We start from the raw sequence: 288,358 nt of genomic DNA on the forward strand, positions 1-288,358 counted from the left end.
CATTTTTGAGTGGTCCACAAATACTGGGCAGTTAACACATTAGCTCAAGAAGACCACTAAATTCAGGAAATACAAAGTGTTATGCATAAAAATTTTATTAAATACTTTTTTCCCCCCAATAGACTCTCTGATTTAAACAAAACCAAACAAAAAACAAAGTAGGCAAATGCAAGGGGATGTCAACTACCTACAAAAGTGCAAATCAAATGCAAACCTTGGCCAGTCTTTTTGGACGATATGCATGAAATTCACTAATGGCAAACAAAGATTAAAAAACAAACAAAACCAGCACTCAAGTTAGCATTATACGTAATAGTTGTAAACAATGTTATTTCACTCCATTTTAAGGCTGGAGATTAATAAATGCCCAATATCATTAATTTTCAAATTATGATTGCAAGCTCTGGAGGAAAGGAAACACAATTTGCAAGAAAAGACACAATACATAAAAAAGTTCAATTTACATTTTTGCAGTTTAATACTTTGTCAACAAGAAAAAAATATGATATTGTAGATAACTTAAAGCTTTAGTTGTTATTCTATCCTGTTTTGATACATTCTGTGAAGTATAAAACAAACAACAAAAACAAAAATAAAAAAAAGAAAAAGAAAAGTAAAAACAACATATTTCTTTCCTTCTGGAATTGACTTATTTTTCAACTGAATTATGTGAAGTTTGTTATTTTATTTTTTTTGTCACAGAAGACTGGCAGCAAACAGATGTAGAGATAACAGAACAATTTTAGAGTGTGAAATGGATAGGTTCAGTCTGCCACACTGATAGTAGTTGTGAAATAACCATTTTATTGTGTGAAAAATGTTCACTTGTATAAGCTCATTGTGGGACTCTGGTACATGCACATGTATGCATCACACAAAAGCCTTCGAGCACAGCCCTGAATGTTCCGAGAGTCTAAGGCATGAAGTTCCTCCAGGGACATTCTAAGATATTCCCCAACCTCAGGACACGGGGTAACTTGTGGAATGTTAAACCCGTTCTGGCCACCTGTAGACAAAAAGAAAAGAGTAGAGTTGACATCAGTGGATGCAGAGAGACAGATAATCGATCAGAAATCCAAATCAAACTTAAGTACCAGGCAAATCACAAGGAAACGTGCACATAAAGGCCTTCTGATTGTAAGCAGGACAGCAGGACAGGAAAAAAAGGCCTAGTAATCACATGACTAGGATAACTTTAAAAGATAGGTCTATTTCCTGTCCTATTGACTGTAAGCAGAAAAGCTAATCCATTAGTATACACGGCTATTATTAGTCAGGAAATTACCGTTCATGGATTTACAATGCAACTGTTACAGAATGCCTTCCTTGTGGTTTTTTTTGTAGTCTCTACCTCTTGTCAAATTATATGTACACACACACACCTAGATAGACACAAACAGGAAAAACTCATGAACTCAATACGTACCATCCCGGTCTGCCATGCTATCAAAGAAAACCCAAGAAGAATCGTCCCGGCCATACTTGACAAATGCCACATAATGACTAGTTTCAATACAGAGGACGGCAAACAAGTCCATCTTTTGGTAAGGTATGCAACCATGCCTCCAGTCCCAATCCGGAAGTTCTTTGGGAAGGGAAACCGGGTTGAACTTATGATGCTGCCTCTTCGGGTGAAGGTGTACCTAAACAGGGAGAAAATAAAATGGATGAGTAAGGCACTGTGATAGAGTTAAATATCCAAGTATTTACCATCCTTATCGTTTACATATTTTATGAGAACCTCATGTTTAAATGGCTTTGGCTTTATTTATGATAAATAAATAAATGTGAAAAAAAAAAAAAAAAAAGAGATGGATGTGCACGGAAAAGAGAGAGATATAAAGTATTTATAGTCAAGTTGTGGGTGTGTGGTGAAAGCAAAACAATAGCAATGGTGAAGCAGTGAAGAACTAAAGGAAATAGCAACAAATCTACAACCCCTCTACAAAAGCACTCTTCTTATTAACAACTATATTTATTAGTCAATGCGAGGATAGAATAGTAATATGACTCATGAAATTCTTTAATAATGAAACAAATCCCCATCCCAGCTTTCTTCTCTGCCAAAAATGCCACTTTCCCATTTATAGTTATTGATTGAGAGGGGAAAAAAATACAGAATTAAATTAAACACAATTGGTAGATTGTGTGACTATCCAAATATAATGTTATAAGATTGGACAGTACAAATTGAATGCATAATAATACGTATCACAGCATATTCTTTTTAAGAGAAATCCTTTTCTTTTCCTATGGCACTTCATACTGTGTGTCTCATAAAAACTCATTTATTCATACATATATAGGGTCGGTGTTTCAGTCCCATAGAGGGCTTTCATCAGGTTAGATTATTATTTTATATTATATGAAAAAGCAGTCTGGCAAGATAAAGTGGATTTCAGCAAGAACATTAACAAAATAAGTGAAGATATTCCCATTTCATTTAATTGACAGCGAGTCTAGTACTAAGCACATGCTGAATGAGCCAGTCCACCTGAGATTGTTGCACGAGAGCTAGTTATGACCCAAGCCAATTTTATAATTTAATATCAATGCATCTTAAATGAACACTACATAATGTTACAGTTTAACCCTTTAGGACACAACTTCTGGAATAAAATGGAATCATGACGAAATATTTCCGTCATGTGTCCTTAAGGGGTTAAAAATAAGCAAGGCCACACAAACAAAGTTTGTTTAACCCCATTGGTGCCATGTGTGCAACTGTTAAGGCGCATGAGCACATACAGCACTTTGGATGGAACCAACTGCGCCTAGTGTTTACAGATGCAAAGGATGATGAAAGTGTCCATACAAAGTGCTATTATAGTGTTCTATACTTTAATTCTATAAACTCGTCACCGTAGTAAACACTTCAATAACATTTACAAGGGTGAAGGAATGAGGAACAGAAGCAACAATTTCAAAGAAGCAACAGTTCCTCTTTAATTAGATCAAGTTACTAGAATTTTTACACCATTATACCATATACACCTTTTTATTTTTACAGTTTAGCAGCTCTTTAGTTAATGATTTTTAGTTATACTGGACATTCCTCCAATGTACACATCACATACCTGCGTGTTACAAGTTTTACAAAACTGTTTGATTTTTCCTGCAGAAATATCACTGTCATCGTAGCATTCTCTGCATTCATACATTGCTAGTCCTCCACAGATCCGGCACTGCCGGGGAGCTGGAAAAATACAAGAATAGGAAAGGGTTATGATTAAAGCAAATGTAACAAACATTCTAACAAATCATATTTGCAAAGGTATGCAAGTTAAACATTTCACGGTCAGGGTTAGGAAAATCTGATTTGAAATGTCAAATGCCATAGGTCCTAAATTAATTTAAATCACATAAGTGGTTAATTGCAATACATATTATTTTGACCTCTTTACCCATCAAATAAAAGTTTTATCAGTATTTTGCCTACTCCCTGCATTTTTAGCAGAGAAATACCTACAGCAGGGGTGACCAAAAAAGTAGATCCCCAGATGTTTTAAAACTTCAGCTTTGATAATTATTTGTCATTCCAAAGGCCTGCAAAGCATCATGGGAGTTGTAGTTCTGCAACATCTGGGGATCTAAGTTTTGGGCACCTCTGACCTACGGCATTTAACATTTCTTCATTTATAATATCTCAAGGCAACAAATGACCCTTGTTTATTGGCAGCATACAGTAACATGGTCCACACAAAGAATGTGCCTTCCATGTAAATTCTAAATGCAGATACCAGACTTGGAATTGTCCAAAGATAAAGTGTCTCACGTCTACTTAGCACAAAAAAAAATGTGCTTCTTTATGCTTTTCTTACTTTGTTGCCTCATGTTTTCTTCTCATTAACATCTTTAAAGTTCCCCAAAACTGCACATCATATGCTGAATTCATAGAATAGGTCATTAACACATTTCCATACCTTGAATGCTCTTCCAAATGCAATTTCAGTCACTTCAACAACATCTACCTGATCTACATGTCTATGGTGCATTATAAATCTTACTAAAATCCTTTGATAGTTAAGTTTTCTGCATACTATAAAACTGAAAGTTATCAGAAAGTGACAATTTTTTAAAGGGCCACTACAGGTGCCTGCCAGATGCAACGTACAGATTAGGTTACAGTTAGAAGTCTCCCCCCACCCCCATCGTATTTAGTTTACTGATAATAATTTTGCTCCATAAACTCAATTATGCCGCTGTGTTCCCTTTTGCCTCAATGATGCAGCTGTGTGTTAAGGTAGTAATACCGAAATTAGAGATCAAGGGTGTTGCCAGGAATCATATTAACCCCATCTAGATCAATAATAGTCATGATATCCTAACGGTCTGTTCTTTAAAGGGACATGCATCCCTCTGAGACAATGGTCTCATTCAAAGGCTTTAGCTTTCACTTTGCAAGCTGCAAAATAGCAGGTTAATCATTTTATTTTCGTGTTTACCTGCTTTCTTATATTTTCCACACTCACTGCAGAAGGGACAGTGATCTAACAAGTGTCCTATTCCTAGGAATGCTGGAAAAGTGAATTGGGCATGCCGGATAGGTTTACACATGTGCAGTTGGAAGATCTCTTCACTTTGCAACATCTTGGCAGGGGGAGAAGAGAGCGAGTCTGATCAGCGTGATCATGTAGAGGAGGCTCCGGTACAGGTTTTTCTTGTCGTGCTGCTGCACAATGATGTCCTGTTTCTGTTATTAGTGGACTGGTCTGAGATGGTATGTAATGGGGGCTGAATAAACTACACTAGCTTAGAGGCATACCCAATAATGAAATCTTACCAAGTTTATAGTAAGTTTATACATGTTTATTACATACCTTTCTTACTTTATTGTGGTTTGTTTAAAAAGTGTTTGCTTGCTGGTTTTAAAAATTACTGTCAGGTTATGCATGTCCCTTTAAGAATCCTAATCCAAACAGAATGACCCTGTGGATTAATGAATGCAGCGCGGCATAGAGTTGCCAAAACCTAAATAATCAGGACACACCATGCTGGTAGGGACCAGCTCTCAACTACTGTGCAATGCAATGGCCATTTAATGGCTATGGTATTTTGCCACAACCATAAAATGCCTAAGCAAATGTCTCTTATGAGCCATACAGCAATAGTATGTTCTCTCCATGATTGGCAAACCCCATGGCTCATGGAGAGAAAGAAAGAGAAAAAGAAAGAAAGAAAGAGAGAGAGAGAAAAAGAAAGAAAGAAAGAAAGAAAGAGAGAGAGAGAAAAAGAAAGAAAGAAAGAAAGAAAGAAAGAAAGAGAGAGAGAAAAAGAAAGAAAGAAAGAAAGAAAGAAAGAGAGAGAGAGAAAAAGAAAGAAAGAAAGAAAGAAAGAAAAATAAAGAAAGAAAGAAAGAAAGAAAGAGAGAGAGAGAAAAAGAAAGAAAGAAAGAAAGAAAGAGAGAAAAAGAAAGAAAGAAAGAAAGAAAGAAAGAAAGAGAGAGAGAGAAAAAGAAAGAAAGAAAGAAAGAAAGAGAGAGAGAGAAAAAGAAAGAGAGAGAGAGAAAAAGAAAGCGAGAGAGAGAAAAAGAAAGCGAGAGAGAAAAAGAAAGCGAGAGAGAGAAAAAGAAAGCGAGAGAGAAAAAGAAAGCGAGAGAGAAAAAGAAAGCGAGAGAGAGAAAAAGAAAGCGAGAGAGAGAAAGAGAAAGCGAGAGAGAAAAAGAAAGCGAGAGAGAAAAAGAAAGCGAGAGAGAAAAAGAAAGCGAGAGAGAGAAAAAGAAAGTGAGAGAGAGAAAAAGAAAGCGAGAGAGAGAAAAAGAAAGCGAGAGAGAGAAAAAGAAAGCGAGAGAGAGAAAGAGAAAGCGAGAGAGAGAAAGAGAAAGCGAGAGAGAGAAAGAGAAAGCGAGAGAGAGAAAGAGAAAGCGAGAGAGAGAAAGAGAAAGCGAGAGAGAGAAAGAGAAAGCGAGAGAGAGAAAAAGAAAGCGAGAGAGAAAGAGAAAGCGAGAGAGAGAGAGAAAGAGAGAGAGAGAGAGAGAGAGAGAGAGAGAGAGAAAGAGAGAGAGAGAAAGAGAGAGAGAGAGAGAGAAAGAGAGAGAGAGAGAGAGAGAGAGAGAGAGAGAGAGAGAGAGAGAGAGAGAGAGAGAGAGAGAGAGAGAGAGAAAGAGAGAGAGAAAGAGAGAGAGAGAGAGAGAGAAAGAAAGAAAGAGAGAGAGAAAGAGAAAGAAAGAGAGAAAGAAAGAGAGAGAGAAAGAGAAAGAAAGAGAAAGAACAAATAGAGTACAAAAAGCATCTGTATGGACGCTATACTTACTGTCTTCAAGCAAATCTGTAATGTTCAGATCCAAAGAAGGAAATATCTTGTTAAACATTTTGAAGTCTTTCCCAAATCGAGGCATCTGGATTATTAAACAAGATGGAGCCTGAGGGACAAAATTAGATAAAGACCTTGCACATTAATTGACATAATTTGATTTACCAAAACAAAATACATTATTTCAAATGAAAATAAACTTGCTTTTTACCAGGAACATAAACAAATACAGGATTTACCACCTATTTTCTTTTACATCTTACCAATGATGACTGTAGATCAACTCAGTAGCTCCATTTTTACTACCAGTGAGTTTGTGCATCAATAACAAAAGCTCTGAATGCAAAGAGATGGCTGACCAGCTCCATATCAGATAAGAATTGTTAAAAACACCATATCCCTGGTTTTAGTTACATTTTTCAACTTCTTTATTACAACATCAATCTCATGAACGATGCACTTTATAGAACTTTTACTTAATACGCAGCCTGCACTGTTACTATTAACTCCATTCTTGCATACAACTGGAGTTCATTTAATCTCTCCAATAAAGGCACGGACACTTTAAAGCTTTACATTTTTTTTACCCTTTCAATATTGTGCGTACTTCTTGTTGGCATTGGCAAGCAAAATTAAATTATGACAAAGACGTGCTCCCACACCTGCTCTAGTTCTGGTCCTCAACGGTAAATGACATCACTTTGTGCTATGAACATATAGTTCAGGGCTTATGAATAGCACCCAGAAGATAAGGAGTGCATTCACCATTGCTTCAGACAGGCCTGCAATACCTATAATGCAGGGTACTGGGTGTTGCAGACCATATTTGAAGGGACATTTAAATGGTGGGTGTGCCCTGTACATTTTCTGGTGGCAACTAAAGAGTAATGTGTACTGCCACCAAGGAGTTAATAAAAAAAATAAAGAATGATTATGGGCAGAATTAAGCACAACTTTTCCCAGTTCCGAGAACAAAGCAATGGCATGGACCCAGCACTGAGCTGTTATACCAAGAACACACAGGGGAAGTCTGGAAAACATCCAGATTTGCTTGTTAGGGATAATTAACGACTGACTTTAGGACAAAGCTGTCAAATGGCACGCTTCTGCATACTACTAAGTGGCTGCCTGAGGATATTGCAAATTTAACTGGATCTTAAGGATGTATTAGCACAGAGTTCACAAGAAAAGATCACACATTGCTCTAGGCAGATTAAACTCACTGGAGAGTGTAAAATGGAAATGTATGTTTTCTAACTATATACAAGCAGTGATAGATTAAGTTTAATTTATAGTGCATGACAGTTTAAGTCAGTTCTGTCACTTTTGATTATCTAATAAAGATAACATCTTTAAATACTAATTTCAACTTCATTGAAATACCAATGCAGTCAAAAGACACATAATAAAGTAGGGTGGGACCTGCGGAGAGCTTAAGGGGAGTACATCCCCAATTAGCAGCTCTCTTGGGCCACCACACATCAAGTGGTCATGCCACCTTAGGATGATGAAGCTGCTTTAAGCATTTGTGTCACAGGCATAATTAAACAGTTTATCTTTTGTTTTTCACTAATTTCACCTTCAGAAATATATAGTTTTAAGGGGGTAACCACGGGAACAACCTAGTTACATAAGGCACCCCTACCATACTGTACCTATGGCGAAGGTTGTCAAAGAGACGATTACACAGGACGAGTGGCTTAATACAGTTTAGCATATACTCTAATATTATATCTTCTATTAAGATTTATAAATAAAAAAAAAAAAAAAACTTTGACGGGTAACTAGACAAGCCCACCACTACTGTTAAGCTGCAAATGTTAGGAGTTGTCAAATGTTATACAGTGTTTCAATATATCGCAATTTTTTAGGCTTTTGCATAAGCCGTGTTGCCTATGTTATTTAACTATCCTTGTCAAGATGAATAAATAAAGAATGAAAAAAAAAAAAAAAGAAAATATATAGTTTTATTAACAAACCTCAGCAAACTTTAAGCTACTGTTGATAAATGACCACTCGAGGAGTTGCTGGATGGTCGGGACCCCAACATTTTCATTTTTATCCATGAAGATCTGATAGAAATAGCAATCTTGCACTTTCTGGCCAGCTGATCTAAAAGGTAACACATTATGAATCACAGAGAAATTAAATAATTCTTAAAGATAAACATAAATTTGTAATTATGCACCGTAGGCCAGGACACAGATGGGTCTCTGGAGGCCCACAAAACTATACACTTTACACATTTTATTACTATATTACCAAAACCAGTAGTATTTGAAAATGGCATTACTATGGTCAGACAATGGCAGCAGTACAGAAGGAAAACGGAGTACTGGAGAGTCCAAAGGCTCTTTTTACTCCATAATGCCATTTCTGCATACAATCCTAGTTAAAGAGTAAATCTGGCATTATTGATAAAGTGCGATGAAGCACTGTCAGGAATTTACCAAAGAACTACAAATTTAAAGCCAAAATAGTATGGTTAGAAATATAGTTAGCTTGGAGATTTTTTTCCGTTTTGGCCATTTTATGCTAAAATTCGGGATTCTGTGGTGCCTTTCAAACAATTCATGTGTAAGTAAATAACCATATGAAAACTAGGATTCTTTATTGCCATTCTGCAACATACTGCTTGCTTTAGAAACCGTTTAATATACACTGCACTCCGAAACAGTGATGGTACAACACCATACATTCCACTTATTATCAGATAGATATTCTTGTATTCAGAGTTATTCGCTAGGTATGAGGACAGTGACCATCTATATGTTGCAATTACACTTAAAGTTTGCAAATTGGTAGTCATGGTTTTTATAATATTTATTCCCTTAAGATAAAGGGAGATAGTAAGATAGGACAGAGAAAGTATAAAAAAGTAGAAATAAAAGGGGGGAGGGAGGAGTGGGGAGACAGAGCTTGTTAAGCCTTGCCAGGTGTATACAATGGACAGGGGGGGGGGGGGGCCAGAGTGGAGGACCGAGTGTCCATGGGGAGAGGTAGGTATCGGGGTCGGCTTCAGAAGTGTATAAGAGCCACAAGTGTACTCAAGCAGCCCATCCAACCTGTCCTCATTGAGTTCCCAAAGGACTGTTCTCCCATGGTTCCCAAATTTTTTTAAATGCTTTAGTGGTTCTCCTCACTCTAGCTGTCAGATCATCCATTAGGTGACTCTCTTTTATTCTGGTTATCACTCCCGCAAAATTCGGGCTCCCCTGTTTCAGCCAAGAGTATGCTACCACCCTTTGTGCAGCCAGGGTGATTTTATGTATAAGCTTTTGTTCACTTCTGGTCCAGCCGTCTATGGATCTATTTAGTAGATCCAGTTGCAGGGCCCTAGAGAACACCTGATTTAACAAATTCTTAATCAGTTTCCAGAATCTTATTATAAGTGGGCGTTCCCACCACATATGTAAGCATTTCCCCTTAGATGCCCCATAATCCTGTAGGCTCACCCGTAAAGCAGCTATATATTCCACCAGGCTCGTGAGAGTCAAGAGCACATCATCCACGTATGCAGACACTAGAAATTCCCTATCTCCTAGAGCAGGGGTAGGCAACCTTCGGCTCTACAGATGTTGTGGACTACATCTCCCTTGATGCTTTGCCAGCAATATGGCTGTAAAAGCATTATGGGAGATGTAGTCCAAAACATCTGTAGAGCCGAAGGTTGCCTACCCCTGTCCTAGAGGGACCCCGTGTATGTTTGGATGTCGTCTCAGCGCCTGTAGAAGGGGTTCTAATGAGCTTACGAATAATAGGGGGGACATCCCTGTCTTGTGCTGTTATAAAGTCAGAAAGGGCAAAAGGGGGCCCCCGAGATCTATACTTGTGCCTGTACATTACTATACATGGCCTTTATTAGTGTGACATATTTCTCTGGGAACCCTAGATGTGTCAATAAGGTAAACAGGTATGGCCACTTGACACTATCAGAGGCCTTTTCAGCATCAATAGAAACGACCAATGTAGGCAAATGTGTGGCCACCTGTTTCCATATAAGATCTATGATTCTACGGGTATTTTCAAACAACTACCTGCCTGGTAGGAAGCCAACTTGATCAGCGTCGATCAGGACTGTTAAAAATGGGTTGAGTCTGCCCGCCTGAATCTTTGCAAGGATCTTTATATCGTGGTTTATGAGTGATATAGGTCTGTAGTTTTGGGGAAGTAGCAGGTCTTTGTCTGGCTTTGGTAATAATACTATGGTAGCTAAGGACATGTTGTGGTCCGGTGTACCCCCCTCTCTAAGTTCAGTAAATAACTTTAACAAAGAAAGTTTGTTCCTCTCGGAAGGTTTTATAGTAGGTCCACTTGAACCCATCCAGTCGGGGAGCCTTATTCCATTTCAGTCCGGTAATGGCCAGGTCTATCTCATAGTCTAAAATTTCGGAAGCTACTTTAGCTATTGCTTCTTGTGGTAATTTGGGGAGTCCCAAGTCACTCAAGAATCTGCGCACTTGGTTCTCCGAGTTTGGAGAGTGATTGTAAAGTGATTTGTAAAAGTCAGTAAAGACCGAAGCTATATCTTTCGGTGTGGTTTTAATGATTCCGTCTGCATGTCGTATAGCGGTGATATGGGAGCGCCTCTGTCGGGGCTTCAGGGTCCTAGCTAGTAGGGTGTCCATTTTATTTGCCTTTTCAAAGAATGTTCGTTTGGACCAAGTCATGGGCTTAGCTGTGTTATCTAAAAGTAGCGCTCTTATGGAGTGTCTCACTGCTTCCTGTCGTCTAAAAGTCTCTCCCTGCGTTTGATGCTTTTGTTCTAGTGTTTTAAGTTCTGTCAGTAGGCTTTCTAGCATTTAGGAATTCATTTTCTTCTTCCTAGTCGAATGAGAGATCCCCTCATTACTGTCTTGTGGGACGCCCATATGGTATGTTCAGGGGTGTCGTTTGTGGTATAGAACTCTAATATCTCAGCACGGATCTGCTCTGTGATCTCTGGGTCCCGTAGTAAGGATGCATTAAGTTTCCATGTCCATGGTGACACCACGCAAAGGTTCCCTAGAGTAATAGACACCTCTGCGTGGCGGACGCAATGGACCCCACCGATGAGCCTGTGATCCGCGCCAAGCTACAATCATTCACTAGAAAAAGGTTTATTCTAGAATAAGTGTCATGCCGAAACAGTCCATTCTGAATGAAAATTATACCTTATTTTTAACAGAGGATCCACTCGTAATATGTGATGGAATAATATGTTCAGAAATTCTTCTGGGTCTGTTTAAGAGGAGAAAAAAAAAAAACGGTAAACCTCACTTCTTTCAAAATTACACCACTTACCGGTAAGTAAGCAAAATAAAAAAAAAAAAAACGCAAAAGAAAACCGGGAAAGAAAAGTACTGGTAAAAAGTAATATTTAAAAGAACCATAAAGCATTAGGAATACAAATCTTTCTTCTCTGTCCCCAGTTATATAGGTGCCACCCCCAACCTCTCCTCGTGAGTCCCATACAAATGTGCACAATAAAAGTTTTAATTACCTTTTTCTATTGTCAAGGCTACCTCAGCGCTACTTACCTCTCTGCCTCCTATGATCTCACAGAGGAGACATGACCTCCACGGTGGAGTGGTCCAATCCAATGCCCCTCATTGGGGACCTGATGTGCATGTGCAGTACTGCCACGTGCCTTCAAGCTTCCCATAGGACAGCATTGAATAAAAACTTCATTATGGGGGCTTCCACGTCACGTGACCGAATCAGTGGGTCAGTGCAGCGGAATGTCCTCTAGTGGCCGTCAGTGTAACATTCACTGGAGGTGATTTTAACCCTTGCATGTAATCTTTGCAGTTTCTGCAAAAGAGCAATGTTGTAGCTTGAATGGTCATATTGAAAAGACCACTACACCCAGGCCACTTATTTGACATAAAGAGGCCTTTATTGGTTCTTTATAAAAAATAGAAAAGGTTAAAAAAAAAAAAAAAATACATACATAGTTGACCATTCTCAAAAGCACAGGACCCCGACAAAAATCACTATAAAAATAAAGCAGTTATCTCCTCTAATCATTTTTTTATATAATTTTAGATTGTGCATTTGGAGAGTTCATTATCTGTTCAATAAAGAGCTACCCAATTCAAAACACTTTTGAGTTATTAAAATTGGTCCCTCAAAAAATTTCATAGCTCTGAAATTTTTTTTTTTTGATAGTCAGCATTATTTCACATTGAAGGTCAATGATTCTTTTGCCAAAAAAAATGCACTTGATATCACATGACATGAGATTGGTACCCTTCAAAATCAATATTCAATTATATGATTCTATGCAGAATCTCATCAACAGTGGTAATCGTGCTCTATGAAGCCCTCATTATGAAAAGTTAACCAAGTCATGTTTTAAGAAGTAAATGAAACTATGATAAACAGAAATAAAGTACCAATTGAGAGGTTGACATATTGAACATTAACAAATACAAAAGTCTGTTTCACTCTATGATCCAGATAATCTGTCTAGTCATTCCTTAGGAAGACCAGCAGTTTGACCCATAGTTTAAAGGGCACCTGTTACACCCCAAACAATGTATACTCATTCGATTGAGCATAATATTTTATCTATACATTGCACAAGCAGTGTTGCTAGCAAATGTATAGATTAGGAAAAAAAATCTATTTAAAATAGGTTTTTCTAACAGCTGTCATTCAATGCTTCGGACTGCAGAAAAGACCTCCCACAGCAACCACAGCGCATGCACTATGGTTACTATGGAAACTCCATAGCCGGCACTTCTAGCACTGGCTAGAGAGTATAGGAACAGAGTTATGCAACGTCACTCTGTTCCAATCCTGGCATGCTGGCAACGAAGCCAGTGTGCCAATTTCTTTGAAGAGATTTGCCCTGTTTGGAGATGTGTCCCAAGCAGGGCAAATCACAAAAGAACAAAGGTGGAGAGGAGGATGGTTCAGAAGTGGGTGTTACATAAAAGAGTAACACCCACGAACCATGAAGATGGCAGCACTGAAACTGAGTAAATCTTCACATTTTACACTGAACACACCATGCATTTCTGTGATATTTGGTTTATTCAAGGTTTATGGGATCAATTTAAGGTAACTTCAAATTATTCAAAACAGGTTCACTTTAACTGTGATTGGTACTTTCAATCCCAGCAATGGCTTTGATGATCTATATAAAATTGATGATTGATTTTAATTCTAAACAAATATTCACAAAGTAGGATTGCCACAAATGAAATCATGTACACAGATAAAGTAAACCTTTTTCCTCTGAAGTGAATCCTGACGCAGCCTCTACTTTTTCCAGAATTTTTCGCAATTTCATAATTTTGGTAGCGCAGACATATCCATATCTGGAAATAATACACAAGAGGAAATATTTTATACCAAGGCACTTAAAGGAACTGTAACACAACCACATTTATAATGGTCTAATATACTTTATTCAAAACCTAATTAACTGTGCAAGATTTTTTTCTGAAAAGTGAAGAGAGACTATGCAATTAACAGGAAACTACAGAAGAAGAACATAACAGATTTAAAGTTATCTACAAACTGACTACACCAGAATAGATGAGGTTACATAATACATTATCTTTATGGAATAAAATCTTAATTAATGGTATGCAATCTTTGACACTTTAGATGTTGTGGACTATATCTCCCTTGATGCTTTGCTAGCATTACAGCTGTAAGAGCATTAAGGAAATGTAGTTCCCAACACCTGGAGCGATGAAGGTTGACTAACCCTGCTCTAAATGAAGCCTCCCTTACACAAGTCTCAAAGGATGAACCTCTGTTGCCTGTAGAGCAGTGCTTATCAAGTCCACAGAAAGTTGTTATGGGTTTCAATCCGAATTCTATATGTATATGAAATACGGACTGGGGCTCAAGACGCTGCTAACCATTGTGCCCATGACAGTGATTTTCATACATTAACAAGGTCATAATGTTCGTTTATCTACTACTACCACTAGTACTACTACTTTCATTATATATTTATATCCAGCAGTCAGTTGTTCCATATTTTTTAGTACAAATATACATTATTATGATATTTTCTTTTTATATAATTGTCAGTTTATGTTGATGCCTCCTGTTGTTAACAAGTACAACTCCACCAATTTATCCTAAAGATTTACACAAATTCTTGGTTTTATTTCTGGTCTCAAAGGTTTTTAACTCAATAAAATAGAAATACATTAATTTTTAACATATAGAAATTGGAGCATCAGAGTGACATTTACATATTTCTAACAATACAACTATCACAAATACTGCTTTGATGATATCAATAGCACTAACCCATCTAGTTTCCGTGTTTCACTATTTATTGAATTGAAGTGAATTGAAATTAAGCTTAAAATAGCCTACATGTGACTATAACCAAGTTAAAGAATGTTTCCATATCAACTATTTTGCCCTAAATACTGAAATTTGCATCTAACTACAAATCTGTGTTTAATAAAAAATATTTCACTCAACTGCACCCAAAACATATGTATTTGATTTGTGAGAGTGTATATGTAAGTACCCATGTAACAATAAGAGAATACAGTATCGGCATCAAAAGGCTTTTAGAATTTTGTGCCAATGCAGAATGATCCTGCCCACTAAAACCACCCGTATCAGCCCAGCAACACTGGAACCGCATTTACAATGGTGATAAGAGATATTCCACTTTTAGAATGACAGATTTCTATTTTTCTTACATTCTAAGAGGATTCACAATCTCCGTCCTTAGTAGTGCTTGCGTTTCACTGTAATATTCTACATCAGTTTTCTCTTTCGGCCTTAACAGGACAGAGTCCAGGACAGAGCTGAAGGAAAATAGGCTGTACGGAAAGATAAAAAAAGAAAATTAAAAAAAAAAAAGTCATAAATTCGATTTTATTTTTTGTTGGTCTCTAGTGCATTAGTGTTTTTTCCCCCGTATTACCAGAATAATGTTGAATCAAGATAGCAGGAGTTGTAGTGTCCCTGAATGCCCTTCTTCTTCCCTATCATGACTTCAAGTCCTTCTTTTTCACTTCTTGGAGGGGTATTCCCTTCTACTACTTCACTCAAATATCCTCCGAAGGCTGCACAACAAATAATTCACTTTAGCATAAACATTTTTTGTAATATGTAAAATCCCAAAACATTGACATACAATCTACTGTAGAAATCTGCACTTTATAAAGATTAAGGTAAAGTTAATTATAGGGAAATTGAAATCATGTTGGGGTTCATTCACTAAACAGTGAATCATGCTAACTTGAAAACTTAATTGCATAACTTGCGGCTAAAGAGCCAAGCAAAGACTACAGCAGATTTTTTTCCAGATACGTTATTTGCGCCTATATTTTGTAATTCAGTTTCAAATTCACTATTTAGTGAATAAACTATTTGAGAAAAGCCATTGAATACAAGTATTCTTCTTAAAGCAAGAACATATTTAGTTTTAGCACCCTGTATATGTTAGCTACAAGAAAACAGGGTGATTTCATAGAATACCTTTAGCAAGAACTAGAATTACCTAGAGAGTTGCATCGCTCAATCTGGTTAGATACAGGCTGAAGAGATGCAAATCTGGAGTCTGGCCGGCAACTCTTCAACTTTACAAAAAGTGCTTTCTTTGGGGCACATGTGAAATGTCTTGATCCTTTAAAAGTGCCGTCTGTGCATCCTGCACACTCATCCTCCTAAATAGACACAGACAACAATTTACAAAGAGTACAGATTTGTTTTCAAACATCTTCTATATAAATCCTACTGGAAATGTAACATAAGTAAGTGGAGTACTTAAATCCGTTCTCAATCACAACAAAAGGTCAAAAACTCTGGACTACATTTCCCATAAAGATCGTACAGCCAAAAATGTCAGGCAATAGCTTACAGAAACAGTATAGGAACCCTGAAAACTTGCCATGTTTTAACCCAATAAAACATTGCTATTATGCTGGCATGACAATGTTTTCTTTGCAGGTTTTAACAGCCTCTAGTGGCTGTCAATATGACAGCCACTAAGGTCGCTTCAGCAAAATAGTGGAGTAAAACTTTTTCTCTAGCAGACGTTTTAATGTAAACACCTCCTTTTCCTTACATTACTGCCTCGGAAAACCTCTAGTGGCGGTCACTCAGACAGCCGCTAGAGATGCTTCCTGGTTCAGTGCTGCAAGAAGAAGTTCAACGTTTCTCACAGATTTGCATTAATTCAATGCATCTCTTTGAGGAGATGCTGATGTTTTCCAAACATTTTGCATAATTAGGAGGCATTTTCAATTAACAGAAACCCAAAAGCTGCATTGTAAGAACTGTGGGCAAAGGCTATTTATAGTAGAGTCATGGTAGTGAATTACATTAAAAATTAAAGGAACACTATAGGGTCAGGAAGACAAACATGTATTAAAACCACCATCTAGCCCCGCTGACCCCCTCTTGCCTCCCTAAATATAGTAAAATCTTACTTGTATTCAAGTCTGGAGCTGCTTGCTTTGTCCCTGTTTCCTTAAGGCCTTGGCCTTCTGACATCAGTGGCCTTCTGACATCATCAGAAGTGGTGGCCTGAGCCAATCACAATGCTTCACCATAGAATTGGCAGAGACTGACAAGGAGGCAGATCAGGGGAGGCAATTCAAACACAGCCATGGCCAACCAGCATCTCCTCATAAAGATGAATTGAATCAATGCATCTCTATGAGGAAAGTTCAGTGTCTGCATGCAGAGGGAGGAGACACTGAATGTTTGGATGCATTTTAGGCAGCCATGACCCAGGAAGGATCTCTAGCAGCCATCTGAGGTTATCACTAGGCTGTAATGTAAACACTGCATATTCTCTGAAAATACTGTGTTTACAGCAAAAAGCCTGAAGGTAGTGATTCTACTCACCAGAACAAATTCAATAAGCTCTAGTTGTTCTGGTGACTATAGTGTCCCTTTAAAAACAAAGAATATTTAAAAATATGACATTTCAATGATCTACGTGCAACAACTTTGTGGATAAAGACACTTGATGCTTTGCAATTCCCATCAAATTCACCTCAAAACCTTTTTATTTTATTTAATAAGTTTCATTACCTTTTGAAAGAAAACACTAAAAGTAATAATTAGTTCCTCAAACAAAACAAAACAGGTATAAAATATCGTGGGATTGCAGCATAACCAAAAAAAAAAAAAAGAGCACTGCGCTTAGCCTGCCCTTTACCTCTGTAAATCATTCACAGCACAAGCATGGTTCTGCATTTATAATGACTATTACTAAAGGAACACTAGCATTAGAAAGACAAACATGTATTCCCAACTAGTGTTTTGCAGATAACAGTTTTGCAAGTAGCAAAACACAAAAAAGTCTGAAAGGTTAAAATAATAAGTTTCACGTTTTAAAGAAACAAAATAGTGTTAGGAATGCAAAACTGTATTGCTGAGGCTATAGTCTCATTCCGCCCTAAAACTATTGTCCGGCTTCCTCAGCCAGTGATTCTAGAGTAGAGATTGCGTCGTATTCACATTAGACCTTCCCCATAAGAAAGCATTGAATCAATGCGTTTCAATAAGGATTTTAAAGATGCTGGACGCTTTCATGCAGAGCGTGATAGACAGTCACTAGAGGCAGACTTAACCCTTCAATGGAAACATTGCAGTTTCTTTAAAACTTCAATGTTTTACATTTTGTGGCTAAGAGGACAGGAACACTGCAACCAGAACTCTTCAATGATATGAAGTGGTCTGGGTGCCCATAGTGTCCCTTTAAGTTTAACTCTTTCAGTTTACTGGGTGTTTACAAGAACTGCAAGTATGTATGGTTAGGTAAATTTTTTTGAGAAACACATATTACCCCAACAGTGTCATTAATAGGATTTTGGGGTATTCTTTTTAGGGTTTAATCTCCCTATGATAAATAAAATAGACTACGTTACATCAGTGTTCACGTAACATAGCGTCTTTCTCTTAAACTTACAGAAAGTACAATTTAGTGTACTTTGTCCCAAATAATACAATGACAATAAAATAATGCAGCTGTGGGAAAATAAAACATTAGAACTTACACAGTAAAGTAATGCAAAGATAAAGGCCAATAACAATATTTAAAACATTATATATATATATATATATATATATATATATATATACGCACACACACAATTGTTATTGTTTTCTTCCCTGTATTTTAAATTGTACAGTTGTATTCATTAAAGTGAGAATTCAAAAATAAATTTCACATTAGGTAAAAATATTTAAAATGTGACTGTAAAAGGAGTGATTGTCATGCTTTTTAAAATTATACCAATTAAAGGACAAATAAGCAGTGTTAAAGCAGCTGTCACTGTTAGAGGAGTATTTCCATATTTTACACCCACTTGGGTAGTGATTGCCTGTGCATGCATGAGAGACAGGTTAAACCTAATTGAAACTTGTATCCAAATTCTTTCTTTAGCTTCTGGATCTTCATCTACCAAAAGCCAACATCAGTACTGTCCTCTTGCTCTCCCGCAGCAGCCTCCATGGCAATTGTCTGGCTATGAGCAAGACCGTGCCTGATTCTCACTGCTACTACTACCACCAATGGCTGTGAGAACCAACAAGACTTCATGGAGTAAGCTCCGTTCTATTTGTTAAAGGGACACACTATTCACCAGAACAACTACAGCTTAGTGTATTTGTTCTGGTGAGTATAATCATTCCCTTCTGGCTTTTTGCAGCAAACACATTTTTTTTCAAAGAAAACCTCCACTGGCCACTCCTTAAATGGCTACTAGAGGTGCTTCCTGGGGAAGTGCTTTCCTATAATAGAGTTGAACAAGCAAATCACAATTTAGTCATGTTTTGATTTCGGTGGCAGTACTGGCAGTGAAATTGGCCATGAAATTTGAATTGGAAACTCTTTGGAAAATGTCTCACAATTTGTCCAGAAGTAAGGAAACATTATCAATCTGTTAACAACACTGCACGGTCATTAAAGGGACAATATAGGCATCAAGACAACTTTAGCTTAATGAAGCAGTTTGGGTGTATAGGTCATGTCCCTGTAGTCTCACTGCTGAATTCTCCGACATTTAGGAGTTAAATCACTTTGGTTTCTGTTTATGCAGCCATAGCCATACCTCCAATGGCTGTGACACACAGCCTACATGAAAAACTGTTTTCATTTTTAATCAGATGTTATATACTTTAAAAGCTTTTATCTCCTGCTCTGTTAATTAAACTTGAATCACACACAAGAGGCTCCTGTTGGGTCTAAAGGGCTATTAACATAGCAGGAGAGAACTTCTCAATTAATCAGAATGTGCAATAAGGGAAGTTTACACATTAGATCTCTCTTTACAGGCAGTGAATAGGAAGGCTGTGCAAATCACATGCATGCAGTGAGGTGTAGCTAGGGCTGCATAAACAAAGTGATTTAATTCCTAAATAGGATATCATTTACCAGTGAGACTGCAGAGACACTATCTATATACCAAAATCGCTCCATTAAGCTAAAGTGGTTTTGGTGCCTATAGTGTCCCTTGTGTATTTCAGACTTTAACTACTGAAAAATACATTTATTTGTACTAGTACTGGTTTGGAAATTCAGTAAAGGATTACTTTTCAAAAACATGTTGCGTTTATATAAGTGCATTTCTTTAATGGCAATTTCGGAGAGGAGAACTTTACGATATTTGTTATGCAGTTATCCATTTGCAAACAGCAACAAAAAAAAAAAGAAGTATTATCTTCTAGACAAAAAAAAAAAAAGCTTTCGTTTAGAATGCCTTGCAGGAGGTTGAAGCCCACGGGTAGGGTCCTCTTCTCCTTTTGTATCAATGTATCTAATTATATCTTATATCAGTCTATATAATTACCAATGTTCTTTTGGCGTATAGAGAATAAGTGTGCTATATAAGGACTGTTAAATTATTATTTTTTTCAGAACACACATAATAGAATATCGGGTTGTTAATTTTTTTCCAGTTTCTTTTGCAGTGAACTGGTTGAGGTTTAAAACCATCTAAAAACACTCATCTCAGTTACTACCAATTGAACATAGTAATACAGGAAACTGACTGAAGCTGGTTTATCTTGTTATCAATTACCAGTTCTAGTCCAGCCAACATCTCGTTGACTCCTGCAGGCTGACCAATCCAACGGATCACCCCATAAAAAGGAGGATTTTCTTTTACTTCAGCAAGCGATCCCACCTCGAGGCCATGCAGATTGGATATGTGGGGAAGTCCAGGTGGGCTGTCCTGGAGGGATACATTGTTTAGCTCTCCGATGACTGACTGCACTGATAAGGAGAGGGGTGTGTGTCCCATAGTGCCATTAGTGCTGGACATCTTAGAGAGGCTGAACGGTAGGGAGTGGAATCTGTTTTCACTCGGGGAGCAACTGCTTGTAGGAGGTTGTAGAGGTGGAGAGCAATGTCCGTAAGCTGCTGGGGAAGTCTCTGTCAGTGATTTTGCAGAATCTTCAACAACTGAAAAAAATACAATAAAAATTATTGTTACAGGGGAGGGAATCATCTAAGCAGTTTATTTTTTGTTTTGTTTTTTTATTTGTCAAACGGTCTAAGCTGTGTGTGAAAAATTTGTTCCCCAAGATCCTAAAACATGCATAGTCTGCTGCCTGAGAGATAATGAGAAACTAAAAAGGTGTAAGTGCTAAACTAAAACATACAAAGACCATTTGCACGAGCTGAGCTAAAAACAGAGGAAGTGAATCTAAAGATTTATTTCACCATAGCCATTTACAGTAAGATGCATTAAAACCACTACAATAAGTAGTGAGCACGGCGTGACCCTGACAGTGCCTACCTGCATGCCCCTCTGCCAATTGAGATTGGTTTTGGACTTTGCCAGCACTAAGTGATTGAAAGAGTCAGCGCTCTGGGTTGTGGTATTACAGGTAGATTTCCCAGTTATGCTTCAAACAGCTACCAGATGGTAGTCACAGACTTTTAGCTGGGATAGCCTTCTACTGATATCAGAGGGTATAACTTTTGGTTAGTGTAGGATTATTGTTGTGGTAAGGTTTAATATTCTGGGTTTATGATATATGCTGTTTTTACATTATGGCTACTGTAGTGTTAAAGGTAGGTATACGGTTAGAGTTAGTGTAAGCATAGTGTTAGGGGTAGGGATGCTATAGGTTGGATGGAAGATGTATAGGGTTAATGTTAACTACCAAAAATTCATTTCGACATAGAAACATAGAATGTGACGGCAGACAAGAACCATTGGGCCCATCTAGTCTGCTACTAGAGGGACTGTTTTCCGAGCACTCTAGTTTCCCTTTAATTTAAATCCGTTTTGGTGCTTAAGTTTCACTATAGGAATTTGAAATTAACGTTTACAGTAGAAGATTTACTTTCTGGAGGTAAAATAACTGCATGGTGGGAAAAAGCATGAATTTGTTTAAAGCGTGAACATTCATAATACAGAACATTTAGATTATGAGTAAAGCAGAAACACAGACACGCACAATTTTGATACGATCATTAATCAAATTAAAACCACCTACTGTGACGCAATAAAACAAGACACTTAAAGCAAATTACTGCTCTGACAGTGGAATATGAAACATATCCATATGTATTTGTTTCCCTACTCATCTTATCAAATTCCAAAACAGCCTTACGAGGAGAGCGCAAACATGAAGTAATAACATGAGGAGGGAAAGCCGAAAGGTGGCAGAAATCTGTTATAAATTAATATTGCATTAAATCTTGAACTTATGTCTGTCACAACCATTGTATACGCTCCCATTCACAGTGCTAGATGCAGTATTCCATAGTACTCAGTGGCTGGATTATCAGTACTGTGGATTACTACACCTAAATCAGAAAACTGATATGTCAGTCATTCACAGCAAAAGTATTTCTAATTTTCTTTATTTTATTTCTATGTCATAAACAGCAGATAAAACAGAGCTATGTGCTCTAAAGAAGATATAGGAATACAATCTTGATCTAAGTTTCATCTAGCATAAGGTAAAAGTAGAGAACCACTTGAAGTGCAAACTTTAAAGTTCCAAAGTTATAGAAGGTTAGAGCAGGCTTCCCCAAACTCCGGCCCTCCAGATGTTGATTTTCTTTATTACATGCCATATTTAGATAATCTAACCCAGGCTTCCCCAAATCCCGGCACTCCAGATGTTGCTGAACTACAACTCCCATGATTCTATGAATTAAAAAGATAGACTGAGAATCATGGGAGTTGTAGTTCAGCAACATCTGGAGTGCCGGGATTTGGGGAAGCCTGGGTTAGATTATCTAAATATGGCATGTAATAAAGAAAATCACAAAAAGGAACTTCTTAATAGATTAAAGGGACACTTAAGTAATCAAAACAACTTAAGCTTAATTCAGCAGTTTTGGTGTGTACATCATGCCTCTGCAGTCTCACTGCTCAATTCTCTGACATTTTAGAATTAAATTACCATAGTCCCACCACACTGCATGCAACATGCACAGCTCCATAGTCCCACCACACTGCATGCAACATGCACAGCCTTCCTAAACACTTACTTATTCCAAAATCTGTTTATTTCATAATTTCTTATCTTCTGCTCTGTGAATAGCTTGCTAGACCTCGCAGAAGCCTCTTGTATGTAATTAAAGTTCAATTTACAGAGCAGGAGATAAAAAACGTTTAAAGTTGGATTAAAAATAAAACCATTTTGTTTTCATGAAGGTTGTGTCAGTCACAGCCAGGAGAGGTGTGACTAGAGCTGCATGGGCAGAAACAGTGATTTAACTCCTAAATGGCAGTGAATTCAGCATCAAGACTGCAAGGGGCATGGTCTATACACTAAAAGTGCTTTCATAAGCAAAAGTTGTTTTGGTGACTATAGTGTTCCTTTAAGTGTCACATTTTTGCCAGAAAACCTGATACAGGCTTTAACGGTCAAGTAACAGAAAGGTCCAACATACTATCACAGCGGCTACTTTCCTGAATGCCAGAAGTTCCTCGGGGTGATCGATCACGAGACCCTGGAACAGAAAACACTTATGATTTACTACATTTATATTAAATATAGAAAACAGAGTTTATGCTACATTTACATATAAAACTTTCACTTTCCCTTCTGAATAATCATAATATGCACACAGAAAAGAGAAAAGGATTCAAAAACCAACTTTGCAGGCAGTAAAATGCACGTTGAATGTTTCATTACTATTGAATTTAAATAAATTGTTATCCCTGCACCTATCTGGTATTCTGGAGTTTTTAACCATCTCTTAAGGAATATCTACCTCATCCTTCCTTTTCTAGAGGGCATTTAAGTCTGAGCCAGCTATCTAAGTGGCTCAGCACAATGTGAGTGGGACCATATAGAGATTAATTTTATAAGTGGTTATAAGCTGTACTACTCTATTGTCTTTTTTTAATTATATATATATATATATATATATATTTCACATATATTGCACATTTTAGAGTGTCCTTTTATTGTGGCCAGCCTAAGGCACACCTTTGCAATAATCATGCTGTCTAATTAGCATCTTGGTATGCCACACCTGTGAGGTGGATGGATTATCTCGGCAAAGGAGAAGTGCCCACTAACACAGATTTAGACAAATTTTATTAAAGACACGGAGGCTCCTATTATGCATTCTCTTTCTTTATTATACTCCCAGCAGCAAGAAAAGGGAAGTATGAGAGAATCATAGAAAAAAGAAAACCATAACAATAGCCTGGTAACAGTAGCACCAATCAGCATACAGTATAATCCATATAGGTGTAGTGTTCCTTGACTCCTCCTCTTTCTTGCTGCTCCCTCAGACAAGTTAAGTACCTCATCTTGCTACTCCTGAATTTTTATACATTTATTTGTATTTAATTCCTACACATTAATTGGATATTCAATAGATTGTGTGTAATACTTAATATTGTTATATAATTATTGTTTGCTTCTGTGGTATCCCCTTCTGGTGTCAGGAGAGTGCTTCTTGCCTGCTTCAGGGAGTGATTCCTCCCTGCCCTCACCTATTGTTTCCCTGTTAGGTGACTGGGGCTGTTAATCTACCTTCTTGCACCTCCGGTTTATGCCCGTGGTCTTTCCGCGGTTTTGCGGGCGGCCGCGCATGCGCGGTCTCTGAAATGTATTTTCCCCTTGCGGTCCGGTCGCGCATGCACAGTTGGTAGCGCGGCGGCCATCTTTTTGGTTTTATGTCGCCAGGAGTGTAACTTACACTCGCGGCGGCCATTTTAACGCGATTTCGGCGGGAATCTGCTGAGTTTAAGCTCCTACCAGCTTCTCCTACCCGCCAAGCACTCTCCTAAGACCCAGACTGGGATTTTATTACAGGTTATTGTCTGTCCTATCTCTACCAAACTGTAAGTGTGGTGTGGAGGATTAATCTATCCTGACACCCTTCTTTTGTCCTGACTTTCCTCAAGCTAGTTTCCTTTACAGGTTACTACACTCTGCTATTTATATTGGCTAGGTACCAAGTGTATAGGGGATTTTACTGGGCCCAATATTTTCCACTATTTGAGCTAGGGTATATATATTCCCTGTAAAGATTTATCTGCTATGCAGGATCAGAGTGACAGACCTTCAGGGTCTATGTGCCCCACATCAGGCATTTCCCCCTCTAACAAGGGAGGTTTAAGTGACGCCAGCCTCATGGCATCTGAGGAGTTTCAATCCCTCCGGGACGCTACCATGGCACAATCCATTAACAGAGCGTTAACCTCTGCGATGGGGGTCATGTCGTCCTCTATCACTCAGTCTATAACAGAGGCACTGATACAGACACAGACTAGTGGAATGCAGAACACACGCAACCCGATACCCACTAACGTGGCACAACCAGGACGTAAGGCGTTGGCAAAGAGCAGACATGTGACCTCCCCTCCAGAACTGCAGGCTCAGCCTGCATTGAATGACACGCCTCAGGCTGTCAAAGATGGCGCGATACCACCGCGCACTAGAGCCCCTGGCCGGGCAAAATCGGCCAGAACTTGGAAACGGGCACGTGCCCATGGGGATTCGTCAGATTCGGACCGGAGTGTGGAGGAGGAGTATGAGGACGCCTATATGGATCACTACAGCGCGGAATTTTCAGATTCCGGGTCTGACATCCAAACAGGCGTTGCTACCCAAAAGAGTACGGCTCAGGGCACTGCGCCTCCTGACTCTGGCGAGGGCGACCATTTGCGGGACCCACTGGGTAACCCGTTATTTGACCCAGATGATCTCCGTCACCCTCGCTCGGCAGCATGGGAGCCGCCTGCTCACATTGCTAAGTATCTCGCACTTCGAGTGCGAAAGCCTTTATCTAAGGAGGGGCGCAATAAGTTACGGGCAGAATGCCCACGTCCCATCCTCCCAGACTCGGTGGAAAACACACCGAACGTGGACCCTCAGTTGGTCCAATTCTTGAACAAGTCTGGTTGGAAACCAAGGAAGGGATTAGATTTTTCCCTCAGAAATTGTCAAGACAAATTCCTTGATACTTTGGGACCCATAACTAAACTATACGAGCTAGTGGAGTCCGCCCAATCGGGCGAAAGCAAATTTGATTTTGAAGTAGCGATAGGCTGGTTGCAGAGATTAGTCTGCATGGTGGGTAACGCCAATGCGGCTATGGAGCCCAAACTGACCAGCATGGCGACCAACGAGCCGGGCCCAGCGGCTAAAGGCTTATTATTTGGCGAATCCTTTATTAAGGATCTGGGGCTGTACGTTAAGACGTTCACGGCGATTGATAAGGCTCAGACATCTCTTAAGAGAGTATTTGCACCACGGGTTTTTGGAGGGGCCGGCAGAGGAAGGAGCCGTCTACCCGGCCGTGGATTTCGAGGCTCAACCAGAGCCGGCAGAGGCTCCTTTAATAACCAGAGACCAGTCCCAGAGAGACACTATACCCCTTTCTTCCCATCTCGGGGACGGCCCTGGAGTTCCCGTGGACCACAGGGGTCTGTTTCAAGCAGACGACCTTATGGTGAGTACCGAATATCTCCATTTTTCCCATGTAAAAGTGGGGGGCAGACTGGCATTGTTTCAGCATGCTTGGAAGATTTTAACCGCAGATGTTTGGGTCTTAAATACGATACAAGGGTACCTGTTGGAGTTAACCTCCCACCCGGTTCAGACACAGTTCCCTCGAGAACTAAATATGGCCAGCCAACACCAGATGATGATCTCTACAGAGATCGCAGAATTAGCGTCCAAGAACGCTATTCAACAAATCCCATGGGACACAGAAGGTTTCGTGAGCAACTTGTTTCTGGTCCCCAAGAAAGGAGGCGGGGTACGTCCAGTAATAAATCTCCGGCCTCTAAATGCGTTTGTCCAATACCACCATTTCAAAATGGAGGGTATTCATCGCCTTCGGGACCTCCTCATACCATCAGATTGGATGGTCAAAATAGATTTACGGGACGCTTATCTGACAATCCCGATCGCAGAAGCGCACCGAAACCTACTACAGTTTCAGTGGCAGGGAACGAAGTGGAGGTTTGTATGTCTGCCGTTTGGCCTATCCTCCGCTCCATGGTGCTTCACAAAAGTGCTAAAACCAGTGATTGCCTTCCTGTGCACACGAGGGGTCAGATTAATAATTTATCTAGACGACATCCTTCTTCTGTCCCAATCTCAATCCCAACTTCGCATTCACCTATCCTGGACGATCCACCTTATCCAAAACTTAGGATTCTTGGTGAATTGGGAAAAATCAATTCTACAACCCTCCAGGCAGATGGAATTTCTGGGTTTCCAAGTCGACTCTGTTCAACAGAGGTTGTGTCTACCCAAAGACAAAATGATTTAGATCAAGAAGGAGATCAGACGGCTTATGCACCGTACGACTATTTCCCTCCGACAACTTGCGAGGATCATAGGGCTCTTGGCATCGTCCATACAGGCGATCTTTCCAGGACCGCTACACTACCGTGCCCTACAAAGACTCAAAGCCTCATATCTACGCTCTGGTCACTCATACGAAACCTGCGTCACACTGGACGAAGACTCCAGGGAGGAACTAGACTGGTGGCTAGCACACATGGAGGCATGGAACGGACGGGCGATATTTGGATCGACGCCGGACCTGGTCATAGAGTCGGACGCCAGCTTACACGGCTGGGGCGCGCATTGCGGGTCAGTTTCCACCGGTGGCAGATGGTCGAACGACCAGAGCTACTAGCAGCGTCTTTTGCCATTCGCAGTATGACCCCCACAGGCATTTCATGCTCAATCTTAATCAAGATGGACAACGTCTCAGCGGTACGTTATATCAACCATCTAGGGGGTACAAAATCGAAGGTTCTCGCTTTGATGGCCCAAGATTTTGGGCACTATTGCCTGAAACACAGCATTTCGGTAATAGCAGAATACATTCCGGGGCAGGACAATACAATGGCGGACTGGAACTCCCAATACCTTCGGGACGCAGGGGACTGGCATCTCCATCCAATGATTTTCCAGCGCCTCTCGCGGCTCTGGGGACCTTTCAGTATAGACCTCTTCGCGTCTCGACTGAACACCCAGCTTCCTCGGTTCTTCAGTTGGAGACCGGATCCAGATGCTCTGGCAACAGATGCATTCCTGCAGGACTGGACCAAGGACAAGAACTACGCGTTCCCCCCGTTCAACCTCATTTCTCGGACCCTGGCGGTCCTTCGATATTCCAAGGGGACGCTAGCACTGATAACCCCGTTATGGAGGTCACAACCTTGGTTTCCTCAATTATTAGAAATGTCGATAGATTTCCCACAGCTGTTGCCGGACATTCCCTACCTTCTTAACCAACCCAGAGGGAATGAGTCACGAACTGGCTAACCAAGGCCTACTGCAACTGATGGCATGGCTCATTTCAGGAGATCATGGAATTTCGAGGAGGTTTCGCAGACGACACTCAGTCTCTTGGCAGAGTCGTGGGCACCAGGTACCAGACGTGCCTACGGATCGGCTTGGAGAAAATGGTCTGATTGGTGCATGGGACAGTCAATGGATCCCATATCAGCTTCTACAAAAGCAATCCTACAATTTCTGACTCTACTCTTTGAGGAAGGGAAAGCCTTTCGTACTATAAATCTGTACAGATCAGCTGTATCGGCAAGACATATGGGGTTGGATGGCACCCCAATAGGTAAACATGCCCTTATCTGTCGTTTACTCAAAGGCATCCGTCTTACTTGACCTCCTCAAACTCGATATTCTTCCTTTTGTGATGTCAATGTGATGTTGCGATTGATCGAATCGTGGCCAATGAACCAGGAACTTTCACTGAAGCAATTGTCGCCCAAACTGTTGATGCTGTTTTGTTTACTTTCATGTAAACGAGTCGCTGATGTCAGGGCGCTAGACTGGCATGCACGTGTTTTTACCCCAAACGGAGTATCCTTTAATATTTCACGTAGAACGAAATCCTCGACTTAGGAAGTTTTCTACCCATCATTGCCGGACAACCCAAATTTGTGCCCGGTGTTATGTCTGAAGGAATATGAGCATCGCACGGCTTCACTCCGTCCAGGACAAATCCATCCACTGTTCATCTCATTGAAAAGACCTCACCTACCAGTATCTACTGCTACTTTAGCTCGTTGGATCAAGTGGTTGCTGTCAATGGCAGGCATAGACACCTCGATTTTTTTCTTCACATTCCGTTCGCGGAGCTATGGCCTCTAAAGCGTCCATGTTAGGTTGTAAATTGGAAGATATACTACGGGCAGCCGACTGGTCGAATGAGTCTACATTTCGTAATTTCTATTTACGCCCAGTGCAACACATTTCCAATACAGTGATTGCTCAGCTTTAAAATAGCATAATAGGAGCCTCCGTGTCTTTAATAAAATTACCAGATTATACTATTAACATGACGTAAAGTCATGATTTTATTAATGACACGGAGGCGAGTATTATTCCCACCCGCCCTACCCAGAGTGGTGAGTAAGTTACAACCCAGAACATGGAGCATTTAGGATGCCTTAATACGGTAGGTAAAAGATCATTCATGACACAGGTGAGTGAGTAGTCTATGAATATGACTTATGTGATACATATTTCGATCTAGCAATATGGCTGAAAAATTGATATAGTTACATCGTTTGATTAACATGGTTGACGAGTTGTTGATTGCGGAATAACAGTCACGAGATTTCGATATTACCATATTTCTCCTCTCTTTTAGCTTGAATACAACTGGAGAGTTCACGGTTGAAAAAGTTCTAGACTGAAGTTCCAGTTATGGTTTTTGGTTCGTGGATTCGTATTTATGGTTGGAATACTTGAATTTTGCACTAATGGTCTTCAGGATCTACGCAGAAAGAGGAGGAGTCAAGGAACACTACACCTATATGGATTATACTGTATGCTGATTGGTGCTACTGTTACCAGGCTATTGTTATTGTTTTCTTTTTTCTATGATTCTCTCATACTTCCCTTTTCTTGCTGCTGGGAGTATAATAAAGAAAGAGAATGCATAATACTCGCCTCCGTGTCATTAATAAAATCATGACTTTACGTCATGTTAATAGTAAAATCTGGTAATTTGTGAACAATATTTGAGAGAAATAGGCTTTTTGTGTACATAGAAAAAGTCTTAGATCTTTGAGTTCAGCTCATGAAAAATGGGGGCAAAAACAAAAGTGTTGCGTTTATAATTTTAGTGTTGCGTATTTACTATACATACTCTTGCTATTGTTTCCAGATGATTCACAACAGAAAAAAAAAGACAATTGCAATATGTACAATTCATCCTTATCAGTCCAGGACTAGCAGTACGAAATTTAATGAGGCCCTATAAGTAACATAGCTACTACAGCTCAATCTAGCATATACAATGCCAAAAGTCTGTAGGTTTTTTTTTTTTTTTTTCATTTTCAATTCAACTGAAAGCAGCTTGACAAAACCCAGGGCCGTCTCAGGCACCCATAGATCACTCCCTCTCCAGCACACTTGATAATCTGGAGTTTACACACATGTAGGCTGAGAGCACTGTGGGCAAGGGTTTTATACTAAAAAATGTCATAAAATATAGATTAACCCACCCCCCCCCAATCCAACCCAAGTTTAGAATTTCAGTCTGCACTCTGAATAGATTTTGTACCTTCTTCAATGTACCAAGTGTTCTTTGTTTTCTGCTGGTGTGGTGTTTCACCCGAGCTGCCATTTAAAGTATAAAAAAATTCTGAACGGTTCCTGCTTCCTGAATCAGAGGTAGATCCTGCTACAGAAAAAAAAAAAAAATGATACAACAATAAATATTCTTCCTTTTAAGACTAACAAAATAAGTTTCAAAAATTAAAAAACTACTACTTTGTCCTACACATATTCCTATACTAGTGATGGCTGTAAGGGGAAAAGGCATGGTGTATGGAGATTTCCATGTTCTCATGTGATCCTCCATAGACATTAGTGCTGTACTCTCGCACATGCGCAAGAATCCAGACCTGACATGGGCTCCTGACAGATGAAGCGCCTGCAGAAGACTCTGGTGGTGCAAAATATGCAAAGACACCAGAAGTTGACAGGGCCACTTTAAGCATAGGTATCCAATAGAAATATGCAACATTAACTGCTTTAAAGATTGCAAGGGATATTCAGTTGATGCTTACAAGAAAAGTCTGAATTGAGTGCACTAAAAGGGATAGTATCAAGCATGAAGAACATTCTTGGTTGGTTAAAATGCAAGTGAATTCAAATACAGCTATTATACTCCAAGAATGCTCAGAATGTTCAGAACGCTATCCTAAAATAAATGTGATTTTTAATTTTGTACACCAGATGAGCAAATTTTTTTACAGCTCATTTTTCATTCAGCGATGGTTTAAAGGGTTCTTCCAAGCGCTCAGTGACTGTAAGTGGGCATGGTGCTTGGAGTCTGTATGTACAGCATTTCACTATTAAACCTTGCACATGCAAAGAAATTGCTCCTTGTTGCTGGAGGTGTAACCTCTGGCAGTATCATCACAGTGTTATCTGCCAGTCAGGAACAAGAGTTCCGGGCTAGTGAATGTTAATTCTGTGCATAGTTGCCATGTATTGTCAGCATTGCTGGTGACAGTAAATGGAAGCACAGTCTCCCCATTTATGGTGCCCAAGTCTTCCTCGACATCTCTCTGCCTCACAGGGGAATGCTGTCACTAGACGAGGATCAGACTGTTGGAAGAGTGTTGGTAAGTTTTAGCAAGAGACTAGCAATACAGAGAATATATTGCTGTTGATAGAAAGGAAGAAGAGAAAAAAAAAAAAAAGAAAACATCTAACCCTTGTACTGAGTTGAGTTTGCTAGTAGAGGTTTGCTTAGGGAAAATAAAATATATTAATTGGTACAAAGATGTTTAAAAATAGTTTGAACGCATTTCTACGAGATCATTTGCGGTGTCAATTCTGGTTTATATCCATCAAAATAATTCATTATTTGATACTCCGTCCATAGATGTGAATTCAAAATGGAACAGACATTATTATGACAGGGTTATATAATACAGTGTGAGTTTATGGGAATTCAAATTAAATTAGAAATTTTAGGGCACAATGGGAAAAATATAAAAATTCTCCAAGTTTGTTCAATTCAGCTATTTTAGCATAAGAGCGGCAATTCCTAATTTAGTGAATAACTCCATGAGAACATCATTATCCCACTTTAAACACATTTACATGACATAATGATAGATCTTTTTGCAGTGTTACACCAACCTCCATGAGCACTTCTGCATTTGAAAGTGGTCACGGAGCAAGGAATCTGCACGTGCAGCATTTCAGCTAGAAACGCTGCACATACGGAGTAATCTGCACTTTTGTCCTGTGGGATATTTACAATCCCGGCACACGTGACTATGAGAAGCATTTGATTGGACCTCAGAGTGACGCATCGTGATGACAGAAGGGGAGGAGAAACGAGCAGGGAGAACCTTGTCTGGCATTGGATTCAATGTTTTATAATAAGAAGTGTTTTTTTTTCCCATAAAAAATGGTGATGGACATAACCGTGCCAAATAGGGCATTAGAAAGAAAAGGAAACATATTGTGATATATTGTTATATTAACCCTTGAAATCTGCATACCTGTGACCTTTGGTTTGCTGTGATTTGACAAGCTTTTTTCACTGCCACACCTTGAAGTAAAAGCAAGTTTTAGAGGCCTCCGTTCTTGGGTTACAGGTTCTATGGGGTGGAGGGGGGGAATAAAATTGAAAAATGTATTTAATTAAATAAAAAAATGCTGATCAGGTTTCCTGATCCCTGTAAAATGGAATGTAAACATACTAGGTTTAAAATGAAAAACAAAATATTCCTTTCATTGTATTTGCAAATAACCATTAACGAAAAGTTGTATATACACTCACAAAACAAACGATTATCAGCCACAACATTAAAACCACATGTTTAATACTGTGTAGGTCCTCCTAAAGCTACCAAAACAGCTCTGTGTCAAGTCATGGACTCCATTAGCCTTTTAAACATTCATCACTAACTGAGGCCCCATCTGACAGAGCATCGAAAGATACCTAGGGATCCTTGATATCAGCAGGGATTTAACCTCTGCTGGTACCTTTACTGTATGAATGTTTATGGCATCAAAGGGCATTTAAGCCCTGCTCAACAACAAAGAGCTCCACGTGGTCCTAAAGTGGTTCAAGTATACAGGCTCTAAAACATCAATGAAATAATCAATTCATAGACTGGAATCTCATTTGAGTAGAGCCTTCTTCACCTCTGGGTCTCTGTTGTATTCTGTATGCAAATCACGTCTTGTCAAATTTCCTCATTGTAGAATTCTAAAGCGCTACAGAATATGTTGGCGCTATGTAAATGCTAATAATAACAATTGAGTACAATAGGATCACTTTAAACCTGATGGCTATCAGATGCTTCTCCATCTCTGCTGAAATGTTAACTTTGTCACACTGTAGGATATTGACTTTTTCAAAGTTCAATAATTGAAAATCTACAGAAAACTTCTGTACTTTTTCACAAACTTTGCCTTCTTTCACAGTGTGTTAAAAGCATTCTACTTAAAGAAGATGTATCTTTACATGGTTTTACAATTTTTATCTCAAATTGTGATGGATGGACTTATCCCTGTCTTGTTTTGCACAAGCTCACAGCGCCATTTTGTGACGTTCTGCCATGAACATAGGCATCTCTGTATGGTGGGGACTTATATTAAAGTAAGTCTACATGTTATCCATAGGTGAAAATGTTTTTGCCATGTTATTTTTGCTGCATGCTGTGGTCTATGTATGCTGGCTATTTTTCTACAATAAACGGTCAGAGTTCTTTTGAGTTGCCAAGAAGAAGCTTGTTTTGTCTTCTCCTTGAAGTCTCACAGGATTTGCCATTCACTGTTCTCTACAGAGTAATTGGTAATAAGAGTATGGCCAGAGGACGAAATAGAAAGAATATCCTATAGTAGCCAGAAACCAGTGCAGTATATACAGTACTATATTGCCAGTGCATAAGCTACTAAAGTCCTAGCATTTGGTGGAGCAGTTACTGGTGCAGGTTCTGTAAAAAGAAGCAAACGGACGATAGCTTGCCTGAACTGTTGCTCCTTCAGTGACAGACGCCAGGGTTGTCACGCAAATGTATATATATATAAAATGTTAAAACAAAAGAAAGAATGTAGCGCTTTTACAAATACAGATGGAATAAATGAATCACCTGTTTAGGTTCAGATAGAAGTTCGCCCCTTTTTTAATATCGAAATATACGTAGGTATCTATAAAAAATAATAATCAAACCTAGTATAGATCATACAAAATTTAATCCGGATTTAGCACATTGTTGCACTTTTATTTGTTATTTTTAATTTGTGTCAATAAATCTTTTTAAATCTATTCATCGTATCCTGATTCCCAGCCTTTCAACTTTTAAAGAAGGGAGTGCAGTCCTTAATCTGCATATTGCTAAAAAATTGAGTCATTACTTTATGACTCTAGATTTGTAAGTACCCACAATACTGCGCAATTGTGTATATTTCTACTTTCTACACAGAACGAGAGTTATATCGCTAATAGGGGTGGGTCGCCTAAAACAGAACCAGAAGTGATCCAAACCAGAGCTGGGTCCATAGCTCTTTGTTTGTGAGTGCAAATTTATTAAAATTGGAATTCAACATTTTATTTTGTATGATCTATACTATGTTCGATTATTATTTTTTATAGATACCTACGTATATTTCGATATTAAAAAAAAAGGGGATAACTTCTATCTGAACCTAAACAGTTGATTTATTTATTCCATCTGTATTTGTAAAAGCGCTACATTCTCTCTTTTGTTTTGCATTTTTTGTCATGGTGTTATTGTAAGGAAACACTTGAATGTATAGCATCTAATTGAAATTGATCATATATTGGTCTATTGAATTTGAAACTAATAAACGCTGGTTTCTAACCATTCCTCTTTTTACACTATATATATTTTAAGTTTATTTGATTAGGATTTGATTTACAAGTTTCAGCAGTGACACTGGAAGATGCAGTGGGCTGGCACAAACACCTACTGTTAAATGGACACTCTGGATCCCTAAAACAAACTGCTTTATGTGTGAAGAGTTTGTCCTTTTCTTTTCATTATAGAAAAAGTGCAAATTCCACAAGAACTAGTCACTATTACAAATTATTATTATTGCCATTTACATAGTGTCAACTTTATCCGCATCAATTCACAATATTATAAAGGGGGAAATTTAACAATAAATGGGACAATTATAAAATGGTACATGAACAACAGCTTGGTGATGACCCTGGTCGAATGAGCTTACAATCTAATCAGACAACTGGTCCTATAACCTGGTTGTTAAACTCAGTAGAGCTATACATTGGCTGTGAGTTAGCTAACAAATGATATAGCGGACACTACATTCCATGGTGGTTATGTAACGGATATTTAAACAGACTCAGTGTGTGAGTTTAGGCAATAACCCCATCTGTCTCCCTGTTTTTTTTTGCTGTGGTGTCCAGCTCTGGAGATACACAGACACACAGACACACAGACACACAGACACCTAGCTTTACTTTAAATAGACGTTTGTTAAAAAGGGACACTCCAGATGTCCAGATCCTTCAGCTTTGGTGTCCTCTTTATTTCACAACAAGTGCAGATTTCAATAGAAATCAGCACTTTTACAAATTCTGTCATTTCACTGCTCCACTTATTTACACTTTTACAAATTAACCTAGTTACACCCACTGACTGTCAGGCAACTGATCCTGTAACTTACTGTTTCTTAAACTCAGTGGAGCTAAACTTAAGAGGCAGGCAAACGCCTAGAGCACCGTGCTTGCAAAGACCTCCTTGCAAAGATAGCTTGGGGATAGGTTGGGAAAAAAGGGGGCGCCTTGCAAATGCTTCAGACGAGAAATGCAGCTTTTGCAAGCGGTTTTGTGGTTTACTCCCAAATGAATTTAAAAAATATGCATTTTTAGGGTATATCTAATAAACAGTGATTTTTTTTATTTTATTTGGGGAATGGGGAAGCAGAATGCCCATTTAACTGTTGGCCTTTGAGAGAAGGAAGAAACAAAAACAAAAAAACGCAAAGTGTTGTTTAAACAGAGGTCCAGACACAGTCTCCAAAGACAAAAGCACAAATTGACCAAAAAAAGTTCTTCATTAACCAGAACTCAATATATCTACAGATATTTAACTAGTAATTCAAAGTAACAATATTGGAAGCAAAACAATGAAAAGTTTGTACCATCAAAAAGAAAAATCTTAATTACACCTGTAGTCCATCATCACAATATATTATATAAACACATTTACACACTAACATTGTTATCATTGTTCAAGTTGTTTACCAGCACTGCCTTACCCGTTTAAATCACTAGCTTCATACATCACCTATCTGTAGCGCTTCTACTCACATATTTGCAAAAAAATATTGGTTAAATTTTAAACTTTAAAGGGACACTATAGTCATAAGAAACACCAGAGCTTAATATAATGTTCTAGTGTGGCTATAGCCTGTCCCTGCAGGCCTTTCACTGTAAATGCAGCCTTTTCTGAAAAAAAGGCAGTGTTGGCATTACTTCCTAGAAACACCTCTAGTGGCAGTCACTCAAGACGAGCACTACAGGTGCTTCCTATTTCATTGTTGCACAATGTGCAGCATCTCCACACACTGCACAGATATGCTGAATGCTTCCCATAGATTCAATACATCCCTATGAGGAGATGCTGATTGGTGCAGCACAGCGGTCTGTCACATATGGCCAATCGTCTCCTAATGCTTTTTCTAAGGGAAAACACTGCATTGGTTGAAATGGACAAGAATGAGGACCTCAGCCATGGAGGTGGGGCTAGCCACAGTGAGACTAGAACAGCATTTAAAAAAAAAAAAAGTGTAAGGCCTTTTCATTCCATTCTGAGAGCGTCTGGGGATCTAAACAGGTGCTCTAGCACAATAGTGTTCCTTTAACCCCTTAAGGACCAAACTTCTGGAATAAAAGGGAATTATGACGTGTCACACATGTCATGTGTCCTTAAGGGGTTAAAGGGAAACTCCAGTGCCAGGAAACAATCCGTTTTCCTGGCACTGCAGGTCCCCTCTCACCTCCCAATCCCCGGTTGCTAAAGGGGTGAAAAACCCCTTCAGTCACTTACCAGAGGCAGCGACATGTCCCACGTCGCCGCTTCTTCCTCCACCGTCGCTCCTTCTCTGCATTACATCAACCGGTGGGCGAGACTGATCCCGCCCGCCGGCTGAGGAGACCTAATGCGCATGCTTTTCAATGCTTTCCTATGGGGAATTGAGCGACGCTGGAGGTCGTCACACAGCATGAGGACGTCCAGCGACGCTCTAGCACAAGTTTCCTGTGCTATGGACACGGAAGTGCCCTCTACTGGATGTCTAGTAGACAGTAGAGGAGGAGTTAACCCTGCAATGCAATTATTGCAGTTTATAAAAAACTGCAATAATTACACTTGCAGGGTTAAGAGTAGTGGGAGTTGGCACCCAGACCACTCCAATGGGCAGAAGTGGTCTGGATGCCTACAGTGTCCCCTTGACTAAATGGTATAAACATGAGTGGTGTCATTTATTTTTTCGGTGCTATAATAGAGTAAGACAAGTATTAGACCGGTTACCTATAGGCACCCAGACCACTTAAGTTCATTGAAGTGGTCTGGGTACAGTGTCCCTATGGCACTTGGTGTTGCAATGCAAAACACTGCAGTTAAAAATAAATAAAAATTAAACACACACTAGTGGCGGACTACTAGACAGAGAGCTATAGTGCCAGGAATACAGCTTGTAATCTTGGGACTATAGTTTCCCTCTAACATCATAATAAAACCAAACACTGCACCAACAGAATACATCCCAATATTTAAGTTGTCAAAAGCTAATTCTAAATAATTATGAACTAGATAATATAAAGGTTAAACTGTACCTATGTGGATAAATAATATATTGCACTTTTCTTACCTGGTATAATATCATTGATGTGCAGGAGAAGAGTGCTCTCCACACTAGCAAAACTACACAGCTGAATTCCATTATATCTCCCGTCCCAGTTTCCTATAGGATTATCCTAAACAGAAACAGAATACATTATGTAATACACTACATGTGGACATAATGACAATCACCTTATTACAGATTATCACAAGCTAGTAAGGAACCAAAATATATTTCAGAGGACTGCTTGCGGAGCACTGTATAAGTACTTTTAGTTTATTGCATTATTTTCTTTGGACAAAAAGGTTTTTGGCACTTTGAGATTATGAATAGGATAGTGGCGCCTTACTGCGGCTGAAATGTGGTAGACCGCGCCAGAACTAGAAAATATATACAGAGTTAAAATATCAAATACCGTATTTTTCGCTCTATAAGACGCACTTTTTTCCCCCTCAAAAGTAAGGGGAAATGTCTGTGCGTCTTATAGAGCAAATGTGAAGGTTTACTTACCTGTATTGTAACGTGGGCCAGCAGAACAGCGCACACCGCGGTACAGGAACTTAAATTTCAGCTTCCAGTTTCCGGCCGGACTGAAAGGAAGCATGCACTTCCTTTCATTCCGTCCGGAAACCGAAATTTAAGTTCCTGTACTGCGGTGCGCGCTTTTCTGCTGGCCCACGCTACAACACAGGTAAGTAACTAAGGGACACTATGGGACAAGGGGAGGGGGGACACACTATGGGAAGGAAAGATCACTATGGGACGGGACAAGGGGATGGGGGGACACTATGGGAGGAAAAGATCACTATGGGCCGGGGGGGGGGGGACACTATGGGACAAAGGGAGGGGGGGGGGCGAACACTATTGGACAAGGGGAGGGGGGGACACTATGGGAGTGAAAGATCACTATTGGACAAGGGGAGGGGGGGACACTATGGGAGAGGGGAGGAGAAAACTATTGGACAAGGGGAGGGGGGACACTATAGGAGAGGGGAGGAGAACACTATTGGACAAAGGGGGGGAGAACACTATTGGACAAGAGGGAGATGTTAAAGAACACTATGGGACAGGGGAGGGAGGGTTAAATAACATTATGGGACAGGGGAGGGGGGTTTAAAGAACAATATGGGACAGGGGAGGGGGGTTTAAAGAACACTATCCGACAGGGGAGGGGGATTAAAGAACACTATGGGGCAGGGGAACGGGGGTTTAAGAACACTATGGGGCAGGGGAAGGGGGGGTTTAAGAACACTATGGGGCAGGGGAAGGGGGGTTTAAGAACACTATGGGACAGGGGAGGGGGGTTAAAGATCAGTATGGGACAGGAGAGGGGAGTGGGTTGTAAGGAACAGTATGGGACAGGGGAGGGGGGTGTTAAGAAACACTATGGGACAGTTTGCTCAGAATATTTTTTTTTCTGGGTTTCCTCCTCTAAAAACTAGGTACGTCTTATGGTGTGGTGCATCTTATGGAGCGAACAATACGGTAACATGCATATACATACACTTATGGAAGATCAGTGGTTAATTATTGCCTTTGGAAAACCTCAGAAAAAGACAAAATAGGAGAAATAATAGAGCAATATGTCACATCTATTCGTAATAGTTAACCCAATAATAGACCAACTCATAATTTCTAGAGTAACAGAACTCTGCTGTATAGCGCCTGGACGATATAATCCCCGTATCTTTGTAACATCTGTTTTTGCAGTCGATCCATAAAAAGGTAAATAAACACGTTTGAAGTTCTCCAACTTTACAAAAAAATAAGGGGGAAAAAATCCTTATTGATACCAGAATGGCAGTCAGATCTCTCCTTGGATTAGCAAACTGTTACCCCACATGTTGAAAATTATAAACCTGAATATTATCTTTAATGGTTAAAGCAGAGTATCTACAGAACCCTGAAGAAGAGTGTGTACCATAATCTCAAATGAACATTAATGGCCCCATTTAAAGGAACACTTCAAACTTCATCTTGCTGAAGTGCTTTAAGTGTTAAGATATGGTCCTCTTTTTGCATTTTATGTCAGTGCCATTTGAAAAGAAATCTGCACTTTTCAAAATTAACCTTATTATACTGCACCAGCTGTCAACTATGTCATACATATATACATATATACACACACACACCAATTGTTTTTGTTGTTTTAATGAAGTGTTCCTTTAAGAATAGGCCCAATAGTACAGAATTATGCAAATCATAACATTTAAACCACTCGGTGGTCCCTGAGGACTATAATAATGTTTAAAAAGGGGCAGGGCCTGGCAACTGACAAAGCAGGACACATGTTGAGGTAACTCCTCAGCCTCAAAGTAATTTTTGTACCTAAAAAAGGACAATCTGCCTTTTAATTTCGTGTAGCACGGTCACACCTCGACCTCGGGGTGTATAGGCAACCTCCCGGTGTGAAAACCCGATGACAGTGTACTCGTGGAGGCGAAGGCTCCTTGCGGGCCTGCTAATTACTACCGGGTGGGAGATGCGCCGGTCATTCCGTCCATTATTCGACAGTCAGTGCCCGGTGCAGCATCAACCGGCCTCACTGACACACAAATTTTGGGAAAATTTACTGGAACGGATGAAGTAGGCTCCCCCTGCGAAATCAACACGGGTGAGAGAGCAGATACGCAGTGGGACGAGGCCAGAGGGACCCCCCAAAGGCAAAACGACCACACAAACAGCGCAACATACTACTGTACGCCTTCCTGGACCTAGGGCCATCTGGGGAATACCCCCAAAAACACCGCCCACACATGCGGAAGGAAATGAAACGGCGAAACGTACTCCAACGCGATACAGCTCCCGGCAATTTCCCGGGTGGGAAGAATTTGGACTCGGGGAGACTCCAAGTTCGTGGCAACAGGGTTCAGACTCTGGAACTCCCCCTGGGGCATGGCCTCTGACAAGCAGCAGGTCTCACTACAGTGGACAATTTAAACATGAAAGATGGGTGCCCAGCCAGGGTATCGGCTGACTTTCCAATTTTGGGTGCTGGCTGCCATCCAAGATAAGTCTCCTGACAGGGACTCTAACCTAGGCTAATGCAAACCCAGCAGCATGATAGCGACATAAACCATATAATATGATTTAACACTGTTAATATGCGAAAACATTTCCAGATTTTATAAGTCTCCTAGCTTTACCTACAATTATTGCTCAGACAGGTGACCCCAGCTTGTCTTCTCACTTCTGAACTGTATCACCCTGTCCAGACATAAATCTACAGTTTAAATCACTCAGTGAAATCTTTCGCCTAATCTATGTTGTCTTGTTTTACTCTACTTAATTTTGCTTAAAGAATAGTGCAACGTATTTTCATGCCATGCCTATGTACCGCTATGTATGCTATTGATTGTCTGCTTATGCTGTCGTGGCATTGCAAACTTGGTTGTAACTACCTCCACTGCAAAAAAAAATAAAACATTTAAAAAAAAAAAAGGCTTAAAAAATAAAACAACATATACATACATACTTGAATGCAATCGGTTTAACTTCTCATATCCCACTTGGCACTGCTAATGCATTCTTTAAGATTCAATATCTAATCTTGCTTACAAAGATATGCCAAAGTTCCATGACACCAAAATTTGCTTTGTAACCCCAGGTGTGTGAAAATTTAAATAAATCCATCTTTCCAAGGTAGTAGTCGATCATGACAATCTACTTATCATGGCACACTAAATACATTTTCAGACTGGGCATCCAGCCTAGAGCCTAGGACATCGACAGGGTTACTCACTAAACTCCAAATGTTTGCAAATTAAATCCATATGAAAAAAAATAAATAAAAGAAACAACCGTTCTGTTAACGGTTCTATTGTATTGGTTAGTAACTTAAGGCCTGGCTAGTAGCCTAGAACTTGAAATTTTAAGACCTGTTGTGAGCTTTGCCAACTGTGTGTAATGTTTGCCTGTGTGCAATATTTGCTGGTTGTGTGCAATGTTTGCTGTCAGTGTGTAGTGTGTGTGATGTTTGCTGGTAGTGTGTACATTTGGTTTGTGTGCAAGCTCTGTATTCGACCCCCTCCTAGATAGGCCCCACTGAATGAGAATGACTACACCTCTGGTGGGCGAACACCAAAGTAATCAATTCATTGTGGGCATGATGTTCAGTGAGTGAGAGCATATATGGGTGCCCTTTGACTCATTTGAGAACCCAAGACCGCAAGTGAGTGATTGCAGTGGTCTGCACCCACAAAAATCTTGTTTTCTAGCCTTTCTTCATAAACGGTAATTAATTGAGGGGTATGGCTTATGAGCAATAAATGTTAATGTAGTTGGGACAATGAATTAGGAAAATTAATCTGAAGAATAATATTGTGGTTATTAAAGGATCACTATAGGGTCAGGAACACAAACATGTCTTCCTGACCCTATAGTGTTAAAACCACCATCTAGCCCCCCTGGGCCCCTTATGCCTCCATAAATATAGTAAAAATCTTACTGTATTCAAGCCTGAAGCTGTAAATCTGCATGCTGTTAGATTAAGACAAACAATCAGTCTGCTGACATCAGAAGTGTTAGCCTGATCCAATCACAATGCTTCCCCATAGGATTGGCTAAGACTGAGGAGGCGGCAGATCAGGGGCAGAGCCAGCATGATTCAAACACAGCCCTGGCCAATCAGCATCTCCTCATAGAGATGAATTGAATCAATGAATCTCTATGAGGAACGTTCAGTGTCTGCATGCAGAGGGAGGAGATACTGAATCTTTGGATGCATTTTAGGCAGCAATGAACCAGGAAGGATCTCTAACAGCCATCTGAGGAGTGGCCAGTGAAGTTATCACTAGGCTGTAATGTAAACATTGCATTTTCTCTAAAAAGACTGTTTACAGCAAAAAGCCTGAAGGTAGTGATTCTACTCACCAGAACAAATTCAATAAGCTGTAGTTGTTCTGGTGACTATAGTGTCCCTTTAAGAGACTATATTCTATATATCCACTTGGGGAGGTTTAAGATGTGATGACAAGTGGGTGTTACAGAGGAATTGGGAATGCACTGAATAATTTGTAAAGTGCACAGCAGGGATAGATTCATGAATAAAGTAAAATTTTGGTGGGTGGGGGAATAGCTTCAGCATTTTGCATGTGGACCTGGGCAGTAAACATCTTGGGTCTCCTCTCACATAATAGTATACAATTAGAAATGTATTAAATTACAATTACATAAAATGCAAAACATAATGGTGGGAGGCATCTTCGCTGAGTGTCTGGTGGATGCCATGATCCTGCTTCCTGGTGACCGGAACCTGCAGCAGGTGTTGTTTACTGTAAAAAGCTACCTTCAGTCCAGTATGCCTGAATAACACCTAAACTGCAAACCAGAAGTTTAAGGTCACCATTCAGGAAGATCGTTTGATGTCCCTAAGCTATAATTCAGATCTGCGGAGCTGAATCTCAGCTGCCTGTATACTGAGGAGCTCAGGCACCTGGGCTAGCTCGTTCTTCTGAATCAGATTATCTAAGACTATGTATAAATTGTGTGCAGATCTTCTAAACCACTTACCATATCTACACCAACAAAGTAGCCAAGACTTTCTTTTCCTGGAAGGACGTCACAAAATATAACTGTTCCAAACTCCATGCCTTCCCCAATTTTCAAAGATACTCTGGAGTTTATTTCCAATGGAGGGATTTCTGACTGGCTGGAGTCCACAGGGGATGCATAGTCACACTCCACTTCTTCATCATCTTCCTCACACAACTCCAACTTGTCCAGAGCCACAAACACTCCACACTCGTCATCACAGCGGAAAAGATGTTTCCCTTGATAAGAGCCATCTGTAAATCCTTGACCCCGGCCATCTTCCTGAGAGAATAGAAAATGTATAAAGTGTTTTGATAAATAGACTTACAGACTGGTTGGATTATTTCTTACTGCACATTTAAACCAAAAACCAACAATGACACAAATCGATACTTTCAGAGAATTCAAAAGTTTTTTTGTTTTAATACAAATTCCTCTACAAGAATGCAGATATATCCTAAATAGTATTTTGTCACAGCAGATCTGCCAATTTTTTAAAAGATTTTTACACAATGATCGAATTTTGAAAAGCAGCCTTTACAGTGCATTGGAATATCATCCAAATTTGAATGTGTTTAAAAGTTACCCATAAAACAAAGTAGGGAATAGTTAGTGTCACTTACACTTTGACAAGTCAAAATCCAGAAAATGAATCAATGCATCTCTATGAGGAAAATTAAGCTTACCCATGCAGAGCGTGGGGACGCTGAATGGCAGGGCAGCTTATTGTGCCAGGAAGCCCCTCCAGTGGCCATCAGAGGAAAGGCAACTTGGAGGTGTCCCTATGGGCAATGTAAGTACTGTATTTTTTCTGAAAAGTCACTGTTTACATAAAAATGCCTAAAGGGCTCAATTATACTCACCAGAACAACTACATAAAGCTGTAGTTGTTCTGGTGACTATAGTATCCCTTTAAATATGATAACTTCTAGCAGTATTAAACATCTGACAATGGCCAACATTAAACTTGACTAATACAATGGCCATGTAATCAGTGATGTAAATCTGTGCGTGCTGGGTTACAGCCAAGTACTAAAAGGCAAAGTCATAAGTTATTAGATTATTTAAGACTAGTATATTCTTGATAATAAGACTTCAAGTAAACACAATGGGAAACAGCACTCCATGAATAAATATTATGCAAGTAAATGGTAGTTACAACCTATATGCTTTAATTTGTTTTAGTGAATATAATGCCTCAGCTGCTCAACAATTGCAGTTTGAAACGGTTATGAGAACAGAAACTTCTATATTTAGCTATAGATAAATCGGTTATTTTTTGTTCTATATTTATTTTCAGTTCATCGGCGTCTCTCTCACTCTACTGTGATCCATCCCAGTATTATAAACTGGCTCCAGATCATATGTATTTTACACAGCTAAATATTTCATTGGTAAATTGAAACAAGTAAAAATAGTGAGAAAACAACTTAAAAAATTAAAAAACTAAGCACAAACTTAACTGTTAAATTTTGATACAAGGCATACATAGACCGATATAATATATAGCAAGCATAAAATGCCTAATGCAAAGCACTGAATGATGATAAACAAAAAACACAAAACACAAAACAGCACATAATAAAAAGAAATACAGGTAGAGTTAAAACAAAAACACAACACACACTTACCAGTAACTCCACCCCAAACCATATGCCAGTGACCGAACGTTCAGGAAGCAGTGGTCCCCTATAACGAACAACTCCTGGGAAAGGTCCCTCTCCAGGCCTAAGATATACCCTCACAGCTGAACCAGGCTCAATCTGAAGTGCTTTTGAAAGTCTGACTTTGTTCTTGAACAGGCTATATCTCTCCTCGCAGTTGGTAACAGCCAAAAGAACTTCAGCCAACTTCTCTGTTATTTCAATAACTTCTTTCTCTTCTACAAAGAGGAGAGCATGCGGTTGTTCCAGTATCTTTAATGCAATCTGTAACTTTTTACTCTTAGAGGAAGGGATGCCCCTGCTGTGTGCCAGTGCAGAACGCTCTTGGACATATTGACCAATGCTTCCTCTGGGAATCTTGATCTGTTTTTGGGTTTGTTTGTCAACCAAACTGCTCTCTTGGATTAATATGTAAAATATCCGCTCTTCCCAATAAGTGGAGCTACTTTTCTCTTGCACCCAGGGATTTGATGTCATGATGATGTGGTGAGATATGGTTGACAAAAGTTCAATAAATCCAAGACTCAGAGTCAAGTATTCCAGTAGATGATCCAAACCTTGACAGTGCCATATACATGATAAGATACGAGTGGGCAAGTGACCTAAAAATATAAACGAATACTATTATTATTATTATATATGTGCAACATAGAAAGTGGGACCAAATATACCAATTGTATAAACACTGTATTTCAAAGAGCAACCAAAGGGGCCAAACTTTATCAACATCCTCATAAATAAAAAATTAGCCATCCCTGAATTAAGATCATTGGTAGTACCACGTCCTCATAAAAAGTGAGTAATCCCTAAACTTGGATTATTAGTAGTAGGATGAAGAGTATAAACAGAGCGCTCGTAGATTTACCATAGATGTTAATTGAAGAACTGTTATTTATAGGATCTGGCCTTTAGTCTGCAATCTTTTAACCGAATGTACTACTAAATATAGTAGACCTTCATTGTGGTTTTGTTTTTGGGGTTTTTAAACTGGTCAATACCTATTAAAGGTATTGTGGAAATGGACAATGTATTGCAATCTTACAACAGCCAAGAGATTGCGTGTCAAAATTATCAACAATAAAAGGGTATGGCACTATAGGGTGCCTTTTATCAGGGTTATTTACAACCTGGGTTATATCCAGAACCTAGAAATTCTATGAATGTATTCGATGCGTACACTAAAACTAACTTATTTTATTATATTTTTTCCAGTGAACAAGCTTTCAAGAGAAAGTCTGGAGGGAAGTGATTGGGGTATTATCTGAGGGACACACTGAATAAACATCAGAAAGACAAAGCACTGGACTTCCCCCCTGGAATTAAAAGGTATAATAAATAAAGTTTCACAGTCATTTCACATATTTAATGTAGGCATCTAATGTATTTTCATACAGAGTACAATAAAGCAAATATTTTGGGTGTTATATTTACCAGTCTTTCAGTTAACTATGTGTCTTGCTATGGAATAGAGAGACTTTTTAACCAACTAAAGCAAGGCACAGACAAAAGTTTACTGCAGATAACTATGGTCATCATTATACATATTAGCAGTCACTCAGGTCCATGCTTCCTCTTCAATCAAATATGCTTTCAACCAAATTGGTTGGCACTTCTTTATATTTAAGGACAGCCCATCAACTCCCCTACCGTGTCATGTCTTAATCCGTGCTTGAGTCCTCTGCCTAAACCAAACCGTCCATGGCCACAGATGGCAGGGGATCGTTACAAATCTGTGATCTATGCCAATGACATTATCTTCGCGTTCACCCAAACTGAAGTTACGCTACCAAAACCATTGCCAAATTCGATTCCTATGGTCTTCATTGTAACCTGAAAACCAATTACTAAAACTCTGGCATCCTGCAATCTGAAGCCCACAGAACATGTGAAAGTGTTTTCCTGCCATTGGTCCTTCAGTCACTTTAAGCACCTGACGAGGTGTAATAATTCTAATAAGAAATGTTTAGTTTTGCATAAAGCTTTTGTGTCTGCGTAAATTTAAACTCTAAACTATAAGGATAATCATTGTGTACGTAAGAGGCGCTTACAAGGCGATTAAGATAAATATCATTTCAGTTTTAATAAGTGTGCTCAGCATCTGTTCCCTTTTTCAGTTGCCATTTTTATCAGGTCATGTATATAAATTTATCTTCTTTTAGAATGTAGCTGATCTTAACATTTTGGTAACACAATCTTTAACTATGTGCAATCTGTTTGTTATTTTGATGCATTCTTCAATGAAAAGTTTTAACCAAAAATCTGGATAAGTTTGCTGTAATAATATAACACCTTTTGTCACTAAATCCAAAGATGATCTAGTTTCCTTGCTACCTTAGTTGGTGAGGTTATAAAAAAAAGAAAACAAATAAAATCACTATCTATTCACTATTGCCTGGGTTAGGAAGTAGAGATATAACGTCACATCCAGCCAGAGCTGCTGAATACTCAGAACTCAGAAGTGCAAATAGAGCTTGGAAAGCTCTGCTAATGCATCTTACACAGATAAAGCCTGCTCCCACACTAAGCCATGAGACTGGCAATATTGCTCAAACTCTGATCTCTTATACAAAGATGAGCAGCAGAGGAAAATTTTATACAAAAGGCATATGTGGGTGTCTGTATGTATGCACATGTGAATGTGTGCATCAGTGTGCCAGAATGTACAGTGAGGGAAAAAAATATTTGATCCCCTGCTGATTTTGAACGTTTGCCCACTGACAAAGAAATGATCTGTCTATAATTTTAATGGTAGGTGTATTTTAACATTGAGAGACAGAATAACAGAAAAACACATGTCAAAAAAGTTATAAATTGATTTGCATGTCAATGAGTGAAATAAGTATTTGACCCCTTCGACTTAGTACTTGGTGGCAAAACCCTTGTTGGCAATCACGGAGGTCACACGATTTTTGTAGTTGGCCACCAGGTTTGCACACATCTCATGAGGGATTTTGTCCCACTCCTCCTTGCAGATCTTCTCCAAGTCATTAAGGTTGGGAGGCTGATGTTTGACAACTCGAATCTTAAGCTCCCTCCACAGATTTTCTATGGGATTAGGGTCTGGAGACTGGCGAGGCCACTCCAGGACCTTAATGTGCTTCTTCTTAAACTATTCCTTTGTTGCCTTGGCTGTATGTTTTGGGTCATTGTCATGCTGGAATACCTACCCATAACCCATTTTCAATGCCCTGGCTGAAGGAAGGAGGTTCTCACCCAGGATTTGAAGGTACATTGCCACGTCCATAGTTCCTTTGATGCGGTACAGTTGTCCTGTCCCCTTAGCAGAAAAAGACTCCCAAATCATAAGGTTTCCACCTCCATGTTTGACGGTGGGGATGGTGTTCTTGGGGTCATTCCTCTTCCTCCAAACACGGCGAGTTGAGTTGATGCCAAAGAGCTCGATTTTGGTCTCATCTGACCACAACACTTTTACCCAGTTCTCCGCTGAATCATTCAGATGTTCATTGACAAACTTCAGATCAGCCTGTACATGTGCTTTCTTGAGCAGGGGGATCTTGCGGGCGCTGCAGGATTTCAGTCCTTCACAGCGTAGTGTGATTACCAATTGTTTTCTTGGTGACTATGGTCCCAGCTGCCTTGAGATCATTAACAAGATCCCCCTGTGTAGTTCTGGGCTAATTCTTTACAGTTCTCATGATCATTGAAACTCCACGAGGTGAGATCATGGAGCACCAGACAAAGGGAGACTGACAGTTATTTTGTGTTTCTTCCATTTGCGAAAAATCGCACCAACTGTTGTCACCTTCACACCAAGCTGCTTGGCAATGGTCTTGTAGCCCACTTCAGCCTTATGTAGGTCTACAATCTTGTCCCTGACATCCTTGGACAGTACTTTGGTCTTTGCCATGGTGAAGAGTTTGGAATCTGATAGATTGACTGCTTTTGTGGACAGGTGTCTTTTATACAGGTAATGAGCTGAGATTAGGAGTACTCCCTTTAAGAGAGTGCTCCTAATCTCAGCTCATGACCTGTATAAAAGACACCTGGGAGCCAGAAATCTTGCTGATTGATAGGGGATCAAATACTTATTTCACTCATTAACATGCAAATCAATTTATAACTTTTTTGAAATGCGTTTTTCAGGGTGGGGGGGGGGGGTTGTTATTCTGTTGCTCACTGTATATACCTACCATTAAAATTATAGACTGATCATTTGTTAGTGGACAAACATTCAAAATCAGCATGGGATTAAATACTTTTTTCCCGCACTGTATGACTGTACATGAATTTCTTACAGTAACACAATGTTACATTTAGACTATTCACACAAGAATCCGTTCTATAGCATGTCTGTGTTTCTCAAATAAAAGTGTGTGTGTGTAAAACAGTGACGGACTTCTATTGCATATGTTTGTGGATGCTCATTTATATTATGTGTGCTACTAGTTATGTTTGTGTGCGTGTCCGCACTGATAATGACGTACGTTTAAGAGATGTGCGATGATCAGGAGCATGATGAATTAGGTATGGCTTAGAAAGCTGTTTATGTACTGGTTACCATTAAAAATTTAGCATGGCTTCTAAATTTTAACCCTAGCCCTAGCGAAATGCAAATAGTAAAATGTTGATCAATTAATTCAGGGAGTATGCTCATGCATCATTTCTGTCTTTGTAAATATATTTGAGAAGCCATTGTAAGATAAAAATATTTTTTATTCTATGAGTGCGATACCTGTGAACAGGGACTGCAGCCCAAGTATAAGTGCATGCCACAAAGAAAGCTATAGTGAATAGTGTTTGATATCAATTTAACATTTCTATCACACTGTAGATGACTGACCATTATATCATATATAGCTGTGGACCTTAATGTTCGAGATATCAGTTGCATGTCACCGGTTAAGTTTAGAATAGATAATGCGTCTTACAATTGCAGCTTCTCTTGTTTAGAGAAAAATATACCTGCATTTAAGTTGGGTAGCAATATTCCCCTTTGATAATGTTAGCTAAAAAATAACCACACCATAGTGAGATCACATCCCAAATAAAGCTAGCACAGATTATTTTCAGATGTTCTCATATAACGTAACTGTAAAGATAAGGGGTCCACAGTTCTTATGCTATTTAGGAGTTGATATTTTTACATGCCATCCTTTCTTGAAATAAATTTCGCATGGTCTACAAAAGTGCCATAGTACCCTTTTCAAAAAACAAGATAATTATAAAGAAAAGCTATAATTACATCTTATGGTAAGCTAGCGAACCAAGGAATTACACACCCACCCTGCACACAAGATGATGAAAATAACTTAATGATTTGTTTAACCCACTCATCCCCAGAGGATTTTGAACTCCCCATGCAAAAAAAAAAGAAAAAAAAAAAATGAAGTGTTATTTACTACATTGAGAATTTAAAGTGAATTTCATATTAAGGGCCACAGTATTTTCCATCTTCGCTATTCAAACGGACAACACAAGTAAAATCTCCCCTATGGTAGGCAAGTTCTAAACAATTAATGTAAATTAAAAAATTAAAGGGACACTCTACGAAACCAGACCACTTCAGCTTATTGAAGTAGTTTGGGTGCAGTGTCCCTGTTCCCCTTAGTCCTGTAATGTAAATCATTGCAGGACTAAGACTGCCTCTAGTGGCTGTCAGACAGCCACTATAGGCATTTTCCCTGTGGTTAGGCGACTTTTAGTCGCCTAACTGTTAGACGTTCTCACACTCTGCATGAGGACAGAGTCAGCTAAAACCCCATAGGAAAGCATTGAAACAATGCTTTCCTATAGGGAAGGCTTAATGCGCTCCAGCGACCTTAGAGGAGGTGGAGTGCTGGCCAAGTACGGAGGGAGATTGGCATTGTAAACGGGTTTAAACCCTTGCAGCACAGGGGGGACCACAGGGTACTATAGTGTAAGACAAGCATGTCAAGCATGCGGCCCACAATCAATATCTTTGCAGCCCTCCTATCCTGGGACTGCTTTGTGCTGTGGCTGTGACCAGCTGCAAGACAGGAAAGATCTTTTTTGTCTGATTAACGGCCGATAGCGTGCTCCTGCAGCCGCAAGAGTGCAGTGTGTCTGTCTGTCTGCAGAGCACGACAGCCACTCCCCTTGTAGTGCCAGAGTGCCCATCTCAAGAGGGACTTGGGGACCTTACTCTGTAGTGTGTTAAATTGGGGAGGGGGGCAGTGTATTAATTTAAAGGAGAGAGGGGACCAGGGTATTAATTTGAGGGAGGGAGGGGGCAATGTATTATTGTGATTAATGGGGGGCAGTGTGTTAAATTTGGGGGATATCATTGTATTAAATTGGGGGAGGGCAGTGTATTACATTAGAGTGGTGGGAGTGGGGTCAGTGTATTGAATTAGAGTGGAGGGAGGGAGGACAGTGTATTGAATTAGAGTGGAGGGAGGGAGGACAGTGTATTGAATTAGAGTGGAGGGAGGGAGGACAGTGTATTAGATTGGGTGGAGAGGGCAGTGTGTAAGAGTGGAGGGAGGGGGCAGTATTTTGGATGATCTCAGCCAAAGTGAAGAACACTTTCATACAAGATAATGTAATTTGTTTTTTTACAGATGTGCAACAGCATACATTCACCATTGCAATCCCATTACCAAGCTTGTCTTAATATGTCAAGGTAGTTGGACTGAAACATTGGTTATATGCAAATGCACATCTCCTTAAAATAAATCCGCTCTTTTATTTACTTTGAAACCCTACGAGCGTGAGGATGTCCAGTGTCAGTTACGCAACTTTTTTTTATATTGTACTTTTCTAAATAAACCTACGTTTCTATGAAAACTGAAGTTGTTTGTTTGCGACCCACATAAACGTAAATTTTGGGGGGGTTTTGGCCCGTGTTAGCCTTTGAGTTTGAAATGCTTGCTGTAAGACATACAACATTGTATTCCTTAAAGCATAGAATAATTTATAATTAAAAAAAATAAAAAATAAAAGTGCCACAAAGAGTGCAACAAAAATGATTGCTTAAACAATGATTATTTAAACCAACAGCATCCAGTACAGTGTGACAATGCTAAACGTGAAGGCCTTCAATTTTCTAGTGACTGTCAGCCAGTATGAGGAACGGCAATACAAAAATAGAGGCCAAGATCTAGGCACCAAAACCTCTACATTAAGATAATGTGGTTTTAGGGTTTAGAGTTTACTTTTAAGCAATTTAATTTAAATAAATTAGAGATTTTCACCACAAATTAAATCTCAAACTTGGTGATTTTGCTTTCAATAAAAGGAGAACATTGCAAACCTTATTATGTGGCTGCTATTTCACATTATGTCATTTTAGCTTTCTGCCTAATAGATGAGGCAAGCCTTGGCCAGCTGCCCACGAGAACAGAAAAAAAAAAAAAAAAAACACTACTGCACAGACCTTTATAAACCTTTACCAATGATCTTTAGGTCACACTCGTTTCTCACAATTTGTTTCAACTCAGAAGAAACTGAAAATGTATCCAAATATGCAAACAAGTCAACCTTCATTCTATCTTTTGTTGCCATGTCAGCACACACTCCTAGGACCCAGGCCTTGCTGGAGTAATAGTACATGAATCATGAACTCTAGAGAGAAAAATTTAGTTTTCTAATTTAGCTGTTCTGCTGAGTATAGTCAGTCCCTGCAGTCTATTTCAAGTAAACACTGGCTTTTCCGAGAAAAGGCAGAGTTTACATTGCTCCCTAAATACACCTCCAGTTGCAGTCACTCAAGCTGCCACTAGAGGTGCTTCCTGGATCAGTGCTGCACATTCAGAGTCTCCACGCTCTGCATGGAGACGCTGAACATTCCCCATAGAGATGCACTGAGTCAATGCATCGCTATGAGGAGATGCAGATTGGCCAGCACTACGTTTGGCTCTGCCCCCACTCCACCCCACCTTCTTGGCCAAAATCATCAGAAGTGACGATCTCAGCCAATCCAATTCTGATGATATCAGCCAAGGAGTCTAGGCCACTGCGCAGCACTGGAATAAAGGTGAGTTTTTAATACAATTTAAAGGGGGCCGGTAACTTAAATGGTGTAAAGTTTGTATTCTTGACCCTATAGTGTTCCTTTAAATTATATAACAACATTCTCCTTCTCCTCTTTACAAATTTACTTTCTCTTGCAATCTAGTTCCAATCTGCAGGGGAATAAAGCACATGTTTATTGATTAATCTAAATTGGTTTATGTTCTTTACCTAGGGCAAGCATGTCAAACTCGCGGCCCACAATGGACAGCTTTGAAGCCTGGCGAGCCGCGAGTACATGCCTAATTGCACCTGCTATAATTTACCCAGCCGGGGAGAAGGGGATGGTGGATGCAGCGAGGGAGCTCAGTGTTCCTGCTCCTCATTGCTCGTGCGCAGCGTCTGTAGTGATGCCGGGCGCCGTGATAAGAGGTCATATTCCGGCGCCTGGCATCGGTCAGTGATGCAATAGCCGCAGCTGGACAGTTGAGGACCTGGAGGTGCACGGAGGCACGCAACGCCACGTCACATACCAACATGACGTCGACGTGCTCCACCTTCACAGGGTGTCAAGAAGTAGTGGGAGGATCCGCTTTGGCACAGGGTGCGGACGGCGAACTTTATATACTAGAGGCCGGGCTCCAGAGTCGCATACTGGCAGCGGCAATGTGAGTGGAGTCTGATTGTTGGCTAGAGTGGGTGCTGGGATTTAGTAGAGTGAGGAACTGGGATTTAGTATATGGGGAGGGGGGCTGCTGTGATTTAGTAGAGGGGGATGCTGGGTTTTTGTTTTTTTTATACTGTACTTTTCAAAATAAACCTACCTCTCTATGAAAATGTAAGTTTTTATTTTATTTTTTTTGAGGCCCACATAAACTTAAACCTGGTTTATTTGGCCCTTGCTAGACTGGCATGATATGCTTGACCTAGGGTATAAAAAAAAACCTACAGAGCTTAGAATAATTTTATAAAAGATTATTGAGATTTACTCAAACAGCACAGAAAACTCTACCAGAAAGGAAAAAAGAAAAGAAAGAAAAAAAAATGTGGGGGGGGGGGGTATCATTTGCTAATTTTTGCTTTTAATGTTTTTCTTTACCGGTGTAGAATATTTACTTGTTACGGATAAGTGAGGCAGTGGAAACTTCCAGCTCATTAAGCTACAATATGCAATTTAAATTATTATACATTATAGCAAGTAGACTTAGGCACCTTACAAACCAGCCAGGCATACACTTCCCAAACAGACCCGTTGTTCAGAGAAATTCTATGTAGCATAAAGAATCTTTTGTGCAAGCCCAATCAAGGGTGAGTATTAATCCCACTTCTCAAGTGACCAGAGGTAGAATCACTACGAATGAGTGTGCCCCATAAATGATTTATAGACTATTTTCTTTTCTCTACTTACGGTAATCTCCTGTTTCACAGAGTAATGAAATATAAATGGCAGTGCTTGTTTTGAGAACTAAATATGACATAGAAGGTGTCTATTTTCCAGTTTTATCTCAAAATCGGCAGCCCACTATGTTATGAATTTGTCAGATGATGCTACTTGTATGTGAGAACAAATATTTAAAAAGGGCAACTGTCATGCAGAAATGGATGAACAATACACTTTTGTTCTACAGATTGAGTGCATGCAATGATTTTCTTTTAAGATCTTTTGGTTTGCTGCTATGATGATAAAAAGGAGAGCATCCACATACGTTCTGTAGCAAAAAGTGTATTTGTTTAATTTAGAGGATAATTAAACCGAATATAAAAAAAAAAACGCAATAGTGTAATACAATATAACTTTGCATACTATTGCACTCACAGAAATTATAACTGTATCAGTGTGTTAGAGGTGCCTCCCCAGATGATGTAGGTGCTCAAATACAATGCTCATTCAGGTCACTTTCACCAATAAATCCAGTTCAGAGTGCATTCTGAACCAGTTAGATGGCCCAATCAAAAGCTTCTCTGCAGATCTTTAAATTTATGTATTTTTGCCTTTTGGTTGAATGACTCCGCACGTGTTTATCAAGCTTTACTCAGGAATAATTTTATAGCAAATGTTTTGAGCAAAAATTATTTACATTTTTTTTTCAAAACTCAATTCCAACATTTTTCACACAAGCCATGGACAAATTTTCAATAGACATTTCACATTCACATAAAGAATCCGCTGCTCAATAAAACAGCCTAAAATCAAATAAAAATTAAATTTACATCAGCACAGACTTAAAAAAATGCAAACAAAATGCTAATGCATTTTTTTGACTGCAGAAGCATTTTCATTAATTTTTATTAATGCAGAAGCATTTTCTGAGCTCTGTGGGAAGAGTGAAGCATCAGCGGATGCTCTGAGCCTATCACATGCGCCCACTGAATGTCTTCCACATTGAATCTGATTTTAAATAGTTTAACCCCTTAAAGTAAGACACTGCCAAGGACTTCCAAGCACCATATTACTGAGATTAATTCATTATTCCTAAAAACAAACAAAAAAAAAGAAAAAACATGTTCATATGAGAAATATGAACTGTGGGTTACATATGGTAATCCATGCTGCACATCCTGTCCCGTTTCCCCTGCATACACTGAAACTAAAAAGGGAGGTCTACATAAAGCAGCATCTCTTTGAAGACCAAAATTAATATAAGTAAAAGCCTGCCAATTGAGAAGTGAAAGAACAGGCAGTCAGTACTTTAAAAGGATAAAAAAAAAGTTCAACTGTTTTAATATACTTGACCATATTACCAGGGACAATCCCTAGGTTAGTTTGCCAAATCCGGCAATCCAGGATTAGAAGTAGCATGTTAAACCCATGCTAGTCTAGACGACGACTACTACGACAACACCAACACACACACACACACACACCTAAGTAAGATTACATTCTACCCAACCTGAAGGAAATGCTGATCAGAACATTGTGTGACATATTGCTTAGATGCACAATAAGTTGCACAAGGACTCCAGTTCATCATATTTTGTGCACTGGCATGAATATAAAAACAATCCTTTTAGACATAAAATTATCTTTCCCGTACATACCAAACTCATTCCCCTTCGAATCCATTATTTCAGTGTGTAACATTACTCAAGACCTCATCAACTGGGACTACTAATTATTGCTGCATCACAAAAACACAAGAGGTCTTAGTGATTCTGCACTGCTGATCTAACCATGCCACAGCTTAGTGTTTTACACATTTTATCTTCTTGCGTTAAAATTTCGGTATCCACATGTGTCAGAGTTCTCACTACCTTTATCATCTTTACACTGTTTAGGAGTGAGGTCTCCTTTTTAATAGATTTCTCCACTTTGGCTGTTGCTTCTTCATCTATATTGAAACCGTGGCAGCTACAGTTCAGATTTCTACTAGACACCACTTGTTACTATATGTAGCATTTTATTTGATGTTACTTTTTATTTACACATTTGTATCTTTGTGAGCTATTTAGGACATTATACTGAAAATTTTATAGCATGACAGGAGGCTTCGTATTTGCTTAAGTCTCTCTTTACTAGGACTCCACAGCAGCACAGAAAAAACAACCAATCAGAAAAAAGTTAGGTACTATAAAACTCCCCTCCCCATGCATCATTTCCTCTTTCTTTGCTGCTCTGCAGACAGTACAGGTCAGAGTACCACTGCCTCCAGCTTATAGTGGGTGGCTTTGGGATTTATTGTGATTTATTAGGATTGATATTCACTGTTTATAGTTACTTTATTTATTTATTTTATATATTATATACCTTTTTTTGTTGTCATATTATGTACATATATATTATTTGCTCTTATTTAGTTTTTAGACTATATATTTATTTTATATTTTATTTTTGTTATATGTAGTTATCAGGTTTTTACCTAGTTATCATGTTGTGTTTCTTTTCTATTTATTATGCTTTATAGTGTATTGGTTTAGTTGACCCCTGTTTCTTTGGGGCTGATTTCCTTCGGTGGGGGTTTTCTGGGGGTTTCTGGGGATGCTGCCAGTGTCGCTCTCCCCTTTTGTCCCCCCCCCTCCCCCCTCTTTCCTGCGCCCTTCGCGGCCAGCAGGCGCTTTAGCTCAGGGTGTCAGGAGACTAGCCGTTTGGCTGTCTCCTCTGACTCCCCGAGCTCCGGTGTGAGCCTGTCACCGCGCGGGGTTGCTCGCGGTCGGACACGAGTACCCGGCGGCGGACCTGCTCGCGCACATAGCCGCCTCGCCGCGGCCGGCTACTTCAGGAGCCACGTGCGCCCGACCAGCACTTGCTTGCGGCCCCTCCTCCACCCTCGGTAGGTGGACCGCATGGTCTTTTTTCCACGCTGGATTCGGACTCTCAGCATGCAGAGCCAGTTTCGTCACTTAGATAAGGGCTAAACACATTTTTATATTTTTATGACAACTGGTTACCATGGTTCTAGCTTGTTATGTGTTTCTATATGATAGGTTTTAGAAGTAATTTTTTTGCACTATTCATCTATTGTTCTTCTGTTCCTATCCTTTTGCCTCACTAGATAGATTCTTAAGATTACTGTGAATCTTACTGATAGTGTGTATCATGCTGACAGTATATCTCACAGATTGTTGTCTGTTTTACTGACAGTGTGTATCACAGATTACTGCGGGTTTTGCTGACAGTATATCCACAGATTGCTGTGCGCTTTCTGACAGTGTAGATCACAGATTTAGTTGTACTGACAGTGTACTTCGAGCTTTAGTTTTCCTGACAGCGTGTATCACAGACTGCTGTGAGTTTTACTACTGACGTGAGTTTTGCTGACAGTGTGTATCGCTGACTACCGTGCTTTCTGTCAGGGTATATCTCAGATTTCTGCGAGTAACAGATGTATACGAACGCAGTTATACAGGCTTGGTACAGGGTGTGTACAGTGCCAGTTAGCTCTTGGATTCATGTCCTTCTCAGTGTATATTTTTTCTGGCCCAGCTATGAGGTCTCAGAGGGGACTACTCTGGTATGAATTCTCTGCCCATGGCATAGATATAAGATACAGCCCTGGCTCTGACTCAATCTGATATGGGAGACGAGTCTACGCTGATATACATTTTATCAGGTTCCTGGGGAGAGTCATTGAGTTGGCTATTGTTTAACCCTACTCCTTGAGGTGTCCGTGATTACAATACCCTTCACGTGGTATGAGGATGGTGATCTATATATGCTGAGGTAATTAATATAAATCCGTGTGTGCATGTGCATAACTATCCACAGTTCATGGACAGTAGCGCTCAGTGTACCTTACATTCATGGACATGATGGTCACTGGAATACTTCCGCTTATACCCAATTCAGCTGGAATACCAGTATTTGACTGCTGGGCACATAGGGACTGCCAGTCCCGGTTCAAGTTACTCACACAGCATTACGCTGTTTCAAAGGGTTGATTGTCTAAGGGTCCTAGGTCACGAGATGCCCTGAGGATCTACAATTTTTAGGGACCTCTACCCGAACTCAGAGGTCCCCGTTACTCATTCAATACCCACTGTAAAGCGCTACGGAATCAGAAGGCGCTATAAAAATTCATGTTAATAATGATATTATGGTAATACACAACCCATTGATTGGCCCGCTATGTCTGTGCCCATAAGAACGGCCCGCTATGTCTGTGCCCATAAGAACGGCCCGCTATGTCTGTGCCCATAAGAACGGCCCGCTATGTCTGTGCCCATAAGAACGGCCCGCTATGCCTGTGCCCATAAGAACGGCCCGCTATGCCTGTGCCCATAAGAACGGCCCGCTATGCCTGTGCCCATGAGAACGGCCTGCTATGCCTGTGCCCATGAGAACGGCCTGCTATGCCTGTGCCCATGAGAACGGCCTGCTATGCCTGTGCCCATGAGAACGGCCTGCTATGCCTGTGCCCATGAGAACGGCCTGCTATGCCTGTGCCCATGAGAACGGCCTGCTATGCCTGTGCCCATGAGAACGGCCTGCTATGCCTGTGCCCATGAGAACGGCCTGCTATGCCTGTGCCCATGAGAACGGCCTGCTATGCCTGTGCCCATGAGAACGGCCTGCTATGCCTGTGCCCATGAGAACGGCCTGCTATGCCTGTGCCCATGAGAACGGCCTGCTATGCCTGTGCCCATGAGAACGGCCTGCTATGCCTGTGCCCATGAGAACGGCCTGCTATGCCTGTGCCCATGAGAACGGCCTGCTATGCCTGTGCCCATGAGAACGGCCTGCTATGCCTGTGCCCATGAGAACGGCCTGCTATGCCTGTGCCCATGAGAACGGCCTGCTATGCCTGTGCCCATGAGAACGGCCTGCTATGCCTGTGCCCATGAGAACGGCCTGCTATGCCTGTGCCCATGAGAACGGCCTGCTATGCCTGTGCCCATGAGAACGGCCTGCTATGCCTGTGCCCATGAGAACGGCCTGCTATGCCTGTGCCCATGAGAACGGCCTGCTATGCCTGTGCCCATGAGAACGGCCTGCTATGCCTGTGCCCATGAGAACGGCCTGCTATGCCTGTGCCCATGAGAACGGCCTGCTATGCCTGTGCCCATGAGAACGGCCTGCTATGCCTGTGCCCATGAGAACGGCCTGCTATGCCTGTGCCCATGAGAACGGCCTGCTATGCCTGTGCCCATGAGAACGGCCTGCTATGCCTGTGCCCATGAGAACGGCCTGCTATGCCTGTGCCCATGAGAACGGCCTGCTATGCCTGTGCCCATGAGAACGGCCTGCTATGCCTGTGCCCATGAGAACGGCCTGCTATGCCTGTGCCCATGAGAACGGCCTGCTATGCCTGTGCCCATGAGAACGGCCTGCTATGCCTGTGCCCATGAGAACGGCCTGCTATGCCTGTGCCCATGAGAACGGCCTGCTATGCCTGTGCCCATGAGAACGGCCTGCTATGCCTGTGCCCATGAGAACGGCCTGCTATGCCTGTGCCCATGAGAACGGCCTGCTATGCCTGTGCCCATGAGAACGGCCTGCTATGCCTGTGCCCATGAGAACGGCCTGCTATGCCTGTGCCCATGAGAACGGCCTGCTATGCCTGTGCCCATGAGAACGGCCTGCTATGCCTGTGCCCATGAGAACGGCCTGCTATGCCTGTGCCCATGAGAACGGCCTGCTATGCCTGTGCCCATGAGAACGGCCTGCTATGCCTGTGCCCATGAGAACGGCCTGCTATGCCTGTGCCCATGAGAACGGCCTGCTATGCCTGTGCCCATGAGAACGGCCTGCTATGCCTGTGCCCATGAGAACGGCCTGCTATGCCTGTGCCCATGAGAACGGCCTGCTATGCCTGTGCCCATGAGAACGGCCTGCTATGCCTGTGCCCATGAGAACGGCCTGCTATGCCTGTGCCCATGAGAACGGCCTGCTATGCCTGTGCCCATATGAACGGCCTGCTATGCCTGTGCCCATGAGAACGGCCTGCTATGCCTGTGCCCATATGAACGGCCTGCTATGCCTGTGCCTATGAGAACGGCCTGCTATGCCTGTGCCTATGAGAACGGCCTGCTATGCCTGTGCCCATGAGAACGGCCTGCTATGCCTGTGCCCATGAGAACGGCCTGCTATGCCTGTGCCCATGAGAACGGCCTGCTATGCCTGTGCCCATGAGAACGGCCTGCTATGCCTGTGCCCATGAGAACGGCCTGCTATGCCTGTGCCCATGAGAACGGCCTGCTATGCCTGTGCCTATGAGAACGGCCTGCTATGCCTGTGCCTATGAGAACGGCCTGCTATGCCTGTGCCTATGAGAACGGCCTGCTATGCCTGTGCCTATGAGAACGGCCTGCTATGCCTGTGCCTATGAGAACGGCCTGCTATGCCTGTGCCTATGAGAACGGTGCTATGCCTGTGCCCATGAGAACGGCCTGCTATGCCTGTGCCCATGAGAACGGCCTGCTATGCCTGTGCCCATGAGAACGGCCTGCTATGCCTGTGCCCATGAGAACGGCCTGCTATGCCTGTGCCCATGAGAACGGCCTGCTATGCCTGTGCCCATGAGAACGGCCTGCTATGCCTGTGCCTATGAGAACGGCCTGCTATGCCTGTGCCTATGAGAACGGCCTGCTATGCCTGTGCCTATGAGAACGGCCTGCTATGCCTGTGCCTATGAGAACGGCCTGCTATGCCTGTGCCTATGAGAACGGCCTGCTATGCCTGTGCCTATGAGAACGGCCTGCTATGCCTGTGCCTATGAGAACGGTGCTATGCCTGTGCCTATGAGAACGGCCTGCTATGCCTGTGCCTATGAGAACGGCCTGCTATGCCTGTGCCCCATTTAATAGCCTGCTATGTCGGTGCCTACTTGAATAGCCGGCTGTGACTATTTGCTTGGCTAACCTTTCTGTGTCCATTCGTTTGGCCTGCTGGGCCTATGCCCTACTGACGGGCCTACACTATTGGTACCGAACCCCTTTTTGGCCGCAGGCCTGGGGTAATATCACTGAGGAAAACCCAGTGCACACCAGTGACCTGGAGATAGGCAGGTGTCCAGCAAACACCATTGCCATAGTGTTCAAGAGGACACCAGTATACGGCCATCTGAATAAGGTGGGAAGGGTGAAGGCCACGGTTCACTCCAAACCGGCGACGGCACATCTCCAAGGAGAACTTCGCACTGGCAGGGACCGGTACTCACTCCTACAGGAGAAAGCGGCTACTCTGTATCTGCCTCCCGGAGTCTTTATAGGTTCGATAGTTTTTTTCCTGCCTTAGGTTAGCCCCTGGCCCTGTCCAGTGGGATTTATTATTCTTACCTTTCGGCCTGCTGTTTACATTCTATCCGAGATAGAATGGGTGTATTTTCTCTTATCTACGTTATTGTTGCTTTTTTTGTTTTTTCATGACTTCCTTTTCCTATTCGCTCGGGTCGTCGTGAGGCCTGACCTGGCCTCCTCCGACCTCCCGGGCACTCGTGGATTGCGGAGAACGTCTCCAGCTTTCCTCGGACTACCAACGGTCTACCAGGACCGCGCGCGCACGGGATCCGGATAGTCGGTTGATAGTTTTCCATTCCTTGTTTCCCAGATTGCCCTCAGCCTTAGGCTGACATTTATAATTGGTGCGCCCTACAGTTTGGTCACCCTGAATCTCTAGGGACTCTAGTTTGCACCACGGGAGGGTGCGGCCCTCCATCATCTCGATCCGAGTATATTTATTTTCAGGAACAGAGGGCGAACCCTCTCATACGGAACCGGATACTGATTTGTTATTAGAGGGCCCAGCCCCTCACTCGTCCTCAACCAGATACTGGGCTGGATACAGAGGACAAGTTGGGTGGACCCATTCTCATAGGGAGAACCGGTCTCGGATGTAGACTCTGCTGTTGGTTACTAACGGGTGCGGCCCGCTCAGGCTGGCAGCCGGACGCTCACGGTATGCGATCACAGTAGTAGAGAGCGCGGCTCTCTCATACACTCGACGCTCTACAGTACGGCCATTTGTTCATCACACAGGCTTGTGCCTGTGCAAGACATTGATGACTACATAGAAGGGTGTCCCTCCTGCATTCAATTAGAGCTGACATCCACGCTACTGACTTTGTTCTAGAGGACTGCCTGGTCATGCAAGAATTACATGTTTAGACTAGATCCCTCTATTCTATCTCCTGTGATGGATCTACTGGATCCGGGCCGCGGTAAAACACGCGAGAAATACTCATAGGTATAACGGGGGGAGTCTCCCACTTATTTACACACACTCCTGGAGATGGTATGCTAACGGATGGTCCTCCGGTATTTTGAGAGTGCAGGTTTTTGGCATATTCTGCACCATATAATACAGAGTTTGCTTTCTGTTTTGGATATCCAGACCATTACGAGCAAACTGCGCAGACAGTTTCTTCCATGTCTAGATGTCAGGAGATACGGAGACCTCCATGGAGAAAACAGGCACTGCCTTGCTCGGGCAACAAGATTAAGGAAGGCCTATTACCCGGTCTGAAGGTTAAACCGTACGAATTGGTCACATGGTAAATCAGGAATCCCCGGTTGTCTTGTCTTCCCCGGTCTTTCCGATCTTGGGATAAGATGGCGTGACTGCCCCGTCTCCTCGGAGCGCATACCTGGTGAACATGGTTCGGAGATGGAGGACCCTTCGTCTATACTCTTTTCATCCCTCACGGGAGCCGTCTTTTTTAACCTCCTTTTCAACTACCGTCGAGGAGATCTACGAGACTTTACGGAGGTACCTGGTGTGCCCCGACTCCTACAGACATCTTTCACTCTTTGACGAGGGCATTGCTGGATGGAAATCTGCGTTCCGGTTGGCATTTCCCTTTTCTTTGAAGGTTTCCAGCATTCACTATTTCCAGAATAGTCGACCACCGTCCTTCCACACAAGTTCAGTTCGGAACCCGGAATGGACGTTCTTTGGAGTCTTTCTCTACTGCGTCCAAGGTTTACACAGTCCATTTGGAATCTTGGAATCACTTATAATACGGCTAGTTTGGCCACACTCTTGCCTGCATTATGAATTTATTCTCGGATGTGACATCTCACCGGGTAGGACTGGAAGGAACGAAAGATCCTCCTCGGTTTCGATTTTGGTAGTGGACTTGGGCACATTCCTTGAGATTGGAGATCTACCTGCAAGGCCACATCGCCGAATGTCCCTGGCACGATCGGAGGAACCGCCTTACGGATGAGTTGAGACATGGGGACAGTTTCTTCTCGCGTCCCCAAGTCCGAACTTGACCTTCGATATTACAACTACAGGAATGTGGCTGATAGGTCAGTTTGCCAGCTCATGGACCGGCTGCTAGGAAACAGGTCGCAACCACATACAATGGATTTACCAGAGGATGGTACTTTTTTCCGTAATTGAGATACTTCGTCGGCTGGCATTTTCTTTGATCCGTCTACTGTCAGTTATCGTACTTGGAATGTCCAATTAGGATTACTCTGATATTTCCTGGAATAGATACCAGCGACACAAACTGCGTTGGATTGGTGAATTGAGCGTTAAAACAGCAAATACGAAGCCTCCTGTCATGTTATAAAATTGTAGATTATGCTAGCTTTAGTGTACCTATAATCTTAATTTTATTAATGACAGGAGGCGAGTATTTCCCACCCATTCTTGTCCCTCCCTTGTTTAATGTTGTAGTTTAGATTATCAGGTACGTATGCAACTCTGTTTGTTGTCTCTGATACCTGTCGCTTGTTCCTTATGTCTGTGTTTCTTTTCATAAGTAGGGTTGGGATATCCTCATATTAAGGTTAATTTTGGTTGCTACATTGGGTACCTACATGTTTATTCTGAGTACATTTCATTGGATATTCAACCTGTTCGTTTCAGTTTTTTCTCTCGTTTCAGTTTACAGTCCATCAACACTATCTAGTTTGACGGTTACTCTCGGATGGTGGACATCGTTATATTCATCGTATCTAGGACTTTGTTTCTTCCCCATGATGTTCTCTGCCTTTTATTCTGTTTTGTCGCAGCTTGAAAGAGGAAATGATGCATGGGGAGGGGAGTTTTATAGTACCTAACTTTTTTCTGATTGGTTGTTTTTTCTGTGCTGCTGTGGAGTTCTAGTAAAGAGAGACTTAAGCAAATACTCGCCTCCTGTCATTAATACAATTAATATTATAGGTACACTAAAGCTAGCATAATCTACAATTGTCTAAATATTCCTGTGCATTTTTTATACAGTTTACTACAGCTCAGTGTTTTTTGTTTTTGTTAATTTATTCCAATAAGAAGATTTTAAGAAAACTGTGGAACGCACATACTTTGTTTTCTTCCTTAGAGTTCTTTTCACTACTAATGTCCTAGTTAAAACTTTGCAACTTTCTGTTGTGTCCACTGCAGATCTTACCACCCATATCACATTATCACCAAGAAAAGACTGCCTTGCAAGGGAGATTACCTGAACTACAGTTTTATATTAGCTCTCCAACTAACCATTTTTAGGACCAATAACCAGAGGAAAAAAAAAAAATTGCCATAAATTATCTAAAGAATGGCCCTTGAAGGGTTACTTCAACCATCATAACTTCCATTACATTGCATGGTAATGGGCGACCCATATTACAAAGGTTTACCCTCTAATTTAGGTCCCCACCAAACTCTAAAACTTCTCAACAGCAGAGTTAAAACATCCAATTAATGACGATATTTACACAGAAATATGCGCAGAATTATCATTAGCTAATGATGTCCTAGTGAAGCTGCAGGCTTACGGTTTTATACTGTTTATGCATACTCTCCCTTCAAGTTAGTGGTACCCACATTGGTCCTTCCTTACAAGTGCACTGTCTTGGCGTTATACTTGATTCTGGCCTCACATTCAGTCTGTTACCAAATCCTCTAGATTCCACTTTAAAAACATAGCCCGCATCCGCCCCTATCTTACGCAAGATGTTACTAAGGAGCTTGTCCATGCTCTAGTAACCTCTCACATGGGATTATTGTAACTCTCCTAATAAGTCTTCCCACAAGTCGTATTGCCCCGCTGCAGTCTGTAATGAATGCTGCAGCTAGACTGATTTTCCTCTCCTGTTGCTCCTTTCACACCTCTCCCCTCTGTCAGTCCATTGGCTTCTTGTATCCTATAGGACTCAATTCAAGGTACTAATCCACACCTATAAAGCACTGACCAATTCTAGCCCTTCCTATATCTCTTCACTGATCCGCAGGTATGCCCCTTCTTGGTCTCTCCACTCTGCCCATAATCTTCTCCTGTCCGCTGCTTGCACCCGTACGGCCAACTCACGCTTGCAGGACTTCTCGCGGGTGGCTCCTTTCCGTTGGAATAGCTTGCCTACAACGATCAAGCTCTCTCCTAGTCTTCAATCATTTAAAAAGTGCCTCAAAACCCATCTCTTTAGGAAAGTTTATGGCCTCCCAGAGTAACCTGTACCTCACATACGTGTCTCTTGCTCTCTCCTAAAGGGCAGCACTCAGTCTCTCCTTCACTTCTTCTTCACTCCATCTTGTTTTATGCCCCACCTCCTATAGACTAAACTCGTTTGAGCAGGATCCTCTTGAACCTATTGTTCCTGTAAATTTTTGTAATTGTCTCATTTATTGTTAAATCTCCCCCTTTGATAATATTGTAAAGCGCTACGGAATATGCTGGCTCTATATAAATACCAGTTATAGGGGGCGGGGCCTGACCGATGAGCTGAGAGGACGCTAACCTGTACAGCTCCTGCTCCACAGCGTGAATTAAGCGGATTTCAGCCACAAAAGTGGGACCTAAACAGTTCAAAAAAGCAACCAGGCAGGAGGTGACAAAGAGAGGCTCACAATGATGCCACACAAGCGACACTACCGGCAGAAATCCCCTGTACCTCCGGCGGGGCTTACACGCTTCGTTGGCGGGTGGAAGGCAGCTGCTCCCCGCTGACATTCATGGCTAGAAAACGGTTACAAGACCAACCCCCGGACCGGTGGGGGTCATCCCGGTCCGTCATATGGAGACCCCAGTGAAACCCGGGGAGAGTGATGCAGCGACGCAGTGGAACGAATCAAGCAGCAGCACTGCAAAATGGCAGAGACAGCATGCTCATTTGGCTCTCGAAGCAGGAAGTCTGAGGTGGAGTGCCGGCTAGACAAGACCTTCCAAGCTTTCTGGGAGGAGCTGGAGGCTCTTCTGCACCCCACAACCTCTGAAACCCCACCGCGCACTCCCCCTAGCAGACCTAAACAGAAGACCGCAAAGACACCACTAACACCGGTTCGCTCGGGAGGATGGAAACAGTGGGAAACCATCCTGAGGCAGGCGACCAGGGATCCTTTAAGAGGCAGCAAGCGCAGGATGGCAGTCCCCAGGAGCCTGTAAGTATTCATGCTGACTCACACAAGTCCACCCTCCCACCAACCAGGCACCGAGGGTTTGTATCCACATGGACTGACATACACGAGCTGCTGCCCGTCGGGGCATGTCTGTACACTGCCCACAAAAGGCATAGGCTAATCGGTAACTTAGAAGAGGGACTTACCCTGGCAAAGTGCACCCGCATCGCCAGCTTCATGAACACTGTTGAGACAATTGCTCTAGTTTGCAGCTCACTCCGATATGATCTACTTTAGAGTGCAGGACTGTTTCCCTACTGTCTGTTCAAACCCCCTGGACCACCTGATACTGCCTCTCACTACATAGGCTTCAATGGGCCTCCTGCGGTCTATTATACCAACGGTCCCTAGCTATATGACCTTGCCTGACTAATGTATTCATGTTGATGTGTGAAACCCAGTAGACCTGCTAAGCATGTTTATTCCTAGCATCTATACTGAGTTTCTATGCTTGAACCTAGCTACCTATCCTCTACATCAGGCATTGGCAACCTTCGCCACTTCAGATGTTTTGGACTACACCTCCCATGATGCTTTGCCAGCATTACGGGTGTAAGAGCATTATGGGGGATGTAGTCCAAAACATCTGGAGTGCCGAAGGTTGTCTATCCCTGCTCTACATCATACTCTTTACTTATATCACTATACCTATATTATAAAATTGTGCGTGGGTTCTAAGTTACCCCAAATGTATAGTGTGACAATAAGTCTGAGGACTGCCGTTGGGGTACCTCATGCCTGCTTCTAATATCCTTATGCACTGCAAAAATATAAAAAATAAAAAATACCAGTAATAAATAATAACAAATCCAAAAGAAAATTTGTAATTGCTATATTATAAAACATTTGCTGCAAATCTGATTAACATAATTGAGCCTATTTATACTAATATAGCTAGTACTTTAAATAAATAAAATGTTTTCAGTGATATGAAATAATATTGACACAAAATGCCAAACATTGTGGCAAAACCGTTCAGGGCAATTATTAAAAACCAACAGACACATACAGAGATGCACATGAAGATTACTAAAAATGTTTCACTGAACAAATTAAATAGGATTTCTCACATTATGTATCCCATCTTCCCACAGAGCATTGATGGCTAACAGTTATCACCATTATTATTATTATCATTTACAGCTCCAACTTATTTTGCAGCACTTTACAATATTATAAAGGGGGATTATACATACTGGTTAACCAGTTCATCTCTTTGAACTGGTAATATATAGTGCCTTGCATCCCTTGGCACTGTGCCTCCAATTAACCATATTGGAGCAGTTTAACAGTGGATGAGGGTCCCTGGCTTCCAATCGTCTGCCTCCAATGTGGCTAAGATATTACACACTTCCTTGTAACCATACCAATTCTACCTTCAAAAGGTACTGTGGAAGGCTCAATGTGGTCAGCTAAAACTCAGCCAATCACAGCGGCCCATTACTGCTCAGGCTAAAGTTTCCTCGTTAACCCAAACAGCACAGACGGAATAGGTTGTTAGGGACTCTTGTTTAGCATTAAATCATTTAACATATTTTAATGCTGAATTAAAGGACAGTGCCAGGGCACTCCAGACACTATAACCACTTAAATGAGATGAAACCATTTGGTGCCTACCATGCACCAGTAACAAAAAAATAAACTATACAAGTTTTGACAAAAACCAAGAGGTTGATGAGGACGCATACAATCTAGAGGTGTAATCACAAAACACAGAAGGATTTATTTGCTAAAGTGAGAATTTAAGGTGCATTTCAAACACCTGAACAGGAATAATTTGGCTTTTTTAAATTTACACTTTTGTAAACAACCCTGTCAAATTAATTTGCATGTCAAAATTGATACAAAAATAAGTTATATGATGCATGCATTTATTACTGAATTTCAGCAAAGTAGTAAACGTTGAGACTAGAACAGCCAAACTCTGTATATAGCCAGGTTGAAGATATTTTTACAAAAGCGATATTTAGATTCAATTTTGCCATTCAGATTACATTTTTTATACCTTTAATGGATAACCCGGTTTATCAGGAAACACAATTGCAAATGTGTTTCACACAATAACATGTTAAAAAAAAAAAAAAAAAAAAAAAAAAAAGTCAGTGTTTACAGAATAACAGTTTCCTCAAAATATTCAGCTGGCTGAGCACTGCAGCTATCATGGATGAGAATTCACCATTAAAATGATTATTTAGCTGTATGTAGCATTCATGAGTGAAATCAATTCAATAATTAAAAGGAACTAACAATTACATTTCCCTCCTACTGCTAAAAAAAAAAAAAAAAAAAAAAGAAGAAGAATAGCACTTTTTCTATATTGCTCATCAGTGTACAGCTCAAACAAATATGAAAATGGCAGCCCTACATGGGTAACATAGAAACAATATGCAAACAACTATCAATACTCAAAGGTTGGCATTGCTATAGATCACAGGTGCCCAAAATGTAGATCCCCAGATGTTGTAGAACAAAACTCCCATGATGCTTTGCATGTTTTTAGAATGCCAAAGCATCATGGAAGCTGTAGTTTTTAAACATCTGGGGGAATCTATCATTTGGGCACCGCTGCTCTAGATAGAGCTACTTATACATTATGGTTGAGGTAATCTTTGACAACATCTTCTGTAATCATAATTCATTACTGAAAATAATCCATCATGTATACATCCCTCTATAAAGAAACTTAATATACATTATTGGAGGACAAAAGCTAACCACACAGCTATTGTATAGATGCAATTTCCATGATCCTTTGCCAGTCAGTTTAAGGTTGGCAAAGCATCACAGGAGTTGTAGTTCTAGAATAGCTTGGGTCTACTCTTTGGACCCCTACTCTAGATAGAGCTACATATGCACTGAGGGAGAAGTACTCTTTGGGTACCATCTTCTGTCATCATAATCCATTACTGAAACTAATGTAGTCCATCATGTATACATCCCTCTTCAAAGAAACATAATATACATTATTGGAGGACAAAATGTAACCCCACAGGTGTTGTATGAATGCAATTCCCATGATCATTTGCCAAGCAGTCAGTTTAAGGTTGGCAAAGCATCACAGGAGTTATAGTTCTAGAACAGCTTGGGTCTACCTTGTGGGCCCCTACTCTAGATAGAGCTACATTTGCATATATGAGGGAGAAGTACTCTTGGGTACCATCTTCTGTCATCACAATTCCTTACTGAAAATAATGTAGCCCAGCATGGATGTACACACTCCTCTTCACAGCAATACACAATATGCTACTAAACATTATGGGAGGACAAAAAGCTAACCCCACAGGTGTTGAATCAATGCAATTCCCATGATCCTTTGCCAAGCAGTCAGGTTCAGTTTGGCAAAGCATCACATGAGTTGTAGTTCTAGAATAGCTTGGGTCTACCCTTTGGATAACAAATTATTTGTCATCACAATTCATTACAGAAAATAATGTAGCCCAGCATGGATGTATGTACACATTCCTCTTCACAGAAATACATCATATGCTACACAGGTGGTGTATAAATGCAATTCCCATGATGCTTTGCCAAGTAGTCAGGTTCAGGTTAGCAATGCATCACGGGAGTTGTAGTTCTATAACAGCTAGGGGGGTTTTACCTTTTGGCCACCCCCTACTATGCATGCATATAAGGAAAGATGAAATACCATGGTCTTACCTCGATGAATAGGGCATGCTGTTACGCTGGACACTTGTCAGAAAGCCCCTGCAAGTCAGCCTCAGACAGTCACCCTGTATAACGCGGTGCTGGAACAATAAACAAGGTGGATCACATATATATCACATGGGTTGCTCATACTACACCCCTCATGGCAATAACACCTCGCGGGTACGGAGCTCTGAATCCATAATGAATCTGTTTCTATAAATAAAAACGACTACCTCATATTTACAACACTACAGCTCGCTCAGTGACAACCTAACCTTCGAGCTGGCTCGGACCCGCCCCCTAGTTCCGCCTACGCACGGCGGCTCTGCTCCACCCACCTCGCGCCGTGCTGGCTCTGATTGGATAGCATGCCTGTCAGTCACGCGTTCCTCCTCCTTGATGGGAATTTCCCCGACTCGAATGAATGTTAGGTAGAGAGGCGTGGTGGGCGGGATAAAGCGGTGGTGTTGTCGTGCGCGGCGATTGGCGGAGCGCTCTGCTGCATTGCGCGCTGATTGGCTGACAGCGTTGTCAGTTTTGGAGCTGTCAGTCAGTTTGTCTGTTAGGAGTTGCAATATGTGCGACTTTGATACATACTGGAATAATCTATGGATACACTTCTCATAGCTGCCAAGTGTCCCTATTCAGGAGGGACAGGCCCTATTTTTAGCCAATATCACTATGTCCCTCTTCTCCATCCTAATGTCACTATTTTCTAGAAGCTACATAGTGTTGGAGTGTCTGAGTACATAACATAGCTCAATCAGTGTCAAAGTAATTATTATTAATATTATTATTATTTATATAGCGCCATCACATTCCGTAGCGCTGTACATTGGGTGGACTAACAGACATGTAATTTTAACCAGACAATTGGACGTACAGGAACAGAGAGGTGGAGGGCCCTGCTCAATGAGCTTACATTCTAGAGGGAGTGGGGTATAGTGACACAAAGGGTAAAAGTAGGGGTACGAAGTAGGTTGTTAGAAAATAATTCATTGAGGGCTTAGTCGGTCATTTTTGACAGTTCCAGGAGAGGAGTCATGGGGTTGGGGGATAAAAACCTGCTTACAGTTTAGTTGATATGCTTTCTTGAAGAAGTGAGTTTTCAATGATTTTTTGAATGAGTGGAGACTGTGTGAAAGTCTTACGGAGAAGGGAAGGGCGTTCCACAGGAACAGTGCAGCCCTGGATAAATCTTGGAGGCGAGCATCAGAGGTAGGAGTATGGACAGAGGATAGACGTAGGTCTTTGGCAGAGCGTAGGGGCCTTGGCGGTACATACTTGTGTATTAGGGAGGATAGGTAGGTTGGAGCAGCATTATGTAGGGTCTTGTAAGCAAGCACCAGAATTTTAAATTGAGCTCTATGTTTAACTGGAAGCCAGTGCAGGGACTGACAGAGCAGGGAGGCGTGGGAGGTGCGAGCGGATAGGAAAATGAGCCTCGCCGCTGCATTCATTATAGATTGCAGCGGTGCAATTTGGGAACATGTAAGACCACTGAGAAGGGTATTGCAGAAGTCAAGGTGAGAGAGAACAAGAGCATGGACCAGCTTTAGCCGCATCTGGGGTTAAATAGGGGCGAATGCGCGCTATGTTTTTGAGATGGAGGCGACAGGATTTGGTGATTGATTGGATATGAGGGGTGAAGGAGAGGTTGGAGTCAAAAAGAAAACCCAGGCAGCGAGCCTGCGAAGTAGAGGTGATGGTAGCGCCGTTGACTTGGAGGGAGACAGACACAGGAGTGGTGACACTTGAGGGAGGAAAGACCAGAAGTTCTGTTTTGGACAGGTTGAGTTTAAGGAAGTGAGCAGCAATCCAGTTGGAGATCGAAGAGAGGCAGTCAGAGACACGAGTCAAGATGGGTGGAGAGAGATCAGGAGAGGACAGGTAGATTTGTGTGTCATCTGCATAGAAATGATAACGGAAGCCAAAGGAGCTGATGAGTTTACCAAGGGAGGCAGTGTAGATAGAGAACAGTAGGGGACCAAGGACAGAACCTTGGGGGACGCCGACAGAGAGTGGTTGGGGGGGGAGACAGAGTCAGAGAAAGAAACACTGAAAGAGTGCTGGGAGAGGTAGGAGGAGCACCAGGAGAGAGCAGTATCCCGTAGACCAAAATTACGGAGAATGCAGAGAAGCTGTTGATGATCAACAGTGTCAATGGCGGCAGAAAGATCAAGGAGAATTAGGATAGAGTAATGGCCGAGAGATTTAGCAGCGATTAAATCGTTGGATATTTTGGTCGCAGCCGTTTCGACAGAATGACCAGCGTGGAATCCAGACTGAAGGCGGTCAAGCAGAGAGTTGGATTTGAGAAAGTCAGTCAGTCTTATGTACACAACTGTCTCGAGGATCTTGGACGCAAATGGCAGTAGCGAAAGTTGGATGGGGAGCTGGGGTCAAGGCTGGGCTTTTTCAGAATTGGGGTTACAGTTGCATGTTTGAAGGGAGAGGGAAATGTGCCAGAGGAAAGGGAGAGATTGAAGATTTTAGTGAGAGGAAGAGCAAGAGAGGGAGACAAAATGCGGATGAGATGCGAGGGAATAGGATCGAGGGAACAGGTGGTGGGGCGGGAGGACCGGAGCAGAGCACAAACCTCTTCTGCTGTAGCAGGTGCGAATGAGTGTAGAATGGTGGAGGGACTGGGGTTGGTTTATGTATTGGTAGGGGAAGGAGAGAAATTAGCGATCTCTTCTCTGATAGAGATCTTCTCAGTGAAGTGAGATGCAAAGTTTGTGGCGGACAAGGTGGTAGAAGGAGGGGGAGTAAAATGGCGAAGAAGAGCATCAAAAGTGTGAAATAGGTGTTTGGGTTGATGGGACAGTGTACTTATGAGGGTGTTAAAGTAGTATACTTTTGCAGCGGAGAGAGCCAGGCTGTCTTTAAATTACATTACATGAGTTAAAAAATGTGTTTAAATAAAAACATTGTTCTAAATGACATTTAAGTTGCATACATTTTTATTAGTGGACTTGTGGACAACTATATTTCAGCTGCAATAAATTTATGAAATGCCTGTAAATCCATAAATGAGCGAATCGCTTAATTCAGACTTAACTAACAAATCAATTGGTCAATAGTTTAAAAGAACACTGTAGCATTAGGAATATATATCTATATTCCTAACACTACTGCCATGATGCCCTTTATCAATTATTTCTCCTACCCCCATGTATGAAAATAAAATAAATTAAATTAAAGGATCATTATAAGGTCAGGAACACAAACATGTATGCCTGACCCTATAGTATTAAAACCACCATCTAGCCCCACTGGCCCCCTCACCACCCTAAATATAGTAAAATCTTACCTTTATTCCAGTCTGCTGCTGGCTCTGCCCCTGATCTGCCTGCTTGGCTGACATATTCAGAAGTGATGTTCTGAGCCAATCACAATGCTTTTTCATAAGAAAGCATTGGATTGACTGAGACTGTCAAGGAGGCAGATCTAGGGGCAGAGCCAGCACAATACAAACACAGCCATGGCCGATCAGCATCTCTTCATCAATGCATCTCAATGAGAAAAGTTCAGTAGCTCCATGCAGAGGGTGGATACACTGAATGGCAGTGCAGCATTCCCCAGGACGCACCTCTTATGAGGAAGCACCATCTCAGAAGTGGCTAGTGGAGGTATCCCTAGGCTATAATGTAAACACTGCATTTTCTTTCAAAAGACAGTGTTTACTGAAGAGAATGATTCTACTCACCAGAACAAATGCAATAAGCTGTAGTTGTTCTGGTGACTATAGTCTCCTTTTAAATCAAATACCTTACCTTATTCTCCAGCACCGAGTCTTCCTCAACCTCCTCCTTGGGTTGCGTCATCCCAATGGTCCTCATAGAGGTGCACTGGAAAACATAGGTGCATGTGCGACTATCGCCACAGTGTGTGCCTACAATTCTTCCATCATTGTATTGAATTATACTTTATGGCTGACTGTCACAGCACTGCGCATGTGAATGCAATCTCACAGTATGTTATGGTATGAGAGCAAGGAAGTAAGATTCTATACCTCATTTCTTTTTAAGGTTTGGGTTCTACATGGTAGGGTCCGTGATTGCTGTGACACTTACAATGTACAGTCAATGGTCCAGCTCTATTACCCTAATTTCCAAAAGTGACACTCCACTGCCCATAAAAATAAATACATAAATAAACATCATTGATATATCTTCCATGAAAACACTTATGCATGTAATTATGCATTTTTTCATTCATTTTTTTCATTGGAGTCAGAGGCGTAACTAGAAACCACAGTGCCCCCAGTGCGAAAACTGCCCTGGGCCCCTCCTATACGTTGCCCCTCCCCCCCACACACATGCAGATAAACAGATACACATACATACACACACGAAGAAACACACACATATACAGAGACACACACATATACACACACATACACACACACACACACATACGTACAAATAAACATAGACATACATGCACACCCACATACAGATAAACGCAGAGACATACATACATACACAGACACACACACATACAAACACACAAACATACACACACAGACATACACACACAGAGACACATATACAGAGAAACATTCAGACACACATACACAAATACACACATACATACAAACAAACACACACACACACATATACAAAATGTTTTAGTCACCCTCCTGTTTCCTACCTTTTAGGTGCAGGAGGGTGACTTCCCTGTGGTCCAGTGGTGGCTCAGACTGATGGGAGTCAGAGTTCCCACTCTGACTACCTCCTCTCCCTCCACCCGCGCGGCTCCCGGTGGTCACTGGGAGGAAGTGACCAGGGCAGCGTTTGATGTAATCTCAGGGAACATTTCATCTCAGTTAAAGCGCCACAGCGCTGACCGGGCACCCGGAAATTAATTTCCATCGGGTGGCCCTAAGAGCATGGGCCACCTGATGGGGGCCTTCAATGCGGCCCTAGCGGTTCTACCAGCAAACTGACATACACAAACATAATGACTAAAGCAAACTGACACACAGCGAGGTCCCATTAACTCTCATATCAACTTGCTGATGTTTCATGCATCTTTAGTGGACCTGGCTGCCTGGCGGCAGATCAATCTCTCTGTCTCGGCCCCACTACATGCTATGCTCCCACCCACTTGTCCTCATGTACAGGTAAAGGGGCGGGAGCGAGCAAATAAGGCACCTTTGTATTGCCGCCGCAGTGGATATCTGGAGGGGGGCCTGGCTAAGCGGGCTGAGATGGATACCAGACCGATGTTCTACCAGGCGCTTGTCAGCAGCAATGTAAGTGCTCCCTGGAACCCGGTAGCATGGCCAGCAGCAACCTCTCAATAATAATTTGGCTTGATTGAAGGGCTGCTAAACGAGCAGTAAAGGCATTGCCAGCGCCCCCCACCCCCCCCCCTTAAGCAGCTCCCTAGGCGGCGGCCTAGTTGGCCTATAGGAAGCGCCGGCCCTGCACTGAGCTAACCAAACCAGGAAATAAAATGATCTGTTGTCTGATTGACAGCCAGGAGGGTGTAACAAGGTGAATTTATAAAAGTTCCAACTTTCATAGAAATCTGCACTTTGTGTGAAATGAAGTGCTTTAAGGATTAGTAATTTGTCATATATGGCTCTTTGGTTCTGTTTCCTTCAAAACATTTTGATGAGTCAAATACTTTGAAAACAATAGAGCCATACATAGTTCTATTCCTATTTATTTGGGAATACACTAGCACTGGCTGTTAACTTTTGGCCTGAGGACAATAAACAAATGGGCTTTTTCTTTGTGCACAAAACTGTTCAGATAGTTAAATAGATAGATGGATAGATAGATAGATAGACAGAGAGACAGAGAGACAGAGGTGCGTTAATATCCCAATCAACATCCCCAACTGCTTCACAACTGCTCTCTGTAACCTCCTCCTTTGGCCTCATGCAATGTTATCACATAACAGGAGGCTTCCTATTTTGCATGTATGTACGTAGTGGGGAATTACGATACCACATAACATAGATAACCCAATAAAACCCCCCCAGTAACGACAGACAACTTAGTATGGATGAACAGGCCACAGCATTTATTAAAACATAAGTAAATTACTGCATAACTTTATTTATTAAACTCTTCTTTCTGTTAGAAATAAATAAATAATCATAAATTAACATATATACATATAATAACAACAACGTGCTATGCAGCGACCCAACCGTCCTTGCCAATAAACATCCAGTGGTTCCTAATCACCACTTCCTCTCACCTCCCCCCTCGTCATAAAAATCCTTCCAATGCCCGCCATCAGCCGACCTTATCCACGCTCGATGCAGGGCCGGACTGGCCCATCGGGATACCGGGAAATTTCCCGGTGGGCCGCGGCACCTGGGGGCTGCAGAGGTATGTGCCACCGGGTGGCCGGTCCGGTGGCACACTCAGAGGGGGCCGGCCGCTTTCCACGCTGGTGCCGCCGGGCCGGGTGGCAGCCTCGCCGGTCCGACGGCACTTCTAATGCTGAGGACGGAAGGAGGAGGAGAAGGAGGGAGGAGCATGTCTCTGTACCATGCTCGGGAACTGCGAGGGAGCATGGTACAGAGACATGCTCCTCCCTCCTCCTCCTCCTCCTTCCGTCCTCAGCATTAGAAGTGCCCGGCGGCACCAGCGTGGAAAGCGGCCGGCCCCCTCTGACTCCTCTCAGGTAAATGGAGGAGAGGAGGGGATGTGGGGGGGGATAATATAGAGACAAAAAAGGGGGGGGAATATAGAGACACAAAAGGGGGGAATAATATAGAGACAAAAAAGGGGGGATATAGAGACACAAAAGGGGGGGATAATATAGAGACACAAAAGGGGGGGACTATAGAGACACAAAAGGGGGGATAATATAGAGACACAAAAGGGGGGGGAAATATAGAGACACAAAAGGGGAGGGATAATATAGAGACAAAAAAGGGGGGATAATATAGAGACACAAAAGGGGGGGATAATATAGAGACACAAAAGGGGGGACTATAGAGACACAAAAGGGGGGGATAATATAGAGACACAAAAGGGGGGATAATATAGAGACACAAAAGGGGGGGACTATAGAGACACAAAAGGGGGGGATAATATAGAGACACAAAAGGGGGGGAAATATAGAGACAAAAAAGGGGGGGAAATATAGAGACAAAAAAGGGGGGATAATATAGAGACACAAAAGGGGGGGGAATATAGAGACACAAAAGGGGGGGATATAGAGATACAAGGGGGGAATATAGAGACACAAGGGGAGGGGGAAAACAAAACAGAGATAGGAAAGAAAGAGACAGTGGGAGAATAGAGAGAGACAGAGGGGGAGGGAGAGTGAGACACAAGGGGAGAAAGAGGGGGATAGAGAGATAGTAGAGAGGGAGAGAGAGACAGGGAGAAGGGGGGAAAAGAGACAAAGGGGAAGAGAGATATACACAAAGGGAGGGAGAGTGAGACAAGGGGAGAAAGAGGGGGATAGAGAGATGGTAGAGAGAGAATGGGAAAAGGAGGGAAAAGAGACAGAGCGGAAGAGAGATACACAAGGGGAGGGGGAGAAAGAGGCAGAGGGGGAAGAGAGTGAATGGGAAGGAGAGGGGTGACATGGACACAGGAGCAGTGAGGGGGAGAAATAAATATATATATATATATATATATATATATATATATGACTGGTGGATCCAGGGGGGGCAACGGGCAATTGCCCTTTCCCCCCCAGATGCTCTCCCCTGCTGGCCAATGCAAGGCTGGCACTGTCCAAGCACCATGTGCCTTCACGAACCGGAGGTGAGATCCGAGAAATCCCTCCCTGTTCTGGAGGCACCATGCAGGCAGCCAGCAGGAGAGGGAGGAAGAGAGGACCCGGGAGCTCAGCCTGCAGCTCCTCCGGGTCCTTCTTGCGCGAGTACAGAACGTTGCCGCGGTTACAGTGGTAACGCTCCAGCTCTCGCGAGAGTGAACTCTAGCGCTGGAGCTACGGGCTAGAGTTCACTCTCACCACTGCGACCTCTAGCCCCATACACACACCCAGACCCCCCCACACACATTGCCCCCCACACACACACAGCCCCACACACCAAACCTTTCACACAAACTGCACCCCTCACACATTGCACCACTGCTCCTGTACCCTACTACAGCCCCATATCCCAGCAGACCTCAGGTAAGTTGTCAAACTGTTCTTAAACGGTTTGACTACTTACTCTGGGAGCGGGTCCCGGCACTCCTGGCACCATAACCACTACACAGAGCAGTAGTGGTTATTGTGCATGGATTATTTCTTTAAATCTATAAGTGCCCCTCCCGAGATCAGGCTCTGGATCCGCCACTGGTGTGTGCGTGTGTATATATATCATGTATATTTATGTGTGTATTAGTTATATATATATAATTATGCCTATTATATTTACACATATATTAATGTACATATATATATACGTAATACACAGAGAAATGTAATTGATATGTACCATATGTAATGAGCAGATATTGGCCCAGTCTTGTTGCTAGGTGCATACTCCAGCACAATAACATATTTCAAGTGAAGAGCGCACCCACAGGACTTCAAAATAAACAAGATACCGTCATTTTTTACAGTTGTGCCCTACATACATTCACCATTTCAGTCCCATTACCAAGCTTTTCTTAATATGTCAAGGTAGTTGGACTGAAACATTGGTTATATGCAAAGACAAGTCTGCTTAAAATAAATCTGCACTCTTGTTTTTTTTGAAGCCTATATGTGCTTTTTTTCACGTTGGAGTAATAATTTTTAATCTTAAATTATCTTTTCTAACGCTGTATTTGCACACTATGCTGGCGCGACGCATTATGGGGCTGGTAAATATTTTTTTCCAGGGCTGCTTTTAATTCCCAGTCCGGCCCTGGATCGATGGGCACGTTACCTCAGGCAACCTAATGTTTAACCTTTTAAGCAGGGGAGGTTGAGACCTGAAAAACATAAAAACTTAGTCCATCCTTAGACATAACCCTTCAAACTTGATTGGCAAGGACATACCCCCGCCTAGCTGTGACTGACTGAAACTAAAGAAAGAGGGGTGGGTGGGCGGGAATCTGTTTGCTGGCCCGTAACCCAAGTGGCACTGAGGTAAGACCTCCCCTACACTAACTTACATTAAGCCTAACCCCTCCCATGCACACTTCCCAAGTCCCTCCCCTGTATCTATCCCCACACTCCTACATGTTCCCTTGTCCGCTTAGCTGCGCTCTCTCCCCAGGGCCTTAACTCTCTTTACTAAACTCCACAGCAGTAAAGAAAGTGAAACATAACCAATCAAAATGCAAAAGGAGAGTATAGTATTCAGAGCCGGTGCAAGGATTTTTGGCTACACAGGCGAAGATGAATTTTGCCGCCACCCACACACACACAAATAAGATGTATCTTTAGCGGTGTCTCGTATCCAGCCTTTTGAAATCCCCATTTAGTGTATTGTACCCCCCTTTAGTGTGTCTTACACCCCCTTGTATGTCTCTTACAACCTCCCATGTGTATCTCCTCCCCCCCCCCCCCACCCCCAGCCCCTTTGTGTGTCTTTCTTTCCCACAGCCCTTTTCTGCGGGTCTCTCCTCTCAGCCTGTTTTTTGTGTGTCCCTTTTCCCCCTCAGGGCCCTTTGTGTAACTTTTCCCTCCCAAGTCATATAGACATACAGGGAGTGCAGAATTATTAGGCAAGTTGTATTTTTGAGGATTAATTTTATTATTGAACAACAACCATGTTCTCAATGAACCCAAAAAACTCATTAATATCAAAACTGAATATTTTTGGAAGTAGCTTTTAGTTTGTTTTTAGTTATAGCTATTTTAGGGGGATATCTGTGTGTGCAGGTGACTATTACTGTGCATAATTATTAGGCAACTTAACAAAAAACAAATATATACCCATTTCAATTATTTATTTTTACCAGTGAAACCAATATAACATCTCAACATTCACAAATATACATTTCTGACATTCAAAAACATAACAAAAACAAATCAGTGACCAATATAGCCACCTTTTTGTTTGCAAGGACACTCAAAATCCATGGATTCTGTCAGTGTTTTGATCTGTTCACCATCAACATTGTGTGCAGCAGCAACCACAGCCTCCCAGACACTGTTCAGAGAGGTGTACTGTTTTCCTTCCTTGTAAATCTCACATTTGATGATGGACCACAGGTTCTCAATGGGGTTCAGATCAGGTGAACAAGGAGGCCATGTCATTAGATTTTCTTCTTTTATACCCTTTCTTGACAGCCACGCTGTGGAAACTTGGACGCGTGTGATGGAGCATTGTCCTGCATGAAAATCATGTTTTTCTTGAAGGATGCAGACTTCTTCCTGTACCACTGCTTGAAGAAGGTGTCTTCCAGAAACTGGGAGTTGAGCTTGACTCCATCCTCAACCCGAAAAGGCCCCACAAGCTCATCTTTGATGATACCAGCCCAAACCAGTACTCCACGTCCACCTTGCTGGCGTCTGAGTCGGACTGGAGCTCTCTGCCCTTTACCAATCCATCCATCTGGCCCATCAAGACTCACTCTCATTTCATCAGTCCATAAAACCTTAGAAAAATCAGTCTTGAGATATTTCTTGGCCCAATCTTGACGTTTCAGCTTGTGTGTCTTGTTCAGTGGTGGTCGTCTTTCAGCCTTTCTTACCTTGGCCATGTCTCTGAGTATTGCACACCTTGTGCTTTTGGGCACTCCAGTGATGTTGCAGCTCTGAAATATGGCCAAACTGGTGGCAAGTGGCATCTTGGCAGCTGCACGCTTGACTTTTCTCAGTTCATGGGCAGTTATTTTGCGCCTTGGTTTCTCCACACGCTTCTTGCGACCCTGTTGACTATTTTGAATGAAACGCTTGATTGTTCGATGATCACGCTTCAGAAGCTTTGCAATTTTAAGAGTGCTGCATCCCTCTGCAAGATATCTCACTATTTTTGACTTTTCTGAGCCTGTCAAGTCCTTCTTTTGACCCATTTTGCCAAAGGAAAGGAAGTTGCCTAATAATTATGCACACCTGATATAGGGTGTTGATGTCATTAGACCACACCCCTTCTCATTACAGAGATGCACATCACCTAATATGCTTAATTGGTGGTAGGCTTTCAAGCCTATACAGCTTGGAGTAAGACAACATGCATAAAGAGGATGATGTGGTCAAAATACTCATTTGCCTAATAATTCTGCACACAGTGTAGATATATAGCAACACACACATACAGGCACATAGTTACAGAAATATGCACAGTCATACAATCAACACATACAGGTACACAGACATACAGACACACACAGAGACATGCAGACACTGGCATATACAGAAATAAAGACACAGTTATACAAACACAGACATACAGAGACATACAGGCATGCAGAGACATACATACACAGGCATGCAGGGACATATATACACAGACATAGTCATACAAAAAAAATACAGAACAAGGCATACAGAGACATATGGATACGGTCACACAAAGACATACAGACACAGTCATACTGTGACATACCGACAGTCATACAGGGACATACAGAAACACACGGACACATTCATATAGAGAAATACAGACACAGACATACATACACTGTCATACACAGACATAGTCATACAGAGACATACAGACACAGGTAAACAGAGCAGGGGCAGATCCAGATCCTAATCTTGGGTGGGGAGCTGGTAGTGAGTTTTAGTGGGGTGATAGGGGCTGTAATTGAGGCGTTAGGGGCCGTAGTAGGGGGACAGGGGCTGTAGTTGAGAGTTAGGGACTGTAATTGGGGGCTTAGGAAATGTATTGGGGAATAGGGGCTGTAGTAGGGGGTTAGGGACTGAAGTAGGTTGATGGCTGCAAGTGGGAACAGGGGTTGTAGTGTGGGGGATATGGGCAGCAATTAGGGAGAGGGTCTGTAGTGGGGGGTAAGGACTGTAGTAAGGGACTGTAGCAAGGGAATAGGGGCTGTACTGGAGTTATGGGGTGTAAAATGGAGTGGAAGGGATGTAAAGTAAGGGAGTTAGGGGCTGTAGAGGGGCTGTGGTGGGAGCAAAGGGGCAATGTGGTTGGAAACAGGAGCAGTAGAGGGGGGCACAGTGGCAGTATGGTGTGGGCACAGGCTCTAGAGAGGGACACTGAGGCAATATAGTGGTATCACAGGGACAGTATGGTGGGGGTAAATGGGAAGTAGAGAGGGGGACAGGGGGACTGATGAGTCCATACACACACACACAGATACACAGACTGCTAAGTCCATACACACACACATACACACAGACTGCTGAGTCCATACACACACATTTACTGCTGAGTACACACACACACACAGAGTGCTGAGTCCATACACACACAAACACACACACACACACACACACACAGACTGCTGAATCCATATACACACATACAGACTGCTGAGTCCATACACACAGACACACACACAGACTGCTGATTCCATACACACACACATACTGCTGAGTCCATACACACACACAGACACACAGACTGCTGAGTCCATACACACACACATACACAGACTGCTAAGTCCATACAAACACATAGATTGCTGAGTCCATACACACATACAGATTGCTGAGTCCATACACACATACAGACTGCTGAGTTCATACACACAGATACACACACAGACTGATGAGTCCATACACACACACATACACAGACTGCTGAGTCCATACACACACACAGACACACAGACTGCTGAGTCCACACACACACATTTACTGCTGAGTACACACACACACACACAGACTGCTGAGTCCATACACAAACACACACACACACAAACACAGACTGCTGAATCCATACACATACACACACACACACACACACAGAGACTGTTGAGTCCATACACACATACAGACTGCTGAGTCCATACACACAGACTGCTGAGTCCATGCATACACACACAGACACAAAGACATACACACACCCCCACAGACTGCTGAGTCCATACACACACCCCCACAGACTGCTGAGTCCATACACGCACCCCCCCACACACACACAGAGAGAGTGCTGAGTCCATACACACACACACACACACACAGACTGCTGAATCCATACACACACACACACACATACAGACTGCTGAGTCCATACACACACACACAGACACACAGACTGCTGAGTCCATACAAACACACACACACACACAGACTGCTGAATCCATACACACACACACACACACACACACACACACACACATACACAGACTGCTAAGTCCATACACACACACACACAGACACACAGACTGCTGAGTCCATACACACACACATACTGCTGAGCAGGGCTGCCATCAGAAATTGTATGGCCCCTGACACATCTCAAGATCTGGGCCCCCAGGGCCAGCCCCGAGTCTGCCCACAAGAATGAAGTGTGTGTGTGTGTGTGTATAGTGGATGTAGAATGTGTGTCATGGATGCAGTGTGTATAGTGGATGCAGTATGTGTGTCATGGATGCATTGTGTATAGTGGATGCAGATTGTACCTTTGTGTAATGTATGTAATGTTTGTATGCATGCATTAGATGCAGAGTGTGTGTGTAGTGAATGTAGGTGTGTATAGTGAATGCAGAGTGTGTGTTTTTGTAGTGGATGTAGTGTGCATAGTAAATGTAGTGTGTATAGAGCATGTAGTGTGTTTGTAGTGAGTGCAACGTGTGTAAATTAAATGCAGTGTGTGTGTGTGTGGTGCAACGTGTGTTTAGTGAATGTAGTGTGTGTGTGTGTAGTGCAAAGTGTGTTTAGTGAATGTAGTGTGTGTGTGTGTGTGTAGTGCAAAGTGTGTTTAGTGAATGTAGTGTTTGTAGTGAGTGCATATAGTGTATAGTGAATGTAGTGTGAGTATGTGTAGTGCAGAGTGTGTTTAGTGAATGTAGTGTGTGTGTGTTTGTGTATGTGTAGTGCAAAGTGTGTATAGTGAATGTAGTGTGTGTGTGTGTAGAGCAAAGTGTGTTTAGTGAATGTAGTGTGTGTGTGTGTAGTGCAGAGTGTGTTTAGTGAATGTAGTGTTTGTAGTGAGTGCAGAGTGTGTTTAGTGAATGTAGTGTGAGTATGTGTAGTGCAGAGTGTGTTTAGTGAATGTAGTGTGTGTGTGTGTAGTGCAGAGTGTGTTTAGTGAATATAGTGTGTGTGTAGTGCAGAGTGTGTTTAGTGAATGTAGTGTGTGTGTGTAGTGCAGAGTGTGTGCTTGTAAGGATGCAGTGTGTGTGTAATATAGGGGGGAGGGGAGTATTTTTTTTTTTATTTGTGTATATTTCAATTTTTTTCCCCCCTCCCTAGTTCTTACCGTGCCAGGAAGGGGGGATATCGCATTCCCTGGTGGTCCGTTGGCATGGTGGAGCGAGCCAGCCGCGTTACATTGAAGAGGGGGCCCAGCAGCACACACTGTCTTCCTTTCCAGCTCCTCTCTGACTAACTCTTGCGAGACAAGGTCTGCGTGCTGGGCGTAGGGAAGTTAGACAGAGAGCAGCTGGAAAGGAGGACAGAGTGTGCTGCTGGGCCCCCTCTTCAATGTACAGGTAGCAGGGGGCCCTCTGTGCACATATATATAGCAAAAATTGCTATATATATATATATAGAAGTGCACATAAGGGATGTGGGGCTCGGACTGCCAGAGTAGTTTGGGCCCCCCAGGACCGCAGGGCCCATGACAACCGCTGAGTCCATACACACACACATAGACTGCTGAGTCCATACACACACAGACTGCTGAGTCCATACACACACACACACACACACACAGACTGCTGAGTCCATACACACACAGACTGCTGAGTCCATACACACACTGAGTCCATACACACACACAGACACAGACTGCTGAGTCCATACACACACAGACACACACACACAGACTGCTGAGTCCATACACACACAGACACACAGAGACTGCTGTGTCCATACACACACAGACACACACAGAGACTGCTGAGTCCATACACACACACAGACTGCTGAGTCCATACACACACACACACACAGACTGCTGAGTCCATACACACACAGACACACACACACAGACTGCTGAGTCCATACACACGCAGACACACACACACAGACTGCTGAGTCCATACACACACACACACAGACTTCTGAGTCCACACACAGACAGACTGCTGAGTCCATACACACACACACACACACACACAGACTGCTGAGTCCATACACACACAGACTGCTGAGTCCATACACACACAGACTGCTGAGTCCACACACACACACAGACACAGACTGCTGAGTCCATACACACACAGACACACACACACAGACTGCTGAGTACATACACACACAGACACACAGAGACTGCTGAGTCCATACACACACAGACACACACAGAGACTGCTGAGTCCATACACACACAGACACACACAGAGACTGCTGAGTCCATACACACACACATACACACAGACTGCTGAGTCCATACACACACACACAGACTGCTGAGTCCATACACACACAGACACACACACGCAGACTGCTGAGTCCATACACACACAGACACACACACACAGACTGCTGAGTCCATACACACGCAGACACACACACACACAGACTGCTGATTCCATACACACACACACACACAGACTTCTGAGTCCACACACAGACAGACTGCTGAGTCCATACACACACACACAAGCTTCCTCACTAGCAGACAGACAGACACACACACACACACACACAGACACAAGCACATTAAGCCTACCTGTCACAGGAGTCTGTTGCTGGTGGTCAGGCAGCCATCTTCCATGCTTTCAAGCAGCAGCCTGGGCTGCTGCTTAACGGTGGGGGCGGGGCTTGCGTGTGTGAGGCGGGGCTTCGTTTGGGGGCGGGTCCTGTGCCAGGGAGACTGTCAGTGCTCCCTCCGGTCCCAGACAGCCCCCTGTACCGTTCCAGCTGCTCTGCCCTGAATTCCTTCGGGCTGTAATTTAAACACATAGCCAGTAGGTTGCTGGCATTTTGGGGGTCCCAAGGGGGGGCACAGCATGATGTACGGGGGGCCATGGCCCCCTCTGGCCCCCCCCCCCCAGCGACGCCACTGCCCGGGGGAGACTGATTGGTTCTCCCGCCACTGGTAGGACAGCAGCGACTGGTGACTGGACCCTCAAGTCTTCAACAGCATATTAGAAGAGCAGGGTCCCTTATACCGGGATCTGTTTGCGTCTCGCAACAACAGCCAAACACAAGAATATTTCAGCTGGCTCCTGGACTCGGAGAGCAAAGCAGTAGATGCATTCCTACAACCGTGGCCGACCACGGGAGCATATGCATTTCCCCCCTTCACGATGATAACAAGGACCATCCATTGATTGAAAGTGGATCAGCTCTTATATGATCAACCTGAAGCTACAATAAGTATAAGGCTGCAACCTATGAATATGGGGTTCCCTCACAAACCACAAAATAGAATAATAGACAAAAAAGGAGAATAGGTCGCGCCACAATAAACTGTAACGTGATATAAACTGCAGTAATGTATCACATATAACAGACAAAGCATGGAAATGTATAGTAAATAAGTCCTGATCAGGGGCGGACTGAGAACCCTCAGGGCCCCCGGGCAAAATAAATCAAGGGCCCCCTTACAGGCCCCACCCATACTCCGCAGCAAGCGCCACCCATGTCCCGCCTCCATGCACCGCCTCCAGCCACACCCTACACAATCTTTAGACACAAGGAACAAAAGTGCAATAATCCCTTTCGAGGCCCCAGTAGACACTACAATTGAGGGCTAATGGGCCATGGAGGGGGGGGTCTTTCTAGCAGAGGCTATCTCAGGGTCCTTTAGAGAGTGAGTTAGAAAGAATCCCCTTCAGGCCCTATTAGAGACTACAATGGAGTCTAATAGGCTTGGAAGGGGGTCTTTCTAACAGAGGCCATCTCAGTGTCCCTGCTGGAAACAGTCGCCTCCAGGCTCCAGTAGAGACTACAATTGAGGGCTAATGGGCCATGGAGGGGGGAGCATTCTAGCAGAGGCTATCTCAGTGTCCTTTAGCAAGTGTGTTAGAAAGAATTTCCTCCAGGTCCCATTAGAGACTACAATGGAGTCTAATGGGGCCTCGAGGGGGGTCTCTCCAACACTCTGGTTCCTATTCACAATATAGCAACACAACATAGCTCGCTGATACCTAGGCCAAGTTGGCTCCTCTTACCTTAATTACTGTTGCTGGCTGGCAGTCTGTGGGCTTGCTGGAAGGCTGTGGGCTTACTGGCTGCGGCTGGCAGGCTGTGGGCTTGCTGGCAGGCTGTGGGCTTGCTGACTACTGCCGGCAGGCTGTGGGCTTGCTGGCTGTGGCTGGCAGGCTGTTGGCTTGCTGGCTGCGGCTAGCAGGCTGTGGCTTGCTGGCTGCGGCTGGCAGGCTGTGGCTTGCTGGTTGGCAGGCTGTGGCTTGCTGGCTGGCAGGCTGTGGCTTGCTGGCTGCGGTTGGCAGGCTGTGGGCTTGCTGGCTGTAAGCCTAACTGGTGGCCTGTGGGCTGGCTGGCTACTGGCTAGCCTGTGGGCTGGCTGGCCGGCCTGTGGGCTGGCTGGCTTGCTGGCTACTGGGGCACTTGTAGATTATTTAAAGAAATAATCCATGCACAATAACCACTACTGCTCTGTGTAGTCGTTATGGTGCCAGGAGGGCTGGGCCCCCCTTTCAGAGTAAGTAGTCAAACCGTTTAAGAACAGTTTGACAACTTACCTGGGGTCTGCTGGGATATGAGGCTGTAGTAGGGTATAGGAGCAGTGGTGCAATGTGTAAGGGGTGCAGTGTGTGTGAAAGGTTCAGTGTGTGTGAGGGGGTGTAGTGTGTGAATGTGTAGGGTGTGTGGGGCAATGTGTGTATGAGGGAGCTGTGTATGTGTGTGGCAATGTTAGTATGGGGGGCTGTGTGTGTATGGGTGGGCAGTGTATGTGTGTGTGTGTGTGTGTGTAAGGCAATGTGTGTAAATGTGTATGGTGTGTGTGGGTGTATGGGGGGCAGTGTGTGAATGTGTATGGTGTGTGGGGGCAGTGTGTTTATGGGGCTAGAGTTCCCTGGTGGTCACAGTGTTGAGAGTGAACTCTAGCCCGTAGCTCCAGAGCTAGAGTTTACTCTAGCCCGTAGCTCCAGGGCTAGAGTTTACTCTCGCAAGAGCCGTAACGTTGCCGTGGTAACTTCTCACCCCCCCTCCCTTTCACTTCTTACCCCCCTCCCTTTCTCTTCTTACCCCACCCTCCCTTTCTCTTCTTACCCCCCTCCCTTTCTCTTCTTACCCCCCCTCCCTTTCTCTTCTTACCCCCCCTCCCTTTCTCTTCTTACCCCCCCTCCCTTTCTCTTCTTACCCCCCTCCCTTTCTCTTCTTACCCCCCCTCCCTTTCTCTTCTTACCCCCCTCCCTTAGCGTGGCCGAGCTGCTCTCCGGTCCGCGGTGCCCAGCCGGAGTGATAGGAAGGTGCACACTGAGTGTGCACCTTCCTGTCAGTCCGGCCGGGTACAGGAAACAGAAACTCCTGTTCCACGCGGAACAGGAGTTTCTGTTTCCGGTACCCGGCCGGACTGACAGGAAGGTGCACACTCAGTGTGCACCTTCCTATCACTCCGGCCGGCACCGCGGACCGGAGAGCAGCTCGGCCACGCTACAGGGGAGGGGAGGTGAGAAGCTGCAGCCGCCTGAGGCTCTTAAGAGAGCGCTCAGGCGGCTGCAGCATTTAAAGGGGCGGCGGGCCCCCTGATGGCGGGCCCCCCTCCCGGCCCAGGCCCTCGGACCATGTCCGAAGTGCCCGACCGGTCAGTCCGCCCCTGGTCCTGATATAGAATGGACAGGAGGGAGGAGGACCAGGTGGGCTTGCAGGCGCTTGAGTTTGATGAAAATCTGAATGGATTGTTTGTCTTGAGATAGTCACGTTTTCTCGGTGCAGGTTTGGATATGCGAACACAAGATTCCAATAGTGCAGATGGCAAGTGACCGAAACAGGAAAAACTTCACAACAGGGTGATATTTCCACTCACCTATTTGAGAGCTAGGACTAGCTCAGGTATAACTGGCAATAAGTGGCGTCGATCCCCCACTGGTAGGATATGGGTGTTGTTGGACAAAGGAGATCTTCGATGTTGGGATGAAATAAAATAAAATATAGTGCTCACTGTATTGTAACTGACAGTTGATAAAGCCCTGTGTGGCGAAATGCGTGTTGGCTGTTTTTAACATTGTTTTATGTGTATTAATAAAGGAATATTGGCCTTTTAAATTTACATGTGCTATATACCTGCATCTAGAGAAGGTTTAATGCTCTACAAATTGTAAGTACAATACTACTCATTATTTATTCCACCAAAAGTACTATTGGCTGTTATTTCTCTTTACATATACTACGCATACTGCACTTTGGAAATACCTGTGTCAACCATAACAACATATCCTGAGACGGGGATTGTACCGTCCATGCGCATCACAGTTAAGCTCTGTTATAGCTCATATAAATGTGAGTGGATCCTGTATAGTTATACTCACCACTTCGCGATATAAGTTTACTGTATTGCACTATTATTTTTTTATCTGATCTTATTCCGAGGTTTAATCCATTGGAAGTACTTGGGAGTATATGTACGTATATCTTGTATATATAAATCACTAGTCACAGTATTTGCCTCTTTTTGTTATTTCAGTATGTTTACCTGTTAATGAGTGAGTGTGTCTGTCAGTGAGAATGTGTGTCAGTGAGAATGTGTCAGTAAGTGTGTGTCTGTCAGTCAGAGTGTGTCTCCGTCAGGGAGAGAGCTCCTGTCAGTGAAAGTGTGTGTGTCTGTCAGTGTGTGAGTGTGTGTGTCAGTGAGTGTGTGTCTGTCAGTGAGTGTGTGTGTCAAATCAATAAGTGTCTGTCAGGGAGAGTATGTGTCCGTCAGTGTGTCAGTGAGTGCGTGTATCTGTCAGCAAGTGTGTGTGTATTTCTGTCACTGTAATGTGTGTCAGTGTATTTCTATCAATGAGAGCAGAAAGGGAGCCCTTCTAAGATTCGTGCACTGGGGTCCTGTGATTCCTATTTACACCACTGCTTCTAATATCACTTCTATGCGGATAACATGCAAATCTATCTGTCCTCTCTTAATCTCTCGCTATTCCTCTTGACTCGTGTCTCTGACTGCCTCTCTGCTATTTATAACTGGATGGCTGCTCACTTCCTTAAACCTAACCTGTCCAAAACAGAACTTCTTGTCTTTCCTCCCTTAATGTTGCTACCCCCGTGTCTGTCTCCCTCGAAGTCAATGGCACTGCCATCAGCTCTCCCTCACAGGCTTGCTGTTTTTGTGTTCTCTTTGACTTCAACCTCTACCTAATCCCTCATGTCCAGGGCCGGCGCTACCTGTTAGGAGGACTAGGCAGCCGCCAGGAGCGCCGGCCCCCCTCATGCTGCAGCCGCCCGAGCAGGCGACTGCAGCTTTGCCCAGGCTGGTGCGTCCATGAGGGCGCACCGCCCGGGCGCAGCATGAGGAGAGGGGCTGACAGGAGGAAAGCGCTCAGCGCTCCCTCCTGTCACTCCCTCACTGTAGCGTGGCCGAGCCCTGTATGGTCCGCGGGTACAGGGAGCATCTGTCTCCTGTACCCAGCCGGACTAACAGGAAGTGAACACTGAGTGTTCACTTCCTTTTAGTCTGGCCAGGTACAGGAAACAAAAGCTCCAAGTACCCGCGGACCATACAGAGCTCGGCCACGCTACAATAGAGGTAGGGGAGGGGAGGAGGGGAGGAATTGACAGTGAGGGGGGGGGAATTGACAGTGGGGGGGGGGGAATTGACAGTGAGGGGGGAAGGAATTGACAGTGAGGGGGGGGATTGACAGTGAGGGGGGGAATTGACAGTGAGGGGGGAGGAATTGACAGTGGGGGGGAGGAATGGACAGTGAGGGGGAGGAATTGACAGTGAGGGGGGATGATTTGACAGTGAGGGGGGGGATTGACAGTGAGGGGGGGAGAAATTGACAGTGGGGGGGGAAATAAATAAATTGACTGGGGGGTGAGAGTGACAGGGTAGGGAGGGTGAATGAGAGTGGGGAGGTAGAGGGGAGAAGAGAGTGACAAGGGAGGGGGGTGAGAAATTGACAGGGGAGAGAAAGAAATTGACAGGGGGTGAGAGTGACAGGGTAGGGAGGGGGAATGACAGTGGGGAGGTGGAGGGGAGAAGGGAGTGACAATGGAGGGGGGGAGAAGAGAGTGACAAGGGAGGGGGGAGAAGAGAGGGACAAGGGGGGAAGAGGGGGGAGAAGATAGTGACAAGGGGGGGGGAGAGATTGACATCCATCACACACACACACACACACACAATCACACACAATTCACCCCTTACACACAAAGACAATGCACGCCTTGCACACAGAAAAATACACAATGCATTACACACACACAATGCATTACACACACAGACACACACACAAGCAATGCATCCCTTACACACACAGAAACACAATGCATTCCTTACACACACTCAATGCACTCCTTACAGTCAATGCACCCCATACAGACGCACACACTGCATCCCGTACATACACAAAAACACACCTTGCAGCCCTTACAAATACAAACACAGATTCACACAATGCATTCCTTACACACATATCAGGACATCCCCTATCAGGACATCCTTATCCCCCTCCCCCAGTGGTCCTTACTCCTCCCTCTGTGGTCCTTACTTCCCCCTCCCCCAGTGGTCTTTATCCCCCCTCCAGTGGTCCTTATTCCCCCCCACAGTGATCCTTATTTCCTGCCCCCCCCTCCCCGTGGTCCTTATCTCACCCTCCTCCTCCCCCAGTGGTCCTTACTCCCCCCTCCCTCTGTGGTCCTTACTCCCCCCTTACCCACCCAGTGGTCCTTATCCTCCTCCCCACCCCCAGTGGTCCTCCCCCCCCCCATCCCCAGCGGTCATTATTCCCCCCCATCCACTCCCCTCCCCCAGTGGTCCTTATCCCCCCCATCCCCAGCGGTCATTATTCCCCTTCATCCCCTCCCCCAGTGGTCCTTATCCCTCACCTCCCCCAGTGGTCTTTTTAGAATACAAACTTATACTCCTTTCCCCCACCCCACCCTCCCGCCCAAACACAAATTGCCAATTAATAAAAGCTTTTACTTACCCCTGTCTAGCACAGAGACTCCCTCAGCTCTGCTGAAATTTCAGCTTCCGCGACACTAAGGAGGCTTCCTCCGATGCAGGTCAAATCTAATTGACCTGATGCGCATGCACAGTGAGTGATCCATGCATATCCAATGCTTCTCATGGAAAGACACGTGATCAAGTATTACAGGTCAGTGCAGTAGAAGCGTGTCTAGTGGCTGTCAATATGACAGCCACTAGGGAAATGTTTAACCCTACATGGTAAAAATTAGCCTTTCTGCAAAATGGCAGTGTTTTACCTTGAAGGGTTAAACATACAGGCCCACAGTACCTAGAACACTTTATTGAAATGAAGAAGTATGGGTGAATTTAGTAGCCCTTTAACTGAAAAAAAGACTAACTCAATAACGTCTCATATTTTTGGGTGAAAAAGTTGCTTCCTTAAAATATACAATATGTTAAAGGAACTTTTTGGTCATCATAACAAGATCATCAAAATGAAGTTGTGATTGTGCCCTGAGGTCTCTGGTGCCTTTTTCCTGAAGGGGTTGAAATGTTCTAAATGGTTTAACCCCAATGTTGCTCTTCAGTGCAAAATCTCTGTTTTCCCTTCAAACGAGTTTCAGGGAGCACGAAGGTTAAATTTTTATGAATTGGGAGCTACTGTAAGAAAGGCTACATAGGTTGTAGTGGTTATGAAGAGAGTAGATAGGATAATCTGTCTCTCTGATCATCTCAACTGAACAGTCTGCTGTCTTCTGGGTGCTCGGGTCCGGCATGTTGCTGACAGAGTGGATTGATTATTGCTAGGGGCTGGGGATGTCCAGCTGTCATGGCCCATTTTGGTACCAGTGACAAAGCCAGAGGAAAATGGAGGGTGCTTAAGAATGAGTTTAGGAAATTAGGAAGTAGGCTGATGAAAGGCCCTCCAAGGAGATACAGAGATATTACCTGTGACCTGCATTCGAGTAGAAAGGCAGCAGGAGATTAGGGAGGTTAATGCATGACTAAAGTAATAGTGTAGGAAGGAGGGCTTTGGCTTTTCAGAGTCCTGGGTTGATTTTATAGATGTGATGGATGCTGGGGGACAGGATGGCTAGAAGGTCGGAGGCGATTTTATACTAATGGTGGGGGGAATGGACACAGAAATCTACAAAAATGGAGATAGGACAGAAAGGAGATGGGATTTAGCTCAGCACAAGGGGGAATGAAGATGTGGGACCGGCAATATCAGAATAGGGGAGGTATGTAATAGTAATAAAAATTCCCATAAAGTACTAGTAGGTCATGATAATATTAAATCTATGCGTACTAATTTTTATTATTTATATTTATTTATCAAATATTTTACCAGGAAAGATACATTGAGATTGCTCTTGTTTTCATGTCCTGGGTCCACAAAACATTGCATTGATACAATAAAATAAAAAAACAATATTAATACACAACATATACAAAGTTTAACATAGAACAGGTAGGAAATATATAACCAACCATGACACGTGCAGTCTGTTTTGAGTTATGTAGAGAGGGATCTCTTAAAGGACTTTAGGCTTGGAGAAGATTTGAAAGTGTACGGGAGGTCGTTAAATAATTGCGGTGCTCAGTAGGAAAAGGAGGATCGGGCTGCTTTCTTTTTGTATTGAGGTAGACTAAATAAAGTGCTGGTACTGGATCAGAAGTTATAGGAGGTGGAAACAGCCAGGGAGAGCATTCTGCTCAGGTAGGGAGGGAGCTTTCCAGAAAAGCTCTTAAACACAAGGCTGGAAAGATGAAGGGTGCGTCTGGATTCCAGCGACAACCAGTTTAGTTATTTTAGCATGTCACAATGGTGGGTCCTGTAATTACATTGTAGCACAAATCGGCAGAACAAGTTATACAATGTATTGAGTTTATTAAGGTGGGTTTGTGGTGCAGGTGCATAAACTACATCCCCATAATCAATGATTGGCATCAGCATTTGCTGTACAATCTTTTCCTTTACTGAAGGGCTTAGGCAGGATTTGTTTCTGTACAGGGCACCTAGTTTTGGATAAAGTTTAGATGCAAGTTTTTCTATGTGGAGGTCAAAAGGAGCCTAAATAACAAAATGGGGGGATTTAGCAATAGCAATAGCATGAGAGATCATCACCTATATCCTTGGACATCATACCACTTCACGCTATACACTTGGAGCCATTACTCATGTTCCATAATATGTGAGTGTACATTTTTATATTCAGCTAATCCTCCCTATTTGCTCGACATACTGAACTATATATATATATATATATTTATTTCCATATTTCTACTAGAATATATACTATGCTGTATTCCAAGGCAGCAATCATTTCGCCTATGTCTTCCAAGTTGGAGCTAAGTCTAAGCTTTTCAAAAAATGTGAGTGCACATTTTACCTATCTTTACTTCTTCAAAAACATTTAACATACTACACTTCTACTTCCAGCATTCTAATCTCTTATTGTTGCATATCTCTCCAAAAGGACATTCTCTATTTTTTTTCCTACCTTTTACCAGACAAGAGAGACCCAGGATTTGGTGATTAAAGGGAGACTATAACACCAAGAAACAGCTCCCAATAGTCTCCCCCAGCCCCCCTACTTACGCTTCCCCCCTCTGTGGTGCAGAAGGGGTTGAAAACCCCTCTTTGTCACTTTGTCATTTACCTGATTCCAGTGCGTTGGGACATCGGCGCTGGTTCAGGTTTTGGCTCCACTTCTTGCTGCACTGCCATTAGGACTTCAATGTAGGGCTACAATGTAGAAGCCACCGCCATGCATGGGAATACCATATAATTTGAAAAGAAACAATGTTGATTTTTTGATCAACGTCAAAGCATTTGGGGAATAGTGTTCACAATCTAGTGTCTTTTGAAAAAACCCTCAAAAAAAACAAATTCCCTGTTGTGGAAATGAAATATTACCCTAATTTTAGTTAGTAAAATGCCTATTTACTTCATTTAGTTATAATCAGTATTATTCAATAAATTACTAAAATGACCACTAGATGTCACTCAGGAGTACCCCACCCATCGACTAAACACTCTCATTTCCAAGATGGTGCTGGAATCCGGGGGAGAACTTCATGACGACAGTAATGACATAAGATGGCACACCCAGTAGGACGTGCTTTGAATGAACCACTTAACACTTAACCAAGTACTGATTTATAATTCTATGTTATCTCTGACAATGCTTATGATGTAATTGTGCTTTATAAGGGGTCGCCTGCCCCTCTGAATAAACATTCCTCAAGTTCTTCATTAACCTGAAACTTGTGTCTGGTGTGAATTACTTCAGGGAGCGTGCACGCACTGTTTCTTTAATTTGGCCAGGGGCAGATACACAAACTAATCAATTTATTGATTGATTTCCACTTCATGCCCATTGGGTATACTAAAATATATAATTTCAATAGGCCATTTCTAATAAGATAATGGCAGCTTTCCAACATATTGACAGTCATAAACTCCTTAGAGAACCTTCCTCCCCCCCTCCCCCCCTCCCACTGAGGATACCTGGAATATCTTCAAACAAATATTAGATATGTACATTTCCGAGTATGCACAATTGGGCAATAAATATAAAAGAAACAAATTGAAATCAGGAGGAGATATACAAATGATTGCTGCAAAAAAACCTGGAGAAAAATTGTGATTGGAAGACTCAAGACAAGGTGCTACAGCAAGAAGTTTCTTTTCTTTCAAGAATTGTACCAGAAGGTTGTAGAAAGACAAATATAGTTCCTGAGTGGTGAACAGCAAGCTTGATCAAGGTTAGAGCATACTTTGCTTGATTTGCATTCTGTTGTGAAATTTAAGTTGGACAGCATAGCTGGGTCTCACCATGCAGTCATTATCTGCCTCCCTTGCTGCCAGAAACTCTGCCTTTGAGCTCAGCAAAAGTGTTGCTGTGCTACAAGCTGAGAGATGGTCCAAAAGTTCTGTTGGAAGACTGAAAGGATGGGTTTTTAGGGTGATTAGACTTGGATGATGAGGTCTGACCACAACGCAAGAAAAAGGCTCTATTATATTCTTTCCCTGGATGGTAACACTGACTAAACTAAAATTATTATCTTTTATGTTATGAATAACATTTTCTTAAAAGAGTGTTTTTAGTCAGATCACAAGACAGCATTTTGTCATAAGTGGGAATTGTATCTCTAATTTTTTTTCCTTTCGTTCAATTTTATTTCTTGCAAATTATAATAAAGTGCATTCACTTTAATAGAGCACTATGCTAACTGCAAACATGTGTGCTTAACAGTGCTGGAGTTGAGGTTTGTGTCACTGCCCCGTTCAGATTGAAGTGAAAAGGTTTTTAAATTATCGGTTCTCCCTGGCTACACCGGTTTTGCATCAGCCGGTTCAATCCCCATGGCTGAAATAATAAATTTTATTAAACCCAAGTGGTGGGTTTTCACTATAAGGTCAGGAATACATGTTTGAGTTCCTGACCCTATAGTGATCCTATAATGATGCTAAGCTTGTTTAAGCAGGGTCCTCATCAACCTGTTATTCCTGTAACATTTTGCTAAATGTCTCATTTCTTGTTAAATTTCCCTCTTCATAATATTGTAAAGCAATGCAGAATACGTTGGTGCTATTTTATGTAATATGCTATGTAATATTCAGCAGCTCTGCAGAAGTGTCATTCGACACCTGGAAGAACCAAGGTACGTGGCAAACCATTGTAAAATTAATTGAAATGAGAAGCGTTCGAGTTTCACAGAGAAAACAAATCTGTCTAGAGTTACCAAAGTTTCTATGTATAAATATATCACAAATTAAATTAAAACGAATTGAACAAAAGTATCATACTTTATTAGGAAAACCAAATATAAACTACACAAAACCACAAATAGTGCTTATTTAGAAGGGAACATTCTAAACCAATTTAGATATTTAAACTATGTTCCTATTTTAATATAACAAATAGCTAAAAGTTTAGTTCATATTCAACCTATTAGATGATTGATATTTTGAATTTTTGATATTTGCATGTGAATAACCTTCGCCTACAAGAATTTCTAATGTTCCATAAACAGGTTTTTTTTTGTCTACACATTTTCAACACTTCAATACTTTGAACCTTTGTTCTACCACACAGACACACACACACACACACACACACAAACGGTTTAGCTTTTATACAACTGCTCCCATAATCCTTTAAAATCCATGCCGTCCAGCCATATGCCTTCATAATTAAGTTAATAAAAAGCCTAACAATCTGCATATCGTCTTAAAAGGCTACATGATGTGCTGACTGATCACTGATAATCTCCACACCATTCATTGCAAAACAAACAACGAAAGCCTCCTCCTTGCTGGGAAGATTTGTCATTCATTGAACAACAGACGATGATCTTGATTGGTCAAGTTTTGCATCTCCTCAGGTGTAAGATTTGTTCCTTTAAGCCTATGTTAAAAAAAATAAAAAAATAAAAAAATGCAGAAGTAAGAAGATGCTTCCTGAATAATTTTTTTATGATTTAAATTTTACAATGCAGTGGAAAATAAAACGTTCATAACTAATTATTTTGCAATCAGGCCACATCTATTAGCCAACTAACCATAATTTGTTTGTTAGAGTAGTAACCTTTTATGGTCTTCCCATAGTATTGTTCCAATGATAACACTATTTATAATTTATAAGCTGTAAAATCTTATACAGAAATAAATGTAAGCATATCGTCATAACTTTCTACTTATTGAGATAATACTAATAAATCAGCAATGTGATTTTATTTTTTTTTTGCAGATAATACATGGATGCAATAATGAATCATAGGAGAGGAATCTTTTCTGTTGGCCATGAACAATAGGTAAGATTAAACAACCTCATACGAGTGGGTGTTTGCTATGATTTTTAACTCCAATAATTATTTCAGTGATGAATCATGAAATGCCTTTTGGTAAAGAAATGTCCTTGTTCTTTTCTTAGGTGCACCTGCCTACGAAATAAATAGTTGATTAGGGTCTAGATGAGACAACCCGGGTGTAGAATAAAAAGCATATGAAAAGTATGTTTGGCAGCAGTGGATCAATTCTAAGCATCATTTGCATTATTTGTCAGTCAGAGCAGTTATGGGAGTATTAAATAATTTGATAAATAATCTGTAGGAGATTGCAAACCCTACAAAAGGTTAGATTGGTTTGTGGCCTTGGAATGAGCGCCGCTTCAAGTACTGTGGATGGTTTAGAGCAGTGTGCAATCTTTGGCACTCTACATGGTGTAAACTACATTCCCCTGATGCTTAGTCAGCATTATCACTCTAAAAGCATTATGGTAAATGTAGTCTAAGCCATCTGGAGTGCCGAATTGTTGCAGAGTGATCTCCCCACCAACTTTGCTGCCCCTCTCCTGGCTGCTGCCCTGAGACCGTGGGAAATCTGGCCCTGCTCCTATTAATCAAAGAATGTATTCAAACCAGAGTAAAGGTGAGGAATCAAAGGTGTGCCAATAATACTATGTAGATAGTTAATTGAAAGGGTATTACCGTAGTTACTTTAGACCAGTGGTAGTCAACCTTTTTCTACCTACCGCCCACTAATGCATCTTTTTGGTTGAAAAAATGTCCTTACCGCCCACCAGTTTTCGCGCAAATGCAGAATATTTTTAAGAAAGGAGGGTGTTTTTAAAAAAAATAAATGTACGTACATTTATCTTTTTATTTCTACTTAATGCAGGTTTATAAGGTTTTTAACTTTATAACGTTTAATGAGAAAACAATAAAGTAAATTGAAATTACCTTTACTAGTGATTAATGAGATCCTTGAGGTTGATGCTGCGAGACTAAATATTTGATATCTGGTTCGATTTTCGTAAGGAACAAACAAAGGTCTCTTTCAGTGATATTCAGACGACTTCTCTGTTTGCGCATAATATGATTTCTCATTTGTGCGTCAGCTCATCTCCTCTCCCTCCTCAATTCCCCTCCCCACCTTTTTTTCCCCTTTTTTTTTATTTTTTAACCGTCCTTTTAGCAATGCCCAGTAGGAAGGCTGAGCTAAGTAGCCCACTTACTATAGTCCACTATAACAGACAGGCACACATACAGACACACACACAAAGACAGACACACACACACACACAAAGACACACAAAGACACACACACACACACATACAAAGACACAGACAGGCACACATACACACACGACATATACAAACAGACAGGCACACATACAGACATGCGCACACAGACATGCGCACACACACATAAGACATACATAGACACACACACATGCAGACACACATACATACAAAGACAAGACACACATGCAGACACACATACATACAAAGACAAGACACACATGCAGACACACATACATACAAAGACAAGACACACAGACAGACAGACAGAGACACACACACATATATATATACAGACACACATACATACACAGACAGGCACACATACACACAAGACACATACATACAGACAGGCACACATACAAACAGACATGCACACACATGCAGACATACATAGACACACACACATGCAGACACACATACAATGACACATACATACAAAGACAAGACACATACATACAGACAGACACACATATATACACAGACAGACACATACACACACAAGACATACATACAAAGACACATACAGACAGACACACACACACACATTATATTTAAGTCACCCTCCTGTTTCCTACCTTTAAGGTGCAGGAGGGTGACTTTCCCTGGGGTCCAGTGGTGGCTCAGGTGGATGGGAGTCAGAGTTCCCACTCTGACTCCCTGGTGTTCCTCCCGCGCGGCTCTCAGTTTTAGCTGGGAGGAGTGACCGGGGAATCACTTCCTCCCAGCTCTGATGTCATCACAGGGGGCCCGGTCGCGCTGTTAAAGCGCCCAGCGCTGACCGGGCCCCCTTACAATCCGCATCCATCGGGTGGCTCTGACAGCATGGGCCACCCGATGGACACTTTGGAAGGCAGCCCCAGCGGTTTACCGGGCGGGCCGGAGCCGCAAATGGTCACGGCGGTACCCAGCCGCACGGGTACCGCCAGCTCGCACCCGCCCGCCCGATCAACCTGGAAATCCCTACCGCCCACCTGGAATCCTGAAACGCCCACTAGTGGGCGGTAGGGACCAGGTTGACGAACCATGCTTTAGACAGTCATGATAACGGACTGCAGTGACTCCACAAGTGATTTGACAACTTTCCAGATGAATATTAGGGTTAGGTTTGACGAAGATGAAACAACTTGGATAGACATTTGTTCTATAAGAGTGTGCAAAAAATGGGGAACTCTATATGCATTACCACTGATAGCATCAACCAGGTAAGTATAAAACGTAACATAGGCTACAAATGTAACGTGAAAAAAACTGAAGTGTGTTATAAAAGATCCAAAAGGCACATTGAGGTCCATTTTAATAATCAAAATAAATAATAAAAAAAAAAATCACAGTTTATTGAATATACTTATAAATACAGGGACTATGCAAAAGAAAATGAAAAGAACAAATGTAAAAAAGCCAAATTTAAAAAAGCCATTGAGAAATGCTTTCCTATGGACTAATTGAATGCGGCTCTTGCCGCGCATGCACGTTCGGCGGATTACGTCGGAAGAGGGAGGAAAGTCCCCAGCACCGAGGGAGCCCAGCGCTTGAGAAAAGTAAGTGTTTAACCCCTTAAACCCTCTTGAGCCCCGCGGGAATGGGACCCTGAGGGTGAGGGGGACCCAAAGACTCTATAGTGCCAGGATAACAAGTTTGTTTTCCTGGCACTATAGTGGTCCTTTAAATCCTTGTTTGAAAAAGCCAGGTTGTCCACTTTTTAGACAGATACAGCATTTAAATAATTATCAACCCACTTGAAACAAAGTGGCTAGATATACACCGTGCTAGTGAATGTTCAATATGTAAGCTCGTTTGAGCAGGATCCTCTTCAACCTATCATTCCTGTACGTTTTCTTGTAATTGTCCTATGTATAGTTAAATCCCCACTCTTATAATATTGTAAAGCACTACGGAATCTGTTGACGCTATATAAATGGTGATAATACTATTAATAATAATAATAATATATAATAGAACCATTGCTTGTTATAACACTCCAGAATGAACCCTTATCTGGTAGCAAATAGGATATGTCTATGTAAAAATGGAAACAAACGACATCCATGTGATTACTGCCATTGCCTATATATGGCTTACTGTCACTGACAAAAAACTGTCTATACAATAGTACTGACTGCCTAGAGATTGCTTAATAAAAATACTGCTCGTCCTACAGGAAAACCTGTAGGACGAGCATTATTTTTATTTAGCAAAATTTAGTATTTTTATTTAGCAATCTTTAGATCTCCATGTGCCTTTTGGGTCTCCCAATAGACACTTTAGTTTTTTTCATTGTTGCCTTAAACATGTATTCCTGACCCTATAGTGTTAAAACCACCATCTAGCCCCCCAGGCCCCTCATGCCTCCATAAACATAGCAACATCTTACTGTATTCAAGCCAGAAGCTTTAACTCTGCATCAGAAGTGGTAGACTGATCCAATCACAATGCTTCCCCATAGGGTTGGCTGACACTGACAAAGAGGCAGAACCAGCATGATTAAAACACAGCCCTGGCCAATCAACACCTCCTCATAGAGATTAATTGAATCAATGAATCTCTATGAGGAATGTTCAGTGTCTGCATGCAGAGGGAGGAGACACTGAATGTTTGGATGCATATTAGGGAGCCATGAACCAGGAAGGATCTCTAACAGCCATCTGAGGAGTGGCCAGTGGAGTTATCACTAGGCTGTAATGTAAATACTGCATTTTCTCTGAAAAGACAGTGTTTACAGCAAAAAGCCTGAAGGTAACGATTCTACTCACCAGAACAAATTCAATAAGCTGTAGTTGTTCTGGTGACTATAGTGCCCCTTTTAACTTTTTTTTTGCTGCATTTTACGGTGAGAATGCAGCATGGAAATGTTCTGATAACATACTTAATTCCTAACTTTCACTTGTTTTCTGTATTGTTCTGATACGGTTTTCCTAAAAATCATCATTGACATTAAAATGCAAAATAGTTATTTTACAAAAAAAAAATAATAAAAATGAAAATAATCCAATCTACTAAAATCAGAAAAAAATGATTGTAAGAAGAATTAAAAAGTAAAACATGTGGACTGAAATTGTGATAACTGCAATTGCATCACATAAGCATAACAGCACAATTGAAACCTACCAATAATACTATAACTATAAAAAGGGGAAAGTCGATCATCCAGCTTATCCTACTCAAGAGCTTCAAAAGGTCTAAGAACCATCATTTATATAAATAAAGATATAGATGCCAAAGTGCAAAGGCTACAACTGATGAACAAATAATGTTAAACAAAAGTGCTGTCCACCCTATTATACCTATAGAAAAGCTATCTTCCAGAGAAATGAAGCTGTCAGATATATACTAAGGTATTATTCGTATGCTTCTACTATTAAATATCTGTTTTTTTCAGTTGTTTTCTGCTTGTTATGCAACTCATTGCTCTGTTACTTGTCTCCACCTAGCCTCTGCCACTTCAAACATTGTGACATGGTGTAAAAAGCAAAGATTCATAGCACAATGGATCTGAATTAATTTTATTATACACATACATGCACCTGCTGCCAATATCTAGCCAACCAATCACATGGCAGTAACTAAATTAATGAAAGCATGCATAGATGATCAAGAGGCTCAGTTGTTCTTCATATTGAACATTGGATATGGGGAAGAGCTCTCATATAAGTTTAATCACTCCTACAGAAGCTGGAGTTGGCCTTTAGTTGAGAGGCATTGAACATATCAATATCCAATCCTGAATAGAGGAGCCAGGACTTTATCTGTGCCTCTCTCCTAGAATGGTGCCAATGCGAACATTGACAATTATCATTGAATTGAGAACTTCCATTGAGGTGAAAATAGTGACATCTAATAAGTAGCTTCATTTCTCTTAGACCATGAACTGGCACTTGGCAAAAATCAGGGATGTTTTGAAGAAAGATTCATCGTTGAGAGATAGTCTTCCAAATAAACTTGGGTAGTTTTCAAAGGGTCTTGGAACATAAAAAAAAAAAAAAAACCAGAGGAGCTTTGTCAAGACTCGGGGCTGTAGTCCTATTACAGCTAGAGGTATACCATTTGGTTAATCAGAGTTAGAGGGAGACTCAAGTGAATTGTAACTTATCAAATCCAGAATTGACAAATGATGCAGTCATTGCCATCCGCATTCTGGTACCTTGCCTATAGTGTCTTTGCACAATAAGCACTTCACTGAGCTTGTTATGGCGCTCAGCAATAACCATATAAAACAAAAAGACTGAGGAGAGCTGGATATACACCTTAGTTACATATTTTAAGAGCAGGTGCAGTCATAGTAAATAGGGAGCAAACATGAGCAATGAAATAGTCACCGAGTTGTTATAGAGACATTTAACCCGCTCTTCAAATTTACAGTACACCATCTTCCCAATATATCCCAAATGGTAAGTGGTCCTTCTCCAAACAGGAGTGGATATTTATTTATTTTACCAAAGCTGAATTGCGTTTTTACTAATCATGAATTTGCTTAAAATGCTTCCATATTTTATGTTTCTACCCTAAAAGATAATCTTTAAAAAAAAATTTTACAAAAAAAAATAGAAATTGAAAATGCAACGTGCATTATTTGTGGTCTATAAAATATATGGACAGACTAAAGACAACTGTTATTTTTGGCATAAACATTTGATTTGTAAAGTGGCTTTACAACTCAAATGGCAAATCAACCATACAAAATATGGCACCCATTCATTTATTATAGTTACATAGTTACATAGCTGAAAAGAGACTTGCGTCCATCAAGTTCAGCCTTCCTCACATGTGCTTTTGCTGTTGATCCAAAAGAAGGCAAAAAACCCAGCCTGAAGCACTTCCAATTTTGCAACAAACTAGGAAAAAATTCCTTCTTGGCCCCAAAATAGCAGTCAGATGTCTCCTTGGATCAAGCAGCTATTAGCCCACTAATTAGATATTGTATCCCTGTATGTTATGTTTTTGCAAGTATTTATCCAATTGCAATTTAAACATCTGTAAAGACTCTGACAAAACCACCTCTTCCGGCAACAAATTCCATATCCTTATTGCTCTTACTGTAAAAAAACCTTTTTTTGCCTTAGATGAAATCTCCTTTCTTCAAGCCTAAATGTGTGACCTTGTGTCCTATGTATAGCCCTGTTTATGAATAGATTTCCAGATAATGGTTTGTACTGGCCCCGAATATATTATAATTCAAGAACAATTGTGAACGGTTCTATCACAAGTCCAGACAGGAGATAAAATACACAATAAGATGTTAAAATGCAACGCGAAGCATAAAAACACACAGACTGTGATGATAGATGGCCAACTTTACCATTTACTATGCCAGTTTAAGAAAATGTGCATTTCTTTATACATAGATACATACATGCATTTGCTTATCTATAGATCTTAAGAAATCCTTTAGTTATTGAAAGGGGCTTACATTCATTTACAGAATGTTTATCATGGGATAACAGCACATATATTATGCTCAATTTCTTTTTCAACGGCAGAAGGCTACTTAAAATCAACTGTCAAAGCAAGGTTACTTGGAAAGCTGTGATAGAGATCTTGTGTTAATATTTTTTTGTAGATTAGTGGTTAATATTTACCATATTTCTGTGATAATTTCATTATTTTGTAGTGCTTGTGCCAACGCAGACACTCCATTCTCGCCAAGATGGTTGTTAGAGAGCCTACGAGTGCAATAAAACAAATAATACTTATACAAATTATTATTAAAAGCTTGGTTTCAGTTGTGAAGGCATACTAGGTCATACATGTTTTTTACTCTAATTTAGAACATTTGAAAGTATACTTGTGCTCCACTTTCTTCCTCTGATATGCAAAAGAATATACCTAATGATGTCCACATGCTCATTTACACATTTTCAAGGCACATCAATACGCAAATGGGCTATCTGCTAAGCTAGGAATTGTGGGTTGGCAAGGATTTATTAGGTCAATGTAGTGAGCTTAGAAAATGATTCCAAGTTAATGACTTTGCTCTAAAATTTGCTGGTAAAAATAAATAAAAAATTAGGTTATGTATCATGATACACACAAGTTTATATTAAGGAGAGTAATTCTCATCTTTACATTGTTCTTGCAAAAGCACTCCTGCAGGAGGATTCATCTGCTCTCTGACACAATGCTCTACCAAACTAAGAGAATCTTGCGCATGTTCAGAGAATAGGAGTGGAGTGATTGATGTCACTTCATTCTGATAGCATTGGGCAGGCAGTAGAGCCAGCTTGTCAGCATCAAGGTTGCCATGTTTGAGGAATTGTCCCCATGCAGTGCAAATCATATTCCAGACAAGGCTGGTCTTAGGACTGTGATTCCAGAGGGGACACTGTTGCTCTTCTAGCAATAGTCCAGCACTGGAGTTTAGAGAACTCCACAACCAATCTGTAAGCAGGACGTGGGCCAACTGACTTTCATCTCTACTCTTCTAACTAATTGAGTGGCTGAGTGGCGAGTTCCCCATAAAAGATGTTCCTTTATCTTTGCACTTTGCCTACAACCTGTAGTGGTTATGATGCCAGGAGTAACCTGAACATATGGTCCACTATGGTCAGTGACGACATCCAGCTTCTGCTGTGCTACCAGCTATTCAATCCTGATCATTCTCTACTAATAAATGCAATTATGCTTATAGAATTATAAACAGGAGGCAATTGTTTTCTCCCCATTTTTTCTTGGAGCCGCCCCCCCGACAAATAGCAACTAAGGAAAAAGTCATCAGAGTCCACCTTGTGGGGGGTCATCAGAGCCATTCTTTAGTGAGGTGTTAGACACCAGGGACACTACTTTGGTACTCTACACTGTTATTGGTGGTGGTGATGAGAATTCGCTTTCCCTCAGCACTACAGGCATAGCTATAGTGTGACTTTGGTACCCGTTTTTATAAAGCAATAACAAACACTTACTTTAACACCTTTAAAGATGAGTTATTCTTTAGCGCTTCAGCTAACAAGATGACATCATCACCGTTCAGACGATTCTCTTCAAGGCTTCAGAAGAGTAAAATGATTAAATCCATTTTATCCGCATATCTTTAAAAAAATACTTACTATTGCTAAGTAATTACATTCTATGTTTTAAGTCTTGATTAATGACAACTGTCAGAAATCATTCAGGTTTCAATATCAGAACACCAATACTGGGTTTAAACAGTACCAAAATCACTGTAACACATGTTTACATATTCTTGCCATAAAAATATTGTCATATCATAAGGCAGGTGTTTAATATGTCAGTACTAATATTAATTAGTATAGTAAGAGTAACTCAGCAGAAGCTTTCATTAAATGTTACTAATACTTGACAGAGCTGAATTTAGCTGAACCAACTGAAAAGTAACTGTGTCGTCCGTATACACGGTAACCCTGAATGGATATGCTAATTTGTGTATTAACTGGTGTATTAAAGAACAGATGGATTGGATGATGTGGCCAGAGTTAGAGCTTTTCTGAGGAATTCTCTGTAACTTATTTAAAACAATTTATGCAACTAAAATCTAATTTTATTGCAAGATACGGAGGCTCATGTTGCATATCCATTTCTTTACTGTCCACCAATAGCAGCAAAGAATACACAACATAATGAAAAATAATGCATACATAGTAACATAGGCCACTCCCAGTATAGACCAAGTCCCAGAGTAATAGTAGGCAGACCTTCCTCTTTCTTTGATGCTCCACAGTCAGATAAGTACCTATTTTCTTTGTTCTGTGGGTTTTAGGTTTACTGTGGGTTGTTTGCTATTTTGCATGTATTTCAGTTTGTGTTTTGCTAGTGTTTATGATGGACTCAGGGTCCCAGACCAGCTAAAGGATATCTTACCTGTACTGTTGGGGGTCTTTGTTACACCCTGTCCTTTTTCTGGCTAAATCAGTTTGGATCCCCCTTTTTCACTTTTTTCTGTCTTTTTTCCCTACTTGGGGCTTTTGGTTCTGTTCCCTTCTGACTGGATCTGCTCCTATCTTGCTCCTTTATTACTCCTATTGTGTACCCCTGTTATCCCTCTGTTATGGGCGCCGTTTGGCACCTTTTTCACACCTCTGTTCGGCTCCTGCCCTGTGTCTCAGACTATCTTCCAGGACATACTCGCGTGTCCTTTGGATGCACAATTTGCTGGCTCCCGTGCCACTCCCGTCCTGCTGTGGACCTTTCAGGTAAGGCACCCAAAAAGGCTCTACAAAAATTCAAACAAACATCCCCCTCTGCCTCCAGAACCCCTATGACTGGCGTAACTTCGGTCGCTGCAGGCAGCATGTCTCAGCCACGCAAGAGAGCCTTTCTGCGCCAGGCAGAATGGGCGTGGCGATGAAACTGTGCGAGAGCGACTCTGATTCAGAAATCGGGTCTAGTGAGGAGGCTGGTGTGGAGTGTGATTCCGCTGAGATAGACCTTGACCTCTTTTCCTCCGCTCAGGCGGAGATGTCCGGAGGTGATCTTGGGGCTGCAGGGACTGCCCTCGTGGATCCGTTGGGTGAGCCCTTCTTTGATCCTGATGAGCTTTACCATCTGAGTTCGGCTGAGTGGCTCCTAGCAGACCATGTGGTCCGATACCTAGAGAACTGGGTATGGCCCTGACTCAGCAAGGTGGCCCGAAATAAACTAACAACATATTCATTTTGGGATGTTGATTAATGCCTATAAGTTATCTGGCCTTGATGTTGGTCTGTAGTACCGATTTAACCCTTGGGCTCCTGTTCTTTGTGTTTTCACAGCCTGATCCAGTCCTATTTGTTGTTCTTTCATCTGTCTTTGAGGAACGTATTCTTGGTTGGAGCTGTTCCGTTAATATTCCGAATTGGTTTCCTGTTATCGATTCAGTGATCCTGTGTTAACAGTTAGAAACTTCTGTTTCATTTGCTGATGGATTATGTCTGCTGGTTTCCTGCTTTGCTGACTTTTTGTTATGGTGTGTTGCATCTTCAAGAAAGAGTAAGGTCTTAGGGAGGTGCCTACTATTATACTGGGACTTTGTCTGGGAGTCGCCGATGTTATTATGTATGCATTATTTTTCATTATGTTTTGTACTCTTTGCTGCTATTGGTGGAGAGTAGAGACAGGGATATGCAATACTCACCTCTGTGTCTTTAATAAAATCATGATTTTTCTTCATGTAATAGCAAAATTATGTAATTTAGAATAATGTATCTTATTTACAGACTCATTTATAAACCCATTTATTGTGGTGTAAAAACACAGTACTGGGAGTAATATTGCTGTGGAGCTCTGACAATAGAGGTCCTAGACAATAGGAATATTAGGACAGGAAAGAGGGAATTGTGCCCAAATAGGGAGACTTGGGAGATATAGAAAGCTAAAGGTGGCTTTGATGATCCCATAACCTGACTTTGTTAGTGTCATTCCCTCATTAATTCTGATGTATTTATTCTGTTTTATGGCTCTGGAGCCTGACATTGCTCCGGTTTGTTCCACTGATTGGTTAGGGCTTTAATATACCATATTCTATATTATTAATCAATAATATTTCACAGTTTAATTCATGAACACATCCACAGTTTGCTCCACAGTAGTACCCTAGTCACTTATAAGTAAATTATCCAAAAATAATAAAATATATTTTTTTTCTTCTGAATTATGTAATTCCAGTTTCAGTACCTACCAAAGCTCTTCTAAAGCAATGTTTTTTTCCAGCATCGCAGACAAAGCTTGTGCTCCAACACTTCCAATATCATTACTCACGAGGCTAGACATGGGAAAAAGAAATGTGTTTATTTAACCAAAAAACAATATAGTGATTTCACACAAAATGTCTTTCTTCCAAACTTGTATAATCGGAATTGGGAAAATGTAATGACTACAAAAAAGACAACATAGAGATGTATGTCATTGTATAAATAGGTTTGTAGTGGTTTTGGTGCTTAGAATGTTCCTCATCAAGCCAGTAGCAGATGCTGTGCAACTTTAAGTTACTTTCCAAGTAGCTTCATTTGAGAGTTTTCCTAAATAAAAGGTACGGTGCATTCATGCAGATGGTTCTCTCATAGAAAGTTCTGAGAAAATCTGTACAAGTTGTGTGGACACTATGCATGCACTCAACTCATAAACTTGTGTATGGTCAGGTGAAATCCCCTAATAATTTAAATAATTGGGGAAAGGCTTATGGCTGCAGAAATGTTTAAAAATCATTGCAGCTATAATAAAGACTATAAAGGGAGAGGAAGATTCCTGCACCCTAACCTGTTCCGTCGCATGCTTTTTAAGTTGCAAAGTATTTATTGCTGTAGTACTTGTGTTACCAGGAGTGTCCTGGCACCCTTCCATAATAAGTAGTTAAACTATTCTGAAGACGTGCAGGGCTTAGCGCATTGGCTAAGAGGGCTCAGCTGACAGTGTCAGTCAATGAGCCAGCAGGGGAAATAGCGACAGGCACCCAGCAGACCCAGTTAAGTTATCAAATCGTCCTTAAACCAGTGGGATGTAGTGGTTATGGTGCCTAGCATTTCCCTTTACTACAAAGCATTTATAGATATTGTATGCAAAATACGATTAATATATTTCAGGTAGCATTGTTTTATTGATTAAGAAAGCTTTTATCCTTATGCTACTGCATCTCTAAGACTATATCCATATTAATAGCTGTTGTTTATAATTTTTTTCTCATCATTTACTTTACTTAAAAATATGATAAAATAGAACCGAAATAAAATAAACATGCACGTTGAGTATTTAGAGTAATTTGGATTACCTGAGCCATATTAAGCTCTTGTTGTGTTGTAAAGCATTTGCAATTGCTTGAGCTCCATAATCCCCAACTTGATTGCCCCAGAGGCTGAAAAATAATCAATATTATCAGCATGTCAGTTTTCAAATCAGGATATAGCAATCTTATGTTGCCTGCTGCCTATACTTACCCTAGATATTGAATAGACTGGTTTTCCCTTATACCTTCTGCCAATGCTTGAGCGCCTTTATCCGTGATAAAGTTATTCCCCAACCTAATAAACACAAATTACATAGCATCAATGGAAGATTTGGGGATCTCAAATTCTTAATGACTTTACTAATGAGCAAAATATTTCCACTTACCAATATCCCATTTTTTTGCACACATACAATGGAATCGATAGTGCCCATGAAAAAAGTGTGCAGCAATTAAAACGATTTACATTCAGTTATTCGTTTATTTTCTTTTTGCAGCCATAATGCTGTCTTTTTAATAATAAACTAAGGGAGTTATCTTGAATAGGACCTTTGCAGCATGTCATGTCTATCTTGAGGGAACCTGGAGCTACAGATAGATGATCCATAAGGGGTGGCCATCTACAGCTCAGGAGTTAGTCAGGTCAAATTTTGCTTTCTTGATGTCCCGGTAAAAAAATGTTTGGGGTGACCCCAAACTGCCTAGGTCTATGCAGGATCTTGAGCTTTTGTCTGAACTAGATCCTTTATCAAAATCCACACATTAACAGTTGTTTTCGTTTTAAAGGAACACCCCAGCATTAGAAATACAGCATTGGAAGATTAGGGTGCATGTTCTACATTGACAAAGCTGTTCCAATCAGCATTTCCTTACAGAGATGCATTGACCCAATGCATTTTTATGGGGAGCTTTGATTGTCTCCATGCAGAGTGTGGAGATGCTGAACATCAGTCCTGCAAAGATTGCAGAATTGCATCCAGGAAGCCGCTCTAGTGACTGTTCGAGTGACAGCCACTAGATGTGGCATTATGCAATAGTGTAATCACGTTGTTTTTTTTTTTTTCTCAGAAATGTAGTATCTACACTGCTGAGTCTGCACGGACAATCTCTTTAACATAAATATAAGTTTTAGTTACCTTAATGCTAAGAAGTTTTGCTTGTGTTTTAACAGATTTGCAAAGGAATCCATGCAGTCATCAGTTAGCATGTTGTTGAATAATCTAAAGGGATGGGTACAAGAGAAAAGTAAGTCAATTTAAAAAGCACAATGAAATAGTTATTAGTCCTGCTAATCTTACTGATCTTGCTTTTTTCCTATAGACTTGGTAAATCCATTGGATTTTCCCAACATACGTTTCATTTAATATAGTTTATCCTCCTCTCCGGACAGTAGAAGTTTTTAAAAACCTCTTCCTTGTTTGGTCAGATTTTCATTTCAGAAATCTGAACACTTTCTGTGTTCCTTCAAGTTTGGTGTTTTCATGTTAGATATTACTTACATGCAAAAAGTGAAACCCACCCACATGTGTTATACTTGTATGTATGTTTGCAAACTATTCTAAATGTATTAAAATTCTGTAAAGTGCATTTGAAGCATTGCTGATTCTATATAAGAGTAGTGTGAAGGTGTAAAGGTTGCTCTATATCCTATACTCAAATGGGTTCTGTGACGTAAAGTTAGCATTTGATCTATTATCAATTCACAAACATTCTACCTTAATATATTAACTTAGCAACAGTAACCAAAAGGTTCGGAAAACTGTACTTTTCCTAACCAAGCACATTAACAGCTCACAAGCTTTGTACAGTCTTCACCAAATCTCAAACATCAGGATGCTAGTTCCCCAAATCCACGGCCTACGTAATATCTGGTACCATTCTCCATTGCATCTGTATAAGAAACATGATCTATGCATTTGGTAGTCAGTGATTTCCTACTGGACACTGGCAATTGGCAGGTAGAAATGCAGGACTAGTGTATATGCAGCAGTCAGAAAGGCCTTAAAGGGACACAACACGCACCCACATCACTTCATTTCATTAAAGTGGTCTGGGTGTGCTGTCCCTGTCCCCTTTACAATGCAATGTAAAATACTGCTACCAGACATACATATTTTTTTATATTTTGAAAAAAATGATTTCAAAAGTATATATATATTTTAATAATTTGACAAGCATACCCAAAAATATTAAATCGAGGCCTAAGTAGTTTTACTTTCATTCTTAAAAACAGCTCTAAGTTGCATTAGTCCTCTGGTGAAAGATGTTTTCACAGGGACTATATTCAACAAGCTGAAATTATTGCATTTTGTGAATAATAGCCAAAAATTACCGTCTAGCATTACTTACAAAAATACTGCTGTGATGTGATGATATCATTTAAATGATTGCAAATTGTGCAGTCCAGGAATTTACAGTGTAGATAACACATATATTGTTATGCAAGAGTCTATAACTGTTTCATGATATCTGACCTGTACTTACGCAATTTTCTGGAAATTTTGCCAATGCAGAGCTTGGTCCAACAGTTTGCAGATTCCTTTGTCAGTGATGCTATTGTTTCTTAAGCTAAGCACAAAGAACACCCAGTGATCTGTTAGTAAACATGTTATAATAATTATAATACTATCCAAATGTTTATTACAGTAAGCAAGGATAAGTATTTTGATTAACTACAACTCCGTTGATGCTCAGACAGCCATTGACAGATTTCTGGTTTTAGTTCTGATTGATAAAGGCAGTGGTGGGATTTAGCCGGTTTGCGAGAACCTGTCATTAAAAGGGCAGACTGGTCTGTAACCGAGGGTCCGACACTGGGAGGGGGCCCTGCGGCTTATCCTTTATGCTGCCGGGTGCGGGCTCCTCCACTCAATCTACCCAGAGAGGGAGAGAGAGCCCAGCACAGCTGGCAGCTGCAGACGACCATGCGATAGTGATCTCACAAGCTCAGCCAATCAGAGCTCTGACACTTCAAGAGCCAAAGCTCGCAAGATCACTACTAACACATGGTCTGCAGCTCTGCAACTGACAAAGATGCAGTCTGGATGGCTAGCCCACCGGACCACCGTGGAAGGTGACTACTAGACTACCAGGGAATGAGACCACTGGACCACCAGGGAATTGATCACTTTAAAAAACAAAAAAAGGAAAAAAAGGTATTTCAAACTGTCACCCCCACACATACACTATCACCATCCCCACACATACCGTTACTCCCTGCCACACTGTCGCCCTTCAACACACACTGTCACACTCCCAATTTCACCACCCCCACACACACTTTCACCATCCTCACACACGCTCTGATTTTCACTGGGGACAGAAAGAGAACACAGAGCAGCTGGGGCAAAGCAATGGCTCAGAGAGAACTGGTGCAGAAAGATGGCACAGAGAGGCTGGTGGCAGAGGATGGCACAGAGAGGCTGGTGGCTAAGAGATAGCACTAGCAGGTTGTTTGGGGGCACAGATGGCACAGAAGGCACTGACAAGCTTTTTGGAGGCACATATGGATCATTGGCATGATACACAAATGTTAATTTATTGCTCTTTGGCATGATATACAAGGTTTATGCATTTACTGCTTATTGACACAATTATACCAAGTTTATTCATCTATGAGAAATATCTCCCAATGTATCACTTTGATAAATATCCCCCAATGTATCTCAAGAACTAACACTTACTTAAGGAATAGTCAATAATAGCCTGTTTATTGTGTGTATTTGAGTTGTGTTTTGTTATTTTAACATATACCAATCACTAATCCAAGAAAGTCAGGACAGATTCCTCAGCTTTAAAGCAAAAAAAATATTTTTTTCTCAATTTAAAACCAATTCAGATACTTTAGAAATGTAAATAGGTGTCTGCAGTTATATATTGTAAAGATGATATTAAATTGACATTTAAGTAGATCCTATTGGAACTGGCAATTCTAGTTCCCTTTTGTGTGACTCACCAGCTAAGTTAACCTGGTCTTATTTTTGCGATGAACAGGAATCGAAAGAATTCAGTTTGCCAAAAGTAAACACGTAAGATGATGCGCATAAAAAGAAATACCTCTTTCAAGTTACTGCCAACCCAAATGTGTATCATGTGATTGATTTGTCGACTTGTGCAAGGCAGAAAAATTTGGCTCAGAATAATTTTTCCAAATATGAAATTTTGTTCAGGACGCTTGTCAACAGTCCAGTTTATGGGCTTATGCGAATATAATCCATAGAATATATTCAGAAAAACAATTCGGACGAACCATAATCTTGTGAAAATTGCCCAACTGGTATATAGCTAAATATATACATAATATAAATATTATGTATATAATATTTATAGTACACAGATAGGTGCACGTTCTGGCCATTTGGTTCATGGATTACATATGGAAAAAATACCAGTAGAGGGAGAGAGACGCTTGTGTCCCCCAAGGGGGTTTCTGACCTGTTAAGAAGTATGACACTTAAGAGGACTCAAACTGGTTTTCCTGGCACTGCAGAATCCTGCAGTGCCCCTCTCCGTCCCATCCCCATCCCATGTTGCTGAAGGGGTTAAAATCCCTTCAGTGACTTATCTGAATCCAGTGCCGATGTCTCTCGGCACTGCGTCAGGCTTTGCCCATGCTCCTCCCCCGCTGACGTCAGCGGGCGGGGGAGACCTGATGCACATGCTTTCCTATGGGGATTCCGGCGACGGTGGATGTCCTCATGCATAGCATGAGGATGTCCAGCGTCATTTAAAACACTTTGTGTTTTGTGTTTTGTGTGATAGACAGCCACTAGAGGAGGACTTAACCCTGCAAGGTTATTATTGCAGCTTATAAAAACTGCAATAATTACGCTTGCAGGGTTAAGGGTGATGGGAGTTGGCACCGAGACCACTCCAATGGGCAGAAGTGGTCTGGGTGCCTGGAGTGTCCCTTTAAATGTGGAGGTTACTTCTGCTAAACGATTCTATGCCCTACGTGAATATATATTGAAATTTTACCAATTATTATGAACTCCATTATATAGATTTTCAGATTAAATCCTCTTTTTTTTTTCATTCTGATTTTCTATGAGGAGAGACAGGCAATCCCATTGGCACAAAATCCACATTTGTTTATATAGCCTTTTGCTTTTTATTTCAACTGAGGAGTGTGCCAGTACAGTGAAGCAGCAATGAAGGCGGGATCCCTTTTTGTATGTTGAATCTCACAGAACCTCATGGAAGGAGTGCATGAGCACACTCTTATGAAAGTTTAGATACAAATGCAAATGCATAAGTTCGCTAAGAAAAAGCAAGCAGTAGTGAAAGATGTTGGAGTAGTGAAAGATGTTGAATGTGCTGGAAAAATAAGTGGGTTTTATATATACTTCCACTGTACTACTTAGCAGTGCAGGATTACTCATAACATGACCTAGGCAGGCCTCTGTCTGGGCCTTGAACTTTAGTTCAGCCGTGAAGGGGCCCTCTGAGCCACAAGGTAAATCAAACGATCTCCATGTTCGACCCTGAGCCCCCCACCCTTGCTTGGGTGAGTGCTGTAATCTGCACCAATAACGGGTGCAGATCACTTTATACGAGCTCCCTGGTAGCTCTCTGACACTTCTCAATGACTCAACAACATAACACACACACACACACACATAAAACTCAGCATACAGGTATACCTAGTCTACCCCCCATACAGCTCTGCTACCTCCACACACAATACTCTGTAACGTTACACACGCTCAGACTTAACACTCCCACACACACATAAAACAATCAACCAACAAACACATACCGCTCAAAGAAAAGAGCCCAGGGATCTAGGAGGGGCTCTAATTTAGAGCCCTGGCAAGCCTTAATCCAGTTCTGCGTCTTACCCTTCTAAAACAGAAGAGTGACAGTTGCCTCACATAAATGAATTGTTTCTTTGTCTACATTCTCTGGCAGTTATATTTAACGAGTTGCAAATATTTTTCTTAAATGACAACAGCATATTATACCTTGCTCTGCAAAAGTGATGTACCACCTGACACTGCTATGGTTCATGAACATAGAACCCAAACAAAAAACATAAAAAAATCACTAACAAAATACTTACTACAATGCCTTGCAGATATGAAGGCAAGGGATCAGCTGCTCTATTCCAATGTCACCAACAGAATTATGATCCAGTTGTAATCCAATTGGTTTCTTTATATGCTTCAGAACATAAGCTAATGCTGAGCATTCTGCAGGACCTATCCTGCAATAAGTCAGCTTTAAATGGTCCACGTCAAATCCCCTTACTGCTTTTTTGGACAAATGCATATTCTGCATTTCATTAATACATTTTATAAGCCAGATAAACTCTGGCATTGCATGCATACTTTTAATCTCTCCCTGCACAGCAGGCGGTATTGATTTAAAGTGTTTTCGGATGCCTTTGGACAAACACTTTTTAATAATTTTAAGCTTTCTAGACAGATTCCGTGACCGCCTGGATTTAACCAACATATTGTAAAGCCTTTCTGAAAACAGGCCCGCTACGAAGCTGGCCATGATCTGTAGATTTTGCGTTTCTATTTTCCTAAGACGCTCTTTGTTATTGTTTTGTAAAAATGGGTGCGCACAAATAAGAAAACATTTTCCTGTTGCAATGTTACTACTTGAATTTCTGCTCCAATTAAATAAATAATTAAGGGAGGAGGCAACCACATCATCATCGGTTGCAATATACAAAGCTGCAAAGAAGCACTGGAATGTGATATGAAGGAATTCATATTTTTCAGGCGATAATGTCCTTTCTGTGGACAAGTTCTTCGAAGGGACAAGAAAACCTAATGATAGGTCTTGTTCGTTGATCTGTGATTCAACAATCTGCTCATGTGAAAATAAATACAATCCACAACAGAGGCCATTAAGAGCTAATTTTCCCAGGTGGCTAATGGAATTTATATTTTTTTCCAGGACATTTTCTGGGAGCTTTTCTGTTGGTGAAGCATGCTGGAGAAAATGTAGCAAAGCTAGAACATACACATCAGTTATGGTCTGCATGGGTCTACAACTGCTCATCATCAGCTCTTCGTGGCACTTTGAAACAAGCCAGCAGAAGACAGGTATATGACATAGACCATGAAGAGAAGAGTTGGCTTTGACCATGTTGATGATTTTTGTGGAAATATCTGAATTGGTGTGATGTTTCTTCATGAACACCTCTATTCCTTCCTCAGAAAAGCCCTTTAAGTGAACCTCTTTTTGGACGTACTTCTGCAACACAGCTGTAATGGCCTCAGGTCTGCTGGTCAGTACTTTAATAGAATCTTTCATGAGGTTTCCTTGAAGCAAGTTGAAGACAATGCTATCTATGCTTGTAGAGTCTGTAGGAGAACAATACTTATTATCATCAGTGAAGGTAAACTTAAATTCATCAAATCCATCAAAGGTAAAGAGGACTTGGTTTGGATTGGTCAAGATAAACTGGAATATTTCTTCCTGTAGTTGATCAGGCCAACAGCAGTACTCAAATAATAAAGCCTTTAGTGAAACTGGCTTTGCAACACAACAAAGTCTTCGACAGCTAAATGGGAAAACAAAACAGAAATTCTGGAATTCATTTCCTTCAGCCCAGAGATGATGAATTTGCTGCAACAAAGTACTTTTTCCACTTCCTGCATCTCCAAGTATTAGGACAGTATCTGCATTTTTATTAAGAAGTCCTTCAGCACTAAAAATGTCAAGAAGGCCTAGAAGATTCTGTGAACCTTGAATAGTATCCGACATCTTGGTACTTTTGGATAATTCCAGAATGCTGTCTGTGTAAACATCTTCCAGACAAATATTCGCTGTCCCATCGTAAGTGCTGAGGAACTGGGATTGAGCGGATATGGTGGACTTCAATTTCTTCTGATATCGTATACCGGCTATATATGAAAAAAGAAAAATAATTTAGTATTTTGGTATATGAAAGTATAGTCACTATTATTGTGATTTCTCTAAAAGACACCAGTAATATCAGTATATCTGGTATATTGAAAAAGCAGGTGTAGGCGCTCTCTAAAATAACTAAGTATACGGCAGCAGTGAACCAGCAGGACTTCCCAATACCTGCTAATAACCAAAAAGTGCAAAAACAGAGTAGTAAACTGCGCCACAGAAGAATTAAAAGTGGTTAAAATATGAAAATGATATATACATACATACAGGATATTCCAACAATATGGTGGTGTATATAAACCTTGACAAAATATAAATATAAAACAATGATGCAATAAGTGCAATATGTCAATTAAATGGCTTATAAATAAAATATACGGAGAACCAGTAAAAAGGCTAACTCACACGTTGCAGAGCTACGTTGCAGAGCTACTGAGAGCTCTGCCGTATAGCGCCTGGACGGTATAATCCCCGTCTTGGGATATAGGGATAATGGTGAGATGTAATATCCAAAGCTCCACAGCCGTGCATAAAAACAAGAGCACAAATAAAATCCAATGGTGTAGTATGTACTATAAATAAATGTTAAATAGAAAAGTAAGTATCCGACTTACGATTTCCAGAGCAATAACTTGCTCTGGTGATGAAAGCTTGTGGTGGTATAAACCCCACCAAGGGATATAGGCAGGATCCAAAGTGCACCAGGAATTGCTGTGTAGCCTTTTATTTCCAGCACAAACCATAGGTGTGCTCCAGACAGGGATACAGATTACAGTAATTAACTCTGCACCATAGGTGTCTGGAGCACACCTATGGTTTGTGCTGGAAATAAAAGGCTACACAGCAATTCCTGGTGCACTTTGGATACTGCCTATATCCCTTGGTGGGGTTTATACCACCACAAGCTTTCATCACCAGAGCAAGTTATTGCTCTGGAAATCGTAAGTCGGATATTTACTTTTCTATTTAACATTTATTTATAGTACATACTACACCATTGGATTTTATTTGTGCTCTTGTTTTTATGCACGGCTTTGGAGCTTTGGATACTACATCTCACCATTATCCCTATATCCCAAGAAGGGGATTATACCGTCCAGGCAGTATACGGCAGAGCTCTCAGTAGCTCTGCAAAGTGTGAGTTAGCCTTTTTACTGGTTCTCCGTATATTTTATTTATAAGCCATTTAATTGACATATTGCACTATCATTGTTTTATATTTGTATTTTCTCAAGGTTTATATACACCACCATATTGTTGGAATATCCTGTATGTATGTATATATCATTTTCATATATTAACCACTTTTAATTCTTCTGTGGCGCGGTTTACCACTCTGTTTTTGCAATATCTGGTATATTAACTTAAAATTTTAACTAAGAGGATTGTTGTGACCAATGGAAGCAGAGACTTGGTTTCTCTCTGTCTTTTGGACAGGTCTTTTTTCTGTGCCAGTGCTTGGCTGCAACCGAGTCATCTGCCCTTTCTCCTCCACAATGTCAAAGCAAGTGCTTTAACAAATCAATAGGCAGTTTAATTAACTGATGATAGCAATAATAAAATTGGTCAATATGATATTTTTACATTATCTAAGACTGTTTGCATTGTATTTTCTTGTTATATTGAAACCATTGTCTAGTACATATGCAAATAACAAGCACCAGGATTTTGCAAAGAGATAAAAACAGGATATGAAGCCGAGTGTATCCAAAAAGGACTGGTTTTGTCTTAAACTTCTTTCTGGAAAAGTGTCAAGTTTGCATCATTGCAAACGCAAGCTGTTCACATATGTTGCATTGTGTAGCAGCATGAACATACACGGAGAAACATTTGTGGTTGAGGGGTAGGCAAATGAACAAAATTGGTCAAAGTTCTAAGTGGAACTAACATTGTGGAAAGTACAACGTTTCTGCTGGTTGCTCAACTTTTTGTTGAGCCCCAGATATTCCCTAATTTCTGACTAAATTGAAGAGATACTGTAGGACCCCAGACCATCTCAGCTCATTGAAGTGTTCTGGGTGCAAACTCCCATCACCCTTAACCCTGCAGTGGTAATTATTGCAGCTTTTATAAACTGCAATAATTACCTCTGATGGTTAACTCCTCCTCTATTGGCAGTCTATCAGAAAGCCACTAAAGGGATTTCCGGAATTGAAACAAACTTTTGGTCCGTTATCTGACACGCTCTGCATGAGGACCTCCCGCGTCAGATTTTCCCCATAGGAAATGCTTTCCTATGGAGAGATCCTAATGTGATCGCGGCCATTGTCGCACATGCACATTAGGTCGCGGGCGCTAAGCCAGTGTCAAGGGACACCGGAGCTGGACCCAGGTAAGTGCCTGAAGGGGTTATTAACCCATTCATTGCTGCGCAAGGGGGCCTTGACAAAGAGAGAAATCTATACTGCCATGAAAACAAACTTGTTTTCCTGGCAGTATAGATTTATCTCTTTGTCAAGATTCCTTTTAAGCTCACCTGCTTAATAATCCACAAAATACTAATGTTATTTACAAAACAATTCCTAAACAGCAGCAAATTTAAAAAGCAGGGCTAGTCACTAAAGTAAGAATTATTGGGAATACAAAATAAATTCAAAATGAATTCCAATTTTAACCTCAAGAAGTCTCAAAATAGTCAGCTATGCTTCTAGATCACCGATGTTGTCTTTTTGTCTTTATGTGCTCACCACCACTATTTCATCAATCTAAACACTTAACATGGCCAGTAACTTGAATAACGAGTTATTTTTACATTACAACCGCCCCGTCTGAACAAGTAGTGATGCACAAAAAGTACCGTTTTAGCAACGAAGAAACATTTCCTTCCTCTCTTTTATTCAATCTATGTAAATCAAACTCTTAAACAGACAATTACTAGTATTAATGAGGAAGTTACAATAACAAGAATTTAATTTTACTTATTATTTCACTACGGAACCAGGGGAAATGAACTAAATTGTAAACAGTAGACAGTGTTTTGTATACTATTCTCTAACACAGATTTATATTATTGTTTGTTCTTTGTCATGTATATGTTTGTAACAGGATTATTCATGAATGAAGGAATACATAATAAATGTAAAGTTCATTTCAAAAATGAAATGAAAGCATAGCTGGCTTAGAGAATGTTTCCATTTTGTCTAGTTTTATCTTAAATGTGAATCTCACTTTGAATTCTCACTGGTCCTTTTACTAACTTATCACACCTATCTTCAGAATCACTTTGATTCAGAAGAGGTCATCCTTCGAATTGAGGGAAGTGTGTCAATATTATACTATTAAGGAAGGCAACATTCCATTCATGGATTCTGGGTATGATGTCTCTGGGTACCCTTAATTCCTTGACAAAGACACCATGTTGAATAGAAACCTCACTTGCTCCACATTTCTATCACCTAGACTGACCCAGATATATTATCTATAAGATTAGGCAGAAAGAGGCTAAGTACGTTATAAAAGCTTCCAAATCACACACAGAAGAGCACAGTCAGTAAAAAAGGGGGACAAAACTTTTTTTAGACACGTAAATGAGAAAAGAAAAGTAAAACAAGGATTAGTTAGATTAAAAACAAAAAAGGAAGGTGTGTAGAAGAGGATAAAGGTCTAGCTCAGTGTTTCCCAACCCAGTCCTCAAGGCACACCTACCAGTCCAGGATTTAAGGATTACCCAGTTTTGTCTAAGGTGTTTTTTCTTTTTTTTCTAAAAACACCTTAGACAAAACTGGGTAATTCTTAAATCCTGGACTGGTAGGTGTGCCTTGAGGACTGGGTTGGGAAACACTGTTCTAGCTGACTGCCTCAATTAATATTTGTGTTCGGTATTTACAGATGAAAATGAAGGAAAGGGACCTCAGTTAAGAAAAAGGATAAATGAGTCATTTATTACACGTGAGTTTACAGAGGAAGAGGTTCTATTTTAACTGTCAAAAGCAAAGACAAATAAGTCAATGGGACCTGATGGAATACACCCAAGGCTATTAAAAGAGCTTAGTGGTGTACTAGCAAAACCATAAACCATTAACAGATTTATTTAACCAATCATTGTTTACAGGAGTAGTCCCAGAAGATTGGAAATTAGCGAATGTTGTGCCCATTCACAAGAAAGGTAATAGGGAGGAGTTGGGCAACTATAGGCCAGTAAGCCTTACTTCAGTAGTGGGGAAAGTGATGGAAACCATGTTAAAGGATAGGATTGTTGAACATCTAAAAACACATGGATTTCAAGATCAGAGACAACATGGGTTTACTTCAGGGAGATCATGCCAAACTAATTTTATTGATTTTTTTGATTGGGTAACTTAAATAATAGATCAGGGGGGTGCAGTAGACATTGCTTACCTAGATTTCAGTAAGGCTTTTGACACTGTTGCACATAGAAGGCTTATCAATAAACTGCAATCTTTAACCCCTTAAGGACGCAAGACGGTTCAGGACCGTCATCGGCATTTTTGCGTTGCCGACCGACGACGGTCCTGAACCGTCCTAAATTTAAAATGTACTTACCCGATCGCCGTCGTTCCCCCGGCGGCGATCGGCGTTGCTCCCGTTGTGGGGAGACTGCCTGCAGCCCAGACAGTCTCCCCATGGCGGATTAGGACCCCTGTGGCCATGTGATCGCCCAACAGGGCGACCACATGGTCACAATAGGTGTCCTAGTCTCTGCCTGCAGGGGGACTGTCTGTGCTGACAGGAAGTCTCCCTGCCAGTGTAAAATCAAAAAAAAAATTAAAGTGAAAGGTAATAAAAAAAAAATATTATTATATATGTGTATATATATATGATATATAGACATATATTATACCTATATAATATATGTCTATATATCATATATATAATGTCATGCTAAGTGTATTTTTATATTAATATGTACATATATTAATATAAAAATACACTTATAATTAAATTACACACGTATATATATAATATATATAATAACTATATATATTGTATATATATATTATTATAAAATACAAATAATACGTAAATTAAATTAAATAAAAAAAATTAAAAATAATAATAAAAAATTAAAAAAAAATTATATATCTATACAAAATTTTATTCTAACTGTATTTTGATATTAATATATATATATTTATATCAAAATACACTTAGAATGAAATTGTATATATATCTATGTATATATAAATAAATAAAAAGAATACGAACTATTCATATGTCCATATACAAAATGACAAATAATTATATAAATATACACGTAGACTTCAAATATATAAATATGCATATATATTTAAATTCTACGTGCGTATTTATGTAATATTTTTACATAATTAAGTTATTTTATTGATTGCAATTTAAGGGACCTGCCTGCCAACCCAGGCCAAAAGTCTAGAGAATTTAATTTGCTAGCATTGTATTTTACCCTGTAACGTTCTACGACACCCTAAAACCTGTACATGGGGGGTACTGTTTTACTCGGGAGACTTTGCTGAACACAAATATTAGTGATTCAAAACAGTAAAACATATCACAGCGATGATATTGTCAGTGAAAGTGACTTTTTTTGCATTTTTCACACATAAACAGCACGTTTACTGATGATATAATTGTTGTGATACATTTTCCAGTTTTGAAACACTAATATTTGTGTTCAGCAAAGTCTCCTGAGTATAACAGTACCCCCCATGTACAGGTTTTATAGCGTTTTTGAAAGTTACAGGGTCAAATATATGGGTCAAATATTTTTACATTGAAAATGGCCAGGTTGGTTACGTTGCCTTTGAGAGCGTATGGTAGCCCAGGAATGAGAATTACCCCCATGATGGCATACCATTTGCGAAAGAAGACAACCCAAGGTATTGCAAATGGGGTATGACCAGTCTTTTTTAGTAACCACTTGGTCACAAACACTGGCCAAAATTAGCGTTCAATTTAGTTTTTTACTTTTTTCACACACAAACAAATATGAACGCTAACTTTGGCCAGTGTTTGCGACTAAGTGGCTACTAAAAAAGTCTGGACATACCCCATATTGAATACCCTGGGTTGTCTACTTTAAAAAAAATATGTACATGTGGGGTGTTATTCAGCGATTTATGACAGATAATAGTGTTACAATGTCACTATTGATACATTTTAAAAATATATGTTTTGAAACCGCAATATCCTACTTGTACTTATAGCCCTATAACATGCAAAAAAATAGCAAAAAGCATGTAAACACTGGGTATTTTTAAACTCAGGACAACATTTTGAATCTATTTAGCAGTTTTTTTCATTCACTTTTGTAGATGAATAAAAGATTTTTCACATAAAAGTCAAAAAACATGTATTTTTTTCAATTTTTCATCATATTTTTTCATTTTTTTTAAATTAAATTACATGAGATTATATAAATAATGGTATGTAAAGAAAGCCCCTTTTGTCCTGAAAAAAACAATATATAATTTGTATATCAACAGTAAATGAGAGAGCGGAAAATTACAGCTAAACACAAACACCACAAAAGTGTAAAAAGATGCCTGGTCGCAAATGTACAACATCGCAAAAAAAGTCCAGTCCTTAAGGGGTTAAGTTTGGATTCCAATATTGTTGAATGTGTAAGGCAGTGGTTGAGTGACAGGCAACAGAGGGTTGTAGTCAATGGAGGATATTCGAAGCTTGGGCTTGTCACCAGTGGGGTAACTCAGGGATCTGTACTTGGACCCATTCTCTTTAATATTTTTATTAGTGATATTGCAGAAGGTCTTGATGGTAAGGTATGTATTTTTTGCTGATGATACTAAGATGTGTAACAGGGTTGATGTTCCCGGAGGGATAAGCCAAATGGCAAATGATTTAGGTAAACTAGAAAAATGGTCAGAGTTGTGGCAACTGAAATTTAATGTGGATAAGTGCAAAATAATGCATCTTGGACGTAAAAACCCAAGGGCAGAGTACAGAATATTTGATAGAGTCCTAACCTCAACATCTGAGGAATGGGATTTAGGGGTGATTATTTTTGATGACTTAAAGGTAGGCAGACAATGTAATAGAGCAGCAGGAAATGCTAGCAGAATTCTTAGTTGTATAGGGAGTGGTATTGGCAGTAGAAAGAGGGAAGTGCTCATGCCATTATACAGAACACTGGTGAGACCTCACTTGGAGTATTGTACGCAGTACTGAAGACCGTATCTTCAGAAGGATATTGATACCTTAGAGAGAGTTCGGAGAAGGGCTACTAAACTGGTTCATCGATTGCAGGATAAAACTTACCAGGAAAGGTTAAAGGATCTTAACATGTATAGCTTGGAGGACAGACGAGACAGGGGGGATATGATAGAAACATTTAAATACATAAAGGTAATCAACACAGTAAAGGAGGAGACTATATTTAAAAGAAGAAAAACTACCACAACAAGAGGACATAGTCTTAAATTAGAGGGACAAAGGTTTAAAAATAATATCAGGAAGTATTACTTTACTGAGCGGGTAGTGGATGCATGGATTAGGCTTCCAGCTGAAGTGGTAGAGGTTAACACAGTAAGGGAGTTTAAGCATGCGTAGGATAGGCATAAGGCTATCCTAACTATAAGAAAAAGGCCAAGGACTAATGAAAGTATTTAGAAAATTGGGCAGACTAGATGGGCCGAATGGTTCTCATCTGCCGTCACATTCTATGTTTCTATAAGATGTCAAACCATATTAAAACAAACAGTCTCACATTTTACTTTTGGAGGGCGCCAGGCCACTCCTGGCACCATAGCTAACACAACTGAAAGTAGTGGTTATTGTATTTGGACTTTTCCTTTAAATATGTCTTAAAAACCTTTAAAGAATTTTTAAAATGGTAACATGGTTTACAGAACATTTTATGCTGCAGTGATGAAAAATTCGGTTCAGCTAAACCATTTTTTCCAAAATTAAAATCTGGGACCTCCGACATTCACTCATTCGATTGATTCTTTCGTCCAAATATAATCCATGAAGTATATTCGGGGAAATTATTGAGATAAACCAAAAATGGAGATGGGCTAGTCAATAAACATTATGTATATATTTTGCAGTACACTAAGGCGCATTTTCCCTCCATTTGGATCACAGATCAATTAAGAAAAAGTAACCAATAGGGGGCAAATGAAGAGGAGCAGTAAAAATTAATAAATAAATCTCTCTCTCTCTCTATATATATATATATATATATATATATATATATATATATATAGTATATTTATTAAATAAATACTTTATAAATATAGTTGTTTTTTATTGCTTTTTATTATAACTTCTTACTTGATCTGTATATAAAATCAAAATTAAGTATATGTCCCCTAGCCATCCCTCATCTTTTTTTCCGTCAATCATGTTTTTCTTTAGCCCTACGAGTGGAACTCTGAATCCTGACGCAAACAAATGCTTGTCCATCTCACTAGTCGTTTGCTCGGTATGGCGCTTCGGAGATACAAAAGTCAGGCCAACTTTTTTATTCGTCTAACTTCCTGCTAATTGCTATTTGGCCAAAACCGAACGTACAGTTATAGTTGGTTGTATAAAAAGGATATGTGCAGGCACATTCATAATAATAATAAAAAAAAATAAAAAATTTGATTAGTTGTGATTTGTTATGTTTTACAAGAGTAAAATTATGTGAATGGAAAAGCATATAATTTTATAACATGACAGGAGGCTTCGTATTTGCTTAAGTCTCTCTTTACTAGAACTCCACAGCAGCACAGAAAAAACAACCAATCAGAAAAAAGTTAGGTACTATAAAACTCCCCTCCCCATGCATCATTTCCTCTTTCTTTGCTGCTCCGCACCAGTACAGGTCAGAGTACCACTGCCTCCTGCTTATAGTGGGTGGCTTTGGGATTTATTGCTTACATTCAGTTTTTTAGACTCTATTTTGTAGATTGCACTTGTTAAATTTGGTCATAGATATATTTATCTTCAGTAATCTATTTATTTATTTTCTTGTGAGATTTTAGTCTTAGGTATTTATTTATTTATTTAATTTTCTGCCCTTGCTGGATTTGTTCCATCATGGTGTTTTATATCTTGTGTGATTTATTTGTCCCCTGCAACTTCGCCTGTAGTTTCCTATATATTTGTGGGGGGTCTTTGGGGTCCTTGCTGCCTTTTTCTTGGGCTTGTGCCCCCCCTGCCCGTTTCCCTTGGATTGTGTATGCCGGTTTTTGTTCAGGCTATGTGATTCCGCCTTTTACTGGCGGTGTGTGTGCCGCTCGGGGCGTCAGGAGGCTTACTACATCTGCCTCCTTCGACCCCTGAGCTCCGGGACCGCGGATTTCATCTCCGGCGGTCCCATGTACTTTGCCGGCCGCGGGGGTACTCGCGTGCGCTTCCCGCTAGTACCCAGCGGGCGGATCTTCTTTCCCCACGTGGCCGCTCGCCGCGGCCGCCTCCGCCCGCGGACCTCGTGTGTCCGACCGGGCGGGGGAGAGTTCGACCGGGCGAGAGTGCAACCGCACCCCCCCCCTACCCCCGTCGGTACTATTCATTACTTTGCTTGTTGGAGGTCTACCTCCACCTCCACCCAGTTCGGTTTTCCTACTGCATGTCAGTTTGTTCTTTCATTACTGACTACATGCAGTTTGTGCTTTATGCAGTTTGTGTCATAGGGGACAATGTAGTGATTTTTTCCCTTGAGATTTTATGTCCAGATAGATGTATGTACTTGTATATATGTATTTATGTAGATTTGTGTGTGTGTGTGTGTGTATAGATGTTGAGCTCTGTATATTTAGATTTCTTTTACTGGGGGTACATGCCTATAGGCAGTATACCATATACTGCTCTGTCTGTGACACAGAACTTATTTTACCACTGTAGGCGTACTTCATACGCTTACTTCCTATGGGGGCCTGTACCCTGCATGCACCATATCTACTGTATTAGTGGCCTACGTCTGGCCCATTATTGCATGGTACACCAGGACCTATTATGTCACTCTGATTACTGTGGGTTTAGCTGTCATGTATATCACGGATTGCTGACAGTTGCGTGAACAGTGTATATCACAAATTACTGTGAGTCTTTCCTGACAGTCTACGTTACAGATTGCTGTGTGTTTTACTGTCAGTGTATATTACAAATTACTGGGAATTTTTCCTGACAGTCTACGTCACAGATCGCTGTGAGTTTGCTACAGTGTATATCACAGTTTTTCTGCGAGTTCTGCTATTCGTGTGCTTCGCAGTATATATTTTTTTATTTATTTATGTATTTATTTATTTATTTTTTTCTGGACCAGTTATGAGGACTCAGATGAGTCTACTCTGGTTTGGATATCCTGTCCATGGCACATATAGACATGACTGGACCGGGCTCTGACTACCTGGTATGGGAGACCAGTCTACGCTGTTACTATACAATTTAGTCAGGTCCTTGGGGAGAGCCATTGAGTTGGCTACTTAGCCCTACTCCTGGGAGTTTCCATGGTTACAATAGCCTTCAGGGATATGATGATGGTAACCTATAATGATGCTAAAAATTTTCAAACGGACCCGTGTGGGCAGGTGCTTACCGATTCACAGTTTTAGGAAAGTATCGCTCAGCGTATCTTACATTCATGGACATGAGGATCACTGGAACAACTGCCGCGTCTACCCACTACAGCTGGAATACCACTGTTTGCCTGCTGGGCATTTAGGGGCTGCCGGTCCCGGTTCAGCTTACCCACACGGCATTACACTGTCTAATAGGGTTGGTGTCTAAGGGTCCCATGTCACAAGTGGCCCTGAGGATCTGCAATTTTTAGGGACCTCTACCCGAACGCGGAGGTCCCCGTTGCTCATTCAGTACCCATTGTAAAGCGCTACGGAATTGGAGGGCACTATATAAATACAGGGCTACAATAATATCGTGGTATACACAACCCATTGATTGGCCTGCTATGTCAGTGCCCATAAGAATGGCCTGCTTTGTCTGTGCCCATAAGAATGGCCTGCTATGTCTGTGCCCATAAGAATGGCCTGCTATGTCTGTGCCCATAAGAATGGCCTGCTATGTCTGTGCCCATAAGAACGGCCTGCTATGTCTGTGCCCATAAGAACGGCCTGCTATGTCTGTGCCCATAAGAACGGCCTGCTATGTCTGTGCCCATAAGAATGGCCTGCTATGTCTGTGCCCATAAGAATGGCCTGCTATTGTCTGTGCCCATAAGAATGGCCTGCTGTTGCCTGTGCCCATAAGAACGGCCTGCTGTTGTCTGTGCCCATAAGAACGGCCTGCTATTGTCTGTGCCCATAAGAACGGCCTGCTATTGTCTGTGCCCATAAGAACGGCCTGCTATGTCTGTGCCCATAAGAACGGCCTGCTATGTCTGTGCCCATAAGAACGGCCTGCTGTGTCTGTGCCCATAAGAACGGCCTGCTATGTCTGTGCCCATAAGAACGGCCTCTGTGCCCATAAGCTCGGCCGGCTATGGCGGTGCCCCATTTATTGGCCTCCTATGTCGGTGCCTATTTGTATGGCCTACTATGTCGGTGCCTTTTGCTTGGCCAACTATTCTGTGTCCATTAGTTTGGCCTGTTGGGCCTGCTCTATCCCCTTTTGGCCGCAGGCCTGGGGGAATATCACTGAGGAGAAGCCAGTGCCCACCAGTGACATGGAAATGGGCGGGTGTCCGGAAAAGCACCATTGCCATACTACCCAAGAGGACACCAATATACGGCCATCTGAATATGGTAGGTAGGGTGAAGGCCCTAAACCTCAGACCTGAAGGGCAAGTTTTCTTATTAAGACTCCGGACACACTTCCGCGGTTGCGCCAGTCCGGCGACGACACTTCTCCGAGGAGAACTTTGCAAGGACAATGACCGGTACTCAGACACCTACAGGAGAACGCTGTGTTTTTCCTTGTCTTTATCAACTAACTCCGTATCTGTCTCCCGGTGTCCATATAACTATCGGTAGTTATTCCTGCGTAAGGTTAGCTCCTGGCCCTGTTCAGTGGGGCTTACTTGTCTTGCCTTCCGGCCTGCCTTTTGCCTTCTAGCTGAGATGGAATTTGCATTCTACTCGCATCTACGTTTTTGTTGTCTTTTTCGTTTTCGTGACTTCCTTTTCCTTTCGCTCGGGTCGTCGAGAGGCCTGACTTGACCTCCTCCGACCTCCCGGGTGCTCGTGGATTGCGGAGAACGTCTCCAGCTTTCCTCAGACTACCAACGGTTCGCCTGGACCCCGCGCGCGCGCTCGGGATCCGGACGGTCAGTTGATAGTTTTTCCATCGTTTTCCCGTAGATTGCCCTCAGCCTTATGCTGATACTCGAATTTGGTGTACCCTTTAGTTGGTCACCCTGAGTCCCTAGGGACCCTAGCTTGGATCACAGGAGGGTGCGGCCCTCCATCTCTTCAATCCGAGAATATTTTATCTGCTGGAGCAGAGAGCGAACCCCTCTCAGATACGTTACCGGACACTGATTTGTTATTAGAGGGCGCAGCCCCCCCTCAACCTCAGCCGGAGACTGAGCTGGATACAGGGGTCATGTTTGGAGGAAGCATTCTCATAGAGAGGAACGGTCATGGATGCTGACTCTACTGTTTGGTTATTTACGGGTGCGGCCCGCTCAGGCTATCAGCCGGACGTTAGCACGATATTTGATAACATTAGTAGAGAGCGCGGCTCTCTCATGCACTCGACGCTCTACGGTGCCATCCATTTGTTCATCACACAGGCTTGTACCTGTGCAAGACACCGATGACTACAGGGAGGGGCGTCCCTCCTGCATTCAAGTAGTTCTGACGTCCGTGCTACTGATTTCGATATAGAGGACTGCCTGGTCATGCAAGATATCCATAGGTAGACTGGTTCCCTCTAGTCTATCTCCTGTAATGGAGGGATATTCTCACAGTGGTATAACGAGGGGTGACTCCCACTTATTTATACACATTCCTGGAGATGGAACTCGGGTATTATGTGAGTGCAGGTTTGGGTATATTCTGCACCATAACAAGCAGAGGATTGCTTTCTGTTTTTGGATATCCGGACCATTGTGAACAACTGCTCAGACAGTTTCTCCCATATTTAGGTGGCAGGAGATACGGGGACCTTCAGGGAGCAAACGGGCTCTACCTTGCTCGGGTAACAGGATTAAGGAGAGCCTATTATCCGCTCTGAAGGTAAAAAGCCGTACGTATGGTTCACAGGGTACGACCGGAAACCCCGTTTTGTCTTGACCTCCCCGGTCCTCAGATCTTGGGATAAGATGGCAGGACTGCCCCGTCTCCTCGAAACGCATACCGGGTGATCAGGGTTCGGAGATGGAGGACCCTCCGTCTATACTCTAGTTATTCCTCACGGGAGCCATCTTGTTGGATTCGCGCTACCCTACTTTTCAACTATCGTCGAGGAGACCTACGAGACCTTATGGTGGTACCTGGTATACCCCGACTCTCACACAGACATCTTTCACTCTTGGACGAGGGCATTTCAGGATGGAAATCTGCGTTCCTGTTTGCACTTCCCATTCCTTTGAGGCTTTCTGGGATTCCCTATTCCCAGAATAGTCGACCACCGTTCCTCCACTCAAGTTCAGTTCGGAACCCTGAACGGACGTCTTCTGGAGCATTTTCTCTACGGCGTCCGAAGTTTACACGGTCCGTTTGGACTATTGGAATCACTTTGTATACGGCTGGTCTGGCCACACTCTCATTGTGTGCGTTATGAATTTATGCTCGGATGAGTCACCCCACCGGGTAGGACAGGAAGGTACGAAGATCCTCCTCGGCTTCTATTGCGATTTTGGTGGTGGTCTTCGGTGCATTCCTTGAGATTGGAGATCTCCCTGCAAGGCCGCATCGCCGAATGGCCCTGGCACGATCGGTGGAGCCGCCTTATGGGTCATGAGTTGAGACTTGGTGTCAGTTTTCTTCTCGCGACCCTAGGTCATAGAGCGGATTTTGAAGTTATACAACTACAGGAATGTGACTAATAGGTCAGCTTGCCAGCTCATGGACCGACTTCTAGGAAACAGTTTGCTACGCCACGTACAATGGATTTACCGACGGAGGGTGCCTTTTTCCGTATTTGAGATACCTTGTCGGTTGGCATCTTCTTTGACCCGTCGGCTGTCATTTATCGTATTGGAATGTCCAATTAGGATTACTCTGATATTTCCTGGAATAATTACCAGCGACACAAACAGCGTTGGATTGGTGAACTGAGCTTTCAAACAGCAAATACGAAGCCTCCTGTCATGTTATAAAATTGTAGATTATGCTAGCTTTAGTGTACCTATAATCTTAATTTTATTAATGACAGGAGGCGAGTATTTCCCACCCATTCTTGTCCCTCCCTTGTTTTATGTTAGTTTAGATTATCAGGTAGGTATGCAACTCTGTTTGTTGTCTCTGCTACCTGTCGCTTGTTCCTTATGTCTGTTTTTTTCCATTAATAGGGTTGGGATATTTACATATTAGGTTAATTTGGTTGCTCATTGGATATCTTCATGTTTATTCGGAGTACATTTCATTGGATAATCAACCTGTTCGATTCTGTTTTTTATCTCGTTTCAGTTTACAGTCCATCTACACTATCGAGTTTGACGGTTACACTTGGATGGTGGACATCGTTATATTAATCGTATCTAGGACTTCGTTTCTTCCCCATGATGTTCTCTGCCTTTTATTCTGTTTTGTCGCAGCTTGAAAGAGGAAATGATGCATGGGGAGGGGAGTTTTATAGTACCTAACTTTTTTCTGATTGGTTGTTTTTTCTGTGCTGCTGTGGAGTTCTAGTAAAGAGAGACTTAAGCAAATACTCGCCTCCTGTCATTAATAAAATTAAGATTATAGGTACACTAAAGCTAGCATAATCTACAATTTCTCATTAAAATGGTTTTCTGCAGTTGATGAGTGAAACATTCACGTAGACAGGGTGACTATTACAATATGTTTGCCAGAACCAAATATTACACTTTGATGTCATGTTCTTGTACGACTGCTATGTTTATTTGCTGAGCATTTACAGTAATGCACTGCCAGCAGACATCAGTGACAACATCATACAATGGACACATTTTCAATGAGCCATATGGTTCCTTACAGCTTCTCTAAATTAATTGCCTGTTTACTAACAGACATGTTTTAACAAGCAAAGCCAAATGATTTAAAACAAACACAGAAAAAAAATCATCCAAAATAAAGAGACTTTCGAAGAATCTTTGGAAAAGGATGTTTATTTAGTTAATACATCACCTCTGGCAATGATGCAGGAGGGCCTGGAATATTCAGTTCTTAAAGTGGCACTGACACCTCCGCCCTTTCCAAAAAAAATTGTATTTCATAAACATAGAATCTTTATTAAATACCTCATTTTGACTGTTTTGGTATTCCATAGATGGTGAAAGTACCGCTTTAATATACATGTGAAAATCATACAAGCTGCCTCTATATTGGATTGTAGAAAAACGTGCATGTAGATATTTTTCGGAACCTCAATGCCCACTGTCACTTATTTAGCCCAAATAAATAAATGAATCATCAACGTATATACTCAATTACATACCTCACAAAATTTCTAATGGACAAAGATGGACACTTCCATTTCAGGGGTGTGAGTGGGGGTTTGGACTGTTCTGATACATTTCAGGTAGCTTACTAATAAAAAGTTATGCAACTAAAATATATAGAACAAGAACAAAGTATCTTATTGATAAAGGCATTTATGGTAGTTTAAAGACACTTTGCAGTGAGTTGTATTACTGTGGAACCCTGGTATACAGTACAGAGCTTCTAGAAAAAAGGGACACTAGGACAGAAAGGAGCTACACAGAAGTATAGGCTCAAATATGGTGTATCCATTCTAAATAGGGACAGCAGGTAAGTATTGCTAAATTATGAATTGAAAGACAAAAGATAACAGTTTCTAGTATTTCATGTCCCATCCCAATATGTCTGCAGAAGATGAAAATGAACAAACACCCAATTTATGGATATTTGTAAACAATCAATCGACTCTTTGGGAAAGTGATAGAGTGGGCATTAAATATCCACCCACACACAGATACATGTATTATACATATCTAATTTACAAAAATAATATGGTTATGCATCACCTGCATATCTCCTGCTGGCAGGGCCGGATTAACATAGGGGCTGATGGAGCTGCAGCTCCAGGCCCAGGCCCATGGAATAGGCCCATTTACACACTACTCTTAGGTTTGCCACCTGACTGGTATTTTACTGGCACAGCTGGTATTTGAGGCTGCCTGGCCAATGCCAGTATTGCAGTAATTCAGGCAATACAAATGCAGGTATTTTTCTTAGTATAAACGGAAATTACTCTGCAATACCATCACCGGCCAGTAGGGGGTCACTGTGTGTGGAGACAGGCAGGGATAGGAAGTAACAGTATATCCCTCCCTGCCTCTCTCTACTATTCACTGATCCGTTGGGGAGCAGCTACACAGCACAGAGATTCCAGACAGCAGCTCTACAGCTCAGGTAAGTGAGGGATGGGGGGAAAGGCAGCAGGGATGGGGACATGGGGACACTGAGACACTAGGAGACACTGAGAAACTAGGGACACATGGAGACACAGACACTAGGGGATACTGGGAGACCTGGGGACACTGAGACACTTGGGGACACTGGAAAACACGGGGCCCCCTCTGCAAATACAGGGAGCCGGGGGGCCCCAGAATGCCATCGGACCACCAGGGATCAAAGGATCTTCCCCCCTCCCTGAACCAGGTAAGAAACAGGGAGGGGGGAATAACTTTCATTACATTCATACATGCACTACTAAACACACCAACACACACTGCATCCACTACACTAACACACACACTGCATCCACTGAACTAACACACACACTGCATCCACTACACTAACACACACACTGGGGGACACTGGGAGAAATGGGAACACGGAGAGACAGAGACATAGGGACATTGGGAGACACTGAGACATTGGAACACAGAGACACTAGGGACACAGTGTCCCCATGACTCCCAGTGTCTCCTAGTCTCCCAGTGTCTGTGTCCCCATGTCTCAGTGTCCCTAGTGTCTCAGTGTCCCCATGGCTCCCAGTTTCCCCTAGTCGTCCAGTGTCTGTGTCCCCATGTCTCCAGTGTCCCTAGTGACTCAGTGTCTCCATGTTTCCCAGTGTCCCCAAGTGTCTCAGTGTCCCACGGTCTCTCAGTGACATGGGGACACAGTGAGAAATGGGGACACTTGGAGAAATGGGAACACTGAGAGACTAGGGGACTGGGCGGCATGGGGACACTGACACTGTGATACATAGGGACACTGTGAGACTGGGTGACTTGAAAGACTGAGACACTGGGAGCAATCCATCTATACAGCAGAATCCAACTGTGAGTAGTTTGTTGGTGATTTTACAGAATTTTCTCTTATGTCACTCCTTGTGATTTACATCATGTGATGTCACACATAACTAATTAATTATACAAATGTATAAGGCTGGTGTTTTTTTCCAAGAAAGGTGGCAACCCTAACTACTCTTCACATACACTTGCAATCATGTATTTCTGACCTTATTATGTTAAAACCACCATTTAGCCCCCCTGGCCCCCTCTTGCCTCCCTAAATATAGTACACTCTTACTTGTATTCAAGTCTGCAGCTGCTGGCTCTGTCCCTGTCTGCCTCTGAACTGACTTTGTCTGCTGACATCTTCAGAAGTGGTGGTTACAATGCTTCCCCATAGGATTGGCTGAGACTGTCAACTAGGCAGATTAGGGGGCAGAGCCAGCACAAACATAGCCCTGGCCAATCAGCATCTCCTTATGAAGATAAATTGATTCAATGCATCTCTATGAGGAAAGTTCAGTGTCTGCATGCAGAGGGTGGAGACACTGAATGGCACTGCTGCACCTCTAGCAGCCATCTAAGGAGTGGCCATCAGAGTTTATTTTCTCTGAAAAGACAGTGTTTACTGCAAAACGCTTGGAGGGAATGATTCTACTTAATAAAACAAATACAATAAGCTATAGTTGTTCTGGTGACTAAAGTGTCCCTTTAAGTTTGAAAGCTTAAGAGGGATGCATGGAAACAAAACCTGTGTGGACTCTAACACTGTGGCATGTCCCCTTTCTTCTACACTCACTACATACACATTTCTCTGTCCCAGACTATATACCAGGAACGTCTGCCTGCTAGTAAGATGATAATGAGACAAGTGGACATGTGAGTGCTAGGGAACAGTCCTTAGAAAGCGTGGAGTAGGCGCTTCATTTGATGCATTTATGTCAAGTTCAGGGCGCTGCCTGCATAATATGCCCTTAGTTGGACAGCCTGCATGATTGGCAGGCAGCCTGACATGCATTCATGCCAGGCTGGTCTTCCAATTCTTTTTTGGGCATGTTCACCCCTTTTGGCAGATGTGGTCACGTGATTTTACCCTGCACATTGACTTCCTGCTTCACTGGACACTGCTGTTATGGATTTGGATTTACTTGAAAGATGAAAGCATAAATTAGAGAGATTAGCATAGAGTATGTGTTTTCGTATAGCTGCATCCTTTGAGTTTCCCTCCAACACCATCTCCCTCAAATACATGATGCTTGGGAGGTATGATTGTTTTAGTGTTTTTGGTCAATAAAATTCTGTAATTAGGCCCCATCATAATTGTCTGCACCAGGCCCACTGGGCTCTTAATCTGGCCCTGCCTGCTGGACTTTGAGAAGTCCTCTTTGCTCATAGAAACTTGAGAAATCAAGTTTCCACAACTATCCCAGAGTCCAAAGCCTGGCAAATGAGCAGACAGGCATTGTGTTTCAGACTTCATACTACATTTCTGCAGATACCCTTAACAATGGTCACTGTCTTAAACACAGCTTTTAGTAAATCAAAGCATGAAATGGTCAAAGGATCCAAAGGCACATTTTCTGGCCATCCTACCCATTATGGGCGTGATGCAGTTCATACCATTGCTGACATGCCTTTAGGACCCCACCTACACGTCACGATTCCATACCTCCCTTTCTTGTATTGTATTTGTTCTCATTCCAAGGTTCCAGGTTTAAAGCAGGGAGCCAGGAGGCATAGAGTGTGTTTTTAACACTATAGGGTCAGGCAGGGCCGCCATCAGGGGGTGACAACCGTGACGGTTGTCACGGGCCCGGCGGTCCTGGGGGGCCCGGACTGCTTTGGCAGTCCAGGGCCCCACAATTACACTCTGCACATATATATAGCGATCATCGCTATATATATGTGCAGCCGCGGGCCCCCCGGCTCCCTGTATTTGCAGAGGGGGCCCAGCGGACTGCAGGAGCACTTTCCAGCATTTGCCTGTCTCTAACTCCCGCGAGATGTGCGGTCGGTAGAGCGTTGCCATGGGTTACCATGGCAACGCTCCGCGCGACGCGCAAACCACGTCTCGCGGGAGTTAGAGACAGGCAAATGCTGGAAAGTGCTCCTGCAGTCCGCTGGGCCCCCTCTGCAAATACAGGGAGCCGGGGGGCCCCAGAATGCCATCGGACCACCAGGGATCAAAGGATCTTCCCCCCTCCCTGAACCAGGTAAGAAACAGGGAGGGGGGAATAACTTTCATTACATTCATACATGCACTACTAAACACACCAACACACACTGCATCCACTACACTAACACACACACTGCATCCACTGAACTAACACACACACTGCATCCACTACACTAACACACACACTGCATCCACTACACTAACACACACACTGCATCCACTGTACTAACACACACACTGCATCCACTGCACTAACACACACACTGCATCCACTGCACTAACACACACACTGCATCCACTGCACTAACACACACACACTGCATCCACTGCACTAACACACACACACTGCATCAACTGCACTAACACACACACTGCATCCACTGCACTAACACACACACTGCATCCACTGCACTAACACACACACTGCATCCACTACACTAACATACACACTGCATCCACTACACTAACACACACACTGCATCCTCAACACTAACATACACACTGCATTCACTACACTAACACACACACACTGCATTCACTACACTAACACACACACTGCATCCACTACACTAACACACACACTGCATCCACTACACTAACACACACTCTGCATTCATTACACTAACACACACTCTGCATCCACAACACTAACATGCACACTACATTCACTACACTAACACACACACTGCATCCACTACACTAACACACACACTGCATCCACTACACTAACACACACACTGCATCCACTACACTAACACACACACTGCATCCACTACACTAACACACACACTGCATCCACTACATTAACACACACACTGCATCCACTACACTGACACACACACTGTATTCACTACACTGACACACACTCTGCATCCACTACACTAACACACACACTGCATTCACTACACTAACACACACACTGCATCTACTAAACACACTGTATTCACTACACTAACACACTGTATTCACTACACTAACACACTGTATTCACTACACTAACACACACGCTGTATTCACTACACTGACACACAAGCTTTATTCACTACACTGACACACGCTTTATTCACTACACTAACACACATGCTTTATTCACTACACTAACACACACACTGCATCCACTACACTAACACACACATACTGTATTCATTACACTGACACACACATACTGTATTCACTACACTGACACACTCTGCATTCACTACACTGACACACACTCTGCATCCACTACACTAACACACACACTGCATCCACTACACTAACACACACACTCTGCATTCACTACACTAACACACACGCTGCATTCACTACACTGACACACACTCTGCATTAACTATACACACAGCATCCACTACACAAACATCCTGTATTCACAGTACACGCACTACATCCACCACACATTTAAACATTCTGCATTCACTATACAGAGACACTGCGTCTAAAACACACACTACATCCACTAAACACATTGCATCTAGTACACACAAAAACTACATCCACTACACAAACACACTACATCCACTACACACACTGCATCCGCTACACAAACACACACCATGCATTCACTGCACAAACAGTATCTAATACACACAAACACTACATCCATTACACACATTCTAATTCACTTCCACTATACACACCACATTCAGTCCTGCATCATTGTCTGCGGACTAGGTAAGAGTCCTGTGGGCGGACTCGTGGGCGGGCCTGGGGGGAACTTGTGCTTTGTCAGGGGCCCCAAAATGTGTGGTGGCGGCCCTGGGGTCAGGAATACATATTTGTGTTCCTGACCCTATAGAGTTCCTTTAATAGTGTGTTTCTGTTGCAATGGTGATACTGACCTTATTGTGGTTGTTCATTTATATTCTGGAAATTTTCTCTAACGACACCATATATTCTGTCTCCTTAGGCGTAACTTTTAAGCCAGAATTTTGAGTCCTTGAAACTGTGTCACTATTTAGTGAATACCAAATAGCACTGTGGTTTGGGCTAGTTTGGTTTAATGTTTGAGGTTTCCTTTTCATTTTTCACGATTAACAGTTTAGTGAATAACCATGCTAAATAAATAACAAATTTATGTTTATACAAGACTATAATACTCTTTTTAGTAATTTCACCCATTAATAAAAAGTTATTCATTTTACCTTTTTTGCACTATCCAAAAGATACAGTGTCATCTTTCAATAATATATCAGTATTTATTTAAAACACTGTTCGAAGTTTCTAGTGATATTACTCACCATGTGGAACTTGAGCTGCTCCGTGTTCCAGATGTTGGAGAAATTGTATAAAACACACAACCGAGTCATTTCCCTTGACTCTTAGAAGGTCAAGAAGTCTTCTTGCCTATAAAACACCAGCATTGTTACTTGTATAAACTTTGAAATAATTATTAATAGTTCAACTTTTATGTTAGTGGAATTGTGAAAACAATATCAGAGCAGCCACTTTGACTTTTTCATCCATTGAATTTCCTATTTGCACATTATGACCTGTGACAAACTTGTTCTGCCAGACCATTTGGCACTAAGCTATTTAAAGGGATAATAATAGGATAGGCTTTCAAAGCTGTATTCAGAGACCTATAGTTTTCTCGTTACCCCGCCCCTTGCCTTAAAAGGGTTAAAAAACACTTTGTGTACTTACCTGATCCCAGCGCCGATATCCCTCAGTGCTGGGTCAGAGCTCCACCTCCTTCTACATCATCTGACGGGCGGGGGCTAAGAAAAGGTTGTAGTAGTTATGGTGCTTGTAATGTTCCTTTAATATTGCATTTTACCAGTCACATCAACGAGTGACAAATAAGGTATGGTTTGCTCTGCAAAGAAGCTAAGATGTAATTAAAAGACTTTGTTTCAGCTGAACCACTTCACGTTGAAAAAAAAAAATAATCCAGGACGGCAGAATTTCATCCATGATGTGATTCGGCTGGTCAGAATGTTGCTCACCAAAAAAACAAAATGGACTACACAACACAGCAGCAAAAATGCACCTATTAGTGTGTAGCAATCTAAAAATGACTACAATATTGCTTAGTTGAATAGCCTAATGGCTAGATAATATCAGGCATTTTTGCAACGAGTTGGCAAAATTAGAATATTATATATCTGGTAAGTGAGAGAACTTTTATAATGAATCATTGCAATCTATTTCCTTTTGCTAGATTGTATTAATGAAACATGTGGAGCCGGATTTAATTTTAAGTTCTAAAATAATGAAAGGAAAGAGCCAGTGGGCATTTGACAACCCACTCACTCCTTCCTTTCTGACAGGAACAGAGCTTTTACACCAGAACTAATGTATAGAGCACCCTGTGATACCGGAGAAACTGACGGAAGCAAAGCACAGAGAGATGGACACAGGTTTCTTCAGGAAGGAAGAGATTCTTTATTGGTTGATTCTTCACCGATCGGGACTCAGAGGGACTAGTGTCACCAAAATACAGCAAGTTCTGAGCCCCGGACAATAGTGCAGGCTCCTTATATAGGCACATAACTCCTCCCATATTAAGCTCCACCCGCACATTCTCTTAACCAATCAATACAAATAAGAATTAACTTCCTGCTTGACCGCATGGCTTGTCCAGCACAATGGAGGAGGGGAATACTATATCCTGTATTCTTGCACATGCTCCGTACACTACTGATCGTATCTTGCCTCGTGCAACCAAATGATCGATACGTCAGCATGTGCACGTACACATGCCACGTGGTAATCTCGGCCTACTAAATTTATTTTTACCGAGATTCCACCACATTCCCCCCTTTGATGCCTCTTGATATTTCACAATTACTTGAGGCATCACTTAACCTTAGTTTGCATACACCGCAAGTTACCTTGAACCAGACCAGACTTATCTTATGATGTGAATCTTCAACACTCATCTTCCTGCATTGGTTCTCCCTGATCTAGAGCCTTATATTTATAAATTGCCATTATCTGTGCAGCAGCCTTCCTCTCTGCTATATTTTCTATCAGGCTTTGCACAGACCTAACTACTAAGGGTATAAGACATGGCAGGAGTAGACACAACATTAAAATCAGTAGGACTCCACCTACCACTGCCTTAAGCCCTCCAAACCACTCATACCAGCTACCAAACCAACTACTTGGATTGTACCCTTTCCATACCTGAGTAGGCACATGCGCTAGTTTAACCATATGGCTAGTAAGCTCAGCTATTGCTTGCCCTTCGTCATCTATTTGAAGACAGCAATTGCTCAGGTTAAACTTCCCACATACACCTCCCTCTACTGCCAAAAGGTAATCTATTTTGGTATACTGCTGTCCTCATCCTGGTATTGTGCTTCGCTAGAAGATTGAGCGCTTGTGATGTCTCGTTAGTAATGATCTCAACCACTGCCTGTAATCTTATAATACGGTTGAGCATATAAATAGGGGTTCTATAACCAAAGGTACCATCCTCTGCCCACGTGGCTGGCCCATAATAATCTATAATACGCTGGGGAGGCCATTCATTATCTTCCCAGGTACCTATCTCTATGGGTCCCCCTTTCTTCCTATGATTCACATCATACACTTTAACACCTAAAGTCTCACCTGTTTCAATAGGTAACAAGAAGAAGGATGGTTTGAGCATACCCAACACACATGCCCCTTCCCAGTCCTGTGGCAGCTCCGAATAGGCTTTCTTACCACAGATCCAGTACAAATTTGCTGGGGCTCTCCAGTTAGATGTGATGGATAAATCAAACCACACATCCTTTAAATTGGCGTATCTAGCAAATGGGTTAGATGGTTCTGAGACATTTGAAGCCGACCACCAAGTTGTATTCTTTGTATCATCATCATAAGCTTTTTGCCCTAGACAAGTTAATTCTCCTACAGAAGTATTATACATCATTCCTTTCCTTGATATGCAAACATAACCTATGATGGAGGTCTTTAATCTCCACTCAGATTTACCTCTAACACTCATATGATAATCGGCTTGTGTAGATATTAATTGGTCAACTGCCTCAGAACCGGACATTACCTCCTTTGCTTCCCAAGGCCATTGGTCTCCCATGTTAGTACCTCCACACACATAGCAGTTGGTAACATTAAGACTACCGGCAATACTTTCAGCTAAATCAATAAACAGGTTTTTAGCATTATGGGGGATCTTATTATCTATGCTCATCTCTTCATAGAAGGAATGATATACTTGATGAGTTTGGGAGGTTACCTGTTCTTGTAGTCTTAATGCATACCTCACAGCTAGGAGTGTCGGTACCTCTACCTTCCTGAATATAAAAATACACATAAATAAACATTATTATAAGCACATCTTTCGTCGTCATCCTCAGTCTTCGTCCGTGCGAAGGCACCTCAGCTTCCAGGATGTAAGGGCTGCAGGGAATGGAGTTCTGCTCGTCTTCACAGGGGTCCCTTCGAGACTTTCCTGGCTTTTAAATCACACGTTGGTGAGCGGACAGGCTTTATTATGGCCGTCTAAACACTCACTTTACCAAATCTCTGAAACAATAAAATTTGTAATCCACAAGGTTCCTCGTCACTCCGACTGAGTCGTGCGCTTTAACCGGATCTTGCAGGGATTCTCTGGATCTGCTGTAGCTTGCCAAGAATCGACTGCTGCTGGTTTAACCCTGGAGTGATGTATCCACGGAGTCACTTCGGCTACTTTTATCGCTGTAGGGGTAGACAAAAGAACAACATAAGGACCTCTCCACTTGGGCCCTAACGGTACATTATTCCACTCTTTAATCCACACTTGGTCTCCTGGGTGGTAACTATGAACTGGGGGATAAATATTCACAGGTAATCTATCTTGTACCCATTTCTGTACCTCCTCCATAGTCTTACCCAACTCTACAACCTGCTGCCGGGTAATTCCTTCTCCCAACTGACTCAAATCCCCCCTTAAGTTACCAAGTACGGGAGGTGGTCGCCCATACATGATTTCAAAAGGAGAGAGGCCCATCCTTCTGGTAGGTGTACTGCGGATTCGCAATAGAGCTATGGGTAAGAGAACGTTCCACTTAAGTTGGGTTTCCTGACACATTTTAGCCAACTGATTCTTAATAGTTCTATTCATTCTCTCTACCTTACCAGAACTCTGGGGTCTATATGCCGTATGAAGCCTCCACTTTATACCAAGCATATGAGTCAGTTGTTGTAGGCACTGATGAACAAAAGCTGGACCATTGTCCGATCCTATAGAGCAGGGTAGTCCATAGTACACAGGGTAGTCCACCCCGAGTATTATTTCTCGTAGCAGGAATCTCACAACTTCTCCTGCTTTCTCTGTACGAGTAGGACATGCTTCTACCCAGCCTGAATAGGTACACACAACTACCAGCAGGTAACGATGGCCACCCGATTTAGGCATCACTGTATAGTCAATTTGTAAATCGGACATGGGGAGTCCCCCCATAAACTGGACTCCTGGTGGCTTTACTGGTCCTTGTCTTGCATTATTTTTAGCACACGTTACACATCTTCGTACAATGGCCTGAGTCAAGTTGGACAATCTTGGTATGTAGAAATGTTTTCTGAGAGATTCTTCTGTGCTGTTTCTCCCAGAATGTGTCCCGTTGTGATAGTTCTGGACAATTTCTACCGCTAGTGATGCTGGAATGACTATTCTTCCATCTTCTAACTGATACCATTTGTTCTCCAAATACTTTCCAGGTTCAGTCTTTAACCACTCCTCTTCTTGAGCTGTATAAACTGGAGTCCATTGAGACAGTGGAGTTGGTATAAGAGCAGCTATATGCCCCACATACTCCTGTCTTCCCGATTCAGCGGCAAGCTTAGCTGCACTATCTGCCATCCGATTTCCTTTGGTCACATCACCATCTCCTCTCAGATGCACTCGACAATGAATAATACCGACTTCTTTCGGCTCCCACACTGCTTCCAATAGTTGTAGGATTTCAGCTGCATACTTGATTTCTTTGCCTTCTGAATTCAGTAGTCCTCTTTCTTTATACAAAGCTCCGTGGGCATGAGTGGTTAAAAACGCATACTTGGAGTCCGTGTAGATGTTCACTCTTAAACCTTCAGCCAATTGTAACGCTCGTGTCAGTGCTATCAATTCTGCCTTTTGTGCTGATGTTCCTTTTGCCAGTGGCCGAGCTTCTATCACCTTGTCTATCGTTGTTACTGCATATCCTGCATAGCGGATCCCTTCTTTCACATAACTACTGCCGTCGGTGTAATATTGAACATCGGGGTTCTGGATGGGAAAATCACGAAGATCTGGTCTACTTTAAAATACTTCATCCATCACTTCCAATCATGTTGACTTTCAGTAGGTTGTGGCAAAAGGGTAGCTGGATTTAAGGTGTTTACAGTCTCTAAATGCACTCTTGGGTTTTCACACAACATTGCTTGATACTTGGTCATACGGCTGTTACTAAACCAATGATTTCCTTTGTAATCCAACAACGTCTGTACTGCATGTGGAACTCGTACATCAAGTTCTTGACCCAGAGTGAGTTTATCGGCTTCAGCTACTAGCAGGGCGGCTGCAGCTACGGCTCTTAGACAAGGTGGAAGTCCGCTGGCCACTGCATCCAATTGCTTAGACATATAGGCGACAGGTCTTTGCCATGATCCCAAGTACTGTGTCAATACTCCCACAGCCATTCTTCTTTGCTCATGTACATACAGGTAGAATGGTCGTGTGTGATCAGGTAGACCTAATGCTGGGGCACTCATCAAAGCCTTCTTCACATCTTCAAATGCCGTTTGCTGTTCTTGAGTCCATAAGAAGGGGTCGTGCTCTGTACCTTTGATAGCTGCATACAGAGGTTTTGCCAGTATCGCGTAGCTGGGAATCCATATCCTACAGAAGCCTGCTGCCCCCAAGAATTCTCGCACTTGTCTTCTATTCTTGGGTATCGGTATTTGGCACACAGCTTCTTTTCTCTCTGGCCCCATAATTCTTTGGCCTTCAGAGATATGGAATCCCAGATATTTGACAGTTGGCAAACACAACTGAGCCTTCTTTCTGGACACCTTGTATCCTGCCTTCCAGAGAATGTGTAGTAGATCGTGCGTTGCTTGCTGACATATTTCTTTTGTAACTGCTGCTATCAACAAGTCATCTACATATTGTAACAATACACACTCTCCTGGGATAGACTCGAAATCCAGTAGATCTTGACTTAGAGCTGAACCAAATAGGGTAGGTGAATTTTTAAACCCTTGGGGCAGTCTTGTCCAAGTCATTTGGCGTTTTGAGCCCGTCACAGCGTTTTCCCATTGGAAAGCGAAGATACATTGGCTTTCTGCGGCAATTCGGAGGCAAAAGAAGGCATCTTTGAGATCTAGGAATGTAAAGTAGGTAGCCCCGCCCGGAATTAAAGCAAGCAGGTTATATGGATTGGGCACAACTGGATGTATACTAACAACCGCATCATTGACTGCTCTCAAGTCCTGTACAGGTCGATACTCATCTGTACCGGGCTTTTGAACAGGCAGCAATGGGGTGTTCCAGGGGGAAGTACAGAATTTTAGGATACCATACCGTATGAACTTATCCAGATAAGATTGGATGTTCTTCTTAGCCTTCTGCGGGATGTGATATTGTCTTAGGCTCACTGGATAAACCCCAAGTTTTAGTTCGATTTTAATAGGTGGAATATTGCGGGCCAGTCCTGGTGGGTTGTTCTCTGCCCAAACTCCTGGTATGTTGAATAAGGATTCATCACTCCTAGGGTTTTTGCTAGTCAACGCTGTATAAAGTCGCCACTCTTCTTCCTTTGGTACGGATAATGTCATAATACCTGAAGGTCCATTAAACTTTAGAGATGTTGTTCCATTTGGTAGGAACGTAATCTGCGCTTGTAACTTAGATAGCATATCACGTCCCAGCAATTGGACTGGACATTCAGGCATATAAAGGAATTGATGTTTTACTACGTGGCCTCCCAATGTACAGAGTCGACTTTTAAGAACCGGTTTTGCAGCACTTCTTCCAGTTGCTCCTATTACAGTAATAGTTCTTCCAGATGGAGGAGCAACTAGATCAGTCACCACCGAATGTTCAGCACCAGTGTCGATCATGAACGCACTTCGTTTTCCCCCTGTTGATACATCGACCATAGGCTCCGCTCGACCAAGGGGGATGGAGCCCGGTCGGTATCAATAGTCTTCCATGACCGTGTCAGCCAATCCTACAAAGTCCCTACCTTCTCTATCGCGGGACCTTTGCGCTGCTGGAAAAGACCTATCTTCCCTAACACTTCCTCTGTTCCCATTGCTCCCTCTATTACCATTACTCCCTCCGGGGCCTCCTCTACCTCTCGCTCTGCCTCTAAAGTTTCCATAACCTGCCCTGGGTTGGTCTCTCTCGTACTGCTCTCTTTGCGGACACTCGTTCCTCCAATGCCCTTCTTCCTTGCAATACGCGCACTGATTCCTACTCAAAGGCTCCCTATTCCATCTACTATCGCCTCTATCTGGGCCCCGTCTATCTACGCCTGCGATCGCTACCGCTAGCATATCTGCCTTTTTACGCATCTTGCGCTCTTCCTCTTTCTTACTTTCTGTTTCCCTATTCATGTATACCTTATTCGCTACCTCCATTAATTGGGTAATAGACATACCTGCAAACCCTTCTAATTTCTGTAGCTTGCGCTTAATATCTCCGTAAGCTTGGCTGACAAAGGCGGAGTTCACCATTCGGGAGTTATCAGCGTCTTCCGGATTAAAGGGGGTATACAAGCGGTATGCCTCCAATAATCGGTCATAAAAGACACTGGGCGCTTCATCACTTTTCTGAATCACCTCAACTGTCTTCGACATATTTATGGCTTTCTTCCCTCCGGCTTTCATGCCAGCAATTATTGCGTCTCTATAGGCTCTGAGTTGAACCATATCTGCGCCATTTACATTCCAGTCGGGATCGGTGTTAGGGTAATGTGTTGCGGCCCATGCTGCCGGATTGGCTTGATTCAAGGCACGGGCTCTATCCTCTAGCGCTTTAATGGCCGCTTGATTAATCCTTGCCCTTTCCTCATTTTTAAACAAAGTCATTAATAACTGCTGGCAATCAGCCCATGTCGGGTTATGTGTCTGAACTATCGAGGTGAACAGATCGGTCATAGCTTGTGGTTTCTCAGTGTACGAGGAGTTGTGGGTCTTCCAATTCAAGAGATCGGTAGTCGTGAACGGGACATATACGAAGACTGGGTCAGCATGTGCCATTTGACCTGCGGCATCGATATAGGCTGACCCAGGATTCAGACGAAGAGGCATCTGATAATGTTTTAATTGTTGGGTACCGGTCAGTTGTCGGGTTAGTATAGGGCTACGTGAAGGGGCGTCAGTTAGAGGTTCCGGTCGGGGGGTAATAAAGCATGAGGATGTGGGAGCTTGGTTTTGGGAAAAGTTAGTAAATAGAACACTTCGAGCCGAGCTAGAAGAAGCTTGACCGGAAGTCTGAAGTGGCGCCAAATCAGGATATTCAGATCTAATGGGGGTTGGTTCTGGTTCCGGAAGGGGAGATTTAGTACGAGAGGGGGTGGATTCTGTACTGGAGGAGGAAGCGGAAGTGGATGGGGGCAATGGGGGAAGGGGTGCAGGACTTCCTGCATTTGCGTCACTTCCTCTTAAAGGAAAGTAAGGGGGCGGCAAAGGGATCTCGGACTCAGGGGGCATGTCCAGAATGGGCCTAACACCAGTCCTAGTGGACAAACAAGTCCTAGCCACCATGAGGCGACATTGCTCCTCGTGGCATGTCTGAATCCATTTTGGCGAGTCATTTACAGCCTGTCTCCAACAATCAATATAAGGAAACTGCCCGTAAAGTTCAGGCCTACCTGATACAGCCACGTGTACACGCTGTACCAGAGTTGGATCCAAACTGCCACGTGGTGGCCATGCCGCAACCAAAGTAGGCCACTCCCTAGTGCACAAAGTGACCAAACGTACAGGAGACATTTTAACCCCAAAATCACATGTTTTAAATCCCTTTTTAAAATGCTTCACCATACAACCTAAGGGATCCGGAATCGTTGACTCCGACGCGCCCATACTTATCAATGGAACGTCGTTGACAACGAATACTATGCACACGTTCTATTCAACAGTCACACCCGTTTCCTCTGGCAACAGCACCACGTGGTACGGTTACCAAGTGAAACGTACACGATAACACAATAAACACTCAAGGAATTCCCGTGCATACACAGCTGTTACACCAGTCACTAAATAATCAATATTATGCCCTTTGGCGAAACTATACAGTCACCCACGCTATAATTCTCTATATATGAATTACCCGTCTATAACACACCCCAGTAACATCGTCTTTTACAAATAGCGGTTACAGTACGGTTAGCATAGGTCAAAGCACAATTTAAGGTCACAATACAATTATTAGTGGTTATGGTGTTAAACATGCATTAGACGACAATGATTAGTACTTATATACAGTGTCAGTAAATATACAGGGTTATGGTACCGTGCACTATGATACAGCAACACACTATTAACACTCTCGCTAGACGGCTGAGCTCGCGCTATCTAACAAGATATACACTTTACTAACAATCTTTAACACATTTACAATCCCAACTAAACTATTGGCCAGTACCTTGAATGGACTACCTAAAACTATATACACCCGTTTTGGTTAGCCACACTGCCCAAGCACCACATATAGCGAGCTAGAGGACTGAATTTACACAGGCGCCTCTTAGTCGATTACTATCAAAAATCTAGTGGGTTCCAAATTTACACGCCTTCCCACTTAGCCAAGATAGGTTGAGAGCTAGCGAACCGAATTTACACAGGCGCCGCTTAGTCTCCCGGTCCCTCCGACCTAGCGAACGTAATATACACCCTAGAACGCTAGTCTAGACAAGACACCGGTGTCCGGCTAGGGCTATTTACACAGGACCCCGCCTGACTAACCAAATCAAACGGTCTTAATAAAGAGCGTTCGATTGAGCGGTGCGCCTTCGCTCCTTCCCTCCGACAGAGGGGGCAGATTCCTTACACAGATTTAAACCCCTTTTGGGCCTACCGCACAATCGGTATACCCCTAGTGGGTCTGCCGTCTAAAACAGCAGTTGTCTTACCTCCTCGTTCCTGAACCTGAGTTCACACTCATCGACGGGGACACCCCAGCACTTCTTACGTAGAGGCCGATGATCTCCTGGACAACAGACCAGTGGCGCCGAGACGAAGGGAGGTCCACGCAGAAGATCAGGGGTGCAGCCGTAGAGAACGTGGGCAAAGATAGACCGTCTCACGCCTCTGCCTCTCAGCTACCGTTGAACGATGAGCTTCCCGGCCAATGCACCAAATGATACCGGAGAAACTGACGGAAGCAAAGCACAGAGAGATGGACACAGGTTTCTTCAGGAAGGAAGAGATTCTTTATTGGATCACCGATCGGGACTCAGAGGGACTAGTGTCACCAAAATACAGCAAGTTCTGAGCCCCGGACAATAGTGCAGGCTCCTTATATAGGCACATAACTCCTCCCATATTAAGCTCCACCCGCACATTCTCTTGACCAATCAATACAAATAAGAATTAACTTCCTGCTTGACCGCATGGCTTGTCCAGCACAATGGAGGAGGGGAATACTATATCCTGTATTCTTGCACATGCTCCGTACACTACTGATCGTATCTTGCCTCGTGCAACCAACTGATCGATACGTCAGCATGTGCACGTACACATGCCACGTGGTAATCTCGGCCTACTAAATTTATTTTTACCGAGATTCCACCACACCTGCTTCAATAAATTCAATGGTGGGGGCGGAGCTAAGTGCCATCTAACTGCTGCAGGGGAAGCAGGAAGGAGTCCCTGCTTCCCCCAACAACCAGAATCCAGGACCTGCACTGCCTGTCTGCCTCCACAAGGAACAGAGGTAACTATGTGATTGTCTGCTTGTGTGTGTGTGTGTGTCTGTGTGTGTGGCTGTCTTCCTGTGTGTGTGTGACTCTGTGTGTGTGTGTGTGTGTGACTGTCTGCCTGTGTTTGTGTGTGACTGTCTGTGTGTGAAACATAGAAACATAGAATGTGACGGCAGATAAGAACCATTCCGCCCATCTAGTCTGCCCAATTTTCTAAATACTTTCATTAGTCTCTGGCCTTATCTTATAGTTAGGATAGCCTTATGCCTATCCCACGCATGCTTAAACTCCTTTACTGTGTTAACCTCTACCATTTCAGATGGAAGGCTATTCCATGCATCCACTACCCTCTCAGTAAAGTAATACTTCCTGGTATTATTTTTAAACCTTTGTCCCTCTAATTTAAGACTATATCCTCTTGTTGTGGTAGTTTTTCTTCTTTTAAATATAGTCTCCTCCTTTACTGTGTTGATTCCCTTTATGTATTTAAATGTTTCTATCATATCCCCCCTGTCTCGTCTTTCCTCCAAGCTATACATGTTAAGATCCTTTAACCTTTCCTGGTAAGTTTTATCCTGCAATCGATGAACCAGTTTAGTAGCCCTTCTCTGAACTCTCTCTAAGGTATCAATATCGTTCTGAAGATACGGTCTCCAGTACTGCGTACAATACTCCAAGTGAGGTCTCACCAGTGTTCTGTACAATGGCATGAGCACTTCCCTCTTTCTACTCATAATACCTCTCCCTATACAACCAAGCATTCTGCTAGAATTTCCTGCTGCTCTGTTACATTGTCTGCCTACCTTTAAGTCCTCAGAAATAATCACCCCTAAATCCCTTTCCTCAGATGTTGAGGTTAGGACTCTATCAAATATTCTGTACTCTGCCCTTGGGTTTTTACGTCCAAGATGCATTATCTTGCACTTATCCCCATTAAATGTCATTTGCCACAACTCTGACCATTTTTCTAGTTTACCTAAATCATTAGCCATTTGGCTTATCCCTCCTGGAACATCAACCCTTCTACATATCTTAGTATCATCAGCAAAAAGACATACCTTACCATCAAGACCTTCTGCAATATCACTAATAAAAATATTAAAGAGAATGGGTCCAAGTACAGATCCCTGAGGTACCCCACTGGTGACAAGCCCAAGCTTTGAATATACTCCACTGACTACAACCCTCTGTTGCATGTCACTCAGCCACTGCCTCACCCATTCAACAATATTGGAATCCAAACTTAAAGATTGCAGTTTATTGATAAGCCTTCTATGTGAAAAAAATAGGACATTCAGATATTTTCTGGGGGATGTTACTTTTACCCAATTTAATAGGATGCATTTTGTTTACGTTAAGGACTGAGTCAGCCCTGCTGGGAATTGAACCTGTGAGCACCAAGAGATGATTTTTTTTCTGATGAAGCATTAGCTCACTGAGCTATCACACCACACGTGTGTGACTGTCTGTGTGTGTGACTGTCTGTGTGTGTGTGTGTGTGTGTGTGTGTGACGGTCTGCCTGTGTGTGTGTGTGTGTGTGGCTGTCTGCCTGTGTGTGTGTGACTGTCTGCCTGTATGTGTGTGGCTGTCTGCCTGTATGTGTGTGGCTGTCTGCCTGTGTGTGTGACTGTCTGCCTGTGTGTGTGTGACTGTCTGTGTGTCTGCCTGTGTGTGTCTGTGTGTGTCTGTGTGTCTGCCTGTGTGTGTCTGTATGTGTCTGTGTGTGTCTGTGTGTGTCTGTGTGTGTCTGCCTGTGTGTGTCTGTGTGTGTCTGTGTGTGTGTGTGACTGTCTGCCTATGTGTGTGTGTGTGTGACTGTCTGCCTGTGTGTGTGTGTGTTTGTGTGCGACTATGACTGTCTGCCTGTGTGTGTGTGTGAGTGTGACTGTGACTGTCTGCCAGTGTGTGTGTGTGTGTGTGTGTGTGTGTGACTGTCTGCCAGTGTGTGTGTGTGTGTGTGTGTGTGACTGTCTGCCTGTGTGTGTGTGTGACTGTCTGCCTGTGTGTGTGTGTGTGGCTGTCTGCCTGTGTGTGTGAGACTGTGTGTGACTGTGTGTGGCTGTCTGCCTGTGTGTGACTGTCTGCCTGTGTGTGTGTGTGACTGTCTGCCTGTGTGTGTGTGGCTGTCTGCCAGTGTGTGTGTGACTGTCTGCCAGTGTGTGTGTGGCTGTCTGCCAGTGTGTGTGTGGCTGTCTGCCAGTGTGTGTGTGTGACTGTCTGCCTGTGTGTGTGTGTGTGTGAGAGTGTGGCTGTTTGCCTCTGTGTGTTTGGCTGCCTGCCTGTGTGTTTGTGTGTGGCTGTCTGTGTTTGAATGCCTGCCTGTGTGTGTGGCTGTCTGCCTGTGTGTGTTTGTGTGTGCGTGTGTGGCTGTCTGCCTGTGTGTGTTTGCGTGACTGCCTATGTGTGACTGTCTGGGCAGACTAGATGGGCCGACTGGTTCTTATCTGCCGTCACATTCTATGTCTGTGTGTGTGTTTGTGTGTGGCTGTCTGTGTGTGACTGCCTGTGTGTGTTTGTGTGTGTGTGTATGGCTGTCTGCCTGTGTGTGTGTGTGACAGGGTGTGTGGGAAGGGTGTGTGGGATGGGACACTGACACTTAACTACCCACATATACCCCTATATTTTATGTTGTTTTTCTCCTTTTCTTTTCTCTTCAATTTGGGGCCATTTTAGCCCACGTAGAAAACGGTTTCTAAAGTTCTTATTGTTTTACGTTGAACCCGGATCTTAAGCATTGCATTTTTTAATAAAAAATAAATAAAAATGTTTTTTTTTATTATTTTATTTTCATTTTCATGCACCAATGGTTATAGATGGACGCATACCTGCTCCCTTTTGTGCCAAATCAGGCCAAATTCCGCAGAACACATACACCTACCCTAACCAAGAGTTCCAAATCTCCCCCACTATATTGCTACGAAATCCGCTTGCTGTGCTGCCACACTTTGGAATAACTCCACCACACCCTCTTCCCCCCATTGCCCCATAGGTTAGGGAGCCCACAGATAGGTCAAGACATACATAATGGCACCTGACATCTCTGAATCACATAACATCCTGACCTGATGATAACCCACGAATAGTTAACAGATATACAATAGAATGACCACCATAGACGTGCTTTCTACCCATCTGCATACAATGTATTTCCTAGGCCTGCCAAGCCCTTTTTTGTTTTACAGTTGCCACCATGTAAATCACAGACATCAGTGGCTAACACATAGGCAATACAAGCAGTAACGAACCACCCACACGAATACTGAATCACCCTCTTATACCGCCACCACCATGCCTAGTCACAATACACTAGTTTAAGAGTAACTTTACTCCCAGCACTAGACCACCTCGCTAAGATGCGCACCGAGGCCACGGCAGCCGGATAACCCTGGATGCCACACATCGTAGCAGACTCAACACCCTAGCCTAGAGAACACACGTTTACTAGAATAGCTTGACTTTATTATTGTAAAATTATGCTGTCGCTTTGAAGACAATGCTTATGTTTTATTATGTTTCCTCTACAATGTTAATGTCATGGTATTGTTAACGTGAAAATATTGTCATGCACGGCAAAATAAAGAATTTAAAAAAATTAAAAAAATTAAAAAAAATTAATAAAATAATAATAATAATTATTATTATTTTTTAGACACCTCCCTGCATTTATACCTTTTGGATGCAGGGGGATGGCTTCCTGGGCTGGCTCAGGATGATGGAAGTCTGAGGCCATCTGCAAGTGCTCTCCCTCCTCCCCTTTCTGTGCCTCTCTTCCTCCCAGCACTGGGTGTTGACATTAAAGGCGCCCAGTAATGCTGCTATAGGGCCACTGCAACCGACCAGCCTGTCTATCCAGATGGACCGTTGGGCGCCCAAAGTCTGCAAGCCCGAGTGCAGCTGTATCATAGTGCCCTATTAGCTTCTACCAACTGCATGTGCGGATGTATACATAAATCACACCACAAGATTCAGCCAGACAGGCCAAAACCACTACAATGACCATTCTAAATGTATTATACCATACAATCAAAACCCCTTACTAACAAAATTAACAATTTGTTGAACGCAAAAGAAAAAAATAAATCACAAATCAATAAAACAGTTCTAAATCAGTGAATCAAAGTGGGTGTAAGTGGCAATGGCAGTAGCAGCTAAGCAAGAGGAACTTTAACTTTCTTATTAAATTCACCGGTTGATGAGTGATGAGACTGTTCATGTTCAACCTGCCTCTGTTGACTACTTGCACTATCCTTACCATCAAAATGATCTGCTTAAGGGTGATGGTATTAGTCGAGGAAGCACCGCTGGATGTTCGTGGTGACAGCTGCGCAGCATCAGATACTGCACGAGTGGACCCGCTACCTGCCTTAGCTTTTTTTTGTTCTGCTGCTTTTCTCAGCAGTGCAGACCTGCAGTGTCTTTTTAGATGTTGCATCATATCGGCACTAATGAGATAACCCATAATCCTCCCCCCTCCCTCACTTCTTTGTCACACAATTTTCACTTCCCAAGTCAGCCTTCTTGAAGGCACTCAAAATTATCCCAAATATTGCTTTGATGGTGCAATAGAGTACTCTCATCCCTTTGCTTCACTTCTGCTGAAAATGCGGGTGGATTTGCATCACTGGCAGTGGAAGCTGTTGCAACATTAACCTAAAATATTGATGGTGGTGTTTTTATTTTGTCTTCTTACAATAAACATGGTAAACTAACAATTTTTTCAATACAATGTTTGAGTTGAAACATGGGTTGGTGCTTGGTACATTTACTACTGTAACGTTAGTGTTTGATTTTAAGAAATACTACAAGGCACAACACAGCTTACACTGGAAAGAAAACACTCAGAAAAATGTTTTTCTTACCACAAACACCTGTAAAATTGTAAGTTGGTAATTCTAACTTGGTGTGTTAAGCAGTAGGCAAAGCACTAAATGCCAGTCTCACACTAGGATCAATGAAACTGTCTATCTCCTATCTCTCACATAAGTGCAACTAGCAGTAGCTAGCTGGATACAGCAGTAACATTAACCTAGTCTCACACTAGGATCAATGACACATTCACCACTCCCATACAAGCACAGCAATGGATTATAATTGATCCATCACTCAGAATAGTATCACACCTAGGACTAAGGACAACGTTTAACCGGACTTAAGAATGGCCGGACTTAACGTACCGGAGAATAGTCAAAATACTTGGGACACAGAAAGTGACACACGATGACGAAAGCCAGAAGTCAAGAATACCAGAAATCAGGTTAGTCAAAACAAAGCCAAAGTCAAATACCAGAAAAAACACGAGCAGGAACACACTCTTGGATAACCAGCTAGTGGAAACTACTACAGAGCACTGACCCAAAGGTAATTTGAGTTTAAATAACCCTCTTGAGGCTGTAATTCGTTTTCTCTGGCCTCTGACCCCAAAACGTTTGTGCGCGTCTATGACGTGACATCGCACGCACGTTGGCGACATCTTTGATGTGGGCGAAGATGAGTTTCCTAATAAAACTGGAACCGCAGTGGCCCGTGTCTCTAGGAATGTCGTACTCGCTGGGGACCGGAACAGAAGGAGGTCGGGCAGCGGTTTGCCGCTACCAAGCTAAGTATACAATATCTCTGTCAGCGTGACCGCTTAGTTTATGTGCGGCCACGTCGGCAGAAGAACGGGGAGCCGTGACATGGTAAAACACACCATCATTGGTGGTCTACCTCCCTTAATAGCTCCAGTCAATGTGTCTAAAATAATCCTGCTTGGAAGAATATAGTGCTTTATTGCTCCTCTTTGTTCCCTCTATTAGTCAGTGTCCCTTGACCTGTGAATGAAATTAACATTTAGTGCTGTCCTCTAACCATCAATCATCCTATTTTTCTACCTCTTGATTAGACAGAAGACACAGCCCACATGGATAAATAAATAAAGACACAGCTTCTTCCCTATTCAATCACCCTTTTTCTGGCACCAGGAACAGAGCTCTGAATCACAAATCAAAATAAACAAGCTCGTCCATTGTGCAAATTGCTTATTTCATGATTAGTCACTATAACAGTTTAGAAATCAGAAAGAGAGAGAGAGTTAACTGCGGTTCGAAAAGAAACAAATCTCCAAGTCTAAAAATGAACTGTGATAAAAACACAAACAACTTAGCTGAAGAATATGATATTGCAAAAACAATCACCAAGCACCTAAACAATTTAGTACTGGTAACCTGAAGATATTAGAATAAATCATTGTTTTTTGTTTTTTTTCAAGAGTAAAACATATTGGTTATTGAAATAGTAACTTTCAAAATATATTGACTAAATATACTTTTTACCTTTTGTGCGGGTGAAAATATTGGAAGTTGTATGGTGTCAACTTCATACTTTGTCACATAATCATGCTCCAGAAGATGATGGAAAATATTATCTATGTGTTTGTGGATTATTCTGACAATCTGTGGTCGTTCAGACTTCAGATACAGTGAAAACTGAGAAAAATCTTTAGGAACGTTCAGATTAAACTCATCAAGTGATCCATCTTCAATTTTACGAAAAGCATCTAAGAAGAGCTTGCAGTTCTTTTCACCTTTGCAGGTGATAATATCAAGTAGTTCTCTGACCAGTTTTGACAAGGGCTGACCCAAGATATTGACATGTTCATATTCTTCCCAGTTAATGACATCCCATGATAGCAGAAAGTCCAGCAAACGTTCGTATTTCTCTGCAGATCCTCCAGCCAAAGTGGACACAAAATTGTCTCTCTGAGTACTGACAGATTGCAGTGCACACATCCCACATCCTGATCATTCAGATGTTTCAGGTATACAGTACAGGAGAATGCATGTGTTCCAAATTAAAGAGATGGAAAATCTGAAAGTGTATGAAAAAATATTTTCTTAATTACTTAACGTCTGTTCACAGATAAAACTTATTGAACATATGTTACAAAAAGTAAACTGTTCCCACTTGGTTTAGATTATAAAACAATATACATACATCGAGAACATGGTATTGTATAGCTTATATACCTGTACAAATGGAAAGCTGTATTTTTTATTACTAATACGAACACTGAAATATAATAAAGTTCCTTCTCCTTTGTACATATACTGGTACTATTCCACAATGTATGTGACACCATTATTGTAGTGCATATACTAAATCCAAAACCTGGCTCAAACTTCAGATACACAATAAATGATTTCACTTATGTTTAGGAGCATATATTAAGGGTATTGCTGACATGACCAATAATTACACAGACTTTACAAAAGGATCAACACACATCTATAAAACAAACTTAAAAACTAGGAGCTTATGAAAGTCTGACAAGGGCGGCAGTGGGGCAATTGCCCCCATGACTCTTGCACTCCTAAAGAGCCATACTCCACTCTCACCTCCAGCTATGCTACTTTCCCCCCTTGTTTGGTGGCTGTCACCCTTGCTGTGCTATTGTGTATTTGTACCCCATCTCCTCTAGACTGTAAGCTCGTTTGAGCAGTGTCCTCATCTACCTGAAGTGTAATGGTCTCATTTATTGTAAATTTGCCCCACTTTTAGAATATTGTAAAGCTCTGCGGAATTAGTTGGTGCTACATAAATACCAATAATAATAATAATGACTCACAATCATATAGGTGTTGAGGGCTGCAACCGTAAAGCACTATTTTCTGCTTATTAAGTGAGCTTTCCAATTTAATGGCACAGGACTGAAAACAAGAGGCAGCAGACAGAAATTGTGCCAGGTACTTGTAGTTGCAAGAAAAAGTATGCAAACCCTTTGGAATGATATGGATTTCTGCACAAATTGGTCATAAAATGTGATCTGATCATCATCTAAGTCACAACAATAGACAATCACAGTCTGCTTAAACTAATAACACACAAAGAATGAAATGTTGCCATGTTTTTATTGAACACACCATGTAAACATTCACAGTGCAGGTGGAAAAAGTATGTGAACCCTTGGGTTTAATAACTGGTTGAACCTCCTTTGGCAGCAATAACTTCAACTAAATGTTTCCTGTAGTTGCAGATCAGATGTGTACAACGGTCAGGAGTAATTCTTGACCATTCCTCTTTACAGAACTGTTTCAGTTCAGCAATATTCTTGGGATGTCTGGTGTGAATCGCTTTTTTTTTTTTAAATTCTTTATTTTTCTTGTGCATATTCAAGAACATACATTTAGTCTTGCAGCGCCCCAACAGCATCTGCAGGCTTATCATGAACATTAACGTATTCTGTCATATGGTTGGCTAGCATAGCTTTAAAATGTTGTAACATGAGAAACAGACAACTAGAAACTGTTCTATAACGTATAGGTTATGCATTAAGGAATTCCATTTATGAATTGCAAGATAAGGACCATTAGTTACATGCTTAATTTACACGCATCTTAGAGTAAAGTGTTAGACATTTGCTAGTAGGGATCCGACTAATTCTCACCGAGCCGGTTAATCTATGAGTTTCGCTGGATTGCTTATACATGTATAGTGGCGATATAGTACGTCTCAATTCTATAGCTAGTCTCCGTATAGTGCATAGGTGAATCGCGTGTAGTAGTGTTGGTGTAATGATATTGACTTGGTATATTTACATCTTATCAGCAAGTACATAAAATAAAATAAAGTTAGTCAATGGGCTAAGCCTCTTGACCCTGAGGCATTGGGGGGGGGGGGGGGCATGGGCAGTGTGCAGTTGCACTGCCTTAAAGGCACAGGGCAGTGCGTGCCATGTCTAAGAATAAACAAAAAAAGACAGGTGAGACATAACTTGGTGTAGTGGGCAGAACATACAATCATTAAACATTAACATAATAATATAGCAAGATTTGGAGGTCTCTGAGTTAGTCAGTCCAGGGTTCACGTCGCGGGTCCTGGGTGCGGAGAGTCCGCCCTTGTGGTATTGTTAGAGAGTCCCAGTGTGGACAGCAAGGCCGGTCCTTCTTCCACGTTGGTAATTTTGTAGTGTTGTTCGTCTTTGGTCACCCATAGCGCTCTGGGGGTCGCCCATCTGTAAACTAGACCCGCTGCTTGCAGGGTGGTGGTCACGGGCTGCATGCTCTTGCGCCAAGATAATGTGTCTCTGCTTAAGTCCTGGAAGAATGTAATTTGGTGTGTTTCAAAGTCATAGGGCGCTTTCCCTTTCATGGCTGTTATCAGGGCTATTTTGTCCGTCAAGGTTTGGCATCGTAGAATTATATCTCGTGGGGCTGACTTAGGTGCCCTTAGGGGTTTAGCTATGCGGTATACGCCGTCAAACGTAAAGTGTTTTGACAGCCTGTTGGGGATGAGCGAGGCCACTAGGCGCCTTACGAAGTGGGGTAGTTCCTCCAATGGCACCTTTTCTGACACCCCCCTGATCTTGACGTTCTTTCTTCTACCCCTGTCGTCTAAGATGCTGACTTGCCTGGAGACGTTATCCTGTATTGTCTGCATCTGGGTAACTGTGTCTTTAAGTGAGTTTAGTGCCTGGCTCAGGTCTGTCACCTCTTGTGCTGTGGCCTGTGTTCGGGCTGATACTGCCTGTACCTCTGCTGCTAACCCTTTCAGGTCTGCTTGCCACATTAATTGTAGGTTACCTTGTAGTCCTGCCAGCATGGACTGGATGTCATTTTTAGTCGCTGGGGCTAGTCCATCAGCTGCCTGTGCTTTTATGTTGCCTGTGTCTGCCCCTGTAGTGCTGTGTTCTGAGCCTTCTTCCTCAGATCTTACAGGTGAGGCTGCTGTGATCGTGCGGGCCTGTGCGGGTGGAGGGTGTTGCAGCATGCTGTCTATGCTCCGGTTAGGCGTGGAGGTACTTGCTGCCGGTTTGTTGGACCTCCGACCCATCTCTTCAGTTGTGTGGGAGTCTGCCTCTATTAGTTGTGGGCTCTGTCCGAGCCACGCTGTCAGCTCCCGGGTGAGGTACTGGTCGCGTGTGCGGTAGGCCCCTTGGCTCTTAACGCGGCGTTTCGTGCCCGGCTGCTGAAAGAACGGCATCTGCGTGTTCGGCAGGGTGTTAGGAAGCTGTTCCGGGCGGCTGTTTTAGGCGATGGGCTGCGGGTGTGCCGGTTTTTCCCCGTTTTTTGCGCCGGCCGTGTGGAGCTTTTGCAAATGGCGACTGCCTCGCTGTGCCGCTAGCTCCGCCCCCCGTGAATCGCTTTCTTGAGGTCATGCCACAGCATGTCAATCGGGTTGAGGTCAGGACTCTGACTGGGCCACTTCAGAAGGTGTATTTTCTTCTGTTTAAGCCATTATGTTGTTGATTTACTTCTATGCTTTGGGTCATTGTCCTGTTGCAACACCCATCTTCTGTTGAGCTTCAGCTGGTAGACAGATGGCCTTAAGTTCTCCTGCAAAATGTCTTGATATATTTGGGAATTCATTTTTCCAGCAATCCGTCCAGGCCCTGACGCTGCAAAGCAGCCACAAACCATGATGCCCCCACCACCATACTTCACATTTGGGATGAGGTTTTGATGTTGGTGTGCTGTGCCTCTTTTTCACCACACATAGTGTTGTATGTTTCTTCCAAACAACTCAACTTTGGTTTCATCTGTCCACAGAATATTTTGCCAGTACTGCTGTGGAACATCCAGGTGCTCTTGTGCAAACTGTAAACGTGCAGCAATGTTTTGTTTGGACAGCAGTGGCTTCCTCTGTGGTATCCTCACATGAAATCCATTCTTGTTTAGTGTTTTACGTATTGTAGATTCACTAACAGGGATGTTAGCATTTGCCAGTGACTTTTGTAAGTCTTTAGCTGACACGCTAGGATTCTTCTTCACCTCATTGAGCAGTCTACGCTGTGCTCTTGCAGTCATCTTTACAGGACGGCCACTCCTAGGGAGAGTAGCAGCAGTGCTGAACTTTCTTCATTTATAGACAATTTGTCTTACCGTGGACTGATTAACAGCAGGGCAGCTGTAACCAACACCTCCAATCTTATCTCAGTGATTGGACTCCAGTTGGCTGACATCTCACTCCAATTAGCTCTTGGAGATGCCATTAGTCTAGGGGTTCACATACTTTTTCCACCTGCACTGTGAATGTTTACATGGTGTGTACAATACAAACATGGCAACATTTCATTCTTTGTGTGTTATTAGTTTAAGCAGACTGTGATTGTCTATTGTTGTGACTTAGATGATGATCAGATCACATTTTATGACCAATTTGTGCAGAAATCCATATCATTCCAAAGGGTTCACATACTTTTTCTTGCAACTGTAGGTTTGAAATCTACACAGAGCTCCATCTCCACCTCTCCGACAATGAGGCAACAAGGCAACAAGGGGCAACAAGGGGACCATTCTTTATTCCAGGCTGCCATACATTATCAGACCCCATCCACTCATCATAATGTCCGGCTTCTTAAGATTAAGACATATATTGAGCATTTGAAAGCATACATATTTTAGTTGCAAAATTGTAGTGAACTGAAAATTAATTACAACATTTAGGTGACTGGAGTGTATTGAAAAAATATTCTTTAAAGACACAGATTGACAATTTACTCAAATTTTTGCAATTTGGATTTACAGTTAATTCATATTTGGTATTTAATTCTTTTAAACCATCAATGTGATGGACAGTGAAAAGATGAAAAAAAGATAATATATGTTAAAGAAACTAAGAAAGCATGGAGCCAAGTGAATACATCTAGTTTGTGTGTTTAGTATAGTTATAGCCAGTACAGTTTGTTTATTCAGTAAATCGTGAGCTCTGTTGAGTGGGCAATGTGTGAATATTATCATGTTCTATTATATGTTATTAAATTAAATGTATGTTGTGTTTTTATTGTATTCCTTTGAGCAAACAAGGGAAGATAACTCTGATGTGCAGCAGTTGCTGACGGTATGTTTTCAGTTTTCTTTTTCCTCTAATAGTCACCAATTTTTCCTCTCCCTAAATTCACACCCTTTACCTGGATATCTCTGCTATGTCTTAAATGTGAGGCTCCAGGTTTTGGCTTGTTGTTATTCTGGTATGCTGATGTATGATATCAATCATGCACATTTTTGAATATCATGGGTCTTTGTTCTACGTATAAAATATAAAGCCCTTTGATAAAACTGTAGTGTTTTCTTATGGAAGAAAGATAATCATTAAAGGGGGGGGGGGGGGGGGACGACAACTTATTTTTCTCCATATACTCAATAACAAGGAATAAGTCTATTTTTACTTCCTCAATTCATGTCACTATGTTCAGGAAATGTTGTATTTCCTGTTGCAAAAAGAATTGCAAAAGGGATCATATTTGGGAATTAAATTTTATATTAGATCCTAAACTATTCTTACTTTTAATTTGCAATACAGAGGGATAGTGAGCAGGGCTGGAATTACATCACAAGCGCCTGTAGGCACAGAATTCTCAAGTGCCCCCAAATCCCACCCTTCCAAACTAATAAAATAAAAAGGATTGTATTTAGTATTTACACACACATAAAGAGTGAGTGTGTATAGTGTGTGTGCATGTGTAGCAGTGTGTGTAAATGTCTGAGTGCATGTCTGTGTGTATGTATTCCTGAGAATGTGCATCCATTTGATTATAGTGTGAGTAGCCATATGTGTGTGGGTAACACTTATTTGTGTGTGTAAAAGTGTGAATCAATGCATCTCTATCAGGAAAGTTCAGTATCTTCATGCACTCTGCGCAGCACTTTTCCAGAAAGCGCCTCTAGTAACCAACTGTGTGTGTGTGTGTATCTGTGTGCATGTCAGTGTTTGCATCTGTTTTTCTGTATGTGTGTTCCTGTATTTTTGTGTATCTGTATTTGTATCTGCATGTGTGTAATGTGTGTTTGTGTATCTGTCTGTGTCAGTGTGTATTTGTATTTCTATGTATCTGCACGTGTGTATCTATGTATCTGCATGAAAATCAGTGTGTGCATATGTGTATGTATGTGTATAATCATACATCTCAGCATCTCACCAACACTAAATACACACAAATTCAAATGTCAACATTCCATACAAATACACCTCTGCATTTAAACATCAAAACTGCATACAAACACACCTCTGCATCTTTGTCAGTGCGTGCAGATTTGTGTCTGTGTATCTGCATGTGTGTCAGTGTGTACACCTGTGTGTTTGTGTATCTGTCTGTGTCAGTGTGTATTTGTATTTCTATGTATCTGCATGTGTGTATCTATGTATCTGCATGAAAATCAGTGTGTGCATATGTGTATGTATGTGTATAATCATACATCTCAGCATCTCACCAACACTACATACACACAAATTCAAATGTCAACATTACATACAAATACACCTCTGCATTTAACCCCTTAAGACCGGAGGGCGTACAATTACGTCCTTTTTTAAGCGGCTCTAAACGCCGCCGGGCGTAATTGTACGCCTTCCGTTTTTTTTTTTTAACGGAACAGCGATCGCGGTTGGGGGGGACACCCAGGGAATCCCCGCGGCACGTCCGCCCTCTTCAGCCCCCCCAGGCCATGTGAGAATCACATGGCCGGTATAGCTGGCTGCAGCAATGCCAGCAGGGGGACTAACTATAATGACAGTTAGTCCCCCTGCTGGCTGGAACTAAAATAAAATAAGTGTAAAAAAAAAATTATATACTTATGATCTAAGTATATATATATACACAAATACATACACACACACATACACCGTCAAGGTATATTTTACTATTAATATATATATAATTATATATTAATATCAAATTACACGTAGACTGATAATGATTTTATATATATATATATATATATATATATATATAATTATTATTATTATATATATATATTTATATATAATATAAAAAAATGTAAATACGTAAAAAATTAAATAAAAAAAATATTACATAAATATATGTGTAGAATTAATATACCGTATATACTCGAGTATAAGCAGAGTTTTTCAGCACATTTTTTGTGCTGAAAAACCCCAACTCGGCTTATACTCGAGTCAGAGTCTGTATTATGGCAATTTGCATTGCCATAATACAGACAATGGGGGCTGTGGGGGCTGCAGAGAGATGTTACTTACCTTTCCTGCAGCTCCTGTCAGCTCTCTCCTCCTCCGCCGGTCCGTTCAGCACCTCGGTCAGCTCCCAGTGTAAATCTCGCGAGAGCCGCGGCTCTCGCGAGATTTACACTGTGAGCTGACAGAAGAGCTGAACGGACCGGCGGAGGAGGAGAGAGCTGACAGGAGCTGCAGGAAAGGTAAGTAACATCTCTCTGCAGCCCCCACAGCCCCCATTGTCTGTATTATGGCAATGCAAATTGCCATAATACAGACTCTGACTCGAGTATAAGCCGAGTTGGGGTTTTTCAGCACAAAAAATGTGCTGAAAAACTCTGCTTATACTCGAGTATATACGGTATATTAATTCTACACATATATTTATGTAATATTTTTACATAATTAGGTATCCTAATTAATTACAATTAGCGGGACCTGCCTGACAACCGATGCCGAAAGTATAGGGAATTTAATTTGCTAGCACTATATTTAACCCCATAACTTTCCAAGACACCATAAAACCTGTACATGGGGGGTGCTGTTTTACTCGGGAGACTTTGCTGAACACAACTATTAGTGTTTCAAAACAGTAAAATGGATTACAACCATGATATCGCCAGTAAAAGTGACGTTTTCTGCATTTTTCACGCACAAACAGAACTTACACGGACGATATTATTGCTGCAATACTTTTACTGTTTTGAAACACAATTATTTGTGTTCAGCGAAGTCTCCTGAGTACAACAGTACCCCTCATGTACAGGTTTTATGGTGTTTTCAAAAGTTACAGCGTCAAATATAAGGCTTGTGTTTCATTTTTTTCACATTAAAATTCGCCAGATTGCTTACGTTGCCTTTGTGACCCTATGGTAGCCCAAAAATGAAAATTACCCCTATGATGGCATAGCATTTGCAATAGTAGACAACCCAAGGTATTGCAAATGGGGTATGTCCAGTCTTTTTTAGTAGCCACTCAGTCACAAACACTGGCCAAAATTGGCGTTTTTTGCATTTTTCACACACTTTGGTTTCGCTAACTTTGTACAGTGTTTGTGACCAAATGGCTACTAAAAAAGACTGGACATACCCCATTTGCAATACCTTGGGTTGTCTACTATTGCAAATGGTATGCCATTATTGGTGTAAATTTAATTCCTGGGCTACTATACAGTCTCAAAGGCAACGTAACCAATTTGGCGAATTTCAGTTTCAAATGTAACGTGCTATATTTGACCCTGTAACTTCACAAAACACCATAAAACCTGTACATAGGGGGTACTGTTTTACACATGAGACTTTGCTGAATACAAATATGTGTATTTTATTGCAGTAAAAGTAAACAGTATTATGACATTGACAGTTAAAATGTCATGTAGAACTAAAAAAATAACAAGATTTCTTATTTTCTCCCATTTTTTTCATATTAATTATGTTTTATAGCTAAATATTTGATATTAAATGAAAGCCCTGTTTCCCCTGAATAAAATGATATATAATAAGGGGGGTGCATTTAATATGAAAGAGGTGAATTACGGTTGGACAGACATATAGCGCAAATTCCAGGTTTTGTTTACGTTTTGTTTACAACTTGTACATTTGGCTCAGTCCTTAAGGGGTTAAACATCAAAACTGCATACAAACACACCTCTGTATTAAGACAACAACAATATACATACACACACTCCTGCATTCAAAAAAACAACACTACACACAAATGCATTTAAAACGTCAACACTACATTAAACCACACCACTACTTTCACTCACACATAACCAATACAAAAACATGCTTACATTCAAACACACAAATACTTCAGTGCTGAATACAAGTGTGCAAGTATGGACAAATGGTAGATCCCCAGCTGGCAGAGCATTGAGGGAGTTGTACAACAGATTGGGATTTACCTTTTGGCCACCTGTGTTCATTAGTTCCACCACTAGATCACAAAACGTTTTCTTAGTTATTTGCTCTATTCTTGTCTTTATACACTGTTTAAATATATCAGTACAAGATATAATTGATAGACTAAGCAGTCAATACAGTAGTTACTAAACCAATCCTTAAAACCCACCAACAGTCAAGGTTTTATCAGTATCTACAAACTGGAATAAATAAAGGGAAATACATAAATCCTGGTGTGAGCAGGAGTTGAATGTGTACCTTTGGCTGACTAGTTGCAGTCTGTACAGCAGTATGTGGGTAACTGTGCGTAGAGGTGTGGCTAACTGTGTGTGTACCTTTGATTTCTGAGTTGCCCAGTTCTCTCCCTTTTCTTGACCAGTCCTCCCCCTCTCCCACGCAGATTGCTGTGTTCAGTTTGAGGGATTGGAGCTATACACAGCTCAGGTTCCTCAGACTAAATGCAGTGATCCTGGGGTCCTAAAACAGCTGACACAAAACAGGAGGTAGGGAGAGGGATTTTAACAGGCAGAGTTAGTGACCCTACAGGATACGTACCAGTAGGCAGGTGCCTAAAGGGAATTCTGGCCCTGAAAACGAGGAGCGGGCGCAGTCACACAGGATTTGTCTCTTGCATCAGTGGTAAACTGCTAATTGTAAGAGTTTTGGGGGGCAGAGATCTTACAATCTGCACGTTGGTGGGTGCAGACTACGAGTGTTTCTCCCTGCAGTCTTACTCACGAAAAGACTGAAAGAGCACTTCAAATTGTCAGCACTTGTTGGTTGTGCAGACCAAATAATTATGTCACAAGACTACCAGGATCAACGTTCCCCCGTCCCTGCCCATGGTAAGCAAGATAGAAGGGGTAATAAACTATTTTTTATCATGTCACCAAACACCTACAGCCATTCCCCCTTTACAATAGCTCCAATCCCCCTCCACATTATCCAACCCAACACTACAACCCTTATTGCCCATACACTACAGCCCTTTTCTCCCACATTGCTACCCTTATTTAGCCCTCATAGACTACAGGTCCTATCGCCCCACAAGCACACAATGCAGCCCCTATCCCACCTACATTACATCCCTTGTACCTCACACAACAAACCTTATTTAGTCCTGCCACACACACACTGTTTCGACCTTACGTCCCTGAAAAGACATGCACGCTATACCTACACTAAAGTCCGTCTCCTCTCACACTACATATTTGAGTGGGATGCTGAAAAACCTGATTTTGGCACCCTTTTATTATTGACACCATGTTCCTGTAATATTAAGAAAGAAATAAAAGCTCCAATTTATGACAGTGACACTTGGATGCTCCATATTTAATTATGCAGAACAGTGTGAGGTTAGTTCTGTGGGTGCGGGGCTTCATACCGTGGGAGCAGGTTTCATGGTGCTAGTTTGGGTTCAATATTGCAGGTGAATGATTAATACAGCATGGTGTGGGATTGATACAGCATTTAAGGTCAGACATAGAGTGCTGTATATCCAACCCCCAAAAAAATTAAGTGCGCTAAATATTTATAGAGTGCAAATTAAACTCACTCTATCAAAAAGTGCAAGCAGTTAATACCACTTTAGTGCAAAGCAGTGCAAGCAGTTAATACCACTTTAGTGCAAAGCAGTGCAAGCAGTTAATACCACTTTAGTGCAAATATACAAATGATGCATGCAAAAGACTTATAACACACTTAATCAGTGCAATATAAGAGAATTCCTTAGTACCAAGTCAGTGAAGTGACCTGGTATATTCAAATCAAATTAGGTACACTTACTAAAATCATATGCTTGGTTCCTTGGTTTCAAGTGTTGTTACATAAAAAAATATATAAAACATATATAGTGAAATATTGCTATTTACAGTAATACAACATGTGTGTAAAAGTTCCACTCACAAGCAGAGAGCAGATGAGCCTGCTCTACTATTGACAGCTCCAAGTGCAGAAAAATCCACTGCAGCCAATAAAGTAAAACGATTTATTTACAGATTAAAACACAGCATTCATTCCAGATCCCTGTAAAAGACTGTCCTGTTGTGGGTTCTTACATCGGCTGGCTAGATAGTCAGTCCGTGCGCCCTTACAATCGGCAAAGTCCGCAGGGTACGTCCGGGAGGCGTGGCGTACATGATGACGTCACGTAGCCAATCAGATAACGCGTTTCGCCGAGAGGTCGGGTTCTTCAGATCTGCCTCTTTCCTAGCTTAGCAGTCTTTTTATATCGCCCATCTGGGCGTGATTCATTATACAATTATTACTTTATTGGCTATTAAACCATAAACATAAAAACGGACAATATTTTCAGCATTGCTGCTATTCATACAATTCAATCAATTAGCCTCTATAGGCTCCCTATATGTCTATAGATAATATAGAACATCTAAAAATGCAGCTAAATATTGTCATATTATAACACTTTATATTTAAAGTGACTTTAAGAGGAGGGGATTATGTAGGTTTTCAGTTTTTTTGTTCCAATATAGAATGTTCTCCTTTTCATGCAGTGCATTGTCACTTTAAATATAAAGTGTTATAATATGGCAATAGTTAGCTGCATTTTTAGATGTTGGGATAATAATATTTTATCTATAGACATATAGGGAGCCTATAGAGGTTAATTGATTGAGCAGATTTAAAATGTTTATATTTAGAGGAGCGTTATCAGATCAGACCCTTCTACTACCATTTTGTACACTGATAAAAGTCCCGGTAGATGTCCTTTATCAAGTAAATATTTCAAGTTCTCGGTTTTTATGAAACATGCTGTATTATGATAGCGAATTTGAACATAAATGACACACATTAATTAACACACAATACAGTATATAAACACAGTACGTAAACATGGGTACAAAAATCAACAAAATTACAATAGTGTCTGACAAGTGCCAATATGCATGTCACACACCAAAAAAAAAGGATGAAAAAGTAAAACATCTTTAATAGGGTAACAATAGAACAAATATGGTAAAGGCACTTATAACAAAAACACACCACACCAGTTAAATAGGCAGAGTATCAGAGAGGAACTGAAATGTAGCAAATTGTAAAAGTACTTGTATATAATGAACAACCGCTTCATTGTCTCCTAGTCAGTGTGTAAAAAAAAAAAAATAGAATTACAAGGCAAGAGCAATTCACAAGAGTCCCCTCTGGGTTTCCCCAAGGACCCAAAAGAGCGAAATAAATGTCCCGGTGTATATGTCAAATCAATTATAGTTACTAATAAGAGACAGCTCTTCTATTGATATCCAACCAAAATATAGGTAAACAATCAGATCAGAATTAACACTCAGATTAGAATAGAACTATAGCCTTATATAGTAGTATCCATAAATGAGATTCACAAATTTCACATATATAATGAAAATAAATAGACACTGGCAGTCAAAAGGTTAAACAACCAACTCATATATATCTAAAAAAGTGTCCACTTGCAAAGATTGTTCTAGGATCAGTGCTTGTATTTAGGATTTACAAGATTCTTTTCTCTGGTTTATTTTATTTTATTTTTTCTTGTATAACAGTTGTTCTCTGTGGATGAGCAAGCCTATTATTTATTTTAACATCCCATACCATACTATAACTTGTTCTTATATTGTTACAGTTTATAACTTACTGCTTTTATTGTGTAAATAAAATGCTTACATTGTATCTAGTGCCACTGTAATTTTGTTGATACACTGGGTGAGTTTTATCATTTAGCAATATGCACCCAAAATAGCAACTGTCTGGTGGTGATAAATTTCCCTAAACATATTCAAAAACTTGTATTATGTAACTCGTAACATGATGTGGAAGGATTTTTTTTTATGGGAATCTTCAGTGTTATTTTCAATGTGTGTGTACGTTTTCTGTAAAATAGCATTTTTGGGTGGAAATAAGAAAATAAGAGTTTTATCACATTTCTACTGATTCCAAACAGAGGGGGTTACCAGAACCGGAAATGGTACCATATAAAAGAGAAAGGACTGCACAAGACGTCTTGTAAGCATTGTAGACTGCACAACAGGCCTTGTAAGCATTGTAGACTGCACAACAGGCCTTGTAGCATTGTACAACGGGCCTTGTAGCATTATCGATAAGGCTACCTTAGGCGGCCACATTGGGCACAGGGTTAGAAAGGGACCCCAGAACCATGAATTTGCTTGGTGCAATTCACTATCATGTCCATTTCAGGGACACCAGGAACCTGTGCTCAGACAGCATAGCATGAGTACATCATTAGACCATGCAGAGAGCACTTCAGCAACACTCTTTGTGTAGTCCTATAAGTTGGTGGACAGCTGGGAGACTATCAGCCAGGAATAGGAGGGTACCGGACCAAAAACCCACCAAGGGCACTGTGGGATCTTAATCCTTCTCTTCTTATAAGATAAGTTAAGCTTAATTCATGTGCAGCTATCTGTAAACCATTGTATTTTAATGTATTTATATTAGGCATTTTACACAATAAAACTGTTAAAGTAAAAAGAACAGCATTTTAAAATACATAAAAGAATATAAAAAAATAGGAACAAATTAATATTTAACTTTTACTTCTTGAGGTTCTGGTTATATCACTTTTTTCCCATTATTGTTTATATAGGCTTATAAGCTGCATGTTTTGTCTTTGATTTTGTCTTGTCTTTAGCTACCTTATGGATACTCTCAATAGAAATGTTTAAAAAAAAAAAAAACAACCCCCCTCCCCCCAAAAAAAACACTTACAGGGTTAATTAGTTAAGTTAAAATTGCTGAGAATTTAAAGTAAATTTCAAATTGGAGGCCAAAGTAGCAGAACATAGTTAAATGATCACTATAGTTTCAGGAAAACAAACCCATTTTCCTGACACTGTCATCCTTGGGGGACCTTCACCCTCAAAAACCCCTTCAGCAGCTTACCTTAATCCAGCGCGGGGCTCCCTCGGCACTGGTGACCTTTACTTCTGTTTTAAATAAATATATTATTTTACACATTGCAATGCCTTGTTTGGCATTACTATTAGGCTGCCACAATATAAATATAATAATGTATTTTTTTTTACATCGCTGCCTCTGTTACGGCGTCCAATCAAATACTTCCAATGCAATGTTTCAAGCCAGAAAGAGAGGGAGTGGGGAGAGGACATTGGGAGGGATTTTAAGATATATTTTTTTAAAATTGCATTACAGTAAATGAAGTGAAACAGGGAGGGCTAGGAAGGAGGGAGTGGACACAGAAGCATCCCAATGCAGGTTAACTGCCTGCAAAAAAAGAGCTCATCACATTTGCCAACACACAGTGTACACGGAGGACAGATATAAATTTGCACAGAATTTACATTAGGCAGCCTGGAACGGTGTTCCTAGGTCTCGCATGCTGGTGGTACAACGAGCCCCCAAAACAAGAGTGCAAACATATCTATACGTGCAGCGTTTCAAAATGAAACGCTGCACATACAGACCCCTAACATCATGACCACTTCTAGAAGCAGATGTGGTCAAGGACTGCACAAGACGTCTTGTAAGCATTGTAGACTGCACAACAGGCCTTGTAAGCATTGTAGACTGCACAACAGGCCTTGTAGCATTGTACAACGGGCCTTGTAGCATTATCGATAAGGCTACCTTAGGCGGCCACATTGGGCACAGGGTTAGAAAGGGACCCCAGAACCATGAATTTGCTTGGTGCAATTCACTTTAAATAACCCTTTACATTCACTTTGAATTCTTCCCAGCTCTCACTAACAGAAACCTATGTTCTGTTTATAAATTAGAAAACCAGACGTGCTCAGGTAAGTGTATGTTCTGCCCAACTTTAAATGCTGATGGGGCAACATGTCAAAATTCATAGTGTGTGGATACTAAAGGGCTTGACAGACCCCTGAAAGCCTGAGAGCCATGGATCCTGGTTGTGGTATAGCTAGCACGTAACAAGGTTAAGCAATACATGAGTTTATCGTATAAATATATCTGCATGGCTACTAATTGCACCAATATAGCAAGCCCAGGGTTATAAAATAGCAGTACATTTTGAAAAGCAGGCATCTTTATAAATATTCCTTTTTTTCCCCCAATTCTGTTCTGCACTGAGCGATTGTCACTTTTACTAAACAGTAATTATGATTCATCAGAATGCCCTTGAGAATTGAATTATATGGCACAAATCTTTATTCACGTCATATTTTAGAGATATTCTGTATTGCAATGGCTATATTGCAATATTTTCTGTTGCAATGGTTTAGGTTTTGCCACACTGCAAACATTAAATATATTATATTTTCAGTAGATTAAGTATTGTACCATGTTTCATAAGCTTATGATCCCCATGATTTCACTATATGCAATACAGCTCTCATTATGATATAGTGGAAATTAAAATATTACCAAACATTCAAATGATCGTAGGTTAGTTACTAAATAAAATATTCAGATATGTAATAAAGAAGGCAGCTATTATAAACTCACAAAGGGTTATTTCCTAAAGTAAGACATTTCAAATTTAAGGCAAAACAGAATTGACTTGGAGATTTTTTTTTTTAATTTAGCTATTATGGCCTAAATTTTATAATTCACTTTGAATTCACAGCAATCACACTTTTAGAACTAGTCCCGATAAAATATGTACTTTATCCAATTAATGCATCTCAACATTTCAAGAAGACAAATGGACAATTTTATTTTAAGGGGGACTGGCTAGGGGTGTGACAAAGACTAATTTCTAAATAGACTTTTAGCGAATACAAATAGAATACTGTGACTTTGCTACAAAAATGTGCTAATGCACCCATATATTTTAAAAGATTAGATATCCCAGAGAAGGAGAATGATTAGAAATAGTATAATAGTTTCATATGGATCTGGAATCAAAACAAGAACTTAAAGGGACACTATAGTCACCAGAACAACTACAGCTTATTGAATTTGTTCTGGTGAGTAGAATCATTCCCTTCAGGCTTTTTGCAGCAAACACTGTCTTTTCAGAGAAAATGCAGTGTTTACATGCCAGCCTAGGGATAACACCACTGGCCACTCCTTAGAAGGCTGCTTGAGGTGCTTTCTGGGTCAGTGCTGCACGCTGTGCAGTACTGCATGGAGACACTGAACTTTCCTCATAGAGATGCATTGATTCAATACATCTCTATGAGGAAATGCTGATTGGCCAGAGCTGTGTTTGACTTGTGCTGGCCCTGCCCCTGATCTGCCTCCTTGGCAAGCTCAGACAATCCTATGGTAAAGCATTGTGATTGGATTACAGAATCAATTCTGATGTCAGCTGCAAGCAGGCAGATCAGGAGCAGAGGCAGCAGCTGCAAACTTGAATACAAGTAATATTTTACTATATTTAGGCAATAGGGGGTGGGGGGAGGGGAGGTAGATGGTGGTTTTAACACTATTGGGTCAGGAATGCATGTGTATGTTCCTGACCGTATAGTGTTCCTTTAAAATAGTAGTTCTAGGGTATGTAGTATATCCCAGGGCCGGCCAAGACATTGAGCTCCCACCCCAAATCTCGCAAACATCCATTATGCTATGCAGTGTGTCTAGTGAATGAAGTGTCTGTGTAGTGGATGCAGTGTCTGTATCTGTATAGTGGATGCAGTGTAGTGGGTGCAGTGGATGCAGTGTCTGTGTTGTGGATGCAATGTAGTGGGTGCAGTGTCTGTTTGGATGCAGTGTAGTGGGTGCAGTGTCTGTTTGGATGCAGTGTAGGTTTGTGGAGTGGATGCAGTGTAGTGCGTGCAGTGGGGTAGGATGAGTGCTGTGAGGCGAGATACGTTTTTTTTATACTTATAATTTTGTCCCACACGCATCTTGCCTCTACCTGTGGTTAGTGATGGGGGACACTAGATTCCCTGGTGGTCCGGTGGCTCAGCACGCAGTGTCCTGTGAAAAAGGAGTGTAATCTTGCACCTCCTGCAGCATCAGGTCCTCATTAGGTCTGGACGTCCCTGGTCTGTCCTTGCAGGCTCAGCATTGTAAATGTTGCCTTCCCTAAGACAGGTCAGCGTTTACACTGCTGCCTACAGCCACCTCTAGCATCTGCCACTCGGACAATCACTAGAGAGGTTTCTTGGGTTCGATCTTTCAAAGATTGAAAGACCGATATTCAATGTCTCCACACTTTGCATGAAAATCCTGGACACTCCTCTATGGGGAGATGCTAATTGGTGCAGCATTGCTATATCTGCACTAACCTCCCAATGCTTCCCTAAGGGAAGGGTGAGACCAGCACGGCGTGAGGAGAAAGTTCCACTCTTTTTTTTTTTTTGTCTTTCTGGGGGACCCAGTAATCTAATTAGGTAGGATAACACCATAGAGTTAGGAAGACATGTGATTTTAATTTTCCCACACTGAGGTAAAACAAAATTAAATAATGTAAACATTCTGGATTCTTTTATTTTCTACTAAAGCATGTGGAGCTGTGATTGCAACATGAATAACTGGAATCTGTGGTCATGGAGTTAGCTTTAATCATTCTGACAGTTCTATACAATGAATGTACGAACCGTGATAACTCTACCCAAATAGTCCAATATTCAGATTCTAAACGGCCCAGTGATTTATTTATGGTTTGGTTTAACTAGTGTTATGGCAGCACTGGGATATATATATTTGTCCTTATCTGTCGGAGATTGGATTTATATTCCAGGGCAGCAACTCCTAAAATTAATCCAGTCCTCCTGATAAAGATATGGAATAATTCTCACTAACCTCAGACATAGAAATGTTTGTCCAGGCACTGTCCTGAGAGTTGAGACCAAAGAATTTAGTGGTATCTGGTAAATCATTTATCATAGATAATAAAAAGCACAGATGACATCACTCACCGTGCAATACAAAACACGATCTGCCAGTTGAATTAATGGTCAGCTTGTGTTTACATACAATTTTATTTATAATGATCTCTGTGGATAATTAACCCCTTCAGGACGGAGTCAATAGTACACGTTCTGATCAAAACAAAACGTAAACAAAAACTGGAATTTGCGCTATATGTCTGTTCACCCGTAGTTCCCCTCTTTCATATTATATGCACCCACACTTATTATATATCATTTTGTTCAGGAGAAACAGGGCTTTCATTTTATATCAAATATTTATATATGAAACATAATTTATTATGAATAAAATTAAAAAAACTTTGAGAATTTTTTTTTTTTTTTTTAATTTGTAGTTCCGCCTCACATTTTAGCTGTACATGTCATAATACTGTTAGGTTTTACTGCAACAAAAAGCACATATTTGTAATCAGCGATGTCTCACGAGTACAACAGTACCCCCTATTAACAGGTTTTATGGTGTTTTGGAAAGTTACAGGGTCAAATATAGAACGTTCCATTTTCAAATTGAAATTTGCCAGATTAGTAATGTTACCTTTGAGACAGTGTGGTAGCCCAGGAATGAGAATTACCCCCATAATGGCATACCATTTGAAAAAAGTAGACAACCCAAGGTATTGAAAGTGGGGTATGTTTATTCTTTTTTAGTAGCCACTTAGTCACAAACACTGGCCAAAGTTAGCGTTCATATTTGTTTTTGTGTGAAAAAAGCAAAAAACTAATATTTGGCCAGTGTTTGTGACTAAGTGGCTACTAAAAATGACTGGGCATACCCCATTTGCAATACCTTGGGTTGTCTACTTTTGCAAATGGTATGCCATCATGGGGGTAATTCTTATTCCTGGGCTACCATACGATCTCAAAGGCAACATAACTAATCTGGCAAATTTCAATGTCAAAAAAATGAAATGCAAGCCTTATATGTGACTCTCTAACTTTCCAAAACACCATAAAACCTGTACATGGGGGGTACTGTTATTCTCGGGAGACTTCATTAAACACAAATATTAGTGTTTTAAAACAGTAAAACATATTACAACAATAATATAGTCCATAAAAGTGCCATTTGTTTGAAAACAATGCAAAAAACTTCACTTTTACTTAAAATATCATTGTTTTAATAAAATTTACCAGTTTTAAACACTAATATTTGAGTTCAGCGAAGTCTCCCGAGTAAAACAGTACCCCCTATGTACAGGTTTTATGGTGTCTTGGAGAGTCACAGGGTCAAATATAGTGCTTGCGAATTAAATTCGCTGCACTTTCTCCCTGTGTTGTCAGGCATGTCAATCAAATTTTAATTAATCAAATGACATAATTATGTTAAAAAATGACTTAAATATATACGTAGAATTTTAATATATATGCATTTATAGGTATTTAAATTCTACGTGCATACTAATGTAATCTTTTATGTAATTATATGTATTTATCTCTATATATATATTTGCGGTTATTTGCATTTTATATATAGATAGATAGATATAGAATGTCATTCTAAGTGTATTATGTTACCAATATATATATATTAATAGCAAAATACAGTTAGAATGAAATTACATATGCATATATAATTTATTTTAAATTTTGTTTCAATATTTTATTTATTTATTTTATTATTGTATTTATTTATTATTGTAATTAGACATATTTATATATAATATATGTGTATATATCTATTATATATATAATATATATACTTATTATATATATGTAACGTCATTCTAAGTGTATTTTAATATTAATATATATACTTATATTAGTATTAAAATACACTTTGTATGACGTTACATATATATAATATGTATATATATTATATATATAATATATATACATATTATATATATATATATATAAATACTTTTAATTTAATTTTACACATATTTAATAAAAATTTTTTACTCTTCCTACCAGCAGGGGGACTGTCTAATATTTTAGACAGTCCCCCTGCTGGCAGATCCATAGCCAGCTATAGGGGGCCATGTGATCGCTCTTTGAGAGCGATCACATGGCCCCCGGGGGCCTCATTTGCCGGAGGGGGGCTGCCTGGGCTGTCAGGCAGCCCCCCAGAAGAGGATCGCGGCGGAGGTAAGTAGCTGCGATTTTCTGGGGGCTTAAGCCGTTACGGCGTTCTATGCCGCCGCAACGGCTTTAAAGCCCATTAAAGCCGCGACGGCATAGAACGCCGTAACGGCGTTAAGGGGTTTGTACTCCATTTAAATAATAATAATAATACTAATAATAAAATATATATATATACACACACAGTGAGGGAAAAAAGTATTTGATCCCCTGCTGATTTTGAATGTTTGCCCACTGACAAAGAAATGATCAGTCTATAATTTTAATGGTAGATGTATTTTAAACAGTGAGAAACAGAATAACCAATTTTTTTTTTTTTTTAAATCCAGAGAAGTTATAAATTGATTTGCATGTCAATGAGTGAAATAAGTATTTGACCCCTTCGACTTAGTACTTGGTGGCAAACCCTTGTTGGCCATCACAGAGGTCAGACGTTTCTTGTAGTTGGCCACCAGGTTTGCATTCATCTCAAGAGGGATTTTGTCCCACTCCTCTTTGCAGATCCTCTCCAAACCATTAAGGTTTCGAGGCTGATATTTGGCAACTCAAACCTTCAGCTTCCTCCACATATTTTCTATGGGATTACGGTCTGGAGACTGGCTAGGCCACTACAGGACCTTAATGTGCTTCTTCTTAAACCACTCCATTGTTGCCTTGGCTGTATGTTTTGGGTCATTGTCTTGCTGGAATACCCATCCACGACCCATTTTCAATGCCCTGGCTGAGGGAAGGAGATTCTCACCCAAGATTTGATGGTATATGGCCCTGTCCATCGTTTCTTTGATGCAGTGCAGTTGTCCTGTCCCCTTGGCAGAAAAACATCCCCAAAGCATAATGTTTCCACCTCCATGGATGACGGTGGGGATGGTGTTCTTGGGGTCATAGGCAGCATTCCTCCTCCTCCGGCGAGTTGAGTTGATGCCAAAGAGCTTGATTTTGGTCTCATCTGACCACAACACTTTCACCCAGTTCTCCTCTGAATCATTCAGATGTTTATTGGCAAGCTTCAGACGAGCCTGTAAATGTGCTATCTTGAGCAGGGGGACCTTGTGGGCGCTGCAGGATTTCAATCCTTCACGGCGTAGTGTGTTACCAATTGTTTTCTTGGTGACTATGGTCCCAGCTACCTTGAAATCATTAACACGACCCTCCCGTGTAGTTGTGGTCTGATTCCTCACCATTCACATGATCATTGAAACTCCACGAGGTGAGATCTTGCATGGAGCACCACACCTAGGGAGACACTCTCCCTTTAAGAGAGTGCTCCTAATATCAGCTCGTTACCTGTATAAAACACCTGGGAGCCAGAAATCTTGCTGATTGATAGGGGATCAAATACTGAATTTACTCATTGACATGCAAGTCAATTTATAACTTTTTTGACATGCGTTTTTCAGGATGTTTTTTTTTTATTTTTTTATTCTGTCTCTCACTGTTAAAATACACCTACCATTAAAATTATAGACTGATCATTTCTTTGTCAGTGGGCAAACATTCAAAATCAGGAGGGGTTCAAATACTTTTTTCCCTTACTATGTATGTATGTATATATATATAATTTTGCTGTGTTTGTTTGTAGTAAGTGTAGCTGAGCAACATAAAATATGATACTTTTATTTTAACCCTTTGCAAATTGGCTCACGAGTTTACAATCTAAAAAAGGCGTTTGATAAGACAAAGCACTTTCAATAATAACATTGTAAAACCGTGACCACTACAGATTGATACTCACTGACTATGAATAATATTCCAAATTTGGTACAAATTGATATGATAATGCATTGGTATGAACTTCTAGTCTATCATACCACCTTGAACCAGAGGAAAAACAGATGGTTTGACAATATACCATTGGGATGTGGCACCATAACAACTATAGTACACTTGGGGTTATGATGCTTAGTGTGCTCCTTTAAACGGTTGGGGTTTTGTTCTTTTTTTGTTGTTGCAATGCCTAAATTGTACAGGGTTGGGGAATATACGTACTCTATGCTAAAAAAGTTTTGTTTACAGCATTATTGTATTACATGTGACAAAACCTTATAATTATTATTTTAGCATTTATTTAACTTTAGAGTAAAAATATTGTTGCCAAGGACAATGCAAATCCTGCAAGTACAATAATATTAACATTGTATACAAATGCCATATTTTGTTATCAATTGATTTCAATTTCTGGGCAAAGAAATATAGTGAAAATGGGTTTGGGCCTCGCACCAAGAAAGTCACTTGCTTTCCAAATATATCTGTCCGATCAAGGAAGGTATTCAATTCTGCCAATATTACTGCCACAATGCAAAACACATTTTTTTGTGTGTGAAGGAGTGTGTGTCACATCAATAGGCTTGGAATCTCACCAAGCAGGATATATTGTAGTTAATATGTTGCAGTTAATTGACTAAACACCAACTGGTAGCAAAATTAAAACCAAATGCAAAATTAAGTCAAAAAGAGAAGATTGCTGAAAACAATTCTACAACTCAGTTATAGTCATATCTTTGCTTATTTTAGTCTAAAATCTGCAATTCTATTTTCAATTCATTACAATTCAGTATTTTGTGAATAAATCCCTCTTTTTCACTCAACAGACAAGACAATGGACACAATGTTTTACTTACAAACAGCTCAACTACTTAATCAGTTGGCAGACACCTCTTGTCCTTCACTAGTCCTGCAGCAGGAACTCAGAACTGAGTATTTTAGAGGAACAGTAGCTATTTGAAGAGGCTTGTTTAGAAGGGGGAGGGCAGAGTATGAAGTAGACGCCTATCTCACTCATGGGGAAGAATGGACAACTCCCATATAACGTTACATACTGAAAAAGAAATGTGCATTTTCCTAGGGGCTGGTTAACTATGTCAATACAGTCTTTCAGGATCTCAACTTACAACATGCTCAAGCTGAAAAAAAAAACATTAGTTAAACTACACAATATCTGGAGAGTACAGATTGTAGTGACAGAAGCCATCCAGGGCAAAGTTCTGTTTTTGGTTATTTTCCCAATGTATTTAAAATATGTGGTGTTTAATAAGAACGCTGTTTGCTTCTTTCAGGAAATTCAGAAATTTTGTTTTAGTTTTTCCTTGTTCAATTATTTTGTATTGTATTTAGTGTTTATAATTTGAATAATGAAAAAAAAAACACCATAGAGTTATGTTTAAACAATGATTTTGCAGTTTATTTATGCTTTGTGGTTTTTTTTTCTCTCTCTTCTGTTTTTATCTCCCCCCTTCTCTTAACATCTAGGTGTGTGAAATGTTACTTTGCATAGTGTTTTTATATTACGATTATGATTATTATTTCATTTTTACAAAAGATACAAACAGTATATTAATAGACATTGATATCACATAAGTGATTTTGGAATCCAATTCACATATTAGACTTGAATGCTTTATATTACAAACATCACTCTTTGCATAGTGTTTTGTATATATTGCGCACTGTAGGTCACTAAAACTCCATAGAAACATAGAATGTGACGGCAGATAAGAACCATTCGGCCCATCTAGTCTGCCCAATTTTCTAAATACTTTCATTAGTCCCTGGCCTTATCCTATAGTTAGGATAGCCTTATGCCTATCCCACGCATGCTTAAACTCCTTTACTGTGTTAACCTCTACCATTTCAGATGGAAGGCTATTCCATGCATCCACTACCCTCTCAGTAAAGTAATACTTCCTGATATTATTTTTAAACCTTTGTCCCTCTAATTTAAGGCTACGTCCTCTTGTTGTGGTAATTTTTCTTCTTTTAAATATAGTCTCCTCCTTTACTGTGTTGATTCCCTTTATGTATTTAAATGTTTCTATCATATCCCCCCTGTCTCGTCTTTCCACCAAGCTATACATGTTAAGATCCTTTAACCTTTCCTGGTAAGTTTTATCCTGAAATCCATGAACCAGTTTAGTAGCCCTTCTTTGAACTCTCTCCAAAGTATCAATATCCTTCTGAAGATATGGTCTCCAGTACTGTGTACAGTACTCCAAGTGAGGTCTCACCAGTGTTCTGTACAATGGCATGAGCACTTCCCTCTTTCTACTGCTAATACCTCTCCCTATACAACCAAGCATTCTGCTAGCATTTCCTGCTGCTCTATTACATTGTCTGCCTACCTTTAACCTCCCTGGCGGTATGATTATGTCAGGAATTTTGTACCAAAAGCGGTACCATTTTTTTGCATTTGAATTACCCGCCCAGTTCCGCCCCCATGTCAGGCATGTCAATCAAATTTTAATTAATCAAATCACATAATTACGTTAAAAGATTATTTAAATATACATGTAGAATTTTAATATATATGCATTTATAGGTATTTAAATTCTACGTGTATACTAATGTAATCTTTTATGTAATTATATGTATTTATCTATATATATATTTGCGGTTATTTGTATTTTATATATATATAGATATATATAGAATGTCATTCTAAGTGTATTTTGTTACCGATATATATATATTAATAACAAAATACAGTTAGAATGAAATTACATATGCATATATAATTTATATTAAATTTTGTTTCAATATTTTATTTATTTATTTTATTATTTTATTTATTTATTATTTTAATTATACGTATTTATATATAATATATATATATATATATATATATATGTACATCTATTATATATATAATATATATACATATTATATATATGTAACGTCATTCTAAGTGTATTTTAATATTAATATATATACTTATATTAATATTAAAATACACTTTGTATGACGTTACATATATATAATATGTATATATATTATTATATAATATATATACATATTATATATATATAAAAATATATTTAATTTATTTTTACACTTGTCTTTTATTTATTTTTTTATACTTCCCACCAGCAGGGGGACTGTCAGATCCACAGCCAGCTATAGAGGGCCATGTGATCGCTCTTTGAGAGCGATCACATGGCCCCCGGGGGCCTGATTTGCCGTGGGAGGGCTGCCTGGGCTGTGAGGCAGTCCTCCCGAAGCGGATCGCGGCGGAGGTAAGTACATATTATCTACCCCGAGCGTGACTCGGGGTTACCGCTTCTGGCAGCGAAAATTAACCCCGAGTCACGCTCGGGAATACCGCCAGGGAGGTTAAGTCCTCAGAAATAATCACCCCTAAATCCCTTTCCTCAGATGTTGAGGTTAGGACTCTATCAAATATTCTGTACTCTGCCCTTGGGTTTTTACATCCAAGATGCATTATCTTGCACTTATCCACATTAAATGTCAGTTGCCACAACTCTGACCATTGTTCTAGCTTACCTAAATCATTTGCCATTTGGCTTATCCCTCCTGGAACATCAACCCTGTTACATATCTTAGTATCATCCGCAAAAAGACACACCTTACCATCAAGACCTTCTGCAATATCACTAATAAAAATATTAAAGAGAATGGGTCCAAGTACAGATCCCTGAGATACCCCACTGGTGACAAGCCCAAGCTTCGAATATACTCCATTGACTACAACCCTCTGTTGCCTGTCACTCAGCCACTGCCTTACCCATTCAACAATATTGGAATCCAAACTCAAAGATTGCAGTTTATTGATAAGCCTTCTATGTGCAACAGTGTCAAAAGCCTTACTGAAATCTAGGTAAGCAATGTCTACTGCACCACCCTGATCTATAATTTTAGTTACCCAACCAAAAAAATCAATAAGATTAGTTTGGCATGATCTCCCTGAAGTAAACCCATGTTGTCTCTGATCTTGAAATCCATGTGTTTTTAGATGTTCAACAATCCTATCCTTTAACATGGTTTCCATCACTTTCCCCACTACTGAAGTAAGGCTTACTGGCCTATAGTTGCCCGACTCCTCCCTATTACCTTTCTTGTGAATGGGCACAACATTCGCTAACTTCCAATCTTCTGGGACTACTCCTGTTAACAATGATTGGTTAAATAAATCTGTTAATGGTTTTGCTAGTACACCACTAAGTTCTTTTAATAGCTTTGGGTGTATTCCATCAGGTCCCATTGACTTATTTGTCTTTACTTTTGACAGTTGAAATAGAACCTCTTCCTCTGTAAACGCACGTGTAATAAATGACTCATTTATCCTTTTTTTAACGGAGGTCCCTTTCCTTCATTTTCAGCTGTAAATACCGAACAAAAATATTCATTGAGGCAGTCAGCTAGACCTTTATCCTCATCTACATACCTTCCTTCTTTTGTTTTTAATCTAACTAATCCTTGTTTTACTTTTCTTTTCTCATTTATGTATCTAAAAAAAGTTTTGTCCCCCTTTTTTACTGACTGTGCTATTTTCTCTTCTGTGTGTGATTTGGAAGCTCTTATAACTTGCTTAGCCTCTTTCTGCCTAATCTTATAGGTCATTCGGTCTTCCTCACTCTGGTTTTTTTTATAATTACTAAATGCTAACTTTTAGTTTTTTACTATTTTGGCCACATCTGCGGAGTACCACAGTGGTTTCTTGAATTTTTTGCTTTTACTGACAAGCCTAATGCAATTTTCTGTTGCCTTCAGTAGTGCAGCTTTTAAATAATCCCATTTCTTTTGGACTCCATTTAAGTTGTGTCTCATTCCCCCAGTCCACGCATGTGTCTTATTCCCCCTAGTCCACGCATGTGTCTCATTCCCCCTAGTCCACGCATGTGTTTCATTCCCCCTAGTCCACGCATGTGTCTCATTCCCCCTAGTCCACGCATGTGTCTCATTCACCCAGTCCACGCATGTGTGTCATTCCCCCAGTCCACCCATGTGTCTCATTTTCTCCTCTACCCCTCTCCTCACATGTGCCAGCTTACTTCCCCTGTGTGGTGTGGCCGAGCTGTGGACCGCAGTAGAGGCACTTGTTTACCTACACCCAGTCTGTCAGGAAGCAGTTTGGTGCTCTCACTGTGCACACTTCCTGTCAGACTGGGAAGAGGGAAACAAGCTTCTCTACTGCAGTTCAGCCATGCTACAAGGAATGACAGGAGGGGAGCGCTGGGCAGTGTGCACCCCATCTGACAGTCAGCTGGATCCTGCTCCCCCTGGTTCGGTGTTCCCTGCTGTCCCAGCACTTGAACCATCTATAGAGCCACAGTTTGGCCTTGTCTGCCATCAGGCCCGGATTGGCCATCAGGCATTCCGGGCAAATGCCCGGTGGGCCGCCTCAAATGCGCCGGCTCTGCTGTGTGCCTTCATGGGCTGGTGGGGAGGTTGCTGAGGGAGGGAGAGAGGACCCGGGGGAGCTCTATCCTGCAGCTCCGCCGGTTCCTCTTGCGATGTCGGAGCGTTGCTGCTGTTACTATGGCAATGCTCCGATATCGCGAGAGTGAACTCTACCCCAGAAACTAAGGGGTGGATTTAACAATGGACCACCAGGGCTGGCAGCAAGGTCCCCCCTCCCATTCAAAGGTAAGAAGGGAGGGGGGACATAAACATAATAATATATATATATATATACACATACATATCTTTTATTTTTACCCCCACAGCACCCCAAACACCACACTACACCCCAAACAACACACTGCACCCCTCACACACCCACACTCCACCCCAAACACCACACTGCACCCCTCACATGCACACACTACAACCCAAACATCACACTCCACTCCTCACACACACAAACACTACACCCCTCACATCACACTACACCCCTCACATCACACTACACCCTTAACACACACTGCACCCTAATCACCACAGAGCACCTCAAACACCACAGAGCACCTCAAACACCACAGAGCACCTCAAACACCACAAAGCACCCCTCACACACACTACACCCCAAACACCACAGAGCACCCCAAACACACAGAGCACCTCAAACACCACAGAGCACCCCTCACAACACACACACAGCACCCCTCTCTCACACACACACACACACACACACAGTGCACCCTTCAAACACACACTGCACCCCAAACACCACACAGCTCCCCAAACACAGACACACTCCCTACATCCCTTATACTCACACCCTAGATCCTGTACATAACTATGCATCCTCTACACATCTACACACTCTGAATTCTCTCTATATACACACACACACACACACACTGGGTTCTCCACACACACAATAGATCCCCTATAGGCACACAATGCACCACCTACACATACTACATTAATGACATACACACTCTGGATGTGTATATATTTTATATACACATACATATTTTTTATTTTTACCCCCACAGCACACCAAACATCACACTACACTCCAAACACCACACTGCACCTCTCTCACACACACACTACACCCCAAATACCACACAGCACCCCAAACACCACACTGCACCCCTCACATGCACACACTACACCCCAATCACATCACACTACACCCCAATCACATTACACCCCAATCACATTACACCTCTAACACACAAACACTGCACCCTAAACACCACAGAGCACCCCAAACATACAGAGCACATCAAACACCACACAGCACCCCTCACACACACTACACCCCAAACATCACAGAGCACCCCAAACACACAGAGCACCCCAAACACCACAGAGCACCCCTCACAACACACATCCTGCACCACTCATACACACAGTGCACCCCCCACACACGCACTCCTCACACACTACACCCTGCACCCCTTACACAGTGCACGCCTACACACACATACAGTGCACCCCTACACACATTACATTCTAGACACACACACTACATCCCTGATACACACACCCTAGATCCTGTACATAACTATGGATCCTCTACACATGTACACACTCGGAATTCTCTATATACACACACACATACACACTGGGTTCTCCGCACGCACAATAGATCCCCTATAGGCACACAATGCACCACCTACACACACTACATTAATGACATACACACTCTGGATTCCCTATGAACACACTAGATCCCATGTAAGCAAACACACACTACGTTCCCTAAACACACACTTTACAACCCCTACACACACTACATCATCTATACACACATACACTACAGCCCCTATGCACACACTCGCTACATCACCTATACTCACACTCTCTACAGCCCCTAGCCATACTTACTACACCCCAAACACAACACGAAACAACTGAAACTGACATTTACACAAACCACCACACCACAATGAAGTAGCTCTACACACTTAATCCCACAAGCAGGCTCTAAACACGTGTGCAATAAGCTTTCCTTACACTTTTGTCCTCTGGTATTTCACTTATGGAGACACCGGAGACATGTCACAAGCAAATACAGCGCAAGCATGTTAATAAATTTGCTGCATAGAACAAATACAGGGCTTTTTTCATGCAACAGCTCAGCAGGGCTCTGCGCATTGAACCAGCATGCTCACTTTGAGAGGGGGTGATGACAACCCCCTCCCCTCCTCCTCTCTGGCCCACCCCCTTCTAAGGGGCCCGCTGTGATTCAAAAATGACCTGGACAAATTTTTCCCCCAGTCCAGCCTTGTGTGCTATAGACCTATTGTCACAGCACACCGGGAGAGGCTGGTGCGCTGCGCTCACCCACCAGACGCCACATGGATTTCGGCGTCCTGGTAGTGGGGGATGCGCCAAACCCTCCCCCCAGCTGCCAGCTTACACTGCACTCTCTCCTCACCCACCAGCCCCTGCAGGCAGCCATTCCATGTGGGTTCAACATGCAGGTGAAGGCAGGCATGCCCTGTCTGCCTTCATGCCTACCTTTCCTCCTGTGGGCATGTTGGGTAATGTGTTGTGTGTTCCCCATGCTGCTCTAGGATCTCCTCAGGGTGACAAAGCCCAGCTCAGCAAGCATGGAAGCAGCATGGAGGTTTGCAAGTCAACTGGACAAATTGACAGTTAACTTCCTGAGTTTTGTTTTACAGCTGTTGTATACAGCAGCATAAAGTGGTATTATGAGGCAAAAATTGCCTAATTTGCATACATATGCCCAGAATCCCTTGCAGTAGTGAGAGCACTGTTAAAGTGAGATTTCTGTGTGAAAAGCAAGTCTTATGGCTTGACTGGTGTGTGTATTTGTGTTCAGCAATGTATTATCTCTCTCTCTCTCTCTCTCTCTCCCTCTCTCTCTCTCTCTCTCTCTCTCTCTCTCTCTCTCTCTCTTAATATAAACGATGTTGAAGTTTCTGGCACTCTTCCCTCATAGATCAAAATATTGTCAAAAAGAATTAAGGTCCTTCCCAGTGAAAAACATACAACAAAGTAACAACAAGAGCACGCAATGGATTTGATTAAGGAAATAAAGTGTATTCAACTTAGCATGAAAAAGATCAATGTTTTGGCCGACAAACCATTTTTTAAATCAAATTAATATTTATATATTAAAATATTTTGTCTCATGATCTGATTAATAAAAGCATATTAGAGCTGGACATAGAGAAAGGGGAAATGCTTTGGCAGGGCTGATAACATTTCTCCTAGGGCTTGATGGTCAAGAAATAGTTGACTATTCTGGTAATATGTCCCCAAGTATAGATTTGTCCCTCCCTGTTATGCTGTGTTTTATTTTTATTATTTTATTTAGCCTAAGGCTTATTATGTTTGGGCTAAACATTCCAATACATTTTCATGTACACCAATATTTGCAGAAGCTTGCTTGGAAGCAGGGCCGGCACCAGAAATGTAGTGAATGCAGAGTGTGTGTCAGTGTAGTGAATGCAGAATGTGTGTTAGTGCAGTGATTGCAGTGTGTGTGCTAGTGCAGTGAATGCAGTGTGTGTGTTAGTGTAGTGAATGCAGAGTGTGTGTCAGTGTAGTGAATGCAGAGTGTGTGTCAGTGTAGTGAATGCAGAGTGTGTGTTAGTGCAGTGAATGCAGTGTGTGTGTGTTAGTGTAATGAATGCAGAGTGTGTGTTAGTGTAATGAATGCAGAGTGTGTGTTAGTGTAGTGAATGCAGTGTGTCAGTGTAGTGAATGCATAGTGTGTGCCCGTGTAGTGAATGCAGTGTGTGTGATAGTGCAGTGAATGCAGTGTGTGTGTGTTAGTGCAGTGAATGCAGTGTGTGTGTCAGTGTAGTGAATGCAGAGTGTGTGTGTTAGTGCAGTGAATGCAGAGTGTGTGTCAGTGTAGTGAATGCAGAGTGTGTGTGTTTACTAGTGTATGCATGTAATGTAATGAACGTTACTCCCCCCCTCCCTGCTTTTTACCTGGTCCAGGGAGGGGGGGAGATTCCATCCCTGGTGGTCCGGTGGCATGGTGGGCACCCCCCGGCTCCCTGTATTTGCAGAGGGGGCCCAGCAGACTGCAGCTGTATGTTACAGCTCTTTCCTCTCTCCAACTCCCGCGAGCGTGGAGCATTGCCATGGTAACCCGTGACAACGCTCTGATGGCCGCGGGTCTCGCGGGAGTTAGAGAGAGGGAAATACTGTAAAGTACAGCTGCAGTCTGCTGAACCCCCTCTGCAAATACAGGGAGCCGGGGGCCCACGGCTGCACATATATATAGCAATCATCGCTATATATATGTGCAGAGAGGCAATGTGGGGCCCAGGACTGCCAAAGCAGTCCGGGCCCCCCAGGACCGCCGGGCCCGTGACAACCTGATGGCCACCCTGCAAGTTGGAAGTATTGCTTAAATATTCCAATGCATTTAACTAAAGTCTTTAAACATTTTGTCACTCTTTTATGTATACAAGGGGTCACTATTCCTTACTAAGTGGTTATTTTGAAGGCTGTTTGTAGATCGGAATCTCATTTTTTTCACAAGGCTTATGTATTTACAGTATACACGTGTATATGGCTATGCATATGTACACGTGGGACTATATCTGAGTTTTTGCACTAAGGTATATAGAAATTTAGGTTCACTAATTGATACCTAGTCAATAAGCCACTGTCTATACTTGTCTATGTCAATATAAATAAATACATGTTATGTGATTACAGTCACTCATTTTCCAAGCTTGTGGCATAACTAACTATACCGTGGTAAGGTTCTCAGGTGCATCCTTTAATAGTTTTACAGTCAGTGACAGAGAAATATAATGGGCCTAGATGAAAATGTATATTCATGGGTAGAGCATTGACATAAAGATAGAGTCAAACGAACAGATTGCCGCAGCTAGGTTTTCATGGAATATGTTTGCCAGTTATTAGATGCATATCATATGGATAACATTTAACATACACATCTTTGGTGCTGGACTTAATAAAACTCCTATAGAAAGACTTATTCCCAAATGACCCCTAATGTCTGCACACTCCTTAGCAGTACATTCCACTGCACACTAAAGGAATTTTATTTGCAAAAAAGGAAAAAATATAGAACATGGAAATACAAGCAAAGTATTGCCTAGAACAGTCCACATACGCGCCAGTCCAATATAATATAGCATGTAAAGGTTGATAACAACATATTCTGTGATCCTAGCCTGTCATAATGTGCAATAAATCCCACTGGGGAAAATATGATGTCCAAAGTACAACAGAAGCTAGACAATAATAATAAAAGAACGGCACGTGTAAGAAGGAGGAAGAACCACATAGAAGTGTCCCAAGGAAGGACTGGAATACCCTGGACATCATAAGTGGTGCCAAGCAGGCAGATCAGGGTCAGAGCCAGCAGCAGACAGGAACAAGGGAAAGAGTTTGCTATATTTAGAGAGGTAAGGGAGGGCCTTCTAATGCCAGTGAACCTGAACAGAATAAACTTAAAGACAAATTATGGTGCCCCATTATGTACCTACCTAGGGAAATAATTTTAACAAAGCAGTCTGTGCGTTTAGTGTATGCAGGTTACTACGGATCCTCTCCATTTGTTTTAGGGCACATTCCAAGAATATGTGCCCTAACAGACTTTTCCCACGTCAATGACTAACTGAGATTAGGTTGACTTCCTAAGCCAGCTGTTTGCCTCTCACCCACTGATTGAATTCCAGGTTTTAGGTTTCTCCAATGGTTTCAAGTTGAGTTAAAGGGGGCCTAGTTAAGAAAGACAGACATTACCAATGCCTTTAAACTCCTACTGGTACATCATGGCATCTACATGGTGTAAAACATGTATTACTTTGCTTGCTACTAGACTCATCTTTGGGGGCCAAAAGTAGCCCTAAGCTTTTTGAAACATTTGCAGAAACTTTTAGTTAGCTACTATTAAACGTATATAGATGCCCAACGGTGGTACGCTTGTATGGATGATTTTCTCTTCATCCAATCACCACAACACTCACCGGGAAACTTAGATTCTGCAAAAACCTTGTTTCTTAATCTTGGTGTATCTATCAGAGCCCACAAGGATTATTGAGCCATCTACTAAGCTAAAAGACCAACATTTCGAAAAGCCCTTGCTTGTATAAAATGGATTGGCATCAAAACTCAAATTACAGCCTCCCACTTAATCTGCCCTTTGCTTTTTAAAATTATTATAAGACTTCGTTGTCTGCATTATATATAGTAAAATGATGTTGACATACAAAAAGATTCCATAAAATGTAATTTGGATGGGGTGGGGGAATGCAAATTATACTATTTACCATGGGTGCTATTTAGTCTAGGAATGTGTGAAAATACATTTTTATGCAATACTTTCATAAAAGGGTTTTTCAGCAGTTATGCATATCTGTGGCCGGATCTACCTGATCGGCCAGGCCGCACCATGTTCCTGTGAGAACTGTCTGCGCCGATTGGGAGGCTGCTGCACTTCCCCTCTCCTCGAGCGGCATCACAAAGCCTACTTGTGGCATGCCCTTCTTCAGGAAGGTTGTGCATGTTGCGTCAATTACGCATCATCTCGATCCACGCCATACCTGCTACCTCAAATTTTTTATTTATATCAGGGATGATGTGAACCAATTCAAGTGTGCCTAACTGTTCAAATAGTGCTTTTGTGCAAAAACCATTGCCCTGTTGTGGTTTCCATATTGGTTCTGGATTAGCGCGTTTTTCTGTTATTTTCTGACTTCTGGCATTGACCTTGGCTTGTTTTATATGACTGTGTATCTCTATTGCCATAACCTTGGCTAAATCTCTCCTTTCTCCATATTGCTATAATCCTGACCTTAGCTTGTTTCTCCTGTATTCTTGTATTAGCCTAACCACTATAAGGATCAGTATTAGCTCTGTGCTGTTTTCTATACATTTAACATAAGTTCTGTATGGTGGAGTATAGTATCCCTGAAAATATAATTTGTTCATATTAACTGCTTATTTTAGTATGGAATGGTCTGAACACTTGCACAATTTTAACACAAGATGGCAGCAGTATTAACAAACAATCACCCTGAACTATTCCTGGTGTTTCTCGTTAATACGTGCAAAAGAGAAGACACAATGACATTTGCTGCTCCCCTTCTAGGCAGGGACAGGACACACTTTCCAGATTTCAGCATGTTACACAATATACAGTTAATAATCAGTAATATTAATAATACCACGTCAGTGACTTAATGTAGTTATGGTGCCTGGACATGCACATTTTAAATACCACTAGCCAACTTGAGTTTATCTGTTGTCTAAAATATCATCTGACCTCCATTGGCACATTTATTTTTATTGGTTTTATTGGTTTTGGGATGAAAAATACCCTACGGTGTGAATAAACGCCTAGGATTTCTTGACTGATTGTATGTAATAGAAACCTTGAACTCCCAGAGTTTAAATAAGCCAATATCAAGGAGTACCGAATGAAGAATGGTCATAAAACTAGCTTGGGTCAAAATACCACAAGAAACAGAATGTGCGCTCTGTTTACCACAAGGGAAAGCCATGTGATCACCCTGCAAAAAAAAAAAAAAATGCAGAAAAAGTGAGGTTAATACATTTATGTGAAAAAAAAAACATACATCCATATCTGATAACTGCATTCTGGGTTTGTAGTGTGATTACATTTAGTATCTGGGTATAGGGGGTGTATAGGATTATTGAGTTTAGAGTTAGAGTTTGGTTAAATTTAGCATCGAGATACATGGAGGGTTTAGTATTTATGAGGAGTTAAACCTAAGATTAAGGTAAAGTTAGTTTCACGTTTAGGCTTAGAGTGCTTTAATTTGGAACTAAATAAAAGGGTTTATTTGGGTTTTGTGAAGGATTAAATTTAGGGATAGGGAAAAGCTTAAAGCATTATTTGCAAAGTACTCAAATGTGTATGTTTTCTGCAGTCCAGTCAGCCTCCTATGATTGACTCTCGAGCTGCGGCTGCTGTTATACAGTGTGTGCCACTCGGTAATGTCCCTGCTCCTCCAACAAGTCATTTTGTTTCCTTGTGAGAGGCTGTTATTTGGCAGATGGAAAGTGATCCCTTCCACTTGCTGATCGTATTCACACACAGACTCTGGATGAGCAGGGAGAGCACTGACTTCCTGCAGCTTTCTACCTGTCACGCTTACCTGTTCCAGAGCTCTTTCTCCCCAATCTGACAGAAGGACAGACGCTGCACACTAGTCGTGATCGTCTATTTGTTTACAGTCAGAGTACAGCGACTGGGCACTGATTTAGTGGGCACAAAAACTCAAAAAAGGACCCGAATTTGGCGTTAAGTCGAATTTGGGTCTCGAGGCTTCCAAAGTGACACTAGCCAATGGTTTAAGTGTCCTGTCTATATTAAGCCACGGTTTCCTGGAGCACGTTGCCCTATTGTGATTCCTGTATACCCAAGAATGCTTGTTTAACCCTTTCTCTACTCTGTGTTTCTGCCATTTTGGCTTGTTTATTGATTTTCCTGTTTTCTCCCACTCTTGACCCTGGCTATCTCTCTGACTATTCTATATATTAAATCCGGCCAGGCTAACACTCAGTAATATGTGGTATATTTCTTTTAGCAGATTAGGGTTTGTATATGTTGGGTCCCCCTGTATAACCATGACACTACCATCAAGTAGGAGGCTGACTGGACTACTGATAAACTAGACAAGTAATTAGACATCACTTCCTCTGTGTGACTGACTGGGTTGGTGTATACATGTGTGACAGTGTATTTGTAGATATCTATAGGCATTAGGCAGCTTTAGTAGGACCTGCCAAGAATGGGGTACATTGATGTTGTGACACACTTATACAATGTATGATCATATACTGTAACTGAACCCCCATTATTTTTTGCCTAGATTAGGTGTTTTTAAATAAATCTATTACATTCTGTGAGACTTGACATTTTGGTTTAGTGAATGAGTGAGTGCGCTGGATTTCGTATGCTGTATAACCTGACCCCAGCAGCACCCTATAATGTATGCATGTTCAGGTGAGTGCAGCCATCTTGGTTTTATTATATATACACTGATCAACCACAACATTAAGTTGTCGGATTACACAGTGCATCACAATTTGCTGCTCAGAGTGCCTACGTTGACTCCTGTCCACCGCCAAAAGCACTTTCTGAACTGGACCATTGAGCAATGTAAGAAGGTTGCCTGATGAATCACATGCACTATGGGAACAGGGCAGACCAGGGGAGGCAGTGTTATGCTCTGTGCAATGTTCAGGTGGGAAACCTTGGGTCCTGTCATTCAGGGAGATGTTACTTTGGCACATACCACCTACCTAGTTATTGTTGCAGACTATGTACACCTCTTCATGGCATTGGTGTTCCCTGGTGGCAGTGGCCTCTTTCAGCAGGATAATGCACCCTGCCACAATGCAAAAATTGTTCAGGAATTGTTTGAGAAATATGACAGGTGTTGCCTTGGCCTCCAAATTCCACAGATCTCCGGTCCGGTTAAGCATATATGGGATGTGCTGGAAAAAATACAATCCATGGAAGCAACACTTTGCACCTTAAAGAATCTGCTGTCTTGGTGCCAGATACCACAGGACACATTAAGAGGTCATGTGGAATCCATACTTTAACGGATCAGAGCTGTATTGGCAGCATGGTGTGCAACAAATATCTGCTTGTTTACACGTTTCCTTTTCATTGTAAAAAAGTATATATTTGCTGCACATCATTGTCTTGGTATTCATTTTGATTTGAGCATTGATGCTTCACTTTATCCGGCTGCTGCTCTTTAATATTAAAGTGGCACACTGATTATGTACTTTATTGGATTTAAAAAAAAAAATAGTATATATTATCAATGGCACATACTACACATCCTGACATAACACACAAAAACAGATTTCACACAAACACTGACACAATAACACGCATGCACAAGATCCACAAACACTGACACACACAAACATGCAGATACATTCAGCCTCTTTCTACTGAGCTTGACTGCGTCCCTGCCTCCCTCTCTTAGTGTATAGCCCTGCCCGTACAATAAATGGAATACAAACTTAAAGACTTGTTTCAGGAAAGCTATAGGTTTAACACTTTCAAAGGTATTCACTAAATTGATACATTTTACAAATTCAAAGTGAATTTCAGATTTAAAGCTAAAAGAGCAGAACTGAAAAAAAGATTGGCTTCTTTTGTCTTAAATTTTAAATTTATTTAAAATTAATCAACAATTTGCACTTTAATTAATAGCTCTTATGTTACATTATATTCATACAGGAAACGTACCCCTTTAGTACCACGGTTCGATCAATCCTTTGCTATAGTGATAACTATGACACGTTATTAGTCCTGAATGGGTTAAATAAATTCTATGTTTTATAACACTTCTTCACTGGAAAACACCCAATTACAAATTTGTCTTCTATATACAAATTTAAGGTTCTTTACAGTTGGATAAAAATGCAGCTCTTCCCATAACAAACTGAATGTGAAGAAGGCAACAGCTCTAAGAATAAGAAAGGGGATTTTTACAGGTTAATATTTCTTATCTTTGACTATTGCCCAAGGCTGTAAAGCAACACCCATATTTAAATTAGAGGAAACTAAACCGGTCTCTTCCTCTTTTTCTTTTGTGCGGGCAGACCTTTGCTGCACTGGAGAAATACGAGACAAGGCCTTGTTTTGAGAGAAAAATGGACGTCACAGTTAAATTACAATGATGATACATGTGTGGCATTAATCTCATAACTCCACAGGTGAGTTTACAAAATTATTATCCTTACATCACACTCTTTTTGTATTACAGATCCACTTTTATTTTTTAATTTGTAATTTAACAGAAGTGTGTGTACTTTTCCTGTTTAGTTTTATGTATTTGATCTGCATTATGTTTCTTGTTTTGTATCCATATTTAGTTATCTGTCACAGTGTTAAACATTTTGCAGGTCTTTAAAAAAAAAAAAAAAATCAACAAAAAAAATCACTGTAATATTATCATTAATATTTTGCTGTTAGTTTAACCCCTTAAGGACCAAACTTCTGGAATAAAAGGGAATCATGACATGCCACACGTGTCATGTGTCCTTAAGGGGTGATTTGGGGTTAAAATTACATTTTACTTTTTAGAATATCTGCTGGTTTAACCACTATCCACAATGTGCAATGGTCATTTTGGAGAAGGTGACCTACTGATAGACCACTCAGTGGCAACTAACACTGATTGGATGGGTTTCAATTCTGATACATGCTCACAGTGGCAGCTCCAAATATATTATCTATGATTAAGCCTCAGTGGTATAGATTTTTGAGAAATGATCCTATGCATTGTTAAAGCATTCTAATAACTTTTGTTCCTTGCATAATTTCGAGTGCGAGGATTTACCCTGTTTGTTATTCACCTTCTCTAGTTATTTATGACTACAGCACGTTAAAATCGGGAGTCATAAATCCAAGCCCCACTTAAATATCTCACAGTATTCCTTTGATAACTTCTATGCATTCCAAATATCACCTTTAAAATAGTGAGTTTTAAATATTGAGCAGTCTTTGAGCAATGCTGCAGTTGGCCGACGCGGCTGTGCATTAGGGGGAGGTATTGTTATGAGTCTTTGGCTAAGGCTAGAGGGGTATATAATGAGGGTTTACATGCTTGTGTTTATGGAGATCTGTTCTTGAGTTGCTTATGTTTAAGACGGACAACCTTCCCTGACTGCGAATCATGGGAGTTACACTCCATAACATATTTAAAGCAGGTAGTCATTAACCTTAAGTATCCTTTAAGTTTATTAAACTATTTTTCCAAACTGTGAAGTCCCATACCGTAAATGCCACATTTTGGCACCATTTCATTGTTGGCCCCAAGTCACCTATAACACATCCAATGATATAATTTATAATAGTGCTACAGAGTCACACTATAATTATCTAACCTGTATTTAATACGGTCATCGCCAAAGCCCCAATATTAAATATTTAACAAAATAATCAACAGTAAAATTAAATGCAATAATCGACTGTGATCCTAAACATGAGCCTGTCCACCTTGACTCCTTGGTAATTAAGTGTTCTTGCATAGCAAGACCACTTAATGTTATCTCACATATATATTATTATTCTTATTAAAGCCAAATTTATCACCCTAACTCCTCCCACAGTTTTTACACTACATAGACAAAAATATACCAAAACGTGCGGATTGTTCCCGATTGGTGTGCTATTACTTTGTGGAACGTTTCGCCGTATGGTTCACGGAATATCGTCGTTCTCAAGGCAAAATTGGTCCCATAGGAATGAATGGCAAAATGTTCAAAGCTAGAGTGGGAGCTGGCAAAAGCTGAAAAATCAGGACATGATTTCTAAACTGCCACCACTCCCTCATTTTCAAGCCCACCTACACAAATCTTATATCAACATGTTCAGCTATCCGTGCTGCCACTAGAAATGTCCACGGCTAAGCCATAGTCCTGATAGTTTTCACAATATGACCATTTGTTTGCAACTCACGCCTTCCATTGACATTCATTGAAACTTCACTCAAGCCAGCTCAAACGTGAAGGGCAATTTCTAAACTGCGACTGTGCCTTCATTTGTAATACTGCAGAGACATACTATGTAGGTCTGGGTCTTGTGATTCTCACAATATAAAGCTCTTCGCTGTAGGATGTATAGTTTTTAAAATACGACCGTTTGAAGATGGCAACCACCAAAATACTCTGACCTGTGCCAGGCTGCAGCAGCAAGTGATGTCATAGACAGGGCCTTTTGTACACCTGCTAATGTTTTTATAAATGTATGTTTTAATGTAACTGTGCAACAACGTTGCCATTAAATGTGCTATATAAATGATAACAGCTACTCCGCCCACTCCAGTTGTAGACTATTGGTGGAGGCAAAAACACTTCACACAATTTCCCCAGAAATTGTAGCTTTTCTAGTTAAGTGTTCTTGCATAGCAAGACCACTTAATGTTATCTCACATATATAATTAAGTGTTCTTGCATAGCAAGACCACTTAATGTTATCTCACATATATATTATTAAGTGTTCTTGCATAGCAAGACCACTTAATGTTATCTCACATATTATTATTATTATAGCCAAATTTGCCACCCTAACTCCTCCCACAGTTTTTACACTACATAGACCGAAATATACCGAAACATGCGGATTGTTCCCGATCGGATTGCTATTACTTTGTGTAGTACTGACTACAGCAAGTATATGGGGGGAGTAGATTTGACTGATCAATGTATACGGTCTTAGCTGGTGAAACAAAAAAGTAGAACCTGGTACAAGAAAATGACAATCTATTTAAGCCAGGTTGTAAAACCAAACAAGATATGACCACCAAATGGGGCATTTGTGATAAAGTGGCTAGACCAAACATCTCACGGTACAACATTTGTAATACTCTGGGTTTCCTGATTGTTAAAATGGTATGCCATAATGGTAGAAATGTTATTACCCAGGCTGCCATACTCTCTCAAAGGCGACATAGGCCCAGAAAATAACTTTGTCAAATTTACAGGTATGAAGACTAAAATGGGTAAGCCATATATTTGACCCTGTAACTTTCCAAAACACCATAAAAACTGTACATGCGGTACTGTTGGACTTGTGAGACAAATATGAGTGTTTTAAAGAAATAAAACAAATAATTATGATGACAGCATCAGCAAAAGTGCAGTTTCTGTGTGAAAAATGCAAAAAACAAATATGAGCACTAACTTTAGACAGGGTTTGTGCCTAAGTGGCTACATGCCCTATATTTTACACTGTAACTTTCCAAAACACCATACAACCTGTACATGGGGGGAATAATTTAACTCTGCCAGCAGAGGAAACCCCTTGCCGATTTCAGCAGAAGTATTCCATATTTCCCAACATGCAGGCTCTGCAATTTGGTATGGGTTAGAAAGGGGGTGGGTCTTCCTAAATAAGTCCTCCACCTGGCCGACCCCGAGCTTTCAGGACCATGCAGTAAGCGCTGCTGCTTCACAGGATGCGCTTACATTGTGCTGCCCGGTGACAGTTTCCTGGTGTCCATGAATGCGGAACACCAGGGAACTAAAGTGGTAACTAAATTGGGCTTGCGGAACGGTATGCCGTAAGCGGGACAGTTGGAAGGCATGGGGTTCCCTTACTTTCCTGGAGCCAGTTTGTGCACACTGGGATAGCCTTGTTTTTTGGTCAAAATATTTAGAAATAAAGACATGGAACGACTGGAGTCTAAAGACAAAGTGCCTTCCTGATCAGGGCATAAAAAAACAAATACATTTTAAGTATACATGTTTTGGGGAAATAGTATTCTAATAGAAAAATGCAGATCAAGACAGCTTCTGTAATATTTTCTCACTTTTGTCTCATGCATTAATGAGGACACTTTTTTAACCATATTATAATTACAAGATAAAAATGCAACTTAATGACTTCAATGCCTGCTCAATTACTTTTTATGCACTTTATATTTTATAAATATGTGGCTATAATTTTGCTGCCATTTTTCTTAGATTAGAACAGTCGTTGTCAGTATGCTGGGATGTAAATAGTGGCACAACGTCCCAGAATTGTTTTAATTGTACACATCTAACTTCTAAATGTTTTTTTTCAATTCTGAAACTTAGACTTTAAAGGATAACATAAAATTATTTTGTTCTGATTTGTGGTACATGCACAGTTTCAAGTTTGGAATGTCTTTTGTTTTGTATCACTAAAATATTGTACACAGAAACCATTGACTAAAACAGGAAGTGAAGATATGTTTTTATTTTAAAGTTGAGTCATCAAATCTTGCTTATTGTAGGACAAAGCATGGAAGATGATGAAGACAGAAGCTGTGTGGGTGCTAGTCCAACAGCGCAAAGTGATTTACCACATTCAGTGGCAAGAACACAGAATTCTGGCAAAATAAACTGCAGTACTGAGTATGAGCAGATATTAGTCGAACAGTGCAGCTCAACGGAAGAATCATCAGAGAGGGCACAGGATCCAGGTAACATCCTACTAAACCGAAGGGGTCTGCTAGAGTGTACAAGCCAAATTTCTTTATTTCATGCATAACTTATATTGTATTGCAGTTGTAAAGAACCAAGAGTTCCAATAGATAACAGTCCTCATAAAAAAATTTAATCCTGACCCATTGTCAGGATCGGGACAGGGATCCAACACGCAGAGTACAAAGAGTAGCAGATACGTATACCGGACCTTAGAATGGGCGGACTTAACGTAAAACTACGTATAGAATGGTCAGGGACAAGCCGAGGTCGAGGGAACGAGAAGACAGGTAAGCGAGAGACAAGCCGGGTCAAGGATAACAGAGAAGACAGGTAAGTAATAACAAACCCGGGTCAGAACCAAAAGACAAGAGAATACAAGAGCACTGTGTGACTAGGCTGGCTAGAACCACGACAGGGCAATGAGCAAATGCTGAGAGCTCCCTTAAATACCCTGGTTCTAGAGACTAATCACGCCTCCGCCGAGACCTGATTCGTGTCCGGGATTTGACTGACAGGTTGGGCTAGAATAGCGTCATGACGTTGACTATTGAGCGTCACGTTACAAAAAGGCATAGTTCTCTCGCGGCCGGCGTTTACATGCGCGAGGGGACCGCGAGGAACGGGAGAATCATGCCGTCTGGATGGAAAAACGTCTAAGTCTCTACCCGTCTCAGGGGTAGAGACTACAGGTACCCTGACAGTACCCCCCCTCTCAGAAACGCCCACCGGGCGGAAGGAACCGGGACGAGATGGAAAGCGGGAATGAAAAGCCCTGCGAAGACGAGGAGCATGGACATCCTCCTGTGGTACCCAGGTCCTCTCTTCTGGACCATATCCCTTCCAGTCAACCAGGTATTGAATTTTCCCCCGGGAGATTCGAGAATCGATGATGGAGTTGATTTCGTACTCCTCCTGGCCCTCAACCTGAACAGAGTGAGGAGAGGAGGCCTTGGAGGAGAATCTGTTACAGACCAGGGGTTTTAGCAAGGAAACATGAAAGGAATTAGGAATACGTAAGGCAGAGGGGAGCGCTAGGCGATACGCAACAGGATTAATTCGATTCAGGATCCTATAGGGTCCAATGTAGCGAGGAGCGAATTTCATAGACGGTACTTTCAAACGAATGTTTCTAGTACTCAACCATACCCTATCACCAGGGACAAAACTAGGAGCTGGCCTTCTGCGTTTGTCAGCGTGTTTTTTATACAGTATAGAATTATGTAGGAGAATTTGTCGAGTCTGATCCCACAACTTCTTCAGATTGGCAACATGAGTATCAACCGACGGTACCCCCTGGGAAGAAGGAACCGACGGAAGAATGGAAGGATGAAAACAATAATTCATGAAAAAGGGGCTAGAGCGAGTTGAATCGCAAACAAGATTATTGTGTGCGAACTCTGCCCAAGGAATCAGACCGACCCAATCGTCCTGGTGTTCAGAAACAAAACAACGCAGATATTGTTCAATCTTTTGATTGGTACGTTCAGCGGCTCCGTTAGACTGAGGGTGATAAGCAGAAGAAAAATTCTATTTAATGCCTAGTTGAGAACAGAATGATCTCCAGAAACGTGAAACAAACTGGGAACCTCTATCAGAAGTAATCTCGGAAGGTATCCCATGTAAGCGAAAGATCTCTTTAGCAAAAATCTCCGCTAATTCAGGTGAAGTCGGAAGTTTAGGTAAAGGCACGAAATGAGCCATCTTGGTAAACCTATCCACCACTGTGAGAATAACAGTGTGCTTTTTCGAAACAGGCAAATCCACAATAAAATCCATCGCCAAACAGGACCAAGGTTTTTCTGGAACTTCCAGGGGATGTAAGAGACCACAAGGAAGCGAATGAGGTAGTTTAGTCTTAGTACAGACCTCACAGGCTCCGATAAAATCCTTAAAATCCCTCCGTAAAGAAGGCCACCAGAAATCCTTAGAGATCAAGGAATATGTTTTGCGAACGCCCGGATGACCAGCCACCTTACTCTCGTGAAGACACTGTAAGAGCTCCAGTTGGAGTTCAGGAGGAACGAAGTGTCTAGATGCAGGAGTCAGTCTAGGTGCCAGATGCTGCAAGCTCCTGATCTGATCCAGAAGCGGAGAATGGATTTTGAGAGTTGTGTTAGCGATGATATTACACTTAGGTACTATAGAGGATAAAACCGTCTCAGATATGGCAGAAGGTTCATGTTGGCGAGACAAGGCATCAGCTTTAGAATTCTTAGAACCAGGCCTATATGTGAGTATGTAATTGAAGTGAGTGAGGAATTTAGACCAACGGGCCTGTCTAGATGATAATCGTTTAGCCTCCCCAATATAGGATAAGTTTTTATGATCCGTCAAAATGGTAACAGGATGCAAAGTCCCCTCCAATAGATGTCTCCACTCCTTTAAAGCCATGATAACCGCTAGGAGTTCCCTGTCACCAATGTCATATCTGCTCTCAGTACCCGATAATTTTTTGGAAAAATACCCACATGGATGTAATGGTTTATCCACACCCAACCTTTGGGACAGGATGGCATCTATACCTGTCTCAGAAGCGTCAACTTCGAGTAGGAAAGGTAGAGTAGTATCAGGGTGAACTAAAATTGGTGCGGAAGCAAACAGCTCCTTGAGAGTCTTAAAAGCCAGAAGTGCTTCAGTAGACCAATTCTTAGTGTCTGCCCCTTGTCTGGTCATATTGGTGATAGGAGCAATAATAGAGGAGTAACCCTTAATGAAACGTCTGTAATAATTAGAGAAACCAATAAATCTCTGAATGGCCTTGAGACCCTTAGGTAAAGGCCAATCTAAAATGGACTGGAGTTTCTCCGGATCCATTTCAAACCCCTCTCCAGAAATCACGTAACCAAGAAAGGTAGTCTGGGATTGGTCAAAGCTACATTTCTCTAATTTGCAGTACAAGCCATGTTGAAGAAGTTTGTGCAAAACCCTTCTGACCTGTCCGTGGTGAGTCTCAATATCCCTGGAATGTATAAGTATATCATCGAGGTATACAATAACACAGTCATGCTGAAACTCCCTAAGAACTTCATTAATAAGATCCTGAAATACCGCCGGGGCATTACAGAGACCAAAAGGCATTACAGTATACTCATAGTGCCCATAACGAGTATTGAACGCAGTCTTCCACTCGTGTCCCTGCTGAATTCTCACCAAGTTATAAGCACCTCTGAGGTCTAACTTAGTGAAAATCTTGGAACCCTTTAATCGATCAAAAAGCTCGGTGATCAAGGGGATCGGATAGGCATTTCTAATGGTTATCTTGTTCAAACCTCGGTAGTCAATGCAAGGTCTTAAAGAACCATCCTTCCTTTTAACAAAAAAAAATCCAGCCCCAGCAGGGGAGGAGGATCTCCTAATGAACCCTTTGTCTAGGTTCTCACGAATATACTCCTCTAAGACTAAGTTCTCATTCGTAGACAAAGGGTATACATGGCCCCTGGGAGGCATAGTACCAGGAAGTAAATTAATTTTGCAATCAAAAGGCCTGTGTGGTGGTAAGGTATCAGCCTTTCCTTTGTCAAATACCGCCTTTAAATCTAGATACAAGGATGGTATCTGTACTTTAGTAGAGTCGGTAGATTTATTAAGTGTGTTAACAATACAAAGGGGTGACACTCTCTTTAAACATCTCTCTTGACAACCCTGACCCCACGAGACTATTTCCCCTGATTTCCAATCTATAATGGGGTTATGTCTCTTCAGCCATGAGTATCCCAGGACTATGGGAACAGAAGGAGATGAAATGAGTAGTAGAGATATCTCCTCCTTGTGTAGAATACCAGTAGTTAAGTTAAGATGTGTGGTCTCCCGGAAAATCACAGGCTCAACTAAAGGTCTACCATCTATGGCCTCAACAGCCAAAGGTGTCTTCCTTAACTGGGATGGGATAGCGTGTTTGGTGAGAAAAACTTGGTCGATAAAGCTCTCAGCAGCTCCGGAGTCTATCAATGCCACAGTCTCTAAAGTTCCCTTCTCCCAAGTTAAAGAGACGGGTAATAGAAGCCTGTGTTCTTTGTAGTTATGAGTAGAGGACAAAATAGAAACACCCAAGGCCTGTCCTCTAGAGAAACTTAGGTGCGAGCGTTTCCCGGGCGATTGGGACAATTCAAACGTAAGTGACCTCTGACTCCACAATACATACACAGTCCCTCCCTTCTCCTGTACTGTCTCTCCTCTTCTGAGAGGCGAGTAAGGCCTATCTGCATAGGTTCTGGAAACTGTGGAGTTTTGGTTTCAGGACTTTGAAATGAAGGAGCTAGTCTAAAGGAAGGTCTACCGGTTCTATCTCGAGTGTTCTGCCTCTCTCTTAGACGTTCGTCAATGCGGGAGATAAAGGAAATTAAGTCCTCCAAATTCTCGGGAAGCTCTCTCGTCGCTACCTCGTCAAGTATTACATCGGATAATCCGTTTAAAAATACGTCTATATAAGCCTGTTCATTCCACTTAACCTCTGCCGCCAAAGACCTGAACTCTAGTGCGTAATCCACAAGTGTTCGGTTCTCTTGTCTAAGGCGCAACAGTAATCTAGCTGCATTGACCTTTCTGCCAGGGGGGTCAAAAGTTCTTCTAAAAGCAGCTACAAAGGCATTATAGTTATAGACTAACGGATTATCATTCTCCCACAAGGGATTAGCCCATCTCAGAGCCTTCTCAATGAGTAAGGTGATAATAAATCCCACCTTTGCCCTATCAGTAGGGTAGGAACGGGGTTGTAGCTCGAAATGGATACTGATCTGGTTCAAAAAGCCACGACACCTTTCAGGAGAACCAGCATAACGTACAGGTGGGGTAACTCGGGTAGAAGCACCTATAGTGGCTACCTCTAGCCCTGAACTCACAGGAGGAATAGAAGTATTACGCATCTCCTCAGGTGGATTATTAGGACGTGATAGTAACGCCTGTAGTGCCAGTGCCATCTGATCCATTCTATGATCCATGGCGTCAAACCTAGGATCAGGAGAACCAAGCTGACAGTTTGTACCTGCAGGATCCATTGGCCCTGTCGTAATGTCAGGATCGGGACAGGGATCCAACACGCAGAGTACAAAGAGTAGCAGATACGTATACCGGACCTTAGAATGGCCGGACTTAACGTAAAACTACGTATAGAATGGTCAGGGACAAGCCGAGGTCGAGGGAACGAGAAGACAGGTAAGCGAGAGACAAGCCGGGTCAAGGATAACAGAGAAGACAGGTAAGTAATAACAAAGCCGGGTCAGAACCAAAAGACAAGAGAATACAAGAGCACTGTGTGACTAGGCTGGCTAGAACCACGACAGGGCAATGAGCAAATGCTGAGAGCTCCCTTAAATACCCTGGTTCTAGAGACTAATCACGCCTCCGCCGAGACCTGATTCGTGTCCGGGATTTGACTGACAGGTCGGGCTAGAATAGCGTCATGACGTTGACTATTGAGCGTCACGTTACAAAAAGGCATAGTTCTCTCGCTGCCGGCGTTTACATGCGCGAGGGGACCGCGAGGAACGGGAGAATCATGCCGTCTGGATGGAAAAACGTCTAAGTCTCTACCCGTCTCAGGGGTAGAGACTACAGGTACCCTGACACCCATCACATTTAGGCCTCAATTTATTATTTGTGGATAAGTTGCTCAAATTATTTAATATTGGAAATGCTGATTGAAACACTGAACATCAAGAGTTATAATCACTTTTATACCTTGGGCTAAATACACCCCCGGCATATGGGATTTAAAAAATTAGAGTGCACTCTGAGCCAACAGAACGATTCAATCAAATGCTTCTCTTTTAGAAGCATTTGATTGGACCAACTGTTGGCAGTGATGAAATTGGATGGAAGTGTCTGCACTAGGAAATTGGACGGAAGAACAGCACTGGGGGCTTAAACTGATGCTGGATTTGAGTAAAGTTTACAGCCTTTTTTTCAGGTCCCTCAGAAACGGTGGGCTTTTGGTTCAGCCGCAGGCCTTTCTGTCTGGTGAGCTGTGAGGAGCCACCAGGGCTCTGTAAGGAACCACCAGGAAGAAATCCAAAACTCTTTAGATATAAATAAATACATCACACTAAAGGTCAATGAAAGGAATTTTCTATACAGTGGGTGCAGTGTCTGATTGTCTTTTAAATAGATCAAAGGTAAAAATCAAGGCATTTAAACTTTATATTTGCCAAACAGAATAGGGACATATTCACCAACTTGTTAAATAGTTTCCCACTCGGCCTCAAAGATACATATTTAATTAGTTCCATAAACTTATATTAATCTATAAAAACAAATAAAAAATTTGAAAAAAATAAAATTAAAAAAAAAATGCGCACACAATATGACCAACCAGCTTACAAAATGAAAAATATGTAAAGAAAAAAATAACTTGATGGTAAATCCACCACATCAGATCTATGAGTATATTGGCGATGAACAAACAACTACAATATAATAATTGCTGAAACAATATAAACATAATTAATTATCTAAAAGTATAAAATTATCTAAAAGTACAGGTTGAAAGAAGTAAATCATTGCCATGAACTGGGGACAAGTGAATGTCACTCCTTAGTCTTCCCAACCAGCTCAATCCAAGAAAATGCTACTAATACAAAGTAACTTGAATAAATTTAGCAACATTTGTGTCATATCCTAGTTTACAACAATCTCTCTCTCTCCTTCCTTTTTCTTTAATTAAAGGGACACTATAGTGTCAGGAAAACTGCTTAGTTTTCTTGACACTATAGTACCCTGAGGGTGCCCCCACCCTCAGGGTCCCCCTCCCGCGGCACTGAAAAACCCCTTCAGCTACTCACCCTTTTCCCCCGCCGGGCTCCCATACCTCTCCTCAATCATTGCCGATGCGCCTCTAGTGGCTCTCCGGAAGACAGCCACTAGAGGCTGGCTTAACCCCATATGTAAACATAGCAGTTTCTCAGACAGGCAGGGTTAACCCTAGAGGGACCTGACACCCAGACCACTTCATTGAGCTGAAGTGGTCTGGGTAACTATAGTGTCCCTTTAAATCTAATATTTGTTTAAATTGACACTTTGAAGAGGTCTTGGTGCAGTGTTCCTGCCCCCTTAACCCTTCAGAGAAACTGCAATGTTTACATTGCAGGGTTAAAACAGGCTCTAGTGACTGTCTTCCAGATAGCTACTAGATGCATTTCCTGCATTTTCATGAGGTTGCATGAGGATGTCCAGCATCTTCAAAATCCCATAGGAAAACATTGATTCAATACTTTCCAAGGGCAGTTCTAATGTGCATGCACATTAGGTCCTCCCTCGGTCTGACCGCTCTGTAGGAGATGGAGCCAGGACCGAGAGACCTCTGCGCTGAATTTAAGGTAAGTGTTAAAAGGGTAAGTGTTAAGGGGGGGGAGGCGCGGAGGCAGAAGGACATTATAGCGTTATGAATACAGTTTTATATTCCTGACACTATAGTGTTCCTTTAAGTACACCCCTAATTTGTCCCCCCAACAACCAAAGACCTAAATAGAACGTGTTTCAACATGTAATACCTGCTTTGCTTTGATATATCTGCCCCTTAGACATACATTTGTAGAAAAAATCCATTATAGCTGAACAAACTGAACAAGGGGTGTGTTCCATTTGGGATGTGGAAAGACTAGAATGACTGGGTATGTTTTCGTTACAGTATATTACTCTTATCCAATACATGCCAGACCAGTATGAGGATCTATCAGGTATTCTATTTATTCACAATGGACTGTATAGGGAAAAAATGACATCCACTGAGAGCAGATAGAAAACAAAAACCGAAACACTATAGGTGCATTAAGAGTAAAAATGCTAAAAAATGTAATTCTGGCAAAGCAATAGCAGTATGCATTTTTAGACAAGGTTAAATGCAAAAGACTCACAGGATTATTCACTGCAAAATCAGGACACTGTTTACACTATTTAACAATGTCTGGAATTTGCAGTTCAGGATTTGATTTAACATGAATTTGTTTCAGATTTCAGACAGGCAGAAACCCTGACCCAAATGGTTCAACTATTGTTCCGCATTTAAAAAAAAACATTTAAACCATTTGCTCGCTAGTATCCAGTGGGCAAATAGTTGAAACATTTTGGCATTGCAAGGGTTAATGATATAATAGCTGGTCAGCACCTGCTACCCAGGCAACCACATAAAAAAAAGTCTAAAAATAAAATAACCCTATGGTGGTTGTTAAGATCTCCATATTAGTAAAGGTCAGATTTTAAACATCCCTGTGTGACTGGTTGGGGTATATCTCAAAATTGTTTTAAAATTAGTGACTTGGCAGCCATTGCTATCCTGTCGCTAGAAAGGTCCCAAATCCATATACCAGGGATAGGGGAGAATATTCCCATGGCAAGTCTCGAAAGAAGTGAGACTTGCCTGTAAGAGCTGTCTGCTAGGTTGGCTTAGAAGCCAATCAGAGTGCTCTAATAATAATTCAAAGAGTGCAAAACCCCTTATAAAGGTTTTATCTGCTTTGAAGCCTTTTCTGCATGGAACCCTTGCGCGATCATTGTTTCCATCGTTTTTTTTTTTTTGCGAATCGGGTTTTTGCCGCAGATTCGCTCAGCTGGACCAAATTCCCACCTTATTTGCCTTTAGTAAATATGAGAATTACCATTGTGGTCAGAATTTGGGCATTTTCACTAAACAAAATCCAGTGTTTAGTATATTACCCTGACCGTTTATGGTAAAATCCTTTATATGAAAGAAATAATTTAATAATTTAATAAAAACAAACTTAAAAAAAACAAAAAAAACCTGTCATGTAAATCCCAAATGTATCAAGAAAATAAAACTCACCTACAAAGTATAATAGGAAATCTTAAATATTGCACTGTATTTTATTGGCGACTTAATAGAGATAGTCAATGAAAATATTATTGCTTGAAATGTCAAAACCACAATGTCTTTAGAAAGTCTTTATATATAGTCCCAGTGGAACTAAGAAACGATGAGTTCTGAACCTTATTTGGAACTAACCAGTGAGAATAGTTCCTGGGAAGTTTTATTGAGATCATTTTTTTTTTTTTTTTGCTTAAATCAAAGTAGTTAGTGAGCCACGTTGACTCTGCAGAAAACCTGATTCTGAAAAAAGATTCGTGATTTTTTATTTTTTATTTTTTTACTTCTTCCAGGTTCCATTTCTTCCCCATGTCATCATTACCTCATGACTACAAAGGAGCTTCAGTTATATTGGTTAAAGGAGAAACATGAAAGAAAACCAGTGAAACTTCTCTTTGAAATCCCGTCCACCCGCATTGCTGAGGATTTCCTGTCCAAGTTTGTGGTACGGCAATCCAATCACATAAAAAAAAAAAGACCATGCACACACACACACGACAGAGTTACTTTGTACGAATTGAAGACACGGAGTCACCTTACCAGAATGAACTTTTAAAGTCATTATTTATTTTCAGACCTCAGATATTTATTTAACGGCAAAGGTTGTAAAAGAGCTATACATTTATATTTACTAGGACCCATAATACGTTGAGGTGCAGAGATTTATCAGAATTCAAGCAATGCATTATTTATTTGATCCACTTTTAAGAAATAATGAAGTGCTAAAGGAATAGTACTCATAAAAATCAACAGAAAAATAAGCAAGAAGCAATTTTTTTGTAAATCAGGATTTACTGATGGTCCTCTGTTCCGTATATATCAGTATGTGTTCATTATTTGTCTTTATCCCCTCTACATGGTAGAGCATTGTGGAATATGTGGTCACTATATAAATACCAAATAGTAATAATTAGTAATATAATATAGATAGAAAATGGTTTAGAGAATAAACACATTTCCAATGGCAGTAGGGAAAAGGACCCCTATATGAGTGCTACAATCCAAAAACATATAACTTCTTAAGAAGAGGAGTAATATGGCATGTCATAAAATAGAATGTGATGGCAGATAAGAACCATTCGGCCCATCTAGTCTGCCCAATTTTCTAAATACTTTCATTAGTCCCTGGTCTTATCTTATAGTTAGGATAGCCTTATGACTATCCCACGCATGCTTAAACTCCTTCACTGTGTTAACCTCTACCACTTCAGATGGAAGGCTATTCCATGCATCCACTACCCTCTCTGTAAACTTATACTTCCACTGGCTGCTCGCTGTCATTTAAAACTGGATATTTAAGTGTATCTTATATAGAAGTGATAGAGCTACGGTAAGAGTATGTGTAAAAAAGTAGCTATTTAGCTCAATAGTACAGCCTTATTGTGTTACCGATCTAAATAGCTCCTTTTTCATATTGCAACATTGTTATAGTTTTTGCTATAACTATTGGTTACACATACTCTTACCATAGCTCTCCATCACTTCTATATAAGATACTTATTTTTAAATTCAGTTTTAAATGACAGGGAGCAGCCACTGGCTGCTCGCTGTTTAGGCGACATGCCCCTACTACACAGGGGGTACCGGGCACAGGTAGGGGCATGTGGCAGGATTAAACCTGTGCCAGGTCCCCCCTTATTGCACTAGTGACTGGGCAGCAATAGCTGATTTACATCCCTTTAATCACTATGGGGATCATAGTGACCCCCATACTGATTTATATTTAGTGTTTAGGCGACATGCCCCATACTCGCAGCATGCTGCAGTATTTAACCTCCCTTTTATTAATATGGGGGTCATAGCGACTTTCATAGGTTTTAATGTGGGGGGGGGATAGGAATGGTTATTTATTACAAGGAGGGAGCTGGTAGCGCTGCCCCTGTGCCCAACCAAGAGCAAACCATAACCGTTCTCGGCTAGCTAAATCTACTAAGTGATGGCCTCCACTTTCAGTTGTCCCAAGATGGCTGCCCCTTACACAGTTTCAGGTCTAGGCCCGCCCACAGGGTCTACCAAGAGTCCACCCACAAGGGTGCAGAATGTTTGTAGTGGAGGCAGTCTGTGTGTGTGTATACAGGGCATTTTGCCACACCCACCTATAAAAAAAAAGGGTCTTCACCTGTGTGTCTTGTAACCCCCCTTTTGATTTTCTTACCCTCTTTAGCGTATTTTATCCCCCCTCTACCATGCCTTACACCCTCTTGTGTGTCTCTTTTAACCCCCTTTGTGTATGTTTCTTTCCCCAGCCCCTTTGTGTGTCTCCCCCCATTATTGTTTCATGTCTCTTTACTCCCACCCAGCCACTTTCTGTGGCTCTCCCCCCTCGGCGCATTTTGTGTCTTTTTCCATGCGATATAGCCATAGATACATAGCAACACACAACCATACAGGCACTCAGCCACAGAGATATGCAGTCACACAATCAAACAAATACAGGCACTCAGCCATACAATCTATACATACAGGTACAATGTCATACAAACACAGACATACAGACACAAACAGAGACATTTAGACACAGGCATACAAAGACATACACACACACACAGGTTTATAGTCATACAGATACAGGCATACAGAGCAGGGGCAGACCCAGAGCCTAATTTTGGGAATGGCACTGGTAGTGGGTTTTAGTGGCTGTAATTAAGAAGTTAGGGGATGTAGTAGGGGGCTAGGGGATGTAGTGGGGGAATAGGGGCTGTAGTGGAGGGTATGGGCTGTAATTGGGGGTTAGGAAATGTAGTGGGGTTATAGGGGCTGAAGTAGATTGAAAGGGGCTGTGGTGTGGGTTATATGGGTTGCAATTAAGGGAGAGGGGCTGTGGTGGGGATGTTATGGGGCTGTAGTGAGGGTATGGGGACTGTGGTGGGGGCATGGGGAAGGGGGACTGGGGGACAGGGGCTGAGGAAGAAGGACAAGGGCCAAGGAAGGGTGACGGTGGCTGAGTCGGAGGACGGGGGCTGAGGTAGGGGGACAGGGGCTGAGGAAGGGGGACAGGGGCTGAGTAGGGGGACAAGGAAGATAAGTGGACCGGGGTTGAGGAACGGGGGCAGGGGCTGAGGAATGGGGGAACTGGCTGGGGAGGGGGCTAAAAAATAAAAACTTAAAAAATAAAAAAAGTGTATTTCCCCCCTCCCTGAGGCTTGCGTTTGGCCAAGGAAGGGTAGGACAGGATCTGGAGTATGCAGTAAAGTCGGCCTCTCCTAATCATATCAAGACTAGGGGCGTGACTTCTGCACTTCTCCCAGACTCCCCAGCGGTCCTGGAAGAATTCTCAACACAAGGGGCTGGCAGACTTCCCAGGCTACAGGGAGACAGGTCATTTGAAAAATCCGAGTCCCCAGCCAGAGGCAGTGAATTCTGATTTTTGCGCCCCCCCCCCCCCCCTGCTCTTTTACTACTTTTACTCTTTTACTACTTCTAAAGATTTGGCATTTGAAGTCATTCTAAACAGATAACTGATTAAGTCAAAAAAAGTGAAAACAAAATATATACTAAGTCACTGATATCCAAAAAATATAATAATTGAAATCACGGATACCCTTTAAAACATTTATTGTAATTGTTAAAAAAGAATACTAGAATACCCAAAACATGTAGATCAGTAACACAAAGTATTCTCTGGCAATTTGTGAATTGTTATCTATATATTGTAAATATAGGTGTGTATATATAGGTCAAAATTGGTATAGCCACCCTGCCATTTTGTATTTGTAAAGCATCTGCTCATATTTTGGAGAATAAGATTATTCACTAAATGCTATTCACTAAAGTTTATCTGTCCCCATATAGAATGGGGCAATACCATTCAGCTGTGTATGGGGCTAATCGGACTCCAAAATCTGGACATTGTTCATGCTATAACAATGTCTGGATTTTGCAAACAAGACTTAAATGAGCCAGCATTAGGTATAGCTTTCCACAAGACTTTATTTTTTTTTTTTAATTCAAACTATTTGCTCACTGGCAGTGCTAACAGTCAGTTGGCAAATAGTTGAAAATCCTCTGTGCCAAAATAGTAAATTTTGTGTTGAATGGCCAGCACATGCTGGTAAAAACAAAACAGAACAAAACATAAGAGCGTTAAAAAAAACAAAAAAAACTTATGGGGGTCAATCATCCCAGCATTGCCATAAGGGAGGTTTTCAACTTACGGCAAGTGGGGGTCTACTAAAAATTTAAAACTAGCAACTGAGCAGTCTGTAAAATAACAGGGGGACCATAAGCATTGTGTAGAGGACTTTAAATTAAATTATTGGTGGTGGGTAGATCATCCATGGCCAATTACTTTGTAAAAGCATTAACATTAAATATAACAAAAAGGACAGTAGAAACTTTTCAATACACAGTGGGTACATGTTAAAACAAAAAGCAAGTATTTTTTAGCAGAAAATTATTCAAAATATAATTATTAGCAAAATTAGGGAAGAAGGACAGATTGCAGCTGTATAACATACAGTAAAGGGGTTTCCTAATATGCTCCCTACCCCCACCCATGGTCAGAAGGTTAGGGCTACTGCGCGGAACCGCTTCGGGGGCCCTAGTGTCCCTCTTCCAAGTCCCCAGCCAAGGGTGGTGAGTGGGACTCTAAGTAATTATACATTGTGGGTGGACATGCCATTGTGCGTCCCTCAATTAGTGTAATGATCCACAGCACCAAGGAAATCAAAAGCCCCTAGCCGCCCGATAACCATAACAAAAATATATATAAACTCATTATTATTAAGGTGAGTGGGGCATCAAACTAATACTTGTAAACGTAAATAAATAAATCTTACCATCAAACGTTTTCTTTTTTGTAAATCTTATCTTCAGTCCCCAAAAAAGGCCAATTAATATCCATAGTACGCAATGCAACTCTTGAAAAAAAAAAAAAAAAAACTAATTAACAAAAATCTGCTAGAAAAAAAAAATAAAAAATTGTGACAATTGCTCCAAAGTGCTCTGACAGAAAAATCTCACACATGAAACATATGCTGGTACAATGAGATGTTATGACTGATAGCTACATTTAGGGACTGTCCCTAGAAAATATGGAGAACTGGCAGAAATATCTTCTGTATTAGCAGTTTAATTATTATAAATGTCTATGGGGCTGCCTTGTTATAATTTTTTAACACCCTAAACTTTCCAAAAGTGGAAATCAACACTTTATACCTATTTACAAAATGTGCTTCTGGTCAGTGATGGCTGCTTATAAAATCTTAACTGAAATGGTTTAAGTACAAAAAAGTAAGCAACATACTGTTGATCCAATAAACTTTTTGCGCAATATTGTAAAACTGTGTGATATCTGATAGAATTTTAAACAAACCTAGCAAAACAAATCTAGTTCACTTATACTCTATGTTAATTGATGTTGTACAGTTTCTATGTCGTCTTCTTATGGAATAACAGAGCGCAATGTAACAGATGTCAGAAATATACTCAATGATAGCCCAGATACAAAAAATATAGGTGCTGCCCCATTCTTTGTTACCCACTTTACTACCAAGCACTACTCGATCTAAAAAATATTAGCATAACGTTTTTTCGAAGCAAGAAATGCATAGCTAGGCTAAGCTAGCATAGAAACATGTCATGGCACAATCATTTTGTGCATAGATTCATTTGCAGACAGACTTAAACATTTAAATTATGTAGGGGACAGAGCCTGACCCCCATGCGGAGAAGTCACATCAACCCAGAGCCCTGAGCACACAGCTGACTTAAAGCCCTTTTTCTTGTTTATTAGCCGGGTTGACCAGGTTTGATGCATACCCTGAGTTGGTGCATTGCAAAACTCCTCATAGCATCTGACATGGGTTACAATCATTGTGGCCTGGTGGTTGACGCAGCCCATCTCCCAGCCTCGAAGTCCTGTCGGGTCCTGCATATCCCTCCTCCCCTCCCCCCCCCCCCTGGACAAGTGGGAGTCATCCCGGTCCACCACCTCTTGCTTTGAGTATAGAGACACATGAAGCCTGACACCTTACCTAAAATGGTGGCAGCCTGCATTGATATGATTCCTGATTGCCCAGCCGTCCAGGCACGACCATTTAGCAGATTCCTGGTCCACTGTGACAAGCTATGTGCTGCGTTCCTGCAGCATCTGAGATAGAAACTGAAAGTTAACGCCGGAACTAGAAGATCGCAGATGCAACTTTCCTCCCATCATTATGGCGACTCAGCGAGAGTTCCTGTGGCTGGCCCATTTGTAAAGTGGGAAGAGCAATGAGACATCCTCCACACTTAGCTAGGCGAAAGCTCAGCAGTTCCTGTACCCGTCATGGCCATCAAGCCTGTGTTAACAATATGCAACAACGATTTGTTGCCTTTGAGGGCCGCCGATGGCGCTGCACCTCCACATGGGGCTGGAGGGTCTGCAGCTTGATCCTGGGCCAAACAGTACCACATGCAGTTAAAGGAACACTAACATGAATTCCTGACCTTATAGTGTTAAAAGCACAATTTATGTGGCTTGTCCCACCTTAGACCCCTTAAAAGGTAAGAAAACTTACCTTATTTCCATCTCCACCTGGGTATGCTGGCGCTGGCCCTGCCTCTGATCTGCCATAATTAAAATGCATGTTTTCTAACCTACAGCTAGAGATGCTTACCTAGACTGTTCTTTAATGAAAAAATGTGCAGTTCTATCACATGCCATGATGTTATGGTTTTTAATGGAATACCTACATCTGTTCTGGTGGCATTGTAAGCTTGTCTATCTCTTTTGCACAACTTAAATGATAAATAAATAAATAAAAAAGTACAATTATGGTTGTAATTGTGCTATAGAATGGTTACCAGGGACAATGCCACCTAGAGGCACGGTTTATCCTCTCTCTCTTAAAGAGAATATTGAAGGAATACATTAACCCCTTCAGGATACATGACATGTGTGACAAAAAGGGAGGGTGATCTCAGGCCCTGTATTGACTACAGGGGGTTTAATAAGATTACTGTACGTAATGTCTATCCTATCCCCCTGATTACAGAACTATTCGACCGGTTGAAAGGTTCCAGAATCTTCACCAAATTAGACCTATGTGGTGCATATAAATTGGTGAGGATCAAAGAAGGGGATGAATGGAAGATGGCTTTTAATACTAGAAATGGGCATTATGAATACACGGTTATGCCTTTTGGTCTATGCAATGCTCCCGCCATCTTCCAGGACCTGATAAATGACGTACTGAAAGAATACCTGCATGAATTAATTATCGTTTACTTAGACGATATACTGATTTATTCCCCAGATCTTGAAACCCATCATAGACATGTGAGAAAGGTCCTAAGTAAATTGTTGAACAATGGCTTATAGAAATGTCTATTTGATCAGGAACAGGTGAATTTCTTGGGCTATGTAATTACGGAGTCTGGTTTTGAAATGGACCCGAAGAAGCTAAAAGCCATCCGCAGCTGGCCCCTGCCCACAGACTTAAAGGCCATCCAACATTTCATAGGATTTTCTAATTATTACAGGAGGTTTATCAAGGGGTTTTCCCTCCATACTACCACCTATCACTAACATGACCAATAAGGGGAGAACTAATCAGGTACGGACTCCGGAGGCACTTGCCACCTTTGACACCCTAAAGGCTGAATTTGCGTCAGCCCCTATTCTGGTTCACCCAGACCCTTCTCTTTCGGAGGTAGATGCATCTGATACAGGTATAGGAGCAATTCTCTCCCAATGTCTATCTCCTGACCAACCCTTACATCCTTGTGGATTCTTCTCTAGGAAAGAAGAATTATGAGATAGGAGATAGGGAGCTCTTAGACATTGTATTGGCTCTTAAGGAATGGCGTCACTTGTTGGAAGGTACGACCATCCCTGTAACCAGTGGCATACTAAGGGGGGGGGGGGGGGGGGGCGGTCCGCCCTGGGTGCCACTCACTAGGGGGGTGCCCGGGGCAGACTGCAATGCCCCTCCTGCGCCCATCGCCAAGACCGGCGGTCTGCAGCTCCGCAGCTGCAGACCACGTGTCTCGCGAGCACTGCCCAATCAGAGCGTTGCCGTGGGTTACCACGGCAACGCTCTGATTGGGTCTCACGAGATCCATGGTCTGAAGCTCTGCGGAGCTGCAGACCAGAAATGAGGGCCCCTGGACCACCAGGGACCCCACCGGACCACCAGGCAGCCCCCACTGGACCACCAGGGATTTAAGGTAATTTTTTTAGTCACCCCCTCCCTCTCACAATCACCCCCCTCTCCTCATCACCCCCCTCTCACAATCACCCCCTCTCCTCATCACCCCCCCTCATCCTCATCCCCCCTCCCTGAGCTCCCTCTCACTTCACCCCCCCACACCATCACCCACCCCTCTCCCTCTCACAATCACCCCTCTCCCTCTCACAATCACCCCCCCTCACCTCATCACTCCCCCTCCCTCTCATACTCACCCCCCCTCCCTGAGCTCCCTCTCACTTCACCCCCCACACCATCACCCACCCCTCCCTCTTACAATCAATCACCCTCCCTCTCCTCATCACCCCCTCCCTCTCACAATCACCCCCCTCTTCTCACCCCCCTCCCTGAGCTCCCTCTCACTTCACACCATCACCCACCCCCTCCCTCTCACAATCACCCACCCTCCCTCTCACCATCACCCCTTCCCTCTCACAATCACCCCCTCCCTCTCACAATCACCCCTCCTCTCACAATCACCCCCCTCTCAATATGACCCCCTCCCTCTCACCCTCACCCCCCTCCCTGAGCACCCTCTCACTTCACCCCCCATCACCCACCCCTCCCTCACACAATCACCCACCCTCCCTCTCACAATCACCCCCTCCCTCTCCTCATCACCCCCTCCCTCTCCTCATCACCCCCTCCCTCTCCTCATCACCCCCCCTCCCTCTCACAATCACCCCCTCCCTCTCCTCATCACCCCCTCCCTCTCACAATCACTCTTCTCCCTCTCCTCATCACCCCCCTCTCATCACCCCATCCCTCTTACAATCACCCCCCCTCTCACTATGACCCCCTCCCTCTCATCCTCACCCCCCCTCCCTGAGCTCCCTCTCACTTCACCCCCCTACACCATCACCCATCCCCCCTCCCTCTCACAATCACCCACCCTCCCTCTCCTCATCACCCCCCTCCCTTTCACAATTACCCCCTCTCACAATCACCCCCTCCCTCTCATCCTCACCCCCCATCCTGAGCTCCCTCTCACCTAACCCCCCACCATCACCCCTTCCCTCACACCATTATCCACTATACAAGCACACACAGTGCATTCACTATACAAACACACACAGACACATGTATGTGTGTTGGTATATGTGTATCTGCATGTGTCAGTGTGTGTCTGTGTATCTGTTTGTGTGTCTGTGTTTGTATCAATGTGTCTGTATGTGTGTGTCTCTATCTGTATGTGTGTCTGTGCCTGTGTCTCTCTCTGTGTCTGTATGTGTGTGTGTTGTTATCTATGTCTATCTGTATGTGCCAGTGTTTGTCTGTGTATGACTCTTTCTATGTAACTGCATGTGTGTACCTATGTGTCTTTGTATGAGTGCCAGTGTGTGTATATGTATGTATGTATGTATGTATGTATGTATGTATGTATATGTGCATACATCTCAGCATTTCGCCTACACTACACACAAATACAACCCTGCATCCAAATGTCAACCCTACATAATACCACAACACCATATTCAAAAACCACACTAAAAAATGCACTCCTGCATTCAAATGCCAATACGTGCAAACACACCCGTACATTCACTCACACATACTTAATACAAAAACATGCTTACATTCAAACACACAAACAGTGCTTGGTGCTAAATACAGGGAGTGCAGAATTATTAGGCAAGTTGTATTTTTGAGGATTCATTTTATTATTGAACAACAACCATGTTCTCAATGAACCCAAAAAACTCATTAATATCAAAGCTGAATATTTTTGGAAGTAGTTTGTAGTTTGTTTTTAGTTATAGCTATTTTAGGGGGATATCTGTGTGTGCAGGTGACTATTACTGTGCATAATTATTAGGCAACTTAACAAAAAACAAATATATACCCATTTCAATTATTTATTTTTACCAGTGAAACCAATATAACATCTCAACATTCACAAATATACATTTCTGACATTCAAAAACATAACAAAAACAAATCAGTGACCAATATAGCCACCTTTCTTTGCAAGGACACTCAAAAGCCTGCCATCCATGGATTCTGTCAGTGTTTTGATCTGTTCACCATCAACATTGTGTGCAGCAGCAACCACAGCCTCCCAGACACTGTTCAGAGAGGTGTACTGTTTTCCTTCCTTGTAAATCTCACATTTGATGATGGACCACAGGTTCTCAATGGGGTTCAGATCAGGTGAACAAGGAGGCCATGTCATTAGATTTTCTTCTTTTATACCCTTTCTTGACAGCCACGCTGTGGAAACTTGGACGCGTGTGATGGAGCATTGTCCTGCATGAAAATCATGTTTTTCTTGAAGGATGCAGACTTCTTCCTGTACCACTGCTTGAAGAAGGTGTCTTCCAGAAACTGGGAGTTGAGCTTGACTCCATCCTCAACCCGAAAAGGCCCCACAAGCTCATCTTTGATGATACCAGCCCAAACCAGTACTCCACGTCCACCTTGCTGGCGTCTGAGTCAGACTGGAGCTCTCTGCCCTTTACCAATCCATCCATCTGCCCATCAAGACTCACTCTCATTTCATCAGTCCATAAAACCTTAGAAAAATCAGTCTTGAGATATTTCTTGGCCCAGTCTTGACGTTTCAGCTTGTGTGTCTTGTTCAGTGGTGGTCGTCTTTCAGCCTTTCTTACCTTGGCCATGTCTCTGAGTATTGCACACCTTGTGCATTTGGGCACTCCAGTGATGTTGCAGCTCTGAAATATGGCCAAACTGGTGGCAAGTGGCATCTTGGCAGCTGCACGCTTGACTTTTCTCAGTTCATGGGCAGTTATTTTGCGCCTTGGTTTCTCCACACGCTTCTTTTGACACTGTTGACTATTTTGAATGAAACGCTTGATTGTTCGATGATCACGCTTCAGAAGCTTTGCAATTTTAAGAGTGCTGCATCCCTCTGCAAGATATCTCACTATTTTTGACTTTTCTGAGCCTGTCAAGTCCTTCTTTTGACCCATTTTGCCAAAGGAAAGGAAGTTGCCTAATAATTATGCACACCTGATATAGGGTGTTGATGTCATTAGACCACACCCCTTCTCATTACAGAGATGCACATCACCTAATATGCTTAATTGGTAGTAGGCTTTCGAGCCTATATAGCTTGGAGTAAGACAACATGCATAAAGAGGATGATGTGGTCAAAATACTCATTTGCCTAATAATTCTGCACTCCCTTTACATACAAATAAAAACACTGCTCAGTGCTAATGACATAACATTTTTTTTTTTTTTAATTTTTAAGGGTAGTGGGGTAGGGGAGTGGGGAGGGGGTACAAAATATAGGATCCGCCCCGGGTGCCAAATGCTCCAGGTACGCACCTGCCTGTAACTATCCTGTCCTGACCGATCATAAAAAACTGTCCTACATGAGCAAAGCCAAGAGACTAACAGCTAGACAGCCACATTGGTCTTTGTTTTTCTCTCAGTTTAACTTTGTGCTTACATATAGACCAGGAACTAACAACACCAAAGCAGACGCCTTATTCCGTCAATTAGAACTGTGCTGAAGTCGCATCAATCATTCCTAAAGCGAAAATAGTAACTGTAACTTAATTAAACATAGCAAGTACAATGTTCTGGTATTCACAAAAGTGAGTACAGCAGAGGGAGTAGAGGGAATAAGAATAGAGAGTGTTTGAGCTCAGAAACTGGAAAATAAGTATTTCACCTGATCCTATAGGTATAGTGAAAAACCATACACTAGTAGAGTTGGAGTTTCCAGGAGCTAGAACAGAGAGAGTAGGTATTGGAATAAAACTGAAAATGGATATGACCTTAAATAATACAATATTAAAATTAAGAATATAAAATTGCACTGTCTGCTATGATAAGTAGAAAGCAGAAATGAATATGACCATAAATGGTAGAATAGATAGATACACACAAATGGATGCTGTCTGATGTTATGGGTGTTCAGACATATAATAGCAAGTCCAATAAATAGATCCAAAATAGTGGAGATACTGCAACATATATTAGACAAGTCCAGAAAATCTGTCCAATAATTCCACTTTAAATCAGAATAGTCTCAAATCCTCAAACATAGAAACAGAATTTATAGCATAAGTAATCTAGACCCTGCTTGTAAAGACAACGTACGGTTAATAGTACTTATGGCTTAATCTACTTTGGTCAACAAAAGATAGAGTAGCAGTCCAGAGAAATAAACAAGAGCAAGCTAGTATAAGGAACTAATTGCTCAATATATGATTAGTGATAATATCACAATCCTTTAAAAATAGGTCACTTGGTAAAACAATAAATTTATTGAAATCTTACAAATTAATAAACATATGAAGTATATAAAAAATATTGATGAAAATATGAGGCAGGTAAACAGTCTGTTAAGTATCAAGTGGAATAAGCAATAAAACCTGCTGTCCAGACCAGGATGGATGTAGATTGTGTTTGGAGTTTGTTGTCTCTGTCCAGATAGCCGTTGAGGACGGCTTGTGAGTTCTTGTATGCTCCGCCTCTGACCTCACATCAGGGGTGAGCTGTAGTCTCACGGAAAGGTACAGATGCTGGGTCCGAGATCTTTCAGACTGCAGGGATGATCGCAAGAATGTATCCACTTGTTACTCCTCCTCTCAGTTTCAGCTGCCTTACGCGTTTCATAGGAGAACCCGACTTCAGAGGCTTGTTTTTTTTTTTAATTAAACATAGGTTCGGATCTCATTAAGTCTCTAACATAATCACAAACAGAAGCACCCAGTCAGACCCCACGGGATAGATTGTTCGTCCCTTTGGCCTTGCTCAAAGGGATCCTAGCGTTATGCCACGATAATAAATCAGCCAGCCATCCTGGAATCAAGAAAACCAGTTTTCTCCTTGATAAACAGTTTTGGTGACCTTATTTTAGACAAGATGTTGGTGTGAGAGTGGTGCATATGTTTGTGAGAGGTGCTGTGTGTGTGGGGGTGCTGTGTGTGAGAGAGGGTGATGTGTGTGTAAAAATGTGTGGAGGTATTGTGTGTGTGTGGGGGGAGATATAATAAATGTAAATATATGTTTTTATTTTAATTAAAAAAACATTGTAAAAACATTCCTTCTTACCTTTTGACTGTGAGGGGGGGCCCTGCTGCCATCCCTGGTGATCCTAGTGACGAGTGAACTCTAGTCTGTGTTGACATGGTAACTGTGGCAACGCTCTGACCTCACGAGGGGAACCCGGCTGAGCTGCAAGCCAGAGCTTCCAGGTCCTCCCGAGCCGGTGGCCAACTTTCACTGCCTGAGGGCCAGTGAGGGAGATCTTTGATAATGCTGGTTCTGCATGGGCCGGCAGGGGAGATCTCCCCCTGTCGGCCTTGGCCATCACAGCCCACCAGGCATTTGATGGCCAATCCGGGCCTGATACCAATATCCTAAAACAAGTTAAACTATAAATAAAACATGTATATCAAAAACTCAGCATTTTGTATCCAAGCAAATCGCAAACCTCCTTCTATATATGTTCTTATTGAAAAAGCATTGTTTAACCCCTTAAATTAAGATGATTCACAATGCTGGGTTTATTTACAAAGGACTGTAAAAGTGCATATAATATCAAATTCCATCCATAAAACTCAAACAGCCTGCTAGATGATATTAACTTGTCTGACAAACTATTAAGTCAGGGGGCATTACCAAATGTTGTTGACCAGTTATCCAAATTTTATTAAAGAATGACAAAGTAGAAGTTGCTTGTTTTTACTTGTTTTTACATTGGGATTGGATGGTGAATATTTTGCAATACTTCACTATTAGATTTATTAAAGGGACCCGCAAAAATGTATTAAAGGGACCCTAAAAAAATCATGACCACCACAGGTTAGCATATTGTAGCTTTTTTAATGCAAGGGTTGTTTCAGTTGTCCAGCAAACCTTTTTTTGGCTTCATGAAAACCAGGACCCTGCCAGCACCCAAAGCCTGGCCCATTTGCTGTTGGTGAGATAATGAGCAATTCCACTTCCTTGTTATTTGTCCAAATTTGGAGGGCTGTAAAAGAGTGTGAATCCTGGCTGCAGTTTAGCCCTGTGCTCGCAATACATTGCCCAAGCCTCCGTCCGACAGAGTGTTTTAATTCCTTATATATTTAGACCAAAAGACACCCAATCCATTTTTCGAAAAAGGCCCAATCTCCTTAATAGATAAAATAACTAGACAGATGTTTTTCAAAGCCTCTGACAACCTATAAGTTGTTCCTTTACTGTAAATGTTACTGTAACTTTTGTTGAATTTGCATCATTGAATAAAACATTGAACACCAAGTACAACTTGTGTTCAAGTACAACTTGGTATTCCTATAGCATTAGGAATACCAATGTACATTCTTAAGGCTGTAGTTTCCGGGTGGGCCTTTAGGTGACCATCCACCAACCACAGAGAAAAAAGTAGTTTTATTTATCTTATCACCCTTGAACCCTGGTCTTCACACCGTCCCCACCTGCATGGCATTGAGTCATTAAGAACGATGATCTCAGTCAATCCACTGCTTTCCCATAGGCAAAGCATTGAGAGACTAGTGTGCATGCTCGACAAAACGTTGCACTGCACCAATCAGATGGTCTTGCTGGCTTTACTCTGCAGAATTGCACTGTTTTCAGCTGCAGGGCTTAAAGGACCACTATAGTGCCAGGAAAACATACTCGTTTTCCTGGCACTATAGTGCCCTGAGGGTGCCCCCACCCTTAGGGACCCCCTCCTGCCTGGCTCTGGGGAGAGGAAAGGGGTTAAAACTTACCTTTCTCCAGCGCCGGACGGGGAGCTCTCCTCCTCCGATCCTCCTCCTCTCCTCCCATTCGGCTGAATGCGCACGCGCATCTACTCGTCTATGTACATTTTCTCTATTCTGACTGCCAGGTGCACATGACAAAGCTTAGAACAATGACTGACATGGAGCTAAGACCAGGGCCGGACTGGCCCACCGGGATACCGGTAAATTTCCCGGTGGGCCGCGGCACCTGGGGCTGGGCTGACAGCCCTAATCATTGCTCAGGCTCCTTTGATCCCAGCCGGCTATGTGTGAGCTCTGCGGCCGCACAGGGCCCCATGGGAGCAGGGGAAGCCAGACGGCCAGCACAGCTCACACATGGCCGGCCGGGATCAGTAAAAAATTTTTTTTTTAAAATTGCGGTGGGGGCGGAGCTAGCATGCGGCGGGGGTGGGGCTTACCGTGTGGCGGGGCGGGGCTTATCGTGCGGCCGGGGCCCTGGTTAATACAGCATGGGAAGCAGGAAGGAGTCCCTGCTTCCCCAACAACCAGACTCCAGGAGCTCCAAGGGATGTGAATGTAAGAAGCAGGTCTGTGTGTGACTGCCTGTGCGTGTGTGACACTATCTGTGTGTGTGTGTGTGTGTGACTGTCTACCTCTGTGTGTATGTATGACTGTCTGTCTGCCTGTGTGTGTGTGTGACACTGGCTGTGTGTGTGTGTGACTGTCTGCCTTTGTGTGTATGTATGACTGTCTGTCTGCCGGTGTGTGTGACACTGTCTGTGTGTGTGTGACACTGTCTGTGTGTGTGTGTGTGACTGTCTGCCTCTGTGTGTATGTATGACTGTCTGTCTGCCTGTGTGTGTGGCACTGTCTGTGTGTGTGTGTGTGACTGTCTGCCTCTGTGTGTATGTATGACTGTCTGTTTTCCTGTGTGTGTCACACTGTCTGTGTGTGTGACTGTCTGCCTCTGTGTGTATGTATGACTGTCTGTGTTTGTGTGTGTGTGTGTGTGTGTGTGTGACTGTCTGCCTCTGTGTGTATGTATGACTGTCTGTGTTTGTGTGTGTGTGTGTGTGTGTGTGACTGTCTGCCTCTGTGTGTATGTATGGCTGTCTGCCTGCCTGTGTGTGTGTGTGTGTGTGACTGTCTGCCTCTGTGTGTATGTATGACTGTATGTCTGCCTGTGTGTGTGACACTGTCTGTGTGTGTGTGACTGTCTGCCTCTGTGTGTATGTATGACTGCCTGTCTGCCTGTGTGTGTGACACTGTCTGTGTGTGTGACTGTTTGTGTGTGTGTGTGACTGTCTGCCTCTGTGCGTATGTATGACTGTCTCCGTGTGTGTGTGTGTGACTGTCTGCCTCTGTGTGTGTGTATGACTGTCTGCCTTTGTGTGTGTGTCTGTGTGTGTGTGTGTGAATGTCTGCCTTTGTGTGTGTGTGTGTGTGTGTGTGTGTGACTGTCTGCCTCTGTGTGTATGTATGACTGTCTGCCTGTGTGTGTGTGTCTGTCTGCCTCTGTGTGTATGTATGACTGTCTTTCTGCCTGTGTGTGTGACACTGCCTGTGTGTGTGTGTGACTGTCTGCCTCTGTGTGTATGTATGACTGTCTGTCTGCCTGTGTGTGTGACTGTCTGCCTCTGTGTGTATGTATGACTGTCTGTCTGCCTGTGTGTGTGACACTGTCTGTGTGTGTGACTTTTTGTGTGTGTGTGTGACTGTCTGCCTCTGTGTGTATGTATGACTGTCTCCGTGTGTGTGTGTGTGTGACTGTCTGCCTCTGTGTGTGTGTATGACTGTCTGCCTTTGTGTGTGTGTGTGTGTGTGAATGTCTGCCTTTGTGTGTGTGTGTGTGTGACTGTCTGCCTCTGTGTGTATGTATGACTGTCTGCCTGTGTGTGTGTGTCTGTCTGCCTCTGTGTGTATGTATGACTGTCTTTCTGCCTGTGTGTGTGACACTGCCTGTGTGTGTGTGTGACTGTCTGCCTCTGTGTGTATGTATGACTGTCTGTCTGCCTGTGTGTGTGACTGTCTGCCTCTGTGTGTATGTATGACTGTCTGCCTGTGTGTGTATGACTATCTGCCTGTGTGAGTGTGTGGCTATCTGCCGGTTAGTGAGTGAGCTTGTATGTGTGTCAGTGAGCTTGTCTGTATGGATTGTGTGTGTGTTAGTGAGCTTGTCTGTAGGGAGCATGGGTGTGTCTGCTCCTGTCTGTGGTGAGCATGTGTGTGCAGTGAGCTTGTCTACAGTAAGCTTGTGTGTGTATCAGAGTTTGTCTGTACTAAATTTGTGTGTGTACCAGTAACCTTGTATGTGTGTGTCATTGAGACTGTCTGTCAATGAGCCTATTTGTGTGCATCAGTAAGATTGTCTGTGTCTGCATGTGAGTATGCTTTACTGTATAATTTAATTACCCTAAAAGGACTAATATTTTGAATTGAAAAATAAATATTCCAATAATAAATATATTACCGGTGTGTGTATATATAGATATGTGTGTGTGTGTGTATTTATGCTATGTAGTGTGTGTTATATAACACACACTACATAGTAGTGTGTGTTATATAACACACACTACATAGCACAATTACTTATGGGGCTGCCATAGATTTTTTTTCCAGGGCTGCTTCGTGTCCCCAGTCCGGCCCTGGCTAAGACAGGATAAAACAAAGAGTGGATTTCTATAGTTAATATTATTCATCGCACCTTCCACATACATATATATTACATATAGTGATAAGCATACTAATAAAAACGGGATGAGACAGTCCATTTTATATGTAGTGACATGCATAATTCAAAAACAAAACAAATTGAGATTTCTTATTCAGGAACAATGTTAAATACTAAATAATGTAGTGCAGGGGTAGGCAACCTTCAACACTCCAGATGGTGTGGACTACATGTCCCACAATGCTCTCACATCTATAATGCTGGCAAAAGCATAGTAGATGTAGTCCACAATATCTGGAGTGCCAAACGTTGCCTACACCATATTGTATTTATTTGTCACCACAGACAATGTATGTATTACAAGTGTGATTTTCAAAATTTCCGTTTTCATTCTTTATGTATTCCTATGTAATAAGAATACTATAAAAATATTCACATGCTCTCTATTTATATTGTAGGATAGTAATTATTGCTGTGGTTAACTGTAAAGCCCACCTAAGAATGACTTTTCAACAACTTATTTTACTGTCCAGGTATACAAAATTATCATTGTTTCAACTGGAAGTTTTGATGAAAATAAAGTTTTTATCGAAAGGAGATACTCGGACTTTGAGAAACTTCACCGGAACTTGCTAAAAGACTTTAAAGAAGAAATGGAAGATGTTTTGTTTCCCAAAAAAATATTGATGGGAAATTTGACAGAGGAACTTATCAGAAAGAGGATTTTGGCTCTTAAAGACTACTTGGCAGAACTCTACACCATATCCTGTGTAAGAAAATCCAAGAAATTCATGGAGTTCTTTACCAAACCAGAAGAAGAAGAAGGTTACAGCTGTCTTCGAGGAGGCGAATATGGGAGAGCAACAGAACTCTTTCATCAAGTTGTGTGTCTAAAGGAACGGTTAACCTTGCATTGCCCCGCTGTAGTAGTTCCATCGATGTGTGCGCTTGTGGTTTGCCATAAAGATATGGACAATCTAGATAAAGCTTATGAAGTGGGAATGAAAGCACTGACAATTCTAGAGAAACACACTGGGCATAGATATTATGTTCCACTGCTAGACACATTGATTTCATTGGCCTATAAGATTGGCAAGGATTTTATGTCTTTAAGGGAACGCTTGGAGAAAGAGGAAAGAAAGGTAAAAAACATTGAACATATGTCTGTTTCATTAAAGGAGTTGGCAGTACAGGAGTGCATTGAGTAATTTGAAGAGAATTGACAGAATTAAGAATAATAATATCAAGGTATTCACCCAGCAAAAGGTACATTTAGTTTGTCTCTAAGACACAAAGAGCATCAGTGAGCTCAATCCATAAGAACACTGTAAATAAATGTTAAAAATAAAGCAAACAAGAATTAAAAAGAATTGTTAATGATCATAGGGATACTTCTGTTAGTACATTCCATATTCCATTAGGTGAGTGACAAAATATGTACCAACTGCAGATCACTGTATTAAAATCACAATGCACCTGTAATTTACTTTTAAATTGTCTTCTGTATGTTCATATAAATAACAAAATAAAAAATTCCCTCAAACTAAAAAGTTATGTTGTGGTAAACATGTTTTATAAAATGTACTTTTAATTGGTCACTAGAAGTTTAAAAGTGTCATTGCTATCACACAAAAATGTCACTGCTTCCAATGAAGGCAAAGTCTGTAGAGACTCTCGCTTATAGGCAAATGTGTGCATTCGGTTTCAAACTAATTCATATTTATCCAAATTTTAGTCAATCTGCAATTGGCTGGAATCCCAAACTCCCAAATGCTATATGGATGAATTCCAAAACAGACAATGCACAAAACCATTTACTTTGAATGATTCGTAGTTCCACCTGTAGCACCAAAATGAAAAGAAAAGATGATTGACGGTAAAAGAGATGATTGATACTTAGGGGGCAACCAATAATGTTGACTATTTTCACTGATCAAGTGAGAAGTGACCAATAGAGGTAAATATAATGCGGTATATTCATTATATACTATATATATATAGATTTGTTTTTACTGCGACCCCTTTTGTTCCTTCTGTTGGTTACTTTCTTGAGCTGTGAACCAAATGGTGTGAACATGCACCTATCAGTATTCTGCAAAGTATATAACATAGAAACATAGAATGTGACGGCAGATAAGAACCATTCGGCCCATCTAGTCTGCCCAATTTTCTAAATACTTTCATTAGTCCCTGGCCTTATCTTATAGTTAGAATAGCCTTATGCCTATCCCACGCATACTTAAACTCCTTTACTGTGTTAACCTCTACCACTTCAGCTGGAAAGCTATCCCATGCATCCACTACCTTCTTTGTAAAGAAACTTCCTGATATTATTTTTAAACCTTTGTCCCTCTAATGTAAGACTATGTCCTCTTGTTGTGGTAGTTTTTCTTCTTTTAAATATAGTCTCCTTCCTTACTGTGTTGATTCCCTTTATGTATTTAAATGTTTCTATCATATACCCCTGTCTCGTCTTTCCTCCACACTATACAGTTTAGTAGCCCTTCTCTGAACTCTCTCTACCGTATCAATATCCTTCTGAAGATATGGTCTCCAGTACTGCATACAATACTCGAAGTGAGGTCTCACCAGTGTTCTGTACAATGGCATGAGCACTTCCCTCTTTCTACTGCTAATACCTCTACCTATAAATCCAAGCATTCTGCTAGCATTTCCTGCTGCTCTATTACATTGTCTGCCTACCTTTAAGTCATCAGAAATAATTACCCCTAAATCCCTTTCCTCAGATGTTCAGGTTAGGACTCTATCAAATATTCTGTACTCTGCACTTGGGTTTTTACGTCTAAGATGCATTATCTTGCACTTATCCACATTAAATGTCAGTTGCCACAACTCTGAACATTTTTCTAGTTTACCTAAATCATTAGCCATTTGGCTTATCCCTCCTGGAACATCAACCCTGTTACATATCTTAGTATCATCAGAAAAAAAGACATACCTTACCATCAAGACCTTCTGCAATATCACTAATAAAAATATTAAAGAGAATGGGTCCAAGTACAGATCCCTGAGGTACCCCACTGGCGACAAGCCCAAGCTTTGGATATACTCCATTGACTACAACCCTCTGTTGCCTGTCACTCAGCCACTGCCTTACCCATTCAATAATATTGGAATCCAAACTTAAAGATTGCAGTTTATTGATAAGCCTTCTATGTGCAACAGTGTCAAAAGCCTTACTGAAATCTAGGTAAGCAATGTCTACTGCACCAACCTGATCTATAATTTTAGCTACCCAATCAAAAAAATCAATAAGATTAGTTTGGCATGATCTCCCTGAAGTAAACCCATGTTGTCTCTGATCTTGAAATCCATGTGTTTTTAGATGTTCATCAATCCTATCCTTTAACATGGTTTCCATCACTTTCCCCACTACTGAAGTAAGGCTTACTGGCCTATAGTTGCCCGACTCCTCCCTATTACCTTTCTTGTAAATGGGCACAACATTTGTCAACTTCCAATCTTCTGGGACTACTCCTGTTATCAATGATTGGTTAAATAAATCTGTTAATGGTTTTGCTAGTACACCACTAAGCTCTTTTAATAGCTTTGGGTGTATTCCATCAGGTCCCATTGACTTATTTGTCTTTACTTTTGACAGTTGAAATATAACCTTTTCCTCTGTAAACTCACGTGTAATAAATGACTAATTTATCCTTTTTCTTAACTGAGGTCCCTTTCCTTCATTTTCATCTGTAAATACCAAACAAAAATATTCCTTGAGGCAGTCAGCTAGACCTTTATCCTCTTCTACATACCTTCCTTCTTTTTTATCTTTGTTTTACTTTTCTTTTCTCATTTATGTATCTAACAAAAATTGTGTCCCCCTTTTTTACTGACTGTGCTATTTTCTCTTCTGTGTGTGATTTGGAAGCTCTTATAACTTGCTTAGCCTCTTTCTGCCTAATCTTATAGATCATTCTGTCTTCCTCACTCTGGGCTTTTTTATAATTACTAAATGCTAACTTTTTGTTTTTGTACTATTTTGGCCACATCTGTGGAGTACAACAGTGGTTTCTTGAATTTTGTGCTTTTACTGACAAGCCTAATGCAATTTTCTGTTGCCTTCAGTAGTGCAACTTTTAAATAATCCCATTTCTCTTGGACTCCATTTAAATTGCTCCAGTCTGATAATAAATACTTTACACATATTCTAATTTTAGAAAAGTCTCTTTTTTTTAAAGTCTAAAACGTTTGTTTTTGTGTGGTGTGACTCAGTCACTGTTCTTATATTAAACCACACTGACTGATGATCACGGGATCCTAAACTTTCACCTACAGTAATATCTGATACCAAATCTCCATTTGTCAACACTTAATCTTGTATGGCTTCTTTACGAGTTGGCTTCTCAACGACTTGTTTTAGAGACAATCCCAGTAGGGAGTTTAAAATGTGTGCTCCTGCCACAAGCAGCTATTTTTGTTTTCCAATTCACATCACGAAGATCAAAGTCACCCATGATGATAACGTCCCCCTTCATTGTCATTTTAGTTATTTCCTCAACTAGTAGATTAACTAACTCTTCAATTTGTCCTGGGGACCTATAAATCACACCTACACGAGTTACTGTGTGATTACCAAATTCTAACGTAACCCAAACGGACTCTATGTTCGCCTCACTAACTTATATTAGGCTAGATTTTATGCTATCCTTCACATACAGGGCCACCCCTCCCCCTTTCCTGCCTTCCCTGTCTTTTCTATATAAAGAGTACCCTGGTATTGCTATGTCCCAGTCATTTTTCTCATTATACCATGTCTCAGTAACAGCGACTAAATCTACACTAAATCTATCAGTTGCCATTATTGCCACAAGTTCGTGTATCTTATTCCCTAAACTGCGAGCATATGTAGACATGACTCTAAGCTTATCATTTTTCAACACACTTGCTACAGGCACCTTCTGTCCTTGTTTTGGGGGACAATTGGATTGATATTTTATCACCCTTTTGCCCCCCCTATAGATAATATATTTTTCAGTACACTGATTGGCCAAAATTCACATTAATCTTAATTGTTTTTCCCAGAACGATCGCGTGAAAGAAATTAGGATGAATCAGATTTTTTTGTAGTGGAGAAGTAGAATTATAGTTTAACTAAATGGGAACTCTAAGCCCCATAAACATTTCAGCTTATTGTCCTGACGATTTTGCTATGCATCTTAGTGTCATTCCCTTATTTTCTGTTAACCATTTTTAAATGGATTAACAAAAAAACTAAACTTGCGCTAGTACCTATGTCAGATGCTTAAAGAACGCAGAGTTTACTTTCCATATCTGTATTAAGCAATCCAACCTTAGACACAAACTACTGTTGGGGCAGGTTAGACTGGCTATCAATGCCATTATTAGTTAAGGCAGCATCCCTTATGAGTAGCTCCATCCCTAGCCAGAACAGGAAAAATATTTTTTAATTATACCCTTATGGATGGCAATTGTCCAATTTCTGGAGAAAACAAAATAAAAATTTGAGCTATGTGTTTGCTCTACCATATTTTAATAGTTTCTTGTCAAGAGCCCCCATACATATTATATATTGTTTTTTAAAGAACATATAACCTATGTGTACACCAAAAACAACATTACAAGTAAAAAAAAATTATAATAATTAAAATAGGGGGAAAAATTACAATATTGTAACACATTCAGTGCAACTAAATAAAAATAATTTGAAACAGATTCACATATCAGGATCGAAATTCATTTTTGATAGGTAACACTCATCCTATAGCAATCTCCACACTAATGCTATACCTAATATACCCTTAACCAAATGCTTACATTAACCATATACCTACTCTAATCTTACCCTTAATCCTACATTATCTCTCGAAATAGAATTAACCCAAACCCAGCATTAACACTTACTATATCCAAACACTAACCCAAACCCTACACATAACCATAACCCTTCCTTAACAGTAACTCTAACGCTACCCTACTCTTACTACTAAATCTAACCCTACCAAAACCCTCACCCCAACCATAATGCTAAAGAAACCTTCTGCAAATATCTGTTCACAGATTAGAAAATGGGTTTCCTAGTTAAAACAGTAGGTAACGGTTTGTGACTGTCATCTACTGGTTGTTTTCATAATTACATTAAATGTAATTATGAATGTAGACTGCATCCCAGCCGAATACACTATGCCCAATGCCAATTAAAGTGATGTTGTCAGGGTCTACTTAGACCCTCGGGGTTTTCCTGAAGCAGCCGGCAAGCCCATCAACTGCAGTTGAGCGCAATCGCTCAGCTTTAGCTTTATGATTATATTTAAAGGGCTCTAAGCAGCACTCGCTGCTTAGAACTCATCATTCAGTCTGCAGCCATTAAAAATGGTCCCAGCTAACAGGAGAGCCCTAGGTATCTTTTGATACCTGGGTCTCCTGGTGTGAACAGAGATTTCAATACATGCATTTAAATGTAATAGAAAAGAAGTGGATCAGCGCTCTGTAGCTAAACAACTCACAATAAAAAATAGATAAATAAATGGGTGGCAGCACACCTAAAATAGGGCTCCCTCACATGCCCTATAACATAAATGGTAAAATCAGATAAAGGAAAGGTAGCACCACTAAAATATAAAGGTACATATGACAAACTGGAAAAGTAGAAAATATATGCACAATAGCTAAAAGTCCAAAAACATAAAGTCTATAAGGTGGATAAATCCAGAGTTGGTAACCAGTCCATGGAGGATGGTACAATCTTGATAGTAGGTGTATTCTTCAATGTAAAATAAATTCTTGGAGTTCATATGAAGTAGATAGAGATGACAACCAATGGTGAAGTATGTCCCAAATAGGTGGTGAATACAGTATAGAGAATCTATATGGTCCTACTCACGTTTGATAGAGCTATCTACTTAGCTCTAGTGTTGATAGCATACAGTGGTACAATCCCCACTAATGGGATACGTGATGTCTATGTAGCCTTGATTGATATAGAAACCATATAAAAAATGAAATAGAAAAGACAGCAATAGTGCTTAAAGTATAAAAACCAGAGGTGAGATGATAAAATAACAAGTGGTTTCTCACATTTGATTGAGCAGGCTAACTGCTTTAAGTCTTTAAATACATGTACAAGTGTGATGTTACACAACGGTTGTAAAACAAAGCTTATTTGTGAATATAAATGTGGTGATATTTAAGATAAGTCATTAGGACGCGGCCGCTGAGCAACAGGTTGCGTCCAATTTATGCTTACATGTACGCCTCTCCCCTTCTCCTACGTTGAAAGGACACAGACGTACTAACTACAAAGCCCATAATCCTTAGTGATAGACCACGTGGCGCGGCCCGTAATCAAATATGACCACGTGTTCTTTATATCTTAAATATCACCACATTTCATTAAAATCATTACAGGACCACTTCTTGGTAATGTCATGGACACCACTACTCCAGCGGGCATGTTACTTGATTTAGTAGGAAAGGGTCGAAATCTGAATTTATCTGCTATAGGACCAAAATAATGATAAAAAAAATCTGTCTTTGCAATATCCACACATACTCTAACATAAAAGCTGCCAACACAAGACAATATATAAACAGAATGTCTTAGGTTACCCCAACCAAATTAGATTAAATGCCCACAAAACAATTTAGTAAAACTACATATGCAATAAGTCACTTTGTTAATGTAATTCTTGTATTACAAATAAAAAAAAGTCACAGTGTGTACAAATCCATGAACAGACTGTACTGACAAAGTACTAACACATTTTCTGCTCGTACCAGTATTTCTATCTCAAAGAGAGCTTTTGGTAAGAAAAATATTAATCCACTACAAATTTGAATCTTTGAATTTTTTACTATTATCTACTTGAAGAAGCCCTTGCGGCGAAACGCGTTTAGATATTAATTTTATTACTTTACAATAAAGAAAATACTTTGGCATAAAACATTTTATAGCCATTTTGATTTCTTTTTCACCTGACTATACATATACTATCTACCTGACGACAAGCCTAAAGAATCCTTAGGTGGGGATGATACCACCCAAGCGCCTACATTGAGCAGTACAAGCCTGCTCTATATTCTGTGAGTAGCATATTTATTCTCTTTTTATACCTTTTAATTACTATACAGAGAGCACTATATACTTTATTTTTCCTCCCTGGGTCGAATAATACCAACTTGGACGTTGAATCTGAGCCAGATACTCGCCAATCAATATTACTCCGCAAATCCTTGAGTGGGGATTATTCCACTTCACGTGCGTTATATCAGAGCTAGATTCTAGCTCTGAAAAGTGTGAGTAAGACTACTTTTATTTTATTTACCATTTTATTCATCTATATACTGTGCCATTGGAGTTCCTCTTGTTTTTTTCTCCACATATTACTTCACTGGATTTCAAGGACACCTTTGTGAAGACACACCACATTTTACGCCTCAGGATCCCTGTTCTTATACATGGCATCTACCATTATGGACTTATGATAAGTGTTTTGGACTATTGCCAATTATCCATTTATATTTCATTTAATATTTAATATTAAATTGTATTATTTTATATTATTTATTATATACACTCTTATATGTTTTACTGTATATTTTAGGCGCAACCTTTTTTTGTTCTATCTTACAAATTTGAATCGTCTATCAAAATGGATTACAGAGATTTAGGTTCCATCAGATATTACATAAACTTTTCTGCTCATCTCTTTCTCTAGCCCGGCATTCTTGAGGAGGCACAATTGGCAGTAAGAAATCCAGTTTTATTAGGGCAATTAATGTATTCAAAAACCTGAAATTGCACAATGTAATATATTTATGTCAGGATATACTAATATGCTCAAACACGCAGAACTTAAGTATAAAATAAAGAAAACCCTAAGACGTATTACCGGGCCTTAGAGCGGCCAGATTTAACATATAAAAAGGAAAAACACAAGACAGGCTGAGGACAAGAATACAGAATACATGAAAGCATTAAACAAGCCAAATGGTCAAGAGCCGAGCAAAAAGTCAAGGAATACAAAGATCGGATTGTCAGTAGGATAGCCAATGTCAAAATACACAAGAAACAGAACCAGAAACATGCTCTCGGATCACCAGAATATAAACCACGATGGGGCACAGAGAAATGGACAAAAAAGGTTTAAATAGCCTAATGTGCTCCCTGAATGGCTGCAGGGAAGCATGTGATAGTGAACGTGTGTGTGTGACATCACCCACACGTTCCAAATGGTTAGGCACTAGAAGGGTTAATAATAAACCTTAAAAGATTCTAACTTGCAGTGGCCGGCATCTCTAATGTTTACAGACCTGGTCGCTGTGTACGGGAGGAGTGCCTGTCAGTGAGGCCTGGGCATCGCAGGAGGAGGTAAGCGATAGGCGGCATTCCTATTACCATGTGGGAATTCCGCCACAACGATATGCGCCCGCTGGGACCCATACCGCTCTCTGGCAGGAGCGGACCAGGCGGGCAAAGTGACAAGTTATATACAAGTGTCTCATCTCATTGTGATCAAATCCATCTCATTGATTCCAGATAATTAATTTGATGTATATATTTCATATTGAATGCCCCGAGAATTAAAAACCATCTAAAATCACTTCAAAACTTTAAATGAGTGACCCTTCATTGAACTTACAATATACAATATAAGTGTTGTGTTGTCTCTCAATTCCCTCTGACAGCCTTATAAGACTTCAGGTAATAAATATCACTGCACCTCAGAATCAGAGACGAGTTGTAAACGCCTCAATGCTATTTGCTTTACAAATTGGAAAATAAAACAGGACTTAATTTCTGTACCATTTTACAGTATTTTAAGACATCAACAAGATTTAACCAATTGCTTTCCAGACACAGCTCACCTCAGAAACTTTTGAATCATGCCCACTGGGCAAGACAGGTTATACCTCAGCTGAATGTGAAAAAGTAGGGAGAACTAACGAACAGACACACAAAATACAACAAATGTATTCATTATAATTTACTGCAGATAAAACCACCTACCGAAGTAAGATGCTGAGATAGAAGACAAGTCCAATCTGTAATGTTTCATCATGGTCAATAGTGAAGACCAGGTGGTCAACCTGAAATGTCCTCTGAAGGGACTTCTGACCAGTTAGTAGTGGACAGGGATCTGGGTGAAAACAGAGGCATCCAGTTGTCTGTCATGCTGGCCTTTTACTTCTGAAGCAGTTTCCTTAAGGGGTTAATTTTCTCGGCTAGTATGCTTTGGTGATGATATTAAAAGTCATCATATTGGAAGTTAATAAAGCTTCCCATTTTTGGTTCCTGAAGGAAGGACAAATAATTTGTTGGATTTCCTGAACTCGAAATAAACTGATAAATATTTAATGAGAAAATCCCTCACGGGGGCGTGTCCTGGAAGCCGAGCGCACCGGCCGCATGTGCTAGGAGCTCCGCTCAAGCTGGCTTCAAACGAGCAATTAACCCGGCGATAACGGCAAAACCCAGCGCCCACCGAGGACATGTCACAGTCTAAAGGCAAACGGACGACGGAAAAAGCTGACAAAACTAATTTCTTTGCGGCACGAGCCGGTCACGGCAAAAATTGGCAGCCGCCGGACCAGGCCCAAGATGGCGCCAAAAGCGACCAGGAGGCTGCTACACACACCCCGGTAGGAGAACCCCCACTTACCCACAGCATGATGAAAGTCTTGCTCGAGGAAATGTCTGACAAACTCCTCCAAAAGCTAGACACTGCGCTGACAGACCTCAAGAAAGAGGTGCAAGATTTAGGACACAGAACGTCCCACACAGAAAACAAAATGGAGGACATCTCAGCAGCTCACAATGCTCTGGTAGACAAAGTGGAGGGGCTAGCTGCACAAGTACTGGCACAGGATACCAAAATAGCAGACATGGAGGATCGCGCCCGCAGGAACAATCTGAGGATCAGAGGAATTCCTGAGACGGTGGGCACTGCTGACCTTACCGCACACACCACGGGCTTACTACGACACCTAGCTCCAGATCTGCCCGCAGATGTGCTCCTCCTAGACAGGATCCACCGCACAGCAAGACCTACATTCCTACCACCAGATACCCCGAGAGATGTACTCGTGAGACTCCACTATTTCCACGCCAAGGAGGTTATCTTGGCGGCAAACAGAGCTGGAAAACCACTACCTGCTGAATACAAAAATCATAAAATTTTTGCAGACATCTCAGCCTACACTCTGAAAAGAAGGAGAGATTTCAGACCGATTACAGTGTCGCTGAGAGACCACAAACTGCCGTACAGATGGGGTTACCCCACCAAACTGCTTGTCACCAGAGGAGGGAAAACAACGGCAATTGCTACTCCAGAAGAAGGGGAGCGAATATTAAAGACATGGGACATTGTTCCAGCGACAGTTCCACCCTCAGGAGAAAGGTCCAAGGTCACCCCGGAGTGGAGAAACTCAAAAAGGATATAAGAACGAAACACCATGGACTATAGGCCGCTACGGCCTTAAACACTCAGCTTGACAGACAGACTATGTGCAACCAGTTGGGTAATGTACCGTTTTGGCAACGGGAGAAATATGTCAAATATAGTAGGATGTGGGGAGAATAGGGACCTCAAGCGAGTACAGGCTATTGTGGGAATATGCGCCTCTTTAAAGAGCTCTCCCAAATATCATAGCCGCTGTAAAGAAAGGCGCATTACGAGAGAGACACAGAGAGAGATATAGAGAGTACGATCTGCACAAGTAGGGGTAAGAAAACCAGAAAATATATAAAAAAAATATATTAAAAAAAAGTAACAGGGTTGCATGAGGATATAAACCAATTTAGAAGCACTTGAGGGAGGGAGCTCCCGCAGGACGAGAGGTTGATACCTCTACCCCCAAGGCACGACCACGCAGTGCCTAGCCATAAGTATGGCATACATAGTATTAGCTCAGGATTGTTTGTATTATATGTTTTTGGTTATTATATGTTATGTTTATTATGTTCATGTGACTGCACTCATCATGGGGCATATGGGTGGCCCCACACCACTCCTCAAGGGCAACGAATGCACGCAATATACTAAACACGACAGACACCCTCACACTTCAGTAAGGGGAAGCTCACGCAAAACTCTGAGGACTACCCAGCTCAGCTTGACTCGGCTGGGAAGAGCAGGGATCCTCGCACAAATATACACTCCAAAGAGTTACACACAACCTCGCACTCGACAACCACCGTGAGGATATGTACATTTAACGTAAGGGGACTGAATATCCCTGCAAAGAGACACCTCCTCACTCGCGACCTCCGCGCTGCCCGCACTGACATCCTTTGCCTACAAGAGACACACTATCGCACAGGCGACTTTACCAACACACTGACTATGGAATTCCCACACCAGTTCCACTCCACTACTAGTACGAAATCAAAAGGCGTTTCCATCCTGATAAGCAAGGAGGTTAAATTCGCCCTACATAGCCAGGACATTGACTCCAATGGCAGATATGCCATAGTGTCTGGGACGCTGAATGACATAGAGTATACAATCGTAAACATCTACTCGCCCAACACTAACCAAAGGAATTTTCTGCACAAAATCCTACACAAATTAGCAAACATACAACACGGCATCATGATACTGTGCGGGGACTTCAATCACGTCCTAGACCCAAAAGTAGACACTACCCTATCCATACACAGTCGCAGACACCGTCCCTTGAAAAGACAAAGCATGGCCATACAAAAACTTTTACACACACACCACTTTTACGACACCTGGAGACTCGCTCACCCTGCCGAAAGGCACTACACCCACTACTCCCCAGTACATAACTCATATTCCAGGATAGATCACCTTCTGATATCCGGCTCACATCTCAACCAAATACAGTCATGTGACATAGGCCAAATAACGTGGTCGGATCATGCACCGGTTACACTAGAGCTCAAGGATAGTTATGACTTCAGACACCGTAGCCCCTGGAAAATAAACGACTCACTACTGCGGGACAGGAGATTTACAGGGGAACTTAAAGCAGAGCTAAGGGATTACTTCGCGAATAACGACACGGGAGACATAGCTGCCACTACGGTATGGCAAGCCCATAAGGCAGTCATGAGAGGCCTATTGATAAGGAGAGCGGCGTTTGTGAAGAAATCCACACAAACACAACTTAGGGCTTGGCAGAAAGAATTATACGATCTAAACACGCAAAACCAGATCTCACCGACAGACACAGCAAAACACCGCATAACCCACATATCGCGGCTCATACATCAACAAGCTATAGACCAAGTTAACAGGCATATGAACAAGCTAAACGCAACGCACTATGTCCAAGGCAACAAGGCTAGCAAACTGCTAGCACTCCGCCTTAAAACCAGGCAGTCGAAACAAAAAATACACCACTTACTAGACCAGAACGGAAAAAAAGCCTCGACTCCGAAGGACATCAGTGATGTCTTCGCTCGATATTACTCGGACCTATACAACCTTAAAGACAACGCCTCCACTACACAACCGACCGCACAGGGCATAGCAGACTACCTAGACAGGACACAAATCCCGTCGTTAACACAATCGCAACAGGACACACTCAGTAACCCGATTCCGAGTCAGGAAATGATAGACGCAATAAACTCACTACCAAACGGGAAGTCCCCGGGCCCAGACAGCCTCAACAACGCATATTATAAAGAATTTAGAGACACATTAGCACCTCACCTAGTCAAAACCTTCAACGAGGCAATCGCTGCCAGTCCCTCCCCAGGGAAATACTACTAGCACACATAGTAACGCTGCCGAAACCAAACAAAACGCCGACAACACCACAAAACTTTCGGCCCATATCACTTTTAAACACAGACGCTAAACTACTCGCGAAAATATACGCCACGAGACTAGGATCGGTAATACCACACATCGTACACAACGACCAGGTGGGATTCGTGAAAGGGAGGCAGGGATCGGACAAATCCAGAAAGGTCATAACTCTACTGCATAAAATACACACCCAGGACAGAGGGGGGATCTTGGTCTCCCTGGATGCAGTAAAGGCCTTCGACCGTCTGCACTGGGGATTCCTCCACAGGGTTCTGGAACGGTTCGGAGTACCAGAGGAGGTAGCGGCAGTGATAAAAGCCTTGTACAGCGCGCCGTCAGCGCAAGTACTGAACTCCGGATTTCTATCGGAGCCCTTTAAGCTCACAAACGGGACCAGGCAAGGTTGCCCCTTGTCCCCGATATTGTACGTGCTTGCACTAGAACCCCTGGCAATAAACATTAGAGCAAACACTTCCATACATGGGGTGAGTGTGGGGAACAACGAATATAAGGCCAACCTATTTGCGGACGATATCCTGCTCACACTCACACAACCCCAGGTGTCACTACCAAATCTGCTGCATGAGATCCGCCTATATGGAGATCAGTCGTACTATAAGCTGAATGTCGCAAAGACGCAGGCAATGGGGGTGGGGATACCGAGCCACATCACTACACAATTAAAAGCCACGTTCCCGCTAGACTGGAGGGACGATTATCTCACTTTCCTAGGCCTCAAGATCACAAAGACGATAGCTGGACTCCACGAACACAACTACGGGAAACTCAGGAGGGACATAATAGATACCCTACAAACATGGGAAGGCAAATACCTGTCTTGGGTGGGAAGGATAGCAGCCATCAAGATGATGGTGATGCCTAAAATTCAGTATTTATTGCGCACGTTGCAGATCCCACTCCCCAAAATCTTCCTACAAAAACTACAACAAACCCTAAATAGATTTGTCTGGGCGAACCGCAAAATCAGAGTAGCAGGAAAAATATTGCGCAAACCAGTGACAGAAGGGGGTTTGGGACTACCAGATGTAGGCGCATACTACAGGGCGACCTTACTAGCCACAATGGTGCAAGCACACAAAGCAGTCGACAGGCCGCAGTGGGTAGACATCGAATCGACGGGGGCATGCCAAAAAGGGTTGCACTACTTATTCTGGATACCCCACCACATACGCCCACTACCAAAAGAGGTTCCCGAAACCACTTCACTACTATTGAGAACATGGGACACAACCAAACGCCTGGTAGGCTACGATAAACAGTGGTCACTAGCGACCCCGATTCAGAGCATACACATAGCCAACCCTACATTCAATTATAAACCATGGGAAAAAGGGGGATGCACGATAGTCAAAAACCTTTATCAAAACGACTCATTACTGCAATTCCCGGACCTACAGAGCAGGTATAACCTACCGCCCCAATCACTGTTTTCGTATCTCCAACTTAAGTCGCTCCTAGAACATGACACAGGGGTACTCACACCAAAGAAAGCACAGGGTATTGAACGGATGTGTATAGCCAGAATGACTCCAAGAAAGATAATCTCGACCATATATAAAGCATTGACTGACACGGTTGACGGAGATAGAGAGAAATTCCAGGAGGCATGGCAAATGGATATAGGCAAACCACTAACAGACGAACACTGGCAGCAAGCATTTAAAGCACACAAAGGCAGATCCAAATGCGCTTCCCACCTGGAACTGTTGCGCAAAATACACTATAGATGGTACATGGTGCCGGTCAGGCTTGCGACTATTTACCCCCATACACCTGTGCAATGCTGGAGATGCGGGAGAGAGAAAGGCACGATGTACCACATATGGTGGACGTGCCCCCGCATCACGAATTACTGGGCAGAGGTAGGCAACATACTTTCCACCGCTCTGCACCAGCCTATCACATTGGAGCCCGAGTGTGGAATACTCTTTATGACCCTAGACGACTTCCCCAAAGCCCAGGCATTTACAATGTTCCACATACTAATAGCCGCGAATTTACACTTAGCAAAGGCGTGGAAGCAAACAGACGCCCCAGATATAGGCAAAGTGGTTAAACAAACTACAATGAACATAGACTATGAAACAAGGATAAACACAGGGCAAAACCTGCAAGAGTACAGAATGAACGCAAAGAATGAGTGGGATAGGTTCCTGGAGGGATTCAATAAAGGACCAGGGAAAGGAACTAGCCAACAGCCGCCTCAGTAGGCGGAGAGAGACAGGGAAATGCGGGGAAGGCGAGATAGCAAATGGAGGTATATGAGCACACTTGAGACAGCCCACGCTAACTTTGAGGGAAAGGTCAGAGGAATGGACACCCATGATGTATATAGTTGTGTCGAAAGACACCCACATTGTAAATAGTTGTGTTGGGAGACACCCGGCGCCCACATGGAGAGATAGGAACACTACCTACTAGCCACCAAGCTAGAGAGACAAACATTAAAAACGAGATTGAGCAACATACTGAAGATGGGCAAAGCCCACAAGCTCTAGGGACAGGTCAAGAATTCTCTCTTAGGTGGGGAAAGAAGGTGCCGGGTACCCCCCCCTCCCACCCCCCCTCTGCCTATCAATCCCCCCCCTCCCCTCACCCTCTTCCCCCCCTCCCCCTACAAAAGTACACTAGTGCCAACTAAACACCTGAGGCCCTATTGGCACATCCCCAACCTGAGGGATCCCTCTAGGGGGGCCGATACAGTCAATGGACGGGGCAAAAACTGGCCGAGCCACACCAGTGTTACCGAACCAAAAGGATAACAGGGGTAACATCGCATGTGGATGGGATGAGGGATATGCAATGGGGAAGAGTTGGCAAACTAGACACACCATATAGATATACGAACGATCAGATGTTGGGTAATCTACACCCCACCCCTGTTTCTGTTCTGTACCCTTAATTATCTCTGGACATAAAACCGGTAACATTGTGAACTAAAAGGAAAAGAAAGTGTATTACAAATAAGCCGCAAGCATATGTTGGTACTATGCGGGATTGTAAATGAGATTGTCAACGCTATAAATCTGTAAATGTACTTTTACGCTCATACTCTAATGATTTATTGACATTTTCCCCTTCCCCACTTTCCTTTCTGTACCCCAAAAAGAATAAAAATTGTCAAATTGGAAAAAGAGAAAATCCCTCACATCCTACCTCCTACAGACTGTAACCTCGTTTGAGCAGGGTCCTCTTCCACCTATTGTTCCTGTAAGTTTTCTTGTAATTGTCCTATTTGTAGCTAAATACCCCCTCTTATAATATTGTAAAGTGCTACGGAATGGCGCTATATAAATGGCAATAATAATAATAATAATAATGAAGTTTGATTTCCAGAGGGACGGGGTCTGGATAATATAAGGGAAGAACCACTACCTGGAAAAGATGGACATGTGAGACCACCTTAGGTAGAAAGCCTTGCCTTGGTTTTAAAACCACTGTCATGAAACAAGAGTACGCAGTTCATCAGGTGTAAAAGCGGATATCTTCTTGCTTTTGACACCAATTGTGTAAGGTGTTTCTTAAAGGAAACAATTTCTATCCCTTATGCACTTTTTGAGGATAGACAGATTGGAGTTTTTCTATTCCTGACTAAACCTGTATACCTTCAGAAATTCTTGGCTGTAGAACCATATCCTCTTCCTCTTGATGATTCCCTTTGGAATTTCTAAAATATTGTCTGCCTGGTCTGTACATCCTTCTTTCACAAAAAGGCAGTCTCTTTTATCCTTCCAAGAAGAGGACTTGGGCTTTTTTTTCTTGGGGAAGAAAAGCCTTTTTACAATCTGTTGCCTTCTGGGTAGCTTAACCGTATAACTTGCTGAACAGGAGATCACCTTGGAACAGAAGAGCACAGAGAAAGGCTTTGGAGGAATAACTTGCTCCACAAAAATTGTGACATAATGCCCTTCTGAACAAACTTCTGAAGCTAATCTGAAGTCTTTGAGACTCTCGAACAGTGGCGTTACTAGGGAGAGGGAGGGGGGAGAGGGAGCCATGGCCCCCCCTACTTCATGCAGTGTGTGTGTGTGTGTGTGTGTCAGTCTGTGTATACACCCAAAGAGATTTCAGCACACATATGGATTTGGGCAAAATACAATTTTAAGCTATTTGTACATTACATCAAATGGATTATAATAAGCTTTTGTTATTTTCGACAATATCTGTGTATGCTCAGATCACTGTTGGAATATATATACAACCAAGGGATTGGGAGGGGGAGACATCCAAAACATATATAGGGCCCAGGTAACTTTACTACGCTACCCTAATTGTGTTAAGGCCCTGCTTTTTCAGAGTGGCTCCCTATCGGCGTTAAGGCTTTAAACACATATTACTGGGAACTGTATTGCTATATAAAACATTGTAATACATTTATAAATACCAAACATCTTGAAAAAAGGGACAACAGCATAGGAAAGAGAGACAATCCCGCCAAAAGAGGGACACTTGGGATTTGGAACTGAAACCCCCTAGGCACATTCACAGTCTGCCAGCCCAACCTGCTACAAAAGTCCTGTATCCCCCTTCTACAAAACACCTCCATACTGCTCGTCCACATGATTTAATAGTGTTGTCCAGCCACGATCTACCGGCATCGCCGATCGACTGGAAGATCATGATCAACGTATTGGGCACCACTGCCCTAAATCTTCCACAATGTCAAGGAAGTATGCAAACTCATATTTAAACAGATTTGAAACAGCACGTAATATTTCTATAGTTTGAAATCATTCACAAAATTAGTATTTTGAAATGGATACAAATGAAAATGAAAACAATTATAATCTTCTCACACACCACTAGATGGTGCCAAAGTGTTTGTTTTAAAACACTTGTCTGTCTTGTCTGCCTGCTGGCATTGTTTTTCTCCTACAAAAAAGCAGACATGCGGTCTTATGCTTTTTTGCTTTAACTAAATCCAGGTGTATTACAGAGAAACAACAGCTTTTATACATAGAAGACAGACCGGCAAGTGGAAACTCAGTTCCAGAAGTAGAATATTAACAGCTGGTGTGAATTACCTGTACTTGAAGTATAGACAACTTGAAAGTTAATATTGAATAAAATTAACCAAGTATGGGAGTTATGCAGAATAAGTGTCTGTTCTGAATAGTGGTGTAAATATAGAAAAGGATGCTTGCACCTTCCTCTGGTTTCCATGGTGACTGTCCCACCTTTAGTACTAGACCAGTTTTCAGTACACAAGGATTTCATACAAAACTCCTATATATTACTGAAACCAAATAAATGTTGCACTTGCAATGAGCAGGGTATCATTTCATAGTACGAGTATGGATTAAAGTATCACTAACTACTACAGTCCATTATAATAGTTATAGTGCAGGGGACCTTTGTATGTTGTTTGCATATAAAACGTTTATCAAAGTGATTTGACAAAAAAAGGGTTTATATAGATACCTGTAGGTCTTTAAAGGGACACTATAGGCACCCAGACCACTTCAGCTCATTGGAGTGGTCTGGGTGCATGGTCTCTGTCCCACTTAGTTCTGCAATTAAAAACATTGCAGTTTTTGAGAAACTACAATGTTTACATTGGAGTACTAAGACTGCCTCTAGTGGCTATCTACCAGAGAGCCACTTCCAAGAGTCTAGCGAACTCTGAGTTCCTTAAACAATGTTGGACGTCCTCACGCTCTGTATGAGGACATCCACCGTCAGTGAATTTCCCATAGGAAAGCATTGATTCACTAGCTGCACATGAGCTTTAGGTCCCTCCTGTCTGAGGAGGTGAAGCACTGACCCAGTGCTGAGGAGATTGTCACTGGAATCGAGTAAGGAAATAAAGAGCTTTTAGCCCTTTATGTGCCATTCCCAGGGGCCGTGGGGTACGGGGGACCAGACGGCACTATAGTGTTAAGAATACAAGTTGGTATTCCTAACAATAAGAGTTCCTTTAATTATGCTTGCGAACAGGATTCAAATAGGATTCAAACTGCTTTCTAGATTAGAGTAACAGTAACAACAAATTGTTAGTTTTAATCTGAGTCAGTTAAAGGACCACTATAAGCACCCAGACCACTTCAGCTTAATGAAGTGGTCTGGGTGCCTGCTCCATCCAGGATTAACCCTTTCTGCTGTAAGCATAGCAGTTTCAGAGGAACTGCTATGTTTACCTATGGGTTTGATACCGGAGAAACTGACGGAAGCCAAGCACAGAGAGATGGACACAGGTTTCTTCAGGAAGGAAGAGATTCTTTATTCGATTCACCGACCGGGGCTCAGAGGGACTTATGTCACCAAAATACAACAAGATCTAAGCCCAGAACTAACTGTGTAAATGCATGATATAGACATATAGCTCCTCCTATAGTTAACTCTACCCCCATATACTCTTTACACAATCAGCTGAACAAAGCCTAACTTCCCTTACTTATTAGACCACATGGCTCACCCAGAACAATGGAGGAGGGGGGAAGTGTTTTCAGTTTCTGCATTCCTGCATTTGCTCAATACGGTGTTGATTGTATCTTAGCTACGTGAAACACCATTTACACATATGCCACATGGCAATCTTGTCCTAGTAAATTTATTTTTACTGAGATTCCACCACATTCCCCCCTTTGATGCTTCTGATATTTCACAATTCCAGATGCATCACTTAACCATAGTTTGCTTACACCTCAGGTTGCCATGAATCAGAACAGACCTCGTAAGCATCTTAGCATCCTTACAAATTCCTTCAGCACTCCTCATTCTGAATATATTCTCTCTGGGCTAAGGGTTCATACTTGCAAACAGCCATTACATGCGCAGCTGGTTTCCTTTCTGTCGTGCTCTCTATGACACTCTGTATGGACCTAATTACCAATGGAACCAAACATGGTAGAAAGAGACACACTATAATCAACATGACTCCTCCTACCAATGTCTTGATCCCTCCAAGCTGCTCGTACCTACTTCCAAACCAACTACTAGAATTGTACCCGTTCCAGGCTTAAGTCGGTACATGCGTCAGTTTAGCCATGTGGCTTGTGAGATCAGCCACTGCCTGCCCTTCATCATCTATGTGCAGACAACAGTTGCTGAGATTGAACTTTCCACATACACCTCCTTCTATTTGCACTGGAAGTGAATGGAGGACTTTATCAACAGCCCAACTGGTTTACCTGGTAATAAGGCTATGTGCTTTACAGAGGAATCCATAATTGCCTAATGGTAGAATGAGGCTTGAATCCCTGTATTAGAATACAATAACACTTCATGGGCATACAGTTTGGCTGTTAACCAGTTCCCTCACATATTACATCCCTCCTATTGGCAATGAAGCGCGCTAAGGTAGCCAGTGCCACTCATTATCTTCCCAGCTACCTACATTCAAGGATGCTAGCTTCTTTTTATGATTCACATCATAAACTTTAACTCTCAAGGTCTCTGCTGTTTCAATTGGCAACAAGAAGAAGGATGGTTTGAGCATACCTAATACACATGCCCCTTCCCAGTCCTGTGGTAACTCCGAATATACTTTCTTACCACAGATCCAGTACAAATTTGCTGGGGCTCTCCAGGTAGATGTGATGGATAGGTCAAACCACACATCCTTTAAATTGGCGTATCTAGCAAACGGGTTAGATGGTTCTGAGACATTTGAAGCCGACCACCAAGTTGTATTCTTCGTATCATCATCATAAGCTTTTTGCCCTAGACAAGTTAATTCTCCTACAGAAGTATTATACATCATTCCTTTCCTCGCTATGCAAACATAACCTATGATGGAGGTCTTTAATCTCCACTCAGATTTACCTCTAACACTCATATGATAATCGGCTTGTGTAGATATTAATTGGTCAACTGCCTCAGAACCGGACATTACCTCCTTTGCTTCCCAAGGCCATTGGTCTCCCATGTTAGTACCTCCACACACATAGCAGTTGGTAACATTAAGACTACCGGCAATACTTTCGGCTAAATCTATGAACAGGTTTTTAGCATTATGGGGGATCTTATTATCTATACTCATCTCTTCATAAAAGGAATGGTATACTTGATGAGTTTGGGAGGTTACCGTATCAGTCTCTATCCCTATAAACAATACTGTCCCAGGATCTAAACCCGTCCCATATATTTGAAACCCAAATAAATTACCATATTTATCTAAGAACTTGTCGGGGTTATTTATAAGTATATGGATTGGATTGCATTCCATAGACTTACAGTATGGACTGGTAGGCAACTTAGTCACAATCATGTCCTTGTCTGCTGTCTGTCCCCAAGTTGCCCACCCCACACAAGACCAATATGGGCAAAAATTATATTCTCTATTTGGGCATCTCGGACTCATACTTATTTTTACTACTGGGACAAATATATTTATCATTAGACCCATATGTTCTCTCCCATCTAAGATCCCCACATACATTCCACGGCTTTCTACCACTTGATATTGCTTTACATGCATCAAATAGCAGAACACCCGAAGAATGTACGGTTTCTAACTCAGTTTTATTTATTAGGGTCCCCTGAGGATCTCCATTCCCGAGGGTCAACCAAATTGTACGGGGTTGATACTCTGGACTGAAGCACTTAGGTTCTCCTACTCCTAAATGGCACACACTATATTCTATATTTAAGTATCTACATCTTGATACATCTCCGTTACATTCATATTGTGAATGCCAAATTAGGGTCTGGGAAATATGGTTACCTGTTCTTGTAGTCTTAATGCATACCTCACAGCTAGGAGTGTCGGTACCTCTACCTTCCTGAATATAAAAAGACACAAAAATACATATTATCAAAAACACTTCTTTCGACGTCTTCATCCTCAGTCTTCGTCCGTGCGATGGCACCTCAGCTTCCAGGATGTAAGGGCTGCAGGGAATGGAGTTCTGCTCGTCTTCACAGGGGTCCCTTCGAGACTTTCCTGGCTTTTAATAACGTGTTGGTGAGCGGACAGGCATTATTATGGCCGTCAAAAACACTCCAAAAACACTCACTTGTAGATCTTTGTTGATGTTCCCTTTTAACAATATTATCTTCGCAAAAAAAAACACTTTTAATCCAACTCGGTCACACGCTTCAACTGGATCTTGCAAGGATTCTCTGGATCTATGGTAGCTTGTCAGGAATCTGCCGCTGTTTTTTTTTTTTTTACCCTAGAGTGATGAATCCACGGAGTCACTTCTACAACCTTTACAACTGTTGGGGTAGATAAAAGAACAACATAGGGACCTCTCCACTTGGAACCTAATGGAACAGTGTTCCATTTTTTTATCCACACTTGATCCCCTAGATGGCAAGAATGAACAGGTGGATAAATATTCACAGGTAATCTATCTTGTACCCATTTCTGTACCTCCTCCATAGTTTTACCCAACTCTACAACCTGCTGCCGGGTAATTCCTTCTCCCAACTGACTCAAATCCCCCGTTAAGTTACCAAGTATGGAAGGTGGATGCCCATACATAATTTTTCAGCAGTACCCCAGAAACAAAAGAAAGCATCTTTGAGGTCTAGGAAGGTATAGTAGGTTGCCCCACCTGGTATTAAAGCAAGATTATAGGGGATGGGTACCACTGGGTGTATATTGACTACTGCATTATTAACTGCGTTTAGATCTTGTACAGGATGATACTCATCTGATCCCGGCTTCTGAACAGGTAATAATGGAGTGTTCCAAGGGGAGGTACAGAATTTTAGGATGTCATACTTTGCACACTTATCCACATAGGTTTGTATATTTTCCTTAGCCCTCTATAATATATGGTACTAACTAAGGCTAACAGGATATGCTCCAAGCTTTGATTCAATGTGTATTGGTGGAATATTGCGAGCAAGTCCTGGAGGATTATTCTCTGTCCATATTCTTGAAATGTCAAATAAGGATTCATCACTCTTAGGGTCTGTATTTGTTATTATAGAGTAGAAGTGCCATTCTTCTTCCTTTTGCACCGATACTGATATTATGCCTGGTGATCTATTAAACTTCAGAGACGTTGATCCGTTGGGTTTAAAAGTTATCTGGGCTTGAAACTTTAATAATAGATCTCGTCCTAGAAGCTGAACTGGACACTCCAGCATATATAGGAACTGGTGCTTAACCAAATGGCCTCCTAGAATACAAGTATGACTCCTGAGAATTGGTCTAGCAGCGCTTTTCCCAGTAGCTCCTATCATAATTATAGTCTTCCTGAAGGAGGAGCAACTAGGTTAGTTACCACAGAGTACTCAGCACCAGTGTCAATCATGAAAAAGCTCCTCTTTCCCTCTATTGATACATCGACCATAGGCTGCACTCGGCTAAAGGGGGATGGAGCCCAGTCGGTATCAATAGTCTTCCATGACAGTGTCAGCCAGACCGACAAAATCTCTATCTTCTCTATCCCTTAATCTCTGGGTAGGGGAATAGTATCTACTTCCCTGAACACCTCCTCTGTTACTACTGTCATTCCCTCCAAGACTTTCTCTATAGCCACCTCTGTAACCATCTCGTAACCTTCTCTCTTGTCTTATCTATAACTTGCTTTATATTCCCTCTGTGGGCAGTCACTTTTCCAATATCCTTCCTCTCTACAATACACACAGTGATTCCTACTTCCTCCCTTACTCAGCCTATTCTCAACTCCTCTATTCACCTCCCTTCCCTGTCTCTCTACACTTATGATAGCTACACCAAGCATATCTGCCTTCATCCTCATTTTACGTTCTTCCTCCTGCTTTGTTTCAATCTCCCTGTTCATATACACCTGAACTGTGATATGGACATTCCTACAAATCCCTTTAACTTTAGCAATTTTCTTTTGATATCACCTTGGGTCTGGCTGACAAATGCTGAGTTGTTCATTCGAGAGTTCTCAGGGGCCTCTGGATTAAAAGGAGTATATAATCTATATGACTCCAGCAATCTCTCATAGAAAGCATTAGGTTACTCGTCTGCTTTCGTAAAGGAATTATGGGTCTTCCAATTAAACAGATCAGTCATGGTGAACGGGACATAAACAAATACAGGGTCTGCCAACTGTAATTGACCATTAATATCAATGTGTGGTGGACCAGGGGTAAGCTACAGTGGCATTTGTAAATGTCAAAGTTGGAGGGCACCGGTCATTTGTCAGGTTAGGGTGGGACTTAGATAGGGTTGTTTAGTCATAGGTTCCGGTCGGGGAGTGGTGAGGTAGGTGGAAATGGATAAATTAATTTTACTGGTCAGTAACTTGGTTAACAAAATGTTTCGGACAGGGCTAGGAGGAGCCTGACCAGTAACCAAAAATGGTAAAAGTGTATTCCAGCGTCCTATACCATTGACCATTTCATCCAGTTGTATTTCAAAACTAATTTACTGTTACTAAAGGCACACAAGGCTCAGTAATTATAGTGTTATGTCAGTGGTTATGGTGTTTTCAGTGATTATGGTATTATCAGTGGTTATGGTGTTTTCAGTGGTTATGGTATTCTCAGTGGTTATGGTATTATCAGTGGTTATGGTGTTTTCAGTAGTTATGGTGTTTTCAGTGGTTATGGTATTATCAGTGGTTATGGTATTTTCAGTGGTTATGGTATTATCAGTGGTTATGGTATTTTCAGTGGTTATGGTGTTTTGTAATTGCTGAGAATTATCTGATTTCAGTGGATTCAGTTACTGTTATTAAGAATTCTCCTCACAATTTTGACTGCTAATAATAAAACTGAATACAAAGAACCAGTTGGGGGGGTAGGTAGGCACAGAAAAAGGAGGGGACAGGCATCTGAGAGCCAGAGACAATTAGAGCACAGGGGGACATACCAGCTGCACCAGTTTTTGCTAAAGAATTTAGTTGAGGGATGGTCAGATGGGTCAGATTCCATTGGGGATGGACAGACCAGTTTTGATAACCATCTAGTAACACAAACTGTGTTAACAGTCAAAAACTGGTCATTCTCTACTACATAAGGTAGTCCCCAAAATCACACACATTATATCCCTTTTTAAAGTTATTTAGCATACATTCTAAGGGATCAACAATCTTTAAATCGGCGCTGCCATACTTAGCAATGGAGCGTCTAATTCAAAGAAACACAACAAACACACCTACAACAGTCACATTTGTTTCCCTGGCAACAGCACCATGTGGCACAGTTACTAGGTCAAACTCATACAACAAAACATACAGGGAATTCCCGTACACACACAGCTGTTACACCAGTCACTAAGTAACTAATACTGTGCCCTTTGGCGAAACTATACAGTCACCCACGCTATAATTCTCTATATATGAATTACCTGTCTATAACACACCCCAGTAACATCGTGTTTTACAAATAGCGGTTACAGTACGGTTAGCATAAGTCAAAGCACAATTTAAGGTCACAATACAATTATTAGTGGTTATGGTGTGAAACATGCATTAGACGACAATGATTAGTACTTATATACAGTGTCAGTAAATATACAGGGTTATGGTACCGTGCACTATGATACAGCAACACACTATTAACACTCTCGCTAGACGGCTGAGCTCGCGCTATCTAACAAGATATACACTTTACTAAACAATCTTTAGCACATTTACAATCCCAACTAAACTATTGGCCAGTACCTTGAATGGACTACCTAAAACTATATACATCCGTTTTGGTTAGCCACACTGCCCAAGCACCACATATAGCGAGCTAGAGGACCGAATTTACACAGACGCCTCTTAGTCGATTACTATCAAAAATCTAGTGGGTTCCAAATTTACACGCCTTCCCACTTAGCCAAGATAGGTTGAGAGCTAGCGAACCGAATTTACACAGACGCCGCTTAGTCTCCCGGTCCCTCCGACCTAGCGAACGTAATATACACCCTAGAACGCTAGTCTAGACAAGACACCGGTGTCCGGCTAGGGCTATTTACACCAGAACCCCGCCTGACTAACCAAATCAAACGGTCTTACTAAAGAGCGTTCGATTGAGCGGTGCGCCTTCGCTCCTTCCCTCCGACAGAGGGGGCAGATTCCATACACAGATTTAAACCCCTTTTGGGCCTACCGCACAATCGGTATACCCCTAGTGGGTCTGCCGTCTAAAACAGCAGTTGTCTTACCTCCTCGTTCCTGAACCTGGGTTCACACTCATCGACGGGGACACCCCAGCACTTACTACGTAGAGGCCGATGATCTCCTGGACAAAAGACCAGTGGCGCCGAGACGAAGGGAGGTCCACGCAGAAGTTCAGGGGTGCAGCCGTAGAGAACGTGGGCAAAGATAGACCGTCTCACGCCTCTGCTTCTCAGCTACCGTTGAACGATGAGCTTCCCGGCCAATGCACCAAATGATACCGGAGAAACTGACGGAAGCCAAGCACAGAGAGATGGACACAGGTTTCTTCAGGAAGGAAGAGATTCTTTATTCGATTCACCGACCGGGGCTCAGAGGGACTTATGTCACCAAAATACAACAAGATCTGAGCCCAGAACTAACTGTGTAAATGCATGATATAGACATATAGCTCCTCCTATAGTTAACTCTACCCCCATATACTCTTTACACAATCAGCTGAACAAAGCCTAACTTCCCTTACTTATTAGACCACATGGCTCACCCAGAACAATGGAGGAGGGGGGAAGTGTTTTCAGTTTCTGCATTCCTGCATTTGCTCAATACGGTGTTGATTGTATCTTAGCTACGTGAAACTAACTAACTGATACACCATTTACACATATGCCACATGGCAATCTTGTCCTAGTAAATTTATTTTTACTGAGATTCCACCACAGGTTAATCCAGCCTCTAGTGGCTGTCTCATTGACAGCCGCTAGAGGCGCTTCCGCGCTTCTCACTGTGATTTTCAAAATGAGAAGACGCCAGCGTCCATAGGAAAGCATTGAGAATGCTTTCCTATGGACTGGCTGAATGCGCCCGTGGCTCTTGCCGCGCATGCGCATGCAAACGATGACAGGGAAAGGAGGCGGAGAGTCCCCACTGCTGAGGGAGCACGGCGGTGGAGAAAAGGTATGTTTTTAACACCTTCCTCACCCTACAGCCTGGCGGGAGGGGGACCCTCAGGGTGGGTGGGGGACCTAGAGACCCTATAGTGCCAGGAAAACGAGTATGTTTTCCTGGCACTATAGTGGTCCTTTAATCATAAAGTCACAATTAAAAAGGGACAAACTGTACTTCATTATGTGAATCTCTGACAGTACTCACTGCCAGGACTGACAAACAAACATTTTATGAATGTTGCTCTTGCACAAACATAGACAACCACAGCCTGACGTGGTAGAAACTCCATTATTTGGGCTTAATGCCATTTCTGCTTAGCAAAGCAAGTTAATTGTTTTCTTACGTGGTTTAGAGAAGCCCCACTTCAGTTCAACATCAGCAGTGACTCCATCTGCAACCATTTTTCAACATAAACTGGAGCCCAGCCCTGGGCCAGAGTCATCAAGTCTTACGATATGTAAATTACAAGCAGTTTCATTCAGTATATAATGCCACTAGTCAATTACAATAATTACGTGGAACAGTTAAATGAGCAATTACAATAGGTTCTAGTTCCTTTAAGAGTGTAGCTAAATGAGAATATCAGAATAGTATGTACACACTTAAAGATTTGAATATACATTTAAAATAGATCTTAGTTTAGTAAGTGCAGCATAGAAACTCAAGATAAAGAAGAGTTTGACAGATATCTAGCTACAAAATTTGAAGCAAAAAACTAGTGTGTCGGATAGCTGTAGAGTGGAAGGTGTGCAGGGACAGACTGAAAGCAATCTAGGCCCCTGTGTGAATTAAGGCCCCTGGCCTCTTTGATGTTCAGTAAATACACACATTGATACAATTGTTTACTTAGTAAATATTAATTTTGGTAAATTGAAAAACAAATTGAAAAAAATGTGGCCAAAATCACTAGGACAAATTCTCCAAATCGACAAAAGGGACATTTTAGCAATCTTACAGGTGTAGAATACTGTAGTTTATGCTGGCAGCACCATTTAGTCTAGCTTTGTACAATGTTCAGTTTGTCCTTAACCAGCTACTGCAGGGCCTTTCCTGGGTGAGTGTAGAGTGCCCAGGCTCTCTGTAGATGGAGGCACTAGGTTCTGCCCCCTCATGTTAGTTCCCGTCCCTCAAATTAGGCTCCGCACCCTCACGATCTACACTAGGCTGTAGAGCAGGAGGGCAAAAGTTACAAGCTGACAAGGTGTTTGAGGATAACATGCCAAGTTGTCCTCAAACAGCTTGTCAACTTGTAACTTTTGCCTTCCAGCTCTGACACCAGGCGCCAATCCTGAGGGGCACAGAGCAAATCCTGCCAATCCGACTATCTACAGAGCGGTTGGGCACTTTGAACCCACTCAGGATCGGCCTTGGCTTATGCAGGACATGGTGGTATGGAAACAGATTTCCACTGTCTCTCCAGTTCATGTTTTGGTTTCAACCATGTTCAATGGATGCTACCACAGAGATATGCATATCAGGAAAATGTATTGTACATGCATAATATGTGACTTGTGAACAATAAATATTTGCTGAGTAAGAGACTGTATTCTGTTGTAACCCAGCTATTATCTAACATTACAATGTTCTTGTAGATGTGTATTAAAATGGAAGAATATATTCATTTTGTAATATCGATGCTTTACTATGCACAGATTGTGTTTGAATGTTAGGCATATTAGTGTCTATAAATGCTGGTATTGAATGTAAGCCATGTCAGTTTGTGTGTGTGAATGCAGGGGTGTGTATCTCTCCAAATCACCTCCCCAACTTGTGTATCTCACTACTAATGCAACGTAAAAGGGGAAACTAATATATGAAATAGACGCATTACATGCAAAGCAAGATAGTTCAAGCTGTGATTTGTCATAAGTGCGATGATTATGGCTTACAGCTCATGTAAACCCCAAATCCACAATCTCAGTAAATTAGCATATTACATGCAATAAATATAACAAGGAGTGTACATAGAACAATATCGGACCTCTGAAAAGTATAAGCATGCATATGGACTCAGTACTTGGTTGGGGCCCCTTTTGCAGCAATTACTGCCTCAATGCGGTGTGGCATGGAATCTATCAGCCGGTAGCACTGCTGAGGTGTTATGGAAGACCAGGATTCTTCAATAGCGGCCTCCAGCTCTTCTGCATTGTTCGGTCTCATGTCTCATCTTTCTCTTTGCAATAGATTCTCTATGGGGTTCAGGTCAGGCAAGTTTGCTGGCCAATCAAGCACTGTAAACCCACGGTCATTGAACCAGGCTTTGGTGCTTTTGGCAGTGTGGGCAGGTGCCAAGTCCTGCTGGAAAATGAAGCCAGCATCCCCATAAAGCTCGTCTGTGGAAGGAAGCATGAAGTGCTCTAAAATCTCCTGGTAGACAGCTGCGTTGACCCTGGACTTAATGAAGCACAGTGGACCAACACCAGCAGATGACATGGCTCCCCAAGTCAACACAGACTGTGGAAACTGCACACTGGACTTCAAGCATCTTGCAGTGTGTGCCTCTCCATTCTTCCTCCAGACTCTTGCTCTCATCAGAAAAGAGGACTTTGGACCACTGAGCAACAGACCAGGTCTGTTTTTCTTTAGCCCAGGTAAGACATTTCTGACGTTGTTTGTTGTTCAGGAGCGACTTGACAAGAGGAATAGGACATCTGAAGCCCATGTCCAGGATCCGTCTGTGTGTGGTGGCTCTTGATGCACTGACTCAAGCCTCAGTCCACTCCTTGTGAAAGTCCCCAACACTTTTGAATGGCCTTTTCCTGACAATCCTCTCCAGGCTCCGGTCATCCCTGCTGCTTGTGCACTTTTTTCTTCCACACTTTTCCCTTCCACATAACTTTCTATGAATGTGCTTTGATACAGCACTTTGGGAACATCCAACTTCCTTCGCAATTACCTTTTGAGGCTTTCCCTCCTTATGGAGGGTGTCAATTATGGTTTTCTGCACAACTGTCAGGTCAGCAGTCTTCCCCATGATTGTGATTCCTACTGAACCAGACTGAGAGACCATTTAAAGGCTCAGAAACCCTTTGCAGGTGTTATGGCTTACTTAGCTGATTAGAGTGGGACACTGTGAGCCAAGAACATTGCACCTTTTCACAATATTCGAATTTACTGAGATTCTGGATTTGGGGTTTTCATGAGCTGTAAGCCATAATCATCGCACTTATGACAAATCACGGCTTAAACTATCTTGCTTTGCATGTTATGCGTCTATCTCATATATTAGTTTCCCCATTTACGCTGCATTACTGAAATAAATTAACTTTTGCACGATATTCTAATTTTTCAAGTATCACCTGTATATCCCACTTCGTACATCTTTCTTCCTCCATGTCAGTCCACCTTTTTTCTCCTATCCTCTGCTTGTGCCTCCTAGATGCATGTCGTCAGTTTTATCTGCAGAACTGCTCAATTTGGAATCAACGCTGAAGTGACACACGGCATTGCAGTGAGTTCAAGTCAGACGCCGGGATTGGAACTGGTACCCAGATACTCCACCACCCACATGCGTCTATCCCACTACTTGGATAAGGTGTTGCAGTGTCTCTACTTTCTGCACTCCAGACTACTGTCAAGTTTCCACATGGGTTCTGGTGTTGGACAGGGTAGGTGTATGAAATCAGTTCTGGTATTTTGTTCCTTATGACAGAATTTTAATTCCAGTCACTGGTAATAATACACAATGTTGCAACTTCATCGTATGCTGCTCAGACAGATTCAAAATAGAAATTAAACTGCTGTTAAAAAAAACTTATTTACATATTAAATTAGGTGTTACAAGTTAAAGCAGATCTGTCACTTATGAAATACTGATCAAGACTGAGTTTGAATTTCACTGAAATTTTAACACAATCCAAAGTTCCCATAAAACAAAGTAAGGACAAAAAAAAGTAAAGTCCTATGTAAAGGGCTAAGGTTGATAAAAGTTGAAAAATCTCAGAATCCAACTATTGTCCAATCCCAGCAACCTTCACAAGTGATAGCTGTGTGATTCAGGCATTGTCTATTGAGGTTACTGCGGTCTCCATAGACTTCATTGTTGTACTCACACACGTGTGTTAAGCGTTAAGCACTAACACGGCACCTGGCAACTGAACATGCAGGCGACCACAAGGCATAGCTTAAGATAAATAAAACTTACCATCCCTTGCACCTTATGGCGACCATACTCAGTGGTGTATCTTGGTTTTGTGCTGCCCTAGGCAGGACAAAACTCAGACACCCCCCCCCCGCGCGCGCGCGCCACCCCCACCCAACCCTTCCCCCGCCTTCTAAATACACACACATTCACTGACAGATACGCATACACTAGCTAACAGACACACACAGTCAGACACACACAGTCGGACACACACACACACACACACACACTAACAAACACACACAGTCGGACACACACTAACAAACACACACAGTCGGACACACACACACACTAACAGACACACACACAGTGAGACACACACACACTAACAGACACACACTGTCGGACACACAGTCAGACACACAATAACAGACACACACAGTCAGACACACACACACACACACACACACTAACACACACAGTAACAGACACACACAAACACACAGTCAGACACACACACACACACACACACACACACACACACACTAACAGACACACACAGTCAGACACACAGTCAGACACACACTAACAGACACACACAGTCAGACACACACACTAACAGACACACACACACAAACACACAGTCAGACACACACACACTAACAGACACACACAGTCGGACACACAGTCAGACACACACTAACAGACACACACAGTCAGACACACACACTAACAGACACACACACTGACACACACACACACACACACTAACAGACACACACACTATCAGACACACACAGTCAGACACACACACACACACACACATTAACCCTTTTTTTTTTTTATTTACTCCCCCCCCCCAGTCTCCTTACCTTTGGGAATGCTGGGGGTGGGGGGGTTCTCCCATTCCCTGGTGGTCCAGTGGCTGCAGGGCGGCACTGGAGGGCAGGCTGGGTGGCCGGCGAGGGAGCTCTTCCCCTGAGCTCTCTGCTCAGCTCCCTCGCGCGCTGCCCGCAGAGTGAGGCTGGGAGGCGGAGCCGGAATATGACGTCATATTCCGGCTCCCAGTCTCACTCTGCGGGCGGCGCGCGAGGGAGCTGAGCAGAGAGCTCAGGGGAAGAGCTCCCTCGCCGGCCACCCAGCCTGCCCGCCCAGCAACCAGCCCAGCATGTCTGTTAGCCGCAAGGCTAACAAGACATTTGCCCTGGGCATTTGGGGGCGGCGTTTTTTGCCGCCCCCTGGAAAATGCCGCCCAAGGCAAATGCCTTGTTTGCCTTGCGGATAATACGCCCCTGACCATACTCACAACAGATCTGTCACTTTCAGGGATCTTTGAGAAATATGCAGAGACACCCAAAAGTGTCCACTTTAATCTTTTTTTCCTATTCACCTCTGCGTTGCAAACTTCAGTCTCTCTGTAATTACAATATTATCCCCTCTTTCTCCTCTTACACTTTAGCCCAAGCATGTCAAACTCAAAGGCTAAGACGGGCCAAATAAACAAGGTTTACGTTTATGTAGGCTGCAAAAAAAAAACAACAAAAAAAGCGTCAGTTTCCATAGAAACGTGGGTTTATTTAGAAAAGTACAGTATAAAAAAAAGTTTCGTAGGGCTAAACTAAACAAAAGATCAAACTTAATTTAATAAATGCATTTGCATATAAACAACGTTTCAGTCCAACTACCTTCACATTTTAAGAAATGTGAATGTATGCAGTTGCACAGCAGTAAACAAAAAAATTGCGTTATCTTGTTTATTTTGAAGTTCTATGAGTGTGTTCTTCACTTTGGATGAGATCATCAAACTTGATGATCTCAGCCAATCCAATGCTTTCCTATAGGAAAGCATTGGGAGGATATTGTGCATGTGTGTCAAAAAGCTGCGCGGCCAAACAGCATCTCCATGGGGCGCATTCAGCGCCTCCATGCAGACCCAATCTAACACACTGCCCCTACTCCCACTCTAATACACTGCCCACAAATCCAATACATTGCCCCAAATCCAACATACTGTCCCTCCTCCCTCCACCATACACTGCCCCCTTCACCCGATCTAATACATAGACCCTTAATCTGTATAGGTCAGTCTATGTGTGTATGGGTCAGGCTGTGTGTATGGGTGTGTGGGGGGTCAAATTGAATAGACTGCCCCCACTCCCACCACTCTTTTAATACACTGCCCTCCATCCCCCCAATTTACCACGCTACCCCCACCACTCTAATACACTGGCCTCCTCCCTCCCTCAAATACATACACTGCCCCTCCCCCTTCCCAAATTTAATACAATGGTCCCCTGACTTCCCCAAATTAATACACTGCCCCCTCCCTCCCTCCCATTAATACCCTGCCACCGCTCCCCAATTTAATACACTGGCCCTCTCCCTCCCCCAGTTTAACACACTAACACCACCACCATTCTGCACTGCCTTTCCCCAATTTAACACACTGGCCCCCACCCTTCCTCACATTAAAACACTGGCCCTCTTCCTCCCCCAAATTAATACTGTGCCCCTCCCTCAAATTAATACAGTGTCCCCTCCCTCAGATTATTAATTTGAGGGAGGGGGCCAGTGTATTAATCTGAGGAAGGGAGGGGACACTGTATTAATTTGAGGGAGGGTACTGTATTAATTTGAGGGAGGGGGCCTCCCTCAATTTAATACAGCTTCCACCCTCAAATTAATACACTGCCCCCCACCCCAAGCCCCTCTTCTCCTACCTTACGATTTGCTGTCTGTCCTCCTGCTCAGCTCTGCTGAAGCAGTCCACACACTCCTCTGACACTGCGAGCTGGAGGGAAGGGGGAGTGGCTGCTCTGGTCTGCTCAGCAGACACACAGCCACTCTGTCCTCTTTTGGCCGGGAAAGCAAGAATACGGAAATATTTTTCCTGTCTTGCTGGTTGCAGCCACAGCTGAAAGTGGCCCCATGGCAGGCGGGCCGCAAATATGTTCACTGTTGACCACATGCTCTATCTGAACCCTTACCATACAGAAGATTACAATCATGTCTGCCCTGTAAAATCTAATTTCTAAATTAATCCCACTCAGTGGAGATACATAAATAAGATCAACTGGACAAGGACTGGAAAGCGTAACCGTAGATAACTTGCAATTCTTGCAATCCATCTCGCCAACGTAGTCAATACTAGTTTGTGTGGTTTAATTTATAGACATGTGCAATTAGTTTTGGTCCGAATATGTATTCGTACGAATTTCGGGCAATTCGGACATTCGGGTACTTCCGAATGTCGAATTGCTGAAGTCCCGAATTGCTGAAGTGCCGAATTGCCGAGGTCCCGAAGTTCTGAAATTACCCAAATTCCGAAGTGCTGAAGTGCGGAAGTTCCGAAGTTGCCGAAGTTCCGAAGTGTCAAAGTGCCGAGCCGAAGTTCCGAAGCACAGTATTGCCTAAGTACTAATATACTTACTCAGTGAAAGAAGAAGAATGTTACATTGTATACAATTTTAAATAAAAAGTATACAAACATAGCCAAGATTCAGCTGTAAGCATTTGCAACACTTACAACAACAAAGTAACATGCATTCATATAAAATGTAAGTTACTTGGCCAGTCAATGTAATGACAGGAATGAATAAGTAGATAACTCCCTAATTCCCACGGTATTAGGGAGCTATCTACTAAAATGCCAAATCTTTCAGCCAAATTTACTATTACTAAGTAAAGATGACTTAGTATTAATAAATTATGCCCCTACTCGCTATACCGCGAGTAGGGGCATGTCTATTAAACAGTGAACAGCCTGTGGCTGCTCACTGTTATAAAAAAAGGTCCCTCTTCCCGAGCCCCCACCCGCGCTTTTAAACTAAAGGGACCAATTGCCCCCCCCCCGAGCGGCGGGTGGGGCCCCTAAAGTAAAATAATGGGGGGGAGCTAATGTCCTCCCCCCTGGCCCCCACTCCTGAGCGGTGGGTGGGGGCCCTAAATCAGAATAGGGGGGACCTAATGTCCTCCCCCCTGGCCCCCACCCCTGAGCGGTGGGTGGGGGCCCTAAATACTAATGGGGGGGACCTTATGTCCTCCCCCCTGCCCCCACCCCTGAGCGGTGGGTGGGGACCCTAAATACTAATGGGGGGGACCTAATGTCCTCCCCCTTGGCCCCCACCCCTGAGCGGTGGGTGGGGGCCCTAAATACTAAAAAGGGGGGGACCTAATGTCCTCCCCCTGGCCCCCACTCCTGAGCGGCGGGTGGGGGCCCTAAAAAATGTTATCCCCCACCTCCCAGGTGACTAGGGGTCCCCACACCCCTAGTCACCTCCTCCCCAAAAGAAATGAACATCCTACCTACCCCCCTCACCCTAAAAATAATGAGGGGGGACCTTTAACTAAGTACCTGTAAGAAAAAAAGAAAAAAAAAAAAACTTACCATTCAATGTTTTCTTTCTTCTAAAATCTTCTTTTTTCAGCCCCAAAAAAGCCCAAATAAGAAGCTATAATAACTGACGCACGTTAAAAAAAAAAAATCCTTCTTCACCCATGGAGGGCTCCGCGCAGACTGAGCTCTGCAGGGCGGGGCAAGGCTTATAAAGCCTTGCCCCGCCCTGCAATTAGGCTCAGATTACTCTGATTGGTGAGTTTAAGCCATCCAATCAGAGTGCTCCGACAGGTAAATGAAGAGACTGACAGGTAAGTCTCTACATTTACCTGTCACAGCACTCTGATTGGTTAGTTGAAATCCATTTTCCCACGCTGTGTAATTTGACTCATAACACTCTGATTGGTGGATTAAGTAACCAATCAGAGTGTTATGAGTCAAATTACACAGCGTGGGAAAATTCCAAAGAACTTTCCCACGCTGTGTAAAATGACACAGATCACTCTGATTGGTGGATTTCAAACCAACCAATCAGAGTGCTGTGACAGGTAAATGTAGAGACTTACCTGTCAGTCTCTTCATTTACCTGTCAGAGCACTCTGATTGGATGGCTTAAACCCACCAATCAGAGTGCTCTGAGCCTAATTGCAGGGCGGGGCAAGGCTTTATAAGCCTTCCCCCGCCCTGCAGAGCTCAGTCTGCGCGGAGTCCTCCATGGGTGAAGATGGATTATTGTTTTTTGTGCTAGTTTTTTTTTTTTTTATTGCGTCGGTTATTATGGTTTTATTATTTGGCCTTTTTTGGGGCTGAAAAAAAGAAGATTTTAGAAGAAAGAAAACATTGAATGGTAAGTTTGTTTTTCCTTTTCTTTACAGGTTCTTAGTTAAAGGTCCCTCCCTCATTATTTTTAGGGTGAAGGGGGTAGGTAGGGGGATACTTTTTTTGGGGGGGGAGGGGGTAACTAGTGGTTTGGGGACCCCTAGTCACCTGGGGGGGAACATTTTTTTTAGGGCCCCCACCCCCTGCTCAGGGGTGGGGGCCGGGGGTGAGGGCAATAGGTCCCCCCTATTGGTATTTAGGGCCCCCACCCGCCGCTCAGGGGTGGGGGCCAGGGGGGAGGACATTAGGTCCCCCCTTATTAGTATTTAGGGCCCCGACCCGCCGCTCAGGGGTGGGGGCAAGGGGGGAGGACATTAAGTCCCCCCTTATTAGTATTTAGAGCCCCACACCCACCACTCAGGGGTGGGGGCCAGGGTGGGAGGACCTTAGGTTCCCCACCCTTTTTAGTATTTAGGACCCCACCCACCGCTCAGGGGTGGGGGCCAGGGGGGAGGACATTAGGTCCCCCCCTTATTAGTATTTAAAGCCCCCCCACCCGCCGCTCAGGGGTGGGGGCCAGGGGGAAGGACCTTAGGTCCCCCCCTTTTTAGTATTTAGGGCCCCCACCCACCGCTCAGGGGTGGGGGCCAGGGGGGAGGACATTAGGTCCCCCCTTATTCCAGTTTAGGGCCCCCACCTGCTGCTCAAGGGTGGGGGCCAGGGGGGAGGACATTAGGTCCCCCCCTTATACTAATTTAGGGTCCCCACCGCCGCTCAGGAGTGGGGGCCAGGGGGGAGGACATTAGGTCCCCCCTTATTAGTATTTAGGACCCCCACCCACCGCTCAGGGGTGGGGGCCGGGCGGAGGACAATAGGTCCCCCCCATCATTTTACTTTAGGGCCCCCACCCGCTGCTCAGGGGTGGGGGCCCGGGGGGGGGGGGCAATAGTTTAACAGATGGGGGGGCTCAGGAGGGGGGAACCTATTTAAAAAAAAAATGTAAACAGTGAGCAGCCATAGGCTGCTCACTGTTTACTAGACATGCCCCTACTCGCGGTATAGCGAGTAGGGGCAAAATTTACTAATACTAAGTCATTTTTACTTAGTATTAGTAAATTTGTCTGAAAGACCAATTTAGGTCTTTCAGCCTTTTGGTAGATAACTCCCTAATACCGTGGGAATTAGGGAGTTATTTACTAAGCGGCTGCAATAGAAGTTCCGAAGTTCCTAAGTTCCGACGTTCCGACGTTCCGAAGTTCCGAAGTTCCGACGTTCCGACGTTCCGAAGTTCCGACGTTCCGAAGTTCCGACGTTCCGAAGTTCCGAAGTTCCGAAGTCTTGACGTGACGAATTGCCGAAGTCTTGACGTGACGAATTGCCGAAGTCTTGACGTGCCGAATTGCCGAAGTCTTGACGTGCCGAATTGCCGAAGTCCCGAATTGCAAAAATCCCGAATTTCGGAATGCCGAGCCGAACCGAACCGAAAGTTGTCCCCATGCACATGCCTATTAATTTATGAAAAGAGGAGCTGACCTGAACTTGAAGGCTACAAGGAAGCAATAACATCCAGTATGAGAGAAAACAGAAGGAGGAGAGGATGGTCATAGGATAATTCCAACAGATATGGAACCATGATTGACTCTGCCAAGAGGGGGGGAATGAGGAGAAGGGATATACCCTGCATGCAAACCTGATGGAGGACACTCGCCATGGTGGAAATGCATCCACTTAAACAGGCCGGACTTGGAGGAAAGCATCCACTACTTTGCATTCCGGATCTGGAAGTCAACTGAAGAATCTAGGGAGCGGATGATTGGTCTGAAAAGCAAAGAGATCCACTTGCAGTGGGCCTCTGAGCATGTGAAGCACATAAAAGATGGATTTGTTTAGCCACCAATCATTGCTATCCCTCCAAAAACTCCAATACCAATCCCAGGCCAGTTTATTCATCTAACCAAGGTCCTCTGGTGGAAGAATCCACACAATGTGCTCTACAGCTCCAAAGACTTGCATCTGATTCCACTATGAAATCTGATGAGAGACCAAATATAGCTTTTTTATTCCAGGCCTGCTTGTGAAGGATCAACCAATGTAGTCCTGTTCGTACCTTGAGAGCAAGAGCAACCAATTGGTCATAAGATTAACCCAAACACAGGTGTTTCGTCTTCAGTTGTTGCATAACCTGGTAGTTTACAGGTCCGGTGTAGAAAGCTTGTATAGAGGAAGACAGGAACCCACAATATGAGCAAGAAGTAAGAATTAGATGCAATCTAGCAGAATGATTTGACCAATTACTTTTCTGATGGACGCAATCTTGGAGAGGGGTAAGCGGAGTATGCAAAGGATCTAGTCTATCTTGAAACTAAGAAACTGAATGAGCTGGGAAGGAGATAGAACTGACTTTTCTTGGTTCACCGTAGCAAACCTAAAGACTCGAGAAAGCAGCCAAACCTGGCTTTAAATGTTTTGTGAAGAACCATGGAGCTGAGCTAAGTCCGGAGGGAAGACAGTTAAATTGGTAAAGTGTAAACACTGCACTTTGTCTCATAAGAGAGTCTTTGCCTGGAGCTGAAGGAAGCAAGGTGAATTGTTCATGTAAGACTCATCTAAGAGGTTTGCCTTGATGTGGCAGGTGAACGTACACTCAAGTGGCCACTGGAGTGATACTAAAAACCTCCAGTTATTACATGTGCATGGGGATTTGGGATAGTATACAAGTAACACTTTTCTTTGGTTTTATTGTATGTTTTGGGGTTGATGTGTACTATATTCATTGCTGTCGCTAAGGAATTAGTGGGAGTTTGAGTGCAGGACTTATTTTTGTATAGATAGATGGGCCCATTCCTTATGGCATTTGGATCCAGTTGGGTACTCCGTGACAAGGCCAGGTCTACAATATACATGATCTTTGCCAGTGGTTCGAGCAGGCCCACTGACAGTGCCTTCTCTACTGAACAGTAAATTCTCAACAGAGGCTGCCATGGTAGCGTTTATCTTGGAGTGGAAGTCCTATGTTTATGTAGGAGACTTACTCAAGGTGGATAGTAGACAAAATCCTGTCCGAAAAGAGTATCAATGGAAGACTGGAAGGTAATAAGGCCCTACTGCCAAGTACAACTGGAGTTCGCACAGGGAGAAGGCAGAAAAAAAAACCCATCAAAATAGTGGTCGTTATGTCATCCAGCTTTTTTGGCCATTGCAGCAAAAGGGCCTCAAGTGGCTGTCACTGTAAGAGCCACTGGGGGTGTATGTAATGCTTCAAGGTAAATATTGCCGTTTATGAAAAACAGCAATGTTTTACCTTGAATGGATAAATTTACAGGACCACTGCAACCAGGCCACTTTATTGAAGGGAAGTGGCCTAGGTGACTTTAGTGATCCTTTTAGGTTTCCTTTTTTTGTTGTCATATTTTCTGAAGCCTGATTTATTAACAATTGTGTTATTAATCTGGTTAGTTGCTAAATCCACCAATATAAAGAACCTCAAAATAACGTAGACACATAAAACAAACAATAAATGCATTGTGTTCTGTGGGACGTCACCCTCAACATACAATCATTGTGACATATACGCAACATATGAAATGGCAACCAATCATAAGTCGTTCTATGCACATACATATGTACCATTAACTAAAGCTGTAGTCAGAAAAGGTTATAGAATCTCATATTTAGTCAAGTCTGATTGACATAAACCCTAAGCACTGGCTTAAAAAAATAAAGAAAAATAAAATAAAAAGACATACACCGCACCTTACAAAAAGAACCCTCCTTCTGTGAACTGTTGTCGCCTATCTGATCTGATTCTGTTGCATATATTCCTTTGTCTTCCTCTCTTCCCACAGAAGGCGGTAGGTTTGATAATACTTTATGATTCTTTTTCTACAGGGTTCATGAAAGAAGCTAGAGGCATTTCTCATTAGTTTCCCTGACATCTTTTATCACTTATCAGAGGAACAAGCAAACCGAGAGCAGTTGCTTTGATCACGGCAAAAGTAGAAAGAATGCTAAAAACGCTATGAAGATTTAGAAAGTGGGATAGACTTTCTGTGGCCTCTTTCAAAGAACTAACATGATTTAAACTTGCTAGAATTGCATGTATTAAAGAATTGTTAACGACGCAGTATTTCTCATTTTTTTTTTTTTTTTTAAACACAACCTCTTAAATTTGCAGACTTTTCCATTCCATTCCGATTTCAAATATTCTACTTCTTGCTTAAAACCTTTTCATTAGAACAGGGTTCTGTCGTGGTCGGTGTACAGATGTTGAGCTGTAATTCCTGTCTAGTTTAAAGTATATAAACTATAGTATATAGCTCTCATGAACTTGGAGGTTAATTTGCTCTAGAAATTTGAGAGGTTTTAAACCAGCTGTGACATAATTAAAAAAAGAAGAATAGATAAAGAATGTATGGTCCTCTGCTGAATTAGATTAATCACTGCATCGAAATATACCTCCTGTAGGGTTTTGTACAGTTAAAGGGAAAATCAGGTCAACCTGCACTATATAAAATGGTAAGCTTACTCACCCTCATTAAGAAAACATTTGTCAAACTTCAATACAAAAGCATATTCAGAAAGAAAGTTAACTACATGTTTTATATTAAAGGTCCATTCATCTTGCCATGAAAATTGAAATGTACACAACAAATGATTCATATACTCTTCTCCCTAAAGTAATAAAATAAGAGTGCATTGTGACCCCAGGTGGTCATTTTGGCCTAGACAAGTAAATGGACAATGCGGACGTGAAACCCCTTATTTACTATGCCTAGAGAGGTATGCCAATATGTAATTAATGAGGTCCACGAATGCTGATACAATTCCCAGGGTCTTCTGCATCTCTCATTCAGAGAAAGACATCCAGCAATTTTGATCTGGACTGTCAGTTCGGGTGGGATCAGTCTGATTATTTTTATTATTATTATTATTGCCATATATATAGTGTAAATCCCATAGCGATTTACAATATTATGAGAGGTGGGATTTAACTATAAATAGGACAATTACAAGAAAACTTACAGGAACGATAGGTTGAAGAGGACCCTGCTCAAACGAGTCTTACAGTCTATAGGAGGTGGGGTATAACACACATTTGGACAGGAAATAGCAATCAAATAAGGCGTAAAGAGTAGAGTGCTGCCCGGTAGTAGAGAGAGCAAGAGACAGGTATGTAAGGTAGAGGTTACTCTGGGAGGCCATAAGCTTTCCTAAAGTAAATGGCATTCTTAAAATGGCAGTAGGTAGTAGTAGTAGAAGTCTGATGGCGGTAGGCTGGCTATTCCATAGGAAGGGAGCCGCCCTCGAGAAGTACTGCAAGCGTAAGTTAGTCGTACGGGTGCAAGCAATGGAAGGTCACAGGTAGAGCGGAGAGACCAAGAAGGGGCATACCTATGGATCTGTGAAGAGATATAAGACGGGCTAGAATTGTTCAGTGTTTTATAAGTTATGGGTTAGCATTTTGCATTGACTCCTATAGGATACAGGAAGCCAATGTAAGGACTGACAGAGGAGTGAGGTGTGAGAGGACCGACTAAACAGGAAAATCATTCTGGTGGCAGCATTCATTACAGACTGTAGCGGGGCAATACAGCTTTTGGGAAGACCAATTAGAAGAGGGTTACAATAATCCATGCAGGAAATTACTAGAGCATAGACAAGCTCCTTGGTAGCATCTTGTGTAAGAAAGACAAGGAGCTCAGTTTTAGAGAGATTGAGTTTCAGAAAGCGGGAGGACATCCAGTCAGAGATGGAAGAAAGGCAAGCAGTGACACGTTGCAGGACGGCAGGGGAGAGGTCCTGGGAGGAGAGATATATCTGGGTGTCATCAGCGTACAGGTGGTAGTGGAATCCAAAAGAGGTAATAAGTTTTCCAAGAGAGGCAGTATAAAGAGAAAATAGAAGGGGACCAAGGGCAGAGCCTTGGGGAACTCCAACTAAGACAGGACGAGGTGAGGAGGTATCATTAGAAAAGGAGACACTGGATTAGCATTGGGAGAGATACGAGGAAAACCATGAGAGGACAGAGTCACAGAGACCGAGTGATTGAAGAGTTTGAAGAAGGAGAGCATGATCAACGGTGTCAAAGGCAGCAGAGAGGTCAAGAAGACTTAGTATGGAGCAGTGGCCTTTGGATGTAGCTGTGATTAGATTGTTAGTAACTTTGAGAAGAGCAGTCTCATTAGAGTGGAGAGGGCGGAAGCTAGATTGAAGAGGGTCAAGGAGAGAGTTGGAATTGAGGAAGTAAAGACAAGTCTTTCCAGAAGCTTTGTGGAAAAAGGGAGCAGGGATATGGGACGATAGTTAGAGAGGCGTGTCAAGAGAAGTTTTTTTTCAGGATAGGTACTACAGTGGCATGTTTAAGGTCAGCAGGGACAACGCCAGAAGAGAGAGAGCAGTTGAAGATGTTAAGGAAGGCAAAAGGCAAGGGGAGAGAGATCTGATAAGGTGACATGGGACAGGATCGATCGGGCAAGTTGTGGGGAGAGAGGAAAGGAGAAGCGCAGCCACCTCATGTTTAGAGAAAGTCTGAAGGGTAGGAAAGGCATGATCTATGTGTGCTTAAGAAAGAACGGCAAGGTGGGGAGAATTCTTTCCTTATCTCTTCAATCTTGTTGGTGAAGTAGCATGCAAAGCTATAAGCTGTACGGTTAGTTTGGGGGTGGCCACAGCAGGGCGAAGAAAAGAGTTAAAAGTGTCAAAGAGACGCTTGGGATTGCGGGAGCATGAACTAATGAGAGAGGGAAAGTATGACTGTTTGGCAAGGGCAAGGGCTGCGCTGTATGAACACAATATGAATCTATAATGGAGAAAGTCTGACTGGGTGCAAGCCTTCCTACAGGAGCGTTCAGCACAATGGGAGCATCTTTGCAGGTAGCATGTTGATTTAGTATGCCATGGTTGGGGGCTTGTCCTCCTCGAAATGCATGTTTGGAGTGGGACTGCAGCGTTCAAGCAGAGGCGATGGTAGTGTTATATGTGGAGATGGCCAGTGATGGACAAGAGAGGGAATTTTTGTTTTTGTGCTGCCCTAGGAATGACAAAACCTGGGGACCCCCCTAATCTTAATGTACCCCACCCCTTCCTGTCAAGGCCGCACCTCCTCCTGATTAAGAGTCCACCACTTCCTCTTTATACTCCACCTTTTCCTACTCCTTTTAAAGACAGCTGTTTTCCTTGCACTATAGTTCCCTATACTGCCCCCTCCCTTGTGCACCCTGGCCACCCACTCAGCACTGAAGGGGTTAAAACACCTTTATCACGTCCTTCGGCGCTGGATATGGTTTCTCCTCCGCGCTTCAATTAGGCTTCCCCATAGGAAAGCATTGTATCAATTCTCTCCTATAGGGATTTAGCAGCGCAGGATGTCCTCATGCACAGCCTGAGAACGTCCAGCATCAGTTAGGCGACTTTTGCACCCAGACCACTTCAATGAGCTGAAGTGGTCTGGGTGCCTATAGTGCACACCCTTTAAGCACACACTGACAGACACAAACACATTCACTGACAGACACACACTGGTTGATACATACAGACAGTCACACACACACACACACACACACTCAATGACAAACACACAGACATCATATACAGACTCATTCACTGACTGACACACACTGGCAGACACACACTGAAAGTCAAACACACAGACATCACTGACAGAGACAAACTCACTGATTTGACACACACGCACACACTCACTGACATACACTCACTCATTAACAGACACACACATACACTCATATATACTCACACACACACACACTCATACATACACACACTCACTGATTATTACAATGATAAATTAACATTTTCCACTCAGCCTCCCTACCTGGAGAGCTGGCGTGGATCTGCCCCTGTGGTCCAGTGGGGCTGCTGGGAGGCGTGCGGCTGTGTTAGAATCAGTGGCGGAGAGGTCGTTTTTATCTCCCTGCTCTGCTCCCTCACACCTTGCGGGTGGTCTACTAAATTTACTACAGTAAATGGCGCATGAGGGAGCATAGCAGGGAGATCCCAGCTTCCTCGCCACCACTGATTCTAACACAGCCGCACGCCTCCCAGCAGCCCCACTGGACCCCAGGGACAGGGCGAACACCGGGGAAGCCGGAATGGGCGTTTGGGGCCTGGTTAGTGCCGTCCAAGGTAAATGCCTAGTTTGCCTTGGGCTAAATACACCAGTGAACCTACATATCACATTTTCATACTTTTCTTTTCTTCTGACAGTGCTTTGCATGTAATTGAAATAATTTCTTAATGAAGAAGAGTGCTTATCATCCATAGGTTATACCCCTAGTCTTCTCTACAGTTCACTTTCTTCATAAATACATATATAAAAAAAAAATCATTTTTTTTAACATCACTATATACTAATATACGAGTAATATAGGAGATTTTTTTTTTTTTTAACACAATACAAAGGAAGGAAGCATTTTACTTAGCTTCTCATTTTGCTCTGTAGTATATATTATAACAAGAACCTGGGAGGAACAGATTGGTAATGCATGAAGAACATATCCATATGTAACTATAGATGAAACACATTTAGGAGTTAAACGCATGAACAAAGAAAATCTCCTGGTGTGAGAAGACTGAGAAGCAAGAATATCAAATGTGAAAAGAAACTAAGGAAGCCTCCTAGGTACTTGAAGAACTTTAACTCGGTAGATCAGGTATAGTGCTCAAAAGTAATCATTATCTGTTCGCAAACATTATTATATCTGGGGGACTTCAAGCAAGCAATAGAAAATGCAACCATTTATTTTAAATAATTTAAACAGTTAAAAGTGCGATCCTTGTAGTGAATTATTCAAAACGCCCCCCCTTTATTTTACATAATTTAACACCGCAAACCATGTGAGCTGCTGTCATGTAATATAATAGAAAGAGGATAAAGACAAAATAAAATTTTATATAAAATAATGTATATATTAGTCACTTAAAGAGACAGTTGTGGCACCATAACAACTTTATCAAAATTAAGTTGTTATGGTGCCAGGAGGTGCCATGTGCTGACTCACCTTAAGGGGCTAAACCATTCTCGAATGGCTTCTCAGATGGTTTAACCCTAAAGTAAATAAACGCACATTTTTCAGTTTTATGAATATAGATTCACTGACTGGCTAAGAGTTTCGGCTGACAGCTCTCAATTAGCATTGCCGCTTCCCAATTCCGCTTTAGAGATTTAAAAAACAAAACAAAAGGGCAAAGAGACAAGAAGGTACGCTGCAGGAACAACGACTTCGGGGTTAAACCAGTGGTTCCCAAACTTTTTATGTTCAAGACACCCTTAATATTTCAAGGCTCCCCAAAACAAAATTTCTAGGTTGGATATCTGTACAGCGCTGTGGCATTTACTGACGCTATAGTGTTATGTACAGTGTTGGTGTTTGAAGGGGTGCTTGTATATAGTTTTAATGGTTTAATACTGGGGTGTGTTTGAATGTTATGTTTGCGTTTGATTGCAGGGATGTGTCTGAATGTAATGTTCCTTTTTAAATGCGGATGTACATTGGGTGAAGTATTTGTGTTTGAGTGAAGGGGTGTGCGTGTATATTTTTTTTAAGTCTGAATGCACAGGTGGGTTTGTATGTACTATTTGTGTGAGATTGCAGGAGTGTGCTTGTATGTTGTGCTGGTGTTTGACTGCTTGAATGTATGCACATACACTACTACATATATACATACTTACACAAATATTCATGCGCATTAACACACAAATACATATAAATACTCTGACACATACATACACACACGCACGCACCCTGAAACATACGTAGATACATACACTGACATAAAAATATATACCCTGGCTGACACACAGATGTGTGCGCACACACAGACACACACACTGACACAGAAGCACACTGAATATAGCACAGATTCCCCCCGTGACACACCCACACACACTCCTACGCACACGTGATATTTTTTATATCTCCAGCCACCCTCCTGTTGGCTTACCTTATGTGTCTAGGAGGATGGCTTGGAGTCCTACTCCTGGTGGGAGTGAGAGGTCTGGAGCAGCTCTGGAGTGCTCCTCTACCCTCATGCTGGGGCTGCCTCCGATCTCTCCCGCGCTGTCTCCCTGTATGATGCTGGGAGGAAGTGACAGGGACCTTACAGGGGGCACTCAACTGGGCCCCTGTTCAGCAGTTATGTTTCCCGGTGCTATAATCGTAGCACCGGGGAAACATTCCGCAGTTCCCCTGTGTGCCTGTCACAGAGCCCCAGGGTGCCGCGACACACAGTTTGGGAACCGCTGGGTTAAACCATACGAGCTTTTTAACCCCTTAAGGCGAGTCCTGGCACCATTACAACTTCATTTTTATTAAGTTGTTATGGGGCCCGGAGTGTTCCTTTAGTAATAAAAAAAAAACCTCTTAATTTGTTCCATTAAATAAATATATTAATAAAACATGTGCAGTTCTAACTCCATATATGAAAAGGTGTTTACACTGAAGGATGTTCTCTTTGAGAGAGAGTGGAAAATTTATCAATCTTATCCTGAAATAAAGCCCATGATGACTTTATACTAAGAGCTATTCTGAGTTGGGAGTGTAACAAATAAAATAAAAAAAAAAAAAAAAAGGGAGTTAAGAGAGGAGATAGACTCTACTATATCGAGGATCTCCTGCTGCACTGAACTAGGCTCAAGATGGCCACAATAACGATTTTTTTATTTTTTTATTTGACGATACATAGCTAGAGCCCCTTAATATATTCCCATCTAATGCAGGAGTACATAATACACATATAGTATAAATATTAGACACTTTGGACAGATCTTGGTATGTATTACAATGCATGTACAGAAAGGATTAACACAGAGGTTGATGTTACAGGGACTTGATATACTAAAAAGATAGATGTGACGGGTTGGATAATACAAGAAGAGTTGAAGAAAACATGTTTTGGTGCAAACTCATTGAAAATGTTACGTTCTCCATTTCAGTCAAGGTCCACCAAAGATCTATATAAAATTTCTTCTTGAGTTGACCAACACCATGATTAGAGAAGGATCATGTGAAATGACATTGTAAAGCAACACCAAAAGTCTGCAAATAATTCATGTTATGTGTAATTTTCCTTAACCAATTCCATTCAGTCATGTAGATATATCTATTTAGAATACGTCTTAAACATATTGCAATGAAAAAAATATGAGATATTTACAAGCCATAATTAGACTGCCAGAAAAGATGTCGATTTTGTGATTGATAAGTACATCATCAAATGTTATTAGCCAACAGTCAGAATACAAAGAAACAAGTCCTGCGCTCAAACTCCCATTACTCCTGGGCGGAAGCAACGACCATAGTACACATCAGCCCAAATACACATAGTAAAAACCAAAGAAGAAAAAAAGCTAGCTGTGCTCTATCCCTATGTATTTTTATTTGACATGTACCTTTTTTCCTTTGGTTTTTACAATAGTCAGAATAGATGGTTCAATATTTTTGTGCAAGAAATGGATAATCATATAAGACATGTCAAATAAAAGATTTACAATTAAACTAAATTTACATTACATCACTTAAATTCTATAATTTTACTCTTACAGTTGCTTACAGGTAGATATTCACAATCAAATTAAGCATAACAATTGCAAAAGTTTCATGATTTAAAAAGCACATATTTTACATATGGTAATTCTTCCAAAATGGCTTATAGCTATATATTCATTAGAACGGAATTGTGGAGCCCCTAAACATGACACTTGCTGTAAATGATCCCAAGCAGAAGTATAGGGATCAAATAGGCTAGGAGAGGTCTGATTGGGTTCAGTAAGAATTAAAGAAATACAACCACCAAAACAGATATAAATATTTAGTAAACCTCAGTGAGAGTCTCCTTCATTCCTTAAAACGATGTCTGACTATGAGGAGCACCGATATGATAAATGCCTGTTCCCCTAAATTCCTATTACAATCTAAAAAGACAGGTTTTATGCAGTGTGCCGAGGTCAGCCTCTCATTTGCTCACTCAAGCAGGCTCAGTGGCCAAGTGGTAAAGTGTTGGTCTCGTAAAACCAAGTAAGTCAGAAATGATTTGTAATGAACTAATTGTAATTAATTCAATAGCACCTCATTTATTAACACAGTAAAGGAGTTTAAGCATGTGTGGGATAGGCATAAGGCTATCCTAACTATAAGATAAGGGACTAATGAAAGTATTCGGAAAATTGGGCAGACTAGATGGTAAATGTCTGTTTCCCTAAATTACTATTACAATATAAAAAGGCAGGTTTTATGCAGTGTGCCAAGGTCAGCCTCTCTTTTGCTCACTCAAGTAGGCTCAGTGGCCTACTTGAGTGAGCAAAAAAAAAACATAGAATTTGACACATAAGAACCGGATGGTTCTTATCTGCCGTCACATTTTATGTTTCTATACCATCAGATTATTACACTGATTTTCAATGCTTTAACACAAGCGGAGGACTCAGTATGGGCAGCGTGTATATTGTTAGCGCATGACACATTCTTAGGGTAAAGCACTGCGGAATAAGATGGCACGATATAAATGCCAGTAATAATAATTTGATTTACTTGGCAATGCTTTGGCTGCGGGCTCTGAAACAAATGTGGACTAAACAAGCTACTATGCAGCTGGCTAGACTCTTGTGTACGAGTTGGAAAGACCAAAGTACATATAAGTCTTTCATTTGCTCAAAGAAGGAGACTCCAGACAATATATATATATTCCTCGATAAAAGGTTCTGTTTTGTTTTTTTTGTTGTTTCATAAATCTTCACAATCAAAGGCACTGGAGTTGAACATTAGTGGCTGTTATAGTACAGACTGTGCTGACGGACTCTAGTTTTGTGAGGATTTCGCTTTGTAGAAAGAGAAAATGTGACAACAAGCATTATATGCAATTCATCATTTTTTATGAGCTTGTTAAGGAAAAAATGCACCGAACATTTAATTTTACCTCCTGACAATTACATACTAACATGTTATGCATGCAGTGTGGATGTAACTTAAATGTTGTTACTGGATTTTTAACATATGCTTTGATGAATTTACCATTAAAGTCTTTTTGATGCTTTCACCATTGTAGAGAGTAGAGTTAAAGAATACATTCCCTTTTAGCTGTGAGGAGATTGAGTGGTTTTGTAATTAAAGCTTTTATGAAATTCTGGATAGTAAATACAAAAATAAGGCATCAACTGGCCTCCAGTGATTGAGTGGCTTTATTGGTCCTCCAATGTTTGATTGAAGCTGGATATTCTGTGCCCACACCACATGCTACTGCCTAGTAACACCTCTAGTTGAAGTCACTGAGACGGCCACTAGAGGTGCTTGCTGGGTCAGTGTTGCACAGTGTGCAGCACCTATTTTTCTGCTTCTCCACGTTTCCACCTTCGATCAGCGTCGCCACGCTGACGCTGTGCTTTAATTCAATGTATCTCTATGAAGAGACGCTGACTGGCACAGAGTGGTGTTTTGCCACACATGTGCAATTGTCCCCCGATATGTTCCTATGGGAAAGTATTGGATTGTCTGAGATTATCAAGATTGATGATCTCAGCCACGAAGGCGGAGCGAGACAGGGCTAACCACGGGGAAACCTGCGCTGTTTTGGGAAAAAATGTGAGTACCTTTGGAGTACTCTCCTCTGTCTGGGCAGTTAGGAACAGGTCCTATAAATTACAATATTGAATCATTTTAATGCATTTTGTACTCTGAGAAGTTGGCATTTTACCAGTAATTATTATGTCTGCCCTTCCCATTAGATGTGGTGGTTGGGTATTACCCATAATTCAATGCTGCCATGGCTTGATCAAGAAAATAGACATTTGTTTCCATACATAGCATCATTTTCTTTTCCTGATCAAGCAATGGCTGAATTATGCTCCCATCCTTCTTGCCTGGAGGTTGTGGAGCTATTAACACACATTGCCAGGGAGTGGGTGGTGCTATTTATACACTATTCACACTTCTTTGTTCTGACATTTCAGCTATGAGGGGAGAAGCCTACCCATAAGTCAATGCTGCCATGGCCTAATCAGAGAAAGAAAATTACAGTAAGTAATGAAACAATTTTCTATTCTTCCCCACTCACCTACTTACACTACCCCTAACACTCTCACATACAACATTGCCGCTAGTAGCATTCAGTAGAATGTTAGAATTTGTTAAAATTCCAGTAGTTAGCACTAGATTTTTTTGTGTGTGTGCAAATTGGGGCTTTCTTAAAGGAACACTCCATGGGATCAACCTGACTGTACAGGACTGATGCTCAGCTGATGATCTCAGTTAATGAAAAAAAATCCAGATCAATTAAGAGAGCTAACAAGCTTATTGCAGCAGCTCCCACAGTAGGCTGTAACCAGGGACAGGAAAGGCTGACCCCATTCCCATGTCAGTTGTCAAACCATATTCAATCAGTTTGGTTACTTACACTGGGAGGACACCAGAGCATTTCTGACACCATAACAACTGTAGAGATTATGGCACTTGGAGTATTCATTTTTAGCATTTCAGAAACAGGACACATTAGAAACAAACAGGAAACATTTATACATATACTAGGTATAAAATACCTCCTTTTAGAGCATCAGTAAATAAAATGAGTATACAAACGTTTTATTGGTATCACACTAAAAACATAAGATACCTATGAAAAAAACAACCTCATAGTTTTAAAGGGACTCTGTAGGCACCAAGACCACTTCAGCCCAACTCCCATCACCCTTAACCCTGCAAGTGTAACTATTGCAGTTTTTTAGACAACTTTTGGCCGTCTAAACGACGCTGGACGTCCTCACGCATCGCCGGAATCCCAATGCTTTCTTAGGGGAGGTATAATGTGCGCACGGCTGTCGGCAGGGTGGGAGCCTGGGCAGCGTTGGATTCAGGTAAGTTACTGAAGGGGTGCTAACCCCTAGAGCAACATGGGGTAGGGGGCGGGAGGGAGGGGGGTATTCCAGGATTCTGCAGTGCTAGGAAAACGGGTTTGTTTTCCTGGCACTATAATTATCCCTTTAACTGTAAAACATAGCAAGCAAGGGGATGGGGTGAAATATCACTCACATGCTCCAGAGCCGTGCCAGGTTCTGTATACAGGGCTCAAGGGTGCCAATTTGGCTAAAGGATCTGCTTCTCCAGATGGAATACAGGAAAATGCACTGGATTCTCAAAAAAAAAAAAATTATTTAACAAATAGACACAAAATAATAATAAGAGGATACATTTGGACTTATACAATTTTCTTTTTTTTGTGGTAACCCTGGGTCTTGTTAAATAAAAAAAATATAATTTTAAAATTGACACTTTCTCATAGATGTAAAATATTTTCTGCAATTTTATGGGAGGGGGAGGTGTGGCGGTTGTGCATAGGGCTGCCTAGTTTGTATTTGGGCTGTATCCATTTTTCTCCCAGGTCTCAGGAGCCATCTTAACAGAAAGCTTCCCTGGAACACAGGCTCCTGCTCCGCCTTGTGCACACAGGCTGTCACCAAGCTCCACCCCCACCATTAAGCAGCAGACCTTGCTGCAGTTGGAAGAGGCTAGAAAATGGCTACCTGTCCTACCAGCAACAGCCTCCAGTGCCAGGTTAGCTTGATATACTCAGCCTTGTGTGTGTTTGTGCCTGCTAGTGAGTAAGCTTGTGTGTGTGTCAGTGAGCTTGTTTGTAGTCAGCTTGTGTGTGTGTGTCAATGCGCTTGTCTGTAGTGAGTGTGTGTGTGTTAGTGACCCTATCTGTAGTGAGCTTGTGTGTGTCAGTGAGCTTGCATTTATTGAGCTTGTGTGCAGGGCAGTCTTTTCGCATGGGCACACTGAGCAGTTGCCCGGGGGCTCACCGTGATGCCCATTTGCCCAGGCCGACAGAGGAAACCTACTTTCTTACTGTTGGCCCTCTCGGGCCGGTGAGGAGATCAAAGATCTCCCTCACCAGCGCAAAGGCCCTTCGCTAGTAACAGGGAGGGCGGGAGGACCTAGGAGACAGAACACTCCTCCCGCAAGCATTGCCGCGTGTTACCATGGCAATGCCCCAACACAGCATTCTGCTTGCGGGAAGACTGAAGACAGCCTGGAGTCAGAGGAGCTGCAGACTATAGACAACTCACCACCACCGGACCACCAGTGCACAGCACCTTTGACACAAAGCACCCCTTACACACACAGCACCTCTCAAACCCACACAGCAACCCTCACACACACACACACACACACAACACCCGTCACACACTGCATCCCTCACACACTCACACAGCACCCCTCACACACACAGCACCTCACACACATTGCACCCCTGACACACATATTGCACCCCTCACACACAAACACATAAACTGCACCCCTCACTGCATTGTGTGTAGAAAAAAGCCTGTGTGTATTCAACAGTCTATGTGTGTTCAGCAGTGTACGTGTACTCAGCAGGCTGTCTCTGTGTACTCAGCAGTCGGTGTGTGTATTCAGCAGTCTGTGTGTGAATGTGTTCAGCAATCTGTGTGTATGTATATATTGCATTTATTGGAGGTACCAATAAATATAAGCTTAATTTTATTGATAATTAAAATTTATATTTCTGTGAGTTGTTTTGTAAGAAGGGCCCCAGTGCACTGCTTTGCCCGGGGGCCCATAAAGCTGTTAAGATGGCACTGCTTGTGTGGGTCAATGAGCTTGTGTGTAGTGAGCTTGTGTGGGTCAGTAAGCTTGTCTGTAATGAGCATGCGTGTGTCAGTGAGCTTGTCTGTAGTGAGCCTGTGTGCGTCAGTGAGCTTGTGTGTGTCAGTCAGCTTGTATTTAGTGAGCATGTGTGTTTGTCAGTGAGTATGTGTGATTCACTGAGCTGGTCTGTAGTGAGCCTTGTGTGTCTATACAAGTGAGTTTGTCTGTAGCTTATGTGCTTACTGTATACTATATATATATATATATATATATATATATATATATATATATATATATATATATATATATATATATATATATATATATATAAATATAACTTATAGAGCTGGCATACATTTTTTTCCAGGGCTGCTTTGTATTCACACCTGTGTGAGCTGCTGCACACTTAAGCCTGCATTGCCCAGCCCTGTTACACATGTCTGGGAGCTGTTGTTGATAGGTACTAGTAGTCTAGAGAGTGGGCACAGGGTATATGCTCAGCTATCAGTATGATACTATAGTGCTGCTTTCTGTATAATACGTCTGTGTGTATAATATCCTGGGACAGTCAGTGCTCCCTGTATAGTGATGCTCTCTGTATAATGCAGGTGTGTGTATAATATCCCGAGGCAGTCAGTGCTTCCTGTATAGTGCTGCTCTCTGTATAATACAGGTCTGTGCGTATAATATCCTGGGACGGTCAGTGCTTCCTGTATAGTGCTGCTCTCTGTATAATACAGGTGTGTGTATAATATCCCGAGGCAGTCAGTGCTTCCTGTATAGTGCTGCTCTCTGTATAATATAGGTCTGTGCGTATAATATCCCGAGGCAGTCACTGCTCCCTATATAGTGCTGCTCTGTGTATAGTACAGGTCTTTGTGTATAATATCCTGGGACAGTTAGTGCTCCCTGTATACTGCTGCTCTCTGTATAGTACAGGTCTTTGTGTATAATATCCTGGGACAGTCAGTGCTCACTGTATAATATAGGTCTGTGTTAATAATACCCCAATATACAGTGCTCCCCGTATAATGCTGCTTTTTGTATAATACCAGCAGACTCCTGGAACTGGCAGAATCAGAAGCAGTGGAGTGGTGACTGAAACCTCAATCTTATACATTACGCATGTTTAATTGGTGGCATGAAAAGGGTCTAATGGAATATGTGCATATGTTTTCCTTTTTCTCCCATTTCTCTCATTTAATTCAATTCTGTAAATTCGCCTTCTATATCTTTCATTTCCTATTTTAAGCTTTTTTTTATTACTATTTCCCTCCCCAATATAATTATTGTTGTGACTAATGTATGTTCTGTGGTAGAGATATAACTCTGTATATAAAAAATACCCCTTTCTGTCTCATTAGAGATATCTTTGCCAGAAGCTCAAGGAAGCAGGCTGAAGGGTCAGTGTTAGGACCCGCTTAGGGGGGGTCTGCCTTGACGTTGGCAGGCGGGCATCCCTCCAATGGCCATTGGAGCAACTAAATGACCTCCATTTGTCTAAATATACATAGGGATTAAGGAAAAAGCGCAAGTAACATTTTCTTTTCTTTGGTTTTTACTACATATTGGGGCTGATGTGTGTTGTAGTCCTTGCTGCTTTAGCGCAGGCCTTCTCTTTTTGTATTTGTATTTACTTTGTATCACACAGCCTGGTTACAATGCTGCTACCCATCCCATGTGTTCCCTATTAAGGGTTAATAAGTAAAGGGGTGTATATAAAAAATACCCCTTTCTGTCTCATTAGAGATATCTTTGCCAGAAGCTCAAGGAAGCAGGCTGAAGGGTCAGTGTTAGGACCCGCTTAGGGGGGGTCTGCCTTGACGTTGGCAGGCGGGCATCCCTCCAATGGCCATTGGAGCAACTAAATGACCTCCATTTGTCTAAATATACATAGGGATTAAGGAAAAAGCGCAAGTAACATTTTCTTTTCTTTGGTTTTTACTACATATTGGGGCTGATGTGTGTTGTAGTCCTTGCTGCTTTAGCGCAGGACTTCTCTTTTTGTATTTGTATTTACTTTGTATCCCACAGCCTGGTTACAATGCTGCTACCCATCCCATGTGTTCCCTATTAAGGGTTAATAAGTAAAGGGGTGTATATAAAAAATACCCCTTTCTGTCTCATTAGAGATATCTTTGCCAGAAGCTCAAGGAAGCAGGCTGAAGGGTCAGTGTTAGGACCCGCTTAGGGGGGGTCTGCCTTGACGTTGGCAGGCGGGCATCCCTCCAATGGCCATTGGAGCAACTAAATGACCTCCATTTGTCTAAATATACATAGGGATTAAGGAAAAAGCGCAAGTAACATTTTCTTTTCTTTGGTTTTTACTACATATTGGGGCTGATGTGTGTTGTAGTCCTTGCTGCTTTAGCGCAGGACTTCTCTTTTTGTATTTGTATTTACTTTGTATCACACAGCCTGGTTACAATGCTGCTACCCATCCCATGTGTTCCCTATTAAGGGTTAATAAGTAAAGGGGTGTATATAAAAAATACCCCTTTCTGTCTCATTAGAGATATCTTTGCCAGAAGCTCAAGGAAGCAGGCTGAAGGGTCAGTGTTAGGACCCGCTTAGGGGGGGTCTGCCTTGACGTTGGCAGGCGGGCATCCCTCCAATGGCCATTGGAGCAACTAAATGACCTCCATTTGTCTAAATATACATAGGGATTAAGGAAAAAGCGCAAGTAACATTTTCTTTTCTTTGGTTTTTACTACAGAGATATAACTCTGACTGAAGTACATCTACATTAGGTCTTTCTATATTTGTACTGACAGTGTCACCACTGATACCCAACTCACCTTAAAGTGATAAAATGTACCTGCCTGATATAGATGCTGTGCTGAAAATGTATCTATCGCATACCAAGGATGCATGGTACTGTTGGTGGGAACTTGGTGTTATAAAGGTCTACTCAATAAAGAGAAAATCGCAGGTAATTGAGAAGGGAATTTCAAACTTTAGGCCGAAATAGTGCAGCTAAATTAAATAATTTTTCAAACTCGGCTACTTTGGCCTTATGTTTAAAATTACTAACTGTATTCCCTGTAATTCTCTCGTTAAGTAGACCCTGTAATCTGCAAGATAAGTAGGCAGAGATTCATTTGCGGCAGTGGGTGTGGTAAATTTTCAAGGTAGGAATTGATAGCTGTGCTGGAAAGTGTCCCTGGAAATTTTTTTCAAATGTTGGCGGCCCGCATAGGCAGGGTCGGCGCTACAATAAGGCAGCACCGACGGCTGCCTTAGGGCACACCGGCCCAGGGGGTGCAAGATCTTGCTAACCGGCAGGAGGAGAGCGCACAGCATGTGCATATGTCAGTGTATATATGAATTTGTGTAGGGGTCAGTGTATTTACCGTATATGTATCTGTATTTTAATGTGTATGTATGTTGCAGTATATGTTTGTAAATGCAATGTTTGCCAGAATGATATCATTTTTATTAATTATACTATCATAATTATTATTTGATTGTAGAGCTGAAAATGGAAACAAGTTAAATATTATAAGTTATATTAGAAGATGTAGGTATAAAGGCCATTGAACATTTTTGAAAGTGTGATAAATATCCAATATGCTTTTTGAAAGGTGGCCAAACTCAATTTCCGTCTTACTGAAAAGAGTAGAAACAAAATTATATATTTACATATTGTTGCCACCCATAAAGAGAGGGTTAAGCCTTCAAAAAGATATAGAACCCAGATATGCATACAAAGCAATTTACATTAAAATATTGCTTAATACCTTTCATGCTATTCGCGAATAAAAAAATGAAACAAAAAAAAAATCAATATTGTGTTTAATAGGTTTGTGTAGCCAACATATACACAACATATTAAACACAAAATCAAATGTATATACAGGGAGTGCAGAATTATTAGGCAAATGAGTATTTTGACCACATCATCATCTTTATGCATGTTGTCTTACTCCAAGCTGTATAGGCTCGAAAGCCTACTACCAATTAAGCATATTAGGTGATGTGCATCTCTGTAATGAGAAGGGGTGTGGTCTAATGACATCAACACCCTATATCAGGTGTGCATAATTATTAGGCAACTTCCTTTCCTTTGGCAAAATGGGTCAAAAGAAGGACTTGACAGGCTCAGAAAAGTCAAAAATAGTGAGATATCTTGCAGAGGGATGCAGCACTCTTAAAATTGCAAAGCTTCTGAAGCGTGATCATCGAACAATCAAGCATTTCATTCAAAATAGTCAACAGGGTCGCAAGAAGCGTGTGGAAAAACCAATGCGCAAAATAACTGCCCATGAACTGAGAAAAGTCAAGCGTGCAGCTGCCAAGATGCCACTTGCCACCAGTTTGGCCATATTTCAGAGCTGCAACATCACTGGAGTGCCCAAAAGCACAAGGTGTGCAATACTCAGAGACATGGCCAAGGTAAGAAAGGCTGAAAGACGACCACCACTGAACAAGACACACAAGCTGAAACGTCAAGACTGGGCCAAGAAATATCTCAAGACTGATTTTTCTAAGGTTTTATGGACTGATGAAATGAGAGTGAGTCTTGATGGGCCAGATGGATGGGCCCGTGGCTGGATTGGTAAAGGGCAGAGAGCTCCAGTCCGACTCAGACGCCAGCAAGGTGGAGGTGGAGTACTGGTTTGGGCTGGTATCATCAAAGATGAGCTTGTGGGGCCTTTTCGGGTTGAGGATGGAGTCAAGATCAACTCCCAGTCCTACTGCCATTTTCTGGAAGACACCTTCTTCAAGCAGTGGTACAGGAAGAAGTCTGCATCCTTCAAGAAAAACATGATTTTCATGCAGGACAATGCTCCATCACACGCGTCCAAGTACTCCACAGCGTGGCTGGCAAGAAAGGGTATAAAAGAAGAAAATCTAATGACATGGCCTCCTTGTTCACCTGATCTGAACCCCATTGAGAACCTGTGGTCCATCATCAAATGTGAGATTTACAAGGAGGGAAAACAGTACACCTCTCTGAACAGTGTCTGGGAGGCTGTGGTTGCTGCTGCACGCAATGTTGATGGTGAAAAGATCAAAACACTGACAGAATCCATGGATGGCAGGCTTTTGAGTGTCCTTGCAAAGAAAGGTGGCTATATTGGTCACTGATTTGTTTTTGTTTTGTTTTTGAATGTCAGAAATGTATATTTGTGAATGTTGAGATGTTATATTGGTTTCACTGGTAAAAATAAATAATTGAAATGGGTATATATTTGTTTTTTGTTAAGTTGCCTAATAATTATGCACAGTAATAGTCACCTGCACACACAGATATCCCCCTAAAATAGCTAAAACTAAAAACAAACTAAAAACTACTTCCAAAAATATTCAGCTTTGATATTAATGAGTTTTTTGGGTTCATTGAGAACATGGTTGTTGTTCAATAATAAAATTAATCCTCCAAAATACAACTTGCCTAATAATTCTGCACTCCCTGTACACCATCAGGTTCCTGCTGACTTCCTATATCTAAGGAAGTCTATCTGGAGTGTAATAGGTGCATTGGCCACAAGAGGGAGACAGTAAATACCCAGTTATAATTCATAGCGCTTTAATTAAATATGTTTCTTTTAGGAGATATCCAGCAAGGGACACAGCCTTAAAGGCGAATCATTCTGAGAAGGTCGCGGCTTCCAAATATACAGACTAACAGTCCAATGCAATTCTCTCAGCCTCCCCCAGTACCACCACGGACTGAAGCACACATGCGCCGTATGCAGCAGCAGAATGGAGAGGTAACATAATGGGACATCTGCACCAGTCTCTTCACATCGAGAATGTGATCCACCTAGAAGGATAATATCAAGGATGTTTGAAAATGGTTGGGAGCTGGATTCGTCCCCTGAAATTGGAACATGTGATAACAACTCCATATATATTTATACGTGTAAAATAATATAATAAAGTTTACACGCTGGGCTAAATACAGTCAGCTGCCGAAAACTAACATACTGGCGAAGACCAAAGCTTATTTATCTGATTCAGTTACATTTGGAATAAGGGCAGACAGACATCAGTTTCCCAATGTAGAAATTTAAAAAAATTATGTATACATCACCATTGAAATCAGTACACATCCAATAGAATTCAAAAATGTCAGCGCTATATATGGTAGCCTATACAATGAGGCAACCTATAACAATGTGCAGAAAAAAATCGTCAACCAAAACTCTGTGAGTTTAGTAGTAAATAGATAGAAACAATTAAATCCCACAGTAGTCTAGATTTATGCACTAAAAATATATAAAAACTTGCTTAAGAGTCCATATAGTCTTATAAGGGAGTCTTGAAGGGGTTAATCCTGTGTTGAGATGGGAATTTAATTGTTTCTATCTATCTACTACTAAACTCACAGAGTTTTGGTTGACGATTTTTTTCTGCACATTGTTATAGGTTGCCTCATTGTATAGGCTACCATATATAGCGCTGACATTTTTGAATTCTATATACTAGGGCATGATCATTAAGGAGTTTTGCTTTATGTCTAGCTGCTAACGTCTATACCACAATTTTTATTATTTACTACTTGTATCTTGTTTGTATTTACCTTTTAAAAGGTGCGCTCTCCTGTATTTTACAAATTATTTATTACACATCCAATACTCTTTACATACACAATGTATTGCTTGTAAATTAGGGTGAGCCACTGATATCTTGTCTCTAAGGGCTCAGTGTCAAGGAATTTGTAGGTAGAGAGGAATAGAGGGAAGAGCAAAGAAGGGGAAGGGGGCATAGGGAGTAATGTCAAAGGGAAATAAGACAACAAGGTCAAGAGTGATAATGGTTTTCAAGAGAGTAAACAGAATCGCCTTGACGTGTTGCTTTAATTTGAAAGGTTTCTTCTAGGAAATATCCAGCAAGGAAAGGTGCCACAAAGTTAAATGATTCTGAGAAGATCGCTTCCAAAAATAGAGACTACAGGTTCAATGGACATTCCTCAGCCTCCCCCAGCACGACAGCAGCACAAGTGTGTTGTATGCAGCGGAGGAACAGGGGAGCTAACATAGTGGTTGGGAGTTGGATCCCTCCCCTGAGATAGGTACTTTGCGTATGGAATACCATGCCACTAAAATATCCATATATATATCTATGTGTGTAAAATTATAATAAAGATTTTTGTTCTCTTAGATAAAAGTTATGTCTCTTGGATTGTGTTCAGACTGACTGCTTTGCTGTCTGGACGCTGGAGTGAGTGTCTAGCTCTCAGCAGAGAACTTTAGGGTGTAGGGCAGGCTTCCCAAAACTCCGGCCCTCCAGATGTTGCTGAACTACAACTCCCATGATTCTCAGCCTATTTATTTCATTCATAGAATAATGGGAGTTGTAGTTCAGCAACATCTGGAGGGCCGGAGTTTGAGGAAGCCTGGTGTAGGGTGTCAGGCAGCTGGCCTTGTGTCACCTAGACATGAGACAAACAGAGGGGAATCTGGTTTCAGGTGACAACAGTCAATACATATATTATTAGGCACTAGACTGTGTTGGGTATGGTTATACCGGGATTTATTTAAATTTACAAGACTATTTCAAACAGAAAATTAACCAAAACGTATTAACTGTGTTATTTTTTTAGTTCAGAATTGAAAACTGGTTTGTTAAATAAAACTATTATAAATAGCATTTATATGGCAATAATATATTCTGCTGTGCTTTACAAGCGCTTGACAAGCAACATGTAACTAAAGAGGCGCAAGAGCTTATATTATTAGGTTTCCATACATCCCAACCTCCCAACAAAGAAGATGCTTTCATTTTAGGGGTGTGTTGCCAGGGGCAGGGCTGTTCTGAGAAATTGTGGGTGACTTACTAATAACAATTTATACAACTAAAACATAATTTAGAACATGCACAATGTATCCTATATAGACAGATTTCTAAACACATTTATTGGAAAACGCTTACATTATGGCCTCTGAGAAACTGTTCCTATATGGTGGTCCATACTAGATCAAGCAAAGACCCTCTGGGATGTGATAGCAAAGTCCTTGATTAACCCCTTAAGGACCAAACTTCTGGAATAAAAGGGAATCATGACATGTCACACATGTCATGTGTCCTTAAGGGGTTAAGAACATCCTATAATATAGAATGTTTGGGTAGTGTGCTCTTTGCTTACACCATTACACAGTTTATCTTCCATTCTTACATAATTAATCTTCTTTATTTATGTTAGCCAGTTATCCCCATGGCTGTTTACATTTTTGGGGAAGTATGTTTGCAGTACTCAACATATTTCTGGCTTGTAACCTTTTCACTGCTGCATCTTTACTGCTGCTGTAAAAAAAATAACCTCCTTGCTTTACATATACACAAAACGTTTAGTGCTTACAAGAGGCCTCGCTTTGTATACTTAGTAAAGAAAGTGTTTTAATTTGTTTACTTATTTTTTTTTTTTTTCATACAACCTCTGTCTAACACAGTATGTAAAATAAATATAAGTGTGTGGCATTATTTGAATGGCTGCATATGAGTGATTGAGTCTTAAAGGGAACTATTACTTATCTAGAAATGATATCATTGAACAATGAAAATTATCTATAAATGGAGTTCTTTTCATGTGACATTTGATCTAAAACGTATATTAAAGGAACGTTATAGCATTAGGAATGCAAACATGTATTCCTAACGCTATGGTGCTGAACTACTCTGCCATTCTTAATCATCTCAGCCAATGCATTGTTCTATGAGACTATCTGATTAAAAATAGTTTTACTGGGTTACTTCAGCAGAAGCACCTCTAATCCTGCAGTGTAAGTATTGCTGTTCCTACAGGACAGCAATGCTTTCAGTTTCAGGGTTAAAACTGCAGCGGTAGGCATCACTGAACCACCAAGAATGATGGTCGCTTTAGCCTTTTCTCCTCCGTGACCTTTTGTGCTCTAAAGCTTAGCCCCCTGTTTTCCCTGCTCCTATGTGGAAGTCCAACAAGTCATCGGGTGTACCCAAGTCGCTGCACCCAAAAAAACCTGTCTTACCCCATCACCATGCCAGTTTTTGGCAACCACACAGGACATGCTGATGTGGTCTGCGCAGTCCGACACCTGCTTGGAAATTATCAGACACCAGCGAGACCAGGTTGATGAGTCCAGCAACTGAAACATCTGCTGAATAGATCAGACTCGCGCTAATCCGGGCTTTGCCCACAAAAAACCTTTGAGAGACAGATTGATCTGTGCAGGCCACAATATCTCGGGCCTCCAGCTCCTCTGAGATTACCTGCAGGGCCTCATAGACGAAGTAGGACACACAGAGTCTGACTGTACCAACCTACTCATGGCTAGACAGCTACAAAAGACACCTTAATGTGCAAGACTGACAAACTCTGTAACATGTGGTGGATTTAGATAATAGAGGTCACAGACATAATTTATGCCTGCCGGAGGGTGAATACATCTCACCATCACATCTCCATGACTCCCTGACTGATCTTAAATGGCCTTTTGAGCAGAGATCTTGACACACATTTGGTTTGTTTGGGCAATAATATATATCTTATTCAACACTGAAGATTACTATATTGTTGGTAATATCCAATCTTAATATGACAGCAAATCTTTGAAGGCCTCTGCGTTGATTGTATCATCAAGATACCCGTTTTGCCCCTTTACTGGTCTCTTCACTGAAACTCCACCCATTCACTTACTGGTTATCTACTTTGGCAAGTTTCTCTGTACTATGCTGTGCACCTCCAT

General features: G+C 41.8%; 3 protein-coding genes across 6 annotated transcripts; 1 reads left to right on the forward strand and 2 right to left on the reverse strand.

Moving 5' to 3' along the window:
• Positions 1-608: 608 nt before the first annotated feature.
• CYLD (CYLD lysine 63 deubiquitinase) lies at positions 609-70,347 on the reverse strand. 3 transcript variants are annotated; one of them, XM_063437989.1, is made up of 18 exons: positions 70,066-70,347; positions 44,685-45,319; positions 43,033-43,335; positions 37,549-37,654; positions 32,181-32,279; positions 30,221-30,337; positions 23,096-23,155; positions 20,259-20,641; positions 15,725-15,890; positions 15,146-15,287; positions 14,919-15,041; positions 13,468-13,559; positions 11,406-11,472; positions 8,232-8,364; positions 6,253-6,361; positions 3,078-3,196; positions 1,427-1,643; positions 609-1,006 (listed from the first exon to the last, which is right to left on the reverse strand). In XM_063437989.1, exons 2-18 carry the CDS (start codon positions 45,192-45,194, stop codon positions 822-824), a joined length of 2,931 nt encoding a protein of 976 aa, XP_063294059.1. In that variant the 5' UTR covers positions 45,195-45,319; positions 70,066-70,347; the 3' UTR covers positions 609-821. The 3 variants fall into 3 exon arrangements, with proteins under 3 accessions (XP_063294059.1, XP_063294060.1, XP_063294058.1); XM_063437988.1 differs by having other exon boundaries at positions 610-1,006; positions 30,221-30,340; XM_063437990.1 differs by lacking the exon at positions 32,181-32,279 and having other exon boundaries at positions 30,221-30,340.
• A 26,870-nt stretch (positions 70,348-97,217) lies between these two features.
• Positions 97,218-179,385, reverse strand: NOD2 (nucleotide binding oligomerization domain containing 2). Of its 2 annotated transcripts, XM_063437986.1 has the most exons (12): positions 179,319-179,385; positions 156,268-156,802; positions 139,351-139,456; positions 115,897-117,697; positions 112,320-112,403; positions 110,972-111,055; positions 110,047-110,130; positions 109,881-109,964; positions 108,795-108,878; positions 106,084-106,167; positions 104,764-104,847; positions 97,218-97,512 (listed from the first exon to the last, which is right to left on the reverse strand). In XM_063437986.1, exons 2-12 carry the CDS (start codon positions 156,721-156,723, stop codon positions 97,434-97,436), a joined length of 3,030 nt encoding a protein of 1,009 aa, XP_063294056.1. In that variant the 5' UTR covers positions 156,724-156,802; positions 179,319-179,385; the 3' UTR covers positions 97,218-97,433. The 2 variants fall into 2 exon arrangements, with proteins under 2 accessions (XP_063294056.1, XP_063294057.1); XM_063437987.1 differs by lacking the exons at positions 97,218-97,512; positions 104,764-104,847; positions 106,084-106,167; ... (1 more) ...; positions 109,881-109,964; positions 110,047-110,130 and having other exon boundaries at positions 111,000-111,055; positions 112,310-112,403.
• A 15,055-nt stretch (positions 179,386-194,440) lies between these two features.
• On the forward strand, positions 194,441-226,400 carry SNX20 (sorting nexin 20). Its single transcript, XM_063438791.1, has 4 exons — positions 194,441-194,556; positions 198,603-198,791; positions 207,904-208,055; positions 225,654-226,400. Exons 2-4 carry the CDS (start codon positions 198,611-198,613, stop codon positions 226,326-226,328), a joined length of 1,008 nt encoding a protein of 335 aa, XP_063294861.1. The 5' UTR covers positions 194,441-194,556; positions 198,603-198,610; the 3' UTR covers positions 226,329-226,400.
• Positions 226,401-288,358: the final 61,958 nt, after the last annotated feature.

Source organism: Pelobates fuscus, chromosome 12 (assembly GCF_036172605.1).
Source record: "Pelobates fuscus isolate aPelFus1 chromosome 12, aPelFus1.pri, whole genome shotgun sequence".
In the NCBI taxonomy this organism is placed as follows: domain Eukaryota; kingdom Metazoa; phylum Chordata; class Amphibia; order Anura; family Pelobatidae; genus Pelobates; species Pelobates fuscus.

Excerpts from the sequence above, each read along its gene's own strand:
- CYLD (XM_063437988.1), bottom strand. The coding sequence starts at position 45,194 with ATGACATCAAATCCCTGGGTGCAAGAGAAAAGTAGCTCCACTTATTGG. Across the intron at positions 32,280-37,548 it reads CATCAATGATATTATACCAG|AACCTGTAACCCAAGAACGG; the intron begins GTAAGAAAAGTG and ends TCCACCCCATAG. Across the intron at positions 3,197-6,252 it reads TACAGATTTGCTTGAAGACA|CTCCCCGGCAGTGCCGGATC; the intron begins GTAAGTATAGCG and ends GTATTTTTCCAG.
- NOD2 (XM_063437986.1), bottom strand. The coding sequence starts at position 156,723 with ATGTGTGCACTGCAATCTGTCAGTACTCAGAGAGACAATTTTGTGTCC. Across the intron at positions 139,457-156,267 it reads TATTTTCACCCGCACAAAAG|GCAAGAAGACTTCTTGACCT; the intron begins GTAAAAAGTATA and ends GGTGTTTTATAG. Across the intron at positions 97,513-104,763 it reads GAAATTATCACAGAAATATG|GCTTAAAGGAACAAATCTTA; the intron begins GTAAATATTAAC and ends TTTTTAACATAG.
- SNX20 (XM_063438791.1), top strand. The coding sequence starts at position 198,611 with ATGGAAGATGATGAAGACAGAAGCTGTGTGGGTGCTAGTCCAACAGCG. Across the intron at positions 198,792-207,903 it reads AGAGAGGGCACAGGATCCAG|GTTCCATTTCTTCCCCATGT; the intron begins GTAACATCCTAC and ends TACTTCTTCCAG. Across the intron at positions 208,056-225,653 it reads ATTTCCTGTCCAAGTTTGTG|GTATACAAAATTATCATTGT; the intron begins GTACGGCAATCC and ends TTTACTGTCCAG.